At 38.9% G+C, this 288,358-nt stretch overlaps 10 protein-coding genes and 4 long non-coding RNA genes across 16 annotated transcripts; 6 read left to right on the top strand and 8 right to left on the bottom strand.

Annotated features, from left to right (window-relative positions):
- Nucleotides 1-10: 10 nt before the first annotated feature.
- Nucleotides 11-1,248, top strand: LOC309484204 (nuclear apoptosis-inducing factor 1-like). Its single transcript, XM_082150483.1, has 3 exons — nt 11-439; nt 610-808; nt 909-1,248. Exons 1-3 carry the CDS (start codon nt 239-241, stop codon nt 1,187-1,189), a joined length of 681 nt encoding a protein of 226 aa, XP_082006609.1. The 5' UTR covers nt 11-238; the 3' UTR covers nt 1,190-1,248.
- On the bottom strand, nt 964-2,414 carry LOC309484181 (putative nuclease HARBI1; the record flags this gene model as incomplete). The annotated part of the gene is made up of 3 exons (XM_082150456.1): nt 964-1,081; nt 1,242-1,602; nt 1,670-2,414. The coding sequence occupies 2 exons, from the start codon at nt 2,412-2,414 to the stop codon at nt 1,244-1,246; spliced, it is 1,104 nt and encodes a 367-aa protein (XP_082006582.1). The 3' UTR covers nt 964-1,081; nt 1,242-1,243.
- Nucleotides 2,415-78,148: 75,734 nt separating this feature from the next.
- bckdhb (branched chain keto acid dehydrogenase E1 subunit beta) lies at nt 78,149-154,451 on the bottom strand. The gene is made up of 11 exons (XM_082150433.1): nt 154,219-154,451; nt 151,468-151,545; nt 150,312-150,380; nt 145,149-145,282; nt 142,236-142,391; nt 139,203-139,311; nt 133,674-133,771; nt 133,143-133,253; nt 95,644-95,730; nt 83,361-83,508; nt 78,149-78,534 (listed from the first exon to the last, which is right to left on the bottom strand). The coding sequence occupies exons 1-10, from the start codon at nt 154,409-154,411 to the stop codon at nt 83,368-83,370; spliced, it is 1,176 nt and encodes a 391-aa protein (XP_082006559.1). The 5' UTR covers nt 154,412-154,451; the 3' UTR covers nt 78,149-78,534; nt 83,361-83,367.
- LOC309483688 lies at nt 135,149-136,547 on the bottom strand. The gene is made up of 2 exons (XR_014200625.1): nt 136,079-136,547; nt 135,149-135,695 (listed from the first exon to the last, which is right to left on the bottom strand). It is a non-coding gene; the product is annotated as an uncharacterized lncRNA (long non-coding RNA).
- A 1,546-nt stretch (nt 154,452-155,997) lies between the features above and the next one.
- On the bottom strand, nt 155,998-189,194 carry ttk (ttk protein kinase). 2 transcript variants are annotated; one of them, XM_082150272.1, is made up of 25 exons: nt 189,075-189,194; nt 188,058-188,154; nt 183,452-183,674; nt 180,062-180,168; nt 179,802-179,945; nt 177,564-177,660; nt 173,896-173,974; nt 173,715-173,818; nt 172,758-172,854; nt 172,555-172,660; nt 172,161-172,380; nt 171,975-172,081; nt 171,719-171,862; nt 166,838-166,974; nt 166,605-166,735; nt 164,717-164,846; nt 162,870-162,962; nt 162,625-162,782; nt 162,384-162,535; nt 161,460-161,584; nt 161,300-161,371; nt 160,992-161,168; nt 160,168-160,258; nt 157,536-157,621; nt 155,998-156,323 (listed from the first exon to the last, which is right to left on the bottom strand). In XM_082150272.1, the coding sequence occupies exons 2-25, from the start codon at nt 188,143-188,145 to the stop codon at nt 156,240-156,242; spliced, it is 2,952 nt and encodes a 983-aa protein (XP_082006398.1). In that variant the 5' UTR covers nt 188,146-188,154; nt 189,075-189,194; the 3' UTR covers nt 155,998-156,239. The 2 variants fall into 2 exon arrangements, with proteins under 2 accessions (XP_082006398.1, XP_082006399.1); XM_082150273.1 differs by having other exon boundaries at nt 157,536-157,618.
- LOC309484286 lies at nt 176,325-176,952 on the bottom strand. The gene is made up of 2 exons (XR_014200822.1): nt 176,706-176,952; nt 176,325-176,481 (listed from the first exon to the last, which is right to left on the bottom strand). It is a non-coding gene; the product is annotated as an uncharacterized lncRNA (long non-coding RNA).
- A 1,002-nt stretch (nt 189,195-190,196) lies between the features above and the next one.
- On the bottom strand, nt 190,197-198,678 carry dctn3 (dynactin 3 (p22)). The gene is made up of 7 exons (XM_082148778.1): nt 198,520-198,678; nt 195,666-195,750; nt 195,497-195,583; nt 194,860-194,943; nt 194,676-194,734; nt 190,874-190,933; nt 190,197-190,708 (listed from the first exon to the last, which is right to left on the bottom strand). Exons 1-7 carry the CDS (start codon nt 198,619-198,621, stop codon nt 190,622-190,624), a joined length of 564 nt encoding a protein of 187 aa, XP_082004904.1. The 5' UTR covers nt 198,622-198,678; the 3' UTR covers nt 190,197-190,621.
- Nucleotides 198,679-201,770: 3,092 nt separating this feature from the next.
- On the top strand, nt 201,771-203,085 carry LOC309483174 (large ribosomal subunit protein uL30-like; the record flags this gene model as incomplete). The annotated part of the gene is made up of 1 exon (XM_082148842.1): nt 201,771-203,085. A coding segment is annotated over one exon (756 nt), but the record flags the coding sequence as incomplete, so codon positions are not given.
- Nucleotides 203,086-208,625: 5,540 nt separating this feature from the next.
- On the top strand, nt 208,626-222,094 carry elovl4a (ELOVL fatty acid elongase 4a). Its single transcript, XM_082149605.1, has 7 exons — nt 208,626-208,865; nt 209,484-209,574; nt 210,162-210,349; nt 212,761-212,841; nt 215,751-215,922; nt 216,212-216,339; nt 219,886-222,094. Exons 2-7 carry the CDS (start codon nt 209,508-209,510, stop codon nt 220,195-220,197), a joined length of 948 nt encoding a protein of 315 aa, XP_082005731.1. The 5' UTR covers nt 208,626-208,865; nt 209,484-209,507; the 3' UTR covers nt 220,198-222,094.
- Nucleotides 222,095-235,893: 13,799 nt separating this feature from the next.
- On the bottom strand, nt 235,894-238,892 carry LOC309484250. 2 transcript variants are annotated; one of them, XR_014200778.1, is made up of 3 exons: nt 238,375-238,892; nt 237,426-237,481; nt 235,894-236,849 (listed from the first exon to the last, which is right to left on the bottom strand). It is a non-coding gene; the product is annotated as an uncharacterized lncRNA (long non-coding RNA). The 2 variants fall into 2 exon arrangements; XR_014200779.1 differs by having other exon boundaries at nt 237,426-237,484; nt 238,379-238,892.
- Nucleotides 238,893-244,555: 5,663 nt separating this feature from the next.
- Nucleotides 244,556-252,499, top strand: mtcl3 (MTCL family member 3). Its single transcript, XM_082150294.1, has 7 exons — nt 244,556-244,647; nt 245,424-246,150; nt 247,507-247,731; nt 247,888-248,046; nt 248,912-248,980; nt 249,135-250,322; nt 252,186-252,499. Exons 2-7 carry the CDS (start codon nt 245,473-245,475, stop codon nt 252,294-252,296), a joined length of 2,430 nt encoding a protein of 809 aa, XP_082006420.1. The 5' UTR covers nt 244,556-244,647; nt 245,424-245,472; the 3' UTR covers nt 252,297-252,499.
- A 1,541-nt stretch (nt 252,500-254,040) lies between these two features.
- On the top strand, nt 254,041-268,451 carry mtcl3a (MTCL family member 3a). The gene is made up of 7 exons (XM_082150268.1): nt 254,041-256,807; nt 256,893-257,060; nt 261,310-261,564; nt 263,734-264,192; nt 264,429-264,508; nt 264,602-266,108; nt 267,745-268,451. Exons 1-7 carry the CDS (start codon nt 256,484-256,486, stop codon nt 267,937-267,939), a joined length of 2,988 nt encoding a protein of 995 aa, XP_082006394.1. The 5' UTR covers nt 254,041-256,483; the 3' UTR covers nt 267,940-268,451.
- Nucleotides 268,452-272,198: 3,747 nt separating this feature from the next.
- echdc1 (enoyl CoA hydratase domain containing 1) lies at nt 272,199-279,652 on the top strand. The gene is made up of 5 exons (XM_082150471.1): nt 272,199-272,633; nt 273,933-274,075; nt 276,501-276,553; nt 277,774-277,854; nt 279,089-279,652. Exons 1-5 carry the CDS (start codon nt 272,408-272,410, stop codon nt 279,495-279,497), a joined length of 912 nt encoding a protein of 303 aa, XP_082006597.1. The 5' UTR covers nt 272,199-272,407; the 3' UTR covers nt 279,498-279,652.
- Nucleotides 279,336-281,503, bottom strand: LOC309484263. The gene is made up of 2 exons (XR_014200797.1): nt 281,091-281,503; nt 279,336-279,474 (listed from the first exon to the last, which is right to left on the bottom strand). It is a non-coding gene; the product is annotated as an uncharacterized lncRNA (long non-coding RNA).
- Nucleotides 281,504-288,358: the final 6,855 nt, after the last annotated feature.

Below are 288,358 nucleotides of genomic sequence, written 5' to 3'. Positions count from 1 at the left end.
AGCAAAAACACAGTGGCCCTCATTTATCAATCTTGCGTAGAAACGGGCGTATATATTGGCGTAAGATTATGCTTACACTCCTCTCATCGCCTGATTTATGAAGCTGTGCGTACCTTTGAAATCCAGGTGTACGCAATACCTGCCCTTGATAAATGCCGCGGCTGAAAACGATCGTCATTAGAATAACACGCCCCTATATATTCAAGTCTCCGCTCCCCCCACGCCCTCATTTTACGCCATGGACACACGGAAGACGGCAAAAAAGAGAAACTTCTCCGACGTGGAGATCGAGACCATCACCAGGGAAGTGGAAAGAAATAAAATCGTTTTATTTGGGAGTTTAAAGAGTGGGATTAAAGGCGCCCACAAAAACAAAATATGGACCCAAATTACGAGTTCTGTTAATAGTGTGGGGGTTGAGAAGCGCACTCCAGCAGAGGTAAGAATGTTTTATTGCTTAATATAGACCAATAGTGATCAAGTTAAGCATGAGTTTTCTTTAATGCTTAATATAGACCAACAGTGATCAAGTTAAGCATGAGTTTTCTTTAATGCTTAATATAGACCAACAGTGATCAAGTTAAGCATGAGTTTTCTTGTTTATTGTAGGTGAAAAAAAAGTGGTCCGATATAAAGATCGCCACAAAGAGGCGCGTCTCGGCACTGAAGAGGAGCCAGAGTCAGACTGGGGGAGGCCAGTCGGATCCAAGCCTCCAGCTGACACCGAACGAGGAGCGGGTGGCAGCCCTCATCGGAACGGCGTCTTTAGAAGGTATCACCAGTGGGGGAGATACCGACGACATTCATGGTAAGTAAACTTAAATGTGATAGACCAATAAAATAAATAAAAAAACACATATGTCCATAGTTAAATTATTTTATTTAAATTTTGCACTATTGTTTTGCAGATGATGGCACTGCAGGCCCCAGCGCCCTCGAGGCATCTCCCCCTCAGCCCATCCAGGAGCCTGAGCGTATCCTTGCGCCCCACCCAGAGCCTGAGCAGGTGCAAGCAGGGGAAGCCGCGGCCCGTCCACCAGCCTCACGTGCGCCACGGCCAAGGGTCCTGACGGATGAGGTCCTGGAAAGACAAACAGAAATTTGTAGACTACTGGTCGAAATTAACCATTCATTAGTGTCAATAAATACGACATTAAAGCAAATAAATGAAAACTTAAAAAAAAAATAAAACTAAAAAAAAACGAAACCATGAAAACGAAGTCTGTGTTATTTTAACTTACCCTTAAAACCGCCGAACAAGGTCCCGTCTGAGCTGAACAGCTCCTAAAGCCGGTGGTGCTGCCCACTGCTCCACTGGCACTTCTGGGTCTGGGTCAAGCGCGTCAAATGGCACACGGTTCATCTCAGCCATGTTGTGCAAGACGGCACATGCCAAAATGATATTGCACACCTTCTTTGGCGAATAGAGCAACGTGCCCCCCGCGTGTGCCAGGCAGAGCCATCTACCTTTTAGGAGCCCCACGCAGCGCTCCACAGTGGCTCGTGTTTGTGCGTGCGCTTGGTTGAAGTTGCGCTCCTGATGCGTCACGGGGTTTGGCACAGGGGTGACCAAAAAGTCCAAAAGAGGATAACCCCTGTCACCTAAAGGGGAAAAGAGAGGTTAGGAAACGAATATATTTTGCAAAATAAATTTGCTCTTAGTACTCACCTAAAAGATAACCATGACCCCTCAATGCGCCCTCCTGCAGCCGTCTGCGCACGCTGCTGTGCTCAAAAATGAAGGCATCGTGGGTGCCTCCAGGCCATCGTGCCACAACATTTAATAGGCAGAGTCTGGCATCACAAATAATTTGCACATTGACTGAATGATAATTTTTGCGGTTGATGTATGCGTAATCATTAACCGATGGTGGTTTCAGACGCACGTGGGTACAGTCAATTGCACCTATGACATTTGGAATCCCAGCAATCTCATAAAACCCCCTTTTAATCATTGTTTGCTGGGCATTGTCGTATGGGAATTGGACGTAGTGTGGGATGAGAGTCCTGATGGCAGCCAGCACGGATGGCAGCATGCGGCTCATGGTGGGTTGGGATATGCCAGACCTGTCAGCAATCTCCCGTTGAAAAGTTCCAGTGGCTAAGAACCCCAGTGTGGAGAGAACCTGGACTGGAACAGGTAAGGCCCTTGACCGCCGGGTCTCACGCTGGAGGTAGGGCTCCAGGTTATTGCACAGCTCCAGGAGAAGATGCCTTGGAAGACGGAATCTGCTCATCAGCCATTCATCTGATTCATTCAGAAGATCTCGCCTATCCTCAAATACTCTTTCCCTTCTCAAGGGCGCATATGCGTCTTCTAAAAGAGCCAGGTCAGCCATCATTGAGAATTGGTATAAGGTGGAAATCCAGTTTAAATAGCTGTTTGGATGAGCAAATGACCTATCACAATGCATTATTTTACAGCACGCGTTTTGAAACAATTAGCATTTAATTTCGTATCACGTCACATGTATTGGGGTGTACAATAGTGATGATGATGTGATGTGGAGTACCATTCATTCACATTAATTATTGCATGACAATTTGTAATATTATTATTATTATTATTATGATTTTTATTATTAATGACGCTTATTGTAATTTAGAAGAAGAATGTCGTTATTATTATATTTGTATTATTATTATTATTATTATTATTATTATTTAAAAGAAGAAGAATGTCATTTTTATTATTTTGTCAGTCTGAATAATGTTTTGGTCACTGAAAGCATATGCCTACAAATCAAATGATTTGGTAAAGTCACACAAATTAATCATTGAAGTCCATGTTGCACAAAAATAAACATTGAAGTTTATAATTACTATGTTTTTTTTTTTTTTTTTACAGTGGGTCATAATATATCATATCTTTTAGTTTGTCAGTGCGTTTTGTGGTGTTAGGAATTGTTTTTCTGCGCATTCCCGCACTCAAAACGTGCGTACACCACCTCCTGAGCAGGTGTAGGATTTGAGCGTGCCGTACGCCAAAGTCCATATTGATAAATCTCAAAGTCACCGTGGTTTTGGGTGTACGCCCGGTGTACGCTGGAAATTTGGTGTACGCACTTTTGATAAATGAGGGCCAATGAAACTAGACATAACCCTGACAACCAGCATGGCAGGATGACAGTTTGAGCATCAGAATATTTGAGAGTAGCTTTAGTAGGTGTCAATTCAGAAACAATACATTTTTAAAAACAAAATGAAAGTTAATTATCTGCTACAGATAGGCTAACTCACCAATGCAATCGCCAGATCCCTGCAATGGGGGACTATATGCAACAGCACATTTAGAAAATAACCCTTTATAATCCCTGTGGCTTTCAATACAGATTTGTTTTACAGCCTTTCTATGCTGCATTTCCTGTGCTTGATGACTTAAAAGTATGACATGTAGACGGGCTCATTGTCTGAATGCTAAACTCTCCCCTGTGAGGTTATCAAGGCCTGGCAATGATTCTATCCAGATGGAGAAATGTCTGAATCAAGTTAATGAGCTCTCCGTTTCATCGGGTGCTGTTAAAAAAATTCCTGTAACCGAGAATAAATTGCTCTTTCTTTGCCATATTTATGGCTATGAATTATAGCTTAATGTCAGATAAACACAAATATATTTGGACAGTGATATAGTGATACCGAAAATTTTACATGAAATCCTAATTTTCATGTCTAATTGTATCATATTAAGAATCAAATAGTCTAATTGGGTCTGTGTGTTCTAAAATATGTTTTGTGTAACATTCGTGTTTGAGAATTTCCATCAGGATTGGTTAGGATAGGTTCCCAATATTATAGAAATCCCAATAGGAATTTTGACCAGGGTCTGCACGTTTTTAGGTCTGATTCAGCATTTGCTAATTATAGCAATGAAAAGAGTATTGAACATTGAAGGGCACATTTAACATTTAAATGTATTAATTTGGCAGATGGTTTTAATCCAAGTGACTAACAAATGAGCTGCTACACAAGCAATTGTATCTACTCTTATATGCAAAACTGTTGGCTCCCAGACGTGATTGCAAATCTCACTGAACAATTCATTAGTGAATTGGACTGATCCAATTGCATCTATTCTCAAGTCAGTAGGTGTGTTCGGCTGCGTCTGAAAGCTGATAAATGCTTCCTTCGGAGAACGAATTCCAGGGTAGGAAGGCATCAAGGTACGTCTGAATCCATTGTTAGTTTCACTTCCTGTCTCCTGAGCTCCCTTCATCTGATCGAATTTTGAAGGCAGCATAGATGTATCCTTCACTGCCTTTGATATCCCACAATCCTGTGCTTTCCATTCTGTAACAGTTGAGCTAGAAAAAGAAAGATGGTGGCTGAAAGTTGTGGTTGCTGGTCAGTTTGTGTGTACATTTTTGACCAACGTTTTCCACTTCTAATGTCATTTCTAGCAAGTAATTGCTATTACAGTAATTAAATATTCACTTAGTTATCACCAAAGCTCTCTCCATTTTGCCGTCAGACTGAGCTACTATCTGTGTGTCTTCGTTATACTCCCTCCATCCCACTCCACCCCGCACACGTATTTTGAGCAGTAAGATGGTGTAGCCTATATAAAATTGCTAAATAAATAAACATTCATCTATTAGTACTTTTTACTTTTAATACTTAAGTACATTAAAAAAATCATGTACTTCTGTATCTGTACTTTTACTATTTTTTTTTTTAAAAGGAGTAATTAATACTGGATTCATATTTTATCAGCGTATCTGCACTTACTCAAGTACTTGATTTGTGTTCTTCATCCACCACTAACCATTACTCATTAAAGAATTTGGGAAAGTTGTCAGTTTTTCTTTTCTTAAAAGATCAATCTTACATGGATGTCATATAAAGATATGGTAGCTTTTAAAAGTTTAGCTACATAACATACCTGTAGAGCAGTAGTTCTCAAATGTTTGTTGGTGCTTCAACAGTAAAAACAAATGTTTTGTGGAGAGCTAAGAAGTTGAACCGAACCTTAATGTACACTGTTGCATAACTGAAATGAGACAAAAGAAACTAATCACTAAATAAGGTTAACACAACCAGTTCATTCATTGCATGAGTTATGAGTTGATTAATGAGTCAATTCACTTCATAACTGTTCTAGTTGTTTTCATCTGTGTACCATAGTTTGAGAACCACTGCTCTATATACACTTAGTTTCAGTTACACAGCTTGTAGGCTTATAAAGCTTCACTAAGGCTCTTCTGTGTGTAATTCTCCATGTGCTCCTGGGCAAATCTCAGCCATCTCCATCTGGATAGGACTCCCAGCTATACTTATTTCATGTACATAGTAGCAATTATCACCTGCCATCATTACTAGATGGCAATCCCTCAACACAGGTGCCCACATCTGTGAACAGGTGAATAAATCTCAGTGAGTGACAAATGCTTGGGATGACAGTTTATTGAGATGCTTGTGATTCCTCTGCTCTTGTTCATAGCCTAGTCCTCAGAACAGTTTAATCTGGCCAAGAATGCTACAAATATATGACTCTAAGGAGCTACAATAAACCTTAGTCAGGTTAGATGCAATATTGAATTGAACGCATATGAAAATGAGGCTGTGAGGGATAGACTTACAGACCTTACAATGGCACACACTGTGTAAAGGTCCTAGATCACGTAATTTTCACAACTCATAACTTTTAAAACAGAGTTTTAAACAACAGTACAATCCACTGAACTGACTGTAATTCTTTTCCTCACAGCGTCAATATCATTCCTGTCAAAAATTCAATATTGTGCTACCCTGAACCAGACAGCAACATAGTGTCGGCCCAGAACCGGCCCGCATCTGGTACGCGTAGAATGTTATGTGTACCAGATGTGGATCGGATCTGGGCCGACACTATGTTGCTGTCTGGGGACTAAGATCTATGGAGAAAACTGTCCATGAGAGCAGTTGTCTAATTTAATATAATAATTTTGTTTGCAATTTATATGTCTTTCAAACAATTTGTTATCAGTATGCATAGCTATTTTTAAAATGTTATGCACCGTGAAAACAAGTACACTTTAGCGTACTTATTACGGAAAAATAAAGTTTAATTTGTTTTCGATTTATTGAAATTAATGTAATATTTTTAACCACTTTGTAATCGCATGCTAATTGCAATTAACTAAAATGCATTATAGTTTAAATTGATAGTAAATGCAATTAGATTAACTTTAACTTGCTTTTTTGGCCTTAATTGTCATAGGACTTAACTACAACTTTACATGCAATTTCATAATATTTATGTGCACATTCAATGCAATTAAGCACACTTCCTTTTCACAAGTGTATCAATGGGAACATACTGATTATTTCACAGATGTAACTTGACAATCTTTGGCAAATTCAATGTGTTTAGTTCTTCCTGAAAAGTGCTGATTGTATCCACCCGGTACCTTGTAAACATAGCAAACGGACTGATAAAACACTTGTGTGGCCTTCCTCCCGCAAGTTGTGTTGGGCCAGCCAATCAGATTAGAGCTTGCCACAATGAAAAAGTACATTCCAGATTTGTGAGAATCGGAGGGTCAGTAAATAGGCTCTGGGAGGTCCATTAGCCAGGAACATGAGCGGATGGGATTGTCAGTTTTGGCCTATTTCATTGTATTTAAATGTATTTAATCTTTGGTTAAAGGTGAGCATATTAAAAATGAGTTGCTGCTGGAGTCATCTACACTGACATACCTGACTAAATGAAAGAGCTCATCTCTATTGAGAGCATGTGTGAGGTTGTTTGTTTGTGTGTGTGTGTGTGTGTGTGCGTGCGTGTGAGGCTGGGAGAGAGAGACAGAAAGTGAGAAAGGAAGGAGATCTGAAGCAAATTCTTTCCTAACAGTTTTGCATGATTGTGTAGCCAAAGAGATAAATAACTATTTTATCATATTTTAAAGACCTTTGAGTTTCATCCACATATATCTCTCTATTCCAGATGGAGGGCTGAAGCCCTGGACGTATGAACACTGATCTTATTTATCTGCTCTTACTTGACAAGAGGATTTATGCAGATTTATTTTGCAGTTGGCAGTGTCACGCTACATTCATGTTAGTGCTATCACTAAAGGAACCCCTTGTGTAAAAGAAATACACTTCAAAAACAGCATACTTTTAAAAGAGTACTTAATACATAAATAACCCCTAACCCTTAAAGGGATACTCCACTTTAAAATGAAAATTGACTTCCAATTGACTTCCATAGTATATTTTTTTCCTTATATTTATTTGAGACCAGAAACTGTCTGGTTACTGACATTCTTCTAAATATCTTCCTTTCTGTTCAGCAGAAGAAAGAAATTCATAAAGGATTGAAACAACATGAGGGCGAGTATATGATCTCAGAATTTTCATTTTAAAGTGGAGTATCCCTTTAAGCTTAAACTTGACATTAACTGTAAAACTGTCCTTCAAATCTGATTGGTTGATTGGAATTTAGTTCGAGGATCAACCAGGAGGCTTATCCAGGCTCATGCTCTACCCGGTAAAATCAGTTTCACCGTAGCTAGATTGACTGAGTGTGAGAGTCCAGAGTGCGCCTGTGACAGTTGCCTTTTATTCCAGCAATATTATACTATCTGCATCCACAGTTTGTTTTTTAAAATATACTTTTAGGATTTGAAGTCGTCACATTTATTTATATAGCACTTTAATAATTTATACATTACATAATACATTATTCATACTTTATACATTACTTTATATATTCAAATTCTGCTGTAAAGCAGCTCTAAAAAGACAATAGTGTCATAATTCAGCTCAAGTCAGTTCAGGTTAATAATTGTGTGAAGTGTATCATTATATACATTTATATTATGAAATGAGTTCAATTCAGCTACAACTTACAAGTGCATATTCAAAGTTAAGCGCACTTTTCACAAGGGAAATTAAAAAAATTTTATGCAATCTACAATGCTTTTCATGTGGAGGTGTAACTCAGACAGCAACATGGTGTCGGCCCAGATCCGGCCCACATCCGGTACGTGTGGAATCCACGTGTACCAGATGTGGGCCGGATCTGGGCCGACAATATGCTGTCTGGGAACACACTCTGAAGGTTCTTTACTGTGACTGAAATTACAAAACATTAACCGCATATGAGACGCTGTGTTCATGCAGGCAACATATGGGGCCCTATTTTAACGATCTGAAACGCAAGTATCAAGCGCGAAACGCAAGTAACTTTGTGGGCGGGTCTTGGGCGCTGTTGCTATTATACCGGCGGGATAAATGACTCTTGCGCCCAACGCAAATCTAAAATGGGTTGGTCTGAAGTAGGTTCATTATTCATAGGTGTGGTTTGGGCGTAACGTGAACTAAACCAATCAGAGCGACATCTCACATTCCCTTTAAGAGCAGGCACGCTTGTTCCATGGCGGATTGATATTATAACGGCGGATTTGCCAGGCGCACGCCAGGAGCGCTTCACAGCCGCTGGCATTGGGGATGGAGAAACACACCCAAATTAGTTCCAGTTAAACAGGTGAATAATAATTAAGACTCACGCACGCCAACGTTCATTGGCTCGTTCTTTAGACACTCGAAGTTGATAGGGCTTCCTGAAGTGATCCCAATTACGTCGTCACGTCGACGTTACGTCGAACGTGAGCGACTGAAAGGGAACTTTAACGTGTAATGATGTCCAAGGCTCAGGGAAGAAGGAGGTGGGAACAGGCGAACGTTCAACATAAACTTTAATCATAAAATAAACAAATAACAACAGGAAAGTTAAGCAGCAGTACCTCACGGACGACTGTCGTCACTCCTCCATTTATCCTTCCAGAGCTCCTCCATGAGAATCATCATTTTGATTGCTTAGAAAACTCATGCAGTGCCAAGTTTAACACTTAAGTTTAGAGGTTTCTTCAAATGTCTATCTCTAAGTAATAGAGCAATATCAGTCATGCTTGCTGTACCACGAATAATAAATCATTTGCAGTTTTAAGTGCAATAAATTTCATGGCAACTCAGGAAACTCAAATACAACTAGTCAATCTTGCATAGATCTTTTCAAATGGATGTTCTCTATCAGTCTATAAAAGCAGTCGTCTGGCGAATGAGTAGTGGAGGTTGAATGCATTTCCAGCTTCAAACACACAGAACATGGAGGAAAACATCACTCAAACTCAGATCAACACAACCTCAGGTGAATGAGGTTTCCCAGAGGAAAAGTCGTACTGTTGAGTCATGAGAGACGTTTACAGCACATGGGAATGATTATACATTAACATATCACTTAGTTTGAACTTGATATAGCACTTCAAGCACAAGGCACAATTCCCATTTCAGAAAGAGAGCTTCATGGCTTCTGTGTCTGCACTTGCTTATATTAAATTGATATAGATGGACAGTTCGACCCTAAAGAGCTAAATAATATTCACCCTAGAATCTGTCTTGGTCATAGCAGTGGTGGCTTGTCAGGGGAGGCAAGGGGGGCGCAGCCTACCCAAATTCTGAGGTGGAAAATGAGAGAAGGGTGATTTAATGGTAATAAAATTGCCAGTTATTCATTTAATTTCATGTCTCAGAATGTGAATTTCTTGTTTGCAATTTCACCATTGTACTAACACAAAATATTACTGTCGGAACCACTGCTGCTCTTCCCCGAATGTGCCGAATCTGCTGAAGTAATTGCAGTTGTTTGGAAAACTGCTAAGGCGAGTCTAAGAGGATTGAGAAGGAGAGGCAAAATCCATAGTCAAAGATTTTTGCCTCATTTGGTAAAACAAATTTTTAGCCAATCACCATTGAGTACTCTTTGTGTGTATGATCAAACCGATGTATCTATACCAATATATGTGTGGTTATACCAATGTATTATAAACCAATGCATTTGCGTTACAACCAATGCGTTACATTCAACCAGTGAACCATTCCATATTCACACAATACATATATATTATTTCCTGAACGGCTTCTCATATTTCTGTCCCAACGTGTCATCCTGGAATATGGCCAACAATTTCTACATAATTGTTTAAGAAATGAAAAGCTACACACTCCGTCAATTAGGTTTAGAAGAACTGTTGCCAGACATATAGCATGCACGAAACTTAATAATCATTGCAATAATGATCCAATCATTGACTCTTATGCATTTGCCAATTTAAATCCAAACAGCAACTGTTTTTGGCTGGGCACTGACCATTCACATCACAATTTAGCAATGCAATTGCACTAATGTGGCATTGCAGTTCTTCGCCATTGCGAAAGTTTTTTATTTGAATTTGTTTTAAAGCCTTGCCAGTTAAACATTTATTCGCATGCAACTGTAAGATTGTTACAAAGGGCTTTGTATTTAGCACATCAGGTAATAGATTTATATTAGTAGGGTTTTCTTATTGAGAGTTGACAGATTCAATGACTATGGACTGTTAACGCCCCCTTGTGGAATAATGGAGTAATTGGTATATGCTGGAAAGGAAGTGCGTTAGTTGTTGTTATGAATCCGTAGAGTGTAGACTGCGGAGCCCACGAGAGTTTGCCTCATTTCAGAAAGTGGTGTTATTAATCATGTGCGTGCATCTAAAAGTAAGTTTCTATGTTTATGGATCTTATTTCATTTGTGGTTTATGGGTTATCAACATAATTATGTTTGTTAGGTTAAATAGGCCTAATTAAAGTCGTCTGTGCGGCCGATCGATCTACATATTATCTCATTGAATGTTAATAATTGTTTACACATTACGTTATTGTTGTTTATATCAAGCATTATTGTAATAGCCTTTCATTGGGTATAATTATATTATTTGTTGATATTGCAGAGTATGCTTAGAAAAGTGCTTCGTCATTCTGTTTTGCACGCGCTGTCGATGTGACGTCATTAACGCAACGGCCAGGGGTTCGATCCCCAGTCTGACCAAAGTCAGATAAGATAACAAAAGTGAATAATATGACTTCTGCATACACTCACCTAAAGGATTATTAGGAACACCTGTTCAATTTCTCATTACTGCAATTATCTAATCAACCAATCACATGGCAGTTGCTTCAATGCATTTAGGGGTGTGGTCCTGGTCAAGACAATCTCCTGAACTCCAAACTGAATGTCAGAATGGGAAAGAAAGGTGATTTAAGCAATTTTGAGCGTGGCATGGTTGTTGGTGCCAGACGGGACGGTCTGAGTATTTCACAATCTGCTCAGTTACTGGGATTTTCACGCACAACCATTTCTAGGGTTTACAAAGAATGGTGTGAAAAGGGAAAAACATCCAGTGTGCGGCAGTCCTGAGGGCGAAAATGCCTTGTTGATGCTAGAGGTCAGAGGAGAATGGGCCGACTGATTCAAGCTGATAGAAGAGCAACTTTAACTGAAATAACCACTCGTTACAACCGAGGTATGCAGCAAAGCATTTGTGAAGCCACAACACGCACAACCTTGAGGCGGATGGGCTACAATAGCAGAAGACCCCACCGGGTACCACTCATGTCCACTACAAATAGGAAAAAGAGGCTACAATTTGCACGAGCTCACCAAAATTGGACAGTTCAAGACTGGAAAAATGTTGCCTGGTCTGATGAGTCTCGATTTCTGTTGAGACATTCAGATGGTAGAGTCAGAATTTGGCGTAAACAGACTGAGAACATGGATCCATCATGCCTTGTTACCACTGTGCAGGCTGGTGGTGGTGGTGTAATGGTGTGGGGGATGTTTTCTTGGCACACTTTTCTTGGCACACTAACAATGCCCAATTTAGTGCCAATTGGGCATTGTTTAAATGCCACGGCCTACCTGAGCATTGTTTCTTACCATGTCCATCCCATTATGACCACCATGTACCCATCCTCTGATGGCTACTTCCAGCAGGATAATGCACCATGTCACAAAGCTCGAATCATTTCAAATTGGTTTCTTGAACATGACAATGAGTTCACTGTACTAAAATGGCCCCCACAGTCACCAGATCTCAACCCAATAGAGCATCTTTGGAATGTGGTGGAACGGGAGCTTCGTGCCCTGGATGTGCATCCCACAAATCTCCATCAACTGCAAGATGCTATCCTATCAATATGGGCCAACATTTCTAAAGAATGCTTTCAGCACCTTGTTGAATCAATGCCACGTAGAATTAAGGCAGTTCTGAAGGCGAAAGGGGGTCAAACACAGTATTAGTATGGTGTCCCTTATAATCCTTTAGGTGAGTGTATGTTCTAATGCTTTTCTAACTATTGAAATGTCTTTGTTATTGATTAACAATTATTTTATGAATGTTAAGTATCGATATATTGGTTTCTATTTGTCTTATAGAACCACACACACAAGTACACCCAATAAATCCTCAACGGAAACCTAAGTGCATCTTCATTACGTCCTGACCAGACGTACCACAGTGATTAATTTAACCCGAGCCACATCGGTTACTACACAACAAATTGGTCCTTCGAGCCGGATTACGGTAATTGCTGTGGATGTGTTCAAGATGTTTTCAGACAAGACGACCAGAGAAGAACGGCCTGCTGACGTGCGTCCTAAGCGGCGAACACAGCCTGCAGCCTGGTTGGAGGATTATGAGGTTTCTCTCCTGCATTACGACCAACAGACTCCAGCTGCTCATACATTCCTTCATCCCAGAGAGTTACAGGCAAGTCACACTGAAAGGGTAGCCGAGATGACCCCTCTCACGTATCACTCATCAAGCGACGAGGCCATGTGGGCAGACCGGAGAGCCATAAGTCGTTCACCACCCACTGGAACAAGATATGAAAGCACACCTGTATTGCAACCAGTTACAATGGAGGATGTATCAGAGATTCTGAAAATGATGCAGCAGCTTAAACAAGAAAATCAACAACTTCAATCCACAGTGCTAGATATGCAACAGCAAATGGCCATTAACAGAGCCTCCTCAACCCACCAAAGAGCAGTGCCTTTGCCACATGACAGAGCCCGGTTACCATCAAGGCGAGCCCCTTTAACAGAATATGAAGACTGGCCACTGCCACCTCCTCCAGTAGCAGATGATGACATCCTTCCCTCCACAGTGGATATACAACCACCACCTCTTAGACACAACATATCAGATTTGGTGGAGGAAATATCCACTAGCATGCGGAAATTAGGGAATAGAGGGCAATATCCCTCCTGCGCATCAACACCTGAGTACTATGAACCCGAGAGGTACCCTATGGCAACGACTCCACCACAGAGGGCGCGTTACTATCCACAGCCCAGGCATCCCAAACAGCACCTACTGCCAGCATGCCATTCTATAGAGACACAGGACAGCATCCTAACCACACTCAGCAAGAGAAGGTATACCGAGGCCCTACACCCACAATCCCTGACTTCACCAAGGGAGACCCACAGGAATTTGCACGACTGAAGGTCTCATTAGACAATCTTCTACCTGAGGATGTGACGGAGAGATTTAAATATCAAATTCTCTTAGAACACTTGAAGTTTGAGGACGCTCTTCTCTATGACTCTTATATCAATTCCAGTAGGCCCTATTCAGATACCATGGCAACTCTTGCTGAGCAATATGGGCAACCTCACCAATTAGCCTTGCGGCGGATTGCTGATTTAATGGATGACCCCACTATCCATAGTTATGATGCTAGTGGATTCAAAAGGTTTGCATTGAAAGTCAGAGCATTGGTAGGCATGCTGGACCAACTGGGGGATAGCGGCAGTGTTGAGCTCCAGTGCGGTTCACACGTAACCAGACTGTCGTCGAAGCTGCCCCACGAATTGCGAGCTGAGTTCAAAAGGTACATGTACCCCTTAAATGTTCGCATTCCTACTCTTTTACACTTTGCTGACTGGCTTGAATATGAGCTAAAAATACAGGAAAGTGGTTTCGAGTTGCATGGCGGGGACAGAAAGGAGCAAACTACCCAGAAAAGAGATAGACGCAGAGATTTTAAGCCCGCCAAGACAACGGCTATGTTCCACAGTGCAGAGCCTGCTCTCAATACCACATCTGCAGAAGGATCCAGTTTGAGTGTGGCTAAAACTCAGGACAAACCAAAAATGTTCTGCCCCTACTGCACAAATACCCAGCATTATTTGAATCAGTGTCATAATTTCAGCCAGCTCACCAAAGAACAGAAAACAAACTGGGTGAAAACCAATTAGAGATGCTGGCGTTGTGGTCGATCCCACCAGGCAGCGCAGTGCCGTTTGAAAACCATCTGTAAGGTATGTAAGGGCAACCATCTCGAGGCACTTCATGAGTTGAATGAGAGATCAGTCAATGAAAACACTTGTCTTGTCAACAACACCAATGAGGTCCTGTACCTAGACAGAACATTAGGCTGCAGTCCGGTCCTGTTAAAGGTCACAAAGGTAATCCTTCGGAATGGAGAACATGCCCTTGAGACATTTGCCATTTTGGACGATGGCTCAGAACGCACCATCCTTTTGCAAGCAGCTGCTCAGAAACTGAAGCTATATGGCAAACCAGAAGACCTTGCTTTGAGAACTGTTAGACAGGACATGAGAGTCATACATGGTACTTCAGTGTCCTTCACCATCTCTCCAGCCTGTCAGCCTCAAAGAGTGTTTAAGATACACAGGGCGTTTACTGCAGACCAATTGGGGCTATCCGAACACACGTGTCCAGCTGCAACCTTACAGAATAAATACAGACTTGCCAATCCCTTCCTATGACAGTGTTCGGCCCCTCTTATTAATCGGCTCTGACTATCCCCACTTAGTTACCCCGATTGAGCCTGTACACTTGGGTCCTCCTGGTGGACCAGCAGCAGTGAAGACGAGACTAGTCTGGACAGTCCAAGGGCCTGCTAAGCTTGTGCAACATCCACTTCTCACCCAACAATGTCTTAACATATCAATTCGCTCCCCTTCCAATGAGCTGTTCAGACATGTTGAGAAACTGTGGCAACTCGATGTACTGCCCTACAGGAGCGAGAAACTTGCCACCAGATCCAAACAAGATCAAGCCGCCATCGACCTACTAGAGGCAAAGACAACCAGAGTTTATATAAATGGGACCCAACGCTATGCTACGCTCCTCTTAAGAGTTAAGAATATGCCAAAATTACATGACACAAAGCAATCTGTAATGCCTCATCTTCGCAGCACAGAGAATCGCCTGGCTAGGGATCCTGTGAAGTCAGAGGCTTACAGAGCTGAAATTCGGAGACTGGTACAGGCAGGCTATGTGGTTGCGATACCAGAGCAGAAACTGACTGGGGAAGAAGAATCATGGTTCATCCCCCACCACATGGTGAGGAATAATGAAAAAAACAGTTGTTTTCAATTGTTCGTTCTCATACAGAGGGGAAAACCTGAATGATCTGCTTCTGCCTGGACCAACCCTGGGGTCCTCCTTGCTCAGGGTACTGCTACAACTCCAGGAGCATATAGCCTTTAGTAGTGATATAAAGGGCATGTTCCATCAAGTAAGACTACTACCAGAGGACAAGCCTCTCCTCCGATTACTATGGCGTGATCAGAACAGAGAGGAACTCCCGAGCATCTACGAGTGGCAAGTGCTCCCATTTGGAACAACGTGTAGTCCGTGTTGTGCCACATACACACTACAGAAGCACGTAATTGACCACAGTGAGCCGACAATGTCCAACACTCCATCGAAAGATGTTTCTATGTAGATAACTGTCTACAGAGTGTCGCTACATTTGAGGAGGCTAAAGGGCTAGTGAACACACTGAGGAATCTGTGAGCAGAAGGAGGATTTGAACTACAACAATGGTCATGAAATTCACCTAATGTCATCAATCATCTGCCAAATGAAGCCAGATCTGAAAGCAGTGAGCTTTGGCTTAACCAAACCGAATCAGATCCTCAAGAACTTGCATTAGGATTGCGTTGGATGTGTCATTCTGATACTCTTGGATACCAACGCCGCCTTGCTGACTGTTCAACCCCCACAATGAGAAACCACGTAGTAGCGAGCCAGTATGACCCCCTTGGGTTCCTTGTTCCTATATCACTCGGGCCAAGATACTTATACAGAGTCTGTGGGCGAAACAAAGAGAGTGGGATGACCCACTACTGCCAAATGACATTCTTGAAACATGGCATGATTGGCAAAGAGAACTGCCACATCTAACTCAAATCAAATTACCTCGCTGCTATGTGAGTTCCCAGATGGACTCCCTTAATTGTAGTCAGCAAGTACATATCTTTAGTGATGCCTCTGAATGGGCCTATGGGTCCGTAGCATACATCACTCATGGGAAGACTCTAAAAGAGCTATCTACAGACACATTAAGGACCAGAATATCTCCTGCACTCACCCTGCTGCTGGCCGATGGCCGAAAGATCGTGGATAGTGATCCTGCAAAAAAAAAAAAAAAAAGAAGTGATATGGCATTTTTGCCATATCGCCCACTCTTATGCTGAAGTCTGGAGTAATGACGCTGAAAATTCAGCTTTGTATCACAGGAATAAATTAAATTTTCAAATATATTAAAATAGAAATTAATAAATAATATTTCTCAATATTACTGTTTTACTGAATGCAAATAAATGCAGCCTTGGTGAGCAGAAGAGACTTCTTTCAAAAATATTTGTTTTAAATCTTACAGACCCCAGACTTTTAAATTGTTGTGCCAATACTTAAATATTGTTTTTGCATGATTTTTCATTAAAAAAATTAAATAAAATAAAAAACAGAATTATTTGTGTTTTCCTTGAGTATTAATGACATACAGTACACTGTTGTGTTGTACAACATCATATAAAAAGGGCCGGTTTATGTCATTGAGTGAACACAACTTGACATTGACACTAAAACCAAATGACATCTGCATGGATTTTCTGTTTTCACTCTTCATGTTAAGCTAAAAAGGGATCATGAAGCCTTGAATTGGACATTTTTGTATGGATTTACGTGCATCTTTGTGTGGATTTACAGCTACGTGTATCTGCCTGCCCTAAAAACAGACAAACAGCTCGGCCAAGGAACTATCAAACATTTGGATCCACTCGTGACTGGATACAGGAGGGGTGCAGTCAGGGATTTGAAGGAAAAAACTTGCATAGTCAAGCTCAGAGCCTGAGGTGTTCTAGCCAGCTGGTTCAACAAAATATCAGAGCTGTAAGGATGACAACTATTTTTTTTACTCTACAGGACTGTAGAGAGCTTTGCTATGTGACATGTAGAGACAGGGACAGTGCTGTTTGGGATAGAACAACTGATTTCTGAATAGATGAATGAACTGTGGATATTGTTTAAGCCAAAACTCTTCTTGTTGAACAACGTTCAAAGTTTTCTTTAAAGCGGGGCTATTGGGGCTGGTGAGACTGAGGGCCGGTGGGATAAAATGCTTCTTAAATGTTAATTAATTAAAACATGATTATTTTTTTAAAGACTGGCCCTAACTTTTTTAAGTCACCTACATAAAAAAGGTATATTGGTCTAATTTGAATAGGAAAGGTAAGACAAATTAACTGCTAATTGGTCAAACTACTTTTTAAGAGTCTTAACATAGTGGCTAAGTTTATGCAACTGGCCCTGAGACACAGATCAGTGGAACAAGTGCAAGCTTTTTTTTAAAGTTGAACTTCTTTCAACTTGAACGTAGCGTTTTTAGAATAATGTGTCATACAAGACGCTGCAAAAAAATGCAAGACATGAGCATGAACATGCAACAGTTAAACACATCTGTCTAACACGTTTACAATGGAAAAACAATGTAAAAGTAGTGCATAGTTCCATTATTTGAAAGATTTCGTATTCCTAAAAAAAAAAAAAAAAAAAATTGTTCATCAGTATAGCAGCTGTATTTTATGGAAGCAAGTTCCCTTTCGAGGGAACCCGCGCTGTATCGAATGATGGCACTTTGGGGAATGCCTCCAGCGTAACAGCATCTGAAGCATGTGTGAAACTAATCCAGTCCGGATTGGCATTGCGTTGCGATGTAGCTCCACAGAAGCTACAAAGGTAAGCCGGCACACAACAAAGTCAGCTTTTGTGCTTCAGGAAATGCTCTGTGCGTGTGAAACTGTCACTTGCTGTTGTATGTCCTATTTGGTGTTGTTTGCAGGTTCCAGCTCTCACGTTTGGGATACAGAAGCTTGCTCTGTGACTTCTTCTACCCCAAGCGAGAGCCCGATGCTTGAGCTCTCCAGTTCTGAGGAACTGGAAGCATCTCAGCATCGAGGCGGGGGAGATTGAGGACTCACCACACTCCTCCCCCGCCTATGAGGAGCTGGTTGAGGTTGTGACTTGGGCAGTGGGCAAACTTAACATTGAGTGGCCACCAGAAAAGCATGAAACAAAATGGAAAAGCAAGCTATAAGAAAGCTTTCTGTTGACCCGAGCACAACCTCAGTGTCAGGCTTACCATTCTTCCATGATCTCCAGGCTGAGTTATCAAAATCATGGAAGAAGACGTTCTCATCCCACTTATCGAGCCCATCAGCAGACGTGTATGCCAACATAAGAGGCTTGAAAGAGAACGGCTATGGTATACCTTTTTCAACGTTTCTCTTGCCATGGGTGGGAGAGACTTTGACATCTTATCTCTCTCCCGATGCTGAAAGCCCCGACACGGCCCACTAAGCCATGCAGAACAAATTCTGATTTAGTGGGAAAGGCATATATGGGGGCAAGTTGAGCTGGTGCATCCTTGCATACTATGGCTATCATGCAAACGTACCAGGCAGACTTGCTGAGTGACCTTGATGAGGGCGAGAGGGTCGGCCCGACGATATTAAATACCTATGTCGGGCCATTGAGCTGTTCCAAGCTATTGGCCACTCCATGGCACCATTGGTGGGAACGGAGAGGTATTTGTGGTTGTATATCTCGGGCATCAAGGAGAGGGATCAAACATTCGTCCTTGATGCCCCACTGTCGCCTTCTGGCCTCTTCGGCAACACTGTAAGTTTGATCGTCGAGAGGTTTCAAGAGGCGAAACGTCAATCAGCAGCGTTTTAAGAGGTTCATCCCTCGCCGCTCTCGGTCCCGTGGGCCGCCAGCCTCCAGCTCGTCAAGAACAGAAAGAGAGTGCTGCTGCTCGAGAGACTGATCCCCCTAGGGGATAAAAAACATGGAAACTTCTACCAAATATATCTCAATGGGCCTTGCATACAGTAGAATAGAGATACAGAATCCAGTTTAGTCTTGACCACCTATGGTGGGAAAAGGAAGTGCAGTCCCTGTTTGAAAAGGAGGCCACAGAATGTGTTCCTCCTTCCGAGTCTGGGTTCTAAAGCCGGTACTTCATAGTTACGAAAAAGGATGGGGGTTGCGTCTAATCATAGATCTTCGGCAGATAAACCGGTCTCTGAGGAGATTCAGGTTCAAGATTGTTAACAATCCTTTTGATCGCAAGTCAAATCAAGTCCGAGGACTGGTTTGTCACAATAGATTTAAAGGACGCATATACTTCCATATATCCACCCTTCCTCAACATTGGAAGTTCCTGAGGTTGTCTTTCAGGGCGAAACGTTCCAGTATCGGGTTCCTCCATTTGGCTTTACTCTATCCCCACGCATCTTCGCGAATTGCATGGATGCAGAAGCCTGGAAATCCAGACCTAAATCTAAAAGATTAATGGTCTGGCGTCGACTAATGAAAATCGGCCAGCTCGAGGGGCGGCACCAAGCATGCATTTGAAATTTCTCACTGAACGCAATTGGATAACACTACGACCAATCACAACATCACTTAGCTACCAGCGGAGCTAACTGGTAGATTAGACCCTTACCGTATCCGGTCGGCAAAACAGCAAAAACGCCCTTCTTGCAAAGGAACGATTCGAGCGCCGCCTTCTGTTCCTCTTTTAGAGAAAAAGGCTAGTCTAAATCTTTCATTGTAGCGGCCAAAGCCGCTTCAAACAAATGGTGTTCATCCATAGCCATCTTGCAATGTTTACTAATGACTTTGACGTCGCAGCGCTGTCGTCATCTCGCCTCTGGCCCGCCTATATCAGATAACCCGATGTGATTGGTGCAGCTCAGATAGAGGGGCATATTTAATGAGCATCATTACTCGACACCAAAGTAACTCGCTGTGCAAATTCAACTTGTGCTCTCGCGAGAACTCTGGATTACCAGGGTATGGATGTAGCACTGGTTCCTCTGAGACTCCAGGGCATTCGTGTGCTAAAATATATAGACGACTAGTTGATTTTACCCCAGTCACGAGAGATGGAGGTTCAACATTGAGATGTCGTTCCAGGCCACATAAGGCGCTTGGGGCTGAGGCTTAATGCCAAGAAGAGAGTGTTATCCCCCCCTTCAGAAAACTAAGTTTCTCTTGGCAGTTTGAGATATGTGAGCTGCAGCAGTAAATAGAACACTGCTGGGATGACGTCTTTTTGTAGTCCAGTCCGTAAGTTCGCATCACCTTGATTCCCTCAACAAAAACTCATAGAGGATTTTTCCATTGACTTTTGGATTATTGCAGAAAATAAACTCTGATACTAACAAAAGCTTAAGATTCTTCTACGATTTGTTCATCATGATAATCCTCACAAATGACCCTAAATTTGATGAATTTTGAATTTATAATCACCAGAAGTAAAAAGCTAAACATAAATGAACACATCACTTGAGACTATTACTACACTTCTGACAACTCTTTCAGCCTTTATTTTAAAAACATTTTCCCTGAAAGTTTGAGTTAGAATAGTTTGTGAGAGTGCGATTTTAAACTATAAATGTTGAATAGTGAGTAGATGAGTTTACCAGGCTGTTCGGCGTGATGCCGTTTAATGTCCCAGATAACCTCTGTAGACCCATTTAGACACAGCTTTTTAAGTAACAGCTTTTTTTTTAAAAAGCTATCATGAGCTTGTGTTCACCACAGACCAGGCATTTAATCAAAAAGCCATTCAAAAACCTTCTGACTTAAGGACAATGGAAGCAGGAAGTGCTAAAATAAATTTTGTGATCAGTCATGGATCAGAGCATACTGAGAGCAAAGTGAGAGTCGTGATCAGAGCACAGTCTGATCTAATGGTTATGAGTCCGAATGGTAACCCAAAGGTTGATGGTTCGATCCAGACCCCCCGGGCGCCACAGCATAATCCGGGTGTGTCACGGTTTGCAGTGCGTGTGTGTGTGTGTTCACTACTCACTACTCTGCTCCTGATGTGAATGCACTAACTTGGATAGGTTAAATGCAGAGGACAAATTCAGAGTATGGGTTACCATACTTGGCCTTCACATGTCACTTTCACTTAAAAAAAAAAAGTCATCCCTGCAGCACTCTATTGAGTGTTTCTCAGACATTCAAGTGATGATCTATCGCGGTGGGATTACACTTCTGTTTCTCAGGAGGAAGCTCCATGCCTGCGTTTCATAGAGCAGAGCAGCAAATCCAGTCAGTTGTGATTATTTGGGTGCAGGCGGTGCACCGAGTAGTTTGTTGTGCTTCTTGAAATTTAGATTCGGATTCGACATTTTTGAACCAGTTTGACAGATTTAAAGTAATCAAACTGAATAAAAGATTAATTCACACACTGGATAAATTAATGACTGGTCCACAAAGCTTTTCTTTTTTATGATTTAATTTAGTTAATAATGTATTGGAGTAAAAGTAAAGTGAAGTAAAGTATAGAGTACAGTAACAAAGTATTTCCACTTTGTAACTCTACTTTAGAGTTAATTTTATACAAATCCACTGAAACGCCCATTTAAGCATGCATAACCAAATATGTGTAGAGTGAATTAATTAGCAGTGAAGTTGTAGATTTCATAACACATGTGAAACATCTGATTTAAAATGTGAGCAGTAGTTTCCAAGGGGTTTTATAGCAGTAAGATGCTTGTCGCTGGACCAACATTTCTCAAAAAGAGTGTGCACGCTCAGACTTTAAAACACAGTGAATGAAGACAGACAGAAGACAAATGTACCCGTGTCCAGATGCCTAATAAGATTAGGATCTCCGATATGTCATCTGTCTTCTCAACACAGCTGTTTAAATTCCATTATCTTATTAACTTTTGAGAGTAACAAAATCAAGCGTTTTTAATGAGTTTTGAGGGCTCAGAAAACTTCACCAGATGCTGTAATCTAGTCACATTCCTCCGCTGTTGATCTTTAGTCTTTTTTGAGGTACTGAGCCAGAAAGATCTTTGGAAGAAATGACAGCTAGTAACTGTAAAGATATCAGCACACCCGGAATGTATGGAAATGATCTTATATGAGCCGCTCTGTCAAATTATACTAATACGTAGGACACAGCAGAGGAGGGAGGATTGCTATTTGGGTTACACTATGAAAAAATATTTTTAAGTTGTAAATAAAACAAAGATTTTTGGTGTAGCACTTTAGAATGCAGTTCTGTCATTAATGAGTAACTACACAGGAACAAATGAGTAACATTAACTAACAAGAAACTCTGATAAACGAATTTGTATGTAATACTGCTCAGTTGAATGAGTTATTCACTATTAGCTCAGTAACAGCCATTTTAGTGCAACATAGGATTGGCCCAGATCCTGCCCACATCTGGTACACGTGGATTCCACACGGCCCAGATGTGGGCCGGATCTGGGCCGACACTATGCTGCTGTCTGGGAAACCTTTGTTACGTGCGATCACAGCGAACATTCAGATCTGTGTTGGCGCTACCGCCGATCCAGAGAAAGCAGTTGTCATGTGTAGGTATGAAACAGCTTCACAAACAGTCTTTTCAACCACACAGTATAATTTTTTGTGTTAAAAATATTCAAATGATCACAGAAATACTGGGATAAAAGTTTATAGTTTGAATATAAACTCTGATGTCTACGGTAGCGATCAAAAAGCAATAAAGCACCCTTTGAAAGTAACATGACGTTTCAATTACATCGTTACGCCAGTAGTTGGCGAGAAGTAAATGTTAAAAAATGGCATTTGTCATTAAATCATTCATTCGAAAACGTTGCCTGCGTCTCATTTCAGAGGCACACTGCTATATACAGTACAGGTTCATAATTAAAGTGAATAATGCATAATGTATAATTCTTCTAAAGTGAAGATCATGGTAATCTACTAGTAATAACTCAAGTATCACCAAATCCTTCAGAAGGAAATACAAATTATTTGGAACAGTATTCTAAAGTGAAAAGCATTATAATACCTAATAATGACTGAAGTCATTGCAGGCATTTGAGGTTTTTATACGGTTTTGAATACTAATTCCTTCTGGCGGATTGAATGTCATAAAAATGAGTTTCCATGATCTTCACTTCCCTTATTCTACAAACCTTACCAGTCTTCTTTTACTCTACTAATACTCTAATGAGAGTTAGTTGACATGTAGTTGCAAATTAATTAGAGTTAGTTGACAAAGTTACTTATAGTTAGTAGAATGTCTAAAGTGGACCGTCAAAATAAAGTGTAACCTTTTGTGATAATGGCAGTACTTTTTTCAACTTACTAAATAAAAAAATATGAACCGACTGTTGATCTGCTTTATTTGATCTTATTTGCAAATTTTTCGAAAATATTTGACCACTAAATGATGCAACTGACCCATTACAATTCAATATTTTAGAGAGTCTTGTAATAGTTTTTATAAGTGTTTTTATTTCATTTAATTACATTGCCTTGACAGTATTTAGCCCTCAGCCTTTTTACATAAATGATTATTGCAGCATGATTTTTTCCCCCTGCAACAGTGCACCCCTAAAACAAAATAAATGTACTGTATAAACCTAAACCTATAAAGAACAATAAATCAAGGACTGAAATGTAAGCTGTTAATAATTAGGCCTATGCATTCTTTCACAGCTTTTATAGTCACAACATTATGGAGCAACATTAGTTTCTCAAAATTGCAAAATTGCTGGATCTGATCCAGGTTAGATAGCAATGCACAGCGAATTTGAGTTCTTTTCACAGATGTTCGATGAGGTCAGAACTCCGACTTGAGTGTCTCTAGGGTGTTAAACCACTAGTGTAGCTTTGGCAGTGTGCTTCGGGTCACTTCCTCTTTTAGGTTTTGGCAGAGGGGAGTAGGTTTTCGACCAGTATCTTAATTCTCATAGCATTCATCTTCCCATCACTCTCAGCCAGACTGCCAGTCCATGGTGCTGAAAACTCCCTCACAACAGCAGATCTCACTGCGGGGATGCTGTTACGTGGATCGGGAACTATGTTCAGGTCCATATTTTTCAGCTTAAATTGCACTGAGGTATTTTCACTGCCTTTGATATTTCCCTCTTGTATATTTCCCTAAATATTAGCATTTGTTAGCAGCTATTAAATATTAGCAATTGCCACTGAGATGAATAGAAATGCTTATGAAATTACACACAGCTGCTTTTTATATCACTTTATGTGATTGAACAATACATGACCACAGCAAACTATTCATTTACATTTTACATCTATTTTACATTTATTCTGCAGATATTTTTAGTCACTTTTAGCCAGAATGACTAAGAAACAAGGAATTCCTTAAGGGCACATTAACATGAGTAGTTTTGTACCGTGGCACCTCTCAAGTTCAACATTCTAGAACATAAATGGCTTACTTTGGTTTTTAAACTTAAGTGACAATTTTGTACATTTATAAGAGCTCTGAAATTATTTTGTCCATGATAACAATATTCACCAATAAACCACAAGCACTGATTCAGTTCCTCAGTTTTTACATATAGGGAGAACATTCATAAATCTCATGTTCGGGTCATAATACACTCTAAAATCAATAGTGAAGTAGTATGAAATCATATTTGCATAAAGAAAATGAAGCATATTTGTGTCAATTTAATCAAAATAGAGCACATTTCGTCTTGAATTCTCATTATCTTTCTTCTTATTTTGGTATAAATGTGACATTTAATGTGACAGAAATATTCTTGACAGGTTTTGTAAGTCAAGAGACTAACTTTTCACACAATGCTACCATATGACTATACATAATGACATTATTTTATTTATTTTTAATTTTAGTAATGGAAGGGAATCAAGTAAATGGTCAAGTAATGGAATCCTGTAAAAAGGGGTCCTATTATGCTCATTTACAGGTTCATAATTTTGTTTATGGGTCTACTAGAATACCTTTACATAATTTAATGTTTTCTTATAATTTGCATTGTTGCATCACCTGTTTTCACCCTCTGTCTGAACTCTGTTTTGGTTTTGGTTTAATCTGCTCTGATTGGTCAGCCAGCCCCAGTCTGATGTGATTGGTCTACCGCTTAGAGCGTGTTGGAAATGTAATGCCTCATACTATAACCGGCGAGTATCTCTTCCGGAGTCTTCCCGAGGCCCTGATAACACTATTGTAACTACGCTAACTATGCTATCAGTTTTGCCGTATCAGTTCGAACCTGAATCCGATAATGAGAGATGTGATGTCATAACTGTATCATCATACAGTGTATCATTTTAACAAATCGGAGATTCGCAAGATGAATCTCACACAGTGTATCAAAACTGTATCATTTTGAAGCTGCAGCCACCGATCTGGATGAGCTCACAGATACTGTAACATCATATATCAGTTTCTGTGAGGATACATGCATTCCTACCAGGACATTCTTATCATTCACTAATGATAAACCATGGTTTACTGGGAAACTCAAACAGCTTCGTCATGCCAAAGAGGATGCTTACAGAAGTGGGGATAAAATCTTGTATAACCAGCACTGTTAGACTTTTCTGTAATTTCTACAGTTATTTACTTTAAATCCCCCAGTATTATACTGCTATTTCTCTTTACAGTAAATAACTGTGATTCCAATTGCATCATGGGAATTTTCTGTGACGTCTAACACCACATACAGAGACTTACTGTATTTTTTAAATTTGCTGTATACTACTGTATTTGACGTAACTGCCTCTCTGGCTGGCACCATTCCACCGTGCTTTTTATTTCCTAATTTTTGCCTTACACCACGTGTCTACAACGCTATAATAGCCAGAGGCTGTCTATATTGGACACATTGAAGCGACCGGACCTTTAAATGCAAACCTGTTTTTCCCTTGTAAGAACTAGTGCGAGCGCTTGGACTCGTATCGGACTACGTCTGAAATATAACGGCCGCGGCGCATCACTACACTGTCTGGGATTTGTCGTGTCGCGTCAGACAGACATCCAGTGTAGGTAATGGGGTCTGTCTTTTGTTGGATCGCGACGTTCGTGTCTGGCCCGGGGAAGAGACGGAATTCACTTCACCGAGAGAGAGAGATCAGCAAGCAAGGTAAAAAAAAAACAACAACAAAAAAAACATTCTGTGTATGTTGACAGGATTGTGCCCAGTTTAACGTATGTTATAACGTTAACGTTAGCCTAACGTTACTCGTCGTCAACATGGCGGTAACGAACTTTACCATGGTAAACTGAGCTAACGTTTCATTTTACACACTTTGTTAGATTATTGAATTGTCGAGTTAAAATATGCCAACGAGCAACGCGTTTACATTAACAATAAATGTGAATAAACTAATGTGAAATTCTGTTTATATCTTAATGTTGGCCTACTGATGAGAACCTTTATAGTTTTAGCATTAGTTTGCAAACTATACCATATTATAGTTTTTTTTTTATTTTTATGGAATTTAATATTTACTTCCATTTTTGTGTTTAAAGGCAACTGCAACAAAGCGCCAATTCGCGCCAGTGACTTAGCAAGATTCCAGAGGTAGGCCAGCCCATTTGTGATATATTTTGAAAAGTTTGCTGAAATGATTAGCATACACTATGTGAAAATTGCTTTTGAGCCAGTGCAGACTAGGTAGCTAACCATATCTTATAAAATCTCTATAAAATTGGCTAACTTTATATCAAATAAGTGACCTTTGCATTATGTCTAACTTTATTACACAGCAAATTAACCAATCAGAAGATGGACCATTGTCTTTGTTCAGTCTCACCAGATTAAATGTATCCAGGTAAGCACTGCAGTAAAACTCTCACTAAGACCAAATCTAGCATTCTAAACTTAAGTTTATATTTTTGCATTATTTTTATATTTTATTAGCCAGCGACTCTACCATTGCAGTTCCACCTGACTAGGAAGGTCCTAATATCAGCGCACAGGTGGGTTAACTACTGTAGGAAGGAGAACGATCATCACACAGTGATTTCTTGCATGTATCTTACTGTGTATTTGTCTCAAACAGGTACTCCTTCACTGCAGACAAGCTGAAATGGGCTAAAATCATCTATTTCAGTCGTTCAACTTCTTTCTATGCATCTCAGCATTTTTGGACAGAATTTAGGATTTGTAAGTATTAAAATTTAATCTGGCATAATTTAATTTAGTTCTTTTGTATGCTATTTATTGACAAAAGCTGTTTACAAATATATATTCTTAAGTTTTTGTGAAAATAATAATAAAAATTAACAAAAAAGGAGGTTAAAAATAATGTGACACTAATATTCTCTCTCTCTCTCTCTCTCTCTCTCTCTCTCTCTCTCATATAGTGTTGGAACCGGGATCTCCTCTGAAGGACTGACTACATTTGTGTTTGTGGGCACGCATGCAGACCAGGGAACACTCTGATGTTGTCAATCAAGTTCTGAACAGGAACCAATCTTTGGAGAAGTTCATTTATTCACAAAGGTGGACAAAAACATTGTGTTGGCTTTTTAAAGATTATTTTGATGATGACTTTTACTCCTATGCTGTAGAAAAGATGGAGTAGACAGTCAGACATTGATAATAATAATAAATGTTTCTTGAGCATCAAAGAGACTTCTTTCAAAAACATTACGCCACTTAAATACTTCTTTTGGCCACCAGTGTACATGAATCCAACACATTTTTGGAAATAAGTGAAATTATTTTTAAGGTGGGGTTATGTGTCTTGTATTGTGAAAAGAACTGTGTTTTGTCCTGTTTTAGACATTTCCTTTTTGAATGCTTAAAAATGTATTTATATTCTGCAGTTTTATGAATGTAATGGTTGATATTTCATTATAATACTTGTATAAGCTAAACAACCAATGACTCTACATTCATTTAGTCAAATGCTAATGTTTTGTTTATGATTTTATGTATGTTTTCAAAAATGTTTGCAGTGAAGGACAGCACATAATGTGTTAATTTAACACGTTTACACATCTTTGTGCTAACCTCTCTGACATATTTACTTTGTTAAAATCATTAACACAATGAATGAGTTAAAATTAACACAAAAAATGTTGTCTCTAAACTTACCCATTAATGTGTAAAAATTTCACACATCATTTCCAGCATTGGCATGTTTATTTTGTGATATATATGAAATGTTTTAAATAAAAAAATGGTATTTTGTGATAACTTTGTCTAATTGGTTTGTATGAAAGTAGTACTTATGTAGGATAAAAATAAAATTAATCATATATCAAAATTATCAAATCTAATTTATATTTAGTACAAATAAAAATAATTACAGTAGTGTACTGATTAGCTTAGTTTTTACAGTAATGCACTGTACTGATTAGCTTCGTTTTTACAGTAATGCACTGTATTACACAAAACTGAAATACGGTTTGGTACTGTAACTCTTAATTACAGTAACTTACTGGCAACAGTGTTGCCAGTAAGTTACTGTAAAAAACCCTTGAAAAGTCTAACAGTGAGGCCAGAAACAGACTGACAAAGGAGATCAGAGTTGCTAAAAGAAGCTACTCTGAAAAGCTGAAAAACCAGTTTTCAGCCAACGACCCGGCATCAGTCTGGAGAGGCCTGAGGAACATCACCAACTACAAATCACCATCCCCCCGATCTGTGGAGAATCAACAACTGGCTGACACTCTCAATGCATTCTATTGCAGGTTTGAGAAGCCCAGACTCACACCTCACACCCGCTCTGATGTGCACTTCACACATCCACCATCACCTCCTGCAACCCCTCTCCTCCCCCTTCTGCCATCCAACCTGAGCTTAAGGTCTGTGTGGAGGACGTGAGCCGAGTCTTCAAAAAACAGAAGACTAGGAAAGCTTCAGGCCCAGACGGCATCTCATCTGCTTGTCTAAAAGCCTGCGCTGACCAACTGGCCCCAGTCTTCACGCAGATCTTCAACAGATCATTGGAGCAGTGTGAAGTTCCCTGCTGCTTCAAACGCTCCACTATCATTCCGGTTCCCAGAAAAACCTAAAATCACTGGACTTAATGACTACAGACCTGTCGCTCTCACGTCTGTGGTCATGAAGTCGTTTGAAAGACTGGTGTTGGCCTATCTGAAGGACATCACTGGACCCCTTCTGGATCCCTTTCAGTTTGCTTACAGAGCAAACAGGTCTGTGGATGATGCAGTCAACATGGGACTGCACTATATCCTGCAACATCTTGACAGACCTGGGACTTATGCACGGATCTTATTTGTGGACTTCAGTTCGGCCTTCAATACCATCATCCCTGATCTTCTCACAGCCAAACTGACTCAGCTCTCCATGCCATCCTCAATCTGTCAGTGGATCTCCAGCTTCCTGACAGACCGGCAGCAGCGAGTGAGAATGGGGAAGCTCACATCCAGGACCCTCACCATCAGCACTGGCGCCCCCCAAGGGTGCGTTCTCTCCCCACTGCTCTTCTCCCTGTACACTAATGACTGCACTTCTAAAGACCCCTCTGTCAAGCTCCTGAAATTTGCAGACGACACCACCGTCATTGGTCTCATCCAAAATGGTGACGAGTCTGCTTACAGACTGGGGGTTGAACAGCTGGCTGTCTGGTGCAGCTATAACAACCTTGAGCTGAACACGCTCAAAACAGTGGAGATGATTGTGGATTTCAGGAGAAAATCCCCAGCACTCCCCCCTCTCACCATCATGAACAGCACTGTGGAAGCAGTGGAGTCATTCAGGTTCCTGGGCTCTACCATCTCTCAGGACCTGAAGTGGGCAAATCACATTGACTCCATTGTGAAAAAGGCCCAGCAGAGACTGTACTTCCTTCGCCAGCTGAAGAAGTTCAATCTGCCACAGGAGCTGCTGATCCAGTTCTACTCAGCCGTCATTGAGTCTGTTTTAAGCACTTCCATCACTGTCTGGTTTGGTTCAGCTACCAAATCGGACATCAGGAGACTACAACGGACAGTCCGGACTGCAGAGAGGATTATTGGTGCCCCCCTGCCAACCCTCCAGGACCTGTACTCTTCCAGAGTGAGGAAGAGAGCAGGTAAAATCATCACAGACTCCACTCACCCTGGACACCCCCTGTTTGAACTGTTACCGTCAGGACGGCGACACAGATCACTGGCCACAAGAACATCCAGGCACAGGAACAGTTTCTTTCCACAGGCCATTTCCCTTCTGAACACTTAACATGCCCCCCAATGCATATGCCTGTAAGTGCAATACTCCCACTGTCTAGTGCAATATTCTCTTAACTCAGGTGATATTTATATTTATATTATTCATACTACTCAAAATACTGTAAATATGTTCATAATCTGTAACATGCACTAGACTGCACTGTCTAGTGTAATATTCTCTAACTCAGGTGATATTTATATTTATATTATTCATACTTCTCAAAATACTGTAAATATGTTCATAATCTGTAAATGTTTATTCAGACTAAACCCAACTGTGACCCCTTTTTTTACTTTTTATACAATTATTATTTTTTTTATATATATTTTATTCTTAGAATTTGTATTACTATGTTTCTTGTTGTATTTGTATTTGTATATGTGCACTGGAAGCTTCAGTACCAAGAAAAATTCCTTGTGGGTGCAAGCACACTTGGCAATAAAGCTCTTTCTGATTCTGATTCTGATAACATCTGACCTGCATCAAACTGCATGGTCCAGAGAGCAGAGAGAAGAAGAAGAAAAAAAGAAAACACAACAAAATGTTGTGGTTGTATTGCTGAGGAATAAATTTTAACCACTGTTTCCTATACACTACTAATGCAACTCAACCAAGCCTAGGGTTAGGCTTAGTAGGGTTAGAGAAGAGAAGGTGGGTGACTAATAAGAGGAATAATTCCTTACTTTTGTCTCGTTGTACTTACGGTTGCAATTCCCACATGCAGTGAAAGATGGTCGTATATTGTTCTTTTTCAAACTCTCCTTTTGTCTGACTACTAGTCACACAGACGCATCAATCACAACCATCAGTTATGATGCAGCATTTGTCCTGAGAAATACCCATTCCCCCTCTCTCTGCCCAATAATATTTAAAAATACATATATTTGTCAAATAAAGAATAAAAAAGCCCCTAAAATGTTCTTAAAATTGAAGGAATGGTTCACTCAGAAATGAAAGATCTGTCATTATATACAAACCCTTTGTTTCTGGGACACAAAAGGAGAATTTGTGAGAAAACTTAAAATATATCTATTCATACAACTTGCTGCAGGACTCACTATGCGGAGCTTCATTTCACGCTTCACAAAATTATACCTTGAAATTCTCATGTAGAGGTTTATCATATGATGCAGAATTCATAGTTCCATCAATGCAATCAGACTGTCCTGGTCCAGACAGAAAGCAAACCTAGACCATTATTCCTTTAAGTTTTCTTTCACGTTTTGTTACATAAGCTAGTCCTAATAAGATTTTTTTTAGCTGGACGTTTTCAGTTTCTCCTTTTTTAATTTGTTTGTTTTAATATTAGAAGTAATGTGGGGGGAAAAATCCCAATATTTTATTACTGACTGGTTCTTTTAGGAAGCTTATGGCTTGCTGGGGTAGATTGTGTTATTACAGAAGCCATATATGGATTTATTTGCCATTAGTTTTAGAGAAAAATGTAGATGTTGGCTGTTCTTGTTAAACAAACGAAGGGATGCCGCTGAGTGTGTTTATGTGTGTGATTTTGCAGCTGCACTTGCATTTATCTGTATATAGAAGTGACACATGGGCTCATAGTCCAGAATATCCCCTATTAATAATTAGAATACAGAAAGTTATAATGAATGCCTTCACATTTGGAAGCACATTTCACTGCTTCAATCAACTCACACATTCCAGCTTTTATTAACTGTAACTGTAACATGCAATAAATCAATCAGAGTCTCATCTCCCATTCCCTTTAAAAGCCAGTTGCGCTCACGCCATGGCGGATTCGCTATTTACATGGTGGAATTTGCAAGCGGTAAAACTGAACACTTCTCTAGCGAGTAAGCTGATCTGCTCGTGCGCGAGGTTAAAGCGCAAGCAGACCATCTACGGGACAAGCCGGATCCCACCATATCTTTATGTACACAATAATAATCCTTTTATTTTTTTATATTTGGCTAGTTTTTGTGCGGCTGCGCATCCCTGTGTGTGTAATAAGCAAAGAGTACGCGTGTTGTGGACCCACCTATAGGCGCCATCGACTTAAGACCAGATGTCAGTTGGTCAATGGCTCAGTCTATTTCAGTTGCCTCAAAATAGCAATGCGCCAACATTGCGTCTGAACACACCTCGCTTTCAGACCAGCAGCCCATGGGCGCACAGATGGGCGCAAATGCATTTGCTATTTAAACAACGTGGTTGTAGGACGTGAAAATGAAAACCGCGTCGGGCTGAAACTAGCAAAACACACTTGCCTCGCGCCTGGTGCCACATTGCGCCGGGTGTATGATAGGGCCATTTGATATAATGACTCTACAAATGAATTGTAATCATCAAATAAAAAGTAATTCAAATTTATTTACACCTTAAATACATGTGTACACATAAAAAAAAAAAAAAACATTATTTAATTTTTTTTATTTTTGGACTGCATGTATGAAATATTTTATGTAATTGTACCATATGTTGAATCCAAGTTGCATGTGAGGTATTTTAGCGTGTCATTTGTAAATTCAGATCAGCAGCTAAAGCCACATTCATGTGTCCAAGTATTCCGGAATTCTGTGCATTCATCCTAATGTTTCCCGGCGTTTCTGATACCAGCACTGTCTCATAAAATCTTGAGGTCATCTCAAACAGACAAAACATTCCCTGAGCTTCACACACACACACACACACACACACACACACTACACTTACAGGCATTTCCAACACTGCGATAAACAAACTTCACTTGGAGGCAAGATTTGACGTCAACTGTCGTATCAATCCTCTGCTTCTTAGTGACACACGCGGACCTTTGATAAAAAGAGGAAAACAAAACTATCACTGGGATTTTATCATGAAAAGGCTGCTGGAGGTTACTATAGAGACATGGCATACCTCGCTGGGTAAGCTTCATTAGAGATAAGCACAAGGAGAAAAGTAGCCCATGTAAATGTAACACACACATTAATAGCCCTTACTTGATAATGATCCTTTTAGCGCCATAGTAACAGCCTGGGCTGAATAGACGGCTCATGAAAACTGTTTCTATATATTTCTCACCTCTTTTATATTTTAGATAAAGATGAACATGTACACAGATCCAGCACTCACTGCAGGTGATGTGATCCGTATCATGCGAAAATACATTGGAACACAGGAAAAGGTCAAAGTCATCATTGGGCCAATGGCTGATTTATGGACAAACCATATTAACCACAGTCCCCTGGACTATTAAACAAAGATGCCAGTTCGTTTAAGTTGAACATTAAGAAACTGTGTGTCGATGAAAATCTGACAAATGAATAATAAATATTACTTGTCCTTTTAGCAATGACGACTTGGGTTGTTTTTGAGAAGTTTTTAAAGCAAAATGGAGTCAGACTGATTATGCGATATTGCTTTTACACAAAACTTCAATACCTTATCAGTAGAACTGTTCTGCTTCTCAGTAGTGGTTCTGTTCTGAATGAATCTGATTCTTTGAAAAAATCAGCTGAGTGAATAATTCAGTGACCAATAGATCTTGTTTATTTCCTGAATGACTAAGTGTTTTTGAACAAATCATTTGAGTGAGTAGGTGTGTTTGACTTGAAGCGGTGGTGTGCAGACTGATTGGTGTAAAGGTCCTTGCACACTGAGTCCAAAATTCTCGTCCGAAATATTTGCACGTTAAAAAATAAATACGACCTCACATTGTGTCAATCACGTTTACACACTGCTTCTGAAACTTTCGTCCAAAATAAAGAAATTCAGATCGTGTTAAATTTTCTGCGTTTTTCCACATCTGTAGCAAGCATTTTGAGAGGTGTTTTGACAATTCAGAGCCACTGTACAAGCTAACACCAAGATCCAGAACTGTTCAAGAAATTGGTGGTCTTCTTTTTAATATGTGGCTCCAGTATCGCTAGCAACGCATCAAACTGAGCCACTGACTATGGAGTTAATATTGTGCCATAATTAAACAAACAAATCCAGCATTTTGCAAAGAAACTCGATCTGCTTTGCAAAGGAAAACTCGACTTGCAAACAAACTCAATCTGCTTTGCAAAGGAAAACTCGACTCGCAAACAAACAGAAAGCAATGTGCAAGTACAAAGGTCAATTTGAGCGAAAATGCAGTGGAGTAACACATATGCATTGTGTTTTGCAAATATAAATAAATGAGCCTAGATAATATTTCACAAATAAATACAAACCATCCTACAAATTGCATGTAACCTTTGAACAAATACCAAATCTATTGCATACAAATGCATATCTGTCTGTTATGATTGTGAGACACTTGGCTTTTTATGAGATCTCTAAGCTCGATTTTCTCACAAATGCAGTTGCAAAATATGTTGCTTTTTTACATTTTTACATTTACTGAATGAGTCTATTTCTTTCATTCTCCATAAATTATTGAGAACATTTCATTTAATTGAAAGGAGGGTCCCACTTATTTATTTAGTTGGAATTCCGTCAGCTTAACTGTTAATGTAATAAAATAATTAATGAACAAAACAAACAATATACAAATGTTTCTTAACTTGCCTGTGACATATGCAGTGCCCAAATTATTATTTTGGACAGACAAATGAAACCCTCCTTTCAATTAAATGAAATGTTCTCATTAATTAATGGAGAATGAAAGAAATAGATTCGTTCAGTGTAGACATAATCACTAATTTAGTAATTTTGCACGCGTCTGATGTAGAACATTTAAAAAAAAAAGCAACATATGATGGCAGAGCTTTCAGCTTATAGATTCCTAGATCCTAAAGAGAGTGAATTGCTACTAAGTGCTAATGTGGATTTCTGTCTAGATATGTAATAAACATTTTGCAAAAGAAAACCTTAAGAAGGTTAATTATAGTTAAAGTAAGACCAAAAACTCACCTGTTCTCCTCAGCTGTCGACAAAGGCAAGTTTCAAATCTTCTCCCGGAAGACAAGCGCTAAATGAATCCCCTAGCTTAGCGCCATCATTTGTGAGAAAATCTGCCTGAACACATTTGTGAGAAAATCTGCCTGGACACATTTGTGAGAAAATCGAGCCGAGAGATCTCATAAAAAGTCAAGTGTCTCACAGACAAATAGCCATTTGTAATGCTAGATTTGGTATTTGTTCAAAGGTTACATGCAATTTGTATGGTTTGTATTTATTTGTGAAATACTATCTAGGCTCATTTATTTATATTTGCAAAACACAATGTATAGCCTATGTGTTACTCCACTGCATTTTCGCTCAAATTGACCTTTGTACTTGCACATTTCTTTCTGTTTGTTTGCGAGTCGAGTTTTCCTTTGCAAAGCAGATCGAGTTTGTTTGCAAAATGCTGGATTTGTTTGTTTAATTATGGCACAATATTAACTCCATAATTGACATCCTGAAGTAAACTTTGATAATCCCGCAGCGAACTCTCCTTCCTCTCTAATCAATCTCATGGATGGACCCAATATAATAGAAGAGAGAGGACAACAAAATCATCCTCACTGCTTGAAGACTTTCTTAAAAACTTTTGCAACGGATAGTACGCATCAGACTACGTGTGCAACGTTTCTGTGCGTGACGAATTTTTAGGATGACGAATACGAAAAAACGCATACGAAAACGTCGGACACAAGGTTGTTGCAGATCATTGCAGACCACGAGAGCGATTCAAAAGCAAACAGAATTTTCGTTTTATTTCTTTTCATCTGCCTCCTGGTGAGAAACACTAGGCCTACTAACCTTCACACAACACCTAAAATACAATGTTGGCACTTTGAACAGGATGCTTCTTCGCTGATGTAATTAAATAAAAAAGACACAAAAGGCTGTTGTCATATTAACAACAGTCTCCCTCCTTTAACTTATTCCTGAGCCGAGAAAAGAACAAACACAAGTCCCTTTCACACACGGCCAGAGACATCCAAAAGTTTTCAACTGCAGGACTGTTGTGTTGCCATGTGCGATTCAGCGGCCACAATGTCCAACTTTAACCCTCAGATAAGCAACAAACACATGCTGACTAATGTAGACAATAGATAAGGACAGTTTATTGAGTATAAACCTCATTTATACTGAGTGCATATTGCTTCAGTTTAGATTGATACGATTCCCAGGTTTTCGCTCATTGCTCTTCCTCTATATTTATTTCTCTGTCAGCAGATGAAGTGGCACTAGATGTGTTTTCCAAGCTTGAGGAGCTTCCAGGAAAGAATAGTCTTTTCAGTTCACTAAGCGGATCTAATTTTATTATGTAATGATGCTGCTAGACCCTTTTAATTCATAAAACATGAATAAAACATATCCAAGACACATCTTAAGAACATGTTTAGTATAAATGTACTCATGCTTTATTTAGCATTCCAGCATTAGCTATTTCCTATTGCTTTTCCTCTGGGCTGCTATTAGTTTTCCCCATTTTAACAATGTTTGATCTATGCTGAAAACTCCTCAAACTTTGCATGCATGAAGAGTCTGAGGCTAATTGCATTTTGTGAAATTTTGGCATGATTGAGATGTATTGTGTGTGTGTGTGTGTGTGTGTGTGTGTGTGTGTGTGTGTGTGTGTGTGTGTGTGTGTGTGTGTGTGTGTGTGTGTGTTCGGTGGATGTAGCTACCAGTGAAATTTGCTATGTAATTCAAAACATCAGCGTTTGCACTAAAGACAAATTTGCTACACAGACTCAAGATCTGACATGAATTGACATATATAAAACTTTTAGAAAATTCTCCCAATTGTCATCTCTGAGCTTTTTATATCATCTTTGCAAATGGCCAAATTGTAAATTTGCTAAATAAATTAAATAATTAGATTTGTTGAGTTTTCCTGGATCTAGAAATTAAAATCCAAGAGCCAATTGGATAGAGTCAATAAAGAGTGTTATTCTTTAAAAGAAAACAACTTTTCAATCAATTCTTCTGCACAATATAATAATGTTTTACTCTTGTGCTGTTACACACTTTTTCTAAATAGCTGTTTGCATTTGATGCTTGCGAATGCAATAAAGATGGTATTTGTCATTGCATTAAGAAAAGTATTGCATTTTATTTTCATTCAGGTTTTGTCCATATGCGTGTTGCATAGTGAATTTTTTCTAGAAGTTGTCGGCAAGAAATATGTTTTGAAAGGTGTCAATGTTAAGATGTAATATTATAGATAAAAGTCAGCTACATTAAATACTCAAGACCTACCCGGTACAAAAGAGTCTAACTGAGTGGTGAGACATCAAAGAATTGAAGAAATTGAAGTGGATTGATTTTTATCCCATTATGAACAAGCCGGTCCATTTCATCTGTATCTTTACAAAACCATCTCATATCCTTGAATTCTGTAATTGCTTCTTCTATACTTGTCATTTCATGGCTGATGAAGGCAGGATGTGGTACTTTTAGGCAAGGAGGTACATGACGTGTCTGTGCTAGTGGTTTAGTCTTGATCAATGCTGGCCTGTTTAAACCAGTCTGGAAAATTAGTCAGATTGGTCTGTTTTGAGAGGCTGTTTTGGGAACTTTTAAACCAATGTAAACCTACCTTAGGCTGGTTTCAGATGCCTTTTTTTGTTTTATTTTTTAAAGTGGATTTATGTTCACTATGTTATGTTTTATTTTTTAGTTAAATTTTATAACTTTTTGCAGTTTTGTCTGTATTTGATAAAAGCTCCAAGTCACTCAAGACTCAATGGGGTTTGATGTCATCACATATGTCATACTATTTGGATGTGACATTGTAATTGTCATCGTAAAAAAAAAATGTCTGAATGAAGTCTGTAAATTAAGCAGTTAAGGCTGAATTAATTACTGAAATGTCATCCTTATATGGTCAAAGTTTTTAGAACAACTATTAAACACTATTACTAAAATAGTACTATTTAAAAAAAAATGTGTGTGTGTGTGTGTGTTTATTTTCGTATTTTCCATTTTCATTTTAGTAAGTTTGTGTTTTTGTCATTTTTTTATTAGTTATTGTTTTTCTTTTTTAAATGTGGCTATATATTATTATTATTATTATTATTAATCATTTTAATTATGAATACAATATTATTCATATTATTGTTTCAGTTCTTGTTATTTTAGTAAATAAAGCTAAACTAAATGAAAAGGAGAAATGTTGCTTTGACAAATAGCTGAAATAAAAAAGGTTGAGTTTTTATATATATATAATTTTTTTATTTATTATTATTATTTTTTTATTTACTTTTATATATATATAATTTTTACAATAAGGGTCCATTTGTTAAATTGAGTTAATGCATTAACTAACATTAACTAACAATAGGTGATACATTTGTTACATCATTGATGTTTGTTTACTTTGGTTAATACAAATGCAACTGTTCATTGTTAGCTCAGATCCATTAAATAATATTAGCAGATACAACTATTGAATTAAATAATATATTAGTAAATGGTGAAATGAATATATGCTTTAGAAGTATTTTTTATTAGTTCATGTTTACTAATGTATTTTACTAAAGTTAACTAATGGAACCGTATTGAAAAGCATAATTTATTTTGTATATATTTTTTTTATTTTAGTTATTTTCAGTTATATTTCAAGTAATCATTTTTTATGGTTTTGTTTTATCTATAATAACCCTGTTTAGAACACACAAATAAAATAACCAATCACCATAAAACTTGTCAAATTTATTTTCCTTTGGCACATTTCTTAAGTCTTGCAAAAACACAGTGGATTATGACATCATGTGTGAAGATTCTTATCTGATTGGCCATGCAATATTAGTGACAAGAAGTTTCTGGCCTCAGTTCAGACAGAGAACGTTCTGTGGTGCTCTCCATGCTTTCATGAAGGCCGAGGCAGACAACGCATGTCCCTCCAATAAAATATATAAAACCAGGAGCCATAATAACAGAATCTTCTCCAAAATCTGACAGAAAGTGTTGTAAAATATTTTAAAAAGTGATTTAATTATTTTATGCACATACACATTTATTTGTGTGTGTTGCAGTTTGTTTTCTCTGGGTATAACAGAATTTTTATGCATTTTATTCAGCTACTTTCTGTGAAAATATCAGATATGATTTCTTCCCGCATGAAGGGAAACCCAGCGGTTCAGGCATGCTGAAGTGGTTCTCTGAGACAACATTCCTTTGAACCAATAAATGTCACACTCACATCTGTTCCTTTGTAATATGTTGTTCACACGTTTTGTGTCCAGAATCACGGCATCCTTCTTCTTTTTTCATACTATGATTACCAGTTTGTTCTTTTTGTTTAATTTTTGTATTATTGTATCCCTCTTTTAAATACTACTATGCAGTGTTGCCAGACGTACGCTAATTATCATATTTGTATGATAATTTTGACCTCTGTACGATGTACGATCAATAAAAAAAACAAAAAAAACATAATGTACGATAATTTCTGAATTGTGTGAACTTCAAATGATGGTGGTTGTAATCATAGGGCTTCTGTACTCATTGATCTAGCTGTGGATTCTACATCTACCGTCATGATTGTGAGGAGAACGTGAACGTGGTGTTACGCATGTCTTCCATCTTCACATTACGTCTTCTCGGCCAATCATCGTAGAGAATGACTCTCTTACGAGCACAAGTTGACGTCCCTGTCGCGGCACTTAGGTCAGTTGTTTCCAAGCTGAGGTCTATAGTTTAGCAATAAATGTCTGTATTTTGTACGTTTGACTCGTGTACGATAATTTTCTTCCAAATACGGTAATTTTGAACTTCCGGTACGATACTTGGACATTTCCAATCTGGCAACACTAATACTATGGGCTTTTCACAAAGTAGTTTAGTTAGTAGCAGTAAGTTCATTAACTCGAAAAAGGAGTTAAAGCAGGGCTATGCAGTTTCGGGAATTTCTTCGCTGTATTCTCGCTTTTTGCTCGCAGGTTTCTCTATAGAGCTCCCCCTACAGCTTCGGAATAGATATTTGACAACACTGTCGAAAAACTCGTTGCCGACTCTCAGATACCAGAGGCTAGTAGATCAACGACATCAAAGCAGATGGGACATTCTTTAAAACGTCTTCTTCATTCGGGTTCGAACAGCGTGAGGGAGCGCAATAATGACAGAATTTTTTCAGATTTTTTTGCCGTAAAGCAATTCGTTACATCGCGAGACCTGATATCACGCAATACTTCCTGACGCTGCGGCCGGCGGCCCGCCGGCTCAAAGTTGCAAGGGTGGTTTTTCGGCTCACAGGCGCTTGGGGGTTGCGAGACGACCACCATTCAACCCGAAAAAAGTCATATAACTATTCCAATGACTCCGAAGCTGTTCGCTTAAGGTAAAAAAGTTACTTAGTTCACCTTTAAACACCAAAGCAATAAAATCTAATGAAAACTTTGCATGAAAAGATCCACAGCCACCTTGATTTCTGCTGCCTCGGTGGCCAACTTCATGGCCCTTTGCCTACTGGCCCCTGTGATGCCCAACATATCATAAGCCAGGGACTGGCTCACACCTCACCCGCCACATGTCGCCTCAGTATTCTTCCACCAAATCTGCATACCTCGCCCTCTTCCTCTCGTTGGTCTCCTTGATGCGGTCCTCCCAGGTAACAGTGAGTTACAAGACTTCCAGTTGTAGATAATAAAAACATGCAATAGATTATGCATGTGTAATAAACCCACACGCCATTTTAAGCTTGAGAGGATATACATTTCGAGAGAAAATCACTTTCAAACAGTATTAATTCAGAGCAGTTTATTGATAACATGTATCTGCCTCGGCAACAGACTCTAAGGCAGATGCAACTGAGCAGATGCAATATGTTTAATCACAAGCAGTGGTAGAGGAGGCCATGCACATTCAGTGGTTCTCCACAATAAATAAATACATTTTATAAAAACTAAACTTGTATAAAAAAACTTTTTTAAAAACTCAATATATATATATATATATATATATATATATATATATATACAGTAGTGAGTTGAGACTTTTACATCTTGGTGGAGATTACAATTTGCTCGTCTCTCACAGATGTGGCCTTCGTGTGCTGAGGTGCATTATGGGATCAGCGAGAGGAAGGAGAAAGCTTTTATGACATGACGGTCTGTCTTTTTCTGCAGGACACCTTTCCTGAAGCTTTATTCTGTGGAGATTACTGGATGTACCTTGCGTTGTGTCACTTCGTCCCAGCCTTGAACACATCCTGACAACTACGTCATGAACAAAGATCCAATCTCATAATGAAAAAAAGTTCTGCTGTCAGATGCTCATGGTCACTTTGAGGTACAGGGTGCGCTCGGTGCCATCAGGGTTGATGTATCCCAGAAGCCTTGGCCGCATTTCCGCAAGCTTCATGTCATCTGAATATGGCCAAGGTAACCTCCTCATTACCCTTGCAGAAAGTTTACAGCTGCATCGGATTCACGCTTAGAAGAACTGATCAAGATTTTCAAAAAGGTTATTTTACAACAGCATCGTATATGAAGTGTAACTGTCCATTTTGGTGTAATTTTAGCCTTAAGTCCCCATTTATTTTAGGATCCTTCATGATTTTGATAATCAAGACTCCAAATAAGACATTTTTTTTAAGCTTTTAAGATTGGAAAAGGGGTTTTAACTCCTTTAAATGAAATTTGTGATGTGACACCTCAACATTTTCACCAAACAAACATAAAATAAGTGTGAATTACATACACTGAAAAAAAGTGTGGAAAACAATTTTCACTCTTAAATTTCTAGTAAAATTTTACCAGGAAAAGAAGCACATTGAGATTAAGCATCTCTTTTACAAGAGCGTCCTGGCCAAGACTGACAGACACAGCTCGTGTGAGTTTAACAGATAATATCCATCAATACATACACATATACACACACAAGCAAATCAAAACAAATTTCAATATCAATACATAATTAGTTAAAACCTCTACAGCCCGATGTTTCTTTCTCCAAATCGTTTAAAACTAAATAATAGTCATCTACTGTACGTTAATAACAGTAGATTATGCATAATCTCAAGCAACTAACCCTAATCTTAACCCTAAGTACATTAGTTAATTAAAATTAATCAGTATTTATTACACTGTAACAACGTCACCTAAAAATACAATGTAGCCATTTTTAGAATTATATTAGTGTTATAATTATTGTGCATGCAGTTTTTATGAGCCCATGTTGATTAAGAGTATATTTGTACTTTTCAAAATTCATTTGTCACATAGCAGGACTATTAAAATGAACTAGTAGAAACACACATGTTCCCTTAACCAAAAATGTCTTGATGCTGGAAAAATGTCCATGTCAATTTGACATGTAGTCATGTAAAAACAAGTGTTTATACGCAGAGAAAAGGCACACTTAACCAAATGCTGAGGACCACAAACGCCACTGTAGATCTTAAACAGGCCACATGTTTGACACAGTTTAATTTCTCATGAGGTCAAAGATATAGACACTACCAGAACAAAGGAATACATTTTTTTTTTCTTGTTGCCAAATTATTATCGTCAGATCATTATTCTGTACGTTTTGCTGTAGGGAATTGGGATTTAAATCTGTTCTTCATCGACATGACCAACCTCCAGCCAAAAGTGTAAGTGTTTGAGTGAAAACACACGCCTGTAGACTCGGAGTGATGTGTTATCTCTTGCCTTTGAAGCCCAGCTGTTGAGCAGGCCCTGGCAGGCGGAGGTGAGAGAGAGAACGACGTCAACAAGGCCAAAGTGCAGATGTAGACATGGAGGTCAATAAGGCACAACATAAACCCACCAAACTGCACTCATAGACAGCCAGTGCCAAAGACTACTATGAGCTTATTACCCCCATCATGAAGTCGTGTGGCTGAGAGGAAGCATTAACAGTCAGCGTCCTCTTACTCTCACTTGTCTTCCTAATAGTCCTAATGCCAAAGGCTCACAGTGATGTCCAACACATGAAACAAATGGGCAGGTCGTATGCCAGAGAAGGAAAGAAGTTTCTTATGCACACCAAGGCTGTATTTATTAGATCAAAAATACAGCTAAACAGTAATGTTTTGTGAAATGTTATTACAATCTAAAATAACTGTTTTCCATTTTAATACATTATAAAATTAAATGTTCTCCTGTGATGAAGGGAAAGCTGAATTTCCTGTCTTCAGTGTCACATGATCCTTCAGAAAACATTATTATTGTCATTTTTATTATGATTATTATAAATGTTGAATACAGTTGGTTCCGTTTCATACTTAGACATTTTCTATTTTTCTTTTACTAATGTCAAAGATTTCTATTGCAAATAAATGCTGCTCTTTTGAACTATCAAAGAAAAACCAAAAAATCTTGGTTTCCACAAAAATATGATCCAGCACAACTGCTTTCAACATTTATAATTATAAAAGAACATTATTAATAATTGAGCAACAATAATACTATATACGTGAGCTGTGGTATGCTGCTGATTACAACAATATATTTTTTGTCTTGTACCAGTTAAGAAAGCAAAATGAGCAAAACTGTGTTTGACAATTACAGTCTAATGGAAGTCTGTGGGATAAATGTAAGACTATCCCATAGCCTTCTATTGTAAGTCTTAAAATATATTGAAAATGTGTATGTATCTCTTCAAGAGTTTTGATCTATCACATGCACTCCGATCAAACAAAGAAATCTTTGATGGAATGCTAATGTGTGCTTGCAGCACCAGCTGATGTTTTATGGGCAGGGGAGAGCAATGCACAACAAACCTTCGTATCCTGTAAAACCAAATTTCCTTAAAAGTCCATAGATATTGCCATCAGTTCATACTGCCATTAACACTTTCTCCAACAAGTGAATTGAGATGAGACCCGTTTTGCTGTTTGTTGAAGTTTGTTTGTTGAATATGAAGCCTATTAAAACAATTTCACAGCCTGTGAAAGAAACAAAAGGTTGTGCATCCATTCTCCGTTTAAATAAAGTGTGATGAGATCACAGAGTTCATCATCTGGATTCTTTCTTATTTCATCAGAGGGGAAAAAAAAACAACAACTCAACAGACAAATGAAAGCAATGAAGAACTCCAGTGAAGGTTATTAAGTGTCAATCAAAAACTGGGAGCAGACTGTCAATGGAAACAGCCTTTTCTTTAGATACAGTAAAAAGAGACCCCTCTTAGTTTTCTTAGGCCATAGGAAAGAGAAAGCCAAGTGTATTATAGGAAACGTTGATCACTAATTTCAGGCAGCTGTTTGAGCGCTGGTGTTATTTGTCACTCTTGGTCATGATCCCTCGCACTAATCGAAAGCACGTTTTAGAATCAATGTTCTGAAATCTCTTTTAAGAGGCCTGTAGGTTTGTCTTCTTTCCATGTAGATGGATAGAAGTATATTTAGGTCTTGATTATATTCTTGAAACAAACTTTTAACATCCATCATTGTAGAAATTGTCATTAAGTTCCTTTGCAAGTGTCTGACCAGCTGATTTGATCAAGTTTGCCAGCCATGTTAGTCAAATAGCTACGGCATACTTGAGTAAATCTTTTGTATTTTTTATAAATATTTAAACCTGAGGTCTGTAACTTTTTTTGTGTTCAAAATTTACAAAAAATTATATAATGAGCGAGTACATCATGAATCCATTTTCCAAACCGTGTTTTTGTCTTATCCTGAATCGCAACAGTACACCTATAATAAGTGTTTATATTGGGACTGTTTTAGACTGGTTCGGGTCATACCGCTGCGGAGTTGCCCAGAACCTGCGTGACTCGTCATAGATATAAAAAGAGAGGAGTGGCTCCGGCTACACTACAATGTTCTTCCGCAGGACACATGCAGTTCTGTTTATTAACTGCTAGAGTGCCAAAAGTTACGAGCTGCAGCTTTAAAATATGAAGGAAAAAACTAAACATTAAACTTGGTTAAGGTGTATATCTGACAAAATTATTTGGCAAAAAAAAGAGGCAAAAGCTACAGGTTTTATTTTACTAAGCAAAAGAAAAAGAAAAAAGCATAAACAAACAAAAAGCTCACAAGAAAAAGTTTGTGGAGTGGGTGGGGGCTGTTTAACATCGCGGAGGACATCACCAGCCCCACTCCAGCCCCAGAGCCCAGCCAGCATCACCCCGCTGTACGGACACGACACCAGAGCCCACTGCAGATGGAAAGCTCGAGCCTGTCACGATGCATGAGCCAGCTGTAGTGAAGAGGGCTGAACCAACCATCGCTCTACAGCCCGAGTGAAATGTCTGATCAGATGCGTGAGCCGGCAAGATCATGTGCAACTGTGGGAGTATTAGCGTAGTACGAAGAGGATGTTTACCTTAATCTCCCATCCCATCCAGCTCGAAGTCTCCAGTGTCTCCAGGGTTCCCACCCAGCCTCCCTCTCCCACCTCCTCTTCCATTAACAGCCAGTTGCTCAGCCCAACCTCCGCTTGTTCCCTTTAGCCCCTCAGCTTCTCTTCTGATTCCACACTACAGTGTGGAATTGTTTCTGGTCTTCCGGTCTCTAACTCCGGGTAGTAAAGAGGATCCCCTGGCTCTGCCTCGAGCCGCTGATCCCGTCACTCCACCTCGGCCCGTCGACTTTTCTCCGCCTTAGCTCCTCCCTCCCTCCCTCCCTCCCTCAGCTCCACCAGAGACCTTTGTCCTTACAGCGTCACCGGTCTCCCTCTTCCCTCCGGCTCCGCGTTGGTCAGACGTCACCCTGTCTGCGTCACGGACTTATGGGCGTTCAGCCACGCATCGTCCCTCCACCTCTTCGGCTCCATCAGGCTCCGCCTTCCCTCCGGTTCCGCCTTGGTCCTCCATCCCACTGGCTGCGCCTGAGTCCTCTGGCACCCTGGCCTCACCTCAGACGCTCGTCACTGCGGCTCCGTTTTTGCCTTGGACTCCACCACAATTGGTTACATCTCCGTCAGTCCTCCCCCTGGAGTCGAAAACCAAATCACCGCTCCTCCCTCCATTTGTCTACACCTTGGGCATTCTTCCTGGCTGTGGTCTGGGTCCCTGCTTGGCTTCTCCTGCTCCTAGCTCCTCCCTCTGTTGGTTTCTCCTGACACAATTTCCTCTTGTTTCCTGCCCTTCGCCAGCTCCTCGTCCTCCTCCAGAGCCCTCACTCTCCCTCCTCAGGCGAACTGTTACAGCATGAGGATGCACCTTCCCAGGGGGATTTTCTTTGTGGATTTAATAAAGACTGTTTTTATTTTCTACTCCATTGTGCTCTTCTCTATAACTCACTTAATATGCCACATTTTTATTTGTACCATTCTGAGATAGAATCTCTCACTGAGTCACATATTTCTTCAACAGTTATAGAATGGCAAATACACAGTACAACAGCCCTCATATATTATAATGCCTGCTGGTTCAGATGGTTCTGTTTGTTCTCATTGGGGGTGTTTTAAGACAGTCTCTTTAGGAAGCCCTTTTAAGCCAGTATATAAATTGTTTCCATCAAGGGCCTTGAATTATTGCACAGTTCTGGTTCTAATAGCAGAAATAATCATGCTACCTCCTTTATGACAACCAGTCTCAGCTTGTAACACAAATTTGAGAATGAGGCACTGGAGAGGCACATGAAGAGGTTTAGCCTGATGTGTGGCCTGGTCATACTTTGACCTTCACAGAGACACTAAGTAAAGCTTCTGCAGACTGAACACCAGGAAATGAAGTTATATTGTCGTCTGGTATTACAGTTCATGCTGCTAGAGTTAACCATGGCTGAGTCATGGACAAAAGCTTTCTGTCTTGCCTTATATGTGTGCAGACAACCAATGAATCCACATAATCCAAGATTTATGTCATTCTGCAGAAAGCACTGAATCCTTGAGAGGAAATAAGCTTTTTGATAAGACAATGGAATAACTCAGACACACATATGGTAAGAGTATATTGGGTGCTCTGCTTTGGCTCTAATCAGGGAACATGGAAAAATAAGATTGTGAATGTTGGAAAATGTTCTAAAACCTCTTGAATCTATGGTTATATCATATTGACAAAGATTTACAATATCAGTCATGCACACGTTTAAGCTCTGACGACATTCTGGTTCTCAGAAATATACTTAAAATTACACATAAGTATAATTAACTTATATTGACAGAAAAGTCTAAGGGCCCTATCTTGCACCCAGCGCAATTGACTTTGTACAGCGACGCATGTATCATTCCTATTTTGCACCCGCGCACAGCGGACTTTTCCCTCCACAGACGCACGTCGGTTAACTAAGAAATACAGCGCAAAGAGGAGGCGTGTTCCGGCGCAAACGCTCCCTCATGCTATTTTGCACATTTAGAAAACAATTCCGCCACTAACCGAAAAAATCTAGTTTAAAGTCAGTGGCGCGTTGCGCATGTTATTCATATGCTATTTTAAGGTTGCATGCTTGGCCATAATCAATGTAGCGTGTGCACAACGCGCATACACTTTGATTCTCTCATCTACACAGAAGCAGCAGTTTTCATTTTTGCAAATCATACATTATTAAGATAGATAGATAGATAGATAGATAGATAGATAGATAGATAGATAGATAGATAGATAGATAGATAGATAGATAGATAGATTATTATAAAAGCATACATCTAGCTTACACATTTACCCAAATTATCATACGCCTGTTTAACCGAAGTTAATTTGGGTGTGTTTCTCCATCCCCAATGTCACTTCTCTGTGTTTTATGGCCCTGACGAGAACGTCGGTCTCCTCGGCTGTGAACCGCTGCTGGCGCGCGTCTGGCAAATCCGCCGTTATAATAGGAATCCGCAATAGAATAAGCGTGTCTGCTCTTAAAGGGAATGTGAGATGTCGCTCTGATTGGTTTATTTCACGTTACGCCCAAACCACACCTATGAATAATGAAGCTACTTCACACCAACCCATTTTAGATTTGCGTCGGGCGCAAGAGTAATTTATCCCGCCGGTATAATAGCAACAGCGCCCAAGACCCGCCCACAAAGTTACTTGCGTTTCGCGCTTGATACTTGCGTTTCAGATCGTTAAAAAAGAGCCCTTAGTATATTTGGCCTATACGCCCACTTTATACTTAATCTTTTGATCGAGATAGAATACTTAATTATCCTTTTAATTATAAGTAAACTTGGTTCTTTTGATTGAGTAGCCTATTCAAAACTTTTTAAACATAGTTTTACATACTGTCTTACATTGTTTGAAAATATTGATTTATAAATAAAATAGACAAATTGGTCCCAAAAAAAATCTAGCTTTGTCGCTGCATGATTGATCGCATCCGGTGTGAATAGTTCTATATGGATCTATTGTTTCGATTCAAGAGAGTCATTGCGTCATACATCGCGTCGCTTAATCGCACTCAGTGTGAAAAGCCCTTAAGTATATTGTTAAGGAAATATAATTTTGTCAAAGAAGCATTACTTGAAATGAAGGTTCATTTAAAATCCAAGTCTTCAAAGACGGAAAGTACCATTTCAATCCATGAAAAAGTTCACCCAGTGTATGTTTGAGCTGTTTGCATAAAGAAAAAATGCACCTTTTATGCATTTCATCACTGTTTCCCAGATCCATCGTATTTGGGAGTGTGATTTTGCCGGAACAAGCATTGATCTCTTTATTTCAAGACACTATGACATACTGACTCAGCAGGGGCTTGTTAGTGTGGCTTCCCAAATGAGCATTCAGACAGATTTATTCTTTTTTGTTGTTGTTGTTGCTGGTGAAAGAGGAACTCAAGGGGATTGTAATGGGTTTTTGAGTTTAAACATGCAACACAGCTGCTCTGTGCCATTAGCAACAACATTAGAAACATAAGACTCATATTTATGGAGTAAACAATAACCAAACCATAATTACTGGTGCTGGAATGACGACACAAGCTCATTAGACTCATCTGTTATAATTTTGTGATGGAATTGGTCCAGCATGCAGCAGTTATGAGTTATATGATGGTCCAGTTATTATCACACTGCTGGATCTAACACAAATTAGCCTGAAACCCTCTATGTTTGGAATAATTACATGTTTTTAATGTTGTTGAAAGTCTTTCATGCTCACCAACGCCACATTTATTTGTTAAAAAATCCAGTTCATTTTGATCCATCAAATATACATTATATAGAATTTATTTGAAATATAAATCTTTTAAAAAGATTTCAATAGGTTCAATTGATCATCTGAATGTTGCAGCTGAAATCAGTAGGACATCTTGAGTTGAATGTGTGTAGTTGAATTTTACTTATCAGTTATAACGTGTCAGCACAGACCCTGGAACTCATACCCTTTGTCATAAAGTTTGTAAATATTGTAAAAAATGTATGACTATGAAGTTACATCTGTGGTATACTTGTTTTAACTATAATATCACAGACATTCTGACTGCTAGTGGTTCCCAATCCTAGTCCTGGGGACCCACAGCTCTGCACAGTTTGCATGTCTCCCTCATTTAACACACCTGATTCAGATCATCATCTCGTTAGGAAAGAGCTCTGAACTGAACTGGGTGTGTCAGATAAAGGAGACATTCAAAATGTGCAGAGCTGTGGGTCCCCAGGACCAGGATTGAGAACCACTGTGCTAAGCAACATCCTTAAAATTGCACATTGGATCACAAAAAAATGGGAGGTAATTGGTTTTTACTCGATGCAAATGTTCCTAACACAATGTGAATAATGGAAGAAATATGTCTTTGAATGTGAGCAGTTGCTTCCTGTACTGCAGATTTATTCGGGAAAATGCTAATTGTTCCCTTGTCCAAAAGCATGACAAGTTCAAATTCACTTCTAGACCAAGGTCACTTAAAATGTATGTTCATGAGACCAAAAGCTGTCTCAAGTACAACAATTGCCTCAGCTATTATTGCCAAATATGTCTGTTGTCAACATAGAGCAATTAATAATGCAACACAAATGCTTTTTAGGTTCTCTGCGTAAACTGCACCACACAAGCAACTGTTGTTACGTTTAGTTTCATTGTCTTTTTGTTCATGTGTTTGTTTCTTGTTTCCTTTCAGTTTAGTCTTGATTATCCCCTTGTAAGTTGTCTTGGTTAATGATTAGTTACACCTGTGTCCCCACGTATATATACTCATTTCTCATCTTGTCCTGTTCGTGTCTATGTACTGTGTGGTGTATTTATTCTCCTGTGTTCCTGAGTTTTGTATCTCTGGCAATCTCCTGTGTTTCTGAGTGATATGTTAAAGACTTTTAGTATTTGTCTGAGTTGTGTGTGTTGCTTACCACTCAGCGTGACAGAAGAACTGACCTAGACAAAGATAAGAAAAAAAAACTATGGACTGTTTTCTGCAAAATAGCCGTACACTGGAGGAGTAAGTGGAGGAGTTCCTAGGAGTCGGATTCTACCACGAGGCACGCTGGGATGATGATACCCTCAAATACATGTTCTGGAGCGGACAGATTCTGCTATTGAAGGAGGATCACCGTCCCATCATCGAATTCATCGATTACACCCTGTGGTGTGCGGATCCTCCTTCCATCCCTGCCTTCCCTGGAGGCAAAGCCATCCACAGCGTCCCGGAGCCGGAGCCGGTCGATCCATCCATCCCGAGATCGGACCATACCACCAGGTCCCAGGAGTCAGTGCCATCAGAGCAGTCCAACCTAGAGCCACAATGGGAGCACTGGCTCATTGACTTGGAGACTATGGAGCCAGTACCCACCCAAGGGCCCATGCCTGAACTTTCTTGGCCTCAACCTGTCCCTGGTAACTTCCTGGATGAACCCGATATCCTGCCCGCCCCATTGTTTCGGTTCTGTCCGCTGGCTCCACCTACATCCCTGGACTCGCCTGGTGCTGCTCGTCTTCTTGTCTCCACCCTCGCTGCTGACTCCCTCCAGCTCTCCGGCTCCACCTCGGGCTCCTCCACCTCCTGCTCAGCCTTGTGAGACAAATCCTCTGTCTTCAGCTCAGGCCTCAAGGCCCATGACTCCATCTTGGCCCGTCAGCTCCGCCTTGGCTTTGCGCTCCCTCGGCTCCACAGCGGTCAGTCATCCCTCAGGCTCCATCGGGCTCCCCCATCCAGGTTCTGCCGCAGATTTCCTGCGCCTAAGCCCTCCAAACCTTCTGCTCCACCATGCTCCTCCTTCCCTCCGACTCCTCCTATGTTCTCTCTCTCCTTTTGGTGTCACCTCAGTCTTCCAGGCCCCCGTCTCCACCTTGGTCCGACGAGCCAGCGGCTTTGCCGTGACCATACAGTCTTGCGGTGTCACCATGGACCATCGTCCTGGCCAGGTCTCCAACTCTCCTGGCATTGCCTCAGTTGGTCCCCAGATGCCACCTGGACATCCCATCAAGGCTCCACACTGACTGCTCCCTCCGTCGGCTCCGCTGTGGTGTCGTCACTGGCTGGCATCTCTAGTTCCCTGCCCATCAACAGCTCTGCATCCACTTCCTATACCCCCTCCCTCCGCTGTTGGACTATTTTCTATGGTGCGAGGACGTGCCTTCGGGGGTTTTCATTCAAGTTTCATTCTTTTCTTTTCTTTTTTTGTCACTCAGCATGACTGCTGTCACAGAGCACTCAAATTGAGTTTGGACAATGTGATACTTTAAAATCATAAGAATATACAGCACACCCAATACTGGGTAAAACAGTCCATTTCAGTTCATATTTTCCAGAATACACGTTGTTGTTTCTTCTGAAACCTGAAAACTGCTGTGACTTGTATTCCAAAGTGACTTATTTAATGCAATGCAATGTTTCAGTTTTGTTTGAAATAAATGTGTCACTATAATTTATGTTTATACTTATAACCACAAATACATTCCTGTTTTAAAATGTTTGATTTGTTGCGGTGTGAGGGGAACTAAAATACATGTTCATTATGTTGAAAATGTTTCATTTTATTTACCAGAAATTCACATTTTTGAATGAAATTCTAAGATGTGATTTTTTACACTGATGTGATATCTAAACCAGTTCTCTCTCCCTCTCTCTCTCTCTCTCTCTCTCTCTCTCCCTCCCTCCCCCTCCCTCTCCCTCTCCCTCTCCCTCTCCCTCTCCCTCTCCCTCTCCCTCTCCCTCTCCCTCTCCCTCTCCCTCTCTCTCTCTCCCAATTATGACTGTGCGATTTAATCCCCCCCCCCAAAAAAAAAAGAAATGCGGTTGATTGAAATTGTATCTATACTTTTCAAAATTAAGTTAATTTTTACATTTATAATCAACATTTCACTCACATCATCTGCCATCTTGGATGATTTTTTCCTTCCTGCTTTTTGGAAAAGGTTTGTGTCAGAAGTGTACATGAGACGCCTTCAACCTGGAAATTTGGAACAGATCTTAAGGCTCAAAACTATGTGAACAAAAATGCTTCTAGACTCGATAGATAAATACTAATTTAACATAATTTATGACAGACCACCTTCAAACAAACCTCCATCTGCTCATGCATGGATCAGCATCTTTCTCCTGACACGTGCTCTGGCATCTGAAGCCCTGTATGATCTGGTGCTCTTGGGATCACGCACATGTGCAGAAATGCAGGAGTCCAGGAGCCTCAGGGTTTCCCTACGCAAACAGCTGCAAGCCCTCAATGCTGTCTTCCTCCTGGAAGAATGACATTCCTGGAATGATTAACCTAAATATTTTACTCTCAAATTGAGACCTAGAATTGCACAAGGAGAGCGAGAGAAGTGTGAGGACGGATTATTGGCTAGAGCGGCTCTCTTCAGTAAATAGCAGTGTAAGATCAGAGGCCGTAAAGCTCTTAATTAGCAGCATGTTCAAGCCACATCTGGGCAGCCAGGCCATGTGCTGACTGATGCGTAACGTGAAACCTTTATGATGGGAAAAGACCGGCCAGTTAAACGCTGCACTGAGCAGCCCTGGAGAAAAATAAAAACACACAAGCACCCACAAGCAATTAAATATCTGACTCTTTGGCTCTGTGCATTAGCAGTAGCGTTTTAATTGTACATTACCACTGTTTAAATGTGAAATGTTAAAATCTGTCGCAACCATGAGGCTTCTTTAGTGCTTTTAGGCTGTGAGAAATCAAAATGATGCAAATTAAAATGAGTAATTTGCCCAATTACAGAGCAGTAGAAGCGTTCCTGCTTTCTAATTTAGATATATAAACATACAGTCTGTAAGCGGAGATATTTATCAAAAATGTTTTGCTTTTTAAAGAGTTAGTGTTCTAGTCGGCGAGAATGACTGCTGGGGTTCAGACACAATTCTCAAAATAGCACAGTTACTATTACTGTAAAACCATCATAGCATTTATGTGACCTTCAAACAGTTTTCATTCTAATAATCTTCCAAAAATTATTATTATTATTTTATTATTATTTTCATTTACATTAATCCATTTGGAATGCATTATTGCTTTAATCCAAAGCAACATTGTATTCAAGACATACATTCAGTTCATGTATTCCCTTGAAACAAAACCTGCTGTTTGAGCAACAGGAACGCATGACAGTTGTTATCAGTTTTACTGTATTAAAAATTACTACTGTAAGATAGAAATTTGGCAGAAACCATGGTAAAATTTTGTTAAGAGTCATTGTACCAGAGACACAGAGTGACAGAACACAAATTATTACACCATTATCAAAATACTCATGTGCTCAGTTGCTGTGACTGGTTACCAGGGCATTGCTATGTCGTTCCTAAGGTGTTCCGGGTGGTTGTTAGTGCAGTTGCTAGGGTGTTCTTTGGTGGTTGCTAGGTGTTGTTCACTGGCTCAAGTCAAAAATCCCACCACCAATTCAACTGGTCCCAAGATTTGCCATGAATTCCTCCTTCAATATATTTCCATCCATCTATTTTTATATGAATTTTGCATAAAAAACGCTGGATGGAAATGCCAAGATGTGCATAAATTCAAAAAATGCACATTAAAGAGCTACGTGTTCAACTGAGGTGGATACATTTGCCTCAACAGTGGATGCGATTGGATTACCGGAACAACCAGTGGACCGATTTCATTGCACTGCATCTCAAATATTTAGTTGATCATTCTGAAATGCCTGAGCCAAAGTCTGTCATCAGAATAATTTGTTATAAGCTTCTCTCACGATTGCGTTCCCAAACACCATCCCAAAGCAAGATAATATGTTTATTGCATTTCGTGCATGCTCTGATGCACAAGTCATTTATGATGTAGAAAAAATTAGCCATATTGGCTTCCCTGATTGCAGCAACTTCAATTTTTATTAGATATTTTGCACCAATTTCCCAGGAAGTGACGATTTTGTTCTCTTGAACACATTGGATGGAAACAGTGCAAATGTTTTATGCAATATTCCCATTTTGCACATAACTTTGATTGGAAATATAGCTAAGTCTATGGGGTTTTACACCTGTTATATCCACTGCCTGGCAATAAATCATACATTTCATAATTTCATAAAATAACGGCACAGCTCTTTTTAACAACACACATCATTTGAGAAATCTTTCAAGTCTAGAGCACAAACACACGTGGGATGTCCTTCTTGCCACTGGTGGTACATTTTTTAAATGAAAGATTGTTTTTTTGTGTGCAGAGCAAAACTCAGTGATGAGTGTGGGGGGATTTTATTGATGATGGATGTTATTTTTTTGTACAATGTTTGTTTATGTGTGAATGCATGTTGAAACTCACTGAAACAAAATTTCCCCACAGGAATAATAAAGTCACTATTACACTACTATGTCCGTCACTGAAGGGTTGTGTGTTTGACTGCCAATGCTGAACTCTCTACTGGAAGAATAATTTCTTTCTTTGTCCTTTCAACCTAAAATTTTCCCAAAAGCCACACAGAGCTCTAAATATGTGTCTCCGCTGTTCTAATTAGAGACTGTCTCTCCTCGTTGGGCACAGAGTTCAGGCTAAATATGAAAACGAAACATGAAATTTGGTGAGAGAAGAAGCAAACAATATACAAAGCAAAAACAGGACAGTATCCTTTGTCTGGTTTACGTTCCTCACTTTAATGTTTTTTTACTTTTTGTAGAAGTGAGTAAATTGTAGACTATGTATTTGTGTTAGTTTTGGGTATTTTTTTGTTCATTGTGGAAATATAGCTAGATGTTATATTTTTTAAAGAGTTAAAGTCTTTTATTTGCTAAACAGCTGAATCAAGTTTAAAAAAAATCAATCAACTTGTCCTAAAAGAAACATTAAATACCTCCAAACCATGAATCAACAGAACTGGGTTACTATCAAGTGCTCGGCTTTAATACAGTTCTATTTCTGTCTCTGGTTGTAATCTGTGGTTCAAAATAATCTTTATTTGAACACTTTTTCTTTAGATTTACAAAGTCTAATGGTTAACTTCTTTCTTTATTAAGCCACAGCATGAGGGTATGCATTTCATTCCTGTTATACCTATCATATACAGGTATTAGATCAAATATCAAACTTGCAGTTTTAAAGATCCAAATCACATCAGCTTTTTCTTTGATCCCAACATCACAATTAAGTGAAAACAGAGATGAATGATAAATCATTTCACTACTTTGATTTGAGTCCGCGCTCATTGTCATCGGATCGGTTGTTGCATCAACTTCTACAATGAACAACTGACACTTCATGTGTTTTTCACCCACTTTTTTCATTCTATAATTCAAATGTTTCACATAAAATATGTTTTCTTGGAAACATTTTAATTAGTTTTAATTGGTAATTAATTACCCTTACGGAAAATAAGTATACTTAAAGTTCATTTTATTAAGTACACTTTAATAAGGTTCAAGTATATTTTAAGCATACTTTATGTAGTAAGTATATCAATATACTAGAAGTAGCCTATACTTGTAAGTGTACTATTTTAATACTACTTGGGACTAAATTGGCCCACTTTTTAGCATACAGAAGTATACTTTAAGTGTAACAGTAGTAACCTTAGTAAACAGAGTACACAACTAGTTTACAACTAAGTTTTTCATTTGTAATGCAATACTACAAGTGAACTAATGCCTGTTTCACACATACACTGTACTCCGTTTGCGGTGCATTTATTTATTTTCATACCCATGTTAACAGGTTTTTCTTCTTTTTTACACTGCACGCGGATGTGGATAACGTAGTTTTGTCTGATTTGTAACCAGGCACTAAAGCGATTACCCATAAAACGTCCTTTGAACCAATCATATCTAAGAGATGAGTCCCAGTTTAGGACCCCAGGCATACTGATCTAAAGCTGTTCTCACGATAACTTCTTGTAGCTAACATGAGCTGTTTTGGCGTTATGTGGTAGCTTTATGTAAATGCTAAATCCTGCTGCTATGCACAAGATAAGATAAAAGCAGTTTGTAGAAACATTTTAAGCAGTTAAACATTTAAGCAAGTAATACATTTATTTGTATAGCACTTTTCACAGTAGGTACACACAGCTTTACAGAAAAAGACAGACATAAATTGTATTCTATAGCTTGTTGAATGTTGTTGAAAGCAAAATATAATTCAATTTGACACATATCAAGGCTTTTTTAATTTATGGCTGTAATTCAATTATTATATCACAGAACAATATTCACTGGTGTTTGTCTTTTTCTTCCAATATAAATCAGTTATAAATATAAATCAGCAAGATCTCTCTCTCAAAGATTGGTTTAGGAAGGGTCTTCAGGAATTAGCTTGCAACCACACAGCAACGTGCTGAAAATGACTTGATAGTAGAATTTTATATCAGGTAACCACAAGCAGACTTAATCCCAACGCCAACATTAAGCCAAGATTTCATGGCTTGATTTTAGCTTCTATGAAAACATCATCTTGAAAACATCCAGCAATCACTGGCAAAGGCTCAAAAGAGACCATGCCTTCCTAAAAGATCTCTCAAAAACAGGTTGCTGCTGATATAGGTAAATTAGTTTTTGTGCAGTACCTATTATGTACTGCAATATTAAATATATAATTCTTCAATGTGCATATTATGTAATGTACTGTGCGTTGTAACTTTAAATCAGGAATATCCATCAAAACCTAATAAAAGCATGATTTTAGAAAAGGAAAGTTGTGAAAAAAAAAAAAAATCCTATATTTAAATGTGATTTAAAAAAGTTTGTTGTCCATGATGAGGAGAATTGGATTTTACTGCCCTTCCACACAGTGCTTCTAACATTGACATTGTATGAAATGTATCATTTTAATCACTTCTTTATTCCATTCTCCACCATTTGAAATATTGGAATTAAAATAAATGTAACAAAGCATAATGAATCCACACAATTTTGTAATCAAATTCCAATATATAATGATATTTCAAACTGTTTACTATTTTTATATAAACTACTTTTGCAAACTGATTGCCATTTCAACAGCATTTGGATGTTGCTGTTTAAAAAAAAAAAAAAAAATTATGTTTATGTTTTTAAATTAAGATTTAAATCACAAATTCAAGTAAATATTTTTACTCACCCATCCCCCACCTGAGAGGTAGACATTGCACTGCCTGTGCAAGTATGGGTTTTAGGCCTACACATGACTATATTTACGATATACGTTTAAAAAAAAGCACACGATTGTTTCGGTACTCTTTAAACTGATGCTTTGATTGATTCGTGACAACTCTGGCGTTTTGCGGACAGTCATCGTGGAGGCAATCTTTTCAGGTCCTGTCTAGGATACATCTCTTCACAATTACACTCACTGTAAAAAAATTCTAACCCTCCCAAATCAAAAATTTCTAGTGACCGATAACATCTACATTTTTCAATTGGCCCAAGTGAAATTCTTGTTGCAATAGTCTGTTAACATTGGCTCAATGAGAAATAATATGTCAGACTAATTGAAAAATTTAGATGTTATCGGTCACTTGAAATTTTTGACTTGGGGATGTAATTTTTTTTTACAGTGCTGTAAAAAATGTCTAACCTCTCCAAGTCAAAATTTTCTAGTGACTGGTCACATCTAAATGTTTCAATTGGCCCAAGTGCAATTCTTGTTGCAATAGTCTGTTAACATTGGCTCAATGAGAAATAATACGTCAGACTAATTGAAAAATTGAGATGTTATCACTCACTAGACATTTTTGACTTGGGGATGTCATTTTTTTTTACAGTGTAGTAAATGATTTATGCTGGGTAAATTTTATATTCAACAATCTGTAGTTGACGGTCAAACAACTGTTTTGTGCATTTCATAATGAGTTTATTTCTTATATAAAAGCCCTCAAAGTGATGAAAAGGAAAAATGCAATAAATATTTTTAGATATTCGAGTCTATTATTGCTGTTCTGCACGCACTGAATTAAAGTGACAGCGCATGGTTCGTGGTTAAAATGAACATGGATTGACATGAAAATGTACCTCCAAAAATGCATTTAATTAAATTATACTACTATTTGTCACAGTCATTTTTTTACTTTAAGCCCAGTGTAAAGCAAGGAAAACTACTACACCTTCCCTCAACAAGGCAACATAATGGATGGCACTCGTCTCTTCATGGAGGTGGAAAAACGTCTCGGGTTATCTGTAACCCTTGTTCACTGAGAAGGGAATGAGACACTGCGTCGTAAAAACGACTCTTTGGGGACGCTCCCTGAGCACGCGCCTCTAAAGTATGAATTAAACTATTCCAATCCTGATTGGTGCTGCATCACGACGTAACATGTGACCGCATACCCGGAAGTATAAAATGACGCCGGCACACACACGCGTTAGCCTCGTGATGAAGCAAGCCGCTCCTAGGCATGAAGGGGCATGGCAAGGTGACGCAGTGTCTCGTTCCCTTCTCAGGGACGAAGGGTTACAGAAGTAACCCGAGACGTTCCCTTTCGAGGGAACTCGCACTGCGTCGTAAAAATGACTCTTTGGGGAACGAATGCCCCCTATGCCATGCACCAAAATGCCTGCCCTTGTGTGAAACTGTATCAGGCAAAAACTAGGGCGAGAGCACTCGTGCACCCGGCGTGTTAGGGAGGTGCAGACTATAAAACCTGATAAAGGTGTGTGGGGTAGCCCAACCAGCTGCCTCACAGATCTCCTGGAGGGGCACTCCCGAGTAGAGGGCCCTAGAGGATGCCATGCCTCTAGTGGAATGAGCCCTCACGGCCAAAGGTGAAGGCAGATTGCCCACCTGGTAGGCCGAGGCAATAGCCTGTACAATCCAATTACTGATTGTTTGTTTGGATGCAGGGAGCCCCTTTTTAGGTGACTCAAAACATACTAACAGTTGGTCCGACCTCCTCCAAGAAGAGGACCTCTCAAGGTAAATACTCAGTGCTCTGACAGGACAGAGCACATGGAGCCTCTCTTCTTCTGCCGACCCATGTGATGGAGGATGAAATGCCTGCAGGACCGTAGACCGTGCCATACTGGAAGGCACCTTGGGCACATAGCCAGGTCTCGGATGCAGGATGGGCTTAACTCCTGCCGGGGCAAACTCCAAGCAAGCTAGTGATACTGCCAGGACTTGGAGATCTCCCACCCTCTTTAGCGAGGTAATGGCTAGGAGAAAAGCCATCTGAAGCGTCAGGTCCTTAAGTGATGCCGACTGAAGTAGTTCGAAGGGGGCCAGGGATAACCCTTCAAGAACCACGCCAGGTCCCAGGTAGGAACTCTGGTCCTGGTCATCGGTCTCATCCTCCATGTACCACGGAGAAAACGTATGATCAGCTGGTGCCTCCCCAGCGGCCCATCACTTCGTGGTGCATGGAAAGCCGCGATGGCAGCCACGTACACCTTTAGTGTGGAAGGGGTGAGACCAGCAGAGAAGCGATCATGAAGGAACTCCAGAACTGAAGCCAGTCCGGCTGAGAGGCCAGCATCTAGGTACTGTACCCCCTCAGGGGCCAGACCCACAACTTCCACAGCTCTGGGCGAGGGTGGAATATCGTGCCTTCCGCCTGAGACAACAGATCCCTCCTCAGAGGAATCTGCCATGGCGGACCTATCAGGAGTGCTATTATGTCTGAGAACCATACTCGGGCCGGCCAAAACGGGGCTACTAGAAGTAGACTGGCTCCCTCTCGACGGACTCTCTCCAGAACTCCTGGGAGCAGAGCGATCGAGGGAAAAGCGTACAAGCGCAGCCTCAGCCATGCCTGTACCATGGCATCCAACCCCAGTGAGGCTGGATGTGAGAGGGAAAACCACAGTGGACGAATATATATATATATATATAGAATTGATAGAGAACGAAGACATCTGCCCTTAACCCTGATCATACGGAACGGATTTACCCTCGGGGAAAACCCCTTGGCTTTCAGCCACCACTGAAGTGGTCTCATGTGGAGAATGCCCAAAGGTATTATGTTGGACGCAGCTGTCATGAGGCCCAGCAGTCTTTGAAAACTGCTTTACAGTGATGGCATGGCCTAGCTTGATCCTAGACACCATGGCCAGGATGGACTCGATACACGCAGGAGACATTTGGCCCCAGCATCGTAGTCAAGTCCCATACCACGCCCAGAAACGTAGTTCTCTGGGCGGGCACCAACACGCTTTTCTTCGTGTTGAGTCTCAACCCCAAGCTCTGAATATGACCAAGGATGACATCTCGATGCCGAACTGCGATGTCTCGAGACTGGGCCAAAATGAGCCAGTCGTCGATGTAATTCAGTATACGGATGCCCTGCAGCCTCAGATGAGCCAGAGCTGCATCCATGCACTTGGTGAATGTGCGAGGGGAGAGTGCTAGGCCGAACGGAAGAACCCGATATTGGTAAGCTTCGCCTGTGACATGGAAGGATGGAGACATGGAAGTAGGCGTCTTTTAGATCTATCGTGACAAACCAGTCCTCGGATCTGATTTGGTTCACAATGATGGGGATAGTGAGCATCTTGAACCTGAACCTCCTCAGAGAACGATTCAAGTGTCTCAGATCTAAAATCGGTCTTAACCCTCCATCCTTTTTTGGAACTATAAAGTACTGGCTGTAAAACCCGGACTCCCTGTCTGGAGGAAGAACACCGTTCTATGGCCTCTTTGACCAGCAGAGAGTGTACTTCTTGTTCCATTACCCTAGCCTGCTGTGGAACCACGGCAGTCTGTACCACCCCATCGAATTTGGGGGGGGGCGGTAACCGAACTGCAGTCTGTATCCTAATTTTATTATACGCAGAACAGATGCAGATATATTGGGAAGACATTGCCATCCTTCTACAAAATCTACTAAGGGAACCAGCCTCTCGAGGCTGGCCTTGGGTGTTCTTCGATCACTGTTCTCGGCCTCCTGAGGCGGAAGACCGGCAGGAATTAGTCGAGACTGATTTTGTGACCATAATCGATGCCCGTTTGCAAGCTTTTGGAATGAACAACACTGTGCGTTCGCTGGAAATTGATGTGGCCCGAAGTGTCCAGCACGGTGGGAAACAGACATCATTTTTCTGAGGGCTCCGCTGCGAGAACAGGACACACTGTGAGGGGGGGACAGCCCTCAGAGATCCTACCACTCCGGTTAGGACCTCTTTCCCGAAGCCCTCTTTGCCTGAAGGACGTTCTGGTTAGAGGACTTCGAGTGAGAGCATTTCCTCTGTTGCCAGGCTCCCAAGGGAGGGGCTCTAGAGGCAACGCTCTCCTTCTGCTCTTGGCGGTATGAGGCTGAACGGTTGATGGCTGAGGCTGACTGCTCTGACCAGCCTTTCAAGATTTGGATCTTGAGCGGCGAGGGAGATATTGCTGGAACGCCGCAGATTGTTTCCTCGCCTCCTGAAACCTGTCGACGACAGTTGTAACTGCGTCACCGAACAGGCCAGAAGGCGAGAGCAGCGCATCCAGGAGAAAATACTTGTCTTTTTATTTAATTCCTGACAAATTCAGCCACAGATGCCTCTCTGTGGCTACCAGAGCTGCCATAGAGCGTCCGATAGTGCGGGCCGTCTCCTTAGTAGCTTGGAGAGACAAATCTGTGGCTTTGCGTAGCTCAGCAATATCTTAGGGTGTTGGTCCCTCGCCCTCATCCAAATCTTTTAGGAGGTCGGCCTGGTGACAGACATGAACCAGCCCGACCTGCCACCATATAAGCCCTGTCCACCAATGCAGAGGTGTCTCTGCATGGTTTGCTGGGCCGCTTCAGGTGAGAGGTAGCTGGTGAGAGCCTCTTCCATCTGCGGCATCTTCCCATACCCCAACTCTCTCGCACCCACCACGTGGCTATAATCCACGACAGATGTATAGGAGACGCGAGATGAGTGGGGTTTTTCCCAGGATTTAGATATTTCTTTGTGCAAGTCTGGGAAAAATGGTAAGCCCCGGAGCTGAGGTTGTGAGCGGTGCTGCCGGAAGCGCTCATCCAGCTTACTTTTACTCTGCGCTTGCTTCCTGCTTATCAGCTGATGTTGAGTCTGACCACCGCACGCGTAACAACCTCTATGAGCTCCTCATAAGTGGGAACGTGAACCGGCGAGTCTAGTTTACGTTCATCCGCCTCGATGCTGAGCACATCCACTTCCTCAAAGGCAGAAGCATCGGGCCCTCGTCACGGGCAGAAGAAGCTGCAGCGCGGGCTTCTGCACCATGAGCAAGAGCCTCTGAACCTTCAGACAAAGAATGAGAAGGTGCCGCAGCAGTCTCATTCTAGTCTGCAAGGTCCCTTTGCGAACCCCACGATCTGAGTCGCCACGTCGCCTCAACGGACGCGGGACCAGAACCGCAGGGAACGGGAACCTGGCCATCCTCATCAAAGATAGCCAGGCGGGAGCGCAGCACTCTAATAGGAAGTGCCTCACAGTCACCACAAGCAGCCCCTTTCTTGAGAGCTGTCCGGGCGTACTGCACTCCCAAACAATCCACACATCAGGGAGCGTCCCCAAAGAGTCGTTTTTACGACGCAGTGCGAGTTCCCTCAAAAGGGAACAAGTGCTTTATGACACGCAGGATTTCTTGTATAAAGATTTGAATGCAAAAGAAAATGTTTTTGTCAATTGTAAGTTTAATTTAAAATGTTGGTAAATTTATTATAAGAAAAGTACGTTCAAACGTTTTGCCACTTGCTTGAGCAACTTAATATATAAATCTATATAAAAGTTATACATTGAATAATACGTTGTTTAAACGTGAATACGTCTAAGAGTGTATAACTGTTCTGTGTACAAAGAGAATCACAATGCTGACAAAAATTATATATATAAAAGTTGCTGATAAAAACTTTTGGATTTCAAATCATATTAGTGAATAAATGTTGTGTTTGTGGTCTACAGTTGCGCACGGCAAACAGAGTATGTGTGAAACAAGCGTTATAGGTATACTGATAGTTGTAAATACTCTAGTCAAATACTGTAGTTTATAAGTAGCCTATACACTTTGAAGTACTACTACTGTAGTGTATTAGTTTTATACTGCAAGCATAGGCTACTTGTAAGTTTTCTTTAAGTGAACATAACATCATACTTAGTGTAGGCCTACTATTTAAATATTAGATTGGAGTAGATTGAGTCCATTAACACCCCTTAATCTTAAGTCATTTCCTCAGACGTTTCATTTGTTAGGCAGATTTGATTTATATGATGTTTAATGTTTGATGATCGTGTTTTTTACATTTACACAAGCAATCTTCTATCGCTTGTTTCTGCTGCTTCTTCCCCTGTGTTCTGGTCAGGAGTTTCTGTACCAGAAGATGTGTAATAGCGCCCCCTCCGTATCAGTGAAAACACGGATAGCCGGAAAATTCAGTTAATGGCGGGGAAAGAGTAGAGTAGAAGAGTAAAAAAAAAAAGTAAATTCCTATGTACACTACCAGTGGACTAGCCGACACAAAAATTCAGATACTCAGAATTAGGAACATATCTGTTTTCTTTATAAATCAATATTTTCAAACAATGTAAGTTTATAAGACAGTATGTAAAACTATGTGAAAAAAGTATTTAATAGGCTTCTCAAACAAAATATTAAACACAACTACAAGCCAAGAATACTTAGAATACCTAATTATATTTTACGTATATCTCGATTAAAAGATTGAGTACAAGTGTAGGCCAAATATACTTAGACTTTTCTGTCAGTATGTCAAGTTTAAATGCAATTTTAAGCATATTTCTGAAAAGTACAAAACAATGTAGACTGAAAGGATACTTTATTATTGACTTTTTTCTCGCAATTGTGAGTTTACATCTCTCAATTCTACTTTTTTTTTTCTCAGAATTGCGGGTTTATATCTCGCAATCGACTTCTTTTCTTTTCTTCCAAAGAAATCAGTATATTAGCAAGTAAAAAAAAAATACATAAAAAAAGAATTATATACAGTATATATATATATATATATATATATATATATATATATATATATATATATATATATATATATATACACTCACCTAAAGGATTATTAGGAACACCACACCAATACTGTGTTTGACCCCCTTTCACCTTCAGAACTGCCTTAATTCTACGTGGCATTGATTCAACAAGGTGCTGAAAGCATTCTTTAGAAATGTTGGCCCATATTGATAGGATAGCATCTTGCAGTTGATGGAGATTTGTGTTCCACCACATCCCAAAGATGCTCTATTGGGTTGAGATCTGGTGACTGTGAGGGCCATTTTAGTACAGTGAACTCATTGTCATGTTCAAGAAACCAATTTGAAATGATTCGAGCTTTGTGACATGGTGCATTATCCTGCTGGAAGTAGCCATCAGAGGATGGGTACATGGTGGTCATAAAGGGATGGACATGGTCAGAAACAATGCTCAGGTAGGCCGTGGCATTTAAACGATGCCCAATTGGCACTAAGGGGCCTAAAGTGTGCCAAGAAAACATCCCCCACACCATTACACCACCACCACCAGCCTGCACAGTGGTAACAAGGCATGATGGATCCATGTTCTCATTCTGTTTACGCCAAATTCTGACACTACCATCTGAATGTCTCAACAGAAATCGAGACTCATCAGACCAGGCAACATTTTTCCAGTCTTCAACTGTCCAATTTTGGTGAGCTTGTGCAAATTGTAGCCTCTTTTTCCTATTTGTAGTGAAGATGAGTGGTACCCGGTGGGGTCTTCTGCTGTTGTAGCCCATCCGCCTCAAGGTTGTGCGTGTTGTGGCTTCATAAATGCTTTGCTGCATACCTTGGTTGTAACGAGTGGTTATTTCAGTCAAAGTTGCTCTTCTATCAGCTTGAATCAGTCGGCCCATTCTCCTCTGACCTCGAGCATCAACAAGGCATTTTCGCCCACAGGACTGCTGCATACTGGATGTTTTTCCCTTTTCACACCATTCTTTGTAAACCCTAGAAATGGTTGTGCGTGAAAATCCCAGTATCTGAGCAGAATGTGAAATACTCAGACCGGCCCATCTGGCACCAACAACCATGCCACGCTCAAAATTGCTTAAATCACCTTTCTTTCCCATTCTGACATTCAGTTTGGAGTTCAGGAGATTGTCTTGACCAGGACCACACCCATAAATGCATTGAAGCAACTGCCATGTGATTGGTTGATTAGATAATTGCATTAATGAGAAATTGAACAGGTGTTCCTAATAATCCTTTAGGTGAGTGTGTATATATATATATATATATGTTCCTGCCAGCGTGTAAATAATCAGGTTGGAATGAATTTTGAGCTTGATCAGAGCAGATTTCAGGAGATTTCTGTTTGACCCTTTTCTAGAAAAATTTCCTTAAATTACAACAAGGAGTTTTTATTTATTTATTTCAAAGGTTGTTATGAAACAGGAATAAGTCATACAAATATTAAGCAAGTGTATTCTGTATTCTAATAAAATTTAGTGATTCCCCATTTTCTAGTGAATATTCAGCAGCCAGTCAGCCCTCAAAATGTCTGAGTGCTTCTATTTTCCATGATTCACATTCAGTTCAAAAGCAAAGATGATCACTGATGGAGTCCATTAATACAGTGTTTTAAGCCACCACGGGCAGTCTTGGCATTAGCTTACAGCGCTGCACTGGATATTGCAAGAAAATTATTTCCACATGTATCAATATCATTACTTTTTAGTTTTTACTGAAGTGACATCAGACGCTCTTGTCAAAGTCATACACATGTTTTCCACGCACACAAGAACAGGTCCCGATCTGACCGAGAGTGAGGTAGCTCCCCTTTACACTGTCCGGGCTTGTTCTGCTTCCAGTTCCAGCACTGATAGAAGTGCTCACTGTGTGAATGTATGCGTGTTTTTGTTCCAATCCCCAGAAAGAAGAATGATTTCCCTCATCATATGTTTCCCTGACTGACCTCAAATGACTCATGCGCTCCCCAAACTCAAATTCCACTGCTTTGGATCCTTCGGCACCTTTCACTGCCATTTTACTCAGTAGAACTTCACTGGAAAAAAGTGAGATGCAACTGGGTCATTCTACAAAACAGTTGTCATTTGTGTGTGGAACACAAAAGGGGAATTTTTTAAGAATATTCATGCAGATCTTTTCCATAAAACAGCAAATGCATAATTGAGCTCTGTAAATAGGTGTAAATTTTTTATTTATATATATATATAAAGTCTGGACATGTATGCTGGTTAAATCAGCCTTTCTGTAGGAGGAACCTGTTAGAATCACAGATTCAACAATAATGACAAGGGGATTGACTAGTTAAGACCAAAAGAAGTCAAAACAAAGAGCTTAAAAAGTACAAAAGGTATGTCCTGTAGGCTATATATGCTTGGTTGTAATTCTACATTAGGAATGTAATGATAGTATTTTCAGCAACCACACTTGCTGCCACATAGACACTCATTAACTGTGAGGGATCATCTGTGTTTGTGTTATGTCTGTTTGGGTGGGTTTTGCACGTTTAGTTCTGTTTCCTGTGTTTCTGTTAGTTACTATGGTTTCTCATTGTTTGATTATTGTTTGCACATAATGTTCATTTTGTTGATTGGTTTGTCTGTGTATTAAAGCTCTATAGGTTTCTCTCTGTTCATTGTCAGTTCTCATTATGTGTATAGCGGTTGTTTTGTTGTATAGTGTTCTTAGTGTTTTGAGTTCTGTTTAATAAATACAGTTCTGCTGCGAATAGATCCTTTCTCATCTTTATTTCAACCGGTACATGACAGAACAAGTGACTGAATAACAATGAATCTAGCAGTTGTCCGTATCCTCCTGTTTTCAACACTGATAATAATCAGAAATGTTTCTTGAGCATCAAATCATCATATTAGAATGATTCCTGTAGGATAATGTGACACTGAAGACTGGAGTAACGATGCTGAAAATTTAGCTTTGATCACAGGAATAAATAACGTTTTAAAATATATTCACATAGAAAAAAGTTGTTTTAAATTGCAATGTTTTTTGAATGGTGACGTAGTAATACAAGGTGTAATGGATCTAATATCGGTCTGAATCACAGCCCTAATGATATTCAGAATAACAGTATGTGTGATAATGCAGTATCTGTACTGTATATGGGGGATATATACGTGCATTTTATATCAACACTCATGTCTGACACAAGAAGAGCTGAAATTCCCCAGCATCATTATTGTGGAGTATAAAGCTTTCTGGTCAATGGAAGTCACGCATGCGGCTCACAGTGTGACGCAGCTCGTTTGCTATTAGTCTTAAGTGTGGAGCGTTCATTGAAAGGATCCTTAAATTAGAGCTGAAAATGATTTTGTTGCCATACACAGTTAGAAGCACTTGCGTCACACGAGACAGAGCTCTCCTTCTGTCTCCAACAGCGTGGCATTCGTGTATAAACAAACACTCTGTCCAACTGTCAGCCAAATGACCTGCACTGCCCAGTGTTTCTGCTCTGTCCCTAGCAACCGTTCGTTAGCATCCGAGTCCCACGAGTGTGCTGGAGGAGAACAGAGTCAGTCTGGGCATGTCAGGCTCAATTAAACCTCTCTTCCTGTTTTCAGGGGTACAAATGATCCTAACATGGGAATTCACATTGGTGAGCCAAAGTCTGGCTACTTCCTCATCTTTATCTGTACTTACGCTGCTTCATTTGCTATCGGAATTATCGTAAATACGAGTTTCCTAGTTCAAAACTGGTCACGAAAACCCTCAAGTCGGATTTACCACTGGGAAGCTCAGGGAATTTTGATACCCAAGGTCCCGATTTGGGCGGGCCACAAAATGTAAAGATGGTGGAGGAGAAAATGATTGATGGCATTCTTTATAATTTTTTCACAACCGCTACATCACCTTGTCTTGTTGTTAAAGTAGAGCATATTTAGCCTGGGAAAACCCAGACTACTTCCGGCGAATTTGAATTCTCTATCCAGGATAGTCTGGAGAAGAGCCCATTCAAACTCATTTCTGTGCCGCCGAAATCGCCGTACCAATCAGAAACGTTTGGGGAGGGATTTACATGATGACGACAGCGCAGCGACGCTGAAGGAGATTTCATTACAAAGATGGATGCCGCCGTGGAACATCACTCGTTCGAATCATAGACAGTATATAAACGAATCAGTTATCGCGTCTGTTTTGAGCGATTTAAACTTACCGTTTTCGTTAAAACCGGAGCAAAGAACAACACTCGAAGCATACGTCATCTCCTTCATCGATCTGATTGGTTTTATGACTATCCAATTGCGCCCAGAGGAATTTGAGCTACGTCGGTTGGTGACGCCCCTTTGGAAATTATTTGTCTACATAGCTTCGCCAGACCCTACACTCAGTTTCAACTGAGAAGGGTCTGGTTTTAACCAGGCTAGAGCATATTTACAAATATGAATAATCTTTTGAAGCGGATTGTATGTTTTATACACAGCGAAAATAGCCTGTATTTGACAAAAAATATAGAATTGTCAGCAAGTTATCTATAGATAGTGTGGTGAATGTTTATATGGTCGTCAACAAATGGGATGCAACATTTTTTTTTTTTTTTGGGCTTAAATAAGATTTCCCCAATAAATAAGCAAGAATAAACCTGGTTCCTGTTCTTTACGACCACAAAGCACTTGAATGCGATGAGCTCGTAATCACGACTTCAGAAGTGGGAAGTAGGAAATTTCCGATAGCACGTGAAGACAGCATTAGTCATCATGAATTTGACCCCATTTGCTTTCTAGTATGAATTTGTTTTAATAATTGACTCAATTGACCTTTCAATTCGTTAGTGTGAATTTGAATTGAATTGGTCACAACACACAGAAAGTTGAATTCAAATCTGAATAGAGTGTATTAGTGCCCGCCCACTTTTTCAGCTGAGTTGGTTCTGGAAGTTTTCCAATAATGCTTTTAAAAGTCTTTGTTAAAGAGTAACAAGCCATGAACCAAGCCAACCAGCTACGAGGAGAATCACTACATTACAAACTTGATGTGAAGCAAAAAACAAATACAAAGGTGCAAGACTGTGTTGTCCTGTGGTGGCAAGCAGGACGGGGCAGAGAGCCGTGGGAACAGAGCTTGTTAATGAGCGGCTTCGAGGAGTGACGACAGTGAAGGACGAGAGAGGACCAGGCCTGGACTTTACGTTGTGTTTTATTACGTTTAGAAGCGGCAGTTGTCCATGAGGGGCTGCCGCTTTACTTTACTTTCGTTTTGTGTTTGTTTATTGATTACATTTTCGTTAAACGTTCGCCGGTTCCCGCCTCCTTCTTCCTTGAACAACTAACCTTGCTACAACTGTGAAAAAACTACAATCCAGTGAAGCATTGTGAATGACATAATCAAATTAAAAACAATGGAGACAAATTAAAACTACAAAGTTGTAGATTACATTCATAGAAACAATATATTTTAAGTTTATTGTGAAATTTGCAATTACAGTCTCTACCTCCTCATTACCTGCGTCAATAACATCCTGCACCTCGCCATAAGAATCGGTCTCTTTGTCAATGTCAGGCAATGTTAAAATTCCAAATTCAAACAGCCGATCTATCACTTCAGCTTTAATCAGTTTTTTTTTTTAAGCGATTGCTTTGGAATATGAATATGGAAGTGGGTAGCTATGGTCAACAACTTTTCTTTCCTTTTCGACGGCCTCTAACGAGGGATTATCAAGGAAACTCTGCAAATTAAACGCCATGAGCAAGCTTAGTATTATCAAAACTTGCACTAACATGCTTCATAGTGAAGGGGGTGGATTGGAATCCACTGCTGCTTCAATGTATATGTAATGAGTGATTATAATCAAGGTACTAATCAATATTTTTCCTTCTTAATATCAAATGAGTTGAATGACTTCTCTGGAGATTTTACTTTGTTATAATATAAGTTACCAGTGTGATTACTGAAATGTTCTTTTCATGTATTCTTTAATGTCAGTGTTTGATATCTAAATGCAGTTACAGTGCTTGCTTATTTAGCCCGGCTTTCAGAAATGAAATAGGGACATGTTTTGTGTTTGAGAAAGGCCTTCAACGTGTTAAAACAAATAGGGTTCATTGAAGTCTATAGTTTAAGGGACCATTTCTCAGTTAAAGCCTATATTTTCCATTTAGACTAAAGTGTCCTATCCTTGAGAGAAAGAACTTGTTATCTTGATGTTTTGAGACGAGACTCCTGTTTATAGTTAGAGCCTGGCCAAATCCAACCTTGGAAAAGCTGTGTGTCGGTGTGTGTGTTAGTCTTCTTGGTTACAGGTTAAGGAGCCACTGGCATTATTGGAGATTGACTGAGTTGTTGCTCTGGACATGCTGGCACCCAGCAACCCAAATCTGCGACCTGGAAGGTCACGACATGCCTAACTTCAGGGTCCGAGTGTCAGCCGCATAATCAATGGAGATATGCTTCAGTCTATCTGTATATGTGTGGAAAATTGTTTATCTCAAGGGGGTAATCCATCAGCCGGAAACCGAAGCTTCCCCCCGGGGGCTGCCACTGATTAGCAGACCATCACCTGCTGTTAGCATTCCATTGATTCCCATTAATTTTGGCATCACTTTGACAGCGAATAACTTTACATCTGAGGCGCCCATTTGTCCATTATTTACTTCTAAAGAAACACAAAAATGTATAAAAGGCTCCATTACCTTGTAATCTTACGTTATGGCCCTGTAGAAGCAGTTTTAGTAAAAATAGGCTAACGATTGCGTCATAACCACGCGACTCTCTGTCGCACAGTAGAGAGATTACCGTATGGACAGGAGGAGAAGCTTGCAGGCAATCGGGGGGACGTGGAGGCAAAATGACAAAATTATTAATCAGAATACTTAGCAAAAGTTGCTCCTGCTCCTAGGAGACCTCCTACTCACTCTCCGTCTCTGCAAGTTTCGGAAGGGAATGATTCTGATTTCTCTTAGCACAGCTACTAGAAGACAGACGGGTTTCTCATGTCACATCTACGTCGTCAAGCTCAGTTTGAGTCTGCACAGTACGCTCAGCCATCAGGAAGTGAGTGCTTCTAATTGACTTCACTTTTCTCCGTTGAAGTCTATGGGGTCGCTGTGTCCATTTCTTTTACTGTCTATGGTTTATATATTTCTTAGCCAATGAGAATCATTCAACCTGTAAGCAATGACGTAGCTTAGACCTTGGTGTAGGGTATAACTGCTGTGATCTTTGTAACTGTAAGCGGGGCGGCCTATGAACTCCTGTGTGAGTCTTGAAGCTGACTTCTGCTGATGAAACTGCAAACTATCTTCAGTAAAACTTTTCTTCAATTTTTTTATAATTCTGACTCCGGGTCTTCTTTCAAACATCTGGTCCTTGGGTCCTAAACTGTTAACTCCTAACAATAAAAAGAAGAAAGATACTCTATAAGTTTATCTCTGCCATCCACACTGAATCTCTGCCATTATCATAACACACAATTCTTTAATAAACAGTAACAAACGACGAGCCCCCAATTATGTTATGTCTCCCTATTTAATATGTCTAGAGGTAATAGGCTATGTAACATATAAGTGATAAAGTTAGATAAATTTAAGACAATAACAAAATAAAAGAAACGGGTTCAGTTACTGACGACTGTGGTGAGATGAATCAGGCAGAGAGAGATATGAATTAATGCTTTTTAGTATGTCAAAATCATAAAGAATACACCAGATTGTTTTTACAGAGCAATAGTGAATAAAGAAATAAATATTTACTGAATATGTACAAATAATAAAACAAAACACAAACAATGGAGCAATGGGACACTGAGCGGTGCTAAAGCAAAGAAATCGACAAAACGGTAACACTTTATAATAGGGCTTTCTTCAGCATTTATTAATCTTGGATTTAAACCATTAAAACCATTTACCATTAACTAATACAGTAGCCTACGTTATTAAAATCAAAGTTTGTATTTGTTCAAATTAGTTAATGCACTGTGAACTAACATGAACAAACACTAAATAGCTGTATTTTTATTAACTAAGATTAAAAAAGATTAATAAATCTTGTAAATAAAAAATGTGATTAAAACTTACCCAACCTTCTAACAACATGGCCAAAAGGTTGCTATAACTACGTTGTGTGGTGAAGGTTGTTACAGCGTTGTCACAATGTTGACATTAAACCACCGTTCAGGGCCATTGCTTAAGGTTGTGCCAACGGTGTTTTGACAACCACTGGACTACATATGTACTCGTCACCCAGCAAACACATTTACGTTGTGGCAACGTCTGTGGCACGTTGCATTTCTTCTATGGCAACGTCGCTGTCTACGTGCTCGCAACATTGTAACAACGTAGAATTGTAAGATGTGCCAGGGCTAGCAACATTGTTGCGCGACATTCAGCAACTGAGAGACGACGTTCTGGCCATTTTTTATGCTAGATATAGATATCCCCCATTTATCATGTTTTGTGGTTAATTTGTAATTAGTCATAAGTTAAAAAATTATATACTTTTTAAATATTGTTTATCCCTATTATTATTTATGGGCCTAACAGTAAATGCATTATAATCAACACCTGCAAGTGTACACTTTGAAGAGTAAAAATGACATAGAAGGTTACCTAATTCAACTTTATTAAAACTGCATATGGTAATGAAATTGCACTTCCAAAAGTCATACATTTGTGAGAAAACAAAACAGGGAGTGGATTAACGTTAACTAGCATGAGCAGACATGAGAACATTTTGCAAAGAAACGAATTAGATGACAAATGAAAGGAAAAAAGAAAAAGTTGTGCGAGCAGTTACAAATTTTTTTTTCTCTGTGCGTTTCCAAAAAAAAAAAAAAAAAAAAAAAGGAAAAAGCATTAATGTGCAACAAGTAGGCTAGCCTAGGCTACGTGCTGAAATCAATTACTCATCATTAAAGTCATTTTGGCTTCATACTTTTGGCATAAAGTTAAATATTTGTCATACCTGACCACATGATGTTCAAAAAAATGTCACATTAGACAAGGAAGTTGTAGGTTGTGTTTGAATAATTACGTATCTTATTTAGCTGAGGTAAATTAAACGAAATTCTCACGTAAGGATTGCTCGATGAAGAATGAGAGAAGGCCCAATGGTCAGTTGAAATTTAAAAGGCTGATTTTCGCGCTTCAGGGCAGTGACGAGTACATATGTCGTACAGTGGTTGTCAAGACACCGTTGGCACAACCTTAAGCAATGGCCCTGAACTGTGGTTCAATGTCAACATTGTGACAACGCTGTAACAACCTTCACCACACAACGTATTTATAGCAACCTTTTGGCCATTTGGCCAAAACGTTGTTAGAAGGTTCTGTGTTTGCTGGGTAGAACGTTGGCGCAACGCACCCAACCTTCTAACAACGTACCCAACCTTCTAACAACGTTTTAACAACATGGCCAAAAGGTTGCTATAACTACGTTGTGTGGTGAAGGTTGTTAGAGCGGTGTCACAACGTTGACATTAAACCACCGTTGTAGCCAGCAAACACATATACGTTGTGGCAACGTCTTTGGCACGTTGCATTTGTTCTATGGCAACGTCGCTGTCTACGTGCTCGCAACATTGTAACAACGTAGAATTGTAAGACGCGACAGGGCTGTAGCAACATTGTTGCGTGACATTCAGCAACTGAGAGACGACGTTCTGACAATTTTTTGTTTTTATGGTAGTTAGGCCTATAGATATCCCCCATTTAGCATTTTATGTTTTGAAGTTAATTTTTAATTAGTCATATGTTAGATAATTATATCATTTTTTTAAATATTGATTATCTTATTATTATTTAATGGCCGGGGCTATCAGTAAATTAATTATAATCAACACCTGCAAGTGTACACTTTGAAGAGTAACAATTACAGAAGGTTACGTTAATTCAACTTTATTAAAACTAACTGTATGGTATGGCCCTGAACGGTGGTTTAATGTAACGCTGTAACAACCTTCACCACACAACGTATTTATAGCAACCTTTTGGCCATGTTGATAAAACGTTGTTAGAAGGTTGGCTACGTTGTGCCAACGTTCTGTGTTTGCTGGGCACTGCCCTGAAGCGCGAAAATCAGCCTTTTATATTTCAACCACCCGTTGGGATCATTGTGTTGTCTCATTCCCAGCAAACACAGAACGTTGGCAGTGGCACAACGTACCCAACCTTCTAACAACCTTGTTGGTTTAGTTTGATCATCAGTCATATAATCATCATAAACTTGTTGCCAACTCAAATTTGCTCTTAATGTTACGCATTGTCAAATAACACTGATTTGTGTCCCCGCCCCCGCCCTCGCGGCTCCTGCTAAAGTCATTTCTGAAGCCGCTGTGGTCCCAGACATCCCTATCATGAAATCCACCTGCTATCTCTCACTGTATAGGACCAAAAAAAATAAAGCGATATAACAATTAAAAATATAAATTAATAATAAATATGACACTACGTTAAAAAGGATCACAATTAGAGAACGTGCTTGAAAGAAAAACTGGTTGCAGAAATGGGTATTTGTATCAGTTACCAGTAGATGATCTCTAGTTAATGAAACTTTTTTTGAACCCCACAAGAAAAATAAATATAACAGATGAAAACAACAACTTTGATCATGAAATATTTTAATGTCTTTTAAAATCCAAATAACAGGTATAGGCTATAGTATTAGACATTGTTGCTAGTGTAAACCTATAATGATTATATTTTAGTTCCATTTAGTTATTATTATTGGAGTTTGTCTCAGGGATCCATTGAAGCCTTTGGCCAAAGTGTGCTCTGCTTTTCTTACGTCGAGATCTATGTGAAGCTCCTTTGAGTAATAACTTAGTAACCCTTCAGTTTCATCTAAGCTACTGTAGCTCTTATTGGGAAATCATCAAGTCAAGATCTAGCATGCTGAAAACGACCTGTTTTTTTGTTGGCATGTTTTATATATAAGAACAAGATTCAAGTAGTTCTAGAACTCTGATTTATTCATGAAATCCAAATCCTAATCCATGTGCACAAATGCATTACTGCAGTTTACATTTACATGCATCTGGCAGATGCTTTTATCCAAAACAACTTGCACTGCATTCAAGCTACAGTCTTCTGTTTTTCATGTCATGCTTGGGAATATATGAAAGATGTTTTCAGCTTGACACCTTAGAGGCCATATATTCTTGAGCAATCACTGAATGATGTTTACATACTGCAAAATGGTTTAAAAAGGGCTTGAAAGAACAAAGTCTCGGATTAAAAGGAGAGAAAATGTAATTCACTTGGCAAGGCTGAATGCACTTGAAAACAGTTGTCCTTGTTCAATTTAATTACATAACATTTTATTTGGTTTGTATTTTTTTTTAATATAACATTTATTTCTTTGGATGTTTGTATGAGTGTTCGATTCCGGGTTTTTCAGAGTCGACTCAGACTCCATTTATTTTACATCAAAACAGGAATAATACAAGGAATAATAAAAGGCTGCAGACATTATGCAATTTTTCTTCCAGCATGAAACCTAAATTCCCCTTATTAAAGCACACTTTTAGCATGACCATGTCCAAATTAGACCAATTTAGTTATGACATTACCTTGAAATGAGTAGCTGTCAACATCATTTCCTGGTTGCTGATACCTATTTTTTTAAATCTGTGGTCGAATATTATATCAGAATTAAATAAACGAGAAAGAAGGCAGGCCTGTTCTTTAATGAATTCATCTCATTATAATCGTAAAAAGGTGATCATTGCCTTAAAAAACTGCTTAGACAGAAGAGTTAAAGATCCTACAAATAAATACAATACATACAAAAATACATGGAATAATGTACACTTATTGATGTGTTTATTCTTGATGCAAGACTTTGATTTATGGTTAGTTTAATGATTATGAACACAAATTAGGTTAAAGGGATACTCCACTTTAAAATGAAAATTCTGTCATCATATACTCGCCCTCATGTTGTTTCAATCCTTTATGAATTTCTTTCTTCTGCTGAACAGAAAGGAAGATATTTAGAAGAATATGAGTAACCAGACAGTTTCTGGTACCATTGACTTCCATAGTAGGAAAAAATATATACTATGGAAGTCAATGGTACCAGAAACGGTCTGGTTACTCATATTCTTCTAAATATCTTCCTTTCTGTTCAGCAGAAGAAAGAAATTAATACAGGTTTGAAACAACATGAGGGTGAGTATATGATGACAGAATTTTCATTTTAAAGTGGAGTATCCCTTTAACCATGGAAAACCACATTTATATTTATTGCATGTATATAGAATCAATTAAACTACAAAGCTGTCAATATAACTTATCTAGGCTACTTCTAAAGTAAGCCAGATGCAGTGTCGGGGGGTTCACATTACAAGTAACAGGAGTTACGTAATCGGATTACTTTTTTCCCCCTCAAGTAACTAGTAAAGAAACATTACTTTCAAATTTAGAATAACAAAATAATTTTTCATAAGTAACACAAGTTCCTTTGTTTCCCATTCATTGACTGGCAGCTCTCCTGTGAGTAAGTGTTGTGTGACCCATGTGAACATGATGGGTATCTAAATGTGAGCAGTCATTTACTCATGGCATAAAAAAAAGAGAAATGCAAACTCAGACTATTACACAAACCTGCAATGATAAAATGTTAAATAACACAAATATACTTTATGTATTTAATCTCACTTTATGAACCAATGTTTTTGTTGCCGACTTTCGATGGATCCAATTCAACCACACTAAGGAAAAATGACTTTAGATAAACATCTCATTTGTGATTTCACCGCTAAAGTAAGAGTGTTGAACTTTCTTTCAGACGTAATATGCATTTTCTTCAGCCTGAGGCTTTATTTATTTCACTTCTGGTGTGAAACGGCCTTTACATTTACCAAAAAAATTACTTTTGTTTTTTGTTATTATAAAACAACCAACAATTCACCGACCCATGTGAGAAAAAAGTAACACAGAAGTAACGTAACGCATTACTTTTCATAAAAAGTAACGCAATTAGTTCCTTTTTTCAGGAGTAACGCAATATTGTAACGCATTACGTTTAAAAGTAACTTTCCCCAACACTGGTCAGATGTAGGATAAAAGTATGTGAGAATGTAGTTTCAGCGACAGCTCCAGCTCTCTGACGCAATACGTGTCCGAATTACTCGCTTCATTTCGTTCACTTATTTCTGATCTACTGCACTGCAGGGAGTAGGGAATGAGTGAACAAGTGAGTGATTTCGCACAGCAACAGCCAACAACGATGGTCAATTCCTGTGCTGGAGTCAACCATAGAGCTATTCAGTCGAGGAATCAACTCTTGGAGTCGACTCCCCATCACTAGTTGTTTGTGATGCATGACAACTTAAATGACCTAAAAAGCGCGGCGCATCGCAGAGCTAGTGCAAGACGAGCATTTGTGGTTAAAAAGTATATAAATGTTTATTTCTTTTAGAAAATGACAGATAGTTTCTCTAGATAAGACTCTTGTTCCTCGGCTGGGATCATGTAGAGACTTTGAAGATTTGGACCTTCAAACCGTTGAAGTCACTATATGAAGAAAAATCCTGGAATGTTTTCCACAAAAATGTCTTTTCGAATGAATGAAGAAAGAAAGACATGAATATCTTGGATGACGTGTGGGTGAGTAAATTATCAGGAATTTATTATTCTGAAGTGAACTAATCCTTTAACCTTGACGTATTGTGTTGTGTTGTTTGCTAACAGTCAAATTCGGTTTTGCAATGTCTGGATTTTGTTTTTGTACTGCATGAGGATCTTAATTAAAATCTGTCAATCTGGGGAAGCCATCGCTGACGGAGTCATTCAAGCATGTGTCAGTCATCTATGAACGTTCCTCAGTGAATGAAGCAGGGTTATGCATTACTCAAACCTGTGCCTCCCAGCAGGCCGAACGGGCTGATCTCAGCAGAGCGTCTCTGAAGATCACTGGGACTGGATTTAATATGCTTAAGTGAGTAATGACACAGTGTGAGTTCACTGGACGCTAGAATACACTCAACCTGAGGTCATCTGAGCGGCCACACCCAGCCTCGAACGCTGCGGTCACATACCACTGTCACTACGACCAAAATGAAAGATGCTGTTTTATCTTTATATTCGGTCAACGGTTTGTGGTGGAAGTCTTGACGCTCAGCATCTGTCTGTGACAGCAAGGCAGCTCACTAGGTCTTAAAGCAGAGATTATTTATTCAATTAAATCAAAGATATTACAAATAGGATGGTAAATTCACAAACTGTTGACACAATCAAAACACACAAGATCCAGCCTCAATTCAATTTAAGATTAATAAAAAGTCTATAGGTAAGATGGTGAGATTCAGGTAACAGTGAGAGCACAGAGAACAGAGAGAAGAGCACAGCACCCGTGTGATGTCTACATGATAGTGTTCAGAAATCACCCTTCACCCTCTAGACACATGATCAACGACGCCTTCTGGAGTTTCCCCCCCCAAAAAAATGACAGCCTGTCCGGTAACATGGTCCCATCTACAGGCAGGAACTTGGCTGTGGGATTGACTGGTTTGTTCACTGATGACGTTCTCAATCTGTATTGCCTGTGAATAAACAAACAGACAGGTAAATGCTGGTCCAAATGTGGTTGCACTGAGTTCTGGGTGTGTTCAGTAGTTCTGGATCACATGACTTCAGTTTTGCTTGTTCTATATGCCAATAGTATCTACACTGGAGCTAAATTTGGTTGTCAGTTCACCTTTTAGTGCTTAATCCTGTACACACAGAGTTCAGGCATTTACAGGAGTGGGAACCACATTCTATAACTGAATTAAAGGGATAGTTCCCCCCAAAATCACCCTCATTTACTCTCCCTCATGTCGTTCCAAACCCAAATACAACAAATTAAGATATTTTTGATGAAATCTGAGAGATTTCTGTTCCTCCATTGACAGCTACGCAACTGAAACTTTTGACGCTTCAAAAACTTCATAGAGATTGTAAAACTAATCCATATGAATTGAGCGGTTTAGTCCAAATTTTCTGAAGAGACTCGATCGCTTAATATGGTGAACAGATTTAATTGAGTCTTTAATTCACACGTGAACATTGATCAGCGAACATAAACAGAAGCTCAACTTGAACCTGCTTGACGCGCGAGAACAAACCTCATGCAGAAGCTCAAACGTGCTTCCGTTTACCACAACTGATGTGTGAGTTCAGACTCTTCAGAAAATTTGGACTAATCCGCTCAATTCATATGGATTGGTTTTACAATCTCTTAATGAACTTTGTGAAGCGTCAAAGTGGTAGTTGTAGTTGTGTATCTCTCAATGGAGGGACAGAAATCTCTCAGATTTCATCAAAAAGTTCAGACTAAAGTCTTACAGGTTTGGAACAACATGAGGGAGAGTAATTAATGACAACATTTTCATTTTTGGGTGAACTAACTCTTTAACTCCTGAAAAACTTTAGGCGGTGACAACCGCATTTGCAAAAACATCTGCGCTGTGTACGGAACGAACTGATCAACTAGTTAATGACGCATTTAAACGTGCATCAGAGATGCGTCTCTTTTTTGCGTGCGCAGTGCAAGAAAATCACAGGGAAAGAGTCACGAGCCTTGCCTCATTCGTGTGGCAACAAGAACAAGCCCATAAAAAAATGTAATAAATGCAAATGCTTTATATTGGAAATAAGATCAAAATATCGTGACCTGCACCTTTGATAACTTTATGATCGAAGCCCAAAAGCGCTTATACTAAGTGGATAGCAACACTTAAAGAGAGCGCTCTGTGAAGCAGCCTTACAAATGTATCAGTCTTTAGTCACTGTAATATTAATAAGCGAGATGCCAGAACGTTGCTATGGTTACCACAGTGTCAATCATCGCAACTTTGGGAGTGAGTCTACTTTGTACAAACAGAATGATTTTTTAGAATTACACAGAAGTGAAAATAAACTGAACCTGGAGTGTGTAGGTATATGAATTCTGAGAGTGTGTGAATCTGCACGATACGGACTCAGTTTATCCTTATAAAGCCCACTGTATCATATTTGATACACAAATTTTGAAGGCCTAAAACCTGTTACACAATATACTACATGCCTTCTGTTGTCTGATCGATAGTTCAGACTATTTTAGCAAGTAAAAGGCCTTTTAGTACAATTGTAAAAACGTCCCCGTTCAGCTTGTGGTTCACGTGTCTTTTTGCAGTGAAATCTTTATTTTTCTAAAGCAAAAATAACAATAACTTTTATATTGTTAGTAATATTTCAAAATAAACTTACTGGACTGAAGCAATTTAGGATTACTTGATTATCCATACATAATTTTTCTTTTTTGAAAAATCATGTTAAAATCAAGTTATTTGTTCATCTCACAATCATCATCATTGTATTCCATTGCATTATGTGTTATTAAAATACAGAGTTGTGATCATAAAATTAACATATCTTTTAATATGAAAATTTATATCAGCTTACTAAACATTATAGACCAATTTCGAGCCGACGTCACGGCGCAAACAAAGCAAAGTTTTGCCGTTTGTTGGCAAAACAAAGGGAAAATTGGAGGCGGCCAATACAAACCAGCACAGATTCGGCTACATAATAAGGAGCTTAAATTATTGTTATTTTTATTAAATGTCATCTTGTTGTGTTGTTGGGTGCACAAATTTACGGAGTACAGGCTCCAATTTGAAATTTTATCGCATAATGTTTTCTAAATGATTGTGATTATTTGTGAATCATCTATGATTGTATACATTGTTTTGATTGATTGTGACTAGACTTTTTGAAGAACCTGGTAAGAAAGTGTAATCAAAAACATAGTTAAAAAATGAATATGCTGTATCTGGAATTTATATTTCTAGAAAATATTCACATCATTAAAATTGCACCGTAATGTCACTCTTTACATTGTCGTCTTCTGTCTGGCCTTGGCGCTGGCTAGGCAGAACTGCGGATCATAGGTTACCACACAAGTCTTGTACGTGACCATTTAGTAAAGTTATAGGCATCAAAAGATTTATATGCCCTCAGTTTCTCTTTACACTCAGTTTCTCTACCAGGTAGGTGTAGAACCGGAAGTAATGTTAACGTTAATCCTGTCAGATCGTCCATCCATTGACTGAGCGTGTATGGGTCAGCCAATCTGGGATATCCGTTAAAATTAACTTTTGCAAATAACAATCCCAAATCTGTCTAAAATCAAGACAGTGAGTGACCTTGCACATTAAGATAAAATCGGATTTTCTCCAGTCATTATTAAAAAACAAGCAAACTAACGTTAGTTAACGCTTGCAAACTAACGTTAGTGAAGCGGCCAGGGGGGATCGTTCTGCCACCACCTAAGCTCCGCCCACAAAAAAACATCACCATGTTTACCAACTGAAAAGGGGTCTATTGGGAGATATAGAGTGACAACTGATATTTAAAAGGTCCCATTCCATGGATTATTTTATTATTTTAGAATGTTTCCTGGGGTGCCCTTATAATGTTAGTATGTTTTTTAGATCAAACGTTGTTATAATTTAGAAATAAAAGGCATATTTCCTAGCCTGATTTTAGCCTCTGGTTTGAACGCTCTGTTTGAAGGGGCGTGTCTGCTGTGAGACTTCAGTGTAAACGCCCACTGCTGTGATTGGCTGACATGCTTGCATATGAAATATCTCGCATTACATGTGGAACTCTCTCGAAAACTTTTACTATTACAGATATTATACGCTTTTACTATTACAGCTATCGGGATTACCGAATCGTGAGAAGTTTAAGTATTTAGATCTATTCCCATCACATAAAAGGTTGCAGTGATGAGCATTGAGCAGATGACAGCCTGTTGATCGCGTGAATGAAGATCTTATCATTGCAACGCAGTTTCTGTACTCTCATTAATGCTTTCACCAATGCAAACATGAGGTAAGTACAGTAAGAGCTTCGTTGTGCAGCGTAACAGCGTCATTGATTTCATAACGACTTTTGGCAAGTGTCCAGATAAACTCGCGCTGTGTGATTGACAGCTTGGGCGATTGGAAAGGGATTGTTCTTTGATCGCTTTCTCTATATATATTAATCACAGTTTAAGTAAGATTATTTTCATCCTACTAAGAGAAACGACGTGAAGTTGATCGTTTAGTCACTGGCTTGATTTACTGATGCATAAACAGTATTGAACAACTTTGAGAGAAAGATTATCTGTCTGAACTTGAACAATTACACATCAGAAATTCACATAACCCACTGGTTCTTTAGAGGCTCGGATGAAGGAACTTAAAAAATACTTTTGTGTTTATTTGTACATGCAAACTCTGAGCAAATGCCATGCTTCGCTCGTTTGCAAGCCATGATGTCTCTCGAGGAAAAACCAATATCGCGCTCGCGCAGCTCATTTTCTCATGGGCGGCCAAATTCTCTTTGCGGGCAAAGAAGAGAAAGGGGAGGTAACCTTTCCCCTTATGACGACATAAGGGGACGTTTTCTAGATTCGCCCGTCTGAGCTTTCATTTTCTCAAAAATACCCAGGGCTTGGTTTACACCCATCAAAACGTCTAGCCACTGGGGGACCATCGGCAGGCTAGGGGAACTCATATTAAGGTTAAAAAAACTCATAAAGTGAAATTTATGCAAGTATCTGCTCTACTGTTCTGGCCATATAAATATCAGCATCTGCAGCAAATTGCTAGCCTGACAAGCCAGACCCACATCAAGATGTTGGGTCTGGGAACACACCATTGGCAGGGCTCAATCCGAGGTGCGGGATTAACGGTTGCCTTTCAAATTCCCGATACAACCAACCAGAGCGTTTTCCCACCAGCGGAGCAAGTTGATAGATTCAACTTTTGCCGTATCCGGGCGGCAAAACTCCGAACACATCTTCCTTTTTTAAGAATGACTTCAGTGCCGTTCTTTGTCCTTTTCTCAAAGAAAAGCTTAACTCCAAGTCCTCTAGAGTCGCGTCCAAAGCCGATTGGAAAGACCGCTGTTCGCCAGCAGAAGCTCTTCTTTGTTTTCAAGTAGCAGGGAATTCACACGGAACCGTCGCAACTCTGTCGTCATTATGTTAAGCCTGCCCACCGACTCTTTACACGATGTGATTGGCCTGACTAGAGTTTGGTTTTTCCAGCTCGCAAGCCAATGGAGAGTTGCTAGACGACACTGACTGCAAAATCAAATTTTATGCCGCTAGTGTGCGTCTAGATTTCTAGGCTAGCAAATTGCATATTTTTGCTCAGTTTGGGCCTCTAAATACAATAGAGCTGTTTTTTCCTCCAAGTTTGAGCTGCATATTCTAATTAAATCAAACTATATGAGCCATAAAAGCCTTATGTATTAAATATAATACTCAACTCTAGATACTCAACTTTCTTTCTTAAAAAAAAAAAGTTTACAGGGTCAAATAATAATGGTACATGTGACAGAAAAATCATACCTGTGTTTCAGTAGTTGATCATGCGCTTGACGGCCTCAAAGCACTTCCACTTGTCTGGGATGTAGAAGGGCTCAAAGATGTGTGGGAAGGGCGTATCATACCCGCAAACCCTACTGATGGGAGCCTCCAAGTTGAGGAAACACTCCTCCTGCAGAGAACACATTCAGCTCTATTAATAATATATACCATACAAATCTTCCTTTTTTTTCCCAGAGCCTATTCATCTTATTCATAACGCAAGTTTTCTAACTTGAATGTATCAAGGCTTCTGGTCTCATTCGCTTCCAGTTATTTTAGCTAACAAAAACAGTCAGTTATGCTGCTTGATATTGAAAACTATTATTTTAATTTATTATCGAAATCATAAATTCATAAACCATTTACAGCATTTAGTTATTCTTCCCATTATTTACCTATAGCAGCTAATGAATTGCAGGTCAAGTGTCAAGTCAGCTTTATTTATATAGCGCTTTATACAATACAGATCGTTTCAAAGCAGCTTTACAGAGATAACAGGAAAATTATTCAATAAAGTAAACAGAGTTCATTTCAGCTGTACAGCAGCTCTAAAAGAAAATGGTGTCATTATTCAGTGTTGATTCAATTCCATTGTAAAGATTGTCTATTATTAAATTAGTCTATAAAGCAGCTCTGCAGAAAACAGTGATGTCATCGTCCAGGTCAGTTCAGTTCTCATCCAATAGTGTCAGTACAGACAAGTCATCGTTGAGTATTAAGTGGAAGAGCCCACACAATCACAGAAAATAGCTTACTTCCACATTGAAGGTGAATGCAAAATATTTTCAAGTTAACTTTAAACTAATCAAAAGTATTCCGTCACGTGAAGGTGAAAAACTTTAAAATCACTGATTTGTTGCTGTTCTACATTTATGCTCATGTAAATTCTGCAACAAAACTGGCTCTATTTATACTAGTTTTAAAGAGACACCAGTTATGATGTAGGTTTCAATGGGGGGACTTTTATTCACAGACAAACACTGGTCAACGCACATTCATACAAGCACATCAAATAAGGAACACCGAAGCTCAAACATGTTGGCTCAGGTTCAGTCAAGCGCGTCATTTTGAAGCTTGAAGGATTTGGTGGAATAGACTCTCAAAGGATTTCACAGGTTTCATTAACAATATCTTCATTTGTGTTTTGCAGGTTTGGAAATACATGAGGGTGAGCAAATGACTGGGTGAACTAAACCTTTAAATCAGGGGTGTCCAAACTGGGTCCTGGAGAGCCACTGTCCTGCAGAGTTCAGCTCAAACCTGCCTCCACACTCCAGTCTGGAAGTTTCTAGTATGCCCAGTAAGACCTTGATTAGCTGGTTTAATTGGGGTTCGAGCTAAACGTTGGGCCTCCATGAGCAGGATTGAAAACCCATGCTTTAAAGAGTATTTTTCTGTTGATCAGCAGAATATACGTTAGTCCACTGATATCCAATGCTGTGAAACATCAAAACTCAGTAAAAAAAAAAAGTCCATCAGTGAATGCTGTAATTTATGAAAGAACAATGTTGAACTAAAGAACATGTCTTAAATATGGAGGAACAAGAAAAGATGATAAACAGCAACACATGAAAAAATAAATAAAAATCTCTTTATGTCCTTAGACATGACCCCGGTGAGCGGTTGGGCTTTGATTTAAGCTTTTGGAGAACAAAAATTTTTTTTTTTTTAAATCCCAAATGGAAGCTGAACAAACCCAATTCCTAATGACAAAACAACACTTATTTTCACAGAACCATCAAAACTTGTGCATCAGGAAAAGCTATAAAGGGTTTAATGTTTCCTTATACAAAGCCAACACTGAAATCTACCGTCCACAAAGACACTTCCAACTCTTAATGGATGCTTTTTGGCTTTTCCCCTGCCTTAAATCTGAACTCAGAAATGCATGAGCAAAGTGTGAAACATGTCGCACTCTAGGCGAACTCTCTCGTCTGCTGGTGTTTTCTGAAGTGCCTACAAAAGAGCGTCAAGCTTCATTAAAGGGCTTTGTGCTTGCTTTACATGACAGCCTGAATAAACACAAAAATGTGTTTTAGGTTTGCATCAGCAGGCAGTTCCAGCTCTGCCGAGAGACATCAGGAAAGGCCTGCGGATGCGAGGCAGGTCCCAGATGCTCGAGTCCTGCCGCTCAGTGGTCAGAACGAGCCTGGCATTCGCTGCTCGACCCACACATAATCACCGTTTTGGGATTTGATGTGGCAAGATGAACCTAGTGCTTCTGCGTCTCAGAAATAGTTTTATCTCCATGTGATGAATCTGAATAGTGTGGTTCGTAATGACTGGAAATGGACTCCAGGAAAGGACACATCAGGACATCTGCTGATACACAGGAGTTAAAATTAGATGCAATACATTAGTTCGCTTCAGTGCAGGAAAATAATGTTTCCCATTCTCTACGCTCCCAACTCAAGCTTTTGATGTTTTTGGCATTTTCATTTGTTCATCCATGTTCTCTATACTCTCTTCCACCATCACTGCTTGGATAATCAAAGCATCAAAGTAGTTTAGTACAACTCGTGCGCTATACTCCAGGTCTTCCAAAGTCACGTTTCATCCGAGAAACAGAACGAACTCAAGCGGTCCAAACACGTGCACATTCAGCAGGACTACAACACAAACGTAGACAGAGCAAACCAATCTAACATCAGCAACAGTTGGAGGTCTGAATCACCACAGTACATATTTAGCAAATTGTCCAGAGTTTTAAAGCCAAGGGTAATTTTGGGTCATTTATTCTTTAGTCCCAAAGCGGACGAGTACCTGCCAACCTGACCCACGGGAAGAGCAAGAAGAAACCTTTAAATACTCTTACTGGAAAAGCAGGAGAACAGAAGTGCAGTCTTGTCTGAAGACACTGCATGTGGACTGAAAACTAGACCACTACTTCAGTTTCATCCATATATGTGACCCTGGATCAGAAAACACAGTCACAAGTCGCACGGGAATATTTGTGGTAATAGCCAACAAAACATTGCATGGGTCAAAATTATCGATTTTTCTTTTATGCCAAAATTCAGGATATTAAGTAAAGATCATGTTCCATGAAGATATTTTGTAAGTTTCCTACCGTAAATATATAAAACATTTATTTTTGTGAGTGGATGCAGCACAATTACCTACATAAATGGACGACTTTAAAGGCGATTTTCTCAATGTTTCGATTTTTTTGCACCCTCAGATTCCAGATTTTCTAATAGTTGTATCTCGGCCAAATATTGTAGTATCCTAACAATACATCCACACATCAATGGAAATATTTTTTTATTCAGCTTTCATATGATGTATGAATCTCAATTTAAAAAAAAATTACCCATGTTTGTGGTCCAGGGTCACATATGAGAAGTGCATCATTATACAGATATTATACCTGGAGACTGTAATCATTTACAATTGTAAGCTTTTCTAAAGATACAGATTTTTTTTTTAATCTATAACAGTTTAGCGGCAAATTAAAAGTGATAATGTCAATGTCATTATGCAGTGGTTTGCACTGCACAACATCAGGAAGATCAGGCCTTTCCTAACTGAGCATGCAACACAACTTCTCGTCCAGGCCCTGGTCATTACTAGGCTTGACTACTGCAATGCTCTTCTGGCTGGACTTCCATCATGTGCACCTAAACCTCTACAAATGATTCAGAACGCTGCAGCTCGTCTTGTCTTCAACGAGCCCAAGAGGGCCCACGTCACTCCTTTGTTCATCTCACTGCACTGGCTACCTCTCTCTGCTCGCATCAAGTTCAAGGCACTGACACTTGCTTACAGATCTGTCACAGGCTCAGCTCCCTCCTACTTTCACTCACTCCTACAAGTCTACATCCCTACCAGAAGCCTTCGATCGGTCAACGAGCGACGTCTCGTGGTCCCATCACAGAGAGCCAAAAAATCACTTTCCAGAACATTCTCATTCACAGTTCCATGCTGGTGGAATGATCTCCCCACCGGCATCCGGAATGCAGAATCCATGACAACATTCAAAAAAGAGCTAAAAACTCTTCTCTTCCGTGAGCACTTAACCTCATATAAAAAAAAAAAAAATTGTATATATATGTATCATATTCCTGTAAATTCTCGCTTATCGGGCTTATGCTACTCTGAATAATGCCTGAACTTCGTATTTTGAGCACTTCTTGCGTTGTTTTTTGCCTCTTCACGATGACTTGCTTAATTTAGTCCCAATTTGTAAGTCGCTTTGGACAAAAGCGTCTGCTAAATGACTAAATGTAAATGTAAATATATAATGTGATGCATATGAGTTATAGGATTTTTTTTATTTTTTTTTTTATACATCTATTTCATAATTATTCAACGCTGCTGTTTTAAAGTCACTTATGTGTATGGTATGGTACAAAGTTGTGTTAAAACACAATTAAGCCTTTGGAAACTCTATAACAAAACTGAATTAGCTCATGCTGTTACGCAAACATACATTTAACCTGTGCATGTGCTAAAGTTGAGAAGCAAATATGGCCAAGTCAAAAGAGCTCTCACAAAAACTATAGAGAACAAATTGTTTTATTACATTAGAAAGTCTATGGCTACAAGAAGACTCCCAAAACACTAAACGTTTCTAGAGACACAATTGGCAGCCTTATTCATTATTCATAAAACCATTAGAGGTTTTGAAGAAAAAGCATGATATCTTTAAGGGGAATAAAATGTTTGATCAGAGCAACTGAGAAAAACACTAAATTCACTGCCAAAGACTTGCAAGATTACCTGATGAAAGGAGGAAAAAGGAGCCCTGTGTCCACCTGTGAATGCAGACACGATGTCTGGATTGCGTTTACATTACACTGACAACATTCTGATCAGAAGCGCGTTTACAATTGTCTTTTCAATGTGTATGTGGACAACATCCGGATACAGGTCGCATGTTAATGCCAAGTGTAAACGCAGCCTTAGGTAATACGTGCACTCACAAACACATTTTTGCTGTCAGAGTGGGACCAGGAACAGCCACAGATTAGAGAGTATTCAAAGACTATCGTGATTTGGAAATGCCCATATTACCGACTGTGAGAGCCAAAAAAGACAATTGCGCACCACGTATTTGAGGAGCCCAAAGGCATTTGAGGACAGACACTCTGAAACACTCACATACTCTGAAATAAGATGAAACATTTGAATTCACATTCAAAGAAAGCAGAAAAATAAATCTGTATCGAAATATATGTTTCAATGCCAGTTAATTTATCTTGTTTCCCACGTTACAACATAAAAACCAAAATCAACCTCAATGAGGCTTTTTATGACCAGCCGTTAATGATAAAAACTAAATATGTAAATAATTTAGTTCTGGGACATACTGTATTAGCAATAAACCACAGTCTGAAAACTGAACGACTAAAAGCGTAAATCTTCTCATATTCACTGACACTTGCAGAAGTTCCTCTCCAGATCCTTTAGTACATGATGTATCACAGACACTGATCTGAAAGGCCATTTTTAGACAATCATTCTGAACTTCATGCTACTTTTCGCTTGATAACGGTCAGCGTTTGTGCATGTCAGAAGATTTTACAGTCACTCCGAGCGGCTCAGACACGCAGAAACATCAAATCATCTCAGCACAGCAACAAATGTCCGGACTGGATATTTCTCATGTTTTTTACCCATGGGTCTTCACAAATCATGGTTGTGACGTTCAGAACTGATTTGAGATGCCTTATAAATCACAATGAACTGAACTATGAACTGAAGTAGCAAACAATGCAGAATTGTAATTTACACTTAATGAAGTGGAATTAAAGATGGAATGAGATTCAGAGAATTAGAGAATTTAATAATAGCATATACACACATATTTAATCAATTTCACCACTGTGGAAAGTGCTCATATTAGCTCTAATTTAGCTGTCAATATGCTTTGCTTTATTTATGCTGAGCACAAGGTGCTGTTTTGCAAAATCATCATTTAGTACGCTTTATATGCCGTTTTCCTCATGGGGACCAAAAAAAATGTCCCCTTAAGATCAACAAATTCTGGTATTACCATCCTTGTGGGGATATTTTGTCCCCATAATGTAGGCAACACCTGACCCCTCAACACACACACACACACACACACACACACACACACACACACACACACACACACACACACACACACACACACACACACACACACACACACACACACACACACACACACACACACACACACACACACACACACACACACACCAGAAGAAACTGGCTGCTTTATTCATACACAGACAAAGAGAACGAGACAGATGATACTGAATATTATTTCAATTATTCCATGGAGTTGTCCAGGAACACAGAGATCAATCTGAAAAATCCAGCTCTGGATCCAGGAATAACAGGGCGCTCATCTGCTGTCACAGTCTCAGCTTCTGTAAGATCATCTGCTCAGTGACTGCATGAAGCTGAATGCGTCTCTACTGTGACAGAATAACACAACTAGACTCTTACCATTTCTGCAGAAATCTCCTCAACACCACACGATTTGAGGTATCCAGTCCAATCATTTTAATTATATTTGGTTGACTGAATTTTAGTTTTATTATGAATAGGCAGTGATGTTAGCACGTTATAGATGATAAAAAAATAAAGTAAATAAATAAAACGTATTCCGGAAAATACGGTTATTGATGACAATTTTGATTTGTGAACTAACCCTTTAAATACAACAGAACACATTAAAGGCCTGTTCACACCAAGAACGAACTATAAAGATAACTACAGTATAATGATAACTGTGTTAGCTTCCACACCAACACACAATAATGTTCTGTTTATTGTCAGCATGCACTATATTTTTGTTTTCTGCTGATTTAAATGCTCGAGCTCTTTAAAGCAGGATGGATTCGGATTGGCTGGCAATGTTTTTATTGTTCACTGTTTTAACAGTGTCGTTATCGTTATAGTTGTGATGTGGACTCTGCTATTCTTTCAAATTTGGATTTTTTTTTTAAACTAAATCCTTAATGTTAAATCCTTAATCGTCCTTGGTGTGAACGGGCCTTAACAGTTCTTGTTATTCAGTCAAAAAAGTAACATGGTTATTAAAAAAGACATGAGACAAGAAACTCGAGGTTATGGTAAGGGGTGCGACACTTCCCAAACACGCTTGAAGCGTTTGACCAATCACAACACACTGGTCCAGCTGACCAATCAGAGCACAGTGTGCTTTTTGGAAGGAGGGGCTTCATAGAGGCAGGAACTTAACAGAACGTTACTGACAGACTGGAAAAAGAGGTGCAGCAACAATCTAAAATATGTGGAAAAGAATTCGTTTTTTGAACATTCAAGAATGAAAAACTTCTAGTAGAGCCCAACATCTGAGGTAATTCGAGCTCAACAGCTGTCCACAATTGGAAAAAGATGTAGATGTTCAAGATCGGTTAACGGACCCAAATGACTGGAAAATCATAATGTAATGCATGTATGAAATGCACTTTCAAGAACATTTTGAGCATTTCACTAGTTCAGTGGGACTACACACTAGGGGTGTAACGATACCCTCATGTCACGATTCGATACGATTCGATACAGGACAAATGATGACATCAGAATAAAAATATTCATGATTCTGAAGCTGAAAATACAGAATTATTTTAGACTAATAAGCTAGCACTCTACAACAACTAGCAGGGTATCTGCACAATTTTTAAAGTCAAATTTAAGGCTTTTTAAGACCTTTTTAAGACCTGAAGAAATCAAAATTAATATCGTACATTAGGGGTGCGCAATATTGACAAAAATATGTATCTAGATATTTTCAAAGTTTTGTTGATAATAATTAAATGATATTTTACTGATTGTATTTTTGTACTGGTACCCTGGCTGGTTTAGGCCTGTTGTTGACAGAAGACTCATGAAGATATTCATTTTTTTTTTTTATTCTATGCAGTGGTCAGTTCACAGTAGTGACCGAAATCAACATTTTTATTAAGGGGCAATATTTGCCACCTTAAATTGATTTCCAGGGGCATTGTCACCTATATATGGATATTGTTTCTAAATGTATTTAGAGGTATGCATCACCTTTTATGTCAAATTCTAACATTCAAATTAAATTATATTAGAATAACACAGTACCAATGTCAAATTAAATAATTAAATTAAAATCCATCCTTGCAGTGCAGAGGTGACACAGAAGCGGCATCAAAACTGGCATTACTATATTTACACCATTTACAATTGCATAAATAAAGCTATTCAATATTTAAATATGAAATGATTTATAATTTTTACGTTTTAATTAAAGGATACTTTAAATATGAAACTGAAACCACCAGTAGGTGGCGGTAAGTCACTGTCTTAATAAGCGAGTTGTTGGAGTCAACCGATTTGTTCAAACGGCTGATTCATTCAGAAAAACAAGTGATTGTTCATTGAATCGTTAAAATAATTCGTTCAAAACGCGGATTTCAGTAAAAAAAAAAATTATAAAAAAAAAAAAATTCATCGGCTTCATTATGAAATTCTCGTCGGCAATATAATGTGAAAATTGACAATATTGTGTCCAAAAAGTAACTCACAATGTTAACTTTATTGTTAATTTAACTGTTGTATAAAATAAATAGCACATTTGCAATTGTGCAAAGGAAAACGGCACTCTTGCTCATGTGATATTCTAATATAGCAACATATAATATAAATATAAGACAAAAACTCACTTGGGGACATCTATAAACCGACACATCACGCAGTGAAAGCAAGCATGAGAGAAACGCGATGTCAGCTCGCACTCGCAGTGACTCGTACATAGTTAAAACAATGATTACAATATCATCATACAGTAGGTCATAGACAATATCGCACACTCCTAAGCACATAAAGAATGAACTTACAATTGAACTGACATTTACTCGTTTTCTTCTCTCCTCTCGCGTGCAGGAGACAGACGTAGGCTTATATACTGCCGTAAGTGACGCGAATTGTCACGTGAACAAGCAAATCCACCAAGATAGAATAAAAATAATAATAAGAGCCGCTAATTAGATAGTTTTAATTTCGAAAGCATTTAGATAAGTCTAAGTCAAAGTGTCATCTAAAATTAAATAAAAATAAGACATTTTTTAAAAAATTATATTTTTTAAGACTTGTTATGGCCTTAAAGCCACAATATGTAACTTTTTTGCTTTAAAAATAGCAAAAATCACTATATCTATGTTATATATATTTTTTAGTTGTGTACTTACATTATCCCGACTGTTTCCAACAACTTTCAAACCAGGAGAAATTTGTAATTTATTTCGAGAAACGTCCCGTTTCTTTATTTCCGTTTTGTCGCCGTCAATGGCGTCATATCCGCGTTGTCCCTGGTTTCCGCTCGTACTGCCATGGCAACCAGAGCTATGAACCAGAGCCCTCTGATAGTAACCAAAGCGACTGACGGTAGTTCGCAATGTCTATTTGCACGCTGTTGTTGTTTCGTTCAAACATTATGGACCATGGCAAGCAGACTTTGGATACAAAAGGAGAACTAAAACGAGAATCAATATCAGCGCGGTGTTTTCGAGATGCCTAGAGCTCCCATAGACAGTATATAAACGAGAGCTCCACGTCCGAGACTTCGACCGCTTCTACATGTAACGTACTTTCTTAAACAGGTGAGCACATTTACATAAAACTAATCAATGTTATATAGCTCAACATGATGAAATGTTAGAATATGATCTGTATGTTATTCTAATGTTGATCTAGCTTACTGCTAGTCTCATACAGACAAACTAACACATACATTTCAACACATTCAAATGCAGTTTAGTGTGATAGTGTAATGTTAGACCAAGTGAAACAACGCTGCGTTACCTCTCAAGTTTAATTTGTCTAATAAACTGACCTGTGACTGTGAGTAGTAATTCTGCACTCGCGTGTAACGTTAGTTCGGTAGAATGAAATGTCCATATTCCTTATATGATAGCTGATAGCTGTCTCTTAGCAATCCCGAACTGCTTCATATCACAGTCATGATAAAAGCATCGATGTATTCAGTCATCCATAAACATTATTAGATCCATAGATTAGATCGGTCGGCTTGACGTTGACGACAAGATCCATAATTCTTAGCAAATGTTGCGTCATCAAACTACGCCTTTGTTATTGTAAATAGGTTAGCGACCCCTAGTGGCGAAAAATTCCATACTGTACGTTTAAATTTTAAAAATCTAATTTAAGACCTTTTAAGACTTTTTAAGGATCCGTGGGGACCCTGACTAGATATATTTAAAATAAATGTAGCCCCTTTTTACTGGTAACAGAAGATATTTGGCATTATGGAGGACCAACAAATATTCCCCCATTGCATTATTATACATTATATTCAACATTATATATAGTAGTTTAATGTAGTACTGACACTAAAACTCTGTAAATTAGAATTTTTTCCACAAACAGTCATTTTCATTTCGGGTGAACTTTGGCCACATCTCTGTGTGTTACATAACTGTGTAAAGCATCTAGATTTTAACAAATCTCAAGTATAAGCAGCGGTTTTAATGATGCGTCGCTGAGCAAACACCACTAAAAACCAAAAGGCATGTTGACTGCAGAAATGACTGCCACTGGTGTGTGATGTGTTGGGCTGGGGGGCAGATTCATTTGGCCACCGTTATCGCAGACATCAGTAGCTTGACCATAGTTCAGGTTTTACTCAGTGCAGCTAATAGCCTTTTTTTTTTTGCAACTTTTCTGTTCAATGCCATTATCTGTGCACATCCGGCTGACTCATGCCCACCCTGCTCAAACACACACACACAGGTGCTTTAACAAACTTTGACGTCAATGGAAACGTGACTGATGTTTATGTTTAAAGACTTGCCCTGCATCTATGCATGGATGAATCTCTTGATAAAATTTCAACCATCAGCACCAGCTCGCCGAGACCTGACACACTCATGACACACTACTGTTCAAAAACTTAAGGTCAGTACAACTACAAATGTTTTAAAATAAATTACATTAGTAAGGATGCATTAAATTGATCAAAAGTGACACTAAAGACATTTATAAATGATACAGAGATTTCTATTTCAAATACATGCTGTTCTTTTGAGGTTTTTTTGTCATGTATCCTGAAAAAAAAAACAACAACACAATTTCCATAAAAATATGAAGCAGCACAACCGTTTGCAACATTGATAATAAGAAATGTTTCTTGAAACACTGCTGTAACTCTGACCTCTCAGGCAGGATTTGTTAACACTATTTTCCATCAAAGACATTTGATTGATGGGCAACTAGAAATGTCAGACAGAGTGAAAAAGACAGTTTTCTGATCATTCCACTACAAAACAAGATGTGAAGTAACCATTAGGCTGTTTTCGCACATCAACCGTTTGGTTGATGTAAAAGTTGCTTTCTGTCTGACGTAATTTGAAACAAAATGAGGCCAAAACGAAGTTAATTTGGAGTTAGTCGGAAGTTCGAAATGGGACATTCTGGAAAAGTTTGCTCCGGCTGGTAAAAACCTTTGCACTTCTACTGGTCCTTGGCGATTGCGTAAAACAAGCTCTGAAGCTCCGCCTTCTTTGACATGGAGATCGTCAGTGTTCAGTGTTACAACATCATCTACACGTAAATTGGTTTAATTTGAATTTGAACAAAAAGAATGATTATCCATTGGCTTACAGCTAGTTGGTCAGATTAGTTCTGAAGTTTAATCGAGAGAGACTAATTTATGCAACTGGCCACAGGCCTAAAGTTAAATGGCACAATTTTTCTTTTTTTTGTTAAAGTACAAATATTATTTTGTAAACTGTCAAAAAGCAGAAAAAATTCTGCATCTTCTTTCTTAACTGTTTACGTTCACTTTTATGTTCACCAATTATGTTTTCCAGGATACTCACAGAGACATTTCTTGGCATAATTTTGTATGAATTTCTCCGTTCAAGCGCAAGAAGACATGAAAGAGAACTCAATTTAGCATTCGTGCGCTGTCTGAGACATGGCTTTCTGGGAGCGCACGGATGTTTAAACTGCGTGTGAGTAACGAATTGAGTTCCATTTTGCATCTTCTTGAGCTTGAATATGTAAATTGGCAAGGCTTAAACTTTCGTGACGATGCAGCACTGTCCCAAGTGCCGTTCATGTTTGTTCATATTCATCTTCTCAAAAATGTTACGGGCCAAGTGGCGATCGACACCGTTTCATATACTTGTCAATGCCAATTTCTACTTACATTTGGTGCTTGGCGAGTGTTAATAGGCCCTGTTTGAACGTAATCAGTACTGGTCAATCTCTTACTCATGACATCCCCAAGAGCCTTGATTTCCCTTCGGGTTCTTACCTGAACAGTGGAGCTGATCTCAGCTGCAAAGCCTCCGGTCACTGGAGCTTCATGACTGATGAGCAGCCGACCCGTCTTCACCACCGACTGGAAGGAAAGAGAACATGAGCTGAAACACATCTGAAGTCAGAAATCACCCAAAGAGCTGTAAAACCAAAGGATTTTATAATGGCACACAAGCACATCAAGTCTATTTTTTAATTTAAAAATACATTAAGTGTTTGTGTTCAAGCAAAAGGGTTTGCTCCGTATTACTATTTCAGCTCACAAAATAGTAAAATCTCAACCAAAATCTAAATGTGAAATCAAAAATTGCATTTATTATCAAATCAGGCATAGATGCATTTTTAAACTCCTAAATCTTAACGTTGCCTTCACGTTTCACAGCATTCTGCCTGAATTCTGCTGACTTGCAGCATGTTGTAGCAAGGTACCAAATTTACAAAACATCGGTTACTCAAGCCCCCAGTTTTCTTCGTCCATCGTGATTTTTGTCATCAGTGCTGCCCTCTGAGATCTGGTAGAGTATAAAAAGCATTTATACCATGCATGTGTTTAACTTGTCCAAACACGCTTGAATATAATTTGAAAGTTCTGCGGACACGACATGCATGCATGCATAAGACGGAGCGAAACACAGAAAATGAAGTATACCTGGGCCTTTACAATTGTTTGTTTGTTTTTTTGTAACAGTACAGTACAACCTGATCGGGCAACCAGCGAGGATATTCAAATCAGAACACAGAAACCTTCCTGTCTGAGGACTCTGGAAATGTTTCAAGCCTCACATTGCTTGCATGAGCACTGAATCTCAATGAATTTGAACACGTGGACACTGCATTTATTAATTAGCACAGACTGACAACACCATTTGCTGCAGATTATGAATTTTGTTTGATGTGCATACTTCAATGTCAGTGGTCATTATGACTTCAGTCAAACAGTCTATGTTAGCCTGATAAAAATAAACAGCAGGTCACATCTGCAAAGCCCCGACTCAACATCTGCAGGACTCATCAGACTCTACGAGGTACAAAACTGACAAATCTTGCCGCAAAACCAGTTCTTCAAAAGGAGAAAAACAGGTGCAAATCAGCAGATCACAAGAGCACTCGTCCTTGTGCTGGTGGTCAGGCAGTTCCTGCGGAAAGATTTTGGTTTGTTCTGTAATCTGTGTAATTATATAAAAGTCTTGATCTTACTTGAGATAAAAAAGGACATAAATGTTTGGCGTTTCATAGCTGCGCATCTGCTGAGAAGAACGTGAGGTCTGGATATTGAGCTGGAAGTTCAGCAGGTTTCTGTGGAGCTCCACAAAGACACAGAAGAAACTACACCAGCAACATCCACAGCACGCCAACTCCTTCAACGTTTCAGCAATGTGGGCCAAATGTAATAATTAAAATGTTAATTTCAGTCTTCATACAGATTGGTACGCATTTGATTATTTCAGCACTCGAGTGGACAAACTGGTCATACATGACCATTTCACTAAGAAAACATACATGAACCTCATGAACTCTGGCAAATCCACTGACTAGATCTTCTGTTAAAGCTCTCATAATAACAATGACAAGTTGCAAATTAAACTCTCCTGTTAGATTTATAAACTCTGAAGAATTACTCACAGAAGTAGATTATATGTGGCCAGAAAAGAGTTTCTCAGATCTCAGAACAGCACCGCATTAACCCTAGAATGCATAAAGGGGGTCAAATTGACCCAGAATGCTGTGATTTTTTAAAAACATTTTATCAATGAAACATTTATTTATTTGATATTCCATGAAATCTTTTAAAAAAATTTAGATAAAAATAAAACTTGTTTTGGACCCTCATCAGTGTCATTTTCATATTTCTTAGACATAGGATGTTTGTTTTTCTTTCTTCTTTCTGTTATAACTACCTCAAGAATAAATAAAGGCGGTCAAATTGACCCATTTTCACTGAATATGAAATTTTACTTAGTATTTATGTATAATTTTTTTGTCAGTAACAATATTTTTCTTCAATAATTTTTTTCTTGAAACGTTATGATTTCTCAAATGTAGGACATACTGTACTATTTCAGATGCAGTAGATGAGCAGAGAAAGGCCAGACTAGAGGTCCAGACTAGAATATGCTCTACTGTAGATCCAAATTAGTTTAGAGTTTGTATAGAAAAGGTACAACTGCATTTTAAAAAGAATAAATTTACGATCAATTAGTTCCAAAAAGAAATACAAAATCTGTCCTAATTGAAAGAAAACAAGTTGACAAAAAAATTGGAATCCAATATTTGCTGATAATATAACACAACAAGAGATTTGTACTTTTTTTTGGTAGGCCAGTCATTTTTGTAAAAGTGTAAAAAGGTGTGTGTGGGGGGGGTGATCCTCAAAAAAAAAAAAAAAAGTTTTTATACCATGAGTGAAGTCAGTAAGTTTTAGTCCAATGCAATAACAATAACATTTTCAGGAGAAAACATAAGTGATAAGTATGTCCAATTGCATCTGCATATATAAAATGCTCTCACATAAAGTGATGTATAATTTGACTTGACTTTGGACATGACAGTTAAATGAAGAATAACAATAATTCCACACCTCATAACCAAGTTGGTGAAACGCCAGAGACGTCGAGTCACTGTAACTGCTTCTGATGCCTCAGATACCAGCGGACTGAGACGGGCACAGCGGGAGAATCTTGAGGTTGTGTGTTAGCAAGGGTGTGAGATTTCGATAAGACCGCAAGTATGCAAGGGTGTGACGGAAGGCATTTTCTTCCGGCCGTCCCACAGCGGTCAGAGCGCCCAAAGACACTGCAGCGCGACCAACCAGAGACGTGTATAATCAGTGATGCTGTCTACACTAGATTTACCTGCAAACTACACCGTTACCGGCAGTAAACTGATGCTTCGTTCCATTTCTGACACAAAGAAGAAATAGATTTGCATTGGTTGCTTTGTCGTGTCCGGTGTAGACGTCACTTCGGCGGTGTAACATTCAAAAGTCAGTCATTTTTAAATGTTTTTGAAACCGGTCACTTATGCTCATCAAGGCTTCATTTATGTGATCAAATATATAGTAAAAACAGCAATACTGTGAAATTTCTATTTGAATATATGTTAAAATGTCATTCAATGTTGCCCTGAACTGACTGAAATAAGTTTAAGCACTAAAATGACTGAACAAATAACTGAAACTGAGCTAAAAATAAATTGCACCTAAACAGAGTTAATAAAAAACTAATAGAAATGACAAAAGTAATAAAAAATTACAAAATAATTATAATAATAAATTTTTAACTAAAATTGAAATGAAAACTGAAAATAAAAGCGTTCAAAATAAATACAAATATAAATACTGAAATGACACTTGATTTTGCAACAAAGTTTTAAATATTACTTTTAGTCAGTTTTTAAAGCTGTATTTAGTTTCTCATTTTCCTTCAGTTTATGAAAATGATATACAATCATTTTAGTCTTAGAATAGCTTAAAATTCTCCATGTGGTTACGCTACAGGATTCAGACATTATTCAGACACGTGTATATCATGTAACCAACAAGACTTGTTAAATTTTTCAACATGTATAAAATGTATAAAATAAAGGAGGATCTTATTTGATGCTTCTACTACATTCTGGGCAGCTTTGGGAATCAGACATTTGCTATTAATTAAACTCTCTTATTATGTTGGATTGGACCCTAGAATATCTTCAACCACCAACTGGTGGTGCATCAAGAAGGAAAAAAAAAGAAGGTCAAAATCCATAATGAAGGTTCACCAGGCAGGACAAGACGAAATTTAGCTTCAGATACAGCATTCACCGCCATTAACCCTTGAGTTAATGCGAAAAACTATCCAAATAAAGCTAACGTGTAACGAAAAAGTGATGTGGCACTAGCTAACCCGGTCATCCCACCCAGCAACATCAGGGAAAATCCTGAAGAGTCACAGCACATACCTCAGATAGTTCAGACGCAAACAACCCTCGACTGTGATTACTGTCTCACGGGACAGAACGTCACTTCGCTGGAGTGAGTCTTTGCCTGGTTGTTTTCCAGAAATACCACAGTGACGTACTGAAAAGGCTAATGACAAATTACACCATTAATGGATGACTGAGGTTGAATGCTATAATGGTGAGACTGTGTCGTGACACAGGCACTTCTCCTATGCAATGGTGTTAGCCAATCACGACAGGGGTATTGATTCAGATGGCAAAAAAGAATAAGAAAAAAGAAAATGGCCTGAAATTATACAGTAAGTGGACTTGAGGGGATCCAGATAAAAGTGTGTTGTGACCCATTTAAATGTAGCGTAAGAGTGCAAATACTTCTCAGGGACACTGCAGATGCCACGGAGGTAACAGACACCAGATAACAGCCACACAACACCCATTCATATTCAATGGGGTCATTAAAAAAATATGTATGTACACTACCGTTGAAAAGTTCCTTGTGCTCACCAATGCTGCATTTTGGTATCCCACTGCCACCTGTCTAATTCAATTCTAGCTCACACAAATAGTGTGTCAAAACAGCCTTCAATTGACCGGGAAAACAGCTCATGCTAGAAACACTAGGAGTAGAAACACAAACACGGGTCGAAAATGAAGTCATCCTATTTTGTCTTTATGAGGTTCCAGTGGCATTCTAAAACACATGTCTCTGTCTTCATGAACTGAACAGACAGCTTAATGAGAAGCTAATGTGTTGACATTAACTATGGCCTGCGGCTCGGATGACGATTTTATTGTCCAGTGTGCCGTGCCTATGTATCCCGGACAGATGAGTGTTTCTCATTGCCTCTCGGGTTCAGAACGGCGTCTCCTTCTATAAAGGGCTGAGCTGGTGGTCACGCTGTCATCCAAACGCTTATTTACAGCTGACCTCTCAACGCCAGCAGTTCAACACACTCGTTTCAAAGACTCACTGACTGACCCAAGATGAATAGAGAGAGGAGGCTTTTCTTGGACGCATACTCTCTTTATATCTCTCTCTCACATACACACACACACACAGGGAAAATGCACCAGTTGTTCACTTTCTGTGAGACTTTTTAAAGCAGTGAGTCAGAGTATCTGAGTCCTGGTGATATTTTTCTTGGTAGTGTCTTAGTGGGGCTTTACAGTTCATGGTGATCCTAAAAAAGGACCGTCAAAATACAAATTGGATGGTTTAACGTATAATATAAAAAAAATTAAGGCAGCCATATAATAATAATAATAATAATTCATTACATTTATATAGCGCTTTTCTCTGCACTCAAAGCGCTTTACATAGAAGGGGGGAATCTCCTCAACCACCACCAATGTGCAGCATCCACTTGGATGATGCGACGGCAGCCATATTGCGCCAGAACGCCCACCACATACCAGCTTACTGGTGGAGAGGAGACAGTGATGAAGCCAATCAGTATATGGGGATGATTAGGAGGCCATGATGGACAGAGGCCATTGGGCAAATTTGGGATTTTTAATGACCACAGAGAGTCAGGAACTCGGTTTTACGTCTCATCCGAAGGACGGTGCTCTTTGACAGTATAGTGTCCCCGTCACTCTACTGGGGCGTTAGGACCCAGTATGTGTATATATATACAGTACCAGTCAAAAGTTTGGAAACGTTACTATTGTTAATGTTTTTGATAGAAGTCTCTTATGCTCATCAAGCCTGCAGTTAAAAAACAAAACAAAACAAAAAACAGTAATATTATGAAATATTATTACAATTTAAAATAATGGTTCTCTTTTTTAATATATTTTAAAATGTAATTTATTTTTGTGATGCAAAGCTGAATTTTCATCAGCAAGTACTCCAGTCTTATGGTGTCTTATGATCCTTCAGAAATCATTCTAATATGCTGATTTGATACTCAGTTATTATCAATGATGGAAACAGTTGTGCTGTTTAATATATTTTTTTGGAATACTTTTTTCAGGATTCATTGATGAGTAAAACGTTAACAGCATTTATTCATTAAAACAGCATTTATTCAAAATAAAAAACATTTCTAACAATATAAATCGTTACCATCACCTTTTATCAATTTAACACATCCTTGTTGAATTAAAGTACTAATTTCTTAAAAAAAAAAGTTATTGTTCCCAAACTTTTGAACGGTAGTGTATATTGTTACAAAATATTTCTATTCTAAATAAATACAGTTCTTTTTAACTTTTTATTCATCAAATAATCCTGAAAAAAGTATCTCAGGTTATAAAAAAAATATTAAGCAGCACAACTGTTTCCAACATTGATCATAAATCAGTATATTAGAATGATTTCTGAAGGATCATAAGACACCAAAGACTGGAGTACTTGCTGATGAAAATTCAGCTTTGCATCACAAAAATAAATTACATTTTAAAGTATATTAAAAAAGAGAACCATTATTTTAAATTGTAATAATATTTCATAATATTACTGTTTTTTTTTTGTTTTGTTTTTTAACTGCAGGCTTGATGAGCATAAGAGACTTCTTTCAAAAACATTAAAAATAGTAACGTTTCCAAACTTTTGACTGGTACTGTATATATATATATATATATATATATATATATATATATATATATATATATATATATATATATATATATATATATATTATATAGCAATTCTGAATGAATGATTGAATGAAAAAATAAAATAAGAATTTATGAAACATATTGTAGAAGTGAAGTTCGGCCAAGGAAAATTGACATCTTCGCCCATTATTTAAATATTATTAAAAATGTTTTAAAGATTTTGTAAGCATATTGCGTAGTTTTGCTTGGAGTCGATTGTTTTATTTGTGAACGCAATGAAATATGACAAATTGTGCCGACATAATTTATACCTATAAACACATGCCAATGCAAGAGAAAACCAATGGAATATTAATAACTGATCATGTTGTAGTCAATGTATCCTTTTCCTGTTAGCTTTTTGTTTTTCTATGCTTCCTTTTTTTGCATAGTACAATAAAACATGTAGCTTTAGATTGCCAAATAATTTTGTCAGATGAATAACTTAACCAAGTTGAGTGTTCATATTTAAAATACCTCATATTTTGATGGTTAAACTGAACTTGTAGGGTCATTAAAAACAAATATCCCCTCCGGACATCACTTTTAGCCACAACTGTAAAAACAGAAAATACGAAGTTGAAAATTACCTCCACAAACTCTAAATGGATGTTATTCTGGAACTGTTTTTGGATGCCCTACATTGTGCTGTGTCCTGAAGCAAAAGCAGTTGAGAACCGCTGCTTTAACAGCCTTTCATCATCTTCGTCTCCTAAATGGGCTCAGAAACAATGTATAATGACTGCAGTCTCAAATATAGGCAGTTGCACAATAGCCATACAATAACCCGAAAAAATTACATGTTACTCGGGAAGCTAAAATTACACACAACATCTGAGGTCTTTATGTCAAAGCCTTGGCGTAACAGAGGTCTCTTCCCACGCAAGGGATCATAATGATGATGATGATGATGATGATGAAATGGCTTTTATTAGCAGTGTGTTTGAAAAGTATGTACATCAATGCTTTCAGAAACATGCGGGGATATTACACAGCTACGGAAAGAATCTTGTGTGGAGTAGTGTTGCACGGTGTACCGATACTTCAAAAGTATCGCGATACTCGGAAATTAAAAACGTCACGATACCTAAATTTATCAGTATCGATACTTAAAAAAAAAAAAAAAAAAAAAAAAACGCCTCCCTATGGACGTCTGTGTTTTTTTTCCTATAGCACGCAGCAAAGAACCTGCCGCTGTCAGTGTCATGTGACAAAACACTACAGCGAGATGGCTGCATGTGCGAGCACAAGTGGTCCACGACTCGTAGAAAAAGATGACGTGAGGAGTGACATAGTACGTTGCCTACCTTGCTCTGTTGCACGGTGCACCGATACTTCAAAAGTAAATTGGAAATTAAAAACGTCACGATTCCTTAATTTATTAGTATCGATACTTCTAAGAATGACCGCGTTCCAGATTTGTAAGGCCGGCGACACACTGCCTGCGTGACACACGCGTCTGGGCGCAGCTCGAGACGCACGGAAAACGAGTGTATGCTATAAATAGAACCGACGCCTATTTTTCACGCGACACGCAAGCGTGTTGGAAGCGTTTCCAAGCAAAATAGAATAGGAAAAGATGTTTCTATGTCATTTTGACACGAATACATATTAATAAATGACATTTTGATGTTTGAAAGTTTTGACATAAATACAATAAATGTAATTGAAAAAAATATTATCGATTTTCAAATATTGCACCTCTCAATACAGAACGAATTATTCTGTAGCCTATTTTGCCGTCAACACTGCCGACGTTGTCTTTGCTGCTATATATTTATGTTTAACATGAAGTATAGGCCTTCCACAACTCTCTCCCCACATGTCAAATATATCACCAATGAGGCTTATCATATGTTACCAATATTAAACATTGTTTAATATAATCGCTGTTCATATTTTTATTCAAAGTTCAAGATAAAGCTCTTATGTTTCTTATGATAAATGAGATAATGCTGCTAAATTCATAAAAAAATGTACCTTGAATGTCATTGCTCTAATTTATTTTTTATATTTTTATATTTCATATTTTGTTCAAATGTTTAATATATCTGCTGTTCATATGTTCATTTATTAGTGTGTTATATGATTAGAATGTTGTCCCGGTTTTAAAATAAAGCACAGCAATGATATTTGAGAGTGTTTCTCCCTTTTCAGGAAAAGTATCGAAAAAGTATCGAAATCGCAATACTTGACTTGGTATCGGTATCGAAACAATAATTTTGGTATCGGTATCGAAACAATAATTTTGGTATCGTGACAACACTAGTGTGGAGCGACAAACAGGAGACATTAAAAGCTAGAGAAAGACAAAACAGCTCAGACTGAAGAGTCACCATTTGACAATCATACACATTTTTTGTTTTATTTCTGCTACTGTACATTTCTGGGAATAATAATTGGTAACACTTTACGGTAACACTTTATTTTACAGTGTCTTTGTTGCATATGTTACATGTACTTACAATAGTAATAACAGTAAATTATGCATAATTACATGCAACTAACCCTCAAACCAAACCCTAATCCTACCCTAACCCTATAGTAAATACAAGGTCAAGGTGTCTTTATTAGTACCCAAGGGTAAATTTGTTTTGCAGACAGGAGATTCAGCAATCCATACATCAGACCCTTTTTACATACAGACTCACAATTATTTTCAAAGGTCAATTTAGAGTCTATGACTGTCCCAAGGTATTTGTAGCTTTCTACACAATCCACCGCCTGGTCTTTAATGATCGTGGTGTCATAACATGAAGCACAGTTTCTAAAGTCTATAATCATCTCTCTTGTTTTAGCTAAGTTTAACTCCAAATAGGATTTGTCACACCAGGTGACAAACTCGTCAATGATAGGACCATGACCAGACTCACCGTCACTTAGACTCACAATAACTGTGTCATCAGCAAATTTCAATATTGATTTATTTGCATAGCTGCTTTGGCACATGTTAGTGTACAAAATATAAAATAAGGGCGAGAGAACACAGCTCTGGGGTGAGCCGGTAGATGTAAATAGTAGATTCGACAAAATGCCATTTACTTTCACCCTCTGTGTTCTATTTGTCAAAAAATCCAATATCCAACCCACAAAATTTTTGCTCAGATCAAAATGCTCAATAAGTCTCCTAGCCAAAATGTGAGGTTGGATAGTATTAAAAGCTGAGGAAAAATCAATAAACAACAGTCTAGCATGCGTATTTCTCCCTTCTAAGTGCTTAGACAAAAGATTAAGTAAAGTAATGATAGCATCCTCAAATCCTCTATGTGCTCTATAAGCAAACTGCAGAGGGTCTAGAGCTTGCTCAGTTTGCCTCACAATCTCAGTCTTCACAAGCTTTTCAAAAGATTTCATTACAAGAGAAGTGAGAGCAACTGGCCTGAGATCATTTAAAGCCTTGGGACTATTCTTTTTAGGGACCGGGATATAACAGCCTGCTTCCACAGGTTAGGTACATGTTATAAATATGAAGACATATTAAAAATATCACTGAAGATGGAACTTAATTGTCCAGCACAGTATTTCAGTAGCTTGCCACAAATAGTGTCTGGACCAGGACTCTTATTTAACTTCTGTGAAAGAAATGATTTCTCAACTGCTCTCTCATCCAGGATGAGATGATGATTATCTTTAAATTTACATCTCAATTCATCGGCTTCATCCTTAAAATCAAACTGATCAAATCTCAGATAAAAATTATTAAGAGCATTGGCAAGCTCACTATTTGAACTGAAACCATCCATGACGATATTAGCTCTATTCACACTTTGCTGTATACCTACTATAGTTTTCATACACGCTGAAGCAATATTCTTCTCAGCCAGTTTACTCTCTACCTTGCTTTTATACCTTTGTTTAGCCTTTATAATTTCCACTTTAACCTCCTTTTTTTGCTGCTTCTCTTTCTAATGTCCCTCCTTGATTGTAAGACAGTTTCTTCTTCTGTAAACTAAACTTAACTGCTTTAGACATCCAAGGTTTATTATTAGGATAAACCTTAATCTTTTTGGTAGTAATAATCATGCTTTCACAAAAAGTAACATAGGAGCACACTACATCGGTGAGTTCATCAATATGTAGGGAGAAGCAGTACACAATTGTGGTCGGCAGAACCTAAAGCAGGCAAGGGTACTGATTTATATGCTCCCTTGACAGTCCCATAACAGAGGTCTAACGTCTTAAGTCTGCCTGGTTGGACAAGTTACATATTGATAAAAAAATTTGTCAGAGACTTTTTTAGGGACACAAGATTAAAATCTTCAATACATGAAGTTAATTAATATTACTCAGTACTTACATGTATAATTACACCATAACACTGACATCTTAAAATAAAGTGTAACCCACTTTACAATAAGGGACCATTTGTTAACAGTGGTTAATGCATTAAGGGTACATTTACACGACAACGATATGCTTGAAACATGGAAGTTTTTCCTTTGAGTTTTCCGAGTACAGACGACACTATAGTCAAAACGATCCCCAATCACACGGATCCGCAAAAACGATTAAAAACCCTGTATTCTGCTGCCAGGCCATTAGATGGCTATGAAACACTATAGACTGAACACGTAATACGCATGTGCATGATGTCATCGTCTTCAGTTTACACGGAGACCGTTTTCAAAAACGTGCACTTTGAAACCCGTTTTCAAAAGTTTGAGTTTTCAGACACCCAAAACGCCGTTGCTGTGTAAATGAACGGCCAAACTGCATAAAAAGTGTTCAGTTTTTAGTGGAAAACGGTGTTGTGTAAACAGCCCCTAACATTAACAATGAGCAATACATTTGTTACCATATTTATTAACCCTCGTTAACGTTTAATAATACGATTGTAAAATAATACAAACTGTGTGTGATTTATAGCAAGCAGAATACAACGGTCTCTTGTGCACACAAGTGTCATCATGAGAATGCTGGAAAAAACTAAACTCAGAGTCGATTCAGAATCACTGAAGAGAGAATTGTGATGTATCAGAGAATTTTTTTTGTGCCTAGTAAAAAAAAACTTCCATTATAGAATTAAAGAATTCAACTTGATGTGTCTGTATATCAGCGATTTTACAATGGTCTACCCATCAGATAAGGTCTGAACTATATGTTCAATAAACATGGGACGTGGAATGGGAATAAAGGACAGATACTGATCTGAGCGGATGTTGAAGGGAAGGGTTAACGTCGTCTCTGCCCTGTGCTCTCGGTCCCGCGGTGGCGACGGCGGCGGATGCTTTACTGCGTATTGTACAGCAGGGCTGTGATTAGGACGGAGGGAAAGATCCTGTTTACTACTGTTCCCATACACACCCTGCATAATGAGCCCTGCACTGCACAATCCTGCAACCCTCCTGTTGTCTTGGGGTCAATTTCGTGAATATTGTCATTTATGGTCATGAATGTGCATGTAAAGTTTTAACACCTACATGTGTTTTAGAAAAGACATTTCTTACAACTTTTGGGCTGGGGACATACTAACCTGCCCAATGGTTTCCATGTAATTTGCCAAAATAAATCAAAATTAAAAATCAATAAAAAAAAATAAAAAAAACGTTATTGCAGCTTGTCAAACATTAAAATATTAAATGAATTAAGAACTTGTTAAATTGAAGACTCGTCTTCTGAATCAAAGGAACATTTTGTTTATTTTGTGAATGCAGCTAATTTTGAACAAACTGACCACATAACACATTAGAAATAACCCAACAGAAATAAATGGGAATTATTACATTTTATATTTTTTCTAGTGCTGGGCAAAGATTAAATCGCATCCAAAACAAAAGTATGTGTTCATATACTATATGTGTGCGCATTGTGTATAATTATTTTTGTATATATAAATACACACACATGCATGTATGTATATATTTAAGAAAAAATTGTTATATATAATATAAATCATGTATATGTATATGTATATGTATATGTATATGTATATATATATATATATATATATATATATATATATATATATATATGAAGAGTTCAGATGCAAAAGCCTCTAAATGCCATCTGAAATTTTCTTATATAATGATCATTTTTATCAAGCTTGTGTATTTAAGTTCAGTAATTTCACTTATAATACAATTAATAGGTAATCTTCATTGCCATTTAAGGGAAATTATTGAATTTAAATATACAAGCTTGATAAAAATTATCATTCTATAAGAAAATTTCAGATGGCATTTAGAGGCTTTTGCATCTGAACTCTTCATATATATATATATATATATATATACACACACACACACATACATATGCAAATATTTCTTAAATATATACATGCATGTGTGTGTATTTATATATACAAAAATAATTATACACAGTGCACACACATATATTATGTGTAAATAAACTTTTTAAATAAACAAATTTTTCCCATCTCTGACAAGCTACAATAGAGGTTTTCTGTATTTCCATGAATCTTTATAGTGTTTTTCATGGTGTCAATTTTTGCCAAATTGCATGTTCAATTTGATCCGCAACACAAACGTACCATTTTTGGGTTTCATTTGTTATAAAAAGTAGGCAACTACTTGATTAGTCCTGCCTCTTAGTCCTCAGCTGCACTTGTTCTATATATGGCGAAAGCAGGATAAAAATAGCACAACTTTCACAATTCTGACTAACTAAATATGTAGTCTATTAAGACACTACAGGAAGAGAACATTTACACAACCTGAGCACAATATGGATGTGCCACTACTGTGGAGTGTTTTTTTTTGTTTTTTTTTGTAAATGGTTTGTGAACCTTTAATCAGAGGCCACCACATGGACATAACTCACAAACACCATGTGATCTCCATGACAAATTGGCTTCAGGCGCAGCCTGAATTCTTAATCTGTGTTTTAACGAGTTAGAGCGCTATTAGCACGCATGGGAAACCGGAGGCCGGAGAGTAATTCATGCACACGCATATCAGAGCGACAGGCCTTCAGCCAACATGAAGCCTGGACGCCAGGGGAGACCTCAGACTGAAATAGCTCCAAACAACCCATAAAGCCCAATTAAACCCGATTCAGCCAACTCAGGCAGGCCTGACGTGACCTGCCTTTATCCCTCAAAACAGGCCACCACCCAAGGGCAACAGAAAGATCACACACACACACACACACACACACACTATACACACCTTTACAGTGCTGAAGAGTAGGGAATCCATAAGTACTAGGGCAAACAAACCGATTCAAGGAGAATGCGCAAAGCATTTCAATAAATAGGTTAAAAATATCTAAATTTATTTATTCCTATATTTATTTGGTAAATTTAAGTTTATACACACATATTGGGACTGGAACAAGTCATTGCAGGAAAATAAAATACCACATTTTTAAGAAAATAAACCACATGACTATCAGTTGCACCAGGTCAAAATTACATTATTGAGAGAAAAACTCCCCACATAATAACGTTTGAATTAAGTAACCCAAGCAAACAGGACTTACACTTCCCATCATGCTTTGCACAGGGCTGAATTGGAAAAGTAAATGTTGAAATAGTGTTATTTTATGCTTTAATTATTTTTTTTTATTTTTTTTAGCAAGATTAGAAAAGCATTACAGCCAATAATTCCATGCAAATTTTTCAATAGAACACAGCTAGCAAAGAAATATCCAATTGTACAAGAACAACAACCAATACTTGCATTTCAGAGGACTTTGAATACAGTGTGAGAGTACTTTTGTGTGTGTCCGTTTTGGAGAGTTTGACATTATAAACCACCTTCTACATTTAAATCTATGGAAAAAGAGTATCCTTTTAGTTTCACGGAAGGAAGGAAGTAATGTTTTTTTCACATAAAAATGACATCAGGGTGAGTAAAGGTTTTATTAACAGTTTCCTTTTGTGAGTGCCTCACTGAACGCCATCAGCTCAGTGTCTCTGTGTGGAAGGTTCTTCATTTGCTGTGATTCTGCACGTTATTAACACAAGTTAATCTGCTGGTGTGAAACTGGAGACACCAGTCATTCTCAGTTTCAAACTGTAAAACATACTTTTATTGGAGCACCAAAACATCTCTTAAAGGCTTTGAGAGTGGCCCTGTGGGACACTTTTAGCTCTGGAGCCTGCGTGACCTGGACTTCAAATCAGAGAGCCACATGATTACACCAGAGCCGAGCCAACCCAGGCCTCACTCCACTAACCATAACTAACTTCAGTTCACTCAGGAGAACCAAAACCTCCACTCAATTACATAATGCTGCCAGTGGACGAGGAGCAGCTCATTTCTCTATGAAAGTCCTGCTGTGCAATCAATATCCACCATTCTGTGCAAGATATTTTGAAGAGCTTTGGGGTCCAAACAATATTCGATCCCACAGACTATTAATGTAGAGAGAAAAATATACTTTTGTGTCATACAAGTTTGAAATGAATGAATGATTCATTTTTGGCTGAACTATCCCTTTAAGTCAACACATGCATCCTATTTTACTTCCATTATGTGATGCATTTGAGTGAACTTGATAATTTAACAATGAAAAAAACATTGTGGGACTTGATTTTATCCATCAGGAATTGATGAAGCTTAATGTGATTTTTGAATAAAAATTTTTTTTTTAAAAAAAGTCTAAACTAGTTGGCTATTGGTTCAGAGATTGTGCAAGATCAATTTTAATTTCATGTTCCGTTTGAAACACTACAACCCACCACCACCTACACAAAGAGAACCTAAAATGAGCACAAGTTTGTTATAGAAGAAAACACAATAGTTGTGATTCCAGACTACTATAAACTGAGCCGTCACTACATCCGCTACATGGTAAATAAGTAATTAATTTGTTACATTTATATAGCGCTTTTTCTGAGACCTCAAAGCGCTTTACATAGAAGGGAGGAATCTCCTCAACCACCACCAATGTGCAGCATCCACTTGGATGATGCGACGGCAGCCATATTGCGCCAGAACGCCCACCACACACCAGCTTACTGGTGGAGAGGAGACAGTGATGAAGCCAATCAGTATATGAGGATGATTAGGAGGCCATGATAGACAGAGGCCAAGGGGCAAATTTGGCCAGGATGCCGGGGTTACACCCCTACTCTTTTTCGAAGGACATCCTGGGATTTTTAATGACCACAGAGAGTCAGGACCTCGGTTTAACGTCTCATCCGAAGTAAGGCCCCGTTTACACCTGGTATAAGATGCGTTTCGGACGATCGGATCACAAGTAGATGACACTAAATACAGGTGTAAATGGGGTCTAAAATGTTTTGAGCTTGTCCACTTTCAACTACTTCCAGAGGCAGTCGAAAACACATTAGACCAGATTGCTTTCGTAGTGTAAACGCTCAAGTGTTCGAATGTGTTCAAACAGCCACAAAAGACCGTCTACTCTCCGCCTACTGATCTAATGCATAAACATTATGGGAAGAGCTCTAGCCAGACGGGATTTAAACTTTGTCGGCTGAAGACCCAAGTTTGGTCTGAAGAGGAAAAACATACCAAGCACAATATTCTCTCACCATTCCTGATTTCTAACACAGACTCACAGCGTTAAGGCCCGTACACACCAGGATGAATTTCGCGCGCGATATTCGCCGACGTTTAACGCCTCGTGACTAAACAAAGGGCGCCAATGTGAGTGTGCACACCGACGCGAAAAACGCCACGCGTAAAAGCGTAATAAAAAATAAAAAAAATTTATGCGCCGCGTCAAAAACTATCCGACCAATGAGATTGCCGCTTTTGCTCACGTGTCTGGAGCTTCTGAAGTTACAGCAAAACACAACTTGGGGGCGCTCAAACACAAAACGGTCTTGTCGAGCACACATACGTAACAGCGAAGAAGATATACGCCAAGTAGCGTCTACACTGCCCATAGACAGACACTGCCGGGAAGAAATGACGAGGAAGATGCAAGGCAAGATGAATGTAGAGCTGTTGGTGTCAGAATAAAGAACCATATGACAAACGCGACAGCAACTACAAAAATCTTGTTAAAAGAGAACTGTTATGGAGTGGTATTGCAGAGTATAGACTGTTATGGAGTGGTATTGCAGAGTATAGACTGTTATGGAGTGGTATTGTATTTCTGTTTTACATTAAGCGCCATCTAATGTCAGGGAATGAATTTGCATGTTCACTCAGCTCATCGTCAGCGAAAATCGCTTGGGTGTGAACACAAAAAACGCGTTGAAAAACGCTGGCGAATAACGCGCGCCGATATTCGTCCCAGTGTGTACGGGCCTTTAGGCTGATCTTGAGGCGGATCTTGAGGCTGTCAGAGCAGAAACAAAAGCTGATGCTCTCCGTATGTTTTCCCACAATCTGTGCACATTCATATGTAAATTGCACAAGCTTATTTTGTCTTTTAGCGCTAAAGATTTACCCGCCCATAAACCCTTCTCTCGAAGATATCAGGACAGAAGAAGTGGTTGAAAGTGGACAAAAGAGACGGATTAAAACACAAAGTGTATGCGTCTCCCTCGTCTACTTGTGATTCGATTGACTAAAACGCATCTTAATACCAGGTGTAAACAGGGCCTAAGTCATTGGTCAGAGACACTAAAAAAAAGAGAGGGAAAAGCTTGAGTGAATAAAAAGCCACTTTTCCCTCTTTTGCTTTTTATGAGCCTGTGTGGATTTCTCCAGCTCTCATCCAAGCAATGACACAAAGACTATTTCTAGGAATTCTAGAAATCTCAGGAGTGCCGAGTCGAGGAATGCAAACTTTGCAGGAGTGAACAGAAGAGCAGATCTGGTGAAAGCTGTAAATGGAGTGTGATTAAAAAGGAGAAGAAAAAGAGGGAGGAGGAGTACCTCATAAATAAAGGAGGGTGGTGACTGCAAAGACAACTAGAGGAACACATAACCAACCATAGTAAATCCCACAGCAATCTCCCTGCGGAAGCTCATGACACGTCAGGAAAACAGCCAAGAGTTACGGAAATGTCTCTGTATGGAACTCAAATTAACTCACGAGAAAAATAGTCAAGAAGAAGTAAAGATCCTCTTTGCAGTTCATTTACTTATAAAAATCAAATCCAGATGAGACACTTAAAGTTCACGGTCTTGTGTGGTGAAATCTATTAAAATCACATTCCAGAATAAATGGAGTATATTAAGGCCTATAAAATATAGTTAGAGGAAATACAGTTTCTAGGTTTTCAGATTAACATTCAAACACTTTCAAGGACCAAAGCCTATTTTCAAGGACTTTCCTTGAATCTATGCATCCGAAATCCAAGCACTTTTAATGAGCATGGGAAAGCCATTCGAAACAAATCTGCACAAAAAAAGCAAAAAAAAAGCAAAAAAAAAAAAAAAAAAAGTATTTGTAGGTCATTAAAGGCCCCTTATGCCCTTTTTTACAAGATGTAATCTAAGTCTCAAGTTCCCCAGAATGTGTCTGAAGTTTCAGCTCAAAATACCCCACATATCATTTATTATTTCATGTTGTAAATGACAATGTTTGGGTGGAAGGAAAAACATTAAAGGGACAATGTGTAACTTTTTAGGTATTTTATTATCTAAAATGAATATTTTTATTCATAAATATGTCCTCAATGGTGTACAAATACCTCTGCTAATTATCTGACTTATCCTCGTAAACGAAGAATTTATTATCTTTATATACACTGGACGGGTAGGTCCACGAAGGCTTCCATGTAGTTCCGCCATCTTGAAAAACTATAATAGCAGAGAGGGACAAAAAGTACTAGGCCAACGTGTTTCCACAACGCGTTTTCGTTCAGAGCCAGCATCACGTGACTGAAACCAGCAGAAGCGGAGGAGCAGAGCAGTGAGAGGCGCTTGTCACTGCCCCGGCAAGTTTAAAAGGCTGCACTGTACGGTTATTTATAATGGAGGAGTCCATACATATGCTGAGTCACAGGATAAGGAGTCCTCGTCGTCGAAAAGTCCAAAATAGACCGTAAAAGGAAACGTGAACGGAGATAAAAATATTTGAAAAAGGGTTAATGTCGGGATAGCTTTTTCCAGGTGGACAGAGCTAATGTACTAGGAGAAAGCTTTCAAAAGAGACGCTGTTGCCTGCTTTCTTCTCGACAGGCAAGTCAATGTTACGTTCTTAATTACATTGCTTGGTTGTGTACTTTATTATATAATACAGGGCCGCGGGAAGTGGGGTGCAGCACTCCCCGTTTTCACAGAATTGTAAATACAACGCATATGTTTGTTCATTAACATTTATTCATTTTTAGCATTGTCATTTATTTGTAATTAACACTTTAAGTGGGCTATTTAAAAAGTGTGAATTTATTTGTTAGATTATGTTTTTAAAACATACGCGCACAGAGTGTTACGTAATATTGTGTGTGCGTCGAAAGAATTTGTCCGCAGCTGCTAAAAAAAAAAAAAAAACCCAGAGCTATGAGCGCAAGTCCACTGCCAGCGTGTGTAAGGTTAGCACTAGGCAGTTTTTTTTGTGTTCATTTCTATTTCCTGTGGCTGTGCAGCCTCTTTTATTGTAGGCTATATGACACTGTAAACAGCCCAATAACCCTTTTCTTTAAACTTAAGGATTAATTTATCTTCCGTTGACCGGTCCATTGCATTATGAATAAAAGCAGAATCAATAAAGTCCAAAAATGTGATGTGAAGTCCGGTTTGAGTGTGTGCGTTGTTTGAACAAGTGTTCTCACTGATAGGCTACGCTTGTGTGATTCGCGGAGTTTTGACGAGTTTTATAGTCTTGATATTGTTTCTTATTCAAAACTGGTGACGATGCCCCCCCCACCCCACAAAAAAAAAACTCAGCACCCCCAACCTATAACCTCTTCCCGTGCCCCTGATATAATATACAAAAATATAACAAATAAAGAAGGCATCACTACTAATTACCATAGTTCATGTTTTTCAGAGTCAATAATTCATACTGTAACATTGTAACATTCGTTTATTCGTTGTGTCAAGTTGCAGTTTGTTTGAAATAACAAACCTGTTCACCCAAAGGAAAACTCGAAGTGCTATTAGAACATCCTGTCATAGCTTTTTGGTACATAACGGCTACCGTAGATGCAACACGCATTTGAAAAAGCGAGGCACTGAAGAGCACTATTTTTTTGAATGCAAAATACATTATCACCACTAGATGGGAGAAATTCCTACACAATGTCCCTTTAAGTTTTCGTACATGTACTGTATCTTTAAATGCAAATTAGCTGCTGCTCCCTGCCCCACTTTCCAGAAGAGGGCGGAATCTGTACAGTTCATGCCTCGGATACTCAATCAAAACGAATAGATGTTTTAGTTTTGGCAATCATCTCTATCGTGGTCACGCTCACGTGACATTGCAGTTCTTCATCATCATAAAAGTTTATTTGCATGCGTTTTAAAGCCATATCAGTTTAAACTTCTGATATATGGTTTTCTGAGCACACTAGAGATGTGCGGTTGGCGATTACGGCCGCGGACTCCGCGGATAAACCGTGGATCGGGCGGATGACGTGACAAAAAATGATATTTTAATTAAATACGGGCGGGTGGCGGTTGAACCAATCAAATGATTGTTAGGCCTGCTGGTATAAAATGAATTGCACTGTCTGCCTGAAAAAGACGCGCTCTCTTCCACTCAAAATTAACGTGAGTCTTCAGAACAGGCTCGTCCTAGTCGTCACCCTGACATGACAGTGAGTTAATTAGCCTATAATGTGAATGACTTATTTTATTCGAGCTTTCTTTCTTTTTGCAAAAAAATTAAGTGCAATAGGCATTAATTAGTAGTAGGCTAAATCGCAGCATCATGAAATTATGTGCCAAATTCCGTTTTTTATTACAATGATAAAATTGTACAGTAGCCTAGTCAGGTAAGGTCAGGTTTGCTTTGCCGATGTCCGTTTTATTTAGGCTATTTATTTATTTTTGTCCCTGTGCGCCGATCGGAGATGGAGTTCACTGCTGATATTCTGGGGATACAACATAGCCAATAGGCTATACTAGTAGGGACTTTAACCTTTAAATATCTTTTCTGCAGTGGATCAGTATCCTTTCTAGAACAGGCAAGAGCTTTCTAGCCTTGCGTCAGCAGTGCCTTGCATCGCCCATAGACCTTAAAACGATCAGCGGCTTTGAAAATTGGTCAAAAAACATTGGTGTGGATGGATGGCGGACGGATGAGTTTTGTGATGCGGTTGCGGATGAAATAATAGCCCACCCGCGCATCTCTAGAGCGCACACACCCGAAGCACAAGAACAGAGAGCTGGATGTCAGACGGCGCGTCCCGTGAGTATTAAACCAAGTTCTCTTTTACGTCTTATTGCACTTAAACTGTCAAATACACATACGGTTATGTCAAAAACACACAAAGTTCACATAAACACAGTCTTTTATGTCTGTGAACGTAAACCGCAAGGAAAGAAAAATCGCATGTGTATATAAGATCTGCGTTTTAAAGTGAAAGCAGCGTAAAAGGTGCTATATATGCTGTTAATATGAATCAAACAACAAGAAAAACAAAATCACTCACTGCTCTTGACTGAATAACTTTAGTAGCTTTAATAAGAATACATTTCTTACTTGAATGCTGCTGTTAAATGCTGTGGCGAGGAGATAAACATGGTGGACTGTGTACAGCTCACTGAGGGCGGAGTCTTTGCTAAAAGGGCGGAGTCTGTCAGCAGTCATGGGCGCCCCGCATGCCATGCATTTGTGACATCACATTGCATAGAAACCGCAAACGACTTATTCTGAGACTCTGCTTATGATTAATGGGGATTCAAAAAAGGAGTGGGTGGATTTTTACCATTATAGAGTGGTTGTGTACACACACATTTAAGTTCAAACACCATGTTAAAAGTGAATTTTGCATAATAGGTCCTCTTTAATATGGACCCCAGCAGGACTGCTGTCACATGTACTCATACAGCATGTTAATCAGAGCACTCATTATGCAGCATTATGCTACGCTAACCCTGTCCTTTGAATCCCAGACAAAACCTTGAAAAACAGACAGAAAGGTCTGTGGGCCACATGAGAACAGAGCCGATCCAGGGCCTGATGGGTGTGGGGTTAGGACACGGTCCAGCCTGAACGGGAAGCATAAAACGCTGGATTCTGATCAGTCGTGAGTAATTTTCCAATGCCTTTCCACAAATAAAGCTCTGAAACAATGGCCACACATGACAGAGTTACGACACCACCTCCTGACCAATATGCGTGAACCATCAAGTCTCAGAACATCCAAAGGCTCCAAACCAAAGTGATGTCTGCTAATAATGTAATTATACGTGTAAGAGTCGGTCATAAATAATGCAAGATGCAAACCAAGCCACCAGCGTTTCTTCCTCTGCCATCACCACCATAGTTGTTTCCAGAGACTTAAAATGCAACCTGCCAACAATATTCTAGTACTGTGGTTGTCATCAAACAGTCTTTAGCCTTGTGAAGCACAGCGTTGCACCACTTCCCGTTCAAGATGTATGACTGTTTTAGTTTTCCTGTAGCCAAACTGTTTGATCAGGACACTAGAAACGGAAAGATCACTGGTTTGTTTTACATAGAACGCTCATTTTGATACATAAATACTCATATTAATTGATAATGATATATAAATAAAAATGTTTCTTGAGCATCAAATCATCATATTAGAATGATTTCTGAAGGATCATGTGACACTAAAGACTGGAGTAATGATGCTGAAAATTCAGCTTTGATCACAGGAATAAATTACATTTTACAATAAATGACAATAGAAATCAGTTGTTTTAAATTATAATCATATTTCACAATATTACTGTTTTTCCTGTAATTTTGATCAAATAAACGCAGCCGTGATGAGTATAAGAGAATGCTAATCGTCATCTGTTCTCACAGGTTCCTATTTTTAAATATGGCAACATAGTATCAACACATTAAAAGGTTAGTTCATTAAAAAAAAATAATTATCCCATAATTTACTTACCTTCAAGCCATTCTAGGTGTGTATGACTTTCTCCTTTCAGCCAAACACAATCAGAGCTGTATAAAAAAAAGTTATCTTTGCTCTTCCAAGCTTTATAAAGAGAGTGGATAGAGCCTGAGTTTTTGAAGCTCCAAAAAGCGCATACATTTATAGTAAAAGTAATCGTAAAAAGACTTGCGTAGAAGCCAGTGATTCTAGTTTATAAACTTATAAATATGAATGAATGAATGAATGAATTAGGCATTTATATAGCGCTTTCATATGTACTACTGTACACCCAAAGCGCTTTACAATCATGTCGGGGTCTCTCCTCAACCACCACCAGTGTACAGCATCCACTTGGATGATGCGACGGCAGCCACAGTACAACGGTGCCAGTGCGCTCACCACACACCAGCTATAGGTGGAGAGAGAGTGACTGAGCACAATCAATGGATGGGGATTATTAGGAGGCCATGACTGGCAAGGGCCATTGGAGGGAATGTGGCCAGGGCACTGGGGTTACACCCCTACTCTATACGAGAAGTGCCATGGGATTTTCAATGACCACAGAGAGTCAGGACCTCAGTTTAACGTCTCATCCGAAGGATGGTGCTCTTTGACAGTATAGTGTCCCCATCACTCTACCGGGTCGTTAGGACCCACACAGACCACAGGGTGAGCACCCCCTGCTGGTCTCACTAACACCTCTTCCAGCAGCAACCTGGTTTTCCCAGGAGGTCTCCCATCCAGCTACTGACCAGGGTCAACCCTGCTTAGCTTCAGTGGGTAACCAGTCTTGGGCTACAGGGCTACAGGGTTCATTTATGAAATAAATGAAATGATATGGCTGCTGGCCATATATGGATATTTTTCGAACAAAAATGCATCGCTTCGCTTCAGAAGGCCTTTATCAATTCCCTGGAGCCGTATGGATTACTTTTATGATAGATGGATGCACTTTTTTGGGCTTCACTCCCATTATAAAGCTTGGAAAAGCCAGGATATTTTTTTTATTTAACTGCGATTGTGTTTGGCTGAAAGAAGAAAGTCATATACACCAAGGATGGCTTGAGGGGTGAGCCAATTATGGGAAAATTTTCATTTTGGGGTGAACTAACCTTTTCAGTTCTATATGTACATCTGCAGATTCTGTGAAATGCTCAGTCTGTGTGAAAGTGAGTTTGCATTAACTAATTTCCTTCATTTCATTCAAGATGAATTGTTAAAGAGGTCACTTATAACGTCAGTCAAGGTTCCCAGTTGCTGTAATTTATGGGCATTTTCCACCCTCTCTCTAATCCTGTTGTTGAAAATAAACTGGATTCTAACCGTCTTGCGGACGTGTAAATATGGACGCTTACGATCATTTATCCATTTGTCTTGCATCAGAAAGTCGTTCCTGCAGCTCGGTTTCAGTAAATGCTCTATTTAGACTGAGCAGAATGTTTTAAGTTCTGAACATTACAGTATGTTTTTCTAGCTCAATGAACTCTTCTTGAAAGATCAAGGTCTGCAGAGTATTAGATAACTGCAGAGCCCGACCCAGCAGCACTGTGAAGTGGGACTGAAATGGACTAATTCAGCAGTCCACTAAAATCTGTTCCAGTGGCTGATGGGATCAAAGACCCATTAACCTGTTCACTAGTCCATCATAAATCCAACAGACACAGTGATTTCAAGATAAGTGGCACAATTAAATTACTCTGGAAGCTGCTGAAATATATTGGGCCACTTTCTGGTTGCATAAGGCAGGCTTGGCTGAAAATGTCTTCAGTTTTCCATCTTGACTGGCTAGATCAGATGTTCTAATAGTGGAAATACAAAAACACTGAATAATGCCAAGTTAAGCTACATTCTATTAAGGACCTGTAGGCTTTACAGATGATGGTATGACATGTCCTTTAAGGGTTAGTTAACCCAATAATGAAAGTTCTGTCATCATTTACTCACCCTCATGTCATTCATTTAGAAAATAAAAGGAGTGGTTTGGCAGATTGTTCACGCAGAACTGTGTCCGCATGAACTACCACATGAATCATATAAATTAAAGTTTGACCGATTTTTTTCTCTTATGTGGCAGAAATGGGCTTCCATAGATTTGAGAGCTATGGTGGAAAGGAGGATTTTCAGCAAGTATAAACTTACATTTGGGTCTCTTCCCCATATTAAAACATTGTATGGCTTTGGAACACTACCGCATGAATCATATAAACTGCTTTTATGGTGCTTTTGTCATTTTTTAGCATAACAGTGTCCATCTTTTCCAGGGTTTGGGAAGATGTTTAAAAAAAAAAAAAAAAAAAAAACTTAAATCCCCCTAACAGTGGACAAAAGTAGAGTAAAAACACTAATAAAGTGAGTGATAATAAAAATTACATTATTATGTTGCAAAATCACATTTCATTTTATAAGTTGATACAAAAACTGCAATTGAAATTCTTATATGGGGGGGTGATGGGGGGGGTGGTGGTGGCGCAATGGATAAGACACATGCCTTTGGTGTGAGAGACCCGGGTTCGAATCCACTGTGAGACACCAATGTGTCCCTGAGCAAGACACTTAACCCCTAGTTGCTCCAGAGGCGTGCGACCTCTGACATATATAGCAATTGTAAGTCGCTTTGGATAAAAGCGTCAGCTAAATGAATAAATGTAAATGTAAATATACAACTATTTGAATATTGATTATTAAACTATTTTTGGATTTTGGCTAAATTAAATAGTGTAATTTCAATTTCACTTATGGTGTTAAAATTCAGTTTGCTTCATTACTTTTATGTTCGGATGTAAAAAGTCATACAAATTTGGACTAAAATGGTTAAATGAAAGAATTGGCATTGTTTTTGGTGAACTAACCCTTTCAATTTGTCAAGAAGCACTGGTGTTTGATACACTGCTGCTCTAAATGAATAAATCATTCATACAGCACTTCCATCTGGATTTGAGAAACACACCGATCTAAATCATGAGGTCTTTGAATTAGATCTGCATTAGAGAGCGTGGCACTTATCAAATGAGGCTGACAGACTCATGGAGAGTTTCTCTCCAGCAGATGAAAGCAAGTCAGGCTCGCGGCTCCAACACTTTTCCAGTAATCATCACACCACGTCCAGCACACAAGCACACGATTCCTCATCCAAAGTCAAAAAACATGTCGTATCCGAGCGGATTCATTATCTTTAGAGTACCGGAGTCATTGCACCAACACAGTCAAGCCCATGTTTGCTGTGAAATGAGACATGTAATGACGTGCACTTTCATTTGGAGTTCAACGGGTTCAGCCAACAGCGCTCAATCTCCACATGGGATACAGGCAGGAATTCTGTGGCACGCACGCGCCGTCTCACTTTACAGAGCAAACAATCCCATTAAGACAAGCCAGGTCACTCCTCTATTCATCTGTGTGCGTGTCCATCAGGTGTCTCTGCAGATCCACGGGCCTCGGGTCAGCGTAAGCACAGATGATGTACGACCCCAAACCAAAAGCATTATCTCGTCAAGTAGCCTCCATTGCGAAACTCATTCCCTGAAGCAAAGGGAACAGTTGTAGTCCACACAGCAGAACCCAACACAAACACTCCAGAGACCCTCCTCTAAAGAAGCAGAAAAACACTTCAGTCTCTTCCTCGCTCCTGAATGTGAGCGTTTATGTGAGCGGTGGAAGCAGGAATTGTGTTTTATTATCTGCTGTGCATTTCACAAACACTCTGACAACATTTTCACAGGGAGTGGTATGGCCTTGTGTAATTACTAAACTGCAGAAGTGTTCCTGTGGCTCAACTGTCACCAAGGTCAAGGGAAGCAACTTAAAGGGATAGTTCACCCAAAAATGAAAATTCTGTCATCATTTACTCACCCTCAAGTTGTTTCAAACCTGTGTGAATTTCTTTTTTTCTGCTGAACACAAAAGAAGATATTTTGAAAAATGTCTGTAACCAAACAGTCGATGGACCCCATTGACTTCATAGTATTATTTTTTTTTTCCTACTATGGAAGTCATTGGGGTCCAACAACTGTTTGGTTACAGACATTTTTCAAAATATCTTCTTTTGTGTTCAGCAGAAAAAAGAAATTCATACAGGTTTGAAACAACTTGAGGGTTAGTAAATGATGACAGAATTTTCATTTTTGGGTGAACTATCCCTTTAACATGTAAAAGATGTACACTAAATGCACTTCAAGTAGCTTCAGGGACAAGTAAATCGGTCATTCACTCCGAGTAAAAAAGTAGCTTGTCCAGAATTTTTTTTATTTTTGTGTTGTAAATATAAATTAATTCTGAAGCATTATTCCCATTTAGTGTTCCATCATCTTTGACATATTTAAATCTGCATATTTGTGATATTTACCCCTACCCATTTTTTTTTACCTTTATAAAAGTTTTTTTCCACCCTTAATCTTATCAAATGTATGCTTCATCTTTCCTTTTAAATTCTAAATTTGATCAGTAAATTAAATTAGAATAAGACACTGATTGGCTGTTACCAATCAAATTAAATCATTTACACTAACAAATTACAACTGCATTAAATAATGTTATGAGATTGTTTTTGAATGACATTTTGAAAAGAATAATCATTTTAAAAATGAAATTAGACCGTTCAAACGGCTGATTCATTCAAGAATGAGGCAGCTGTTTATGAATGGGTCATTGAATCTCAACCAATTCGTTCAAAGCGCTGAATCATTCAGTATTGAAAACACAACTGAGTGTTGCTGTGAGATGCACTGTGTTTCTGCTGTGATCGCTGTTGAAACGGAACAAGAACAGTCAATACTGCGTCTAAAATGTAAGTGACTTAATTTTATCATCGTATGAAATCAGTCACAATCTGATCAGTTTCAATCGTGATGGTATTCAGGAAAACAGTCGTTTTCGCGTTTTGGTGATACCCTAGTTAGTTATTTTTGTTGTTGTTATTGACGTTTTATTCAATCGAATAAAAAAAATCCACTTATCTCAGACAAACGTCAAGCATTAAATGTCGGGCCTTGTATAGGGTTGTGATTTACATAAATGCAACACAAATAAGTGATTTGGAGTTTCCAGTTTTAATTCACACCATTTATGGGTTTCTTTTGGGTTTCTTTGATGAAACCAGTTTTAGTGCTAAAAAGCACAGAATAGTACAGAATAGTACAATGGTATCCCTCTTCATTTAGGTTTGACAGGTCTTTGTGATGCATGACTTGTTTTTGGGGAAGAATGGTCTTTGTAGCATGAGAATTAAGGTGTTCACACTGGCAGTAATCATGTTGCCTCAGGTAGCAGAATGTTCTTCATCTGCACTCAGTTCATATGCATAACATCGGCCTATGTTACCTTAGCATCCTAGCTAAGATTAGCAACCTTTGAAACTTAGGGAAAAAAATCAGGACAGTCAATGTTTAGGACCACCGCTGAGCCAGAGGAACTGCAGGAAGTCCAACCTTCACGTTAAAAGTAACCTCTTGAGACATTCAGCAACACTGCACAAACACACAGCACATCTAAACATGCATTTAACTAGGTGAAAATGCAAGAGCAGTGAACCACAGGGCTCAGGGCACATCTTGATCATGTTAACCAGACGCGGCAGTGCGTTTGCTTTGGAACATCAGCTGTGCTGCTGAGATGGCCAGAGAGCGGAGCAAATCAAAATATCCTTTAAATACAGAGCTGAACCCATATGGAAACAAGACTCCCATTGAAATGAGGACTTGGCTTTTCCAAGGTTTGCTGACCACTGGCCTTCGCACATTGAGGAAAGTGCAATCTCCATTCACAATGGACCACAGACTGGGTCACGTCCTGGGAGTCCGGACAAAAGATCACCAATGGATCTGAACCATTAAAATAAATAAAGATACCTTGAACCTAGACTGAAGCCCGAGACCTGGCATCACGAGAATACGTCACCTCATCCAAAGTGTAGGACACCTTTGTTCTCATTTTTCATAAAAGTGAATCTGCTCTGTTACTGGCTTTCCAAGGTCAAGGGTTTGCCAAATATCCATGAAAATTATTAAGGCACTACCGTTCAAAAGTATGGGGTTCGTACGAAGGTTTTGTAAACTATCTTCTGCTCACCAAAGCTGCATTTACTTGATCAAAAATACAGTAAAACATTTTTTTATAGAAATAGTATTAAAATTTTAAAGAACCATTTTGGATTTGAATATATTGTAAACTATAATTTATTCCTGTGATCAAAGCTGAATTTTCAGCATCATTACTCCAGTCTTCGGTGTCACATGATCCTTCAAAAATCATTCTAATACGATGATTTGCTTCAAGAACATTTCATATTATAAATGAATAAATAATTGAACAGGCAGTTTATGCCGGCTTGGTGTATCACGGCCCTAACAACTGAAATTTCACTTTATTCCTCAAACACAGTGATGGTATAGACTTGGGCTACATTAGACTTGGGCTGTGCCCGATATTTCCCCCATACCCTTAAATAGGGCATTATTTGAGGGAACAGACATCTGTAGTGGACGTTATTGAGTACACTAATTCAATCCCACAATGCACCGCAATGACAAGTGTACAACCGATGTACACTCAACGGCTATAGAATACCCATAATGCACTGTGATGGTCGAGCCAAATGAATTCCCGCGTCTCACTAGAAGATGCGCTCGCAGCTGAATTATCAATCCATCCGTTTTCCAAAACGCTGGTCCAATGTGGATACAGCGTAATATCATACAATTATAAATTCCTTTTGAATTGATTATTAAATTGTTTAAGGTTTATACATGAAAGAGTTCAAGATAAATCTTTTCATTACTACTAGAGCTGCCAGTTTGCTAAGTTTAAAATGAAGCAAGCACAAACAATTTACTCACTCTTTTTAATTCACTCCAAGTGGACTATATTACTGGAGTAAATTTAGGGAATAGTGAATGAGGGTATAGTGGGTGATTTCGAACACAGCCACAGAATATAGTGCACAAGTCATATGGACTACTGGCATGGTGCTTTCTTGCCATTTTTGGAGCTTGACAGCAGTGGTTTATGGACTATGATCTGTCATTGTATGGAAAAGAGCTGTGTGAATAATCTTCATTTTAATCTTTGGAGGTGTGTAACATCAAGAGGGTGATGCTGAATCTATTCCTTTATGGCCAAGGAGGAAACTCTCATCAAAATTTCACTATTGTAATGGTTTGTGCTCAATCTAGGACACACTTTATGATATTTTCAAAATCTGTCCAGGGCCGCATAAATGTGAACGAATGGAAGGGATAAAAACACTTTCCACATTATATCATCTAAGCTGCTGGTCTGGCAGGGGCAAACTGGCCATTTTGTTTATCCTTTAAATGAACGTCTATTACATTTACTGACCAGTTCCAGACACCAGAGGGGAATAAAAAAAAATAAAAAAAAACACTGCTTTCAATTTAACTGCAATTTCAGATGATTCCCTGTGTCAACAAGCAACATGCATATATATAGACCTCAGAGTTGTTGATTAGCAGCGCTGCGGATCATCCAGAGAAAGTAACAGGAAACCGAAAACAACATGTTCCAGATACGTTTTGTTTGAGTGACCACAGACAGGAGCCGTGTTCATACGTGCAGGCACGACTGATGAATATGTATGAGGCAGACTCTGCCAGTTGTGTTTCACTGGAATACTGTGCTGAGGATATATCTGCTTCTGGTAAGAGATGATCAGGCGGTTTAAGTCCAAGGATGAAGAAGAAGGTATAAATAATGACAGCTATTATTAAACATAAACCAAAAACAAAGATGGAGTGAATGTGAATGTGATGGACTAAATAATGAACACCTGTGATGATTAAATTAATATCCATGGTAAATGATTATGACGTGAAAAGGAGAAAAAGAAACGGGTGATTAAGCAGATTGAAAACAAAAAGCATAACTGCGACAGTACACTTCATCAAATCATGATATGGACTAATATCTGAATATTATACTGTAGCACAAAAAGACTGCCATTTAATATGTCTGCATGTTTTGCGTGCATGTGTGTGTGAGAGAGAGAGAGAGAGTGTGAGTATTTGTGTGTCTGTGTGTGTTTGTCATCTCTAGAAAATGACTCCATTTGCAATCAAAAGAAATCCATTGTTGAGAAGGTTTGGGAAGTGTAGGATGACGAGTACGAGAGCATGAGCAGTCTAGACTTTCGGCAAGAAGAAATTACAGATCCTGGACGTTTCTGAGACGACATACATTTAGTGTGAGCCGTCAGTAAAACTTCAAACAGCACAGGCCGTAAGAGCGACTGCGAAACAGCTTCAACTTCAGCTCGCTACATTCACAACAACTTCAGACCCGAACGAAAAGAAGAATGAAAGTACAGGCCAGGGCTCGAGCAGGAAGAAAATCAGGACCAAAGCTTCAGGAATGGAAGAAATAAGCTACAATTTCCATTTTTAAAACACAGATTATATTGTGACAGGATTTATGGAGCTCCTCTCTGGCAAAGCACTTCAAGATCATATTAAAGCTCAGATATGTATTCTCAAGACAGAAACCTCACACTCAATACTTTCTCTCACTCAATACTTTCTCTCAATGCACAGCAGTTACTTGAAGAAAACAAACTAAACCCACATAAAAAAAAAAAAAAAAAAAGATTTATATTTTAATATTTGCATCAAATATTTTGTTAAAACTAAACGCAACAGTATATATATATATATATATAAAAAGGCTAGTCCCGCCCATCATGAAATCTGATTGGTCGCAAGTGACTCAACACAGCTCTATATTAAACATCACATATGATTGGCTACATCACGCAGCTGTTTAATGGACAGTGTGGACAGTATTCGTTGTTTTGAATTTAATTTATGCTAAATTACAAAATAAATAAATAGTAATTACATCCAGGAAAATTAATAACTGTATTTCACTGCTTTGTTTTTATTTACTAATCCCTGACAACATTCAAAAGACAGCTGAAAACCCATCTCTTCCGTGAGCACTTAACCTTATTAAAAAAAAATAAAAAAAAATAAAAAAAAATTCCTTTCCCTTTGAAACATCACTTATCAGGCTTATGCTACTCTGAATAATACCTGAACTTCGTATTTTGAGCACTTCTTGCGTTGTTGTTGTTTTTGCCTCTTTATGATGACTCGCTGAATTTTTGTCCTAATTTGTAAGTCGCTTTGGATAAAGGCGTCTGCTAAATGACTAAATGTAAATGTAAATGTAATTTATTTGTGAAGATTGTGGTGCAAATAACATCACAATACAAAGGCACAAGCATTTCTTCCTGTGATTTATCCACCAGGTATTCATCAGTCATCATTAATCATAGTCTAGTAAAAAATGAAATCACAATCCAAAAGGCTCTGGAGATCATCCAGTGATTTCTAAAGCTTGTGAAGAGTCCTAAAGTTAAAACTGAAACTCTTCTTGGGACATCTAGTGGGGTTAATGGGTATCTGCGTCATGTTCAAAGGTTTAGGGTCAGTAAGACTTTTTTTTTTTTTTAAGAAATTAATACTTGTATTCTGCAAAGATGCATTAAACTTACAAAAGATTTCAGTTTCAAATAAATTCTGTTCTTTTGAACTTTCTATTCATCAAAGAATCCACCAAAAAATTAGCAGCACAACTGTTTTCAACATTTATAATAATAAAATAATAATAATAATACAAATAATAATAAAGCATCATATCATATAATAAATTCAGCGTCAAATCAGCATATTAGATTAAATACATGAAGGATCATGTGGAACAGAAGACTGAAGTTATGATGCAGAAAATTCAGCTTTGCCATCACTGGAATAAATTACATTTTACAATATTTTTATTGTTTTATTTATTTATTTTGAAATTTTTTGATCAAATAAGTGCAGCCTTGATGAGCATATGGAACTCATACCACCCACAAACTCATAAACGGTAGTGAACACTCAAATGAGGATTTTCCTGCATGTTTGTTGTAGTTAAACCAAAACTGTCATATGACTATGTTAGTGTGTACCCGCCAAAGTGGCCAGTAGGAATGACTGTGTTACACTCCACTGCTGTAATACACACACATTTACCGGGTTGGCGGGTGTTCATGTCAAACCCTGTGTGTAGTAATATTATGTAGTAATATAATGTAGTAAAGGGGTGGTTGATTATGATTTCTCTTTTCTAACTTTAGTTAGTGTGTAATGTTTCTGTTTGAGCATAAACAACATCTGCAAAGTTACAATGCTCAACATTCAAAGCAAAGGGAGAGATTTTCTTTTAAAGAAATTGCTTTTTAAGGACTACACCAAACGGCTGGTAGAGACTACACAACATTCCTGCCGGGTCAGTGACATCACAAACCCTACAATTTACATAAACCACGCCCCCGGGAATGCGATCTATAGATTATCATGACAGAATATGCTAATCAATGACAAGAAGATAACTAACTACACATCGGCAACAAATTCAATAACTAACCATTCAGAAATGTCCTGTTGCTTCTACATGTTGTCACTTCTTCTTGAGTCTCTCCATCATTGTCTGACTCCGGTTTGAACATAAAAGGCTAAAAGTTTTTGAAATTTTCAGTGCATGTCTGTGTGAGGTAAAAGGACACAAGCTCATGAAGCTCCGCCCCCTGTGCCGGGAGCAGCAACTCATTTGCATTTAAAGGGACAGACACAAAACAAGGTGTTTTTGCTTACTCTCAAAAAGTGACAATTTTAATATGCTGTATAAAAATATCTGTGGGGTATTTTGAGCTAAAACTTCACATACACACTCTGGGGACATCAAAGACTTATTTTACATCTTGTAAAAAGGGTATTATACCACCCCTTTAACAGTATCTTAAATGAAATGTCATAATTTGCTCCAAAGCTTCTTTTTTGCTCTGCCTCAATTCACTAAAGGTGAATTAAGCATATTCAGCATTTCAGTAAAATCACAGTGAATGAGGACTGAGGCTGTCAAACACCAAAATGACACAGAAAGACAAAATATCATAACATTGGTCTGTATATGTGCCATATTTCAATTCTTCTGTAAACATACAAACACTGTGTGAGGATGTAAGTGGTACAGAATTATTTTTTTTTTCTGTTTTTTAATCTTATTCACAGAGACATTACTCATACACATCCAAGTCAAATGAACAAACATGGTGCAAAACAAGCTTTGTTTTGTGCCTTTTTACTTTTTTATAAGTGCATTTTACATTGATCATAAACCTTCAAATATTGGCCAGTGTTTTACGCCTCTCTTTATTTACTAGAATAGTCAATGTGTTCATCTGTTGGTCCCACAACAACAACAACAAACACATTGAGCATTCAGAGATCTTGTTTGCTTCTCTCAGTGAAGCTCGATGCACATCTGGATTCAAAATGTTTCTCTGTTTCTCTTTGATATTGATTATTATTGAAGTTAATAGAATTCTTGGGTCATAAACAAACCATGCTCTTCAATTGCTTCAGTTGTTCCATTTTATTGCAAATTGTTCAATTACAAAGTCACTCTTTACACTGCTACCAAATAATGGCACACGATTTACCGCGGCCCCAAAAGCACTGAGCGCTTGACATATGAATGTCTCTGCATTACATTAGCAAACCAAATGGTATTTATTGTAAAGACAGAAAAAAAAATTGACTTTTAAACAAAGTTTAGACGGTTTAGAATAAAACAGCAGCTATTGCGTGACTGATTGTAAGCAGATCATGTCTACAGTTAATGTGATGAAATACACCTGCGTACAGCAGAAATGTGAAGATTGAAAACATTGTGCAGCATCTGAGACATGCAGACACTCGATTCGATATTGTGAATCTAATGTGATGCCCGTGTGCAACATCCAAACACTGTTATGTGTATGTGGAGCCAATAAAGGAGATAAGGTACAAATTGATAGGGGAAAGTTAAAAAAAAAAGTGTACAAAAAAAAATTCTCCCATGCGGTTTCTGAACAGAACGGTGAACAGTGTGTAGTGCTTTACTGTAAACACACTAATGAGTTTCATGGAGGCAGTTTAATGGGTTTAATGTTTATTTAAGAACCTGCTTTCCAACAAACAACCCATGAGAATCTACATCTCCCTGATCACACGGCCAAAACAATCTACAGCAAAGATTCAATAAGACATGCTACTCTATTACACTGCTCCTGCCAGAACAATTACTTTCCAGATCAGTTCTATTTGGGAGATTATCATACAGTGAAAAGCGCCACCATAAAGCAATATTACAACTCTAATTTGACAGATATTTTCTCATGACTCGGGGTGGGAATCACAGGGTGCCTCACGCTACGATATGATACGATACGATATGATGCATGATTCACGGTACCGATAATAACATGATACAGCAATTCTGCGATAATTGATATATTGCTAGACAATCCTATAATGATACATCACGATATCTGTCTAACTATGAAAACAAAATGCCTGTGAAAAAGTTAAGTGCAGGTTTTCTCTCTTTATTAAAGTCCAAAATGTTAGAAAACAGCACAAAAAGTTTTTCAGTCTGTAAATTAAATTGAACATTTTAAGTAAATTAATACTCAAATTAATATTTGTAAATTAAGTAAATTAATATTCCTTTTATAAAGCTTAAACTTTGCTAAAAGTGTGCAAACGGACACATTTACCTGCTTATCAACTTGTTTTATTAACCTGGTACATTTCAAAATTTACCAACCTCTTTTATTTAAACCTGGAAACATGTTGTAAGATACCAACTTGGGAATTTTAAAATTGTAAAAATGTGACGACATCAGTATTTCCATCTGGCATTTTGAGCGGATTCTTAAACCCCTCTGATTGGCCATTGTGTTCGCACGCTCAACATATATGTCTGTGACTAGCCTAAGAAAAAGAGGTTTTTAACGGGATGGCGGACAGCAGTGTGAGTAAAGTAATAGATGCCCAAACCCTGTTTAAGTTCAAATCTGGACGCACTTCGGCTTTTAAACCATAGATGGGACAAACATGCTGTAAATAGACATCTTTGACTCCCTTCACGGATCGCTTACACAGATACACAAGTGAGCGTTTGAAAGCAGGTGTCTATCAGTGGATATATTAGGGATCAAACGCTCCTGTGTGTATCTGTGTAAGCACTCGGTGAACAAAGCGCTCAGGGAAATTAAAATATCCGTATTTGGCACCAGCATATCAATTCTCGTATCGCACAGAGAAGGACAACAATATATCGCACTATCGATATTTTGTCCCACCCCTACTCATGACATTACAGGTTTGTGATAGGCCTTTCAATTTTAAACACTAGTTTGTAGGTGCTGTTGTTCAGTGTTAAGTCATTTTTAAGTGTCAAGTCATTTTTCTCAAATTTGGAACACAACTCGTTTAGATTTCTGGCTTTGATTTTCTCAGTTTTAGTGTAAAACATGTTTTGAAAATATATATATTTCATAGAAAATGTAAAGCTAATATAATGCATTTTTCATATTAAAAAAACTTAAACTTGAACCTTTTTTTTTGTTTTACTTTAAAAAATTGTTTATAATAAATTGTCAATAATCTGCCAAGTGTCTTTTTTAAAAAGAGACCAAACTTAAGCCTGTGCCCCAAAGCATTCAAGATTTACCAGTTGGAAATTTAATTCAGGTCTAGGCAAAAAAAGTGATTAACAGGCAACAAATGGATCGTAACTGTAATTTAGTAGCATAAAATCCCCTAAAAATACAAAATATTAAATAAAAAAAAAACATTATCAAACTAAAATATAGTACATTCATTTAATTGAAAAAACAACAACTCATTATTAGCTGAATGTCTTGCCCTATATACAAGTATAAACAGGAATGATACTTCTAAGGTACTTCTTTGTCCTTTTTAAAGTTCAAAAGCCTGAATACCGTAAAACTTCAAATAATAGCCGAGTCCCAAATAGACGCCTGTCTCTTTTACACGCCTGGTGTGGCTACAGGTTTGGATAAATAAAGGGCGGTCTCAAATAGAGGCCCGGTCTGTTTTTTAGTTTCGGGTTGTATTTAATCTTATAAAACCCATCAGATCGTCTGTTTTAGCCAGTTCTATGGAGCAGATTGCGCACGCAAGAGAGCCCTGCACATCTGATGATAGTGATGAATACAGGGTCCTTTTGTATCACATGATTGCAGTTGTTTTACAGGGTAGCCTTCATTCTTTCTTGTTGATGTGTTTCTGGCAACTAGTTCATAGGCTCGATGGATATTACCGGTAACTTGTATTGTTCAGCCCATGGCTGTCACATCGTTTCGTTTTTTTATGCTGCCAATAATCTAAAGGGGGTCGGCACACCGTATGAGAAGCGCAGCGCCGCGTCGCGTCTATGACAACTCGAGGTATCGCACACCGGTATCACTTTGTAAGTTTACGGCCAGCAATATAGTTATGTTTAAGAATATTATGGAATTAAGATCATGTCTGTACTATGTTATGATTGTACTGTACAATTAAATACAATCGTTGCTTAGTCTGCAGTCTGAATTCACTTTACCTCAGAGCGTCCGTTAACTGAATGAATTGAGGATATCATCTGAAAATCCGATAACATCAGCAATTTTCATTCAAGCAGCTGATTTCTGTAAATGAATGTAAAACTGAATGTATATTGCAGCACAGGGTGAAGTCAGTATGTACATTAACGACGATTTGAGACAATGTACACTCATAGAGAATAATGTGTTCGAATTTTAAAGACGTGGCGCTGCGCTTCTCGTCTGGTGTGCGACCCCCTTTAGACATACGGAAATATAGTAGGCTAATTCTGACATTAACTGATTTGTTAAACACAAACACAGATATGGTAACCTCCTACTGTCATGCTCATCTCAACACTAAATTAAAGGCCTGTCTTATATAGACGCCTGTCTCAAATACAAGCCGGTGCAGTTCGGCGATTTGGGAAAATAAAAGCCAGGGCTATTATTTAAAGTTTTACGGTAACCTTTCACTTTCATTGTTTAGAAAACAGCAGCTTCCGGAAAATATCTCCTTCAGCGCTTCATGAAAGAGTCATAAATGGTAAATATGAATATGTAAATATGTAAATTATGTAGAAATCATAAATGGAGTATGGTAAATAAATAATAAAATTTCATTTGGGGTAAACCATCCCATTAAGAGGAAATAACTCTTCAAATGTGTGCGTTCACATCATACCTTGCAAACGGTCTCTTTGTCCCAAGGCAAAATGGTCTGAAGGTCGATGAGCTCACAGGAGACACCCAGCTTTTCCTGTGCCATGGCAGCCACTTCCCTCATCACATGTACCTGTAACCCAAAGGTCAAAGGTTAACTTCGCAGTTTACGCTAAGGCCATGTGTCCACCAAAGCGTATTTTCACGCGGCTGGTGTATTTTTTTAATTGTTTTCAATTGAGCGTAACGAGGCGCTGAGCATTCTGCGTTTTTTTAAAGGTCGCTGAGAGTTGAAGAATGTTCAACTTTGGGTAAAACGCATCGCTCATCACTGTCACTTTTTACCCAACCGTCCAATCACAGTGGAGGAGGGGCGGGACTAATAACACACCGACCAACCGCAATGTAGAGGTTTTCTATGCGCTTCGTCATGAGGAACATCAGTCATTCAGCCTGTGGAGTGTCTGAGCTGAGCTTCAGGACACCCAGAGAGCTTTTAAAATCATGATCTGATGGTGTAGTTGATGTATCTGATAAGTTCTTACAAACGTACCTGTGTTCCCCAGGCTACCAGCGTGAGATCGCTGCCCTCCTGCAGGACCTCGGCCTGGGAGAGAGGGATGTGATAGGCTTCTGTGGGAACCTGCTCCACTGGAGAACACAATCACAGATTACACATCACCACTGAAAGAACAGTCACACTTTCACCCTGTAAAGCCTGACATATGGAAATAATATATTGAACTTTTAGACAAAATATAAAAAAGAAAAAAGGATAATAAAAATCGGGAGAAGAAAAAACAAAATTGCATGTATGGTTTAGTATCATCTTTGATACATCAGGCTTTAATGGCTCATATAGTAGGATACAGTGCGAATATTGAGATCATACTAGAGGAGAAAAACATCAGTTTTATTCAGAGGCCCAAACTGAGCAAAAACATGAAATGTGGAACAGATGCTGATATTTATATGGCAAAAAAGAAAAAAAAATGAAATTCTGATAGCTTGTAATGTAAATCAATAAGATCTTGATGATGTATGGATAACCAAGTAAACCTAAGTTACTTTAGTCCAGTAAGTGTTCATTTTGAAATTTTACTAACATTATAATAGTTATTCTTATGTTTCCTTTTTTTAATTAAATTAGTAAAGATTTCAGAGCAAAAAGATGAGCTGAAGGTGGACGTTTTTACAATTATACTAAAGTGCTTTTTATTTGCTAAAGTATAAACGATCAATCAGACGACAGAAGGCATGAAGTAGATTGTGTGCGACAGGTTTTTCAGCAAAGTTTTGATCGTTTAGAGAAATTTGCATATCAAATGTAATACGGTTGACTTTATACGGTTGAGATTAAATCTATAAACTGCAGAGGAAACTGGTGGAATAAAATGTCTATATATATTGGTGGAATAAAGTCTGAGAACATATCTTGAAGGACAAGGGGGAAAAAAACGTTTGCATGATGTTCGGTGAAACCCGTCCATTCAGATCATAACCACCCGTCATTCAGTCTTCAGTTTCTCTAGACAGAAACACTGCAATGGTCTTCTAGCTGGCCGAACGGGTTGAGACGAATGGGGCAATGGGAAGAGGGAAAGAGTTGATGAGAGGGTGAATATGGGATCTGTTCATACTTGCAGTACATAAAAAGCAAGGAATAAGACCTTGCCATTCTTTGCAGTCGGATATTTATTTATTTCTATTCATTTTTATTTATTTTTTGGATGGGACAGTGCATATTAATGAACGTACAATAGAAATTGACGTAAATACGCCGGATTTAGCACAATGCTAATTTCCATCTGTAGTCCCAGACAGAGAGAAAAAAAATTTATATATATATTTTTTATATGTCTGGGACTACGGATGGAAATTAATTATATGTCTGGGACTACGGATGGAAATTAATATAATATATATATATATATATATATATACACACACACATATACACACACACACATATACACATATATATATATATATATATATATACACACACACAAAAAAAAAAATCATACATAAAGGATAGATGTGTAAGTTGGCATCAGGGTGAGTTTTGCACGGCTGGAAGAAACACGATAACTAGCTAAAGAAAGGCTGTCGTCTCACCTGACAGCATGAGGGCAGAAAGAACTTTCCACAGCGGTCATATCTCATGATGAGGTTTTGTTTTTGATTCATGCTGAATTATCTCTATGGCTAAATTATGTTTAATTAGAGCCATTTTCCTCATCCCCGTTTATATGCTCATTGAAGTCATTGTCTGTGCCGCCTTCTGGGAAATCTTGCCGCTTTTGACAATGAGGTTTAAAGTAATTTAGTTGAAAATTGCTGAAGTTGACTTTAGTTGGTTAGGACTGGACTTCTGCTCGGAATTAGAAACAGAGGCTTGTGGAAAAATTCCACATGATTTACCAGTATGTCTATTTTCCGCTTGTACTTTAAGCAAAAACTTTGGAAAAACAGGAAGAGCTAAGACTGAGCGCATGTACTTTGGAAGAAGCATTCCAGTTCTTTTATTATTAAAAGTGGAATACTTTAGTACTTTACTTTTTTGCCAATGCAACTCTTTTTTAAAGGGGTGGTTTGGGATTTTTGACATCGGACCTCATTTTTAAGTCAGCCTGGTTGTTATTCATCAGTGGAGACCGTTTTTTTTTTTTATTATCCAGTCCTTATATTTGGATAGTTAGCCGATGCTAGGCTAGCGCGAGTCAATGGTATATGTGTTAGCCAGCCATTAAAAACCATTTTACCCACTCCACAGTGCACCAAACGCAAATCAATTATAACACTAGACTATCGATGTATATGTCCGTTGAGAGAATAATGTTAGAAATCAAACTTACCAAATATAAGGACTGGATCATTTAAAAAAAAAAATGTCTCCACTGATGAATAACAACCAGGCTGACTTAAAAATGAGGTCCGATGTCAAAAATCCCGAACCACCCCTTTAAAACCTACTAGCCTAGAATTATTCTTAAAGTTGCTTCAACAGCAGTTCAGTTTATGATCAGTACCAAAGACTTTATATAAAGGAAGACGGTGCACTCCGATTACTTATAAGAGAAAGTGCAATACCCAATATGACAAAAAAGCCCTGCCTTCTAAATGAAAGAGCCAATAGTTGATTAGTAAAGTCATCGCATCACTGTAGTTGCCGTTAGAAGCTCCGGTTGCTATAGAAACAGTCAGTGTTCTGAGACATAGGATCGCACATGCGCAATAACTTTGTCCAGGTTGACAATTTTGACATCGATACCATGAGGAAAAACTGCCATATAGATATTTATATCTCAATTTAGTAGCCGGTATAATAGGCTGCTGTCACTTTAAGAGCTGACTTACGGATCCATTATACTGTTTTACATAGACAATATACTTGTCTATGTGCACGTACTGTGGGTGTGAGCACAAAATCCCTCACCGAAATTCAAGCTCTGTAACACCAACAATACTCATGCGGAGCAAATGAAACGAGTGAGTAAAGGGACGCGGGTTTGTGTGTCACTTGCTGTCGGAGAGATATGAGAGAGAGAGAGAGAGAGAGAGAGAGAGAGAGAGAGAGAGAGAGAGAGAGAGAGAGAGAGAGAGAGAGAGAGAGAGAGTAGAGAGAGAGAGAGAGAGAGAGAGAGAGAGAGGAGAGAGAGAGAGAGAGAGAGAGAGAGAGAGAGAAGAGAGAGAGAGAGAGAGAGAGAGAGAGAGAGAGAGAGAGAGAGAGAGAGAGAGAGATACTACGGCTGCTATTAGTTACATGTAGGACTGCATACATGAGCAGCTCTGCTTACCCAATCTAAGGCTCAGTTGCAAAGAACAAATGAATTCATTTTCTACTGACAGTGACTCCAATGTTTATTCACAGCCCGTTTCTTGACTCCAACATCAACATGATTCTTGAGAAAAAAAATATTCATTAAAAAAATTAAATAAATCTATGCATCACACTTGATCTAATGTTTAAAAAAAGGACTGATCACTATGGATCGCAGTGATGGTCTGGCAGCTGGAGCGGTTCAAGCGGAGCTCAGTGATTTGTGGTTAGGAGGTTTTACCCAAGGATTCAAGTGATTGATGAAGTAGAGTAAAAGTGCATCACTAATGGTCCAGATTCTTCCGAGTGGGTAGGTTGTTGGATGCCCGATTTGTGTTTCCAGCTGACACGCACTCTATCATTTAAAAATACTGCTGGATTTAATGGTAAAACCTCTCTTTAATAAAAACCTAATTCAGAGATGGAGATGTGAGTTTAAAAACATGAAAGATACCGCATATGAATATAATTTTCCCTAAGATACCGGATGTGTAGATAACTGCATGCTTGCAGTGTAGACCGCATTGTTGACTATAATAGGCGAGTATTGACAATGGTGAAGCTCTCTAAACACAACTAGGCTTGGGGTTTGACTCTTGACAGAACACCTTAGCAACCACACAGCCACATGCTAAAAGCCTTAAGAACACCTTAGCAACCACACAGCCACATGCTAAAAGCCTTAACACCACCTTAGCAACCACACAGTCACATGCTAAAAGCCTTAACACCACCTTAGCAACCACACAGCCACATGCTAAAAGCCTTAAGAACACCTTAGCAACCACACAGCCACATGCTAAAAGCCTTAACACCACCTTAGCAACCACACAGCCACATGCTAAAAGCCTTAACAGCCACCTTAGCAACCACACAGCCACATGCTAAAAGCCTTAAGAACACCTTAGCAACCACATGCTAAAAGCCTTAAGAACACCTTAGCAACCACACAGCAACACCCTAGTACTGCAAAGGGACGATTAACAAAGCACTAACATGTGCTTCAGAAACTTCAATCTAATTTTAGATAGAAGGTGATGTGAACTTATAAATACCATGTAATAAATCAAAACCATATTTAAGGCCAACTAAACTTGCATGAGTTACAATTTATGACATTAATTTCAATGTTGGCAATAATGACTGATTCAAAAAAAAGACAAGGTGGAAATTGGAAAATTCCACATTACCATCAGGTAAACAATGTTTTTTCAAATCAAGATTTATATAAACTGAATGGCTGAATGATTTATTCCTTTCGTGTAAGAATAACTGCATGAAAAAAAGAAAAGCCCCGCTCGTAAAATTAAAACCAAATAATGATAAAGAGCCAAAGATCCTAAAACAAGCTCAAATGTTCAGTCAGGAAATTAAAGTCATTGAACAAAATTCTTGAGAGACAGATTTGAGTGAACCTGAAGACAGACAGAGAGCAGATCTAAACCGAGGCATCGGGGAGATCAATATGCTTTTTTTCCTCATGGAAAAAAAAAACACTTGCATTGACTTCCTTAAAACTGCATACATTTCCTTTTCCACTCTTTAGATTCGACCATTACTTTTGGACATGAGGACTGTGTCGTTTAGAGCCACACTTACTTGTGCTTTAAACTGCACCAAATATTCTCCTCCTAACCAATGGCTGTAAGTGTGGTTGGTTAGTTTTGGCTGTGGTTAGATGAACCCCAGATGCTGTAACTACATAATTATGTGGGAGAAAAGACTATCTATTCCAAAGTAACCCTGTATTTTCAACAAAATGTTTTCATATGCAATATATAAAAAACAGCCAATATTTCATTGTATTATGACAGATGTGTTCTGGAGGTTCTTCTCCTTGACATTACAGATCAGGATTGTGAATAGGGAAGAATTGAGACTGTGCTTTCATCAGCCAATAAGTGTTTTAATAATGTCACTTTCTTGATCCTAAGTCTTCAGAGTAATTAGTCACATGATGAATGAACAAAAAGATTGTAGCACAAGAGCAATTAAGGTTCACTTATTCAATCAACCAGTTCTTTATTTATCCTTGCATGGCAAACAAGCAGAGACGGTCCAAAAAGTGTGTGGCACTTCATTCCCGATAGAGGCGGGTGGAGTTATGAGGTTTGACCAGCAGTTTGAGGATCTCATGGAGTTATGAGGTTTAGTCACAAGCTCTTTTTAATACTTTTCAGTGGTTAAAAATTGGGACATAAAGATGTAAAAGGTGACCAACAGTAATGATGTATGAAAACAATAACAACCTCCACTCACCTGCTGCTCTGTACAGGATTTTAGGCTCAAAGAAGATGCATGGGTTATTATCTTCAATGCAGGACAGAAGAAGACCCTTGGCCTGGACCGGACCTCTCGGCACAACAATCTAACAGAGAAAAAATTATAATATTTGTTTTATTAAAGAGAGAAAAAAAAAGAAAGTGAAACAGGTCATTGGTACATTTATAAAGGACACACTTGATCAAAAAGCATTGCTGCGTCTCAGAACTGGATTCATTTTAAAGATGCCTCTAGATAAATAAATAAAAAGTGACTTGCTATCAAAAGCATTCCTGCAGAAACATGGATTTTCAAACTGACCTAAACTGAGTAGACCATTACAGACGAAGACTCCATAAAATTTGGTTCATAACAATAAAGATTTGTGTTGCGATGAGAATCAAACTGTGAAGAGTGAGGAGCAGCGGTGAGGTTAAATCAGCTCTGACACTCTGTGTGTCGGCTCATTAAATGTCAAGTCTGTGGTCATGTGACTGATCCAGATGATGCAGGTGCAGGTCACTTCATAGTGAGTCACGCATCGATCTGCTATGATTGTGATTCATACGGCAATTTCCTGAGGGTTTTGATGTAGCGTGAAAGATCTGTGTTGCATTGCGGGTGAGATGAGTAAACAGCGTTCCTGTATAATCTATCACAGACAAGTGAGTTTATTATTATATTTAGCACACCGATACATGGATCCTCCACTCAACTCCTTTTGTGAACAAAGTCCTTCATAGTCTACGACAATCTCTGTGTTGATGCACTAGGAAACCAAAAACAACAACAACAAAAAAAAACCTTTGAAACATACTGGTTGGGTCAAATCACACGGTCTCGTGCTTCAGCTTAAAGCCCATACAGACCGGTGTTATTTTAGTATTGTTATAGACTATTTTTAATCATTTGAAAAAGCTGCTTTTTTTTTTTATGACTTTTTTGTACGTTTTAGTCATTTTAATGATTCCACTATTTGTTTTTTCCATTTATATTTATATTTATATTTAGCTTTATTTTATCTTTACATTAGCTTGAATGTATTTCAGTTAATTGTCAAGGCAACATTTCCAATTGTAAATTTTTCATGTAATATTTATTTACTTCAACAGTAATAGTTTTAGTTAAAGGCACGGTTAGTAAGTTTCGCCACTAGAGGTCGCTTATTCAAAACAAAGGCGTAGTTTAATGAAACCGTGGGATCATGGGAGTTGTCATCTTCACCTCCACAGCCGATGGAAACATCTGACGGGACTCAAGGCAGAAATCATGTTCATGATTCAATATTTATTAATAAACATTAAGCTGTGTTATGAAGCAGGGCGGGGCCGAGACTCGGGGACATTTTACATTGCCATTTTTATTATGCATATATGCCATACGCGACCGTTGCCGCTCCTTTCATTTAGGTGTTTATGTTTATTTCATGATTAAAGTTACGTTTAACGTCCACCTCCTTCCCTGAACATGAATTTTGTTACAGTTACATTTGATCCCTTAAATTCACATTTCATTTCATTCTAATGAAACAGCCACGAGTGCTGAATTACTACTCATTCAGATCACTTTATCTGACTTATTCGAATTGTGGGGTAACAGAGCTGTTTTCAAGGTCAAAACAATCATCTAAAAATACATCTGAGTGTGTTGAAAGTTATGTTATTTGTTACTCTGTGGCTGCTATGAGACACTTGTTGCACATCGCAGTGAACTAGATCGATATTAGAATATCACATTAATAAAAGCTGGATGACTTGTGTTGCTAAATGGCGTGCAATTCATTTAAAAACATTGTATGGTGGAGAAAATGCCGTATTACTGTTAATACAAATAAAGCTCTTTCTGATTATGCTGTGAGCCACTTGACAAAATCGTGTTTTCTCTGAGGTATGATACAAACATGTTACTCGCGGTAAACCAATAAAACAAGATTCAAACAATAAGGCTAACTGTGTAGACCTATAAAACAATGATTCGTTTTCTGTCGATAAAGGTATCAAAACAGTTGCTCACCTGTCTAATAAAAAAAATTTAAATAATCTATTTAAGTGTCTTTAGTGTTTCAATGGTTTCTTTGCAAGTAAAACCGGAAATCGAGGGTAACGTGGATATGACGTTATTGACAGGCTACGCAATGACACGGGCCATTACACTGGTTAAAATAGCTGATTTCCAATTAGCGCCTGCGTTTAAGAAAATAACTGTCTATATTTGCAGGCATCAATAGTCTATATTTGTTTTTCAAAAAGGGAAACTGAAATTAGGACTCCAGATATGTAAACCATAAACAAAGCAGCACTTGCTTATTGTTTTGAATATCAAACATGCTGATCACTTTCATAGTTCCAGCCGGCTCATGTTATAAAAATATTAATGTATTGGAATGCTTAGGTAAGATCACATAAAATCTGAACAGCCTTCTTTCTGTACCGTCTTGATATCAGAGTGATCTCTCTCACCATTGGCCCTGACGCCGATTCAACATGCTGACATGTGGATCACACCGCAAAAACTAGCCCGACAGAGGCTTGCTGATGGCCGACTGTTGGCTTGGCGTGTCACGGCCCTAACAGAACCCATTAACTGACTGAATACAAGATTTTCAGTGCTTTGTTTATTGTTTTTACTAATATTCAAGCATCACAGACAATGGCAGACAGTGACCAAGGCAGCTCTGGCATAATGTCAATAACACTTCTACAAATTACTTAGTTTCTTTACAGTTATTGAGGTAAACATGCCTAAATTACCGAAAAAAGGTACCGTTGGGTACCAGCACAGGTTAAAATGTGACCGGTACCCAACCCTAGTCACGCCAATAATTGATTATATTTTCAGTGGTTTGGTTTAGATTGATTTAAAAGTGCACAAAAAAACTTATATAAAGCATATAAAAGACAAATTTGGGGAAAAATGTGCTTAACTGTCATGAAAAAAGCATCAAGAGTCAAATAATGCAAAACATCTCAATGGCCCTAAAAACAGGCTTAATTTTCTGTTATAAAAACAGAATTTCTTTGTGCGATTCACCTTGATTCCAGGACAGTGTGCGAAGAAGGCCTCTGGACTCTGGGAGTGATAGAGCGAGCCGTGACCCACACAGCCCCACGGAGATCTGATGGTCAGCTTCCCACAGTCAAACATGTTTCCAGAACGGTACCGGTACTTGGCCGCTTCATTCACGATCTTCAACAGCATAAAAAAAAAAGAGACACAGAAAAAGGGATTAACATTTACAACTCACATCTGTGTGCAAGACAAGACGGGCTCCACAACGCTAACGCGGTCACATCCAAAACTCCGCTCATAAAATGCTTTAGTTTAAAAGGCCATTTTTCCTGCCGTCGTCGCCAAAGCTTTTTAAAATAAACAAAGCGTGGAGCCAGGAAATTCTCTTACAATGCTCGACAACAATTGACTGGAAGGAACAATGTAAATGAGGGTTTTTACAGACTCTAATGGTGGCATAATGATATGATAATGAAGAGAATAAAGCATGTGAAAGAGCTTCCAGAAATATCAGATATTGTCCAGACTCAAATCCTTTGCTCACTGGACGGTCAGATTTTGGACGTTGAGAGACTATGTGGTGTGAAGCGTTCCTGAAAAATATTCCCCCATTATTGCATCTGGTATTCAGTTGCCTTGACAATGAAGGGAAAACTCATCCATCTTCAGTGAGGCGAGGACACACGGAAAACACCAGCAGCAGACAGGCAGGCAGGCAGGCAGGCAGGGAGGCAGACAGACAGACAGACAGACAGACAGACAGACAGACAGACAGACAGACAGACAGACAGACAGACAGACAGACAGACAGACAGACAGACAGACAGACAGACAGACAGACAGACAGACAGACAGACAGACAGACAGACAGACAGACAGACAGACAGACAGACAGACAGACAGACAGACAGACAGACAGACAGACAGACAGACAGACAGGCAGACAGGCAGACAGGCAGACGCTGGACGTTTCCTCCTACAGGTCAGCCAGCGTCTCACAAACACCCCAAAACCACATACTGACAAACCTGACAGAGCTCATGCTGTCCACATGCACAGATCATTGCATATTCTTATGAAAACATTAAAGGGGTTCCATTATGCTTTTTCACTTTTTCAACTTTAGTTAGTGTGTAATGTTTCTGTTTGAGCATAAATAAAGATTTAACGTTTGAAAATGAAGAAATTAAGATTATAAATATCAGCGTTGTAATTTGTACAACTTATTTTACAGTAAAATATCAATAGAAAAAGTATGTTGTTTTTATGTAGTAATTTTATTTATTCTTATTTAGTAATTATTATTATTAACTGCCTGGCCACTTTATTAGGTACACCCGTTCAACTGTTCATAACGCAAATATCGAATCAGCCAATCATATGACAACAACTCAATACATGTAATTCAATGCAACTCATTTAGGCATGTAGACCTGGTCAAGATAACCTGCTGAAGTTAAAACTGAGCATCAGAATGAGGATGAAAGGTCATTTAAGTGACTTTGAACATGTCATGGTTGTTGGTGCCGGACGGGCTGGTCTGAGTATTTCAGAAACTGCTGATCTTCTGGAATTTTCATGCACAACCATCTCTAAACGTCTAGTTTACGTCAGAATTTGGTGTAAACAACATGAAAGTATGGATCCATCCTGCCTATAATCAACGGTTCAGGCTGCTGGTGGTGTAAATGGTGTAGAGGATATTTTCTTGACACACTTTGGGCCAACTGAGTACCCACTGAGCATCGTTTAAACGCCACAGCACACCTGAGTATTGTTGCTGACCACGTCCATTCCTTTACGACCACAGTGAGCCATCTTCTGATGGCTTCTTCCAGCAGGATAATGCAGGTCACAAAAGCTCAAATCATCTCAAACTGGTTTCTTGAACATGACGATGAGTTCTCTAAACTCAAACGGTCTCCATATTCTCCAAATCTCAATCCAGTAGAGCAGCTTTAGGATTTGCTGGAACAGGAGATTCACATAATGGATGTGCAGCTGACAAATCTGCAGCAACTGTGTGATGCTATCATGACAATATGGACCAAAGTCTCTGAGGAATGATTCCAGCATTGTTGAATCTGTGCCATTAAGAATTAAGGCAGTTCTGAAGGCAAAAGGGGGTCCAACCTAGACCTAGCAAAGTGAACTTTTTGGGTGAACTAACCCTTTAACTAACATTATAAATGTACTTAAGGATCATTTTTTCACTTCAAGTTCCTCCATGTAAAGAAATTCCTGAAGAGGGCAGTGCAGTGTGATGGCTGAGCTGGAACCTATTAAAGGTGTGTTTCCAGGGAGGAACGATATAGTGGTGCACCTCTGAGAGCATATGCAGGTGAAAAAGTTTGGAGAAGATCTCGTGATTGACTAACAAGGACTTTCACACATTCAGCTCAAATTCAAGTTTGAAGACGCAACTGGTATGAACATTAACTTAAATGATGTTGATGTAAAATATCAGTATTGTGTTTCAGCTTATTTGATGGAATTTGCTACAGTACTGATTGATGCTGTATGATTTGTGTTGACCAATTATTTGAGTTTGAAAGGTGTGTTTTAAGTTTGTTAACATTTATCATTTTTTGTCAAGGCATTTGATTTTGTTGATTATTGTAGTTAATATGGTGATGGTGGATGAGATGTTAAATGTTAGTTTAAACAATATCTTTAATTATATTAATGTATATTTGTTTTGTTTCAATCAACCTACAGTAGCTACTGCTTCTACTATTGCTTCTGCCATTGCTTCTGCCATTACCTCTGCAAACAGAAGTGAATGAAAAACAGCAAAGCTCAATGAGTTGTCCTCTTGCATCCTTCATAGTCTGAATGCCATCTCAAGTTTGGGCAGAGCTGAAACTAAATTCTGGAAAACTTGACAATCCATGATGGTGTTTATAAAGAAAAGCCCCTTGTAAACAAGCTCACCTGATCAAACGCTGGGTAAATGTAGTCGGCGAACTGAATCTCTGCTATAGCGGTGGCTCCTGCAACAGCTGCACCAATCCCAAACCCCACAATGCCTTGCTCACACAGCGGGGTGTTAAATACACGGTCCTTACCTGTGAAGAAAAGGGTACATGTCAACCTACTCTGGACTTATCAGCGACTAAAAATGTCTGTGTGCGACCATGAAAATATGTTTAGGCACACTTGTACGCCCTTACACGTACGTTACGCATCAACAGTGACTTTTCGCACTGCGATTGGTTGCTTTTAATGCCAGTCAACCAAGCCGCGCGAAAACGTTTTGAGACGACTGTGGCGTTGAAATTGTCTGGTGTTGGGATGAAGAGTATAGCATTTTACTTTAAAAGTTCTGTCTCAAATGAGGCAGAAAAGAGTAGCTTCGAACAAAACGAACAAGATGTTGAACAAGAACAAGATGTTGGCGCTGTTGTTCCTTGTAAGAGGCAGAAAATGACAGGTAACGTTAAACAGTACAGGCTCCAAAAAGAATGGCTAGACGCTTTTCCGTGGCTACAATACGAACAAGATAAAGATGTGCAAATACTGCAAAGAAGCCGGTGCAGAATTAGCTGGGCCAACAATGTTTGTGTGCGGACAGTCACACTTCAAGCGAGAATCGCTAGTGAGGCACGGCAATTCCCAGCACAAGTGCTCCTAATAAAAGTTACCGTAGAGCCCTGCTTATACAAGGCAAAATGAGTATGTTTTTTTATTTATTGACATCTTCAAAACCAACGACAAGATGCCAGCTACAAGCAATCTGTCGACACTAAATGTGAAAATGGGCCATGACGCAACAAGGAAATTACAAATCACAGCCAAACTCTGCAGATGAAAAGTTAAAACTCAAAAGACATGCCTTGTGTTTTCATGACCACCATGATTCAGCTTTTAGGGGATATTTTTATGTTTTTTACATTAGTAGTACAGGGCAGGACTGAACTAATTAAAGCATCAACCTCAAAACATAAAATCTGCTGAAAATATATTTTTTTCATAATTGAATTGGATTGCAAAACAAAACAGTACAAACACACAAAATCAGGGAAACACAGCCTGTTTTTCGCCTCCCCTTTGATGCAACAGAACCACATGAAATGGTCTGTATATTTAGAGTGGAAAGTTATTTTCATTCAAATCAAAGCACATGAGCGTCTCCTCCTCTGAACCTTCGCTAAAACATGAATCTACTGAAGACGTAATACCTCTGTGAAATCACACATGAAACCATTTTTATACAGAATAACAGCGGTTAAAGGATTGTTCTGGGTTTAATTCAAGTTAAGCTCTATGGACCCAGCGGTCACATGCTGCTGATTACCACACTAAACCAGTGAAAATCGATGGTTCCATGAAGCTTTAAAGAGGACCTTTTTTTTTTCACATTTTCAACTTTCTTTAGTGTGTAATGTTGCTGTTTGAGCATGAATAAGGTCTGTAAAGTTCCAAAGCACAAAGTCCCTCCAGCGGGAGTTATTCTCTATATCAGTGTCACTGTTTCTGAACTCCCTGAAACCCATTGTAGCCTTGAGTTTTCTTCTGGGAACAAACATGTCAAAACATTCCTCATTTAAATAATTCATATGCAAAATAAAGGGGCGGGGCATGGTTGAGTTAGTTAGTAGTGTGTTGAAACTGGCGGTTATGGTAAAGGACGAGACATTTCCCAAACAAGCTCAAAGTGGTTGACCAATCACAACACACTGATCCGGTTGACCAATCAGAGCACATTGTGCTTTTCAGAAGGAGGGGCTTCATAAAGAAGGAACTAAACAGAGCGTTACTGACAGACTGTGAAGAGAGGTGCTGCAACAATGTGAAGAATAATGTGGGGTTTTTTTCTTGAACGTTCAAGCATGAAACTATTCTTGTAGACCCGAAGCTACAAATTTGTATGCACATGCTTAGTGAATAAAACCCATTGTTTTGGTTGTGCTTCGGCGCTGCGTGGTTGAATACGGTTCTCCTACTGCTCATAAAACATTCACTGCTTGGCTTAAGAGATACAACCAGTCAAGCTGACTAGCTGAAGACGTTACTGTAGATTTAGCCATTGATAGACACAGTACTACCTTGAAAATAAATTACAGCACAGCGCTACAACAATGAACTCCGTTTGATATGAATACCTTACTCTGTGTCACTTTTGACAACTTCTCATATCCCTCAGTTCTCACCATCTCCGAAAAGCCAAGCCAATGTTGATTCTTGTTTTATTACGAGCTCTTTTCTCCAGCAGACTCTCCTCTGTTCAGCGTTTGTTTAAAACAGGGGATTCCTTGGAGATTTGAGATTTAGCTGCTCCATGTCAATCTTTCTTATATTTATGGATATGACAAGACACTCATGGGCGAGTGACGCAAGTACACAATTTCCCACGAAAACCATCCCACTAGATCTAAAATACAAACATTTATAACAGGCTTACCATAGTGAATTAGGGTAAGACAAAAACACATTTTGGAAGAAGGATTGATGATGTCTTTGAAAAAATAGTGATTTAAAAAATAAAATAAAATAAAATAAAATAAAATAAAATAAAATAAAATAAAATAAAATAAAATAAAATAAAATAAAATAAAATAAAATAAAATAAAATAAAATAAAATAGTGAACCCTTAACAAAAATACAGGAACAAGTCAAAATGATTTTGTCTGGTCACATGGGCAGATCACATTGTATTAATTTAAACCTTGAACAATTCTTTAAGAAATTATGCAAAAGACGACGAGTTTGCTGTTATTTCAGAGTTTTAGTATACTGTAAGATATCAGTCACCGTCCTTGAAATGAACCGTCTTTGTTGAATAAGGTATTTTGAGTAAGGTATGCATTCAACAGGCTGGTGATGGGCATTTCAGAGATAATACAGTATTTACCAGCCGCAGTCTGTAATCCACTTCACAGAAAGCAATTTAAAGCAGATTGCAGACCGAAGGAGCGGACAGCAGTGGCCCTGCATTACGCCCATGTGTGCGTCACTCCACGCATTGACCTGTGCACGGGTTACCGGCACCGCACAGGGAAGAGGGCACAGTCTCTCTCAAACGAGTGGCATGAAAACCCTGTTCCCGTCTAACGAGTCAGAATGGAAAATAATGATCCCTCTCAAAGGTCAACACCTCTGACGTCAATAACACACAAAAGGCACCCACGCGGCAGGAGACATATTGGAGTCGTGGATCTGTGTTTATTTCAAAACATCACAGAGTGCCTCTATATATAGAGCTTCTGGCCAAAACGAGTGGCAAACAGCAGATGTGTTTTTTTAATCATTACCATAATGTCTGTTTTCCCCTTTCTTAACTGAATATGCCACTCTCGTTATGCAGCTGCATAATTTAACTATTTATGGCTTATGAAACCTGTAGAGGGGGTTCTGTTCAATCTGAATCTACTTCATTTACTCTTGCACAATTAATGAAGCTGAACAAATTGAACGAGAGACATCAAATGCACAAACATTCATCCTCCTCATGATGATGTTCTACTGAAAGTGATTTTAAATTTGGCTCAAAGGAGCTTGAAATCCATACATGAATATCCAGAGGAAAACACAGTAATCAATGTCAAATGCAGAAATCGCACCACAAGTTACGACAAAGACAACCTGAGTCAATTATTATTTTCTCTATTAAACAAGTCAGATGTTTTTTTAATTAAAGGAGCTACATGTAAGAATTTTCATGTATTAATTACTTGTTTATTGCCAATGTGTGAACATCTTGTAACAAGACTTTCCCCGACCTCCTAGGTTGTCTATGAAAGCCTGTGGACTGATTTTTATGTGACTGCCTTGGGCTGGTTTTACCAGGAAAATAAAAAGGATGTGACGTTTACACACTCGTCTATCGTCTCAAAACACTTTATAATCAAACTAACAATATTTTTTTTATCATTTACAGTCTTTTTAAGATGCATCAAGATTTTTTAAAATGTGTTTAAAGGGATAGTTCACTCAAAAATGAAAATTGTGTCATCACTTACTCAACCTCGTGTTGTTCTAAACCTGTATGGGTTTCTCTGTTCTGTTGAACACAAAAGAAGATATTTTGAAGAATGTCGGTAACCAAACAGTTGATGGACCCCATTGACTTCCATAGTATCTTTTTTTTCCCCACTATGGAAGTCAATGGGGTCCATCAACTGTTTGGTTACCGACATTCTTCAAAATATCTTCTTTTGTGTTCAACAGAACAGAGAAACCCATACAGGTTTAGAACAACACGAGGTTGAGTAAGTGATGACACAATTTTCATTTTTGAGTGAACTATCCCTTTAAGTCTCTCTTATACTGACCAAAGCTGTATTTATGTGATCAAACACAGTTAACACAGTAATATTGTGAAATATCACTGCAATTTAAAAGAACCGTTTTCTATGTGAATATATTTTAAAATGTAATTTGTTCCTGTGATCAAAGCTGAATTTTCAGCATCATTACTCCAGTCTTCAGTGTCACATGATCCTTCAGAAATCATTCTAATATGATGATTTGATGCTCAAGAAATATTTCTGATATTCAATGTTGAAAACAATGCTTTAATATTTTCATTGATTTCTTTTATTTCTGGATTCTTTGATGAACAGAAAGTTCAAAAGAGCATCGTTTATGTTTTGTTTTGTTTTGCATATGTTAATATTTTCCCATTTTTATTCGTTTTTTTTATGTCTATATAGATTTAGTTGATTTAGTTTTTGTTATTTTATTAAACAACTAAAAAGTTGTTTATATATTAATGTTTATTTTATTTCATGCAAATCAATATTTTTGTTATGTTTTAGTTTTATTTGGTAATATTTGATTATTCTCCCAAAAAGGAAGACATTTTTATACAAAATTGGGAGAAAAAAAAAGTTAAAAAATTTCAAAACATTTCGCAATTTATATTTCCAAATTGATAACTGACACCCCTCACACATACTTGCTTACTCTTTACTGTGTGTAGGCATTTTTTTAAGTATGCAGAACTTGAGCAAGTATTTGATAGTGAGTAGCCAGAGCTTCAGCCAGGAGCGTGACAGTGTGACATCACCGCCATCTAGTGTGAGAACACCAGACACACAGATGAGGATCTTTCACCTCATGTGACCTACGAGCAGACATGAGAATATACTCACCATATTTATCTCTGAGGCCGACGGTGCATCGAAACACCCCACCAAACGCCACATCCTCACCAAAAATCACTACGGGAGAAAGACATTTAATATTAGCACTTGAGACCTTTCAGTTATTGTCAGTTAGATATGAAGAGAATAAAGCCTCGTTCAGACTGTCAGTCCAAATCAAAATGTTGTGAATTTCCGATTGGAATTCAATCTTATGCAAGTGTGAACGGCAAAAAAAATTTAAATTCTGATTTATACAAATCCATTTCAAGCTTCATTCATATGTGGTTTGAAGTCCTATTCAAACCTCATGAATTTCAGAAAATTCATTTCAGTCTGACTGCTGTGATCAGATTTTGTGCATCATATCAGCCCAAATCATCGTTATGTGTCCTGACGGGTCTTGGACAATTATAAATCATTGTGCGCAATCTGAAGTTTGACCTCATGTCCCTCAAACACAGGCTCTGTTTACTCCTGGTATTGAGATGCGTTTTGGTCAATCGAATCACAAGTAGACGAGGGAGAGGCATTCCCGTTCACACCTGCTGTTTTAATCCGTCTCTTTTGTCCACTTTTAAACACTTCTGTCCTGATTTCTTCAAGGGGAGGGTCTATGTAAACGTATGTGTTTTTCAGATCTTTAGATCTAATGGACGAAATAAGTTTGAGCAATTTACATTTGATCGTGACCGAAGACAATGGAAAAACATACGCAGAGTTTCTGAGCTTTTGTTTCTGCTTTGACAGCCGGAAGATCAGCCGAACACTGTGAGTGTGTGTTAGAAATCAGGAATGGTGAGAGAATATTGTGCTTGGTACGTGTTTCCTCTTCAAACCAAACTTGGGTCTGCAGTCGACAAAGTTTAAAGCCCGTCTGGCTCGTCTGGCCATTGCTTCATTAGAAGTGGTAGTCCAGTGCCGTAATGTAGGACAACACTGCAAACCTCTCCATGTTGTTTTTGGCATATGCCCACCAACCCAAAGGCATTGCCATAGAAACCAACAAAGATATTCCAGAAAACATAAAGAGTGCCATGGGACACACAAATCATATCTCTGAACAGTTGTGATTCATGATGTGGACAGGCAATCATTTAGATCAGACTCCAACTGGACTTGGACTGACAGTGACCGAAGGCTAACAGAGAACCTCTACTCGTACCTGCGGTGGGATCACTGGCAAGCGTGTTGTCCAAGGCACTGGTTACTGACTGGAATAAATTCATCTTCTGTGTGGGGCCTGTAGAGACAGTTCAAGTCAATCCCACAGTAATGTCTCATGTTTCATAACAGCTTTAAACACTTATGCTATTATTCTGGGGAATACTCTATTTTGGGAGAAACATTTCTTTTTCACATATTTTGCGTTCTCTCGCAAAACCTGTTGTGAGCTCGGACAAACACAAGTCCTTTTGGCATGCTTATAGAGACCAATTTATATTATAAAGCTCGTCTTGAGGAAAAGTGAGTTGTAGCTCGTTGTCTACGTTACTATGATTGTAAATGGGTGTAATTTGTGTTTTAACAACGTTTAGCTCACGAGTTATTGATCCAGGAAGTTCGAATCTGTAAATATATTGCCAACTTCACTGAACTCCTTGTGCTGTTTTTATTTTTTGCGCAAAAGTTTTGCGAGAGAATGCAAGTTTTGAAGAAAAAATGTATTCTCCCAAAATCCCAAATACATTTTTTTCCCCCACCATGTCCCTTTAGGGGCTCCGTAGATCAGAACCCGGAACCACTGACACATTTGGTAGAAGTTCTACCACCAGAACTATTATGTAAGAAATAAGGTACGAGAGGCTGTGCTGTATCGTGAATAAGTAACGGCTGAAGGGTTCGCGTCGTGCCTGCAACCCCTTCAGCCGTTACTTATTCACGATACAGCACTTGCCTCGAGTACCTTATTGCTTTTATAAAACGGTTACCACACAATATTAAAGTAAAAAAATTAATAAAAAAAACATACTAGTGCAACTTTCATGAAGTTAAATCAATAAAAGCATTCCTTCCGCTAGAAAAAAAATAGTCACAACAACGTTCCAATGTGTAATATGCATGAAAGCTCAAATAAAAACAACAAACCGTTCTCAAACTTTGTCTCATTCTTTTTATTTTTTACAACACAATATTTGTGAAATTTCCTCACACAAATAGGCATGGCTCATCTCTCACACTCTCAGCATGAGAAAACGTAAATTTTTTTGTTTATTCCGTTATTTTGTCTCTGCACTAAACTAAATATTTACATAGCCTAAATAAAAAAACAAGGGCACATATTTTGATAGATAACAGTTAGGTCTTTAATCTATTTTATTAATGTTATTAATTTAGTTGCTAAAATGCTGCCTAACAAGAGATACTTTTTTATTGTTGTTTATTTAAATTTATTTGAACATCTCCGTTTATTGTGCACGCATTAAACATTTGTCTCATTTCAGTCGGCTCCACTGTGGTGATATTTAACGCGGTTCTCTTTAGTTGGGGCTCAGCACTGTCAGCACTGTTCTCTTACGAGAGGTTCTCTCGTACTGCGTAATAGCTTACGCTGGGGGAAAAACTCTTTTCCACGAGATATTGAAGCCAAAAATTATATACTGTCAGCAGTGTTTTCTGTTGCAGCAAACTTCACATTTCATTGCCCATTGGGTTTGCTGCACGGCATTTTTTTCATTACGAGTCTTATCACAGCTATTGACCAATCAGAATCGAGGATTGGAACTAACCGTTTTTTATATATATATATATATATATATATATATTTTTTTTTTTTTTTCTTTTTTTTTTTTCATACCAGGAATACGAATGCTATTTGTGGATCTATGTATTTATTCACTAACGTGAAGAATCTCGAGACTAACAATATATTGTATTATAGATATAGTGGATGTAAGGATGAAACTATCACATTAAACATGAGTTCTCAATGTACTATTGAAATTGATTTCTGTACATTGCAAACGTGTGTGGTTGGAACTACAGCTCGGGTTATGGTTAGAAGAAAAGTTTCTTGTTAAAACGACATGTGGACTTTAATAGATCATGCTCTTGGGTACAATAAGCACGCTAATAGCTTTATTAGCATCTTATTAGCAACAGTTCTTCTAACCCTAACTGATGGAGTGTGTAGCTTTTCATTTCTTAAACCACCATGTAGGAAGACATATAATGGCCATATTCCAGGATCAGTTTTTAAACAAAAAGAGCTGATTTTGCAGTCTGGATATTTTACTAATTCAAATGGGTGAGTTTTAGTTAAAACTAAAAACAAATATAATTTTAATGTGCTTTGATATGTAGAAAGGGAGAAATGTTAGCCTGTTAAATTTTCCTTTAAAAAATTACAATTAATAAAGGGAACTTTAACAATATGTCTTAAAAGTCAGTTTATAAGTGGCCCATTTTAGCAGATGAAGGCATAGTTTTTGATAGTTCCTTTTATTAAACCAGTACATTAACTTCCAAAGACTTCTGAATATCTATTAATACAACTAGTAAATATGCAGTGTTTTTAATAAAATATGTTCTTTAGGATGATAAATCTCAGCATCTTTTATTATACAGACCAGACACCAAGGTATATCATTCATGATCCCTTACTTGACCTTAGGAACTAATCAAATGATCTCGTATTATATGTCAAGCACTATTGTGGTCACGGTTTACAACATTGTGCAACTATAAACAAGCCTGACAAGCCAGTTTCCCCGACGCTCGTTTCTTTCAAGTACTTCCAATGGGCTCAATACGAGTTTACATTGTCAAGTATGTTTATATTGATTTCGGTTATGATTTATTCGGTTTATTATGAATATGAATTAATGATGGGAGCTTTTAGAGGTGAATTGCATGAACAGTTCACTATCTTGCAAGTATTGCAGAGCTACTGTAAAGTGTAAACAAGGGCATTTACCATACTGAGTAGTCACCGGGTCAGGGTGAAAGGTGAAGTGCGCTGCGTGTCTCCTCTGTGTTTTCGGCTCGGCTGTGCAGTCGGGAAAGAGTTTAAGCAGAGTTAGTCCCAAACTGCTGTGCACGCCACCGGTTAACCCGGTTAATGAAGACTTAACGCCTGAAGTTCTCCAGAAGAGCCGCGTCGCCGCCATGTTTGCGCTGGGAACCAAGCAGAAGCTGCGCGCTGACGTCAACACTCACATGGACTCCTGCTGCTCTGATTGGCTGGCCGCGTGGGAGGAGTTTTGATTGACAACCCACGGGGACCCCAACATGATCCTCCTCGATCCTAAAATTTAAAAGGCATCTCTATCTGTCATAAACACCCAATGTATACATTGAAATATTAATATTATACATTTAAAATTTGTTTCTGTTAAGTAAAATTATTTTCCACTCACTCACTATAGTAATGTATTAGTTATATTTAATCTAATATTTATATTTATCGATTTTATTTAATAGATCTTAATTTTTTTAAATCACATTTTACTCTTTTACTTATTTAAATCTAATTTATTTATTTGTTAATATTAAGCTTATTTCTCTAGATGTTTCCACTTCTAAAATGGTTTAATTTCAAACAAAACATTTTGGGGAAAATAATATTGTTTATTTGATTGATATTGTATTGGGAAATAATACTGAAAGTCATTATGGTTTTGGGTCCACAGTATCCCTTTCCATCCCATTTTTTTAAATATATTTCTTGAACAAAAGTCCTTGATGACATCACACAGGAAGTGACATCATCTTTGGTAGGAGAACAACAGTATACACAGAACCCTTTCTCAAGGAGGCATTCAACGCTCTTAATACAAAATCAATCAATATCCATTTTAATGGACATCTAGAGACGATAATACAGAAGCCTGTTTTTATCATTAATGAGCACTAAAATGTAACCATGCATTCTGATGAAATGGTGTCATACTGAAAGGGCTTTATGAGATATTAAATGCACTGAAGAACGAGATGGCAGTGAAAACAGGTTAATGGGGTGGTATAATGCCCTTTTCACAAGATGTAAAATACATCTTTGATGTCCCAGAGTGTGTATGTGAAGTTTTAGCTCAAAATACCCCACAGGTATTTTTATATAGCATGTTAAAGTTGTCACTTTTTGAGGGTGAGCAAAAACACCTCGTTTAGTGTCTGTCCCTTTAAATGCAAATGAGCTGCTGCTCCCGGCACAGGGGGCGGAGCTTCATGAGCTCCTGTCCTTTTACCTCACACAGACATGCACTGAAAATATCAAAAACTTTTAGCCTTTTATGTTCAAACTGGAGTCAGACAATGATGGAGAGACTCAAGAAGAAGTGACAACATGTAGAAGCATCAGGACATTTCTCAATGGTTAGTTGAAGAATTTATGTTGCTGATGTGTAGTATCTTCAAGTCATTGATTAGCATATTCTGTCTTGATAATATATAAATCGTGTTCCAGGTGCGGGGTTTATGTACATTTTAGGGTTAGTGATGTCACTAACCCAGGTGGAATGTGGTGTAGTCTCTACCAGCCGTTTGTTGTAGTCCTTAAAAAGCAATTTCTTTAAAAGAAAATATCTCCCTTTTCTTTGAACTTTTGTTCATGTTGTTTATGCTTCATCAGCAACATTACACAGTAACTAAACTTAGAAAAGTGAAATCATAATCAACCACCCCTTTAATGTGTCATATTGCAGTAAAATCAGAATTACTCCCATCTTGATTACAAATAAATACTACATTTGGAATATACCTGACAAGATGTGTTTTATTTTGTCATGTACAATTTCTTAGATTACATTATGTGGTCAAATAAAATCAGAAACAGTTAAGTAGAAATGGACAACAAACATGCATTTCTTTAAGGCATCTAGAAGCGTGACGGCAGAAGCTCAGCAGGTTTGAGGTGAGAGAAAGACGTGTCTCAGTGTCTCCTGAGTGCTTAGAAACAGTGGTTTTGAGTCCTGCAGGCTTCATCATCTCCAATCCTCATCATTTCCACAGGGTCTGAGTGGATGTTTTCACACATTCAGAAACATCTAACTTCCTCCCGCTGTTGCACATCTTGGCCAGGTTCTGCAGCGGTAAGTAAAGAAAGACGGTTTAAATGTAAATGTTGATCATATTTTTGCTTAAAGGTCAGCCAAAATGAAAAATGTCCTGATTATTTACTCACCCAGAGGTCATCCAGGAAGTGCATGACTTTCTTTCCTAAGCTGAAGAGAAATTTTGGAGGAAAACACTCCAGGATTATGGATTACACTCCCTCTAATGCATGTGAATTCTGCTCACCGTAGACCATTTTTGACTGTCCAAAATCCAGATTTAGGAAGCTTTAAAGGGCTCCACACAACCACAGCTGACAAATAAGGGTCTATTCAAGTGAAACAATCAGTCTATGCTCTCCTTGGTCCAGCTCTGCAAAGCGTATTCAAGTCGACCTCTGGTGTGATGAGAGCTGGATTCATTCAAGGTGAGCATTAGTAGTTAAAAAGAACATCATTATTTCGCTACAGAAGACCCTGATGGTTGTGCGGAGCCCTTTGAAGCTGCCTAAATATAGATTTTGGACCGTTAAAAAAGGTCTATGTTGAGCACCATTCACTCGTATTGGAGAAAAATCCTGAAATATTTTCCTCCAAAACCTTAAATTCTCTTCATCTGAGGAAAGAAAGTCATATACATCTTGGATGGCCTTGGGGTGAGTAAACCACTTTTTTGGGGGGAGAACCATTCCTTTATTGCACACTTTGTGTTGATGGATTTCCTATTGAAACAGAATGTCAGGGTGGAACCTTTTTAAAATAGTCCCAGACACAATCTTGGAGACTCTACATAGAGTTTAGCAGGAAGGACATTCTCGTTCTAAAGAGCATTAACAGAAGATAGAACATGGTTTCCAAACTTATATGAGCTGAACCCCTTCGACCTAAAATATCTACTTGAAGCCCCCCGAGATTTTAAACTAATGTTTCAATAATTTAACGACACATTTGCATGTTCGCGGTTCTCTGATGTCAGTCACATGCAGATAAATAAATTTTTTATCTTTTTTAGTAAGTGTTTTATTTTGATTGTTCTAAAATAACTTTGATTGAATTTTACAAATGAGATTTTCATAAACTCATGAAGCCCAGTTTGGGAAACCCTGCAGTAGATTGTTTCAAAGCGAATCCACACGTTTTAATTTACACTTCATGGGGTCTAACAGGTATTAAAAACATCCAATAATCGAACACACATAATGCTTCATGAAGATGTTTGAGCAGCTGGATGAGGATGACTTACACTAGCAGCTCTCGCGATACTGTTGGGAGACTGAAGAGCCGCCAGTTCATTAAGGATTCTCTTCAAATCATTGTCACACGGTTCTGCTGAATGACAGAAAAATAACAATCATGATCACATAAAAAAAAACTTAATTTGCTTTATGCATGCAGCGTAATTATTTACATTCCTATGAGGATAAGACAATTAGTACATACTGTATGGTTGAACAAATCTAAACATTTAAAGTCGACATTTATGTGACTAAAGTCGAGTAACCGTCGACTAGTCGCTGATGACGTCATTAATGAAAAAATAAGCCTGAACCTCGAGCCGAGACTCGATCTGTGCACACACAGATACGGTATATAACAGCGCTGCCCACAAGGCTATTATATGAGTGCGTTAGTGAGGGAGCGATTGCATGTGAATTTCTTCTACCTGGCAGCATCTTTCTACTAATATTGAAGCTGTGGGTTTTAGTTACTCAGAAATATATGCTAGAACTTTTTCAGCGATTTTATCGATAAATCACAGAACAGTGTTGGCAGTAAGTTTCTGCGCTCCTGAATGTTCCTGTTTGCGTGATCTGCACATGTGTCTGTCTACGACTGTCTGCATGTGTGTGTGTAATGCAGCAGAGCATTCGTTTAGAATAGCGATTAACTTACATGTACAATAAGCTGTTTAAAATGGCATTCACCTGATCAATGTAAAGCATCTAGATAGTATAATCAAACATATCTTGTGCAGCAGAGTATGCAGTTATATGTCATTTTAATTGTTAGAAATTGGGCGTAAAAGTGGACTTCAAAGATTTCTTATCCTGTTGCGCCGTCTATAGGTCATGAATGATCAGCGACTAGTCGACGTCAAGCCTAAAGCTTAAAGGGATAGTTCACCCAAAAATGAAAATTGTCATCATTTACTCACACTCAAGTTGTTTCAAACGTGTATGCATTTATTTTTTCTGCTGAACACGAAAGAAGATATTTTGAAAAATGTCTGTAACCAAACAGTTGATGGACACCATTGACTTCCATAGTATTTTTTTCCTACTATGGAAGTCATTGGGGTCCATCAACTGTTTGGTTACCGACATTTTTCAAAATATCTTCTTTCGTGTTCAGCAGAAAAAATAAATGCATACACGTTTGAAACAACTTGAGTGTGAGTAAATGATGACAGAATTTTCATTTTTGGGTGAACTATCCCTTTAATGCGTCATTGCAGAGCATTTAAGTCGACTAGTCTGTGCAACCCCTTGTACATATAAGGTGCACAAAGTAAATTTAAATCACAGAACAAACATTTTAACTTAGAAAGAAATGAAAAGTATTTTTGAGAAATGTCGGTTTAAATTTAATTTCTGTTAATTAATCTGTTTAATTTCGGATTAATATATTCTGTCGAAATAAAGGCTTAATATTTCATTATATTATAACAGATATTGTATTTTGAACATAGCCATTGTGTTGTTTCTTTATGCGCACCATGTATTCTTGAATTAATTAATAACTAGTAGTCAATTATAGGAATTATTAAAGGGGTCCTGTCCTATCATTCTTTGTTACATGTTCATCTTTCTTTAGTGTGTTGCTGTTCAAGCATAAAAAAGCTCTGCAAAGTTACAAAGTCCCTCCAGCGGGAGTTATTCTCTATATCAGCGTCCCTGTTTCTGAACGCATCCATTGTAGTTTTGAGTTTTCTTCCAGGAACAAACACGTCAAAATATTCCCAATAATTCCCACCCAAGGCATATGCAAAAAAAGGGCCAGGGCCTGGTTGAGTTGCGTTATTGCTATGTCCAAGTACTTTTTTTTCCCACCCCTGCACATTATGTAATTACGTGCTTGCGAAGGTGGTTCGATTTGATCAGCTTGTTCCGGTGGACTCATCATCAGACTTGGGCTCGAACTGATACAGCAAAACCGATGTCATAGTTAGCATAGTTACAATAGTGTTTACAGCGCCTCGGAAAGCCAATCACAACAGACCGGTTTGCCGGCTGACCAATCAGAGTAGACTGTGCTTTTCTGGAAGCGGGTTTAAAGAAACCAATACAAAAACAGAGCGTTCAGACAGAGGGTGAAAACAGGTGCTGCAAAAATTTAAATAAGAAAAATAATGTTTTTTGAACTATAAATGAGGAAAACGTATTCTAGTAGACTCCATAACACCATAAACAAAATTATGAACCTTTAAATGAGCATAATAGGACCCCTTTGAAAAGAAATATTACGATAACTACTTAACTACATTTTGCAGCTGAAGACGCTGCTACTTTGAGAGTTAACGCAATGCGTTACAGAGTCAGAGCTTTCATGTTTTAAATTCAGAGTTTACAAGTTTCAATTACAAGTTCTACAAGGAAGTCGAAATCTTGTAATTACGGTAATTCCATCAAGGCATGAGCGTACTTTAAAATACTGCTTTATCATGGTCATATGATCAGATATTTCTGATTGTGGAATAAATTAATCATGCAGCAAATATACCTGCAAACAGGCTAATTCTAAAATAGCATTGACGTCAGCGAAATCCGTGTTGTATTAACCAGCAAAAACATTTTAAACACCTTTATATATGTGATAGCTTTCAGAAAACATTTGTTAATTTTAGGAGACTGTCGTTTGCACATATTAGCACGTACCTGGCTCTGGTGCATGTTGCAGTTGCAGGTATGGATGATCAAGGAGTTCTGCTATGGAAATCCTTTCTCTAGGATTGCGAACTAAACACCTCTGAAATGAACAGACAGACAGTAAGCACTGTATTATGCAATTCTCGAGATCATTAATTGACTACGTGTACATGTTCAGCAATAATGTGATTATTTCCAATTATTTATATTTGTAAGGACGTTTACATGACATGAGCAAACCTCTTCACTCCGGTTTACATGCAATTTTCATTATTCTGATTATTTGCTAGGAATTGTGGTTATTTTTACTGCCATTATTCACAAAGCCCAACGCACTACTCACATTCAGTAGGTTTGTCACTGGCCACTGATTTTATCTACTTGCGTCAAATGCAAAACACATTTTTATGGCTATACTGGATTATTTTCGGTGATGCACATAAAAATGTCTTAATTTCGATGTTTTCAACCATCAATATGTGGCATTTATATTCATGTCAACCAATGTTGTCCTCAGCACCCCAAAAATGTGATGCCTTATTTACCAAATTTGCACGACAGCATCATCTGTGTACGTCACAACGCACAAGCACATTCGCTCTTTGGTCAGAGTGGAATAGATGTGATTAAAGTGTTTACATGCCTGTTTATTGCGATTAAAATCAGCATATGCCTCACTTTACTATGATTATGAGCTTAATCACACTTTAATTTGATCAAAGTATTGTGTGTACATGAGATAAAGTTTAATCAAAATATCTCCTAAATCTCATTATAATTGCACCATGTCTCGTAGTCAATGACTGTTCAGCACAGCCAAACATTCTGCACACCTTAAGTACATCAAGTAGGTCCTTTTCTGGAAAATCGGGGAAGTCGATCTCATGGGACGGGTCTATGATGGCATGGATTTTGCTTATCTGATTGGTGATGCTCTGGAATGGAGTCTTTCCATAAGTCATGCAATACAGGATACATCCCAGGGACCACACATCCCCCTTAGCACTGATCTGTGGACAGCAGAGGAAAGAATGATGGGATCAGACTGCGTAATCTACCATTATACTCTGTTCCTACATGGAACACATTAATATCAGAGCCGATAGTGACTTTGAGGCTTCGGAATATGAACTCTTCTCACCTTTGACCCTGGCTTTCCATTGGAGGACGTGTCTTTAATGGCCTCTGGTGGCATGTAGTTTAGAGTCCCCACCTGACGCACATCATAAAAACAAGTAAATCAAGTAGAACAGACCAGAAACAACATTTCTCTGTAGATCACAGTTCTGTTCCAACCCAACCTGTGAGTCCTTCATGATGCTGGTCACGTCAGGCTGAATACGGTTGGCGATTCCAAAGTCGATTAGTTTCAGCGAAGCATCCACAATCACAAAATTAGCTGGCTTTAAATCACTGTGGATGATACCTTCAAATGAAAAATGCAAAGAAATTAATCAATTAAACTAGATTTTTACATTTTGTAAAAAAAAGTGTTTTTCAAAAAAAAAAAAGTGTTTTTCTATGAAACACGGCCACGTCTTTATTTTAGATGGTACCCAAATAACCCTAAAAAGTGACGCAAAAATAGTACCCAAACATCAGTGTTAAAATAATTGACAAAAACTAAAACCAAAAAAAGCAGTTTTGCTACTAAAATAAACATTATCTGAAATAAAACAGAAATAAAATTTAAAAAAGTAACTTTTTTTTCAGCTAGTTGCCAGGGCAACATTTTCATTTAGTTTACCTTGATGTGTAAAAAAAAAACAAAAAAAACCACAAAAACCTAAAACTAGACATATCGGAGACATGCCATAAATTATAGGACAGTTTCTGACTGCTGAAATGAGCTTCTCATTCAATGGTATCGCGGCGCTTTGTCGCTTGTAGTGTGAACGCAGCTTAAGGGATTTGAAATTTTGTAAAAGAGACGAAGAGGTGGTGTTTTTATTACTCAACAGCCGAGTGAGGTTTTTATTTTATTGAACAGATAAATTGCCATATGTAGCTCTCCAACAACAGCATTATCTATTGTGAAGAGTCATTTCCTTATAGTTGTTGTAGTGCTGGAATTTATTTAAGGAATTGTATTGTCAAAGATATGGTGACAATATCTGTAATATTGAATGTATCGCCCAGCCCTATGCAAACGGCCCTGAATGCTTAGTTGAAAAGTATGAGAAATAGTAGAAGATGGTTTAGAGAGTGCGAGAGGTGATGGTCACCATGTTTGTGGATGGTGTGCACAGCCTCCAGCATATTCCTCCAGTAACATTTCCTATCCAGCGGGTTGACGGACTTGCGGTTGCGTAGCCAGGTGTTGAGATCCAGGTGGCCGCACTCCATGAGCATGTAGATGTAGCGGCTGGTGATCTCACTACAAGCAAGCAGGAACACAGCTCGTCATTTACAGTGTTTTCCAAGCACAACACAGTCGTGATGCTGGTGAATCACAGACACACTTACTAGTCATAGAGTTTAATGATCTGGTCACTGTACTGTTGAAGATGATTCAAGTGCTCAATCTCATTCTTATAGCCTTCCACTGCCTGGGCATCAGCCTCCTCTAGATTCACATATTTCACAGCATACACATGCTTCTTATGGTCAAAAACCTGATAGACCTAAAAAGAAAAATATATTATTTCTGTTAGCCACAATGAATCGTATGAAATGGAGAATTATACACTCGACACGTCATTCTTTCGTACCTTACTGGATCCGCCTCGACCGATCATCTTGAAAATGAAGAACTGTTTGCCCTTGATTGTGATGGATTCGTTTGAGAAAGCGGAGGAGGGGGTCTGAAGGGTGAAAGATTGTTACAAAATTAATTATAGATCAGAGGCAGAAATGAAGCCGAGAGCAACATAATACCCACACTTCCCTTTTATCCACCTGACTCCATTCTGGTATTTTTTGAATATTCAATTTTCATTAGTTATAATGGAATTCTTGATATCAGGAATGTATTTTTACTAGTAAAAAAAAGCATAATTCTTATAATTCACTAGTAAATTCTTCCATTCAAAGGCAATGACATATCAATAATTTCATACTACAGGTAATTCAAATTCCACTTTTACAAATGTCTATGAACAACTGAATTATTACGTGTAAAATTGCTAATTTGACCAATCGTTTTGCTAGATAAGACCCTTATTCTCCTGCTGGGATCGTGTAGCGCCTTTGAAGCTGCATTGAAACTGCAATTTGGACCTTCAACCCATTGGTTCACGTTAAAGTCCACTATATGGAGAAAAACCCTGGAAAGTTTTCCTCAAAAACCTTAATTTCTTTTCGACTGAAGAAAGACATGAACATCTCGGATGACATAAAGGTTGAGTAAATTATCAGGAAATTTTAATTCTGGAGTGAACTAATCCTTTCAGTTAAATGCTCCCGGTATATTGACTAAAGTTAAATTGGCTTACAAAAAGTATAACATTTAGCAAAATTTGACTAGTTCCGCCCTCCTACGTACTTGCGCTCAATTTTCATTTTCCTTCAGTACGTCGTCTGGTTTTGAGGTATATTCACGGGTTTTCTCTGGCCAATTTTTCCGTCCAATCAGCAAACAGAGGGAGTGGCTGAGAACGATGACGTTGAGGTCATACGTCACGACCAAACATTAAACGCCAAACTTTAGCGATTGGTTATGGCAGATCCAGAGTGGCTCTGGGCAGATCCAATAGTTTTAACTTCAACAGAGTACCCGCCTTCACGGAAGTTAACGCTTGTCAATGGGGAGTGGCCAGACACTCTGTACAAATGAAATGTACGAGAGTCTGGTAGGACCAGGCTACTCTCAAATTGGGTTTAACCATAGATTTTACCTAAGAAGCTAGAAATCCGCGCTCATTCAAGGATGTGCATTTATTGCATGGACGGAGAAAGCACTGACACTTGCAGGATTTCATCTGACGGTACTTTATATTTATGCAGAACTTTAAGGCTTAATATAATTTAAACAGATGAGTTATAAAAGAATTCACCCCCCTCACAGTTGTCATGAAGGGCAAAATTAGCTGTATAGACCAAAACCAATTTTTGTAGCAGGCTGTAAACATTTCTTTCTGCTATAAAGTTGGGCATTTTAACATGGGGGTCTATGGGATTGACTCTCTTCTGCAGCCTGTCTCTAGCGGCCAGTCGATGAATTGCTGTTTAAGTCACTTCCGTGTTGGCTTCTCGAGAGAGACTGGAAGGTTGCCGCTTGGGAGTGAAGTCATGTTTTATGTTTAAAAAACTAATTTTCACTAGTGGAAAAAGTAATTCTTCGATATCAAGCAAAATACAAATCACAAATACTTCATAAAATTGTAGCAGATGTAGATAAAGGAGGTCTCTTGAAGTTCATCAAGAAATGTATTATTTGCTCATGGCATATCACATTCACTGTAAACAAAAATAAAAATACTCCTTAATCTGCTCTGCTTTCTTATCCAAGCCAAAAAAATGTATGCTCTCTTTTTAGTTGATAGGATAAGCATGTTTATCTCTCCATCACATATTTCTCTGCCTGTTTGATGTTTTGGAGATACACAAGCCTCTTTACCTGTGATGGCTGCTGGATATAGGACACCTGGCTCTGAGGAGTGCAGGGCAACTGAGCGTGACCCATTTTCTGTGCCGTCGATGGAACAGACACAATCACTGGCCGCTGCTTCACCACAGGAGTGACGAAACTATCGAAGGAACAGAAAGCATCGTTAAAGGGATAGTTCATCAACACAGAAACAGAAAGCTCTCAGGTTTCTTCAAAAATATCTTCATTTATGTTCCAAAGATGAGCGAAAGTCTTACAGGTCTGGAACAACATAAGGGTGAGTAATTAATACAGGGTGTCTACAGATATAAACAAGTTAAATTTAAGACTTTTTAAGACCTTTTTAATGCCACTTTGAATGAAATTTAAGACCAAACCTGTAATGGAAATACACATTATATTACATGCGTATATGTAATATTTAACCTAAGTAATTGAAATATTTAATATTCACTCAGGGCCTGAATTTCATTTTGGAAAATGGGGGGGGGAAATTCCCCCTTAGGTGATTCTTATGGGGGGGGATTTTTAATTTGAGGGGGGAGTTTAGACTTTTTTTTTTTTATTACATGTATCTCGCCTAAATGTATACTCACTCATTGCATTTTTACAATGGGGTAATTTTGGTCTTAAGAATTTACACAACACAAGGAAGCTTGATTTCAATCTTTGAATTAAATTGAAAAAAGTAGCACAAATATATACAACAGAATAAAGATACCAATAAATAGAAATAAAGAGAAACGTTTTTGCTTAGGTCTAATACTAGTATTCAGAAATACTACAGAGACTGAATAAAGTAATCAAATTTAAATAACACTGGGTAGTATTTTAGTCCTGACTAAATTAAATATATAGGCTATTAATCCTGATTCCTTAAAATGAAAGCTATGGTTTGTTGTTTTGACAACCAAATTAATGACAGACACATATGGTTGCCGTCACTGTAAGAGCTAGTGCACGGATCCTGTGTTCATTATACGGTCACGTGCGATTTATGCTTAAGACATAACCGACTGTGTTTAGAGGATACTCACCAAGACCGAAATTGACATCATTTTCGCATGTTTTTGACTGTTAAAGCGATAAAATCCACGAAAAATAACTTTTGTTACCCACGAGCTGTTTGTGAGGCGGCTTTACTCTATGTATGTGGGCAGAGAGAAAAAAACATCTCTCAGACAAGTACTGAATAGTTTAATTGACCAATACAACCTACAGGCTAAAGTGAATCAATGTTTGCGGGAATTTCCCGCATTATAAGTGGGAGACCTGCGGGAATGATTAAAATTATGCGCAATCCCGCGCCAAAATTCGAGCCCTGTCACTACTTGTTTATTGAACTAAAATCAATGTAACATTTGCAATCGTGAGAAATCATGTTATATAAAAAAAAAAAAAAATCAACATTTAGATTTTTTACCTCAGTATGTTTCTTCTGGGAGTTTTTTTATGTGTTTCGTTATGCTAATTTTTTTTGATTTCTTCCTATAAAATCTATCACAGAGACAAACAGCGCGAGCCTCAACAGCGTTACCAGAAAAAGCCTACATTATCATTATCAATAGTAATAATGTAATATGTAATGCATGTAATAAAATCTGAATCATTCTCGCGATTCGATGCTTCACTGCTTATTTGACGGATATTAGGTCCGTCAGACTGGAGAAATTTTAGCGGTAACGTGACCAGAAAAATGTTAGACCTATCGAATCTGAATTTAAGACATTTTAAGACTTTTTAAGGCCTTTTATTAGGAAAAATTATTTAAGACATTTTAAGACTTTAAGGACCCGCGGCCACCCTGTAATAACAGAATTTGTATTTCTGGGTGAACTAACACTAATGGTGAGAAATCAAGGCCACTTCTAATCCATGTGTTCTGCTGTGTTATTACCTGTTTGCATTTGGGTCTTTGTAGTTGGGAGTCTGACAGCTGAAAGAGGGGTGTAATCTCGGAGGCGCAGGTGTTCTCATAGCATGAAGTGAGAATGAAGTGGAAATGGGGTCTGCAGGAGGTTTACGATCCTGAATAGAACAACAACAGATTGATCATGAACCGACCCCAGCTGAGTCCGCGCTGTAATCATTCTAACTCAGATATTAGACAAGCGTGAGCTGTGGTCAGACCTCTGGAGATGCATGTTTGTTAATGAGAGTAGGAATCTTCCATTCTGATGAAGTCTCCTTGACATGGGACTTTTGCTGCTCCTCGGGATCCTTTGTTGGATTTTCTTCATCCATTTTGTTACTTAGTGCTACATTTTCTGCAAAACCAAACCATTTTAATATTCTTTTCTGAACAGGCATTTTTCACTTTAAAACTAGCACATCCTCAACTGGAAATCTTTGTTTTTATTGTAAAAAGAAAAAACATCTTTATCGTTGTCTTGTAGGTGTAGTAGGGTTAAGGCTCATTCACGCTGCACCGACAGACGGCGAACAATGCGGACAATCACCAAATAATACTGTCACTTCTCAGACATTCCACAACCAGATAAACGCTGATAGAACATGTTCAATGGGCAAAAACAAGCGCCGACCAACGGCAGTGGTTCTCAACCAGGGGGCCGCAAGATTACTCAAGACAAACCAAGCATTAAAAAAAAAAAAAAGACAAAACACAAGAATTAAATACACCCCATAACATTTTATTTTATAATTACTGTTTTTTTTTTTTTTAAGAACCATAATTCCCAATGGATAATGAGGAAGCCTAATTTTAATGGTGTTTTCTAGATTTGCAAAAGTCATGTAAATTAATCCGTTCTTATACCTCCATGGGCATATTTATGATGAATGTGCATTTTTGTAGTTATGCCAACTTTTTAAAAAATTTATTGAGTAAAGATTATGAGAGTAAAAATATTTTCAAAAATCGTTGTCCTTAATCCTTGTTCATTAAATCATGAAAAACTGAAAGTTACGGGGCCTTTGAATATTGTTGTACTGACAATGAGGGCCTGGAGGTTGAAAACCACAGATGAAGACGATGTGGTGATGCAGTGGACATACTACGAGTTATTAAGTGTCTCTATGAAAGTATTATTCTTTGTATTATCTTATGTCTCTTCTTTTTAATTGGACAGCAATGTTTTGCAAAATATGTATTTCAATATCACTGAATATTTACACATTGAAATGATCTTTTAAGTATTTTGGAGATCACAGATTTCTTTGCAAACCTTTGGTGCGTATATCAAATATAAAAATGAGTCTGGTATAAACATTGAAATCTACCTCAAACAAACTGAAAAACTTGATTGCTGTGGACTGTAGGACAGTTATAAGCAGATCTCCAGTGATTGAATCACTCTCAGTGTAAACACTTAAATAAAATGTAGACCTTGTAGAGGTCTGCTACCCGACCCGAGCCCGACAGGTCCCGAAAAACTCACAGGTTTCGGGTCGGGTTCGGGTTAATGTTTGATGAATAGCCTCGGGTTCGGGTTTGTAACTAAGATAATTATAATTTGCGTGCCGCGTTGTGATCGTAAATATGAGCACGCAAGAGAGAAAGTACGTGCGCAGTTTCAGCTCTGATTGCTGTGTTGTGACCGAAATAGTACGCGCGGGAGCACATGAGCAAAACCGTATTGTTAAATGATTAGGGTTGGGAACCGAGAACCGGTTCTTATCCAGAACCGGTAGTGATTTTGAAAAAATACCGGAACCGTGCGAAATTCCTAAGTTTCGGTTCCGAAAACGGTTCTGGTGCGCTGTGTGGGCGAAGTGCTAGGAGCTTATCCTTTAATAGCGACGTCTCACCTCATATTAAAATAGTAATGAATGCGCTGAAAAGCCCTCGCGCTACTCAAATACGTTTTGCGTCAGATATCAACGCAGAGAGAGAGAGAGAGAGAGAGAGAGAGAGAGAGAGAGAGAGAGAGAGAGAGAGTATTAAAGACAGTAGAGCTGCACAATTAATCTTTAAAAGATCTCGATTCAAACACCCACGCGATCTTATTCCTAAATTACAAAAACCTCACCCCTAAACATTCTAATCTGTTTGCGCTGTCGCTGACCCAGAGAGAGCAGTTGTCAATATGAAACAGCTTTACAATCACAGTATCGATATTTCTGTTACAAATATTCAACTGATCACAGAAGTACTGAGATAAAAGTTTATAATTCGACTATATAAACACTGATGTCTACGGTAGCAACCAAAATAGAGTAAATCACCTTTTGAAAGTCGCTGCCTTCAAATAACGAGTGTATCGATTACATCTGCTTCAAAACATTGATAAAGATGCAGTCCGTAACTTTTTTTGTGTTCAGAATTTACAAAATATATACAATGAGCGAGTGCAACTTATCCTGAATTACTACGTTAAGCCTGCAATAAGCGTTTATACTCGGACTATACTTTAGACTGGCGGATCGCAGCCGCTGCGGAGTAGCCCAGTGCCTGCGTGACTTGTCATAGACATAAATAGAGAGAAGTAGCTCCGGCAACAATGTTCTTCCGCAAGACGCATGCAGTTCTGTTTATTAACTGCTAGAGCGCTGATTTATCCAATAATGAAACAAGTCAGTCTTTATGAATCAATCATTCAAAACGATTTAAAAAATAATCTGTTCTACACACATGGGTGTTCAAGCATATTCCACCCCTTCTGAAAGGGTATTATCCACTGCTGGAGATTATACAGTAATGGCGCGTTTCCACTGAGCAGTACAGTACGGTACGGTACAGTACGGTACGGTTCGGGTCTGTTAACCATGATCTGGCTAGCGTTTCCACTGCCAACAGTACCCTTACTTGATAGGCGTGGTGTTTCGATCGACGTCATTTTCGCGCGAAGAAGAACATAGTAAACTACAATGGATGACATATACAGCAGATCTTGTTCTTGCTCCTCGACATGTTTGTCACAAGAAGACAAGCGCCGACATTAGGCTTTTCTCAATATTAAGTACGCAAAGTTTGTACTTGCCATGTGCGACTCCTACATGCAAATGGTACAGCGCGTTCTTAAAAGGTCACTCAGCTCGCTCTGCTACTCCGGTTATCTCTGTTACTCTGTATGTACATTTTAAGCAACAATAAAACGAAATATTATGTTATAAAACACTACTCTGCCTCTTTTCGTTTTCATTTAAATAAATTAAACATTATAGGGACACAAATGTGGTTCATGCACAACGCATATTGATTATTCACTGCACGTTATACGTTATTCTATTTAACGTTATAACAAAACGAAATTTAAAACACAACCCTAACGTTACCTCTTTTCGTTTAAATAATAAAAAAAATTACACATATTACAGGCAATATATGCATTTGTACAAATGTTGCAATAAACATCAGTGATAATCTTGTAATAAGAAAATGACAAGAAACCATATTTCTTTTTGTAAAATTTCAGTTTTATCAATAATAGCCAATATAAAAGTTTAAGTAAAAGGTACAAGAAGCTATACAATAAGAAATAAAGCAAACAATTCAGTCAAATGTCCAAATGCTGCGCTCTAATCTAACATTACAACAGTAAAGTTAAATACAAATAGCCTATAATATGAAACTAAACTTAGCCCTCGGCCAAAACGATTGACAGGGAACGAATTATATATTCACGAGACCAAAGATCGCCCGTTAGGTCTGCACAAGACGAATTATTATATCTCATGTTTAACCACTACATGTTTAGTCATCGGCGAACGTCAGAAGAACTTAGCCGAGGAAAGGCTCATCCAGCCGGGAAACATGAGCGCCGAGCGCCCGCTGATCGCATGGATCTCACAACCGGGGAAAAACAAATCATCTTTATAAATAAACCACAGATTTGAGCTTTAAACAACTACATTCTCGCCTGAAAAACTCTTAAAATTACATTTCGTGACACAGTAACAGTAGTATTATATTAAACTGTATATTAAAAAATGGCGCTTCTTATGTTGTCATTCCCCTCGTAGCACGCGCAAGTGACGATTCTCTGTCAACCAATCAACGTCCTGCAGTGAGTCTAGCTCCACCTTTTAGTACCGTACCACTGTGCTAGGTACCCCAACGGAAGGGTACCCAAAAAGTGGTACGGTACGGTTCGGCTTTTTGGTACCATTCTCAACTTTTGGCAGTGGAAACGCAAATAAAAGGGTACCGACCCGTACCGTACCGTACTGTACCGCTCGGTGGAAACGCGCCATAAGATACAGGAGAGGTCCCAAATTATTCTAGAGAATGCAAAATGTTTATTTTCCTTCAGAAAAATGAATTTTTTTTTGCAAAAATTGCTTAACAATATGTTGAATTTGTTGACATTACCAGTCTGTTAATCTCATTTGACAAGTATAAGAAATAAACAAAAAGGATTGTGGATTTTTCCCTTACTACTATTTTTTATTAGTTGTTTTAATATTTTTTATTGAATGGGAACCGGAAAATTTCTTACGATTCCCAACCCTAAAAATTATATATGAATAATTTTTATTTGATCAAATATCATTTTACAAAACTGTTTTGTGCACTATTTCGGTCACAACACCGCAATCAGAGGAGGACGCGCTGAAACCATCAACTGTCGATGCTGTTCTCTTCCTTCATAACTTGTACTGAGAAGGATATATTTATGTAAATAGTTATGCAACTGTGTAAACTTTGTTTTGAAGTTTAATATTTGAGTTCCAGAGGAATTTGTGACTGGTTCACCTGTTCAACCACATCAAAGTTTCGTAATTAGTAAGTCCGTGCTTTTTCTTGTGTGCTGACTGATGAGGGGGCCGCTTGGCCCTGGGTGAAACGGTGTTTGTACATGTAAGCTATATGTGTTGAATTAACGTTGCAAGCAATCATAAAATACAGCTTGTTGCAACAAAAAAAAGTTTAAAAAAATAAAATAAAAAATTCTGTGAGAAACGGACCTCGGGCTGGGTTCGGGCTTAAAATATAACCGTAATGGTCGGGTTAAATGATTTTGGGTAAGGGCCAGGTTCGAGCTTCAGACCTCTAGCGCCTTGGGGTAAAAAAAAAAGAAAAGTGTCCTTTAACAGAAAAGTGTGACTAACCTGCAGTGATCTCCTCATGCTCAGCAGGAAGCAGAGGAGTTTTACCAGAGTTCAGATTTCTGATCGCAGTCTGCAGCAGTTCAACAGGCCGTGCGTTCGAGCTCAATGCTTTCTGAAGAATCAAATTACTCTTCCTAGAATTTCCTGAGAGATGTTAAGAACACATTATTACACAGGTTTTTAAACAGTTTTCTTCCATGTTGACTCGTGCTGAATGACCACGTTCTTACTAAACCAACAGAATGTCATGTATTACCTTGTGAGAGCTCAAACTGAGCATGTGCTATGTGCACAAAAGCAAAAGCTTTACAGTGTGATCTGGCAATACTGAAATGATCTTGAGCGTCTTCTGGATCTTCAATTCTGTAGAGATGGCAAGGAATAAATTACTCAAGATATCAGCTGCTAACTCGATACTCAGAGCAATCTACCATTGACTTACCCTTTCAACTCTGCAAATCGCACCAGCATTTGAGCATAGCTTTCAGTTTTGCAATGTTTTGCCAAAGGAAACCTGGCGAACACTTTAGAGTAGATGTCCAGGAGTTTGGAGAGAAATGTGGAGTCTGAACAAGGGTCTCCTCTCTTCTCAAGGCTTTTCAGGAAGATCTGACAACCTTCAGGAGTGTTTGTGCTGATGAGCTGATTGATGTCAGTGGTTTCTATGGAAGAAAGAAGACATCTGAAGAAAGGAGTGCACTGAAACAAAAAGTTCCTTGAGCAAACCCAAAGTCATACAATGGCTTTGTCTGGAGAACAGACTAATATTGTATTTGTCATACCAAATTTTGGGTGAACTACTCCTTTAAACATTTAATATCTTAATAAAAAATTACCTTCCATTCTAGCAGTTTCTTTCCTTTCTGCTCTGTGTAGAAGTGCTGTGATGGTGTTACCCTGTTCAATGTCTTCCCTCAGATGGTCTGGACTAATCATGGGTGGCTGCATAAAGGAAGACACTGTAAGGGCTTGAAATAAAACGAGTGCTATGATGCACTAGTGAGTTTATGTCTATTGTAAGGTCAGATGACTCTTATACCTTAAGGTTCAATAAGCTGTAGGAGTCTCCATCTGGAGTCCCCTTCTTTGAGAAACACATCGGGAATGCGGAGCGGACACTTGAACCACTTGTTTGCCTGTAGAAAATCAAACATTAAGGCTTTATAAAGAACAAGGACATTTGAAACAGGGTCATATGACAGTACATAGGCCTATTGTGTTTATTAAATAAACACTCTGATTGATATTAATAAATAAACTGTCTGATTGAGGTTATTTGATCTAACTGTGATTATTACAGACAACCATGACTATTGCGCTCTTTTAGAAGGCACAAGGGGAAGTCATATATCTATATTATAAATAATATTAATTGGTCACATTTTATATTAGGTGTCCTTAACTACAATGTACTTACAACAAATTGCTGTTCATATTGCATTGCAAAACACTTTTGTTGCGATTGAGGAGGGATACGGGTAAGGTTAGGACAGGTTTGCTGGTATGGGTAGGTTTAAGGGTGGGTTAAAATGTAAGGGAAGGTCAACAGTGTAATTATAGATGTATTTACAGAAATTAATTACAACTGTAATTACATGCAGGGATTTTTAAGTACAATGTAAAAACATGCATGTACACTTAGTTCATTGTATCAAATGATTAATTTAAATGTTAGTAGTTAAAGACACCTAACATAAAGTGAGACCTAATAATTCTTCAAAATATTTGTATTATTTAAATAATATTAAAAATATATTACCATTGTTATACCATTATACAATAGTACTTTTAAAATGCAGGGTTTGTTTTTTTTTTTATCTAAAATGCATCTATAAACTCCCACCAAACTGTCATTCTTCAGGTCGGATAAAACTCTGTATAAATATAGAAAAATGTAATCCCAGAAGTACATAACTGGATTATAGTAATAATCAAATTAGCAATATTTGCTTTTGGTCATATACCAGCCACCCTTACACAGATTCACATTTCTCACCTGGAGAAACTGTAGGTAACAGGAGCTTCCGCTTTCTGAACATCGTCAGAGTCATTGCTCTCGTTTTCAGGGATAGAGAGAGGCACCATGGGCACTCTTTCTGCCTGTAGGAATGAACAGAAATAAGTACATTACACAATTCCTCTTTCAAATGTTGTTTGCTGTTGTTCTCACACCTTACCATGGCCATTCTTCTTTGTTGTGAGCCTGTTCTCCATACAGGCATGTTCTCATCTTGTGGACTGAACTTCTGATCACTCCTGAAATTCAGAACGTTTAACATCATCAATTTCTTGACGGTAAATAAATAATTCTGTCATGTGAAATAGGGATGTTACGGTGAAGACATTTCGATAACACGCAATCACGTGTACATAGACCTGTAATTTGTGGGCATCAGGGAGCCCCTATCAATATGCGGGGTATTGAAATCGCCTTTTAATGTGCGGTTTTTTTCCCGTTTAAATTCGCAATCACATGTAGGCTACTCTGTGTGTAGGGAGTGTACATTTTACAAGATAAGATATTTGTCAATGACGGTCAGGATCTAATGCACACCAAATCCGTCCTGTAAGTCATCTCTCCTCACTATCTTCACGTGATCAGTAAAATCTGACTCCTGAGCAGAGCAGACGCTTTCAGTTTATAATTATAGCGTCTGTTGTCCAACTGAACTAAATGGTTTATCTCTACAAAAGCAAAACAACAGTGAAATGACTGATTTCTTTTTGTTTTAAAAGGTAACTCTCGCCAAATTGCAACCTAGGCTATTTTTGTTAATCTACCCGAGTCAAACATTTGTGTATAATTAGAATGGAAACGGCACTTTTAAGATTGACCGTATTTTCGTTTTCGGTCAAAATGCCTTTTGAATGGGAGTGCTAGGGGCACGACTATGATAGCATCAAAATCGCTACTCTCCTCATGTGACGTTGCATTCGGAGATCAACTACTTTTGACTGACAAAATTCCAGCCACTGGATACACTAACTGATAAAGTGAGTCGCACAAAACCTTTCTTTTTAGTAAACTCTGTGAACACGAACAATGTGGTCAATGCTCGAGTTCATGTATAGAGCCCCGGGTGATACTTCAAGCAAAGTTTCATGTTGTGTCGAGCCTTCTTAGTGTTTTAAAAATGGTGATTTTGATGCTATCATAGTTGTGCCCCATGCACTCCCATTCAAAAGGCATTTTGACCGAAAACAAAAATACGGCCATTCTAATTATGCTTTTACACAAATGTTTGACTCGGGTAGATTAACAAAAAAATCCTAGGTTGCGATTTAGCAAGAGTTACCCTGTAATATATTTTAAAATGTAATTTATTCCTGTGATTAAAGCTGAATTTTCAGCATCATTAGGCCCCGATCACACCTAACGCGTTTTTCAGGTTCGAAAACACGAGGCACACAGCACTGCCCCATCACACAGAACGAGCAGTGCGTTTTTTATGTTGCTAGGCAACCACTGAAACAGCTGTCCTGTCAGTCAAGTAAAAGTCAAATCAGCCTTATTTTAACTTTATTTACTTTCTGTTAACATTGTGGTAGTTACGGTTCGTGAAGTCGTTAAGCTCCTGGTAACCCGTGAGAGCACCACAAGTTTATCCTCCATCATTGCACTCTCCGGGCGTTCAAGCAACTGTAGCTTTCGTCACTAAAACGGAAGGCCCAGCTCTCCATTCATTCGATTGGACAGTGGAAAAAAAACGCGATGACGTCAGGCGCTTTTTCCGCTCGGAGTTGTTGTTTTTTCAACTGCAAAAACGCGAGGCGCAGCAGGCGCATAAACAGCACGCAGAACGCTCACTGCCATAGGAAAACAATTGAAAAAAGGCGCCTCTCACTGCAAAAAACGCATCAGGTGTGATCGGGGCCTTACTCCATTCTTCAGTGTCACATGATCCTTCAGAAATCATTCTAATATGATGATTTGATGCTCAAGAAACATTTCTGATTATTATCAATGTTGAAAACAGTTGTACTGCTTAATTTTTTTCAGGATTCTTTGATGAATAGGAAGCAAACAAAACAGCATTTATTTAAAATAGAAATCTTTTGTAACATTATAAATGTCTTTACTTTTAATTTTGATATATTTAATGTATCCTTGCTAAATAAAATAATAAATTTCTTAACTTTTTTAAATTATATATGGCATTGTAAGGAGATGACACTTTCTGAACAATATGTGCACTTTTTTGCCTTTTAATTAGAGATGCACCGATTACAATTTTCTGGGCCGATTCCGATTTCCGATTTTTCATTAAGTTTGACCTGCCGATACCGATTTTAGCCGATTCCGATTTCATTTTTTCTGACCACTTTACAGCACACACAAATATTTATTTTATATCTTTTCTGTAATAGAACATTTTACAATTTGCATAGTACATATTTTTTTGAACAGATAAATGCTATAAATCAGAACTATATAAATTACTCCAGGTGTGGGTAATTCACACACATCTAAAGTGCAGTGTTATGGAAGAACCATTTCCTTTTCACATTCAATATCCAATCATTTTTTTATACATGTATTTAGCAAACTAAACGTCTGTATGAAAACAGGGAATGACGATAAAATAATATATAAATAAAAAATTAAATAAATATAGCCTTGCAGTATAAAGATATTTCTCAAAGCACACACACAGGCCTATTGCAATCACTTGTACAAACTGAATAATAAAACAAGTTTAAATGGGTACATTTTCTATAAATATTGTTCTTCGTTTTCTTTTCTGACATAGCCTACTCCAGTTCTTGTTAAAACACGCACATTCTGTGCATTTTGGGCACTTTTTTGTGAAACCCTATTTAGGCTATTTTGTCCATCAAAAGTGTGCTTTCCCTTTAATTGAGCGTGAGCAGTGCAGCAAATAGACTCGGCGCTGAAAAACGCGCTTCACTGCTCGCGCTGCTCGCGCTCCCGTTGTGATTAACATGCACGACGAAAAAAAAATACGCGCTTGCGGTCTGAACAGACGTAATTCACGAGGTTTCCTACATGTGTGTTCCGCGTGCACGTGTGATGCTGATGTTGCGCGATGTTAATCATGCGGCGCCCGAGTGCATTTGACCGGCATAAAATCGGTATTTGTCAGACTGACCGGCCGATCACGTGAAAATCGGCCAATTCCGGTCACCAGCCGATCAATCGGTGCATCTCTACTTTTAATAATATATATCAATAAATCTAAATGTTTATAAAAAAAAAAATCATTGTGATATTTACTATGTTGCTTAATTTGATATGGCCATCTCATAAACATGGTTCGTACAGATAATGTAAAATGAAATTCCAGGACTTAAGGACTTTTCAAGCATTTCAGCGAAATAAACCTAAAATTCTCGGGACAGCAGCATGTGTCCAAATTTTAATCTTAACCGTTCTATTTCATCAGATACGATCTGTAAACAGGGCTTTAAGTGTAAAATACCGAACTTGTCCTTTAACCACTGAAAGGATACTATAGCTTTCCTTATTCAAACTGATATCACTTTTCTTTTTTTTTTTTACATTAATATATGATTAATTTCTCTCCTGAAGAATGAAAGCTGTATCATATACTTGGATATTTATATGAGCAATATCATGCTCATAGCTATGCAAAATAGCTCTACATCTATATCAGATGAGCTGCAACGTTAATTTTGCGTGAACAGATTGTTTTATCAATAAAATTAAACACTGCTTGAATTATTGAAAGACAAAATATGTGAAATTACTTTAAGTACCTTTTCATATACATGCATATATATATATATAGCTGTTTTCCAGGACTTAAATTTCAAAAACTCAAATTCAAGTACTTCAAGGATAAGTGATATAAACGTGTCATACCCCTGGGGAAAAGTGCTGCTGGCCTGCAGGTCACATGTTCCATCTGATGTTCTGGAGCTGCTTCTCACAGAATCTTGAGCATTGTCGTGTGCAGATACTAGAGAGATTTCACAAGTCATTTAAAAAGACAAGCATGATTCATTCATTCATAGAAAGCAAAAGCATGCATTACATAGAGCAGTATAATAGAAACAACTGCTTACAGCAAATCTTCACAAATCAATGAATAGTTAAGGGCAATTCCAGCGTTATGGATGTGACATTTGAACTCATAATGACAGGTGAAATGTCTCAGAAAAAAAAAAACTTCTTACAATATTTAAATTGTAAATGCATATTCTCAGAGCACCCAATCTGGGGAATTGACAGGCAAAATGTGTTTTTCTAAAATATATTTAAGCACCCCCCAAAAAGGAAAATATGCATGCGTTATGGATGTGACGGGAAATGACAGAGTTTTTGGTATACTGTTCGATTTCCTTTAAAGTCTGTGAACTTTTAAGTCCAATTTTTAAATAATGCTATCCACATGATGAAGGGGTCTTAGCTGAACATAAAAATATCAATGTTTAAAATATATATATTTTTATGAAGTGTATTATTAGGAAAAACCAACGTTATGGATGTGACAAAAACCCGGTGTTTGGTGTTTTAAGCCCCCAACAGCGCCTTCCAGGCAGCGAGGGGATGGGTAGGTTTAAGGTTGAGGGTAGGGTTAGCTGCCTCTAAGGAGCCATTGGGGGCATAAAACACCATCGAGCCAAAAACCCTGTTATGGATGTGACGCGTCTGAAATACATAGAATCTGTTTGGAAAATCAAAAATCAAACCATCATGGCACTTTTGTTGACGCATAATGGCTGTTTTGACATTAAGAAGACTGTCTGAAATGAAGATTCCTGATAGATGTGAGTCACTAGCAATCATGTAGCCTACGTTTTTTGTGTCTAAATGATCGTACGGTTTTCGGCCAGTTTATGGATTTTAATGCACAGTTGCGATTCAAAATCATCACATTTTATTTCGTATAAAAATGATTTGACAAAATAATTGACACGCAATATTATTAGCCTATTATTATTATTATTTTGTCAGCGTGATCGTACCGAGCCTCTAAAGGGACGTGGTGGTGGAAAAAGCACATTTCATACGGATTACACAATCAGAGAGTTGCCTATTTCTTTTCGTTTTGATCTTTCAATCTTTCTATAGATAGGCTATATTTCTGAGAGGCATACGTTGAGTTTCTGTTCAGTTATGAGACGCGCTCAAGTTCACGTGTTGCAAGTGATCACGCGTGCACCTCCATGTCTGCTATTTATGCTATTTATTTATTAAATCCAGGCAATTGGTTGATGAAACTTTGATTTAAAATTAAGATACAATTTATACAAAACGAAATTCACTTTAAAGAAAGTCTTTCTACAAAACAAAACTTTAATGAAGTGGCCAAAATCATTTCTGTCTTGAAACAGATCACAATAGTCATATGCATGATTTAATATGAAGCGTCCGTAACGGTCACGTCCGTAACGCATTATTATGGTTGTTCAGAGCAAAGTAGTGAGATGAATTGTCGATCCTAATAAGCATAAACATAATTTAGCTTTGTAAATAAAGTTTCAAGTTATTTGCATTTATAATTGTCATATTAAATAAACTAAACCTTTAAAACGTTATGGACGTGACAGTGCACTGAAGCGTCAAGACCTCTTTATTATAGCCCTTATAAATTCAACAGGCAGTGCTGTTATGACCAAATTAGTATATTTATTTCTCAGGCATGCCTCCATCTTTCTGCAAAATGCTTACTGTTAAAATAAAGTTTAAAAAGGGGGGTCTTTGATACCTTTTTTTGAAAGCATGAAATATGGCTGGTTGAAAATGTAATTTTAAGCATTGTTGCTTACCTCATATCTGGTGGATAAACAAGGCAATTTTCTTACAATTTTTGTTAAAGCACATTAATACAGTATATTACAGACCTAAATGGACAACTTAAAAAGGGTTTTGTTCTTTTGGTTAAAACTTTATTTTTTCATGGTAAAGATGACCTTTGCATGGAATTGCCCTTAACCCAAAAATGACAATTCTCTCATTCATGCACCCTTATTACAACCAGTTATTGTTATTTTCTTCTATCAAATATTTAATAATGCAGAAATGCACTATTCATATTTTTCAATGCAATTACAAACATGCTCCAAAATGGACATCATAAATGTAGCCTACACTAACCTGATATGTTCTCTTTATCTTCTTGTGAGAGGAGCTGGCGTTTGCCTAGATTCAGATTCTGCACGGCAGCCTCCAGAACGTGCCTGGGTTTAGCATTCATTTCAAAAGCCTTCTGAAGAATCAAAGTGCATTTCTTAAAGTTGCCTGGGGAGAATGAAAGAAACTTCATGACCGTGTGTTCTCAATTAGCAAACATTTAGCAAAAACAGCAAGAGGCAAAAGCTAAATATGTCTTATATTTTTACTTTTAGTCTCCTTACCTTGTAAAAGCTCAAACTGAGCATAAGCAATGTGAACAAAGGCGAAATCCTTACAGTGGGATCTCGCTATATCAAAACTAGCATGGGCATCATTTACATCTTGGATGCTGTTGGCAAAGAGAGACATTACAAATAAAATAAAACAGTTAAACCGCATAAAGCTTGCCGCAAAGCACTGGCAAAAGCATCCTAATGATTATGAATGTGTCGGGGAAAAAATAGCAAGGAGACATTTTACTTGTTTATTAATAAACCAGTGTTTTTTGAGTTAGTGTTGACAACAAAGATGAAGTTGATGTTGCTGGCTAGTAATCTGCAATATAGTGAACATGCGCCTGTAGAGAGAAATGCACCTTTCATAATCAGAGAGTATTTGTTTTCGATTCGAACTGGTTTGTTTAAAAGTAGAAATTTTACAGCTTTCTATACGCCTGTTTCTCCTGTATATCCTATTCGCCGAGTTTCGGTTCATTTGTGACGCGCTCCAGTTCTTCTTGAAGTCGAAGACGGAGCAACTTTCAACTTTCTGCTCTTAAGTTTATTCCATGTGCTGTCAAAATGCTTCATCAGATTTGTTGTATTGTCGGTAAATTATCAATTATCTTGTCGCGAATATTGCATTGCGCGCTGTTGGCATCGAGCCTGGTGAAATGTAGCTACACTTTTGATATTTTCCACACCTTTTCCATCTACTGTATGGGGGTTGGTACGCTTAAGCCTGTTTTATGCTTCTGCGTCGAATCGACGGCCTACCCCCACAGACCCCTCTGCGTCGCCGCGAACCCCTCTCCAACCCCTCCGCCGTAGCTCGACGTGCACCTCCAAAAAATTGTGGCGACGCAAACCGCAAGGGCTGTGATTGGTCAGATTATACATCATTTCCGGAGTGTAGCTTTCCCTGTCTTCGTGCACTGGTCGTACAGACCACCTTTGCTGACGTCTTCTTTTTCTTCTGCGATTAAACATTTGCAATAAAATCATGTTGTTGTTCAACGTCGATTAGCTCCAGCTGCAACAAAACTCTCTCTCTTTCGCTCGCCATTGTCGGAAATTAAAAAGCGGAACCGGCGCACGGAACAAAACAAACTAGCAAAGAGATTCGCGCCCCACACACCCCCCTAGCGTTCTGGCGGTGAAATGCACCGCGATGCAACGCAACCCGACGCAGAACCATAAAACTGCCACGACGTCGTAGGAGTGACGGCGTAGCTACGCCGTGGAGTTGACGCAGATGCATAATGAGGCCTTAAGTCGCTTACACACTACAGTCTCACGTGTGAGTCACGTCTCTGGGCATAACCAGCGTAAACTAGTGTTTTTCCTCCACAGCCAATCATGCTACATGCTTATTGGCTCACTGACGTTGACAAGATTAACCCCTTAGGTACCGAACGACAAGACATTTGTTGATACTCGATGGTATAGAGGCAATTCGGTCAGTGCCAAAAAAGTATCGAACTCGATTAGGCATGGGCATTCGATAAAATTTTTTTAGTCGATCGACGGGAGAATTAACGATCGACTATCGATTAATCATTAATATTTTTATATTAAAATTCATTATTTATTTAACTTTTTATACATTAAAAATGCAATGAAAATGCAGTGAAAATACAAAAATACTGCGTGATTTTCCTCGATGAGATCTTTATTACAAGAAGATCAACTTGTGGCAATTAAACTGGACATTCGGTTAGGCTAAACTTGAAGATATATGCGCTGCGGTAAAGCAGTGGAACCTGCAGCTCGAGCCGGCGTTTTTAAACAGAGACCCTCGTTTGTTACAAAATAATAAAGAAAAAAGAAAAAAAGATTCATGTTTAACAATAACTTCACCAAAAACATAATAATACTTAGATCTGACAGGTTTTGTCAAAATGTACTCAAAACCATCCAAGGCACGGAGTCGAGAAAGAGGGTGAGAGAGATTAGCCTACCTAACAATTAATTAGGCTACTTAAATGGTAAGGGGCGTGACATTTCATTCACCAATCACAATTTACTGGACCAGCCAACCAATCAGAGCACATTGTACTTCTCGGAAGGAGGGGCTTCATAGAGACAGGAACTAAACTTAGCGTTACTGACAGACTAGAGCTGTGTCTGAAACCGCTCACTCGTTCACTCATTCACTAATCCCTACATAGTGAATGGCAGTTGAGTGCACTACATCAGCAAAGAGTGAACGAAAATGAGTGAGCGAATTCGGACGCTGACATAAATATCACGCGCCGAGAGGTCGGACAATTTCGTCATAAACATTACCTACCCATCTTTAATATTTCCTTTTTTGGCTGCATGAATTGTATGTAACAATTGTATGTATGTATTTTTCACGTTTATTGCGTTATTTGATTAAAAAAAAAGATAATAAAAACACTTGCTTGTCATATTTATTTACTTTTTACATTTATATGTGAAAATAAAAGAGAACAAAACACTACACAACACATTTGTTTATTCAAATATAGATATAACGGTATATATATATAAATAAATAACCAGGCGTCTGGTCTTATAAATGATTGTTTTCTATCTCGCGTGCGCCGTTGCCATGGTGACATTGTTGTTTATTTTTCATTCGCGCTCTATCGCCTTATCGTGTTGGATTGTGGGAAATACTGTCTCAGCAAGTGTACATCGGATGTACACTCGAATTCAGAGAGGATTATGGGTAAAAGTAGTGAACGAATGTAGGGAATGATGTCGTTCACTCAGAATTCGGACACCACTACAAAATTGCCGACACCCTAAATAGTGCACTATATAGTGGATAGGGAGCGATTTCAGACACAGACTGGGAAGAGACGAGCTGCAACAATGAGCACATTTACATACACACCAATACGATGATAATTACCAAAAATCAATTTATTGAAATAACCCCATTTACCAGTTTACATGCAAATCAATGTTTTTTTTAATAGTCTTGTATGCGTTTTACTTGCAATGCATACAAGACCGTATAAAAAATAAATAAAAAAACAGGTTATTCCCTGGTGGTGACGTCAAAACGTAAGCATTCATGCATTACACTCAGAACGCAGATTAAGGCGTTTACATGCCAGGCAAAACTCTAGCCATGTCGATCGGTTTATTCTTAAGCTACACCAATAAAGGAAAATGGTTTAATTTTATGTGTAATCGGTTTAAGAACGTGCATGTAAACGCAGTCATTAAAAAATATGTGGAAAATAATGTGTTATTTCAACATTCAAGCATGAAAACCTTTTCTAGTAGACCCCAAAAACAAATTCAGGACTTTATAACAAGGCATAGTATGTCCTAGAAACAGCGATCATTATGCACATCACTTCCATAATGAGGAAAAGGATGCTATAAATAATTTTAAATCAGAGTGAAACAGGCGATGGAACTTGAGCGACTTACGCTTTTAACTCTGCAAATCTGACCAGCATCTTGGCATAGCTCTCATTCTGACTGTACTTCCCCAACGGCATGCTGGAAAACACACGCGTGTAGCAGTCGATGAGCTTCGTGAGAAGGCTGGGATCCGTTTGAGGATTGCCTTTCTTCTCCAGATTGGTCAGAAATGTCCGGCAGGTCTGAGGTGAGTTTGAACTGATGGCCTGGTTGATGTAATCTGTGTCATCTGAATGGAAGAAAAGCTGTAAATGTTCTGGTCTGGTTGATTACAACCCAGAATTCCTGTTTTGATCAATGATTTTATGATTACTACTGGATTAAGATTGTTAATAAACATTTTAGAAATTGCTCTCAGAAAGATTAAACATTTTAGCACAGAGCATAATTACAAACATTTATACTGGAACTAGAGGAATGTCCTTAACTTTATTAAAGGGATAGTTCACCCAAAAATGAAAAGTCTGTCATCATTTACTCGCCTTCATGTGGTTCCAAATCCAAACCTTTTAGACTTTTCATCTTCAGAACACAAATGACAAATCTGAGAGAAATCCTCCATTGACAGCTACGCAACTACCACTTTGACGGTTCAAAAAGATCATAAGGAGATCGTAAAGCTAATCCATATGAATTGAGCGGTTTAGTCCAAATTTTCTAAAGATACTTGATCGCTTTATATGATGAACAGATTTAATTTGGCTTTTATTCACATATAAACATTCATCAACGCACACATCAGTTGTGGTAAACAGAAGCTCAAGCATGTTTCTGGCATTGGTTTTAATTCGCTTTAGGGCTAAGAGTGTCCGCTCGACAGAAGCCGTGGACACAGGGACAGTCACCGCAACACATGACGATGTGTACAGCTGCCCCATGCTCTCACAAAGATTTTTGAAGGAAATCAGTAAGATCAACGGGACTTTTGCCTTTAAAATCAGACATGGCATACATTATGGCGCTTTTCCACTGCATGGTACGGTACGGCTCGGTTCGGTACGGCCCGCTTTGGCGCTTTTCCACTGCATGGTACGGTACGGCTCACTTATAGCGCATTTCCACTGCATGGTACGGTACGGCTCGCTTCGGCTCGCTTTAAATGGTACCACCTCTGTTGAGGTTCCAAGCGTACCGTACCGATACTAAAATGTGACGTGAAAACACTGCAGATCACTGATTGGTCAGACAGAATCATCACTACCAGCGTCATTGTATTTACGACACGAGACACTAAACCCGCTAGATTTAAATAGCCAGTAGACAACAGCCAACACTGTAGCGCCTGTTTTAAAAGTATTTGCTTAAAAAAAAAAAAAAAAAAAAAAAAAAAAAAATGAGTATAAACTTCAAAAAAGAAATGGCTGAATCGTGGTCAGTGGACGAGGTGCAGACATTCCTCTCGTTGGTTGCCGAGGAGCGGAGGGGGAAACACGGAATGAAAAATTCGCATTTAATATGATGATGTCATGGCAGTAGAGACGGCAACTATAACGATCAGTCCCACCCACTTTGAAGCGGTACTACTGCAGTGGAAAAGCAACCGAGCTAAAGCGAACCGAACCGTGCCGTACTGAGTCGAGTCGTACCACGCAGTGGAAAAGCGAAGCGAGCCGAACCGTTCCGCGCCGAGTCGAACCATACCGAGCCGTACCATGCAGTGGAAAAGCGCCATTACAGTCAGTTAATTCTGTTTTTACCCGGGACAGATCGAATAGTGATCCGTGCCTCTGCTTTAAGCTGGACAAGCGATTTTTTTTTCGGTAGGTTTGAACCTGCTGGGGGTCGAGGAGGGAGTGAAACATTAATTTGTGTGTTGAAAAACTATTAAATCTACATGAATATATTTTAGTTTATGCAGTTCGCTAGAGATGCGGTTAGCTAGCTCTGAATACTAGTAATAGTACACACTCTGACCATCCAATCACATGATGTGAAAATGCTGACGTTATTGTACGCCTGCTAGATGGCCCCAGTGCAGTCAAAGCGAAATCTGATTGGCTGATTAAATCTGATTGATTATCTGATTGGTTAAAGCAACAGTTTAATTGCCAGTCATGGAAGAAAATATATTAACCCCTTAACAGTCACCGTACTGTATACGGTACGCCTAAGTTTACGTCACTATATTACAATTAAATCCTAATTTAATCATGACAAACTATATATTGTTGGAAAGGTCTAAGACTCCTTAATGGATATTTCAGCACTGTTTTTTGTTACAATTTATGCAGGAACAGTAATAGATGAATTTATGACAAGAGCGCACCTCAAAAAATCGACATCATAACAGGCGTTTCTGGCGTTTGTCACAAAAAGTCCACGCACACACTTTTAATAATTGAAACTTTGGTTTTCATGCTAAAAGTTCATAATAAAATATTTAATCTAGGCTAGTATTTGTCAATAAAAAAATATAAAATAATATTTTCTTCTAAAAAGTATAACATATATATTATCCTCTAAAATATTATATTATATTTTTTTATCGCCTTTTTTTATTACATTACGTATTTTAGTAGTTATCATAAATTAGGTATCATTTGAAAGCTTACGATCTCAGAATTCATCCTGTGAAAACTGTTTTGAAATTGGACATTGTGTTACCATAGAAACGGTACTCTAAATTATTTTATCAGGCTCCTCCCCTTTTGGGCATAATTATGTTTCATAATTTATGATAAAAATATTTTCTAATCTTGACAAAACACATATTGTCAGAAAGGTCTGAGTCTCAAGGTTCCATATTTAGTGACAGAAGTGATATTTGGACATAAATTTATTAATTTGTTATGTTAGAATGCATACAGTTAAATTCAATGGAATTCAATGACACCCGGTGGCTATTTTCGGTAATACGCCTAAACAAAATCTCATGGGAACTTCAATTTTTGTGATATCAACTTCAAATTTGGAACACAACTTGGTTAGATATATGGCTTTCATTTTATAGTAATTTTTTGGTAAAACATATTTTGTAAAATATATATTTTATATAAAAGAAAAATATGAAATAAATTATATTTGATTTAATGTAAATTTAAACTTCCATAACTTTTTCATACTTTAATTTTTTTAAGTGCTTTTGAAGATTCTGATAGTGTTTAGGCCAGCAGAGAAGGCCTAGCTGGCCCTGACAGCCCACCACTGCCAAGAAACAATGAGGTTTGTTCTCGCGCATCACGTAGGTTCGGTTGAGCTTCTGTTTATGTTCGCTTATCAATGTTTATGTGTGAATAAAAGACTCAATTCAATCTGTTCATCATATTAAGCGGTCGAGACTCTTCAGAAAATTCGGACTGCTCAATTCATATTATGGACTAGTTTTACTTTTGTCTTTTTGAAGCGTCAAGTGGTAATTGTGTAGCTGTCAAAGGAGGGACAGAAATCTCTCAGATTTCTTTAAAGGTGTCATTTAATGGTACATGCACTTTTACAAGTTGATTGTACTGAAATGTGTGTTGGCAGTGCCTGTACACAACCATCATAAAATGATAAAAATCCATCCAGTGTTTTTTTTTTTAATCTCCTTATATGTTTGACCCTCTCTGAAATCAAGCCGTTCGATTTTGTGACGTCACAAAATCGACGCCCCTCCCACGATTGTGATTGACAGCAGCGTTTCAACACAGACCCGCCCTCGCTCGTGAGCGTGCTCTCCGTCATCATAGTGCATTGATATGCTGGAGAAGAATGGCGTCTAAGCGATTGTGGCGTTCTGTTCTTGGCTGTAATAAGGAACACAGCAGTCATTTTGATGTTTTGATGGAATATTCCCAAAGCATTGATGCGGGGATTCCCCACGATCAACTTCCATGCTTTCATGTTTGTGTGAATCATTTCACACCAGACAGCTTTACAAACGAGGGTCAGTAAAGCTGGTTTTGCTAAGAAGCTGTTCCTGAAAAAAGGATCAGTACCAACTATTCGTGTTCCTGCTGCACCTCCAGAAGAAGAAGTGAGTGTAACGTTTTATTAACCTTTATATTAATATTTATATTAATCTTTGCAACTCCTTGCTGCACGCTTCACGATGAATGCGGCTATTTTTACACTCAGGGTACATTACGGCATGTTTTCTATGTATGACGTTCTCAATATAATTCATAATCCCACGTTTAGAATGAACACCGCGTTATGGTTATTGTGTTAGAAACGGTGTGCGCACAGAACAGAGGGGCGGGGTGAGCAAAGCTCATTATCATTTAAAGACACATGCACTTAAACGGCGTGCTGAAAACAGAGCTGTTTTTTACCAGGTAAAATTAGTGTTTTCTTACAATACTAATGAGAATTTTTAATTAAAGTATATTACAAACTTTTAATTTATACCCTAAAGAATCATATTAGCTTGTACAAAAATGGCATTATATGACCCCTTTAAAATATCTTAATTTGTGTTCTGAAGATGAACGAAAGTCTTACGGGTTTGAAACGACACGAGGGTGAGAAAATGATGACAGAACTTTAATTTTTGGCTGAACTATCCCTTTAATGTCCAGAACATTTCTAGAGGAAGTCCCAAATTTGATATTCCCTGATAGAGCAAGGTTTAAAGTGTGCGTACCCTGAAAATAGCAAATTCATTACCCAAATATTAAATCTATTAGCCTACCATCTTTGAATAATCTCTTCATCTTGGCCAGCCGTTGACACAACATGGCAATCTGCATCTGTCGCTCAGTGCTCTCTTCTTCATCCATCTCTGCACACTACACAACACAACCACCAATTACACCACAATACACACACCACTTACACCACAATACACACAACAATTACTGTACTGCATTGACATCTGTGGAAAATGACACCATGCTTCAGTCTATATATGCATGAATATGTCTCTCCACAAATAAAAGCTTATTTTACTGTTTACATAACCTTAACTATAAAAACGTTGACATTTTTTTATTCATAATGAAATAATTACTTTAGTGTTTTTAAAAAGGGGAAGTCTCCGCAACAGGATCCCCCAAAAACATTTACGTTTAATTTAATTCAAATTAGCCGACCATTTTACTTACTATACTTGCATGCAGCTATGTATGCATATTACAAAACACAAACATAAACACAACACAATTACTGTACTGCATTGACATCTTTGGAAATATTCACCATGCTTCAGTCTATGTCTTTATGCCCGTAACGTTATCTATCTGTCATTTTAAAGATGTCTCATCCAACCTTTGATTCATAATGGATCTTAAAGTATTCAAAGTGAACAAAGCCTAAATGTCTTCCAAATGTTAGGTCTCTTTCAAAGGCCAGGCTTTGCGAAAATAACATTTCAAGTTTGTTTTGATGATGATGACGATGATGATGATGATGATGAACCAAAACTACAGGAGTAAAGTCTGAGGGCCTACCAGCATCTGAGCTAGTTTTTATCCTAGACCTTAATTTTATCAGTCTCATGACTTGACATAATTATTTTTGTCTGAAGAACAGCTCCACCGTGTCGGGTGATTAGCAGCTATCCGGCTAATCTCACTTTACAACAGAACACTCCTCGTTGACAATCGTGCATTATTTATTAAATTAATGACAATCAACATCTTGACGCACTACGTCGCACTGTTTGCATTTTGGACGATGTTAAAGGGTATTTTTAAAGCAGTACACTTACCCTGAGACGGAGAAAGGAGGAAAATCTGACGGTGTAATCGAGTAATTGTTTTGTTCAACAACCGTTTCAAAATTCGCCACTTCCCCAAAGCGCGCTCCTGTTGGTCAGTTTGTATTCCACGTGATCATTTTACAGCCTGATGGGCGGGGCTTCCCTGCCACGTCACACTTTCATTCTGCGCGCGCTCTGGTGAAGATTTTGGAGAGCAGAAAATGTCTACAAACAAGCGTTTCATATGCAGTAATAGAATATATCCAGTAATATATGCACTGGAACGTTTTTAGACTGCTAGTTAAACGCTCATGGGACTTTTGTACAAGCTTTTTCGTTGTAGATGTAAAGAGAATTTATATAAAACCATGAAGAAACTAAATATAGATTTACAATATGTGGAATTGATATAATGATAGGCTCTATTTCAATGACAATTTGATGTGAAAAAAGATAAAGCACGTTTTATTCAAATATTATTCTGTTCAGTTCCACATGCAATCAAATGATCTGAACCATTTCGTAAGTAACATTTTATTCTTTGCTTTTGCTTTCTTAAACACTGACAAATAAAAGCTTATTTTATTGTTTAAATAACTGAAACCATACAAACTTGGTAAAATGTTGTTCTTAATAAAAAATGTTTCTATACTATATATATATATATATATATATTCACCATGAAATCAAAATGACCAATTCTTATTATTTTTATAATATTGCAGTATTTATTACAAATTATTTATCCATGCACATCATATTTCATTATTATTATTAATTTCAAATTCATGTGCCCTCATAATCTTTAATCAAAATAACTTCTCCCTCTTGCAGCATCTCTTCTCTGATGATGTGTTTACTGGCGTGAGGGCGGGGCAACCTGTCACTCACATGAGATCCACCAATAGCAAACCACAACCATCCAACCAATTCTCCATGGACAAAATCAAGTCCCGCCCTACATTTGTTCCTGTTCCAGATGCGGTTTCACATATATTGACAAGCCTTAAAGGAGCTACGAAAAATATAGTTAAAAAAAACATGTAATGACCCCTTTAATGTCTCCGGCAAGTCAGGTAAATTCTAGATATAGTACATGTTTTGTACAAAAAGAAGACAACAAACACTACAGCACTTTGATGGTTTATTTATTGTAATTTAGGAGGTGAAACTTTTCTAAATGCTGTAAAACAAAAACACCCTCATACACACATTATCCTCACAATTGCTGGAATAAATAAATTAAAAAGCAAAACGAGTTCCTCAACTCTTTACTTTAGAGGGGAATGGTTGAAATACATTTTCCAAGCACCTCGTATTACAGGAGAAATGTGTAAACACAAATGTAATGAGCATTTAATTATTTAATAATACAGTAAGAGAAGCAAGATCTTGCAATATTTGTACAAGATCAAGGGTAGGCAGAAGCCTTACACAACACTTAAATACAACAAGGTATGTTTAGGAATGACAGTGCTGTTTTATTAATCATATGTGTAATGAAGACTGCTAAATGCAACATTTTACAGTGAAACATCAATCTAAGCATTAAAATCTTAATCTATCGGCTGGCCTTGCTTGGGTCCTTCCAGCATACGCAGAGTTTCATCCCACTGTGAAAACTGTTTTGATAAAAGAATCATCTGTGAAAAGGTTAAGGACACTAAGGCATTCATGCGAAAGAATTCATGTTCAAAAATGAGCTTATTGTGTGTTTTTTTGGCTGCAGGGACTTTTGAACACATGGCAAGCAGGCAAATATAATTGAGGAGGAGTCTTTTTTTCACATTCACGTCAAGTAAGGATACCATTTTGTTGTATTCTTCAAACAGCCTTTTCACTTCAGCAGACAATTCTTCATTCTGGTCCTGTGGAAGTCAATCACAGATCATATATGTTTGTATAGGAAGGAGAATCAGCATGATTCACAACATGTTCTCATTTAGTGAAGGTCAAACCTACATGCTAAAATACATGTAAAATCCAAGTTTTACACAAAGAAAACCCTACTCCACTCCACATGCAAATGTGCATAAGAGACCAGAGGTGTAAAAAGTATTGGAGTAATAGTACTTCACTACTATAATTATCATTGGTTACACTTTATTTGGTAACACTTTATTTTACAGTGTCCTTGTTACATATGTTACATGTACTAACCATAGTAATAACATTAAATTATGCATATAGATGCAACTAACCCTCAACCAATCCCAATCCTAACCCTGAGTAAGTACATGTAGTTAATTATTATTACACAGTACTTCAATATATAATTACACTGTAACAACGTCAACTTAAAATAGTTTTAAGGTGTCCTTGTTACAGTGTAATTATATATTTTAGTACTGTGTAATAATAATTAACTACATGTACTTACTGTAGGGTTAGGATTGGGATTGGTTGAGGGTTAGTAAAATTAAGTTTTGGGTGAACTATCCTTTTCAGACACAGACTTTGACTTATCGTAATGTGTTTTTATGATAACCATCACTGTAGATGGATGCACTTGAGAGTGAACACGGTTCTTGATTAGTCTTGACTATTAGTCTGAAAATCACTATCAAATGTCAAACCACTGTAAAATCATCTTCTGAAAATATTCAGGTAACAAGTTTAAGGATATCGGTTTAATATTACACACGTCCAGTTAAGTATAATAATAGAGGACATACTATGCTCTTTTCATTTTTGATTATGTTTTTGAAGTGTACTAGAATATGTTTTCATGCTTTGATGTTCAAAATGTCAGCAACGCTCCGTTTAGTTCCAGTCTCTATGAAGCCCCTCCTTCTGAAAAGCACAGTGTGCTCTGATTGGTCGACTGGAGCAGTGTGTTGTGATTGGTCAACCACTTCGAGTGTGTTTGGGAAATGTCTCGTCCCTTACCATAACCGCCAGTTTCAACCAAGGGGCAACATTCTGATCTGAAAAATGAAGCCTACCCGGAAGTGCGAAAAACTGCAATACATCGAAAATCCGCTAGGGGAAGGTCCCAAAAGGGAGCAAATGTCCATAGCCCCCATGTTAAAATGTCTGTTTTCACAGCATAAAATCATGTTTTTACAGGTTGGTCCCATGGACTTTTATTGGATTTTTCGATAGGTTCCGAGTGCCTGACAACGGCGAGGGTAGTGAATTTTTTTCTAACTCGTTAGTTTAGATAGTATTTAGATATAAAATGTATGACAATAAGGGCGTGGTTAACTTTGATTGACAGCTTGATTGACAGCTGAAAGGCAGAATGACAACATAAGAAGCGCCATTTTTTAATACAGTTGACATATAATACTACTGTTTCTGTATCATGAAATGTAGTTTTAAGAGTTTTTCAGGCGAGAATGTAGTTGTTTAAAGCTCAAATCTGTGGTTTATTTATAAAGATTTATGAAAATTGTATCCAGTTGTGAGATCCAGCGATGACCGGGCGCTCGGCGCGATGTACCCCGCCTGGAGCAGCCTTTCATCGGCTAGACGTTTTGAGGTTTGCCGCTGACTCTGGCGTCTCTGTAGTGGTTAAACATGAGATATAATTCGTCTTGTCTATATCTAACGGGCGATTTTTGGTCTCGTGGGCAATCGTTTTGGCTGAGGGGAAGTTTCATAACTTTATAAGCTATATTTAACTTGTACCGTTGTATGGTTAGACTAGATCGAGCGCATGACTTTTTATGTTTGACTGAATTGTTTGCTTTATTTGTATAGCTTATTGTAACTTTACCTTTTACTTATACTTTTATAATAGCTAATATTGATAAAACTGAAATTTAACAAAAAGAGACTGGGTTGAGTTTTGTCATTTTAAATTTTAATACAACGAAGATGATCTGTAATGTTGTTTACTGCAACATCTGTTGTTTAGTACAAATGCACATATTGCCTGGACCATATTAAAATGTTTAATATTTTTATATTATATTTAAAACGAAAAGAGGCAGGTTTGTGTTTTATATTTCGTTTTGTTATAAATAGGCAAACGTTATGTGCAGTGAATATAATCAATACGCGTTGCCTGAACCACATTTGTGTGGCTATAATGTTTAAGATTTCTTTAAATGAAAACGAAAAGAGTTAGTATGGTGTTTTATAACATATTTCGTTGCCTAAAATATACACAGAGATAACCGGAGTAGCAGAGCGAGCTGAGTGACGCGCGCTGCGTCAGAAGGTGGGCGGGGTTAGGGTTTCCCAAGATTTTCCAAGATGGCGCCGCCCATACCCCCCATAAACGGCTTCAAACCCGTTCTTCAGAAAGTCTATGGGTGACGTCACAGACGCTTTGTCCATATTTTTTACAGTCTATGGTTTCAACACACTACTAACTCAACCAGGCCCCGCCCCTTTATTCTGCGTATTAATTATTTAAAGAAGGAATATTGTGACGTGTTCGTTTCGGAAGAAAACTCAAGACTACAATGGAGGCGTTTCAGGGAGTTAAATAAACAGTGACACTGATATAGAGAAGAACTCCCGCTGGAGGGACTTTGTAACTTTGTAGAGCATTTTCATGCTCAAACAGCAACATTACACAATTTTTTTGTTGAAAATGTCAAAAGAACGTAATAGGCCTTCTTTGAATCCTTAAGTACAAGTAAGTACTTACACCTTAAAGGGTGCAGTAAGCAATTTTTGAAAAATGCTGTTGAAAAGTGGACATAGCACCAAAACACACTTGTAGCCAATCAGCAGTAAGGGGCGTGTCCACTCCTGATGGGGCAGGAGAGAGAGATCAGTGCTCAAGACAGACATTAGCAGGTAGGACCCACTGTAATATCGGAGAAGCTTTCCGGCGCTGGAGAGACTTCAGGAGCGGGCAGGCTTGAAAACGGACGCTGAACCTGATGTTGCTTTATTTCTTCTTGATACATTAGTGATGTTGGTTTTGCAGTGTTTCACAGAACTAAGATATGCTGTCTTTTGCTTGAATATACTTGTGTCATCTTTGCTTGTTTTGCATTATTATTATTATTGTAAGCCTGGAACGTCTAAACCTCCTCCACCGCCTGTTTCAAGCATCGGCTCCCAAAGTGTGTCGGAAAAGTGAGATAACATACTCTTAATAATATGTTTTTCTTTTGGTTCCCCTTTTAGTGATCACTATAACCCCTTAATCTTGTCACATGTGTAATTTATGAGTTGCTTGCACTATCGTGTTATGTAGGGATTTTCTTTTTTGGGATGGAAGGGATGACTTTATCATCGAAGGAGTAGAGGAGCTAAATAACAATTAGACATTCGACCTGAACTATCATAGTAACACACATTGCTTTCACTTATTGATGACGTCATACCCTCAGGCGGCAGGCACAGATTTCGCCATAGTCATTGCCTTGTGTTGCGTAGCGTATATGTGAATGTGGGAGCGAAGGCATCAAGATTGGGGTGTGATCCTTTTGTGTAGGGGCGAGTTTGTTTTGGTGATTTTAAATATTAACAGCGTTTACCAGAAACCGCTTACTGCACCTTTACATGTAGACTTTTAATTGAGGAACATTTTTGGAACAGAGCGACTGTACTTTAACGTGTGTACAATTTCTCAGTACTTTTTACACCCATGGGAGAGAGCACAGAGGATAACGGAGGTAGAAAAAGAAAAAAAAATGTTGTTACCTGCTGTTGAATGTGAAATTGTGACAACCGCTGCACTTTAGTGGTCAACTCTGGAACCGCTGTAAAATCAAGATGAGAAGGGGAGGAAACACAGTTTTGTTAATAATACATCCAGATAACCTCAAAATATGATAAAAGAGTTACTTAAATATTTGACAAAAAATAGCAATGGTCAGTATTTTACCTTTGATGTGGTTGCTGTCCAGAAGAGGCTGAAGATTGTGAACCTGCTCCAATAATGTGGCCTGGGAACGCAAAAACTCTTCCTCTGTAGAAATAGGAGGAGGAGATTAATACACTGCTGAAATAATTAACTCTATACTAAATCATATGGGCCTAGTTTCACAGACAGGGCTTAGATTAAGCCAGGATTAGGCCTTATAACGCTGACGTGGAAATCAGGAGAAACATTGTGCCATGAACAAACAAGTTATAGAAGGCTTTTCAATCCGCAATCACCAACATTCACCATGGATTTAATGTAGCAACGCTAACTGTAACTATGGGTTTGTAGCAGAAATGGTTGAATGTTTTTACATTATTCATTTCAGGGTTGATACAACCTTTTGAGAGTGAAATTCAAGCACTTTTAACGGATGATCACACAACTTTTTCCAGCACTTCAGAAGGTCTGCTTGTACTCCTAAAATGTTCAGTAATGGTCAACAGTGCTCTTAGTAAAGTTAGTCTGGACTCTGTAGCCCTCTTTAATTTGTGTCTGCTTGTACAATTCACATTTGTGGTACTTTACGTCCAATGTAAAATCAGGGTCCTGAAGCAAAACCAATTGGGAATCACATGGGTGAAAAAAGTGCACTAACCTGCAAGAATAAACTCCAATTTCATTGCATCTGGCACAGCAATGAAGTCTGTGAACTGAGGGTCCAAATACTTCAGCAAATCTTCAACTGATAGAAAAGATGAATTAATAAATGATGATGGAACATATTAAAATATACACAGGATTTTGATCACAAATGTTACTCTCACTTTTCTTGTGAAGGATCTTGACACGCTCTCTCTTGTTTGCTGTGTTTGCAAGAGCACTACTGATCCTTGTGAGTGATTCAGCACACTGAAGGAAGGAGAGACAGATTATAAATCCAGCAAAAGGTTAATCAGGTTATATACGAAGAGTAGGCTTGGGTATCGAGTATCGAGTATCGATTGGAACCGGGACTAGCTTTGCGATTTTCCCGGAATCGTTCAAAAGTTTAAATTTCGATTCCTAGTTTCGATTCACAGTCCGCCGACCGGAAGAAGAAACCGCTGTCTAAGTAATTTCTAGCCCTATTCTGAACTGAAGTAACAACATAATCGATTTCAAACTGCCAAATGTTAACTCGCTGACACTTTAGTTAAACATTTGTAACGTACACACGGCATGGTAAATGCGTGTACTAGCACAGGTGTAAGCTTATATTGATTGTTATGCTAAACTGCGAACCGACACATTTTATGAGACGCTGTGTGAGTTGCCTTATTAACTCACACAGCGTCTCATAAAATGTATTCAGAGCAAACAACCCTGACGTTAAACCTTAAAAACGTACATATGATGTTTTCTTATTCTTCGGTATCTTGCAAGTTGCAACCATATTCTCTCGTCCTCTGCTCGTCCGTTTGAAAACTGCACGCGATGTCGGCGAACGTAAAAAAAAAATATATATTCATGAAAACACATTTACGAGCTGCCAACTCTCACGCATTTACCGTGAGACACACGCAATTGACACTTCTCACACCACACATCCATTTTCTCACGCACAATAAAATCGTGAAGCAAAGAGGACACGGAGACCGACAGACTAGACAGAGCAGTTACTTTATGATATGCAAAAAAATCTCAGCTCTCAGATTCTGTCAATTTTATTACGAAATTCAAACAATAAATACCGTTTTGGCGCTTGTAAATGTGACGCGACAGATCCCTAGCGCACGTGAACCGATCATCTCGACTAGCAGCTAATAGTACAAAAAACACGAACACTGTTGAAAGATACAGTAGACTACAACTTACCTAACTGTATATTCCTCATATATAATATCGATCAATCAGTGTTTTTTATCAGCGTGAAGAGGTCAATAACATAGCTGGAGAACAATTATGTCATATTTACCTAAGGAAAGCCATTTAATGAACATATAGGCTGTAGCACATAGGCTAGTTGGCAAGAAAAAAAGAGCTATAGAGAGTATTTTGCTAAATATGTGTACTATATTACATATTTATTATATTTGAACTTATATCATTAAATAAAGTTGTTATTATAATTAAAAAAAACGCATTATATTTAATTTGAGTTATTTTTAACCTTAAATAATACTGCCAGCTGATAGGGCTCTCTGTATGTTTACAGCATTAGGTGAGTTGTTTTTTTCTTGAGAAAAATTAAAGCCTATCTTGAGTACCTAATATTTATCCAAATGAGTCAATATTAAATCAAATCACAATAACTGAATTGAAATGAAATAATTAAAAAGCGTAGCTTACCAGAAATTGTACCATGTAAACATTGTAACATGTTGTCACTAAACCTAATAAAATTCAGTTTAGATACTAAAATGTTAGTGACAATCACATACAATACAATACACTTATTGTGATGCAAATTTTTTTATATTTCAATTGATGGAGAAGGTCAGACTATTTCCTTCAGAAAGACCGTTGGTTAGCTAGCTCATTTAAAATGTCAAAAAAGTTGTTTAAAGTAGATTTGATATTTATATTGTAGTTGAAAACAGCCCTGTGAGAAATTCATATTAAATTTCATAAAAAGTAAAAAGTTAATATAATTAAAATTGATCTAAACTTTTTTGACCCTGCCAAAGAATCGGAATCGAGAATCGTTAGGAACCGGAATCGAAACAAGGAATCGGAATCGGAATCGTTCAAATTCAAACGATACCCGACCCTAACGAAGAGTTACAACTGGACATGTACTTTACCAACATCAAGTTTTTTAGGTAAAACCGAATAGTTTATCACTTTTGATAACATTTTGCATACATTGTTTTGTTCTGAATGGTCCTGCAGCATTACAAATTATTTTTTAAAGTATAAATATTCCATGTAATCTCGAAATTAGAATGAACTCATGAAAGACATTTCGCTATTTTGACACATTGTTTCCATCAGAACCCCGTATGCTGCATTCATTTTCATGGCAACTTTAAATGGTATTATATGTGAATGTTAAGTGAGTGGCGGTACATTAAATCTAGTCTGTGTCTTAGATCAAGGGTTTTCTATCTTTTAAATGCCAAAGACCCCCAACTATTATCATCTTTGTGTGAGGGACCCCCATCCTATTTTTTTTTTTATCAGCTAACGTTATATATTTTCATGTATAAAGACCTAATTTATACTATAAAAATGTATATTAAAAATATGTTTTAAATATTATTTGGAAGACTTGTTTTCACTATACTGTACTGTACTGTACTGGTTAGGAACTATATTATTTATTAAAATGACATTTTAAAGCATTTATTTATTATTTTAACAATTTGTTTAAATCAACTTCATTCATTTAATTTAATCTTATTTATTTCTTTTTTCATAGGTTTATTAGTGTACTTTGTCTGCTGCCACGCCCGCAAAATGAACAGCTCTCAGTAACGTTACTGCATCACAACACATACCAATGCCAGCATGCAATTTCTGACAACCAATGCACATTAAAACCGTATAATCGTCAGCAGGAATGAATGCTATTATCTCGTGCATATGATCTGTCAAATCCACAACAATAAACACAGCTGACACTCACTCACTCACACACACACACACACACACACACAGAGCGGTTAGAGGCCTTTAGGCGCGTCTGAGGCGAATCACCTTCACTGGCTTATTGTTTTTTCCTCCTCTTTCCCCATGAACGCGTTTTTCGAGAACTTGAAGACGAGCGTCCAGATCGTCCAGATTGTTTTTCCCTTCCATTTTGTTGTTTGGAACTTGGCAGCGCTTCTCTTACCCGGAAATGACGCTTCGGACAGCCTCTTCTTCTGCGCGTCACAGCGCAGTCCGCCAACACTGGTCACACCAGAGAATAGGCTTGTTCGACTTGAACCGGCGCTGCACAGACAAGACATGTTGAATGACATCATACCGCGAGAGCGAATAGAGAGTATGCTTTTGCTTTTGCTCTTGAATTGTTTTTGTTTTTCTCCTTTTGCTTTTGAATCGCTCTCGTGGTACTTTGATGTCATAAACCGTAAGCTCATGTACTTAATGGCTAACAAGGGTCTCCGTAGACCTATATGGGGAGGCTGCAGACCTGGAGCCGGTAGATCTACGCCCCTAGCAGTTTTACGCCCCTGGCAGTTTTACGCCCCTGCTGTTCCTGATGCGTCCAGTAGGGGGATATGCTGCGAAATAACACCATTAAATCGATGCTCAAAACTTACACAATAATAACCGTCCAGTTCATAGATTTTGCCCGAATTTGTGGTTTTTGTTAATTTAAATATTAAACGTTTTAGTATAAATCTGCACTGCACTATGGATTAAAAAATCTCTAGATATTAGGTTGGGCTTCACTCAGCCTATACAGAAGACTATTTGTTTTCATGAATTAAAAAATAACACACATAGTTGGATCAGATGACAAGTAATGATATATGACCTACTATAGAATAGTTAATTGAATATTGAATACATTAATATTGAATAAATAGTAATAATAATAATACTAATTAATAATAATAGAATATTCACTGTATGTTTTTATACAGGAGACTGAGTGAAATATGTTGTTGTGAATTTATATAAAGTTACAATTAGATATTAAACATATTTAGCCCATTAGACATACAGCACCATGTAATCATGTGGATTCTCGATTAAATATCTGCTGTACTATTCACTTAGTCATCATACAGCTACAAAACAGTGTCCTACATAGCATTTTATGAAGACAAACACAATTTATCCCTTTTCTAAAATTCCAAGGGCCATTTATAAGAAAGAGACAATAGTTTTGTTCACAAAAACATTATTTATCAACACCATTTATGAATTATGATGACTCCCCTATGGCTTGCCACTCTGCTTTAACTGTTTTTCTATCCTCCTGTCAAAGTGCTTCTGCTCACTGATAAAAAAATAAAATTTAATTAAACAAACAAATGTAAAAAGGACATCCATGGTGAATTTGATTTTGTCAAATTCAAAAGCAGCAGGACTCACTGTTAAATTTTGTATAAAATTCCTGAATCCTTAATTTTTTATCACAGTTGCTTTTGTACATTTCATCATTATTCATTATATCAATTCATTTTTTCCTTCATTAGTGAAATTCTAAATACACCTCCGCAATTCATCAGTTCAGGACACATTTACAAAATAAAGTGTAATAGAAATGTATTGAAAACATGCTTAAGAGTTTATGACAACTAGTCAGCCATTTTGCATTTAATGACTTATGCAAGGAACTAATGGCTAGATGTTTTGAGTATGACAATTCAACAGAGAAATAGCATAATAGGCCTATATTTTGATCAACATGACATAAAGAGTTGATAATGTAGGAAACAGCAGACAGTTGTACATTATGAATTGCATGAATGTACCAAAGCATTTGCAATTTGTATAAAATGAGAAATTGCTTTTATGATGTGCACAAGTGAAAGATGATGTGATTTCAGGTGTGATCTGAGAAATGCACCAAAGCAACTGAGATAAACTATAATACTTATTGGAGACCCTGCAGAATCACTGACCCCATGAGTCACAGACCACATAAAAGAAAGTGTTACGAGAACACAAACTGCCTTTTTAATTTGCATTTCATGTGTGTATTTCATTAAAAAAAAGCTAAACTTTAAAAAAATATAAAAAGGACATCCATGGTGAATTTGATCACAGTGTGTGTGTGTCTGTGTGTGTGTGTGTGTGTGTGTGTGTGTGTGTGTGTGTGTGTGTGTGTGTGTGTGTGTGTGTGTGTGTGTGTGTGTGTGTGTGTGTGTGTGTGTGTGTGTGTGTGTGTGTGTGTGTGTGTGTGTGTGTGTGTGTGTGTGTGTGTGTGTGTGTGTGTGTGTGTGTGTGTGTGTGTGTGTGTGTGTGTGTGTGTGTGTGTGTGTGTGTGTGTGTGTGTGTGTGTGTGTGTTGGCCAGAATTTATGTCAGATGAGTGTGGATTGCATCAATTTGCTCCTGATCTTCAAAGTACAACGGCACAGGTACTTGTTGGTGGAACACTTTTGGAAAAAGTGTCAAGACACTTTGATTTCTTTTGGCCACTGATGATGGACTGTGCAGAGAAAATGTAAAAAATGACATTAAAAACATGTCCTTGTATGTCTCTGTAAGTCATTTATTTACTAGAGAAGCTATTGGTTTATAAAAGTTTCGAGAGAGAGAGAGAGAGAGAGAGAGAGAGAGAGAGAGAGAGAGAGAGAGAGAGAGAGAGAGAGAGAGAGAGAGAGAGAGATTTCCATAGCTAAAGCAAACACACACCTTTATGGGATGCATCATGCAAGTTACTTGGCAAAGACAGAGTGTGATAAATCCCACTTTAAGTGCACACAGCCTACATTTTAATCCAGATCAGTACGCTATTTTTAGAAAAATTTATATTTAGATATAAATGAGATAGTTAGATCATCTCATTTTATAAGAAACAACTCAAACCAGAAAGTAAAGGAGTCTTACCAGAAGAGGCAAGATAAAGACGGGCAACAAAAGAAAATTAATTTTGAAAGTGAGTAGAGAAGACTAGGGGCAGCTAAACTTACACGTGGTAAGCTATAACTTATAAATTTAAGCCAGACAGAACATCAACCTGACCGTCCAGAACTTTTTGTCTCTCGAAATAAATGATAGACCTATCCATTGATATAAAGAAATGAATTGATAACTACCTAGCTCTATCAAGCTATTCGTTTATAAATAATAAATGTTGCATCATTGCTAAACAACAATAACTTTAGCGGATTATTTATTATACCTCAATCAATTCGTGTCAATGTACAGCCTCCCCCTACTGGACGCATCAGGAACAGCAGGGGCGTAAAACTGCCAGGGGCGTAAAACTGCTAGGGGCGTAGATCTACCGGCTCCAGGTCTGCAGCCTCCCCTTACTCCCGTAGACGGGCTCTGACCACATCAGAACCAGGAACTGAGAAAGTAATCAAGCTTGTTCCTGAGAATCTTCTCAGGAAACGCAAGACGTACCAGGCTATCAAAGCCACTCAAGCCAAACTTGAGTTACAGCAGAAGAGAAAAGACAAAAAAGGAATTCCCTTGAAGTTTAAGCGATTAGAGGAGTTTTTGATAAACAGCAAGAGGAAGCATCGAGATGACTCACGACTCGCCAGACTCAAACAAAGACCTCCGCCGGCCATACCGCCAGCAAAGAACGGTCTGGTGTTCGCTGCTCGCATCAGAGAGATCAAAAGTGTGAGCCCCGAAGTCATGAAGGTCGTTCAGATGCTGAGGCTGAGAAAGATATTCAGTGGCACCTTTGTGAAGGTCAACAAGACTTCCATAAAAATGCTTAAGACTGTGGAACCGTATGTTGCTTGGGGGTATCCCAACTTGAAATCAGTCCGTGAGCTCATATTAAAAAGAGGTCAGACAAAGATTGCTAAGAGAAAGATTCCTCTGACCGACAATGCACTTATAGAGAAGCATCTCGGACAATATGGGATCATCTGTTTGGAGGACCTTATACATGAGATCTATTCTGCTGGAAAGAACTTCAGGGTGGCAAACAACTTCCTGCTGCCATTCCATTTGTCAGTACCAAGACATGCTGCTAGAGACAAAGTTGGACTTCTGAAAGATGTTGGAGACCCTGGACCCAGAGCTGAGGATATAAATAAAGTCATCAGGAAACTCAACTGAGCTAATGGACTCTCATGGACAGCGGCGGCCTTAAGCATCTGGGGGCCCATTTCAATAACTAATATGGAGCCCTAAAAAAGAAGGACCACGCCCCTTCGCTCCGATTGGTTCAAAGCACGTTTTATGGGTAATCACTTTAGTGCCTGGTTACAAATCATACAAAATCACTTTATTATAGAAGACGTTTGTACTACCAAGGCTGGATTAGTACCCCCAGGGGCCCCTGGGCACTGAAGCTAACACACTAAAAACTCCTGGGTCAAAAAGGGACCAACTAATTTCTGGGTTATTTCAACCCAGAAAATTGGGTTATTCTTTTGACCCAAATTCTGAGATAAATACCTGACCCAAATATTGGGTTTAAAAAACCCAACATCTGGGTAGAAATAACCCAAAAATGTGTTGATCCTTTTTTAACCCAGAAGTTGGGTCAAAAATAACCTAACTTGGGTTACTATCCCAGTATGCACAATGCAGTCTGCATTCATAATGGTGCTTGATTTTATACACCTGTGGAAAGGGACCTGATGAAACCCATGAATATGAAAAAACACACACTTGGACAATAAGGCGAGACAATTGTGAACCACTCACCAGACACTCTTTCCTTATCAAGCTAACAAATAATCACTTTTAAGGGAATGCTGTGGGTTTTTTTTTGTTTTTTGTTTTTGGCCCAAATTGCTAGTTAACTAATGTGGTTCTTTTGCAGCATTACCCATTTTGTGTGAATGACAGTCTATACTGTCCATCTTTTCTTTCATTAACAAGTGTAATGACACTAATGCAAAGGTGAATATCTGGCCCATTCTTATGCATAACAGCTTAAAGGAATACTCCACTTTAAAATGACAATTCTGTCATCATATACTCACCCTCATGTTGTTTCAAACCTGTATGAATTTCTTTCTTCTGCTGAACAGAAAGGAAGATATTTAGAAGAATGTCAGTAACCAGACAGTTTCTGGGTCCCATTGACTTCCATATTTTTTCCAATGGAAGTCCTACTAAATATCAATATAATATTGCCAGTAGATGGCGCCAAGGCCCTGTTCTATTGAGATTACTGGTTGATGTTCAACCTATTCTTTCAAAAACACAAATATATATTTAACACCCACACAACTACTCCATTTAGACAATTGCAGTTGTTCTGCTGTGGTGCTGTTTGGAACTGTATTTTCATTGATTGTGTGAAATGCAATTTTTTTACAGTCTATGGTGAAATGCCAGTCATTAATATATTGTTTATTTACAGGCATTCTGGTTTTCTAAAAACTGCTCATTACAGAAACATTCAAACAAATATTTACAAATTTGTGTTTTACTTGGTATTTTTCCTCAACTTGTCTCATTTGGCAATTAATTTTCATATATATATTTATTTATTTATTTATTTATTTTACTCAGAAGTGAAACATTATGTGAATTTAAAGTGGCTGCGTTATAAATAGAAATATGGGTATAGCCTAAATGTATGTGCTGTTGTTGGTTCCCATGACATGATACATTTTAACGTTTTAATGACAGTGTCTTGGCTATAAATTTTGCATTTCACTAATGAAGCACATTGCCCAGATTGCCCGTATGGTAGATCCGGTGTGGTGAACAATCCGGTGTGGTGATTGTGAACAATCAGGGGGGCAGGGTTTCATAAAATATTGAAGCTTCCCCCATTGATTAGCGGACCATCACCTGCTGTTAGCATGCCATTGACTCCCATTCATTGTGGCGTCACTTTGACAGCGAATAACTTTACATCTGAGGCGTTTAAAGACTCCATTTGTCCATTATTTATTTCTAAAGAAACACGGAAATGTATAAAAGGCTCCATTACCTTGTATCTTACGTTATGGCCCCGTAGAAGCAATTTTTGTAAAAATAGGCTAACGATTGCGTTATAACCACGCGACTCTCTGTCGCACAGTAGAGAGATTACCGTATGGACAGGAGGAGGCGTGAAAAAACTGTTCATCTCTGGCTTTATTGCTCTGTGTTATTTCAGATTTTCAATTGAGAGAGCACATTCTGTACTTTATTGTATTATAATGACTATTTAATATTACCAGTAGCATTGAGTATAAGATAGCCATGTTAATTGTTAATTGTTCGAGGAATCTCAAAGCATATTTAAATTTTTGTGTATTTTGTGCTACTCCATAATAATGCTCTAGTTGAGGTAATTTGTAGTCAGTGCTCGAAGCTCGAAAAATTATTTCCCCCCTCGTTGAAGTCAGTACCTGATTGCCTAATCCTAACACCACCCCTAATCCTAATCCCTCCCCCACAACTAATCCTAAACCTACCAATGCTAGGGGGGTAATAATTTGGCGGGGGTCAAAATTTGGCACAACACCGGTACTCCCGAGGGATGCTCACATGAGATCAACCATTAGCAAACCACAACCATCCAACCATCAATTCCTCAAGTCCCGCCCTCGTGTTTTCTTGTTCCAGAAGCTGTTTCGGATAAACAGTATGTCACTATATAGGGAAGAAAAGAATATGGCAACTTCTGTTTCATGCCAACTTTAATACCACTAAAATCTGATGTTTGTGCTGATGTTATGCCATAGAAGGTTTAACTTAGTTGTATTTTGGTATTGTCATTGTTTTTAAATGATTCCAAAGTGCAGATTACATTATTTTGACACACAAAATAAAATGATTCACATAAGTTGCAGGCTGCTCTGGTTTTGTTTTCATAGTAAATACATATGATATTTACTTTACTATAAAACATTTCAGGTTGGTATTTTTTACAATAAAATACATGTTTTATTTTGGTTACATTATTTTGTCATTTTACTGGTCAAAATACAACATTGTAAAAAGTTGTAAAAACATTTTGGTTGCTGGGTACCACACCTTATATAGTCCCAAATCCATTTCCAACAGGGGAAAATAGTTAAAAAACATAAGCATTTACAGCCTATATCTAATCTAATAGTTCCCTTTCAGTTGCTGATGCAGAACCCAGTGTCTGAGGTACATGTAACTTAACGCCAATACTTCACAGTGCGGCTGAGCGGATAAATGAAGTGCCTGCTAACATGTCATCAGCTTCTTTGTCTTCAGGAAGCCGCTTGTTTAGGTGCTGTGTAACAAAGCAGGTGCGTCTCCATTACAGATTTGAAATTACTTTCGCGTTTTTTTTCTTCTTTTTCTTTTTTTTTTTCTAAATGCGAAATGATGCCGTTTCCATTAACCGATGTTATGCGACTAAAAAAAAGTTTCCTCTCACGATAAGTCATTCCAAAAATCATGGCAACGGACGTTGGTAGGTTTATGTATATCCCAGCCACCGCACTGGCCATTTTTATTAATCCAAGGAGACGTATGTGTGTTATTCAATCATTAATGGCAAGGAAAGACCCTTATACTTGAGAGCGGCACATATGAGGTGTTTCTGGGTGTTTCTCCCTCATATCTGCCTCGAGGTCTTGATTGTGGCATTTCTTTGAGGTTTAGAATCCAGTATTCCTGTTATTCTTTTGTCTTTTATAAATTTAATAAAGAACTCTGTCTCATATTCTGTCCAAACATACGGCATCATCTACGTCAGGTGACCTGTAAAAAACTGCAATTTTTCCATTGCAGTTTTGCTTTAGGCATATTTTCAATTCGCAATTTCAATTTGGATGGGATGGGAGCAGTTTGCTCGCTTCTGCTTTAGAGAAACTAGTCAGTTTCAGCAAAAAAAACAAAGACATGTCTAAAACCTCATAAAACTTTTGGAGCTTATGACTCGATCCAAGGCCTGACTCAGTCTAGAATGGTCCAGCCCAAAGTGCAAATTCTCACTTGGTTGATTAGATGAGAAATATCTGCCTCATTGTAAGTCTCCAGCTTCGGTGAGCCTTCCATTTCTCCCGGACCTACAGCGGTAGTACTCTGCTCGCATAGTCCCTTTGAATTCGAGTTACGCAAATATCGAGGAAACAGGGCTATGCACAAATGCCTCTGGTTTAAGAGAATTTGGCTAGCTATCTCTACCCAGGAACATCCTCATCTTTGAAGGCTCCCGTTCTCCCATCTAAGCCGTGCCAGACAACATCGAGGCTGGTTGGCAAATCATATGCGGTTACAGGTCAGGTCAGGCAGGCAGGCAGGTCAGGCCCTGAACACCATCCAATCCTGCAGGCATATCAGGTCGACCTTCTTAAAGACCTGGACCAAGGCTAGGGTCTATCTCCTGGCAGTCGCTAACAGGCGGCCTGTTCAATTGGCCGTTCCATGGCAGCTATGGTGGCAGTGGAGAAGCATCTGAGGCTTAATCTGTCATGCATCGGGGAAAGTAATAAGACCGTCCTCCTCGATTCCCCAGTCTCGTCTTCCAGACTTTCCGGCACTGCCGTTGAGATGGTTGTGGAGAAGCTTAGGGAGGCGAGAGCACAGTCCACTGCCTTTAAGAAGTTTATCCCTCGCCAGGTCAGGCTTCTTCGAAGACTTTGGTTCTTTCTCGTCCTTCTCTGGGAACGAGTTCCTGAGACAGAAGTTCCTTCCTACAGAAGACGAGTGTGGCGGCCCGAGCCCCTCCTCCTCCGAGTAGCTGGAATTGGACCTCAGGGCCGTGATTTCGGCTAGGAAGAAGGAAAAATCGGGAGATTGAGCTGGTTAAAATTGACCTCCCAGCCCCATCTCTCTTTCCCTTTCTGGTGGTCTCTTTTTACTTCTGTGGCTCTCCCCTGTGGGGCTAATGAGGTAGAGACGGTTTTTACCCACTCTAATTAGGGCTCTCTTGTGAACATCAGGAACTCACTATATAAGCATCACAAGTGGACGACACTAAATACAGGTGTAAACGGGGTCTAAAATGTTTTGAGCTTGTCCACTTTCAACCACTCGAAAGTGGCAGTCGAAAACGCATTAGACCGGATTGCTCTCGTAGTGTAAACGCTCATGTGGTCGAATGTGTTAAAACAGCCACAAAAGACCGTCTACTCTCCGTCTACTGACCTGATGCATAAACATTATGGGAAGAGCTCTAGCCAGACGGATTTTAAACTTTGTCGACTGAAGACCAAAGTTTCATTTGAAGATGGAAAAATGAACCAAGCACAATGTTCTTTCACCATTCCTGATTTCTAACACAGACTCACAGCGTTCGGCTGGTCTTGTGGCTGTCAGAGCAGAAATAAAAGCTGCTGCTCTCCGTATGTTTTTCCATTGTCTTTAGTCGCGATCAAATGTAAATTGCGCATGCTTATTTTGTCCATTATAGATTGAAAGCCCATACATGTATCCGCCCATAGACCCTCCCCTTTGAAGAAATCACAACAGAAGTGTTTAAAAGTGGACAAAAGAGACGGATTAAAACACGAGGTGTAAACGGGAGTGTGTCTCCCTCGTCTACTTGTGATCCGATCGACCAAAACGCATCTAAATAGCAGCGGTAAACAGGGCCTTAAAGCCTGGCAGAAAAAAATGTGTTGCCCTTCTTAGTTTTATTCTAGGAGTTGAGATTTTATTATGCTCCCGGTGGCCCAATTTCTCCCATTCTATATAGGGGCCAAGTCTCCAGGGGCTACAGCCTTGCTACCAACTAATTTTCATCTTTAATAGGAAATTGATTGCTAAAGCAGCAAATTAATGAATGAAACAAATTAAACGTTATTTTATGTAGGGTGCATTACATTTTGGAAATGTAAATTGTACCAAATTAATGAGCTAAATGAATAAAATTAGTATGCTGGGAACATTTCAGACAAAATGGCTTCTGCTAGCTCTCCCTGTTATCACTGTTATTAGCATTTAAGAATGAACTATAACCACAGGGTTTTTTTTCTGCTTGTTTTATGTGAGGGTGGATATGTAGTGCTTAATGAATTTGGGCAAGCATGAGAACACAAGTTTTTATCAGCTAGCCTCTTTAAAAGATGTTAATCATGTGCCCAAATTAAACAGCAGGCCAATCCAATACTTATATTGGATACATATATTAATATGGATCAGATATCTCACTTCACATAAAAGTATCATCAATGATTGTCTAGTCACTAGTGTTTTATCAAACCTCACATCATCAAATACTGAGGGCGGAGTATAGATTGAAGGTTTTAAAATCAAGAGGATTGCACCTGTTTCCGCGCATGCGCAGTTGAGCAGCGCTCACTCATTGCTGTGAGAGTCTAGGGGAGCGACCCGAGAGCCGCAGTGATGCCAGTAACCCTCTAGGATGCTCTACACACCGATGCTTTTATTGCCGTCTGTTTCAGCCACAGGCCTTTGAGCAGATCCGGATAAATCCGGGAAGAAGGTGTTCCTCACAGCACGGAATAACGGGATCGCGCGACCTTGCGCTGAATGTCATTAGAAAGAGATTTTAATCTCGCTACGGTAAGAACGGAAATCATCATTACCGCATTCGGGAACGACGCTAAATGGCAGTTTAATGTGAAGTCTGTGATGTTGTTAAGTATTTTAGGGGTATGAGAGAGAATAGACTGTAAACGCAGCAATATTGCGCGTTTGCCGCATCGAAACGTTTGCGCGATTGATCCCTGAATGTTTGCCTTGCATCTTTCGTTAACCTGTCGTCATTTAGAGGAACTAATAATAAAAGCCTTCTTGGTTCTTCTAATGGTGATTTGGGAGAGGCTGTGATGGCGTTTGATATGTAACGACATATTCGACCGATTGGCCTATACAGTGTGTTCAACCGGATGCAAGTGTGTCTCTTCATGAATAATGTGTCATTTATTACCATTGTAATTCAGATCGTGTTGAGCAGATCTGTGCTGCTGACACGTGCTGTTCTAGTCTTTGTGCTGATGCTGAATTACACCCCACCTCCTCCCCATCATAATAAAGCCTTTTCCCATCCCCACCATCACTGTAATAAAACCTTTCCCAAACTACACACCAATGTATTAAAGCATGGGCACATGGCTTTCCAATTCCATTGTGTGTTTTATTTTACCATTGCACCAACGTATCTTTCTTATGTGTTCTCAGACCATTCAGATTTGAGTCTCAGCGATGGATATTTTAAAGCATATAATCAACGACACTGTGGAATTCTACAAATGGAGTCTCACTATTGCAGGTAAACTGGTCTTGACTTCAGTGATCTGAATGTGATGCATGATATCCATGCGAATTAATAAAGCCGGGAGCAGGAAAGGCCTGTTATTAGATTTTGACCATAAAACAGCAACTGCAGGTTTCACTTTTAGTGAACAAGAACAGACTTTAACGAATGTAAATGTTAGAAATTATAGGCTACAATGCTGGCAATTATTGATCGGACAAGAAGTAGAATAGATACAATATACCTGTCAAAAGTTTGGAAACATCCCAATAATTTTTTTACATTTTTTTAAAAGTCTCTTCTGCTCTAGGCTGCATTTATTTAATAAAAAATACAGTTAAAACAGGAATACTGTAAAATATTATTACAATTTAAAAATAACTGTTTTCTATTTGAATACATTTTAAAATGTAATTTATTCCTGTGATCAAAGCTGAATTTTCAGCATCATTACTCCAGTCTTCAGTGTCACATGATCCTTCAGAAATCTTTCTAATATGCTGATTTGCCAGGAAACAGGAAAAACTGATGCAAGTGCATTTTATAGACATTTGTAGATACCAGATAAAACCGCAATAAAGGGATCTCATGTCTGTTTGTAGACAAGCGTGTGCAGAAATGGCCTTTGATGGACTCTCCGCTGCCCACGCTGGCCATCAGCTCCTCGTACCTGCTCTTCCTCTGGCTGGGACCGAAGTACATGCAGGGCAGAGAAGCCTTCCAGCTGAGGAAGACCCTCATCATCTACAACTTCAGCATGGTCATCCTTAACTTCTTCATTTTCAAAGAGGTGAGTTCACCCAAACTCTCAGCAGGGTTTTTATGCTTCATGCATACATATTTATTGCGTTTATCCTTTTTGAGAATGATTATTTAGTGTTTTTATTTAGTTTCAGTTTAAATCTGCCTATGGTGAAAACACACCTCGTTTATTAGAAACTGCATATTCATCAGCGGCAAATAACTGCAGTACAGTGGTGCTTGTGCTAGCTGTTAATGTGCTATACATGTACCATTACTGCTATATTTAGCAGTGAATTGTAACTACCATCTCTCTGGGTGTTTATGATTCAGCAACATCAACTTCATTTGGACAGAATACATGATGGTCAGAAGTCAGGTTTGAGAAATTAATTAAATCAGCCAACATTGATTGAATTTGTGAAAATTGTCATTTGCTGATGAGATTCTATTTAATCTTACTTTATATTGTTTTGGTTTATTGCTCATTTGCTCATTATTTTTTGCAAACTCCCATTTTTATTACCATACACCATAAGTTTATTAACATAGATCATAATGTCTGCTGCATCCTTTTTCGCCTACTTCTACTATGCACTAAAAGTACGCACTGTTTTTGTGAAGAAAAAGTACATACTTTTAACTGTGTAGCAGAAGAGTAGGCAAGCTTTAGGATAAACTACTTCGTCATAATTGAGTCTTTAACGGACAGCTCTGTTGCTTTGTTACATGCATCCTGTCACCGCTTAAACTGACGTCAATCATCTTTAAAATCGTACACATTGAATTTAATTTACAATGTAATAGAGAGAAATGTATTAGCATGTTGATCTGCCAGTCATGGGTCTTTCATGCGGAGACTCTCCTCATGTTTTTGCATTATGATGCATTTAAAAGCTAATGAACTTTTATAAAAGTTCACAATGCTGTTGCAGATGAAATATAATGTTGATATCATTGAATAAATATCTTTTCGTCAGGATATAAACAGATTATTAAATCACTCAAACCCTTTATCTAAACCTCTCTACTTAACCGTTGGACTCGCATATCCGCCATGTTTGTAGTTTTTTAAACACTTTTTATTCATTCGTGTTTGTAGTTCTAATCGAATCCTTGTCCTGCGCGCAGTGGGTTGTGGGCAATGTTAGCCGTTAGAGTGTATACACGGATCCGACGATTCTAAGGCTACGTTCACACGTAAGTCCAAATCCGATTATTTGTGTGACTGGAATCTGATCTGAAATTATTGACTGTCCACATTGTGTATCGCAACTGTTCAGATCCGATTTATGTTTGTGTCCACAAACTTCACAGAAAGGGAACCGAGACGGCAGAAAGCGGCATCCTGATTGTTTTCTTTATGTTACAAAAGCACAATGATTTGTTTTTATTGTGTGAACAATGATTTTGAATGATGTCTTGCTCTTATCTGTATGACACTAAATGATGGAATATTTTAAGTTGTTTCCGCTATTATAATTAGACAGAATCATTTGGCATTGTGCCGATTTGTGTCGTGACTCGTATAAGTCTCACCAGTACAGTCCAGTGATAAAATATGTGTGTTCTGGAAATGGGAAACCTCAGGTGCCGCTTTACTCACTGTCTCCTCATGGAAAGGTGAAGTAGGCTCTTTATCTCCTTCTCTTAAGCAATCAGAAATGTGGGAGAGGGGAGAGGGGTGGACATGTAAATGTACCCAACTCGTATCGAACCGTGACCCCAAAACCGAGGAATGTACCGAACCATGACTTCTGTGCACCGTTACACCCCTAGTTGATACTTATATGTCAAAAACAACATCAACTGCAACATGGAGGGTTTTGCAATACAGAATCAGATGTTGTCTTATTTAGAGCCGCTTTATTCCTATATATATTTCATTCGACTTTCAGCATGTGTCCTATGACAACGTCTGACGTTTACGTTTTACGTGGCGTAAGAAATTCACATAAATTATGCGAAATCAGATCAGTCAGACTGGAATGGATTTCCAGAAATTCGATTTGAATAGGATTTCAAACCACATATCAATGCAGCTCTTTGTAAAAATCTAATATCATGTGACCTTTTGCCGTTCACACTTGCTAAATCTGATCGGATTTGCACTGACAGTCTGAACGAGGCTTGACTGTAAATAGTAGACCATCCAGATATCTTTGGAATACTCATATAAACATACTACATTTTGGGACACACCAGTTCTAATGTCAAATACTATTTAGGATGGATGGTATGCGATTTGGGATGCAGCGTTAGTTTTTCATACTAGATCTAGTAACTTTGCTAGTCCTAGATCCAAATTCGCTCTCTCTTATGCATGAGGTGAAGAAACGAATGAATAGGAATTATCCTTTATACCAATCGCAGCTCAGATCAAACTATTTTTACATCACATTCAGTGCCATTCCCTCAATGAAATAGTCCAGATGTCAATTATTACCTGTTCTATTCCAGCTCTTCCTTGCAGCACGGGCGGCTAACTACAGCTACATCTGCCAGGCCGTCGACTACTCAGATGATCCCAATGAAGTGAGGGTGAGTGTGCTTCCCACATAGGATCACAATGTTACCCGGACTCGGCACTGAAACTGGACACGTAATTCTGCTCTCCAGTTACTCGATACACTAAAGAGTGTTCTCGGAGTGGGATAACCGGGGAGTTCGGTTTCACTCTGAGACTTCACATTATTACTTTCACAAACACCATCTTACTTTCATTTTCAGATACTAGTGTATTTCTTTTTTAGCTAGACCATGCACCATTTAAATGCAAATTAAGTTTTTAATAATCTTATTTTTCAGTATAAATGAACCATCGTGATGTTATCATGAACTAAACATTTTGAGTGTTTCCAGAAAGATTAAATAATATTAATACATTTGTTAAAGGTCCCATGACATGAAATTTTCACTTTCTGAGGTTTTTTAACATTAATATGAGTTCCCCTAGCCTGTATATGGTCCCCAAGTTTCTAAAAATTTCAATCGGTGTAAATCGAGCTTTTGCTATCTTTCTCTGCCTTTGAGAAAATGGAGGTTCATACGCGCTGATCTTGAATCTCCTCCTTATGACGTCATAAGGAGGAAATGTTACCTCCCCTGTCTCTGCTTTGCCCGCCCAGAGATTTTCCGCCCATGAGAAAATGCGCTAGGAAGTAGGAACGCGCGCGCGCGATTTTAGTTTGTCCACGAGACGAGAGATATCATGGCTTTTGAGCGAGCGAAGCATAACAATTGCTCAATAATTGGATGTACAAATGAACACCGAAGGGTCAATACAGAGCTGGGCTTGCTGAACGTCTGAAACTAAAGTCTGGATCACTCTCTTTGGCTCAGCTACACACCTCGGACAAGTAAGTCAACTAATGATATATAAGTGTGTTGCTTTACTGTTTATGGTTAACGTTACCTAGATTTTACACGTAGAATGTGGCTGTAACATTAGCTATGCAGCTATGCAGTTTATGTGTGTGAATACACACACTGTAACGTGAGTGTTGTACACGTCTTTGTTATTTGGATAACCGTTTTCCTGTTGGTTATATGGCGCGCGCGATATCCGCATTTCAAGATCGCAGAGCTTGATGATATTGTAATAAGATAAATACAGACGTTACAGATCTCTCATGAAAAGGCAACAGTAGGTTCGCGTTAGCTACATGATAATAACTAAACCATCCGAATAAAGTACCGTATCCAGACATAATATTTTAAACTGACCATTCGGAAACGTCCTGCTGGAGCCGCTGAGTTGCAACTTCTTCATCCGTTGCTTCTCCATCTGGATCAGATTCTGGGTCAAACTGAAATGCTTGAAAGACTGCGTGTCTTCTTGCCATTGCTATATCCAACGTAAACATGCACGCCACGTTCCCGTTGCGCAAGATGGTCAAGGCCACACCCACCCTCCACCTCGCGCCGCCTTTCTCCTCCTCATTAGTATTTAAAGCTACAGACACCGAAACGGCCTGTCTGAAGGAAGCTCATTCTGGGACTGGCTTGTAGTGGCTATAATTCTGCACCGAGGCTGAATTTTTGGAAAGAGATTTCAGATACAGTACTAGGGACCACTAAGGCCTATATTAAAGCCTACAAAAAGTAGCATGTCATGGGACCTTTAAGCTGTATTGCACAATGAATGATTGATGGCTGTGTTTCTCTTCTAAACTTGATTTCTTTGCTTTCAATTAATGTAATTCTCTAAAATGTGCAATCTGCTTGTCACAACTGGTAAAACAAGAAGAAGAGCAAGATATCTATTAGCAGCCATAAAACTTTAATCATAACAAAAACAAAGACGAAAATCCATAGAGCAGGACCCGTTACTGTTTCTAATTATGCAAGTTCGACCAAATATGACAGAATTGATATCATTGCTCTCGGTATGGCTCAAGCTTAATTAATTTAGGCAAAATGAATCAAAAGGTATTAGCATTTTTAAAATTGTATTATACATTTTGAATGCTGCACTGAATCAAAAGAGACCAGTTTTATGATTTTGGAGCAAACCGTTCAGAAGTTATAGCCAAACACAGCCATTTTCATAACTCCTGACCAGTAGGTGGCACTGTGCTGAAATGCTACATGTAGCCTCAGTTCATGATGACATGTACCAAGATTCGTTTCAATACGCTAAAGTGTTGCGAAGATATAGCCTCAAATCCATTTAAACAGGCTCTTTATCAAATTCGTTCGCATGTTATTTGAGAACAGTTGGGTTTTTCAAAAAGCTTTTGGTCAGCATGGCCTGAAGGTAATATGGTGAAAATCAGACGAACCGTCTTGGCTAGTTCAAAAAAAGTTAGTTCAATTAATGTAATTTGTTAATGTAATTACTGCTTTGTAACACAAAGACAACACTAAACAAAGAGAGAACCAAACTGAGGGTTTGAATACATGGGATAATGAGAACTGAACAAGAAACAGGTGAAGAACATAATCAGTAACCATGGGAACAAATGAGAACATAGTTAGAAACCCTGAGGCGTCACCTGAGCTCCCGAGCTCGTGAATCAGTATATCGTGTTCATGAATTCGGGCACTGGACGGTAAAGGATGCTGGCTCACTACACATTGGGACACTGATGACTCTATTTCCGTGACAACGTCCTCATTGTACAACATCACTACTGGTATTTATGAACAACAGCAGAACTGATATCTTTCTGACATTATTTGTAATGTCATTTAAAGTACATTATGATAAATACTTTGCTTGTTTCATATATACGTAACATAACATTTCAGCCCCAAATAAATGATAAATGTTAGCTACATAATGTTCATTACCTGTTTAGCAATGTATGTATATGCTGAAATATAATAAAATAATGGTTTGTATTTAAAAAAATATTTTTTAGTCTGGGACAAGACTGAAGCCTTGTCTGTGAAGGGGGGGGGGGTATGATACTTGAGTAAAGACACATCTTTTCTTTTGATGGCAGGTGGCAGCAGCCTTGTGGTGGTACTTTATTTCTAAAGGTGTGGAGTACCTCGACACTGTGTTTTTCATCTTACGTAAGAAGTTCAACCAAATCAGCTTCCTGCATGTCTATCACCACTGCACCATGTTCACTCTGTGGTGGATTGGCATCAAATGGGTCGCTGGTGGACAGTGTAAGTATTAAATACACAGGCACCACACGCAGGAATAGAAAAATCCCTCACTCGGAATTAAAAAAAGTCGCTACAGAAACATATTTCACATAGACAACAACACAAATGAGAAACACAGACCGTGTCTGTCAAGCTCAGAAAAGAACAACACCATAGAAGTCGTTCATTCTGTATGATTCATGCGCTATATTACAACAAATCTGTCTGAATAACAGATCAAATCTGACATTGTATTGATAATCTTCCACTCATATGAAATGGACTGAATGTGCATCTGTCTGTTTTGCAGCATTCTTCGGGGCTCATATGAACGCAGCCATCCATGTCTTGATGTACTTGTATTATGGGCTGGCCGCGTTTGGTCCAAAAATACAGAAATATCTGTGGTGGAAAAAATATCTGACAATCATCCAAATGGTATGTGTTCACAAGCATGTGTGAAAAAACAAGTGCCGCTTTTGAGACTGATGTGGAATACAAGGTTGGTTCTTCAGTTAGGGGAACTTTAGAAAAAAAATATGATTCTGTTTTATCACAATTTTTATCATCAGAATTTCATCATTTCATCATTCCAGAATTTACTTGAGGATTCTTTACTTCAGTATCATTTATTATGTATTATTATAACTTCCCCGTTGTAATATATTTTTTAAAAAGTGTTAAACTGAAAATGAATCTTTCTTTGCACTTTTTTCCCTAAGAAGTAAAAAATACATAATTTCCATTTATTTGATATTTATAGAATGCATCTTCCGCTGTCATTACCATCACACTATCAAGCATTTTATACAATTCAGTTTTCCCAAAAACATTTAAGCTGAATAACTGTTTAAACATCAGAAATGCCATTCATTTTCACCTTAGTAGCTTTATTATGTTCGACAACGACATGTGACTAATGACTTATTCCAGGACATGTGAAAAATGTTTTAATATAGATAAAACCTACACTACTGATTAAATGTTTTGGTAAAAAATTTTTGGGGGGGGGGAATAAACTAATTATTTTATTCAGTAAGGGTGAAGTAAATTGTTGTAAATATAATTTTTTTTTATAATGTTACATTTCTGTTTCTGAATGATTTCTGAAGGATCATGTGACACTGAAGACTGGAGTAATGATGCTGAAAATTCAGCTTTGATCACAGGAATAAATTACATTTTAACATATAACATGGCTGGGAGCATCAGACCAATTGTAACAATGAGTAATTAAAGACATTTTTATTAGATTTTAGTCAAAATTCAGTACCACAAATGTGATTTAATTGCATATGGTATTTGACCAATAGGTGGCACTGTTACATAATTGATGTTGTGTGGTGAGGATAAAATGACACATATTGGGCCCTATTTTAACGATCTGAAACGCAAGTGTCAAGCGCAAAGCGCAAGTAACTTTGTGGGCGGGTCTCGGGCGCTGTTGCTATTTTCCCGGCGGGATAAATGACTCTTGCGCCCGGCGCAAATCTAAAAGGGGTTGGTCTGAAGTAGCTTCATTATTCATAGGTGTGGTTTGGGCGTAATGTGAAATAAACCAATCAGAGCGACATCTCACATTCCCTTTAAGAGCAGGCGCGCTTGTTCAAAAGCGGATTCCTATTATAACGGCGGATTTGCCAGGAGCGGTTCACAGCCGAGGAGACCGACGTTCTCGTCAGGGACACTGGGGATGGAGAAACCCACCCAAATTAACTTCGGTTAAACAGGCGTATGATAATTTGGGTAAATGTGTAAGCTAGATGTATGCTTTTATAATAAATTGTCTGTCTGTCTGTCTGTCTGTCTGTCTGTCTGTCTGTCTGTCTGTCTGTCTGTCTATCTATCTATCTATCTATCTATCGTAATAATGTATGATTTGCAAAAATGAAAACTGCTAGTTCTGTGTAGATGAGAGAATCAAAGTGCGCGTTGTGCACACGCTACATTGATTATGGCCAAGCATACGGCCTTAAAATAGCATATGAATAACATGCGCAACGCGCCACTGACTTTAAACTATTTTTTCCTGGTTAGTGGCGCAATTGTTTTCTAAACCTGCAAAATAGCATGAGGGAACGTTTGCGCCGGAGCACGCCTCCTCTTTGCGCTGAACCGCCCCCCGGGAGCGCAAGTGTATTTCCTAACTTACAGACGTGCGTCTGAGGAGGGAAAAGTCCGCTTTGCGCGGGTGCAAAATAGGAATGATACATGCGTCGGTGTACAAAGTCAATTGCGCTGGGTGCAAGATAGGGCCCACAGAGTTTGGTGTCAATATGCTGAAGCTTTGCAGAGTTACAGCCTCAGAATCAGCTTGGCTCCATGTCATCAAATTTGTTGATGCTTTATTCGAGAATGGTTCGGTCAATCCAAAAGCTTATAATAACCTTTTGCCAGCATGGTCCGAAGATGATCTAAGCCGAATTTGGTGAAAATCGGACCAACACTTTAGGAGTTCGAAAAAGTAGGTTTTCAAAGAAATTCAAAATGGCGGATAACAAGTTTGACATAGTTGGTATCATTGTTCTTGGTATGTCTCAAGGAATCTATCAACAGTTTCATTAAATTAGGGAAAAATAATCAAAGGCTATTAGCATTTTTAATTATAGCAAATTTCATTATACATTTTGACCAGAAGGTGGCGCTGTTCTGAAACTTTTTGAGTACGTTCAGGGTTTGAGAACATACCGAGTTTAGCAATGATTAGCTAATGCATTCGTAAAATACACCCTTTTACAACAGAATTCAAAATAGCTGACTCCCAATATGGCCGATATGGGAAAATTGGATATCATTCGACTCGGTATGCTGCACTGAATCAAAAGAGACCAGTTTTATGATTTTGGAACAAACCATTTAGAAGTTATAAGTGATTTTCATGCCGGAAAATAACATGCAGTCAAATCGTCATGGAAACGCCATGGATTCGGAGGAAACAAAGTTATTAGCATATACATAAGTGCGATTTTGGATAGTTCTCCCAAAAATGAAAATTCTGTCATTAATTACTAATCCTCATGTCATTCCAAACCCGTTGGACTTATGTAAATAATATCCATAAGAGATCATAAAACTAATCCACTAATCCTAATGAACTGAGGAGTTTAGTTCATTAGTTTTTCTGAAGAGACTCGATCGCTTTATATGAACAGATTTAATTTAATCTTTTATTCACATATTGATCATCGAACATAAACAGAAGCTCAAACGTGCTTACACGAGAATGATCCTCATTGGTTCAAGCAAACCAATCAAGCGAACATGCTTGAACTTCCGTTTCCCACAACTGATGTGTGAGTTGATGAATGTTAATATGTTAATAAAAGCCTAAATTCAATCTGTTCATCATATAAAGCGAACGAGGCTCTTCAGAAAATTTTGACTAAACGACTCGCTTCATGTGAACTTTTTGAAGCGTTAAATTGGTAGTTGTGTAGCTGTCAGTGGAGGGACAGAAATCTCTCAGATTTCATCAAAAAGATCTTAATTTGTGTTCTGAAGATGAGCGAAAGTCTTACGGATTTGGTACGACATGAGGGTGAGTAAATGATGAATTTTTTTTCATTTTTGGGTGAACTATCCCTTTAAAAGCTCCAAAATTGCTGTGGTTAATGTTGAGACTGTCCTCTATCAGTGTGCCAAATTTCATAATTTTTAACAATAGTTCTATGGGCTACCATAGACTCAAAAGTGGAGGAAAAATAAGAAAACTAACCTTTGGTGCTTGGCCCCAAAATATATTCACATTCAATATAGTTATTTTAAATGATAATACTATTTCACAATATTACAAATTACACAATATTAAACAAATGCAGCTTTAGTGAGCATAAGAGACCAAACCCAAACTTTTGAACTGTAGAACAACTTTGAAGATGTTTCATTTTTCAAAACTGCCCCTAACTGAAGATCAGTCATGTCTAAACCAATGATCAGGCTCTGGGAACTTATGAGTTATCATGTATCTTTTAATTTCTTCCACAGATCCAGTTTCACGTCACCATTGGCCACACGGCCTTGTCGCTGTACTCTGACTGCCCGTTCCCGAAGTGGATGCACTGGTGTCTGATTGGATACGCCCTCACCTTCATCATCCTCTTTGGCAATTTCTATTACCAGACGTACCGTCGACAGCCCCGCCGTGAGACCGCGTCCAAACCCGGCAAAGCCCTTCATAACGGAGCCTCTAATGGAGCCCTGACGTCTAGTAATGGAAACGCTGCCAAGATGGACGAGAAGCCGGCAGTGGCTGAGAGCGGGAGGAGAAAGCGGAAGGGCAGAGCAAAGCGCGAGTAAAACGGAGGAGAGGGAAGCTAACACGAGAGGCCGCTCTGAAAGATTGTTCAGCTCAGATCAATCCCAAATTGTTACGACCAAACAGTATGGCCACTCTCTGCAGCAGACGGGGAGAAATACGAGCCTATATGTAGAGAGACTGAACAATATGATATCTTTCCATATCGCCCTCCTTAAGTTTAGTACATTATTCTATGTATCTGCCTTTTTTACATCACTGTTCTAATGCCAGAAAAGACCCGTGTTTCATCAGTGTACAATGATTAAATGAAAGACTCTGATATCAGAGGGGTTTTTCATCATTTGTTATAGTGGGGTCCAAAAGTTCTTCTATTTTGCAACATAAAATGTTTCTTCACTAACTATTATCAGAATGATCATGAGATAACCTGATCTAGATCCTGATGTCGATGTTCTCCAGCATGATTTGAGATGATATAAAGAGCATCTTGAGCTTCAATGGAACAAGAAAATCGCTCGAGAAAAGTCGCTTATTTGATTAGGCAAAAAGAAATTGTGCATATTTGTCTTCATTTTACAGACTTTTGGACCCCACTTTATATCGTTTATTTGTAAAACATATTCTTGTGTTTGTTTATTTCAGACTTTTGTATTTCATGTAAGTTGCGTGTTGTTTAGCTGTTGGCAGGATATATTGCCAACAGTACTGTACTTTAAAACATAGATCATGTGGCACTGCATATTTCAGCTTCTTTCAAAATTAGGGATGCAACTTTACCAAGGCCATTGACTGATAATATACAGTAGTGGGCAAAAGTGATGTCCGGCCTTGGGAAATTGACATCTTCACCCTTTATTGAAATATTGTTGAAATTTGTTCAAGATTTTGTAATCATTTTGTGTAGTTGTGCTCGAAGTCAATTGTTTTATTTGTGATAACGCAATGAAACATGCCAAATTGTGCGGACATAATTTTTGGCCAGCCAGGCTGTCATGCAAAAACACACAGAATATTAATAACTGATTATATTGTAGTCAATGTATGATTTTTCCTGTGAACCTTTTGTTTTTCTATGCATTTATTTTTTATTTTTTTTATTGTAAAATAGAAACTGTAGCTGTAGTTAGCTGTTTTTTGCCAAATAATTTTGTTTGATAAATACCTTAACAAAGTTTAGTGTTTTGTTCTTCCTTCATATTTAATTTAATTTAAAATATATAAAATATTTCCCTCATATTTTGATGGTTTAATCGAAATTGTAGGATCACTAAAAACAAATATCCCCTCCGGACATCACTTTTAGCCACTACTGTATCCTATATATATTCTGTTGTCTGTTGTCTTAAAAACAGTGTTCACAATCAAATCTCTCATCTAGAAGTTAAATCAGACATTTTAACATCTAACATGAATGATAGGAAAGATTCAGTGCTTTTGTTGCCTGGCGTAAAAAATCAACTGACTGAAAAGGATAAAATATCGGCTTCTGTTATCAGCCAATTCAGACCAATACTGATAAAAAAAATTAAAAAAATGATAATGGCTCAGACAGATATATCATGCATCCTTATTTAAGCTTTTTGATATAACAGGGTTATCATCAAACATCTCACAGGATAAGATAGCTTTTAGTTTTCATTGGGAAATTACAACATCACATTGGGAAATATGTTTGTAGCTGCAATGTTGCATTGTGCGTTAATAAAGTCTTGAGCTCCCTGTCATAGTTTTTTTTTTAATAGTTCCTAAATTCCTAAAATATATCATGTGTTTTGTCTTGAATTTTTTATAATATTGTATATTCTGTGCAATTTTGTACATTGTGCTTTTGAAAACGCAATGATCATCATCTACTCGTTTTCTTCTTCTTTTTTTTCAAATGACAGATATACATTGCTGTATATAATAATAAAATAAATGGCAATACATAGTCAATGTTATCTGCCGTTTCATTATCCCAAAAGCCTCTCACTCTGCTGGCGTCATCATGCCTTCACTCGTGAGCAGGACATAAGTGGTTGGCATGACATTTCAAGCAGCGTCCTGTAGTGCAACATCTGTTCATTAACATTTTTCAGATTTTTGTGTAAATGTTTGTAGTATGACTACTTATGTAGACAATGGAATATCTGTTCTTTTAAAAAGTAATAATAAGACTTTATAATAATAAGATGAATAGATTCATCTTTGGAACACAAATGAAAATATTTGTAATGAAATCTGATCAATACTCTGGTGAGTTTGAACGAGTGGGTGGGGTTGCAGGGTTTGACACTGGTGGAATGATGGACATGTGCTTATGAGTCCCAGACCCTCTCGCTCTCCTGGAACCAGTGGTTGACAGCTGGAACCTCTGAATTGATCTCCTGACCAGGGAAACATGGGCGGTTGGAAGCCGGGTACGCACTGAAATGGTCTTAAGCCAGTAGTAGGTTGGCGCAGAGAGTTTTGAGCATACTACGCCCAGGGAAGATACCGGCTCCAGCTGTGTTGGAGGCAATGGCAATAAGATCTCAGGAAGCATCCTACCTCCTGTATCTTCCGCTCCGTCTGCCCATTCGATTGTGGATGGTAGCCGGATGTTAAACTCACTGACACACCTAGGACATGGAAGTATGCCGTCCATACTCTGGAGATGAACCGAGGTTCACAATTTGTAGAATCTATCCATGACCACAAGGATACAGGTAAAAGAGTCAGAGACAGGTACGCCCGTGATGAAATCCACTCCTAAGTGTGACCAGGGTCGGCCAGGAATGGGCAGTGGTTGGAGCTTTCCTTCAGGAAGATGGCGTGGTGACTTGGAGATGTCGCATGTGGTGCAGTCTTGGACAAAGCTGTTGACTTCCTGAGACATGCCAGGCCACCAATAACGGTTGCGGATGAGCGAGAGGGTTTGATGACTGCTTGGATGACAGCACCCCAGGGAAATGTGTTCCGAGTCCCTGGACAGTTGCAGAGCAGATGGAACATAAATCCGTCCCTCTGGACCTCCCGGCTGAGCAGGTTCAGTGCGGGTGGCTTCCGCGATCTGGTCGTCCAGGGCCCATTAAATAAGACGAAGGCGGCTGGAGGGAGGATGGTCTCTGGATTACTGTTAGGTTGATCAGGTGCATGAATACAAGAAAGGCCATCTGCTTTCAGATTCTTCGTGCCAGGACGGTAGGGAACAGTGAACTGAAATCAGGTGAAGAATAAGGCCCAATGGGACTGGCAAGGGTTCAGATGTTTAGCCTCTCTGAGATATTCTAGATTCCAGTGGTCTGTAATGACCTCAAAGGGATGGTTAGCCCCCTTTCAGCCAGTGACGCCATTCCTCCAACACCAACTTGATAGCGAGAAGTTCCTAGTTACTGATGTCATAGTTCTGCTCCGCCGTGGATAACTTTTTGGGGAAAAAGGCACATGGATGAAGTTTAGGTGGCTCCCCAGGGAGCTATGACAGAATGCATCCGTTGCAGCTGAAGTCCAGGACAGAGACTTGGGGTTCTTGCATAACAGTTAGGAAAGAGGAGCTGATAAGGTGTTGAAATTGGAGATGAAGCATCGGTAGAAGTTTACGAAGCCCAGGAATCGCTGAAGTTCTTTCACAGAAGTGGGAAGTGGGCCAATACTGCACACGGGGATGGGATATGGATGAATGATGGAACTTGCATTTTTCCAACGTGAGGTACAAGTTGTTGTCTTAACTTTTGAAGGTCCTGTGCAACGAGGAGGTGATGGTTTACCTCGTTTTGGGAGTAGATGAGGATATTGTCAATGTAGATGATCACGAAGCGATGGAGGTACTCCCGGAACACCTCATTCATGAAGGCCTGGAAGACAGAGGGTGAGTTGGACAGCCCGTAAGGCATGACCTGATATTCCTGGTGCCCAGATGGTGTTATGATGGCGGTCTTCTATTCATCTCCCCTTCGGATCCGGATGATATTGTACGTGCTGCACAGGTCCAACTTGGTGAAGATGGTTGCACCTCATAGTTTCTCTAGAGCCGCTGGGACCAGAGGAATATACAGCCTTTTCCAAGCAGCTTACCCAGGATAGAATGCACATTAAGTTCCGTCTGACAAGGGATCTTCAGGATTTGGATGTCTCTTGAAATGAAGTTTTCTGTGGAGCCTGAATCAATAAGGGCCTTTGCTGAAACATAATGATGGCCAGACATCACTGATACAGGAATATGCAGCAAAGAGGTTATTCTGGGATGTACATTAATGTTACTCACCGCTGGGCGAGGTGGTCGTACAGGACATTCTGACATCAAATGAATGTCCCTCAGCCCCGCAAAAGAGGCATAGATGTTGTTGAATGCCTCTTTCTCTCTGTAGGTGATAGATGAAATTAATTAACTTGCATGGGTTCGGGGACTGGTGCTGGAGGTGCGGTGGTGGCATTGGCAGCTGGCAGAGAATGCAGGGTAGGTAACATGTTCACAGACAGTAAAGCAACATGGATGGATCTTTGAATGAGGTTTACCAAACCAAAGCAGTCATCGTAGATGGCGAGATGAGTCCGCAAAGAAGATGACAATCCTTGTCGGTAAGCAGTGATAAGAATAGTTTCATTCCATCCACTAGCAGTGGCGAGCGTACGAAAGCATACTCAGCCACCGAAGATTTGCCTTGTTTTTGACAGAACAGCTGATCATGAACTGATAGCGAACTTGCCTTTTATTCAAATACCTCTTTAAAGTGAGTGATGAAGGCATCTAGAGTGTTTGTCAGAATGCCAACTTGTTCCTATATAGTTTAGCCCACTGGAGAGCGTGGCCTGATAGCTGAGAAATGATGAATGCGATCTTTGCCTTATCCGAGCAAAATAATTGCGGTTGCATTTCAAACAGCAAGGTGCATTGGAGAAGAAAGCCACTGCAATTCTCCCCCATGCCAGAGGGCCATGTCACTGGGAGGGCCATGGTGTCATGAGGTGGAAGGATGAACCCAATTGCAGACAATATGCAAACACACAAGGTTTATTTATAACAGAAAACAGGGAAAACAAAGCCCACGAGGGGGTAAAACAGAGGTAAGGATGGTTGACTAACAAGCAAGACAATAACTAGACTAAGAACTGGGATATACTACATTCAACTCTTCAGACAAAAACTCTTACTTGACAAGGAACTCTCAGCAATGGTACAAACACAGGCAGGTAACACATTGATTGACAATGAACCGACACAGGACAGAAAACATGAGGGGATTAAATAGGGAGCAAATGAAGAGGGCAACAGGTGATAACGGTGAAACAATAATGACTAAACAAGGATAACAAGGGGGCGGGGTAAGTAACGAGACACCACAAGCACATGGCCCAAACAAATGGCCATGTGCTTGTACACAAAACATGGGTCTGTCATGATCCTGCCTCAAGACTAGAGAAATACAAAGACACAAGGGCAGAATCATGACAGAACCCCTCCCTTAAGGAGCGGCTACCAGACGCTCCTCAAGGGGACATCAAACACGGGACATGACTGACTGTGACAAAGACACAAACCAACAAAACATGACAAATAACAGTAACGGTAAACATGAATAAACAATTACAGGGTTGGGGTGAAACAATAAAAATAACAAACAAGGAAGAGGGGGTGGGGGAAACACAAAGTCCATAGGGGGTAGTCCATGGTGAATAGGTGGACTGGGGGTCTTGGGTCTTCGGGACGAGGGCTGAGGACGGGGAATCTGGCGGGACTTGGATGGAGACACACGAGGAACATTCTTGGGGGAAACAGTCCGAGGTGAAGTGGTGACAGGGGCGTCCGGGGAAACACACAGGGGTACAGAGGGCGGCGAAATGGGAAACCTGACCAGGGGAACAGCAGGTAACGGGACAGGGCGCATGACAGGGGGAGTTGCAGGCGACTGTGGAACAGGGAGAGATGATGCTGCAGCTGGTTGCGGAGCTGGAACAGGGTCAGCGAACTCTACAGCAGAACCAGTACTAGCGCTCTTCACATCAGAATCGACACTCCCCATCTCAGATTCAGAAACAGCATAGCCTGCAACCGACTCTGGAACAGCGTTGTCTGAGGCTGACTTGGACCCAGCGTTCTCTGCAGCTGATACAGGGACAGCACTCTCAGCAGTCGACTCGGGGACAGAGCTCTCAGCCGCTGACTCTGGGACAACTCTGCCTGCAGATGACTCAGGGACAGCACTCTCGGAGGCTATGGGTACAGGACTTGAGGGTACGACGGGTTTGACAGGAACTTCTAGTAACTTAACAAGACTAGAGAGGTAATCGGACAGAGTCTTGGCCGCAATGACGACAGGCATTTCTTGGCGGGCCGATACAGACTGCAGGACAGCTTCAGCCGCCAAATCGACCGCGGCTCTCACATCAGCTGATTCACAAGCAGAGATCGCTGCGGAAGCTTCTGGAACAGTCTCTTCTGCAGCTGACTCTGGAGCAGCTTTCTCCACCGCAGACTCAGAGACGCCTTTAATTGCAGCAGATTCAGGAACTGCTTTCTCTGCAGCGGATTCAGGGACAGTTCTCTCTGCAGCAGATTCTGAAGTAGCTTTTTCTGTTGCAGCGGCGGGTTGGAGAACCAACACAGACTCGGGAGAAGACTGACACGGAGAACAAACGATTCCCTTCCTCCTCTTCTTCTTTCTCCTGGGTCGCGGGGCAGAGGCCGTAGCCAGACCTGTGACCGGTCGGAGAGGTTCAGCGGAGACCGTAATTGGTGCTGGGGAAACCACCGCAGACAAGGAGGACTCAGTCGAGGAGGACTCTGATGCCGGTTCCCACGAGAAACGTCTTCCCCGTTTGCCGCGGAGACTTGTTGGTGCGGACGACGCCTCGGGAGTCGAGGGGGAAGGAGCCTGGTCCCCCAGCGTAACCACGGCTAAAACGTGACCCTCCGGGATCACAGACAGCCTGGCAGGAGGTGACGACACGGTGGGACCCTGCGGCTCCTTTCGACACAAACAGTCAACCATTTCCCCGAACGGGTGGCGGACCAGCCTCTCCCGTTCAGCCAGAGGAGGGGGAACATTGAGACCCGCGATGAGGTAACGGTTGACGAGGATTTCAGGCAAAAAAAGCCTCCTTGCTTCCACGGCCTGGGCATATCTCCTCAGGGACCTCTCTCCCTGGGGAGGTAAAGGAAGCTTGCCCAACTTGCTGTCGGCGATAGCCGACTGCCACCATAATTCCTGGTCAGTCGACGGTCGAATAGCAGGAAAAGACATACAGTCTGCTGGGTTCTGTATTGGTCGGTTCATTCTGTCATGAGGTGGAAGGATGAACCCAATTGCAGACAATATGCAAACACACAAGGTTTATTTATAACAGAAAACAGGGAAAACAAAGCCCACGAGGGGGTAAAACAGAGGTAAGGATGGTTGACTAACAAGCAAGACAATAACTAGACTAAGAACTGGGATATACTACATTCAACTCTTCAGACAAAAACTCTTACTTGACAAGGAACTCTCAGCAATGGTACAAGGAACTCTCAGCAATGGTACAAGGAACTCTCAGCAATGGTACAAACACAGGCAGGTAACACATTGATTGACAATGAACCGACACAGGACAGAAAACATGAGGGGATTAAATAGGGAGCAAATGAAGAGGGCAACAGGTGATAACGGTGAAACAATAATGACTAAACAAGGATAACAAGGGGGCGGGGTAAGTAACGAGGTCCTCACACTGATGATGGCTTAGGCCGAAACGCGTCTGTGAGGGCATGGTAATAATAAATGTATGAAAATAGAACCTGAGAGTGCGGTTTTTCATCTTTACTTTTGTTAAACGTTTTTTATTACTCGCACCCATAAACTAATTTGCGAGTTGAGCGCGCCTGCTCTTAGTACTAAGTAACGAGACACCACAAGCACATGGCCCAAACAAATGGCCATGTGCTTGTACACAAAACATGGGTCTGTCATGATCCTGCCTCAAGACTAGAGAAATACAAAGACACAAGGGCAGAATCATGACACATGGGACTGGCAGGCAGATCGGGTGAGGAAGAGGTGGCTTGCGGAATGAGTGACTGACGAAGTGGATGGACCAGATCGGTGAACGGATCCGTTTGAGAAGTTGATGGAGTCCTGTGATCCATTTTATTTTGTCAGTCTGGTCTTCTGTCAGCGTGCTGAAGAATAGGCAACAGGAAGAACTTTAGGAAGAACAGGAAGAGATTCAGAGAAACAGCACAGGTAAGTATCACAGAGTTGTGAAATGCACTTGAATGACTTAACTTAATGATAACATTTCATTGTCCTTTCAGGATGACCCGGGATTTGATACAAGGGTTGGAGACAGCACATGAAGATGGCAATGGCAATGGTAAGATAGAGAGTTAGGAAAGTCTATGCACATGATAGAGACCAGACCAGACACCTAGATGTGGGTGAGTGTGGGTATATATGCAAGTCCCAGGTGATTAGTGACAGATGCGGGGAATCAGTACTCTGGTGAGTTTGAACAAGTGGGCAGAGTTGCAGGGTCTGATGCTGGTGGAATGGCTGAATCCGTGACATAAATCCACCCATACCACCTAACCTATCCCTAACCTGTATCCCACCTCAACAGCAGCAGAAGTGTTTTGCAATAAAACATGTTATTATTATTATTATTGAAGTAATTACGAAGTAGCTTAGTTAAAGACTCCTTATATAAAGTGGGACAAATATATTGTCACACTGAATAACTATTTAAAGTTGCGTAAGGGTGCATGATTTTGTTCATGGGGAATTTGATTGGATGGTTGTGGTTTGTTATAGAGTGGTGCAGGTATGGCGTCTGAACCCAGAAGACTCATTCGCCGCTGGTTCCTTTCAAGATTTTCCTTTGGGGTTTTATAATGGAGTTTTTCTAATTATTTGTAAAATAAATCCTGTGGTAAACATAACTTGACTATACTTTGATGTTTTTTTCTACAATGTATATAACATACACCTATAGCGAAAATGCACATTTTGAAGCAGTTAGCCTATATTTAATTTTGAATACGTATGTTTTAATATGTAACTAGATAAGGCATTTTGGGGTGTGAGTTTGTGCACACTGTTAGACATTTTATCGTATTTTTGCGGTAACTTACTGGCAGCACTATTGCCAGTAAGTTACTGTAAGTTCCCCTTTACAGTAGCTTACCTGTAAATGTGTTTTACAGTAAGATGCCCTTACCGCAATTTAATTTTACAGTATGATGCCCTTACCGCAATTTAATTTTACAGTAAGATGCCCTTACCGCAATTCAATTTTACAGTAAGATGCCCTTACCGCAATTTAATTTTACAGTATGATGTCCATACCGCAATTTCATTTTACAGTATTACAGTCCATTTTACACTATATTATTATTTATATTTTACATGAATGCTATTGAATTGAATAAATTCCAAAAAATCAACTTGAGTCCATGTACATCAGCATATTCTTTATTCACTCTCACAATCAATTACATCCATTTTATTTATTTATTGTGATGCAACATTAGGCAAGGCAGTTTTATTTATATAGCACGTCATACACTTTGGCAATTAAAAGTGCTTTACACAGTAAGGAATTAAAATAATCACAAAATAAAAGCAAGGAAAATTAAAGTGCACCTATTATGGATTTTTGAAAATGACCTTTCATGTAGTGTGTAACAGCTCTAAGGCCACAGATTGGATGTGTTCTATGACAGTGTAAACAGGAAAAAAAACACATGCATTCAGATATTTCGAGATCGGTTTCAGGCCTCATTCATATGTGAAAATAAATCAGATATAAATCGGATATGTGACGGATGGGACGGATGGCCTGTCAAAACGTTGTCTCGTCGTAGGAGAGGAATGTGGACAAACGCAAAAAAAAAAAAAAAAAAATAACAACTTTAATCCACTATTCATTTCCTTCTCTCTGGGCCTCGAGTTAGTTCATGTAGTATAACTGTGTTGTACGTCACACGTAGGCTCACTATTGGCCGACGCTGGTCATGTGTGTGATGCGTGTGACGTACAATACAGAAGCGCTGCGCAGTTATAATACGTGAACTAACTCGAGGCCCAGAGAGAAGGAAATGAATAGTGGAATAAAGTCGTTATTTTTTGTTTGTTTTTTGCGCACAAAAAGTATTCTCGTCGCTTTATAAACTTAAGATTGAGCCACTGTAGTCACTTGGACTATATTAACGATGTCTTTAATACATTTTCTGGGCCAGCAAGTTATAATGTCTTAGAAGCCTATGGAGGAGTGATCCAGCTCTCAGATTTAATAAAAAAATATCTTACGGGGTTGGAACAACATGAGGGTGAGTAATTACTGACAGAATTTAAATTTTTGGGTGAACTAACCCTTTAAATACCTATGCTAATCACTTTGTGGGCCACGATTATCTATAACTGTGTCTATTAATGCAGTATATCACTGAGAAACGTCCTGCTTGTGTCGTCCTTGTGATGGAGGTTCGGGTTGAATAACTAGTTCCCTTTCAAGGGAACTCCCGTTGCGTCGAAAAGCTGACGCTATGGGAACGCTTTGCGTGATGACGTCTTGAAGCACATGTAAAATCAGTCCAATGGTGTGGCGGAACGTCAGAGGCGGGTGACGTCACGTACCAGGAAGCTATAAAAGCCGGCCCGAAACAGAAAACGAAAGCTTTCTGAGTCTTCAGTTGCGCTCTGTGTTGAATCTGTCCTTGTTATTTGGTGTTGTCTGTCTATATTATATATATATATTCAGTATGGCGAGCAAGCAGCAGTTTAGAGTGTGTGTCCATCCCTGCCCGCGTTATTTAACGGGAGGTGATACTCACACTCTTTGTGTTGTTTGTTTGGGTGAGGAGCATGCCCAGTCAGCACTCGAGGGTGGTGACTGTGTGCATTGCGACGCGCTTCCATTGCGTTCGCTCCGATCCCGCTTGGCTCGGTTCACGATCGCGATCCCGCGATCGTGATCCGATCCCGATCGCGTTCCCCAGGGCTCGGGTCCCGCCGCTGCCGAGGCACGGCGGCAATCACAGACCTGGGGTTCGCAAATGGATCTATCAGTGGATGTTGAGACGGGCTCTGCCTTATCTCAACATCCTTCTGATAGATCCAGTGCCTCTCATCAGGGTGTGGAAGCACGCGCTGCGGTTTCTTCCCCCCCGATGGAGGCACCAATACTGCAACTGTCCAGCTCTGAGGAGTTGGATGTTGTGAGTATTGAAGCTGAGTCTGAGGATTCGCCACCTCAGTCTCATGCGTTTGAGGAACTGCTCGATGTTATTACTAGAGCAGTTGACAGACTATCTATTGAGTGGCCAGAGGATAGGCAGGACGTTCGTTCGAAAAGTAAGCTCGACGAACGCTTCCTGCCATCTCGTACACAGCCTCAGCGAAGAAGCCTTCCGTTTTTCCCCGATCTCCACACCGAGGTGTCGAAATCGTGGGGAAAACCGGTTTCATACAGAGTGTATGCACCACAAACATCCCACTATTCTTCCATTCACAAATATAAAGAATATGGTTATGGGGAGATGCCGAAGGTGGAGGAGACGCTTGCGAGCTATCTCTCTCCAGCAACGGCATCTTCCCTGAAAGCTCCTTCACTTCCCTCTAAGCCAGTAAAATTCACATCATCTCTGGTTCATAAATCGTATGCAGCCGCTGGTCAAGCTGCAGCGTGTCTGCATACGATGTCTATTATGCAAGCCTATCAGGCAGAATTATTGGGGGATTTAGAGGAGGGCGGGGGAATTGGTCCTGACACAGTGGCTGAACTACGCAGAGCCACAGATCTGTCTCTCAGGGCCACCAAGGAGACCGCTAAATCAATCGGGCGGTCTATGGCAGCCCTGGTGGCCACTGAGAGGCATCTGTGGCTCAATTTGAGCGATATAAAAGAGAAAGAAAAGCACGTTCTCTTAGATGCTCCGGTTTCCACTGTTGGTTTATTTGGTGATGCAGTAAACAGTGCGGTAGCTAAATCTCAGGAAGCTGCTAAACAGGCAGCTGCATTACAAAAACTTCTCCCCCGCCGTTCTTTCATTGAGGCTGCTGAGCGGGAGCAGCCTCACTCCTCTAAAAAGAGCGCTGAACATCGTGCCACTCAAAAACAGAGTGTGTCCTCTCGTGCTCCCCCACAAAAATCTCGGGGACACGGAGGGCGCTCTCAAACCCAGCAGTCTTCGAGGGGTAAAACGGATCTGCGGACCGTTATTACCGCCAAGAAGGCTGCTGGGAAAAAGTCCTGATGTCTGAGGGCTCAGGACAAATGAGGGTAGTCCCCCCGAAGCAGAGCGGTTAACACCTCTTTTCACGGTGCCCGTCTCTCTTCGGTGCCCTCAGGGGACCGTTCTGCCAACCCTGCCACCTCTGGTGTTACAGGGCGCAGCGGTCTCCGGCGAGCACATATCTCAAGGTCCACCCGGAAACGTAGTGGCCTCGGGATGCCCGCCCCCTCTGAGGAGGGTGCTAGAGCAGTCTGTTTGGTCGTTCCCTGCCGGTGCGCCGTTACAGGGCGACGAACCGACTACTCAACAGCAGGAGAAAAATACGGTGCCGTCTCTCTTCGGTGCCCTCAGGGGACCGTTCTGCCAACCCTGCCGCCTCCGGTGTTACAGGGCGCAGCGGTCTCCGGCGAGCACATATCTCAAGGTCCACCCGGAAACGTAGTGGCCTCGGGATGCCCGCCCCCTCTGAGGAGGGTGCTGGAGCAGTCTGTTTGGTCGTTCCCTGCCGGTGCGCCGTTACAGGGCGACGAACCGACTACTCAACAGCAACAAAATCCAGAAACCAGTCTCGAGAGACTGGTACCTCTAGTAGAATCTTTGACAGCGTGGAAGCTACTGTCAAATGTTTCTCGTTGGGTCCTGCAGACCGTGGAAAAAGGGTATTAGATACAATTCTATTAACGCCCACCGCGGTTTATGGGGGTCCTGCCCACAGTGGTGGGCCCCGAGCAGGTTCTGGTTATGGAACAGGAAGTAAACACTCTGTTAGAGAAAGGGGCCATAGAATATGTACCCCCCTCCAACAGGGAAACCGGGTTTTACAACCGGTACTTCATAGTTCCAAAAAAGGACGGGGGATTGCGTCCCATTTTAGATCTTCGAGTTCTGTACGAGTACATGCAGCTCAAGTTCAAAATGTTAACCTTGAGACAAATCGTGCCACAGATCAGGTCCGAGGACTGGTTTGTCACGATAGACCTCAATGACGCATATTTCCATCCGTCCGTGTCATTGGAAGTTCCTGAGGTTTGCTTTCGGGGGCAAAGCATACCAATATCGAGTTCTTCCATTCGGCCTAGCTTTATCACCCCGCACTTTCACCAAATGCGTGGATGCAGCTCTGGCGCCTCTGCGCCTCCGGGGTATTCGCATCACGAACTACATCGACGATTGGTTGATTTTAGCTCAGTCGCATTAGATGGCGGTTCAACATCGAGATGTTGTTCTCGCCCATATGAAAGAGTTGGGGTTACGGCTGAACGCCAAGAAGAGTGTGCTTTCTCCATTTTAGAGGACCACTTTTTTAGGCGTGGTTTGGGATTCAGTGTCGATGCAGGCGCGCCTGTCATCGCCACGCTTCGATTCCATCCTGGCAGCTGTGAGAAGTGTAAAGCTAGGCCAGCTACTCACTGTCAAACAGTTCCAGAGACTGTTGGGTTTCATGGCAGCAGCTTCCAACGGGATACCTTTTGGACTGCTGCACATGAGGCCCCTGCAGTGGTGGCTCAGGACCAGAGGGTTTTTCCCCGAGGGGCAACCCATTTCGCACAATCAAGGTCACGCGGTGATGCCTACGTGCCTTGGTTATGTGGAAGAAACCTTGGTTCCTGTCCCAGGGCCCAGTGCTGGGAGCTCCTTGTCGTCGCAAACTGCTAACGACGGATGCTTCCCTCACGGGTTGGGGAGCAATCCTGAGGGTCGCTCATCTCAAGGTCTGTGGGAAGACCATCATCGTTCCTGGCATTCTATAGCCTAGAGATGTTAGCTGTCTTCCGGGCTCTGAGGAGCTTTATCACAGGTCTCAGGGGACACCATGTGTACTACATACGGACAACACGTCGGTAGTCGCCTATATCAAGGGGGTTTGCGCTGGCATGCCATATCCTCTTGTGGTCCCAGGGGAAGTTGCTGTCACTCAAGGCAGCCTACATCCCCGGGGTCCAGAATATAGGAGCAGACACTCTGTCGAGACAGGGGCCGAGGCCCGGGGAATGGTGGCTCCACCCCCGAGGTGGTGGAGCTGATATGGAAATTATAAGTGGATCTGTTTGCGTCTCGAGAGACGTCTCACTGTCCACTTTGGTTCTCCTTCACGCATCCAGCTCCTCTGGGACTGGATGCTATGGTACAGACGTGGCCGAGGCTACGTCTGTACGCCTTTCCCCCAGTTGCTCTGCTCCCGGGAGTTCTGGAAAGAGTTCGCAGGGACCGGGTTTGCCTGCTTTTTATAGCCCCGCGCTGGCCGGGCAGAGTATGGTTTCCCGATATTGTGTCCCTCCTCGACGGGCATCCTCTGGAGTTACCCGTCAGGAGGGACCTTCTGTCCCAGGCAGAGGGCTCGATATTTCACCCTCGGCCAGAACTGTGGAACCTGTGGGCTTGGCCTCTGAGGGGGCCCAGCTCATAGAGTCAGGTCTCTCAACCGAGGTTGTTGAGACCATTCTACAGTCCAGAGCTCCCTCCACGAGGAAACTTTATGCCCTGAAGTGGAGAGTATTCACTTCTTGGTGTAGTGACCGTCGGTTGGACCCAGTCCACTGCCCAATTGGTACAGTGCTGGAGTTCCTGCAGGAACGGTTCACTGCAGATCTGACCCCGTCCACTTTAAAGGTCTATGTGGCGGCCATAGGTGCTTACCACAGTCCTTTGGGTGGAATGTCTGTGGGGAAAGACCCCTTGGTATCTCGTTTCCTTCGTGGCACTTGGAGGTCCTCCTCCCTTTCGAAATCGGACCAGGAGGCGAATAATTTGCTTTGCCCTGTTCGGGCGTTAGACGCGTATGTCCACAGAGCTGCCCTGTGGCGTAAAAGTGACTTTTGCTCCCCTAACAAGGGAGGTCCAGTGTCTAAGCAAAGGATGAGCAAGTGGGTGGTTGAGACTATCTCACTGGCTTATGAGGCGGCTGGACAGCCTTCTCCTTTGGCTGTCCGGTCGCTCTCTACTAGGAGTATGGCGGCCTCTAAGGCCCTTATATCAGGAGTATCGTTACAGGACGTCTGTGATGCGGCAGGCTGGTCCTCACCGCACACCTTCGTCAGGTTCTACTCTCTGGATTTAGACTCTACTCTAGGGTCTCATGTTTTGTCTTCTTAGTGCTGCTCACATGATTACACACAGGACAGACATTTGTAGCTATGGAGGCGTTGGTATAGACGTTCCCATAGCGTCAGCTTTTCGACGCAACGGGAGTTCCCTTGAAAGGGAACGCCTCGGTTACGACTGTAACCTCGGTTCCCTGAAGAGGGAACGAGCGTTGCGTCGCCTTGCCATATCTCCTTCATGCCTGTCAGCGCGACTTCAGACTTTACGAAGCTTTCGTTTTCTGTTTCGGGCCGGCTTTTATAGCTTCCTGGTACGTGACGTCACCCGCCTCTGACGTTCCGCCACACCATTGGACTGATTTTACATGTGCTTCAAGACGTCATCACGCAAAGTGTTCCCATAGCGTCAGCTTTTCGACGCAACGCTCGTTCCCTCTTCAGGGAACCGAGGTTACAGTCGTAACCGAGGCGTTCTCCCAGTGATTCATTATTGGACTCGCGTTCGGATATGGTCAAATCGATGTCATTGTTCGTTACTGTGTTTAGTTTACGGTGTAGGAAGCCTCAGGACAGCTGATGTTGTTATGGCAATGGGTGTTTTTGTTTAAGACACGCGCGCTGTACGCAGTAAACCAATCACAACAGACTGAGCTGTCTGGCCAGTAGCATGTGGAAAGGAGGGATTTAGAGAGATTGATTCATCTGACGAGCCGTTTAAGAATCTTTGAAAAATGTGGTGATGTGCAAATGTATATTATGAGAAAATTCAACAGTTTTTTTTACCTTTGATGCACGTAAACCTGTTGTAGGTAAGTGTTGTAGTAAATAGGATAATAGGGGCACTTTAAAACAGTTATAAAAACAATAAAAAAAATGTTCAGTACAGTTATAAAATGAATTAAAAGAGTAAAAAGATAATACATAGATAAACTTCTCATCTGGCAATACACCGGTGTATCATATTTTTCACAACTCCCAGTTTTATTCTGATATTTTCCCATGGTGATTACACTGTGTCTGTGGTGTTCTTGCGGCACGCCTAAGAAATCAACGTATCCAAAAAAACTGATTTTTCCCTAAAATTGTACATGAGAAGCTCTAGGACTGACTCACGGGGTAACCTCGGGTTCACTGCCCCATCAGTCCGCACCCCAAAGATTTGTCCGGAAGCTCTAGGAATGGAATCGATCCAGTCCGCACCCCACAGAACCTCAAGTTTAATTACACGTCAAACTCACTACTTCACCACAGACAGAGGTCATCAGCATGGTTTCATCTCTCAATTTCCCCAATTAAGTAATTTATGTTTGTCTCTTACCCAATTCGCAGTGCCATTTGAGTTCAGTTTAGAATCAAAAGGAGGATGCAAAAATAGAACTGGATTCATAACAAATCAAAGCAGGGATCATGAAAATACGCAACAAAAGCATCCCAGTTGGTCTTGACTGGCCTCCATACCGGTAAACCACTGATGGCTGATCTGAAAACAACAACAAACAAACAAAAAAAACAGAGAAAATGTGTGAGAAATGGTTGAGTTTGGAGTTTTGGAGTTTATTTAATCTAAATTTGTTCATGGACAGATGAGGAATCAACTTGTGCAACAGCAGTCATTACCAGTCGAGTTAGTTTAAATAGTATAGCTTTATTGCACATCCCTTGTTAGGGAACTCTATTAATTGCCTGAATGTACAATTACGTTAAAGGTACACTGAGTAACTTTATGGCCCTTCAAACTTAAATCTGAAATAGAAAGCTTTTGTAACATTACAAATGTTCTTACTGTCACTTTAAGTCAATTTAATGCATTCTTGTCGAATTCAAGTATTAATTTCATTCAACAACCCAAAAAAAAAAAAATACTGACTGAACAGTAGTGCTTTCTATTTCAGATAAATGCTGTTCTTTTGAACTTTTTATTCAAAGAATCCTGAAAAAAAAGGTGTACAACTGAAAATAATCAGAAAGTGCTCCTAAAAAAAGTTATGCTGCAAGTACTGCAAGTTATGTTACAATATCACATAATGCATCTGATAGTTAGTCAAAACATACTTACAAAGCCAAAGATGCTCAGTGCTGAGGCTTTTAAAAGAGCCTTTGGGCTGTAGTTAGCTCCTGTTGACACAGGGAAAAGAGAGAAATAGAAGAAACATTATTTTTCAGCAATGATTATTGGCAAATGACTATATGTTATGAACATGATAAATGACAGATCTAGGACGACTGCTAGATTGATCAATCAGATGACAGTTAAATACTACCAATAATTGGCATAGAATTAAAAATGAATATTTTGCAATGAATATTTTTCAATTAGTCTGCCTTTACATTGCTTTAAATGCATTACTATTTTAACATGTCATATTTCGGTCCTGTGCAGAGTGAATCCAGCATTTATACGTAGCTGTAACATCTCTTACATCGTGTCTACACTTTGTTAATGAGAGTTTTCGCGAGCCTGCATAATTCGGCACTGAATAAAAACTCCTGCGTTCTCCAGAGCGCGAAAACAAATAAGCACAAATATGCACTGGAGCGTTTGGTTTGGCAAATCTGTTTCGCCAATATATTATAACAGTATCAAGTAACAGTTTCAAAGTAGCAATCTCTTGCTTGCGTTTGAACCGGGCCTGAGGCAGAGAGAGCGCGAGAGAGTGCCTTTGAAAAAACGCGCTAGGCCTAACTTACTTCAAAACGCATTTAACTGACGAGTAAAATATGCCATAACTGGTCGTAAAAAGGACAGAAAACAGCTTTGTTTGTGTAAATATTAGATTGGGTCCATCTACTGGAATAGGCAGTCAGTCAATTCTATGGCATTTAATGGGATATTAAAGCAGCAGTCTCGAGGAAAATTAGACTGTCCTGTGAGCTGTTATTAAAAGCCTATTAGATTTTATTATTTAAGTTACTTTCTTCATAAATTTAGCTATATTTAATTAGTATTGGTAATGGTTTACTTTGTAAAAGTAACTTATAAAATAAATTTGTTCAGTAAAAAGTACTTACCTCAGAAAAAACCCCAGCTGGCGTCTAGCGATCCACTCTCAGCAGGGACGTCCGTTATGAGCGCGCACTCGACACGTGACGTCACACAAACCTCAGTTTACATTCTGCCAGGTTGTTGCGCGGGCTTTGCAACAATTTAAATTTTGTGAGGTGTAAGCAAAGTTTATATATATATAAAGTTTATATTAATTTAAAATAAAATAAAAATACATTTATATTGCCTGTATGGGAACCAGTTGTGAATTTTTGTATATGTATATACACATCCAGTGTTTGCATAGCTTAAAAATTAGAATGCAGATTCATGATTTTCATCTGCAGAACAAGATGGGGGGAAAAATATAAAACATTATCATATGATATTTTAATATGCCTAAAACATAAATACAATATGCATATACAAATTTCAAAAAATCTGTCTTCTTCATTTACAGTAGCACTACTGCTTTTGCGTAAACAGTAAAGTACTGTAAATTCCATATACAGTAAGTTACTGTAAATTTCATAAAAAATACCCATAACGCAGTGCATATTACAGTAGTTAACCGTAAATAATATAAGTGGTATTTTACTGGGCTTTTTTGCGGTAAGTAACTGTAAAATTACGGCAAAGTCTAACAGTGCAGTGTTGTAGAACAAAACATCAAAGTACAGTCAAGTTATGTTTACCACAGGCTTTATTTTACACATAAATAAAAATATAAAAAAAAACATTATAAAACCCAATAGGAAAATTTCAGGTAACAGCAGCGAATTGGAAATAGTATTAGTAATATAGATCACATGTGAATGACAGGTTGCCCCGCCCTCATACCATTAAACACATCATCAAAAAATGAAAATAAAAAATAACAAAAAGATTAGTCAATTTTGATTTCATGGTGACTTGGTAAAAAGCTAACAATATTATTGCAAATGATAAAAAAAGAAAAAGAAAAGAAAAGAACAACAAAAACTGTTACAAAGATCAATGTGTTCTTTTCTCTCCTCTCTGGCTTCATTCTGTAATATATGTGATGTTTTTTCTTTTCTTTTCCCAGTGGAGACCTCTTCTGTTCAACCACAGCAGCACAAGTAGCCTCTCCTCTCCATCTGTTCTGCTTCCGGTGTGATTTCCAGAGACACATCATGCTCCGCCCCCTCAGTCATTCACAGACCACCTGGGTCTCAGAGGATCAATCAGAGCGCTGCCTCTCCTCCTCCTCAGCAAAGACAAAGGTTTCCATGGTAACGGTACACACCAGTTTTTGTTTAATGCAGGCTTGTCTCTCTGACTGATGGGATTTACCATCTGCTCTTTCTAACATCATTTATTACTAATGAACGTGTGATTCATTTATACTACACATTTAGTTTCTGCTGGAAACTAAAGAAAGGGGATTATGACTGAAAATTCTACTTGAGTCATTCCATGAAAGGAGTGCCATTTGATGAAGTGCACAAAACACTAACATGCTTTTAACAAAGATAAAATATAAGAATTTGTTCAAATTAATTATTATTATTTAAAAAATATTTTTAATGTGTTGATGGTATATTTTAATACACATTTATATATTTACAGGAGTATATGCATTTTCATATCGACAATTATATATGGAGTATATATATTAAAGAATGTACCAAATGAATTGCCATGATAAGGTTTATTGTTAGCAATGTTGGCAAGTTCTAATCTCATTTAACATTATCATTATATTGATTTGATCATTTTTATTATCTTGATATTATTATCTTGATTAGGCAAACTGTTATTTATTTGCACTTATAGACTAAAGATCCTTTGTCTGAAAGAAAGTTTAAAATCATACAGATGTTTTCTCTAAAAACCCCTTTCCAAAAATGCACCATTTCATAAAATGACTCTGATGCTAAAAGATTTACTGCAGGAAAGTTAACCAAACATTTCTGTGTAACAATTCTTGTGATGTATAAAGTCTCCCTCTCCAAAATCAATAAGAAGTGTTTCCTCATGTGACTGAGTTAGGAGACAGGCTTCCTCTGTTCTGTTGAAAGGCTTCTTCCCTCCGGCAGGACGCAGCGGCTTCAGCTCTCTGCTCTGATTCTCTACGGATGCCACAGTAATGTAATCCTCTTCCTGTCTGTTGGACGCTGGAAGGATCTTTTTTTTTATTCCTCCTATCAGAGAGGTGAAGCTCAGCCAGTCACAAATTCAGTAGGCCTAAACAAAAACAGTAAAGAATGCAGAAAACAAGGGAGAATAAAAGCTCACAGAGATCAACATGTGCACCATTTAAAGTACACTGCAAGTACACTACCGTTCAAACGTTTGGGGTCAGTAAGATGTTTAAGAAATACATGCTGTTCTTTTGAACTTTCTGTAAAAAAAAATGCATCACAGTTTCCACAAAAATATGAAGCAACACAGCTGTTTTCAACAATGATAATATAATAAGAATTGTTTATGAGCATCTCATAATGTCATTATCATCTCATACCCAGCATATTGGAATGATTTCTTAGAATGATTAGAAAGTATTATGGATATCTCATCGGCATTTATTTATTTTGCCCATGATAACCTTCCTGTTGCAATGTTAAAGGCTCAGGGAAGAAGGAGGTGGGAACCGACGAACGCTCAACATAAACTTTAATCCCAAAAATAAACATACAATAAAACGAGAGTAAAGCGGTAGCCCCTCAAGGACAACTGCCGCATATAAAAATAATAAAACAACATAAAGTCCAGGCCTGGTTCTCTCTTATCTTGCACAGTCGTCACTCCTCCTTTTATCCTTCCGTAGCTCCTCCGTGGGACTGGAGACCAGTGTGGTGCGCAGGTGATGCTCATTAGCACTCTCGCGCCACCGGCCTCACTCCATTCCCATAGCTCTCGGCTCCACCCTGCTTGCCACAATACCAATATAGGTATGTTCGTTTAATTTTTGCCAGCTCAACCAACAAACTGCATTTGATGATGAGACTATGAAATCTCTGTATTGGATTGGGGCGAACTATCACAGCCCTCTTGACCTACCAGACATGAAAGAGGGTACTTGGAGAGATGCCATCTTCAAATGTTAGCAGTGTGCCTATCCCGAATTGATGACATCTCTTACGGCCAAGACCCAAGGCCCACGCCCATCACATCGCAGACCCAGAGCCCAGCCAGCCATCACCCCCATTCACGGACATTAAGCCAGAGCCCACTCCAGATGAAGGGTTTGAGCCTGCCGCAATGAACAAGCCAGAGCCTACAATGAGGACAGAGCATAGACTGTAAAAAAATATAGACGTAGTCTCCGTCACCCCTAGGTTTCTGAAGATAATTTTTTAAGCCCAAAGTGGGCGGAGCCGGCTGTCACCATCTTGGCAGCGCGTCACCATGCGTCACTCCCGAATAAACGAAAATGGGCAAAGAGGCGGGATTAGCTGAGGTGACATGACAGCTAACAGACAGCAGACGAACGACTAGTAGTGACAGCAGCGGCAATCTACCTGTCACTCAAGTGGCCACTGAAGGGCAAAATTAGCTATATAGACCAAAAACTATTTTTGTACCAGGCTGTTAGCATGTTTTTTTTTCTGCTGTAAAGTTGGGCATTTTAACATGGGGGATATATGGGATTGACTCACTTTTGCAGCCTGTCTCTAGCGGCCAGTCGATGAATTGCATTAAGTCACCGTGTTGATTTCAAGAGAGAGACAGGGAAGGTTGCTGATTGGGAAGGAGCCAACCATCGCCTCAGAGCCTGAGCCCCACTGTGAGTCTGACCAGGTGTGTGAACCGGCACCGCCGTGGGATTTTTATTGGAGTTCGAGGGTATGGAGGAAGACCCCACCCACAATGCCAAATATAATTATTAATTATGGAATATAATTATTTTGAGGATTTGGATATGAATGTTTTGCTGAATCTCCTGTGTTTTCTCCTGTGAAGTCTTCTGTGTTTTCTCCTGTGAAGTCTTCTGTGTTTTCTCCTGTGAAGTCTTCTGTGTTTTCTCCTGTGAAGTCTTCTGTGTTTTCTCCTGTGAAGTCTTCTGTGTTTTCATCGCCACTGGTCCTGCCCTTCAAAAAGCCTATTTCGTCACCCATTAACAAGAATGCATCATTGTCGCTGATTACACCCATCCTCCCTCTCCCACCTGGAGAGATTCCTCTTCCTGATTCAGCCAGTCCGTCAGCCTCACCTCTGCTGGTTCCCTTCAGCTCCTCGACTTCTCCTCAAACGAACAGTAGTTGTGTGGATCTGCCTCGGGACTTTCGGTCTCCAGCTTCGCCCGTGTCAAGGGGATCCCATGGCTCCGCCTCCAGATTCTAAACCAATCACTCCATGCCTTGGCTCCTCCCTCCCTCGGCTCCACCAGATACCATCGTCCTTACGACTCCATCGGGCTCTCTCGTCCCTCCGGCTTCGCCATGTTCAGATGCCACTTTGCCTGTCCCACAGACTTACGGGCCTTCAGCTACTCTTTGTCCATCCACCCCTTCGGCTTCATGGGCTCTGCCTTCCCACCGGCTCCATCTTGGTCCTCAGTCCCACCGGCTCCACTCTGGCACACTTTCTGTTTTGCCTGCCTTAGTTATCTAGGTTGTTTCCCTTTGTTCTCGGTTTCCCGCCACTAGTTTGCTATCATGGTTGTTCATTAGTTAGATCACACCTGTTTGTATTCTGTTTGTTATCTTGTGTATTTAAGCTCTCCAGTTCCTTCAGTCCGGTGTTGCTTGTGTGTAGACACACTGTTTCGTTGTGTTTTATTTGTGGGGATTACCAGAGTTATCTTTGTTTAAATAAACAAACCTATTATTTTTACCTTTTTCATCAATGTTTTACCCATAACAACAATAGAAAAAAGTTATTTTAATTTGTAATAATATTACACAATGTTACAGTTCATACTGTATTTTTTATCAAATAAATGCAGCCTTGGAAACTTTTGAAAAAATGTACATGAAAACCAGTGTGTTTCTATGCAGAGGATGATTGTGGGTGGTTGCTCTAGTGTGGCTAGGTGGTTTCTTACTAGTCAAAAGAATCCACCCCCATGTCTCTTTGATATTCTGGTCTCTGCTCAAGTCACTCAGTCAATCAAAGGGATTTTTATATGTTTTATTGTCCATCAAGTGGATAATGGATGATTATTTCCACACTGAAGTTTAAAACTTAAGTTTAAGGGTTCGTTTCAATCCATATGGGTGATTTGTGCTCAAATTAAATAAGCGAGTCTGTCATATAGTTACACTTCATCATTGTAGATCCCCAGCTGCCATTACACTGAATAGATTCATCTCTGATGTGTTCTTCTAATGGCAGCAATTAGAACCCGTCCCTTACGTTACCCAGCTGCTACACACCCTGTCATTCAGCTACCAGCTGGCCAGAGAGGTCACATGTGACCATCCCCCGTCCCACCACGGCACACACACACTTTATTACAAGCCTCAATTAAAGCATCTTGTGTGGAACAAATGCACTGACCGTAATGCTTTTTGCTAGTGTGTCATGGATACATGTAAACAATGAGTCAATAAGACAAAGGCAAAACGTAGTAATCACACATTTTGCCAAAATTGAGAATCAGGTCTTATGATTTGTCCTGTGATAGATGGGTTTGACTCCACTGTGATCAGATTAAAAGAAAACACATCAAAATTCTTTTCAAATTCAGTCAAACAATTAGAAGCCTTTGTAGGGCAGTATGACTGGGCAAGAAAGGAAGACGACAGACATAATGCCAGTGTGTGTCTGGATGTGATGGAGTCCCAGATGGTGTGTGACTGCAGATGCACTGGGGTGGAGCCCGATGTATTGATCATGTCAGTCTGGTAGAGGAGAGAACAGAACCCTGGCCTCACACAAGATCTAAAAAAACATAAATATTAATTATGAAACGTTTTATAGAAGTTACAGGATATAAAAATCAAGATTTTATGCTGTAAAGATTTTTATGTTTTAAAAAAATGGCATCAATGTAATTGTATGAGTTACCTTTTTATGGTAAACAAACAAGAGCTAGACAGATTTCCTGTGTTGACAGACAGACAGACAGACAGACAGACAGATAGACAGATAGATAGATAGATAGATAGATAGATAGATAGATAGATAGATAGATAGATAGATAGATAGATAGATAGATAGATAGATAGATAGCCTACGTGCTCAAACTCTGATGGTGTTCAAGTCTCCGCCTAGCAGTGACGTCACCTCGTGAATATTGATCCATTGTGATGGTGGTTTCAGGACGCTGTACACTGCCATTATTTTTAGCCTGCGCCATGAAGATGATAAGATGAGACCTTAAAAGGTAAGAATTGTGTTCATTTGTTATTGTGGGATGTTTAAGTATATTTTCTTTAGATCTGTTGCTCGACCGGGTATAAAGAATGGCTTAAACGATTAATTCACCTTGGAAAGGTTACAAGATAATAACTCATCATCGTTACGTCAATATATTAAATTACGAATCAGTATAAGAATGACAAAAATAAAGTCCTGGTTTACATAGACACGAGCCTGTAGAATCTAAGATGTAACGATAGCCTAACTAAATTAGGCCTAATGTAAAGATGCCGGTGCGTATAATAATTCATGATGCTTCTCATTTGAATATCAGCTGCTGGCACATGATCGATGCCTTTATTATTTTGTATTTCTTTTTGTATTCCCGTCCATACGAGTCGTCATGATATCACTCGGGCCCACATGAAAAATACTCGGTACAGTGAACGAAATAGGCTCATTTTATCAAAAAGCCGGGTATGCTACCTCAAATAATACTCTGTTCTATTATCAGAGACTTGATGTAAAGGTTTACGTGCAAAAGAATAGGCCAATCTGCTATATGAGCCCCACCATCACTGGATGATGATGACAACATCTGATCTGCCATTATCACATCATCTGTGCTTCAGACAAATCAATCAGATCGACACCCTTTTAGCCTCACTGTTTTTATTCAAGTCAGAATTTTGTTCAATTGCATTAGCCAGAAAGCATTAGATCACGTATGGCACTGCTGCCTTTATTTCTTTTGAGAGCCTACCATCAATAAAATATTAAAGCTGTTTTCCCCCCTCACAGCTGCAGGAAGAAATGGATCTTGCACGCGTGAACTCGCACAGATGACAGAATGGACTCTGTGGAAAGCATGAAGCAACAGCAGCGCGCGTCCTCGCCAGCCAGATTCAAAGACTCGCCGTCAAAAGCGGCGTCCAAAAGCGCGGCTGCTAAAGGCGTCGCGTCGAAGCCCGGCGGTAAAAGCAGCCGCAGTAATTCTCCAGTCACTGTCCACGCGGGGAAAGACAAACACGCGGCTAAAGGCGCGGCCGCTGTCCACGCGAGCGGTGCTGAAAGCCCGACTCTGAGAAGGGCGGAGAAGAACAAGAGCATCGAGGAGCGCAGCAGCTCGTCTGAGGAGCCCTACGCCGCAGAGGAGTCGCTGTTGGGGGCCGAAGCTGCTCGGGTGGTCTCCGATCAGCCGAGCTCCACGAAAGCCTCTCAGGGCAAACGAGAGACCGCGAGAGCTGATGGAGGCAAGCAGGCGGCCAAGAGTGCTGTGGGATGCGGCCCGGGCTTCTGGAGGGAGGGATGCTTGCAGTCTGAACTCATACAGTTTCACATGAACAAAAGCTTGAAGAAAGAAAGCGGAATGGCAACGAAGACGCCGAGTTCGCCGGTGACGGAGCCGCAGATGATGCCGCACGCGCCGCACGCGGAGGCGAACCGGCCCTCGGAGGCTTTACCTCCGCCAAACCTGGAGCTGCAGGAGGACATCGAGAAACTAGAGGAGGAGAACGATTACCTTAAGGTAGGATAAGATAATACTGATGGTGCTTGTGTTAATGTGAGTGGAAATAAAATAAAATGCATGCGATACACGTGTTTTATTTTTGAATTAAATGAATTAAACTATTCTGAGAACAAAGAAAAATTAATTTAAAGTAGTTTTGCCTAAGAAATGGCAATTCATTTGATGAAGTATTTAAAGAAAATATTAATACTTGAAAGATATTTGTCCAAATCAAAGTGTGGTATAACTATAACGCTGGGATGTGTTGTCATTGTGAGAAGAAAACCCTTTGACTGTGATTCAAGGGCGGTTAATCACTTTAAAAATATCTGATAAATTTCCCATAACCATAAGAAAAGATTATGACATACACTACGGATTTTTGTATGTTTTTAAAAAAAAGTATCTTATGCTCACCTGCATTTATTTGATTTATTTGAGAAAACCTATATGAAATATTATTACAGTTTAAAATAACTTGTTTTCTATGTGAATATATTTTAAAGTGTAATTTATTCCTGTGATCAAAGCTGAATATGAATTCATTACTCCAGTCTTAAGTCACATGACCCTTCAGAAATCATTCTAATATGATGATTTGCTGCTCAAGAAACATTTATGATTATTATCAATGTTGAAAACAGTTTTGTAAAAACATTTGTTCTGTTTTTCTCTTTGATGAAAAAAAGTTTAAAAGAACAGCATTTATCTGAAATATAAATAATTTGTTACATTATACTATACCATTCTTTAAAAAAAGAAAAGAAATTAATACTTTTATTCAGCAAGGATCCAGTAAATTGATCAAACATTTCAAGTAAATTGATAAAATAAAGATATTTATAATGTGACAGAAGATTTCTGTTTCAGATGAATGCTATTCTTTTGAACTTTCTATTCATCAAATAATCCTGAAAAATTGTACATAACTGTTTTCAACATTGATAATAATCAGAAATGTTTCTTGAGCAGCAAATCATCATATTAGAATGATTTCTGAAGGATCATGTGACACTGAAGATTGGAGTAATGATGCTGAAAATTCTGAGGAATAAATTATGTTTAAAATTGTAATAATATTTTTAAATGTAACTGTTTTACTTTACTTTGGATCAAATGAATGCAGCCTTGGTAAGCAGAAAAGACTTCTTTTAAAAACATTTAATAATCTTACAGATCCCAAAACATTTGAACGGTAGCTTATACTTTTGAATTCATGATTAGAAAAAAACTTTACCTTGAAAAATGTTTGAAAACTGTAATAATTTTTTAGAAATTTTTGTTGAAAGTGCAATAAAAATAGATAAAGTGTAATAACTTTTTAAAACCTATCCAACAACTTGTCGTTTGGTAACAACTTGTGTGATTTATTAGCATGAAATTGAAGAAATGCGGGCGGAGATGGACGAAATTAGGGACACATTCTACGAGGAAGACGCCTGTCAGTTGCAGGACATGCGGCGTGAACTCGAGAGAGCCCATAAGAACTGCCGAATCCTTCAGTATCGCCTGCGGAAGGCAGAGAGGAAGCGGATGCGATTCGCAGAAACAGGGGAAATCGACGGGGAGCTGCTGAGGAGCCTGGAGCAAGACCTAAAGGTAGACTCAAATCCTCAAGGCAAACTCTGATGCCTGTAAACAATAAATGCACAGCTTTAACTTTTCACTGTAGAAACAGTAAAAAATACTGAACCACATTACAACAAGGAATGAGAGAAGTGTCAGTAACAAGACAACGTTCTTTCCTCTGCTCAGGTGGCCAAGGATGTGTCTGTGCGACTGCACAATGAACTGGAGAATGTGGAGGAGAAACGAACGAAAACAGACGAAGAGAATGAAAGACTGAGGGAACAGCTGATTGAAGTTGAGGTGACAAAGCAGGCTTTACAGAACGAGCTGGAGAAGACCAAAGAGGTGAGAGCATTTTAACTAACCAGTATAATAAACTATATATAACTATATAGCCTATAAGATTTGTCATCTCTCCATACACATTTGAAATTTGCACAGGCACATGTTTTCACAGCATCATATGTTTTGAGAATTACAGATATGTACTGCATACACTGAAAAAAATATATACTTTGGACTAACTTAAAAAACTTTAATTTGTTACTGACAAATTAGTTTTACTCAATTATATTTATGGTTTGGTTCAGACCCTAGATTTGATTTAATATGAATCCAAAACATTTATTTTCCCCAAGACCTTAAAAAGATAATTTATTTTAAAGACCATACCATACTTAATCTATATATTTTCTTTAGACATAAGCCAAAATGGTTCTTAAAGGGTAACTCTCTTTTTGTTAATCTGCCCGAGTCAAACATTCATGTAAAAGCATAATTAGAATGGAAACACCACTTTTAAGATTGACCGTATTTTCGTTTTTCGATCAAAATGCCTTTTGAATGGGAGTGCATGGGGCACGACTATGATAGCATCAAAATCACTATTTTTAAAACACTAAGAAGGCTCGACACAACATGAAACTTTGCTCGAAGTATCACCAGGGGCTCTACACATGAACTCGAGCATTGACTACATTGTTTGTGTACACAAAGTTTACTAAAAAGAAAGGTTTTGTACGACTCACTTTATCAGTTAGTGTTTCCGGTGGCTGGAATTTTGTCAGTCAAAAGTAGTCGATAAACTGAACAAAACCATGATTTTTGATTAGACAAATATAAAAATGCGCTTTAACTAAATTACACAATAGTTTCACTTTTTTCAGTGTAGATAATGAAGTTCCATCATGTTTATTCCAATGCATTGCAGCTTTCTCTGAAACGAAGAGGAAAAGATGTAAAGACATCAGAGAAGAGGACTCCACAAACCCCAAATGAGGTAAGAGACATTTAGATGTTGTCAAATGCATCAGCAGCTTTTGTAAGAGTAGAAATTTCTAAGTCGTCGTCTTGATTTGCACCAACAACATCAATGCATTAACAATTTGACAGCAAATTCGACACCATTTTCCAAACTATATTTTCTTCCATAGGAGGAAAATGAAGATCTAAAATGCCAGTTGGCCTTCATCAAGGAAGAGGCCATCTTGATGCGGAAGAAAATGGCTAAGATAGACAAAGAGAAGGACCGTTTAGAGCAGGAGCTCCACAAGTACCGCTCTTTTTACGGTGATGTAGACAGTCCTCTCCCCAAAGGTGAGGCTGGAGGTCCCCCCACCACCCGAGAGTCCGAACTGAAGCTCCGTCTGCGGCTGGTGGAAGAAGAAGCTAATATCTTAGGTCGCAAAATCGTGGAGCTGGAAGTAGAGAACCGTGGGCTGAAGGCTGAGTTGGATGACATGCGCGGGGATGAGCTGGCTGGTGGGACGACAGACCCGTCGTCCAGAGAGCAGAGCGAGGCGCTGTCCGAAATGCGGCAACAGCTGCAGTTGGTGGAGGATGAGGCAGAACTTCTGCGCCGTAATTTGGCTGACGTGGAAGAGCAGAACAAGAAAATGACCTGCGAGCTCAACAAGCTCAAATACAAGGCAGGGTCACATGAGGGCTCACGCTACAACAGCGGGGCGGTCGATGGTGCAAAGTTTGAAGCTCTGCAGGAAGAGCTGAAGGTCGCCAGGCTGCAGATCAACGAACTGAGCGGGAAGGTGATGCAGCTGCAGTATGAAAACCGTGTGCTGCTGTCCAACATGCAACGCTATGATCTGGCGTCCCACCTGGGCATCCGCGGCAGTCCGAGGGACAGCGACGCAGAGAGCGACTGTGGCCGCAGGGAAAGCGACGATGACTGCTCTCGGCTCACGCCGCATCGCAAACGTGAGGGTCCTGTTGGCGGTGAAAGTGACTCCGAGGAGGTCCGCAACATCCGGTGCCTCACTCCTACTCGTTCCCTCTATACCCCAGAGGGACGTTTTTTACCGAGAAGTTTCAAGGACCGCCAGCAGATGATTGATATCCGTATAGAGGCGGAAAGATTGAGCAGGACCATCGATAGACTCATTGCTGATACCAGCACCATCATTGCAGAAGCTCGTGTTTACGCGACCAACGGTGAGCTGTTTGGAAGAATGGATGATGATGAAGAGGGCGGTCGAATACGAGAGCACGAGCTGCTTTACCGCATCAATGCTCAGATGAAAGCTTTCAAGAAGGAGCTGCAGAACTTCATCGACCGCCTGGATGTCCCAAAACCAGAGGATCGAGAAACTGAAGAACCTCTGTCAGTAAGTGCAAATAAACACAGACTTACACAAACCTATTATGCTTTTTTGGATATATCCTTTTATGTAGTGTGCAATATAGCTGTTTGTGAATGTAAAAGGTCTGCAAAGTTTCAAAGATCAAAGTGCTTGATAAATGGAGTTATTGTCTCTGAAAAGAAAGAAGTGATTCTGAACTGCCTGAAACAAGTCATCAGTAATTCCATTCTTCCTGCTCAAACCTATGTAGGTTTGTAACAAATTTGCATAACGCCAGCCTATGGTCTTCATTGGCTGCCAGTGAACAATGTTTACCACTATATACAGTTGGGGGCGGGGCAACATAGACATACTATATTTGTAGTTGAGGCCTGGAAGAGTTTGTTTTGTTTTGTTGACATGTCGAGACAATGCTGTTTTCTGTGCTGCAAAGGCAAATCCACATAGCATGCACTTCCAAAGGATGAGGACTCGCGCTGGCATTGATACGGTATAAACGATGCCATCGTTACTGTTCGTATCACTGTGTTTTTAGCACTGAGGAAGATCCTGAGCTAAAATTCAGATATAGAAATGGGTATTTGGATTCCGACACATGACGTAAGCGATAGACCAATCACAACAGACTGAGCCATCTGACCAATCAGAGCAGAGTAGACCAATCACAACAGACTGAGACATCTGACCAATCAAAGCAGAGTAGACCAATCACAACAGACTGGGTCATCTGACCAATCAGAGCAGAGTAGACCAATCACAACAGACTGGGTCATCTGACCAATCAGAGCAGAGTAGACCTATCACAACAGACTGGGTCATCTGACCAATCAGAGCAGAGTAGACCTATCACAACAGACTGGGCCATCTGACCAATCAGAGCAGAGTAGACCAATCACAACAGACTGGGCCATCTGACCAATCAGAGCAGAGTAGACCAATCACAACAGACTGAGACATCTGACCAATCAAAGCAGAGTAGACCAATCACAACAGACTGGGTCATCTGACCAATCAGAGCAGAGTAGACCAATCACAACAGACTGGGTCATCTGACCAATCAGAGCAGAGTAGACCAATCACAACAGACTGGGTCATCTGACCAATCAGAGCAGAGTAGACCAATCACAACAGACTGGGCCATCTGACCAATAGGCTCTCAGAAAGGAGGGGTTTAGAGATCAAATTTTTTATCAAACTGTTTCAGACACTGCGAAATGAGGTGATGTTGCAATGTATATTATGAGAAAACTAAAGTGTTTTTTTTTTTTTTTTTTATCTTAGATGCATGTAAACCTATTGTAGGAGACTCTAAAACAAAATAAGAAACCTTTACAATCGCATAATGGGGCACTTTAAAGGAAAAGTTTAACAGAAATTAACATTCAATCATTATTTAATCTTCCTCATGACATTCTGACCCTGTATGCCATTTTTTACCCTGTATGTATTTTTTCACCAAATAAGACATTTTGAAGAATCTCACAACAAGTTTATTGTAATTTCATCTGTCAAGCTCCAAAAAGGCCAAAAAAACACCATAAAGCATGAGTAAATTAGTCCAAATGACTTATTCATAAATAAATTTTGCATGATGAACATACTACATTTTAAATTCATTGAAAAATGTCCCATTCTGCCATAGCTCTCAAATCAAATATAGCACCAGTTTAGACCTCAATGATGAGTAAATAATGACAAAGTTGTCATTTTGGGGTGAATTATACCATTAATGTCTTACAAATAATAAGGTTTGTTTAATGGATGATTGTGATATTCACTTGTTTTCCTCAATCTTGATCATATGTAATGAATATTGCACTCTTCTGCCTCTCTATAGACTGATACTCTCTTTCTTCCATTTCCTCTTCCATTTTGATATCAACCCAGATGTTTCAACCTATTATTTTGCTTATTCTCATTCTTGTTTTATTCTCATCTTTATCGTATGCCACTATTTTCAAACTAGTCTTTCTTTTCACTCTTTTCTTTGTTCTGTAAATTTCATTTCTTTTATTTATTGTACAGTTTTGTTACTTTCTTCCTTTTCTTTTTGTTCTGTTTTCTTAGTTTATCATATTGATTTTGGACATGTCATCAAGGTTACACATGGGACAGGAAGCGATGATCATTTCAGGCACAGACTACAGTCACTCAACCGAACACAAGCGTCCACTCACAATCTGCTTCACTGTTTGTATATTCAGTTTCTTTGGTGAGTATTTTTTTTTGTATTTCATTAACTTATTACATTTAATATAGTTTAAATTATATGTGTTAGCATTGTGTCCTGATCAGAGCTTGACATTAACACCCACAAACCCGCCAAATGTGTGTGTATTACAACTGTAGTCTTTTAAAGCGACACTATGTAACTTTTCAACCTTCATAATATATTTCCAAGATCCTTGTGATGGTACATCGACTTACAATAGGTTGAATGACACGTCTGCCATAGCCTGACAGGGTCTGTATCGCTTTTACTGGCACTATGTAACTTCGGTGTTCGGGTAGTAACAAGAGCACAAAAAGAACTACAAAATTCGACTGCTTTACGGCATACGTCACTTCCCCCACCACTTCGTCAAATTTGGACGTGAGAGGCCAACCAGCGTTTGTTTTCGGCTTTCGTGCGTATGTTTTTGTCATGGGGGTTGTTTACACCTGGCCACTTCATGCATTTTCCGATCGTGAAAAGTCCAGGTTTAAATGCCCTCCGAAACGCATTTGAGACGGATTTGAATCCGATCCCTCAAACCACTTCAGGAGGAGATCTGAGACGCATTCCAGACGAAACTGGACAAGTGTAAATGCATATGGTTGTTGAAACCACATATGTAAATTGTACTCCTCCCAAAAATGCTAAAAAAAAACACTAAAAAAAAACGTGTGAGAGCGTTGTATAGGCTATTATGTTATATCCAGATATGACGACGCGCTGGAACACGTATCACCGCAGATGAGCAACTGCATCAAGCCAACGTGCAAACTATCGCAAATCAAAGTGAAAGTAAGTCGCAGACGCTTATCACACAATCTTCATCATTAAAAGTAAAGAAACGAAATGATCTTACCAGGGCTGTTACTGCTCTCACTTATTGCTGTCTTTGATTTTGAAATGTTAGCTGATGATCTATAAAATGCAGCTCATATCTCGGTGACGTGCACTCCATTAAATCTGCATATAGCGCGAGAATTGAAGATCGAATTTAAATCCGTTTCGCAAAAATACATTTATGTGACCAGGTGTAAATGGAATCGTTTTGATCAATCAGATAGCTATGCCTCACGAATTAGTTTGCCAGCTGAACTCAGGTGTTGTGAGGTGTATTTATCACGTTGATTCCTGCGATTATCATGAGAACAGCTTTCAATATCTCACATAATTATCATAAATAAGCCTAACGTAGAGGTTGTAAATAGTGTAAACGAGCACAATTTGCAAACTATTATGATAAATTGCAATAATCATGTCTAATGACATCATAACGGCCGAAATAATGCGACGTACATTTAACTTAATTGATGTTATCTGGCATTTTGTAATGTTTACATTCCAATAAAAACAACACAAATTAAATTATACAGTAGGCCTAGACTATAGACTATTTACTTGTGATTTAGCTGCAATCATGTAAAAATGTTATAATATAATTTACGACAGTGCAAGTATTCCACAGCGACTCTAGGGGTCGCTGTTTGACAAAAACACAATTTCTACTTAGTGTGGCTTTAAAAAGGCATCTGAAATAATAAACTAAGTGCAATGTAGTGTCAATTTTTTTACGATACATATTGATATTGAAATATCTGAATGTATATTCCAATACTCATTTACCGCATAATAGATACATGATACCAGCAGCTCTTTCTCACTCTCTGATCTCACCGACGCGAGTTACACCCTCCTCCCCTCACTCACTCCTTTCATTTGCTCTGGATGAATATTGTTGCTGTTACAGGGCTTGAATTTCGATGTGGGATTGAGCGTATTGCGCATACATTTACTAATTGCCGCAGATGTTTTGCTCACACCCAAAGTACGCACACAGAAAGCCGCCTCTCAGGACTAAAATTTGTTCTTTTTCTCTGCTTATTGCGCTTAAACAGTCAAATACACACAAAATAAAGTATTTTGTCTTCACGTAAACACAGTCAGATGTTTTAAGTGTACGTAAACATTTGAGAAAGAAAACTCATGTGTAACAGTGTAATGGATCCGTGCGTCAGGTCTTAAAGTGACAGCAGCCTAATAAACCTTCTGAAAAATGATGTGATAATATTAAAAATATCTATATGGCAATTTTTCCCCATGGTATCAATGGCAAAATTGTGGCCAGTGAAAATGCTGAGTGGCTAGTAACTAAAAACCACTAGCCACAGTGACTGGTGAGCGAAAAAGTTAATGTCAAGCCCTGGTCCTGATTATCTGAATATTTATACAGAATATGAAAGCTTTCATTTTGTGGACTGTAAAACATGTTAAAACATTTGAGCATCGTGCTATAGCAAAAATAAAGATTTGTCAGCGCTTCTTTGCAGCATGCATATTCTCACTGAGAATGATTTTACCAGTTCTCTCAGTAACCCTCAGTTGGCCATTTGGTTCTTTGGAGATTAAAACGTTTTTGATGTTACATTATATGTGATGAGTGTCCTCCTGGTTCCTAATATCATCTTTTATCAGATGACAAAGTAAAGCCTTTCTCTGAAGCTCCAGTGTATTTTCTAAAGAACCATGCAAACTCTTTTGGCATCAGGCTGTAAAACACATTTGAAACCTTTTAAAAGAGTGTGTGATATATATTTATATTTGTATTAATGGTTGATGATCACAGTTATAATGACTATCTACTGTACACTGTAAACAGTGAAAATTGGCAGCTGTTGTTTTCTACTTTTCTACTCATTGTGAACCTTAAAAATGAACATTCTTACTGTGTCTGTTGAGATTGAAGTTTGTGTTCTCTGTCTTTTTTGATTCTCGTGGTTATCATTGTCTGCATGAAACAGAAGTTGAAATAGCTTTCCTATTGTTTTCTCAGAATTGTGTGATCTAATCTCACAATTGTGTCATAAAGTCAGAATTGCGTGATATAAAGTCACATTTGTATGTTATAAAGTCAGAATTATGGGAAGTTAGTCTTTTTTTCCCACAGAATTGGACTTTATAACTCACAATTGCTAGTTAATCAGAATTGTGAGAAAAAAAGTCAGAATTGCAAGTTATAAAGTCAGAATTGTGAGATATAAAGACAGAATTTGCGAGATATAAACTCACAATTGTGAGAAAAAAGTTAGAAATGTGGGATAAAAAGTTGCAATTATCTTTTAAATTGTTTTATTCTGTGGTGGAAACAAGCTTCCATGTATATCAGAGTGAAACTGCTTCTCAATCAAGAACAAATGTAGGGCGGGACTTGATTTTGTCCAAGGGGAATTGATTGGATGGTTGTGGTTTGCTATTGGTCGATGTTGTGTAAGTCATCAGAGAATAGATGTCCTGCAAGAGGGAGGGGAAGTTTTTTTGATAAAAAAATACATGAATATAAAAATGAATGATGTGCAATTGTGCACAGATAAATAATTTATAATGAACACTGCAGTATTCCATAAAAAAAATAAGAATCATCATTTTCGATTTAATGGTAACTTTAAAGTTGAGCTTTTGGTGTGCACAAGGACTCTGAATGACAACAAGGTAGGCCTACAACATAGTTACAGAGGTAAAAATACATCCGAGTATTTTAGGCTCTTGACTCTTGGCTCTTGAGTCTGTCGGTGTCGTTTTCAGTCTGAAGCAGAGTACGCTAATGGATAACTTCAATCTGCAGTTCACTAGCTTATTTTATTAAAGCAGAATAATGTAGACTGAGAATTTATAACCTAAAGGATGCATTTTTGAGGATAGTGTGTACACTATACTGTTTTCAGTGTGAAATCGGCGTCTCCGGAGAATGACAGGCTGACCTTGTCGTCCTTTATTGACATGGAAGGAAGAAATGCGCCCGGCGCAAAGACCCCAGCCTGGGCTGCGGAGGAGATGGCACAAGTGGCTGGTTTCGGATAATATAGTGTGTGTGTTTTTTTGTTTTTTTTTAATTATTTTTTTATGGGGACTGTAACTGCAGTGCAAATAGTTAAAAAAGAGCGAGAGGTTGTTATCCGTGTTTAGTTGTGACTGAAAGATGTGGAATGCGTTTGGAAACGGATCCAGCGGGTATGTGAGCAAGGCGCAAGGCTGGGAGTTCGTCCCGTGTTCTCGTCTAGAGAGGCCCGGTAAGAAGGTCCAGAGTCCCGCCCGGGTTCGTTCGTTCCCGAGCAACTTCCTGGAGCAGCTTCCACCTGGACCATCCGAAGCGCCTCGCGCACAAACCCCGAGTCACGAGCTGCACAGTCCACACACACGCCTCAAAAAGAAACTCGAGGACTTTAAAAAGCGCTACGATCACGAGAAAGAGGAGTGGAGGATGGAGAAGGAAATGCTTTTGAGACAAGTTGCTGATATTCAAGTAGCTACAAATACAAGCATGCGACACCAGTGGGTTTTGACCAACCAGCAGTGTGCGTTTCTCTTATTCTGCGTTGTGTTTACAGGGTGGAGAAAACAGAAGGATATTGTTGGACCTGAAGTGTGTTTTAGAGGAGGTGCAGTCGGGGGTGAAGCGTGAGGAAAGTAGACGGGGTGAGCTGGAACTGCAGAGCATTAAGGATCGATGCGCATGGGAAGTGGAGCGATCAGAGCTGAAGAGACGCATTACTCAGGTATGAAACATATAGCCTACTATAGCAAAAACATATCCCTATTTATGTGAAAGGGGATGTCTATTTCTAAAGGTGGGATTATTTTTTAAAGTATAGACACAAACCGAAAGTGTTGAAAACAGCTATTCAACATTTGCATCGTAGAGTAAAAAAATTGTTAATTGAACACAGACTATCGAGGCATGTTGCCACACTAGATGCGTTGTCACAATGTGAACTTGTTGTTTATTGATTGCTGATTTGAGAGGAATAACTTTTATAAAAATCGAAGATAAAAAATATTTGAAATTTAAAATGTATCACATTATTTAATGTCTTTTACATTATAATGAACAATTATGAAGCACAAACCAATTCAGAAAAAAAAGGAAAATGCTAAAATATCAAACCAATTCTGTTGTTTTGGCCAACAGAAACACAAATAATAAATTATTTAATAAATAAAATAACAGCAAATAAAACATGTGACACTGCTTCTACTGAAAAACAATCAAACATAGTAACCTAAAAAGTGGTAATAACCAAATTAACTGATTTAGGGCAAACCATATTATTTAACATCACATACATACCAACAAAATTATTATTTTTTTCGGGTTAAATCGATCTAGTAATAGATCTTTAAGGTAACAATTACAGGTTACCACTTTTTACAGTGTATGAAAAGTTTTACACTAGATAGTTTTTAATTATTTGTTATTTGTGATTTCTAATGGATGTCATTGAGCATAGCTCAGAGATTGCATAGGCTTTATGTAACACAAACACTATCAAGTGCAAATATATCCTGTCAACAGAAGCTTTGTGTGCAAGTGGCCACAGAAGACCAGCTCTTTTGCGGTATTAGATCATATATTTCATCAATTAATGAAAAAGAAATTTGGCATGACACAGATGCAAATGTAAGAGTAATGTGCAAAGCAAACTAGTGTGGAAACTACCAAACTAAAAATTGTATCTTGTGCTTAGTTTTCACCTTAGTGCATTTTCCCTCTCGTAAAATGCCTTCATTTCTGTTTATGACATCCTTATAAAGACACTGTCCAGATCGCCTTGTATTTACTATCCATTGTGAGAGATTTCAATCCAGTCTAAGGCTTTATACTTTATTGTAAGTGTGAGTTAGTGACTCAGAGAAACTCCTAATACAGTAGCACAGTCGGCATTGTTGAGATGAAGAGGAGAGGAGCTTTGGATTGTTGTGTGAAGGTATATCTTGTGACGGACTACACCTCAGGACATACACTAGACTCAGGACTCAACTTAAACATACTGCAAAAATACACAAAAGAATAACCTAATAATGTGTAGTGGTCTTGTAATGATGATTTGAGGTTTTATATTGTGAAACTACGCTTGACCGCATATGCACTTGTTTAAATTCAGAAAACGATTTGCGTTTAGCCACAACAATCCACCCAAAGTATTGGTTGGTGCAGAGAACAGAATTCAGGGAGGGGTCGGAGTGAACCTTAAAAAAGTTGTTTTCTTTGCAGTCAACATCCTACCACAGCACATACTTTTGTCCCAGTGGATTTCTTCGGTTTACCACTTTCACAGCAGGGTATTCGCCAGCATATTTCTGAGCATATTTTTGATCTTTAAAACAGAGATGAGTTGCTCAAGGGCCCCACCCTTAGGAATGTGAGATGCTAAAGGATTGGTCTTGCTGTCTATTAATAGAGAGCTGCTTTTGTGACATTGTTACACAGACACAGACAGGGTGCACTGCAACCAGGGTAATTATATTTTAGTCTTAAAACTAGCAGCACCCTTGCACTCTCAACTCTGGTTACATGTCACATCAGTGTCTCACATGCCCTCTGCTTGTAAAAACATGCGGTTAGTGCACCCATGAGAACTCATAGGGTTAAGGACAGTGTGCCAGCACATTTTAGTGCTATTGGAGCGCACTGTTTGTGCAAACACTGCTTTGCTCTGGACCGTTGCTATATGAACCATAAATAAGATTCACCTATTTTTGTCTTTGCGGTTGCCCTGATGGTGGAGCATGCAGGTTCAGTCCAATCAAGACTTAACTTCACAGCTGAGTTGTCAGCTATATTATTAAGAATTTAATATTCATTAGCTGTTTCCATCCAAAGTTGCGAATTTAGCTTATGCGCAAAATTGGAATATTGCATAAAACATTTGTGAATAAAGCAGGGTTTCCATCCAATGAGTCGAAGACAACAAAAAACTCACTTCCTGATAAACTAAAAAAGTAGTATAAGCCACTGTACGTAACAATTTTTGTATATAATAAGGCCATGGCCTTTTGCACTAAGCAACTAGATTCAATTTACTTTAAGTGAAATAGCAGCATTTTCTTAGCGATATGCTAATTACACTAAGTGTAAGTTAGAGGCTATTTATATTTATAAATAGTGGCAAATACTATTTGCACCTCTGTCTTGTTGTATATTAAAGGGGAACTATGCAGTTTTTTTTAGCTTAAATTACCTTAACTGAACAGCTTCGGAGTGATTGGAATGGTTATATGACTTTTTTCGGGTTGAATGGTGGTCGTCTCGCACCCCCCTAGCGCCTGTGAGCAGAAAAACCACCCTTGCAACTTTGGGCCTGCGGGTAGGTCTCGCGATGTAATGAATTGCTTTTTTAACGGCACTGCACACATACACTATCCAAACATTTATATGCTAGCCTTCTGTGTATCATACATACCTCAGTGGACATGGCTCCGTGCGTTTGCCGTCTTCTTTGAAAACAAATGCACATGACCAGAGGGAGAAGATGGTGGGGGGAGAGTCGCCAACGAGTTTTGACGACAGTGTTGTCAAATATCTATTCCAAAGCTGTAGGGGGAGCTCTATAGAGAAACCCGCGAGAAAACAGCGAAGAAATTGCCAAAACTGCATAACGCCGCTTTAAAGAGTATTCAGTAATAACATAGAGTGTAAATTATTATATTTATTAAAAATTATTAATTGGATGGCACCTTATTGGGACAATAAAGCCCCCCCTACCCCTAACCGATAAACACTTTATTATTAAACACACATTAGACACTTTATTTCCACGTTTCGAATATTTTCTCAATTTTTATTGAAAATAAATGACTTTTTCCGGTCTGATATGTGACGGGGAAAGGTACTAGAGCCATTTCGGCAAAAGACGGATTCGAACTCGATTTGCGTCAAAACATTCTGCTACGTGCCTTACCCCTATACTATTGCTACTGTTGATAATCTAGCGTCTTCTGTAATTTTGTCTGGGCCAACCAAATGTCAGTGGGCAGAGTTAGTGTAAATAGCCTCGCCAACAAGGCGGGTTATTTGCACTTAGTGTAAATAGACACTCCGATATAATAAATTACTTGCGTCTTAGAGCACAGACGAAAAGCAATAACGTCAAATTTATGTGCATCTTGACATTTCCATCCAGCAGTTTTTTTTATACAATATCCCAAAATGCACATAAAAATAGGTGGATGGAAACATAGCTGTTGACAATAGACAAAGCACTGACTGACCTATTGGGGAGCTGTCGGTTCTGTTAATCGGCCAGTCTGATTTTGTTGGCTGTAGCAGAATAGTGGCATCATCATATGTTCAGAAGACTGTAGTTTGGGGTATGTAAGTTTTTTAATGTTCTTGACAACTTCTGTAATAATAAGTAATATGCTTTCCAAGGTTTCTTCTTAATTTTTTTTGGCAACATTTTTTTTTTCAGGGTTCTTTGATAAATACAAAGTTCAAAAGAACAGCATTTATTTGAAATAGAAGTCTTTTGTCACCATTGATCAATTTCAATGCATCCTTGATGAATAAAGTATTAATAAAAAAAAATCTTACCTTTGGAACAGGAGTGTATAGAAATCTTTAAAACACAACTGCCATAATTATGTGTTATAACTCATGTTGACTATAGGTCTCAATGACATCAATAGCTTCCATCAGCTGTAGAGTTCAATCAAGCTCTGTGATAAATATGGTTTTAGTGTTTGCTGTCTAGTGCGCTCTCCCCAGGGTCATCGGGGGGTCAGCATACCAATGTGGCCTCTCCATTACATGCAAAACTCTCAGCACTAGTCTGAGCTGTTTTTGTCTGTAGGCTTAGGCTGGGCATCCAAGGCCTTGGTCAGGAGACAAGGTCCATTTCATCCTGTTGCCAACTAAACTCCTCATGATTCTTCCTGTTCAAATGTTTTGTTTTCTTTGTACAACTGTCTCATACACCCATTTCCTCTTTGGTGGTCAGCAAATCCCTGCCTCTCTTCTCCCCACAGCTAGAAGCGCGGGGATGTGGCGTGTTGGGGGAGACTGTGAGGAGTAATGAACTAGGGGACACTCTGAAGCGGGAAAGAGCAGAACAAAAGAGGCTTCTGGAAGACACTCACAGCGCAGCGATGGACCTCCGCTGCAGGCTGGACAGCAGTGAGAAGGGCTGGGTGAAGGAAAAATCTGAGCTGCTGGAACGCTTTGAGGCTGAGAGGAAGGAGTGGGAGAACCAGCTCATGGACATGCAGCGGAAGATTGAGGAGGTGAGTCTGCGGATGTGCGCCACTCCCCACATCTCAGCAGAGAGAAACATATCTTGTTTCAAATTAAATGATTCCCTAAGCGCTCCTGTTTACTTCCATGCTAAATGAAAGCTCTGCCAGTAAGCCTCAATGGATAATGGTAACACCTAAAATTGGAAGCGATGATGTCACATTATATAAACCTTGGAATTTCAAGTGACTGCCAAAGGAAGTTTAGCTCAGTTTAGCTCAGGCATTCATCAGACTTAAGCTTAGAGCTCCAAACTAGAGGTAGAGAAAATGCATCAGTGCATTTGGCAGATGCGCATCCAAAGTGCGTTCAAGCTATGCATCTTATCAGTATGAACACTCCTTCAGAACAAACCCACAACCTAGGTGTTGCGAGTGTTCTGTGCTCTACCAATTGAGCAGCATGTCCTAGGTTCAATAATGGAACTTTCCATAGGTCTGTCAAAGTGTAATCCCATAGAGTCTGACCAAAATTCTTAGCTCTTGACCAAGTTTAGTTCAAACACTGATCAAACCACCTGTGTGTAATTTCAATAACTCTGAAGACTTTTATTAGCTTGCTCAGATAGGGGTGGGCAATATACCAGTAGACACAATCAACCCGTAGAATTGTGTCAACCACTAGGGATTTTGGACTATCGTCGCTATCGCAGTTACGCTCATGTGATGTTGCCCTTCTGTGCCATCTCGAAAGCTTATCGTTGAATGCATTTTTAAGCTTTGCAGTTTAAAAACAAGTGATTTTAATCTGTTCAAGCACAATAAGCAGCAAAAGAGGACTAATTTTGTTATATGCGCGCACTGTCTGAGAGACAGCGTGTGAGTACTGAACTGTTCTTTTTAGCGCCTTACTGAACAGTCAAATTAACACACTTGTATGTCAAAATGCCATTCTTTGCGAATATCCTCATAGACAAAGTCGTTTATGTCTTAAATGATCGTAAATGGTTGAGAAAGAAAGTACATGTGTATCAGTATATTAGATCAGTGTTCACTCTTAAAGTGACAACAGCCTAATAAACCTGCTTTGTTCTATTGTATTTTTTTTTATAGTGCTTAAAGTTTTTCAGGTATGTCTATTTCATTTGTGTCTTTGTTGTAGTTTTTTTGTCCTATTGCTGCTTGTAACTATTTTCTTTGTTCCTATTTTATAACTGTTTACTTGTATTCTGTGAGCTTTTTTTCTTTTATTTTTTTTTAAAACGTATTAGTTAGGCTAGTATTCGTTTTTTATGTGATTTTGAAATTGTTGATGAGATTTATGAAATTTCTATACAAATTTTATATCGTAAAAAGCAAAAATAACTATATCTTGATATGTCATTATTGTGAAATAAAATTGTTCATATTCTAATATAAGATTTTGGTCATATCGCCCACCCCTATGCTCAGGTGTCTTTTATTAAGGCTGCAGCTAAACTCTGCCAGGCAATGGCCTGCCATGGCTGCATTTGTGGGATGCTGCTCTAGTCTGAACCATGACTTAGATTTTTGGTATGTGGTTACATATGCATTTGGCAGATACTTTTAACCAAAGTACCATATTCAAGGTATTGTATCAGTTCATGCATTCTCTGGGAATCAAACCCTCAATCTTGGCATTGTGAGCACTATGCTTTACTACAGGAGTGTCCAAACCTGCTCCTGGATGGCCAGAGTTTAGTTCTAAAAGTAGTTAAACACACCTGAACTTGCTAATCAAGGTCTTCAGAGTAACTAGAAACTTCCAGGCAAGTGTGTTGGAGCTAAACGTAGGAAGGACGTTGGCCCTCCAGGAGCAGGATTGGAGACCCCTTGTCTACTGATATGGTGTGGAATGGTGGGTGGTTAAATGTAGAGCAAGGAGAGGCAACGTTGGTCCTGGAGGGCCGCTGTCCTGCAGAGTTTAGCTCCAACCCTGAAAAAAAAAAAAAACTCACCTGTCTGTTGCCTTATAATCTTGAAGACATTGATTAGATGTGATTGATTAGGGTTGGAGCTAAACTCTGCAGGACAGCGGCACTCCAAGACCGACGTTGCCCATCCCTAATGTAGAGGAAAGGGCATGGCTGGGTTTATTGTGGAGGTCTGGCATAATAGATTTAAACTGGCAAGGGGCAAATGTTTGGGTATTAGAAGATGTGCCAAGGACTACATTCACAATTGTTTTGTCTTTTCCAGTTGTACAATGAAGTGAAGGCTCACCGTACAGGATGTTCTCTCAGACCAATTACTGATGGACAAAATGCACTAAGGATCAGCTCATGTTCTGTCAGCTCTTTGTCAAGTGAAGTTACCTATCCCTCAGATGCCCAGAGCAATGAATATTCTGAGGCTCTTACCCAGCAAAGCAATGCAAGCATCGACTCCCAAACAAGTCAACTCAGTCACATCACCAGTGAATCCAGTGACCAGTGCAGCGATCAAAGCAAACTATTAAATCAGCAAGGTACTGGTGAACAAAAGGCTATAGACACTGCAGAGCTGGAAGAAATCTTGGAAACCTGTTTGAAATTGAAAATGGAGAACAAGTCCTGCTTCGTTGGACAAGAGGACCTCCTTAACCCTTTCAAACGATTTCAGAGCATGGAAATAACCTGTGGAAGTGACAAAAAGAAGAACAATACTGCCCTTAATGCGGTGAGACTGTTGTTCATAACCCTGTAATCTCAATCTAATCTCTCAGGTGTTTCAATTACTCGATTGCATTACTTTCATGCTAATCCTCCTGAACTATTCCTTAATAGAAACACAAAACAAATTGTAAATTTACTGTAGATTTACTTATATTTAATTGTATTCCATGATAGGATGCTGTGTGGTCTGAGGTCTAAGGTTTGCTCTTATTATTCCTCTTATTCATTAACAACTTGTAGGCACTTAAGGAAATTGCCAGTGTGAGTGAAGAACTCTGTAGCTACCAGGATGAAATGAGGACGCTGCCTGATATTAAGAGGTAAACCTCATTGCGCACAGGTGCTGCATGCATCACAAATGAATCAGATCTTTGCTTCATAGTGATATCACTTTGTTTGGTTTCCCTTCTTAGAAGCCGCAGTGAGTCAATGTTTTTTCCAAGAAAGGCTGAGTTGGCGGAGAGGGTAAAGGATAATTTGGAAATGGAGGATACAGTTTTGTACTTGAAAAACATGAGTGAAGACCTTAAATCCCTTGATGAGCAATACTGGATGAACTGGGAAAGTTGTAACATGGAATCACAGCAAAGGGATGCGAAGCCACCAGACAACATAAGACAACAAGCCCCACCCATACCAGCCCGTAGTACATCTTGGTACCTTAGCAGTCCTTCAGCTTCAGAATTAGAGTCCAGTGGCACAGAGCAATTGTGTCAACGGCCAGGAACCCACCAGGACAGAAAGTACACCAGCCCCGCAATTGTACGAAAATTTGAGGCGATGCTTCAAGAAAATGAGGGGAAAATTCTGACCGACTCTGGGAATGTATCCTGCTGCGATCTTGTTGATTCCAAGTGCAATATCAGTTGCTACCAGAGTCGCTGGTCCTGTGATGGAAGTAGATTTGCCAGCAACAACTCATCCAGATATGTACCTGTTAAAAGATGTCTTTCCAACATTGACATTGCAGCTGAAGCCACTGATTGCAGTCTAAACCAAACAGATGCTGTGTGCAAAAACGATCTCAAGAGTGCATCTCATCACATGAACATGCCTACAGATTCTGTTGCATCAATAGACTTCATTTCGCCATATCCCGGCGCTACAGCTACTCCCAGAAATGAGAGACTTGAGCAGAAAACTGCAGAGTTAAACCGTACACTCTTCCAGGCAGGAATGGGTCTTCGGTGTGATGAGGACATTTCAATGAATGTTTCTACTGATTGTTCTCCAAGTCTACCAGAGGTCATATCTAAGGACACATTTACAGAGAGCCCATCAATGTATGTTGAAGACAATCTAAAGGTTGTGTTCTCGGGTCTTGTGCCGAAGGATGAGGGAAGAAGGAAGGAAACAAAGGACCTTGTCTCTAAGTCTTCATCTCCAAAGCAGGAATGTATTCTACAGAAAGACGTTGAAGTTAAACCTTTCCAGACTGAACACACTACACCAACTTCAGTTGACCAACTTGGCCCAATTTTTGGAGAAACATGCTTTGAAATTAGCGCAAGTTCACCACAGCTGCAAATTCAGATGGAAAGGTGCAGCAAAGTTGTGGATGTTAGTACAGATCAACATCAAGCAGTCAAAAAATCCAAACAGGCCAAAAAGGACATGTGTAGCACCAGATCTCGGATTTTAGAAGAAAATCCATGGAAGCCCTCGACACTAGCAGCCTATCCTCGTCCAATGGAGTCTAGGTCCAACTATGGAGCCGTTGAGAGGATTCTCAAATGTTACGAGGATTTGGAGAGATCTCAGGAGCCGAAGCAGTCACAGCCCAGTCCAGGGAAGGAAGAAGACCTCATGGACCTCTTGGAAATGTTGGATATGCAACATGAGCCTAGATCCAGTCAAAGACTAACACACACACCGCACCACCAGGTCATAGCCCACAAAGAGACACATGTAACAGTGCAGGTCAGTACTGCACACACTCCCACACATAGACACACACCATTCAAACCACAAAAGCACACACTTTCACCCGAGCTCCACACATTCAAACACATGGTAAATAACTCAGCCGGAGAAGTGTATGAGGTGCAAGTGTAGATGACTATAATGTATTAAGTAGTAGTTTTTCAAGGAAAGAAGTCACTTTGTTCCATATTTAAATGCATTTAAGTCTGAAAGCCTGTTGTGAATATAGACATGGTTAAAGGGTGTTGTAGCGCATGCAACAACTTCAGCCATAGCATACAGGAAAAAAATATATAGATACAGTATAATAAAAATATTAAGGACACAATGTTTTATTAAACATTTTATACCATGGTCTGACTGAATACTCAATTCTGATTGGCTGGAAGGAGTGCAATAAAAAACGTTTAATGCACAGGTAAGTTCCAAGTCAGTTTAATCACTGTTCTATATTAAAGGTCAAATATTGCACTGCAAACATCAATAACAGCTTTAAGTTGTCATTGCTGGCAAATGACCATGGTATAATCGGGATAATCCACAGGCGGTTCTTTGCTTCCACGTTGTGCATTAAAATTGTTTAATGCACAGCTAGCCGTGGATTATCCTTTACTTATTTCTGACGTCAACTAAGGTTAATAGGTGGTTTATTTGGGTGCTGTACTGTGATACACACAGTAATTCGTAAATCTGTTTTATCAGAATATGTTTTCATCAATAAATAACAGTAAATATATTAGACATTGCTTCGAAAAATTCCCTCTAAATCTACAACCGAAAGTCTTTTCTCATGTCTGGAAATAGTCTATTTAGAATTTATTGTTAAAATACCTCATTCCCACAAAACCATCTAAGCAGCACAATTAAAATTCCTTAAGTTGAATTTCTGTCAGAAAATATTGGCAGATTGCTCAAAGCCAGAAGCCCAGAAGCTTCTTATTGTTGAAACCGGGAATTTGCTTCAAGGCTTTAAGTGGAAAGAATTAGTGGCACCAAGTTTAATTTACATCTTTCATGTCAAGCTCTTTAGACAACCTCAATTAACTGTTTTTATAGGAGGCAAAGGTATGTGGTGCAATTACAGTAACGTACCATGGCCAGTATTCCTATGACTCAGAAAGCATCAGAGAGATTTAATCAGTCGTTTTCATTTCAAGTTAGTTCTAAAATGGAGAACATATGCTGGAAACAAAAGTTAAGCCATTTCCTTTAAATGCAATGGCATCAAAAGAAAAATACTAATGATATTTAGTGTAAAAATTCTGTCTAAAAATTAAGCACTCCCTCCCTTTAGTTTTCATTACTGTAATGCAATTATGAAAATGATCCTGTCTGGACAGATTTGTAATTAAAATCAGTATACTTTACCATTTAAATATACTTTCTTTGCAGTTTGCATTATAGACTGCAATAAATTAATGAGACTAATTTAAATTAGGCTCCTTTTTTTTTTTTATGCAAACAAAGCATAATTTCTTTTGGGGAGAAACATGACCTGGGCGTCTCCTGACAGATCTCGTGAGATTCATTCACAAATGTTCTGTACATGAAAGCGCACAGAGTAGGTGAGTGTGCTGTTGACAGGAATATTTAAATCCGATGATATTTCATAAAAAAATATTTGTCTCAACAGCAAGGCAAAGAGTCCTCTGTAACTATCAAGAAGAGCTTTTCACGACCCGTGTGTCCTGCAAAGAGGCGTTTGCCCTCTCGTTGGGCTAGCCGCTCGCCCGTCTCATCTGCATCATCTCCCTCACCCCCACCCACAGTCTTCACCCAGAGACAAACACTCACCTACCCCACCTTTCACACAGAGACAGTGATCTAAATCTGCGTTAGACACAGTCCAATGCCTGTGTAAATAAACACTGTGACTGTTCAAATGTTGTGTACATTTCTGTAACCATGAAATCTAACTGCCTTTTTCATTCTTTTGTGTACATTTTATTTCTACCAGTGTGACTTAAAAGTTCACAAATGATGTTTTCTGTTTTTATAAACCAGTCTCTTATATTTTATAGCTGCCAATGTAGACCTGTTTTCTGTCTAAGCTTCACATGTGGCCTCATGTGTGTGTGTGTGTGTGTGTGTGTGTGTGTGTGAGGTCTGATGTCTGATTGATAATATCAAAGCCTGTTTCACGTCAAATCCTTTGTTATACCTTTAGCAACCTTAACCAAAATGACTCGTTATTATAGAAACAAATGGATTCTACACTTAGTTTACGTGCTAATCTGATGTGAGACATATCATTTAGACAATGCCTTTGCAATTCCTTTTCTTAATTAATATACCAAGTGTATTGAGCATTTATACAAATAAATAAAATAATGACACTCATTCCTAGATGTAGATGTGTTTTATTCATTACCTATTAGTCTCACCTGGAGCCACAATACACATGGCCAGTGATGTAGCGGTGCCTGGAGAAGTGGGTATACTCTTAATTTATGCGTCCCAGCAAAGGATGAACGCTCTGTGTTATAAACAGTGACATGTAAGACTAGTCTTGCATATTAGTTCACCCCAAAATGGGCCAGTAGTATTTGCACATTATCACTTAACTTTTGCTGCTTGACTTCACAGAGAAAGGCTCATTATGAAATTAATATTAGCCACAAAAGAGGTGCAGTTTTTGCAATTAAAGGAACACGCCGACTTTTTGGGACTTTAGCTTATTCACCGTATCCCCCAGAGTTAGATAAGCCCATACATACCCTTTTCATCTCTGTACGTGCCGTAACTCTGTCTGACGCACCCACCGCTAGCCTAGCTTAGCACAAAGACTGGAGGTAAACGGCTCCAGCTAGCACACTGCTCCCAATAAGTGACACAATAACGCCAACATTCTCCTATTTACATTTTGTGATTTGTATAGTCACAGCGTGTACAAATAACAAGGTCACATGAGACACAGCCATCTTCTAACTGTATACATACTGGGTATACAATACATACATTATAAAACTAATAATGGTGGGATTTCTGTTGCAAATCAGCTGTTCTAATAGATAGTTCACAAAATAAACTACTAACGCAGACTACTTGCATGGTGAGATAATAATTGTCCAATTTTCATGTGTGGATGGACTAAGGAATAGTCACTCAAAATTCATAATTATTTAGTCGTCTCTTCCTATATATAGTCTGTGGGCCAGTAAAAATAAACTAGTCTCTGACTGAAACACCATGCTTGCCTCATCTTCAATATATCATGTGACATGGCCATATACAAAGTTTAAACTGAGGTGTTCTTTTTTGTATCAAATTCATTTAATTAAATGGATAGTTGACCCAAAAATGAAAATTCTGTCATTTACTCACCCTCATGTTGTTCGAAACCCATAAGACTTTCTTTCATCTTCAGAACACAAATGAAGATCTTTTTAATGAAATCTGAGATTTCATTATTGAAAATTTTAACTAAACCGCTCAATTCATATTGATTAGTTTTATACAAACTCTTTATGAACTTTTTGAAGCGTCAAAGTGGTAGTTGTGTAGCAAAGATAAAAAAGATCTTAATTTGTGTTCCGAAGATGAACAAAAGTCTTACGGGTTTGGAACGACACGAAGGTGGGTAAATTATGATATAATTTTCATTTTTGGGTGAATATCATTTTAAAAGCCTTGCTTTTTTTCACCGATTGTCATTCAACCTGGAAGTATTTTGATCCTGAGCAAAGCAAAGTCTGTTTGAAATGGACAGTGAACATTTTCCCTTATCTCCATGTACTGTAATACCAGGAAAAAACACAGCAAAACAAAATTCTAAAACATCTATGATTTTGTAAATAAAAGCAGAAAAATGTTTTTGATTAAAGCTGCAGACACTAGCCACAAGTTTATGTATTCAATGAGGATTAAACCTGTTTTACTACTTAATCTTTTCCCACAACCATAAGGGCCCAATAAGCCCCTAAAAATGTTACTTTGAATACAATGTCTGAAGTACAGTTCATTTTACACACTGAATTTGAATTCCTCACATCCCTGGATCCAAAAATCTATTCTAGTCAACTATGAGTGTAGACATTTAGTCTCCAACCTTGCTCTTTTGAGTCGCTTACAGAATTAAGTCAGGAAAAAATGTTTTTGCAGCTGCAGTATCCTGTCAGAAAACCTTAGCCAACATGCCAGGACAAAGATCGCCTTCCCCCGGCGCAAATCAACTCATCCTTGTCCACATTTATTCCACTTCACTCAAACATCTTTCCCAACAGGAAGCCAGGAGCCCCACATAGGCATCTCAGACTGGAAGATGAAGCATCTGTCAACCTCTCACTTCTGAAATCTGATGACACTTGACTGTCATCCAAGGCTCCATATGTTTGTACTCCAAGAGTACTACACTCTTAGAAAAAAAGGTTCAATGGGGTTATAGAATTTTAAATAGGCTACTTCAATGTTTAACAGGTCATTTCAGTTTATTTCTAGAGATCAAGTATGTTTAGGAGCTGTTTAGGCTAATACAGAAATTCCCATGACGGGAACCCCTAAATGGTTATATGAAGCACCATATAGCCTAGAAATAGAACTTGACTAGACATTATTTTAATAGTGTATAATTGTGGTTGCATCATGTACATACCTGGCTAGGCTGCATGGTTTCATGTTAGAGAGGTTCCTCAAAAAATAAATAAATGACATTCTACTGCTTAGTGTAGGCTAACTTGTGCAAAAAATATGCAAGGATAAAACGAAGTGATAAATAATGCAGTAGTCTACCTATCTCTGTTGCTATGCTTTCCTCCTCAGAGCGTCTGTTTGGCGCCAGATAAAAATACGCGCGCAGACTCCTGTCTGTCCCGCTGTGACGGTAACAGAAACCCCTAAAGACCTATAAATATTAACTAATAAATTATTAAAACTGCATCGCAGTTTTTTAGCCTACTTAATAACCGGTACTGTCAACAAGGCTGTAGAATTGCACAGAATGAGATAATCGTTATAATACATTAATGATAAACATAGGCCTATTACAGTTTTCGGATTAATTTTTTTTCTTTCTTTTTTTAAGTGATGTTGTGAACGTTAGAATCAGGTAAAAAAGGTCAGATACGTTTAACGTTGCATCCACGTGCTATTGCAATCATATGGTCCGATAAGTCTTAAAGATCGCATTTACGAGTTGAAAGCACATGAACGACACCAGTGTCGTAAATACGAGTGGGAAGCTCGGGATTTTCTGCCCTGATCTTTACGAGTTGGGGGCGTGTCACTGAGAAACATGCATGGCGGAATACCAGTATATTGATATTGCAATGTTATTTTCAGGCTTTTCTTTTTACAGCGAAGTTAATTGCCTGCACAAAATATGATAGGCCCTATTATTTGTTACAATAAAGTTACAGTACTAGTGGCTTCAAAAATTCAGGTCTCAAAAAGTCTCTCAGGTCCTCTGTTCTAATACCCTACATTTCCCGCTCGGTCAAAACCACGCCCATAGCAGTAAACGCCCATCAACGTACCAATGTGGGGAGGCGTCGCGACACCACAGACCACACGACAGTCGTGTCGGACAAGTGGATCAGCTTACTCTTACGAAAGTGACTTGAACGCACAGTGCCGTCAACACGACTTCCCACCTCGTAAGTCCACCTGGGAAGTTCGTATTTACGAGGTGGGAAGTAGTGTTTACGACGGCAGGTGTATTCAAGTCACTTTCGTCGGAGTAAGATGACTTCATTTTTTTGGGTGAGCTATCTCTTTAAAGACCTAATGATAGCGTACCATTCATTGACTACCATAGCCTATAAACATTCACCGTGCTATCTAAATAGTCAGGTCTGATTAAAGTGCGTGAGGCGATTTCTTTTGAGGCTGGAGGGGGGAAAGGGCTGATCCTGACATTTAATTTACACCAGACACCAGCAGGGTTGATGTTCCGTTCATGTACTCTACCTTTATATGCAGCGCTGCAGTGTGAATTGGGGAACAGCTCCCCCCTCTGGACAATTGCAGCATCGCATAGAAAGTGAATTTAGATCAATCCTTTGACATCTCCAGTAGTAACATCTCTGGAAGGTATTTTTTACAGTCTGTGGTATTTAGTCTGCTTTTATTTCTTTGTGATTTTTTCTCAACACATTGAGTGCATATATAGCAGCTTTATTCAGAATTTGATTGTAAAAGGTGGTGTACATCAAAGCGGAAAGTTTACATTAATTATTTGTTTCTTTCAGGACCGTTTTTAAAGTTACTCCTACGGCTCGAAACAGGTCAAGTACTTTTAAAACTCTGGAAAAATTCATGCATTAAAAATTGAACAATATAATAGACGCGACATAATCATAATGAGTGTGTGCGGCGCTGCTCGGTGCCGGTGGATCCAGACCCGCGGTGCTGTGAGTCTCAGGGTCTTTCAGCAGAACCGAACCTTCTGCACAACTGGTGCTCCTGAGAGTATCAGGGAGAAGCTGCAGGCTTTCCCGGGAGGATCCATCGATCTCCAGAAGCGGCAGGAGTCCGGCATCGCGGTGCTCACTGTCAATAATCCAGCGCGCATGAACGCCTTCTCAGGTAACGTTACTCGTGTGCTGGAAATGGAACTTTTGGAATAAAATAGCAGAACCCCTTGACCTGCTAAGGATTTTCATACATATAATATGTCAAATATTATTTATCAAATAATAGCATTGGTTCCACACTTTATGTTGGCTACTTAACATTTCAATAAAAAAAAATACAAATCAGTTTTTACATTGTACTAATATTTAATAAACACCTGTATGTATAATTACACTGTTGACCCTTCCCTTAACCCAACCATGAAACCTACCCATACAACCTTACCCGTGTCCCACCTCAATCGCAGCACAAGTGATTTGCAATACATCAGCACAAGTAGCCTACATTGCACATAAAATTGTGTATGCACGTTCATAGACACCTAATATAAAGTGTGATGAAACATTTTATACAAATAGTATTTTGTTGACGTTTTGCATAATTTGCATAATTAGTGTTTGATTGGAAATGATGCACAATAAAAATACATTGTCCTTATATTATATTTGCCTTGATTTTCTTCAGGTCACATTTCACATACTTTATCTCAAACTTACAGTTTCCTTGCTAAACATAAAAAAATTATAATAAAAAAACGTACAAATTTTTTTTTAACAGAATAGATTTGAAATTTGCGAAATTTGGTTTATGTCTCATTCTTGTTGTGAAATTGTGAGATGATAATACTTATTAACATTTAGTAATTCATGTTTTTGTTTTCTGAACAGTCATATTTTAAGAATGACTGGCTGGTTCTGAGACAAAAGTTAAAGTCTGCATGAAAGAGAAGTTATAAGAAGTTCTTCCCTATTGTGAAACTTTTAACAAATTAAATCAAATACAGTTTTAGTTAGTTAGTTTAGTAAGATTAAAAAAAATAGATTGATTTTGTCTGTGGGGAAGTGATTGTATGGTTGTGGTTTGCTATTGGTGGATCTCATGTGAGTGACAGGTTGCCTCGCCCTCATCATAAGAGAAGAGATGTCGCTGCAAGAGGGAGGGGAAGTTATTTTGATTTAAAGATTACGAAGCATATGAAAAAAAAATAAATAAAATGTGCACGGATAAATCATTTAGAATAAATACAGCAGTATTCCATAAAAAAATTGGATTTGTCATATCCATTTTTGATTTCATTGTGACTTTAAGAGTTAAACAATAAAATCTTTACATTGTAAATCTGAAATGTAGCCCAAATAAACGATGTTAGCATGTTAAAAAAAAAGCAGGTTTAATGTGACCTTCATATAACAAAAAGGACATTCAAATGAGTTAGCTTGAAGGATTTCATTACGTGTTGTTTTCCCGCAGGCTGCATGATGCTTGAGCTGGAGCAGCGAGTGCATGAACTGGAGAGCTGGACAGAAGGGAAAGCTGTCATTGTGAAGGGAGCTGCTGGAAACTTCTGCTCCGGATCTGATCTCAACGCAGTCCGAGCGATAGCAAACCCACAGGTGAGAAGAGTTTAACAGTTAAAGATCATACTGTCATTATACACTGCCTGGCCAAAAACAAAGTCGCTGTTTGGATTTAAATAGGCGAATATTTAAGAGTCTATGATTGGATCATTATTGCAGTGATTATTATGTTTCTAGCATGTTATATGTTTGGCAGCAGTTCTTCTAACCATAATTGATGCAGTGTGTAGCTTTTCATTTAGGAAGACACATCATGGCCATATTCCAGGATGACAATGTCAAGATTCATCAGGATCAAACTGAAAGAATGGTTGTGAGGAGCATGAAGAATCATTTTCACACATGAATCGTCTCCTCTGAGTCCAGACCTTACATTCACTGAAAGTCTTTGGGATGTGCTGGAGGAGACTTTACAGAGTGCTGGACTCTTCATTGACTCCTCATGCTCCCTAGTACCAACCATTCTTTCACAATCTGAGCCTGATGAATCTTGACTTTGTCATCCTGGAATATGGCCATGATGTGTCTTCCTACATGAATGTTTAAAGGGATAGTTCACCCAAAAATGAAAGTTCGTTTTAGACTTCTAATTCATGACCGGGGTTTTGTTTTGCTCTATCCTCTGCGCTTCCGCGTTCGTCACCGGAACTTACGCTTCGCCTGCGTCCTACGTCATACGCTGGGACACCAGTCTCGTGAACACGCGTATGACAGTTAGCGGATATAAAAATATATCATGCTAGAAACATAATAATCACTGCAAGAATGATCCAATCGTTGACTCTTAAAGGGACATTGTGTAGGATTTTCTCCCATCTAGCGGTGAAATTGTATTTTGCATTCAAACAAATAGTGCTCTCCAGCGCCTCGCTTTTTCAAATGCGTGTTGCATCTACGGTAGTCGTTATGTACCAAAAAGCTATGACAGGATGTCTTATAATAGCACTTCATCGAGTTTTCCTTCGGGTGAACTGGTTTGTTATTTCAAACAAACTGCAACTTGACACAACGAACAAACGAATGTTACAGTTTTGAACAAACAAAACTTACAACCTTGTTTTTCGGGCCTTCTCTACTTTACTCAATAGCTGCTATTCATCAAAGAGCCTGTTTAACTTTTAATTATAAATGTTCTACTGTCTATATAATAAAGTACACAACCAAGCAATGAAAAAAAAGCTTGTAATTAAGACCGTAACATTGACTTACCTGCCGAGAAGAAAGCAGGCAACTTCAGCGTCTCTTTTGAAAGCTTTCTCCTGCATTATCTATCCCGACATTAACCCTTGTTTTTTGTAATCTCCGGTCACGTTTCCTTTTACGGTCTATTTTGGACTTTTTCGACGACGAGGACTCCTTATCCTGTGACTCAGCATATGTATGGACTGTATGTACAGTGCAGCCTTTTAAACTTGCCGGGGCAGTGACAAGCGCCTCTCACTGCTCTGCTCCTCCGCTTCTGCTGGTTTCAGTCACGTGACGCCTGGTTCTGAACGAAAACGCGTTGTGGAAACGCGTTGGCCTAGTACTTTTTGTCCCTCTCTGCTATTATAGTTTTTCAAGATGGCAGAACTACATGGAAGCCTTCGTGGACCTACCCGTCCCATGTATATAAAAATTATAAATTCTTCGTTTACGAGGAGAAGTCAGATAATTAGCAGAGGTATTTGTACACCATTGAGGACATATTTATGAATAAAAATATTGATTTTAGATAATAAAATACCTAAAAAATGACACATTGTCCCTTTAAGCATTTGCCTATTTAAATCCAAATAGCGACTCTGGGAAGATATTGTAACTTTCAGAACTAAAAACGTCCCATATAAAAAAACATTGTCTATCTTTGCTAATATTATAAGTGGACCTCAGTAGCCTGACAAGCCAGACCCAACATCTTGATGTGGAACACACAGGGCAGGGCTCAATCTGAGGGGCGGGATAAACGGTTGTCGTTCAGATTCCCTCTGCACGCAATAGGATAGCGCTACAACCAACCAGAGCGTTTTCCCACCAGTGGAGCTAGTCCATAGATTAAACTTTTGCCGTATCCGGGCGGCAAAACTCTGAACACATCTTCCTTTTTTAAGAATGACTTCAGTGCCGTTCTTTGTCCTTTTCTCAAAGAAAAGCTTAACTCCAAGTCCTCCAGAGATCTTCTTTGTTTTCAAGTAGCAGGGAATTCACACGGAACCGTCGCAACTCTGTCGTCATTATGTTAAGCCCGCCCACCGACTCTATGCACGATGTGATTGGCCTGACTAGAGTTTGGTTTTGGTCCAATGGAGAGTTGCTAGACGACACTGGCTGCAAAATAAAATTTGCTGCCGCTAGTGTGCGTCTAGATTTCGAGGCTGGGACCTCAGGGAAACTTACTAGAGCTTCTGTAGCCTACTGAAACATTTGAAAAACAAAACACCCAGTGTTTTCCAGTTGATGTAATGTTTGCTGTGTTTTTCAGGATGGCATGAGGATGTGTGAGTTCATGCAGAACACTCTAACACGACTCCTCAGGTTAGTGGGTCACGACTGGAAATATAGTTTTTGAACAAAATTTGCAGAAAGTAGAGGATCTTTGCCACACTAGGAAAAGGGTCTCTTGTCCTTCTTTTTGAAACATGCGTGTTTATGCAAGGGACATTTTCTACGTTGTTATAATGTTACCGTGTTATCATCATGAAAATAAATAAAGATGTCATAGCTTTTTGTAGTTTGATTAAAAGGTGGCATGTTAAAAACTGTGGCTGTAATTACTCCCATTACTACGGTGGCCGAGAGAGCTCAACTGAAGAAAACACATGCAAATAGAAAAACACCCGCAAATTAAGAAAACATCTTCATCAGTTTCACAACACATGTGTGCTCCAAATACTCACAACACAACCAAACACAGAAACACGCTGCAAAAGTTCACAACACAACCAAATACAGAAAAATGATATATACAATAAATTATATAAATTATAAATACATTATTTTCAGTGTCACATGATCCTTCAGAAATCATTCTAATATGATGATTTGCTGCTCAAGAAACATTTCTGATTATTACCAATGTTGAAAACAGCTGTGCTGCTTCATAATTTTTGGGAAAACCATGATACACTACCATTCAATAGTTTGGGGTAAGTAAAAAAAAAAAAAAAAAGTAAAAGAAATGAATACTCATTTACTTCAGCAAGGCAGCATTAAATTGATCAAAAGTGACAGTAAAACATTTATAATGTGATAAAAAAACTTCTATTTTAAATAAAAGCTGTTCTTTTGAACTTTCTATTCATAAAAGAATCCTGAAAAAAGTATCACAGTTTCCACAAAAATGTTAAGCAGCTAGAACAAAGTTTACAAACATTGATAATAATAAGAGGCATTAATAATAATTGAGGACCAAATCAGTATATTGGAATATAAATGCAGCTTGCCTGCATCAGCGTTTACCACCAACGTTTTGGCACAATCCCAACAGTGCATAATGGGTTTTCAAATTGGTTTTGCAGTGCATTAGTGGATTGAAAAAGTGCATTCAATAATTTCTATATGGTTTTGGTACTCCGCTTCAAATGGCTGTCCCCTCAAATAGTGCACTAGATAAGGGCATAGTGGGCATTTTTGGACACAGCCTGTTTTGCCTAGGATATGACCATTTCATTTGAAAACTGTGCAGATCCATGTCTTTTATCCAGCATTATTCCGCAGTGTGGTGTGTCCGAGCTAAACTCTGTTGTTTCAGGCAGGCTGCCGCTCATCTCCGTGGCTCTGGTGGAGGGAAGAGCGCTGGGCGGGGGGGCAGAACTCACCACTGCATGTGACTTCAGGTACACACAGTTTTTGACATATTTAATTGTTTATTGACTCATTTATTCAAAGAGACTTGAAGTTTATATAAAAAAAAAAAGATGAGAATAAAAAACTTGGAATAACTAATTGCATAAATGTACACCCCCCTGAATTAATGCTTACTTACAGAGGTGTAAAGTCCAGGTTCAGAAAGTAAAAGTCTTTCAGCCAGAGGATAGAACTAATTAGTGAAATCAGCTGGCTGCTCAGTGTTCAGTGTTTTTTATTTCACTGAAATGAATGCACATACTATATTTTAGTTAGATTATTTATTTAATATTTTGTATTTTTAGGAAACTAAATTATATTTATGCAATAGTTAAATAATCAATTTATTCACTTTTTGAGCACAGACCTGAAAATGAGTCATAAATCCTGAATGTTTTGGAGCACAGATTCAAGTTTGGTCTCTTTTTTAAAGACAACACTTTATTATTATTCTTGAAATGAAAAAAAGTTTAAAAAAGTGAATTTGAAATGAGTTATACAATTTTACGTTTATTGTTATGAATCTCAAAAATACACTGTTCAATGTTTATATAAAATATATTTTCCAAAACATGTTTTACTCGAAATCTTGTTTTCAGCTTTAAATTGGTATGAAAATCAAAGCCTAAATCTAAATAAGTTGTGTTCCAAGTTTAAGGTTGATACCTCAAAATGAGCGTTCAGTGAGATTTTGTTTGTGCGCATTACCAAGTTTCCACTTGGTGAAATTCGATTCCCATTCATTTCCCATGTGCTCATTTTTGACCGCAAACAATACAAGTGTGACTATTTTTTCAGGACCATTTAACTTTTTCGGATCATGTCAATGATTTGTGTGTGTGTTCAAACAGAAAGTGCTAAAACCTTTACCAAGTTTCGTACCATTCAGACGAAGTAAAAAATTCTTGCAATAATGTTCCAGATCTGTTAAATAGCAAGGCCATCTCCTGTGCTCTGCCCATTTCAGGACGCCCCACAGGCTTTCCATAGGATTCAGCTCTGGGCCGATCCAAAACATTCATCTTTCTTTACTAAAGCCGTTCTTTTGTGTTTTAGATCAGTGTCATGCTGAAAGGTGAAAAGTATCTTCTTTGTGTTTTTTTTTATTTCTAGCTTGATTTTTTTGCACCGTAGTGAGAGATTTGTATTCTGAAAGTTACAGTATGTTTTTATTAAGCGATATTTTGTCGGAATAGAACGTCACCATTTTATTTCCATTTCCAGATTGATGACGTCCGATGGTGTAATCCAGTTTGTCCATAAGCATATGGGTTTGGTCCCTGGATGGGGAGGAGCTGCAAGACTAGTTGGTATTGTCGGCAGCCAGAACGCCCTGAAACTGCTGAGCGGGGCTGTAAAGGTGGATCCAGACTGTGGAAGACAGATGGGACTGGTGGATGAGGTGCTCCTCTGCTCTTCTGGAGAGGGAGAAACACTAACACACGCTGAGCAGTGGCTGAGGCCGTTCATCAAGGCTCCGGCTCCAGTGATCCAGGCGCTCAAGAAGGTGGTTGTCTCAGGAAGAGAGCTTCCCCTGGAACAAGCCCTTAAGACTGAGAGGAATGTGTTTGGGACAGTATGGGGCGGTCCCGCCAATCTCAAGGCTCTGGCTTTAAAACCGAAACATAAGTGATTGTAATCGTAACATTGAAATTGTTGCACAATAGCTTGAAGCACTTTTCAGATCACATCATAAAATAGAACCGAAAAGTTTCTGGATTGTTTTGCAGAGTTCCTCAACTTGCACATGCACACATTAGTAAATAAATATCATCTTCCATCATCTTGTTTTGAAGTTTAAGGTTTTGTGATTTTTGGGAAGTATTGGAAGTATTTATACACATTCAAAAACTGTGCGGAATCTGTGAGTTTTGTTCGACTTGTTACGTTTTCACTCACATTGGTCAGATATGTTAAATCACGCTTCTTCAACTTGCGGAATATTTTTCGTATACGTCCCTCTCTTAACTTTGGAGATGCTGAAACTGTTATCCACGCATTTATAACCTCCAGATTGGACTACTGTAACTCCTTATATAGTGGCTTACCCACCAAATACATCGCCTTTAAATGGTGCAAAACTCTGCTGCTCGAGCCCTTAGATATAATAAAAAATCTGCACATAACTCCCATCCTTTACCAACTTCACTGGCTTCCTGTGGTCAATTGCATCGTTTAAACTTTTAGTCTTAGTTTATAAAGACTGTTCCCGCACCCCAATACCTTGCTGAGTTAGTGCAACCATATGTTCCTGCCCGGACCCTTAGATCTAGCAATGACAATTTGCTTGTCGTACCCAAGTATAAACACTCTACTGTGGGTGGTAGGGCTTTTAGTGTTATCGAAATTCATGCTTTCTCTGATTCTATAACTTATCATGTTAATTATTTGTGGTTATTTGTTGTCTCCATCTGCTTTTCTGCTTGATTGATTGTTATAATAAGCAGATTGCTTGTCTCTTTGTCTGTCAACTCAACTGTTTGTATTATTTTGGGAAGCGGCCGTGGGTTCTTGAAAGGCGCTATAAGAAAATAAACATCTATCTATCTATCTATCTATCTATCTGTCTGTCTGTCTGTCTATCTATCTGTCTGTCTATCTATCTATCCTATTGCTATCCATCTAGCTATCTATCTATCTAGCTATCTATCTATCTATCTATCTATCTATCTATCTATCTATCTATCTATCTATCTATCTATCTATCTATCCTATTGCCTATCTATCTATCTATCTATCTATCTATCTATCTATCTATCTATCTATCTATCTATCTATCTATCTATCCTATTGCTATCCATCTAGCTATCTATCTATCTATCTATCTATCTATCTATCTATCTGTCTTATTGCTATCTATCTATATATCTATCTATCCTATTGCTATCTATCTATCTATATCTATCCTATTGCTATCCATCAGATCTATCTATCCTATTGCTATCTATCTATCTATCTATCTATCTATCTATCTATCTATCTATCTATCTATCTATCTATCTATCTATCTATCTATCTATCTATCTATCTATCTATCCTATTGCTATCCATCCATCCATATATGGTGGCCTAGTCATGTCTGAGTACACGAAAATGAACAGATGCACGTTGTAAAAACATAAAGCATATTGCACTACTGATAAATTACTCAGACACCTAATTTACTGATATTAAACCTATACCTATTTAATGCTTGAATCACATTATTTGGTTAACTTAAACTTACCTCAGAGTTCACACACCTGCATGTCTCTTTAATTTAACCATTTGTCGTGTTAAGCCTCAGTCAGATCTGGACACTGTACAGTCCTTCAGTGTGTGTGAAGTAGATGATCTCCATAAGATACTGACCGCTATCGTTCTTTATGGCAGCGCTTTTGGCGCAATGGGTCGCTGTTTTACACGGGTTAATCATTGATCGCTGACGGTACAGCGCGTGCTGTGTGTGTGTGTGTGTGTGTGTGAGTGTGTGTGGACACTGCAGTTTCTGCATCTCAGCTCTTCTGCCTGCGCCAGTCTGACCGCACCGCGAGGCTTTATTATTCCCACGCGTGGATTTCAGAGCGAATTCAGCGTGAAGTGAGGCGTGTGTCCCGTGAATGCTTCTCTGACAGGACCGAGAGCTGCCAGCCGCACACACGGTAAATTACCAGAGACATGTCTTTATTAACATTCCGTTAATGCCATATTTTGAGGGAGAGTGCGTGCACTGCAGGTTTGAAGATGTTCTTAATGGACAGATGTTCTGTCTGGTCTGTTTTGCAGTGTTTTATTCAGTTGATGGATAGTGTCTTCAACGCTACTGTACGCCCCTGTAATCAGAGATATTCGAAAAGTTATTAACTGCTCGAATTATAACTTGCTTAATTGTAACCGTTCAGTCTTGTGCATGTAAAGTTATCAAGTAAAGGCATGACGATACGAGTGTTTAATTTTAAATATAAGTGTCTGTGTTGCTATCCATTGTGCGGATGATTTCACTTCTCACCAGTCAGAGGCATAATTTGTATTCTCAAATGTTTTTATTGTAATTTATTATTGCTGTATTATGATGTGATACACCCATGTTGCCTTCATGCATCAGCACATCTGCATCATGTCATTTGAATCTTAACACTTTTCACACTCTCATTTGCTTGTGTTTGTAGGCTAAACTAACAGTGTCCATCACTGTACTTGCACCACAGGACAAATGTACAGTATTTTTGTACCGTCATGAAAATATAAAAGTCATCATCATTCATTCAGGGGTGGAAATAATGATAGTGGAAATGGCAATGTAAACATTTTCAGAATTCTTTGCTAAGGCTAACTTCATAGCTTGCATTTTCTGTATACTAACAGAATTAAACAATATTGAAATATCACAATTTTGAATAATTTGACTAAATTAGGCTACAGCTCGATTACAGAACTGTTGTGTCTTTGTTAAACAAGTACACTAACAAGATAAAATGTTATTCGAAAATTAGGATGGAATTTCGTAGTTTAATAAGTAACAGCTTTTTCTATTTTTTTTTTGTGTACTATCAATCATACAGATTTGCTTTGCATTGCATTGCAATACAATATAAATTATTTGAAAACTGAAGAAAAGTATCTGAATACATCAACCACTGAAAATTATATTATGCCTAATGCAATTGTATATGAGTGTAGTAGTAGAAATGCTCCTTAAATCCATAAAGTTTGAGCCTGAATCCATTTCCTGTTGACAAAGAAGTGGATCAGTACTTCTGTCACTCTCTATCTAGTGTACAGTACATCATGCATCACTGTGCTACTGTATCTGCTGAGTACAGATGATGGAACTGTCATAACAGAGATTATAGCCTAAGACATTTGATGACTCAGTCAACATCCATCCAATGGGTAACTAGTAGGAAAAGTGTTCATGCTCTATATCAGATATCTGTGCATCGCTATGCATCGGCTATGTAGGGCCTACCTTATCTATAATTAGTAAGAACTATCTTTACACCATAGCTATCGTTTTCACGTTGACTGTGGTCTAGTAAGTAAATACTTGAAGTGTTAAGCGCTAGTGTTGGGGAAAGTTACTTTTAAAAGTAATGCATTACAATATAGTGTTACTTGGATACCCTTTAAGGAAAGTAATGTATACTTTTTCTCACCTGGGCTGGGCTGGGCTTGGCAAATGTAGAGGCCCAAAAGTGAAATGAATAAGCCTCAGACTGAAGGAAATGTAAATTCTCATCTGTACAGTAGAGGGCGCCGCTCTAACAAACCTTTCAGCTTCTGCCAGTCTGGATTGTAAAAGAATAGGACGTAGGAGAAGAAAGATCAACACTCTTATTTAAACAATAAAAAAAAATTAAACTCAAATGTGATGCTAACTAAAGTCATTTTTGCTTATTAGTATGGTTGAATTGGATCATTGAAGGTTTGCAGCAAATATATTGGTTAATAAAGTGACATTAAATGCATAAATTATATTTGTATAATTTACATTTAATTATTGCAGGTTTGCGTAATATTCTGAGTTTGCATTTCATTGTTTTTATTCTTCTTGAGAAATCTGTTCTGAATCTTTTTTTGATCAAGCGATCCGTCTCTTTTTTAATCCGTCTCTTTTTTAATCCGTCTCTTTTGTCCACTTTCAACCACTTCTGTCCTGACTTCTTCAAGGGGAGGGTCTATGGTAAATGTCTTTTTTCAGACTTTTATATCTAATGGACAAAATAAGCTCACGTAATTTATAAATGAATGCTCCCTGGGGACGACAGAAAAAAAAGACGAAAAAACACTTCAAAAAATGTTTTAGACCCCGGTTACACCTGTATTTAGTGCCGTCCACTTGTGATCCGATCGACCAAAACGCATCTTAATACCAAGTGTAAACAGGGCCTTAGGGTAGGTTTACACAGCAAGTATGTACTAAAAACTGAAACGTTTTTCATTAGAATTTTTCGCGTACAGGCAACAACATTGTCAAAACGATCCCGCATACACTGTGAAAACGACTAAAAATGCTGTGTTATGCTGCCAGGCCAGTAGATGGCGACGTCACCGTTTTCACAAATTTGCGTGAATGAATGGCCAAAATGCATAAAAAGTTTTACATTTTTAGTTGAAAACGTTGTCATGTAAACAGCCCCTTAGTCTAGAACTACAATAACCATCATGTTTACACAGCGCACACAAGGCCCTGTCCCAAATGGCACACTTCATATGCACTTACGGGCTTGTGGACTTACAATGGCTGCTGCGAGCGCGTGTCCGTTAAGTCCATGAGACCGTAGGGTGTCCCATTTGTCATTTTAGGTTTCAGAAGGGTGCTCGCGAGCTCCCCCTTCGCGGTCGATATGCATCCTCTATGCGCACTGTTAGAAACCCAACAGTCAAAGCGCCGTTACGTCATTAAAGTGTGGACTCGAAGGAAGATTGCGAGTGCTTAGGGTGCCATTTGGGACAAGACCATAACACTTTGCACTTACTCATGATTTCTCTCAACATGGCGACAGGAGAGCTGTCAGTCAATAAATTGGAAAACAAATTAACTTGTTTTACTTATTTGAAAAAGTATTTGTTATTTATTTTTCATTACTCGTTACCTGAAAAAAGTAATAACCTGCATTACTTGTAATCCATGTACCCTCAACAGTGTGTGCAGAATGGGAAGTTTGATCAATCTGCTGTTGTGTAACTGGCTTTCAACACAGTTTATGAGTTTTGATTCACTGAAAAGGCTTTGAAATAAATTTCACTCAGAAATTGCAAGTATATTTCACATATTACAGTAAAGTAACAGTAATGTAACACATTGAGTTAAAGGTAGGGTAGGTAATCCTGTTCAGAAACACTTTTTTTTATACTGGGTGAAATGGTCCTTCCATCCTGATAGTAGTCAATACATTATGTGTTTAGAAAAAGGAATGAAAAAAATCAGACCTCTGTAGCAGCTGCAGGACAGTAAAAACTCTGACCAATCACTGCCATTCGGTGCGAATGTAAAGAACCAATCAGATGCCTTCATGTCTCGTGCCCGCCCCGAGCCCCACTGCGCGCGCTGCCCGGCGTGCACTCATCACATGTCACCGTTCCCGGAAATATTCAGCTCAAAGCTCCTGCATATGCAGTCAGCGAAGGCAAACAAGGCAAAAACTACTTCCTCGGACCCTGCCCGCGCTCTTGAACGACCTCCTCTGCTTCGCCCTCAACCCCGGACCTGTCCTCGAACCGACGATGCGGTACTTGTCTCCGGACTCGGAGTGTACGTTAGTCTTCATTAGAGTCAATCATGGAAACTCTTACATGCAAAACACCGTATATGTTATGAATCTTACACGAAATTCACCTTCATCACAGTGTAACTGATGGTAATGGAAAAACGTGTATCAATGCAACCTGTTTTTAGTTTTGCCATATAAATATAGCTCGTTACCGAATTAAACTTTACCATTATCGATATGCTAGCTTGATAGTGAGTACTAAAAGAAATCTTATTTGTTAATATTCATAGTGATAAAGTTAGGTATTTTATTACATGTGATTCTGACATGATGTCACTGTATGTACTGCGCTCCTTCCTCTCCACTCGTCTCAGGTAATAAATGCGTCTTGTTCCAGCCTGAGGCCGGTGACACACTGGATGCGTGGCGTAAGCGTCTCACCTGCGTGGCGTGTCCGTTTTTATTTCGGCTCCCATGTTAACAGGTTAGAGCTTGCACACTATGGCAAGCCAAGAGGCTCAGAAATACGCCATAGATTAATCGCGTTTAAAGCCAAACGCCGTCAAATACGGCGTTTTAAACCGTATTGGACGCCGTAAAATACGCCGTTGTAATTACAAACGCCGTAAAAGACGCGCGAAATACGTCAATGACGCCGTATTTGACGGCGTTTTAGTGTGCATGGAAAGCGCCGCTTTTTACGCCGTTCATCTCGCCATATGACGCCGTAAAAAACGCCGTTTTGGTTGCACAGAGCGCGCGCTATTTTACGGCGTTTTGCTTATAGTATAATGAGACACGCCCGCTGATTTCCACAGCCAGTAAGTTTGAACTGTTCTCTCCCAATCAATGATGAACTGAGTCAGACCAGACGAATTCAGCACAGATCATTTGTGGTAATCCAATTCGTATGCTCCCAAGGAATTATTAATTTTATGTATTAAAATAATCCAAGCTAAATAATAAACTGAAATTAAAGAAAATATTAAAGAACATTTAAATCAATAAAGCAAAATGAATAGGATTTTCACATTTTAAAAGGGTGTCACACAGGGCTTAATTTGAGCCGGAACATGTGAACATGGGTGACACATGACTTGCGCGCTTGTTGTGCTAGTTGAGATTGCTGTTAGCCTCGATCGTTTCACTCAGGGGAAAAATGTCAAAAAGACAGCAAAGTTTGCTTAACTTTTTCAAATAGGCTGGCCAGTCAGATCCCAAACAAGCAAAAATCGTTTCCGCTGATCAAGAATGTGGAAACCATGGTGGACACAGCAGTAGTATCGACATATCATCTCGTTATTTCGACATAATAAGGGGACATTCTAATTTGCAATAAGCCACATTAAGCGTTCTTATAATGGTTTTCTATGGGGGGGAAATACTTAACGTGTAATTGCGTTCTGGGCTCATCTGATTTTTTTTTTTTTTTTTTGTACATAGCATAGCCCACATTGTTATGATTTTAGTATCATAATGATTAATAAATGCACGCACAATTATCCGTGAACTTGATTTGAACAAATGCCTTTCAACTTGTGTGTGCAAAATTCAGTATTAAATGAATGTGCAGCAATTTGTACAAATAGAGAGTCTGTAGGCCTACTGTACTGTTGTAGCCATTAAATAAGCGCATTTAGTTTCATATTTGTTAAAATATTATATATAAATATGTAATTTTTTTTCCATTTATGTTGATTTATGAAAAGTGAACAGCACGAGTAAGATAGGATGCGCAATATGAGACATGGAGAGGTTCAGACATGATTTTGACCACTTCATTAAGTTTTGTTTTGTAGAAAACCTTTCTTTAAAGTGAATTTCGTTTTGTGTAAATTGTATCTTAATTTTAATAAATTTTTCATCAACCAATTGCGGACAATATAATCATGGAGGCGCCCGCGCGGTCTCTTGCATTGCACGTTAACTGGAGCGCATCTCATCCTAACACTTAACGAAACTCAGTGTATGCCTCACACAGACATGAGAAATACATCAAATACACAAAGCTTGAAATGTCTTTAAACTAAATAATTAAAAAAAAAAAAAAAAAAAAAAAAGGCTAGGCCTACTCTCTGATTATGTAATCCGTTATGTGCATTTCTCTCTAGGTGCGTTCACTTATGGCGATCGTCAACTTCATGTTTGCAGCAGACAGTCAGAAACACTAGTTTATTAATAAAAATCAATGCACACGTCACCGGATTTACAAATGCACATCTTGCTTGTTGCACGCACACATATTATGTCGAAATAACGAGATATTATGTTGATATAACATTATTATTAATAATAGCCTACATCTTTTTGAATATTTGATTGTGCTGAATGCTGAATGTTGCGCTTGTTCAATTTAATACAACTTTAATTGTGATCATTAAAATAATTGAATATTAAATATTTAGTGGCCAAGTTTTGCGCTGCTCCCCCTGTCAATGATCTAGCACCCCCTCAGCACATGCGTTAAAAATTCTCTGGCGCCGCCCCTGCAGTAGGCAATGTAATTTTTTTTTTTTTTTTTCGTTACCTCCAACCCCCGTTTTGAGTCGCCGGATACGCCCGAAATGAATCCAGTTTGTTGATAAAAAATTATAATTCTCATTTCCGTTTAGTTTAAGTTTTTCAACTAATAGTTATATTTTCCTTTATTTCAGGTTTATTTCGATTAGCATTTAAATGTTTTTAATAGTTTTAGTTTTACTTTACTAACCCTGCCTGGGCAAAACATCGACAGAACTGTCAATTTTCCAACTCTTTCAAGCCACGAATTTTTACAAATATTCACGAATTATTTAATGCCGGTCTGGGACACAATATTAGGCCAATCACACTCATCCAGGCCAATTAACCTACAGCTATTGTTGCAAGCATAATTTACATTTCTTTTAAGAATAATGACTCAAATGTGGGAAAGAAATAACTAGGCTATGTTATTTTTATTTATTTATTTATTGTCATTTGCTGAGTTTGCTCCCCTTGCACCTTATGTTTTATCTTTTAAAATGACGGAAATTATTTCAAAATTCGTATTTTAAAAACGGCTTTACTCACTGAACTTTCCACAAACGGTTGACTTTTTCCCCCAAGTCGTTTATTTCACTATGAACTGGACGATCGAAAGGGCAAAATATTTGAATCTTCATTTTACAAAAATATATTGGATATAACGAAATGTAATAATGCTATTTAATGAATACATAATCAATGTAATATGAATAAAACACGAATTTAATTAGCCTACAAAAATCGGAACACTAATTCTGGAAGGAGATAGCTTATAGACATAGGCTACCAACAAACC

This window comes from Leuciscus leuciscus (genome assembly GCF_965113295.1).
Source record: "Leuciscus leuciscus genome assembly, chromosome: 20".
Lineage (NCBI taxonomy): Eukaryota > Metazoa > Chordata > Actinopteri > Cypriniformes > Leuciscidae > Leuciscus > Leuciscus leuciscus.
The sequence above is the reverse complement of the archived record's forward strand: the minus strand, read 5'-3'. Positions and strand labels throughout refer to the sequence as shown.

Coding starts and splice junctions, on each gene's coding strand:
- ttk (XM_082150272.1), bottom strand. CDS start 188,145: ATGGATGAAGAAGAGAGCACTGAGCGACAGATGCAGATTGCCATGTTG. Junction 166,736..166,837: donor ACAAACATGCATCTCCAGAG/GTCTGACCACAG, acceptor TGTTCTATTCAG/GATCGTAAACCTCCTGCAGA. Junction 164,847..166,604: donor AAAGACCCAAATGCAAACAG/GTAATAACACAG, acceptor TTCCTTCGATAG/TTTCGTCACTCCTGTGGTGA.
- LOC309484204 (XM_082150483.1), top strand. CDS start 239: ATGGACACACGGAAGACGGCAAAAAAGAGAAACTTCTCCGACGTGGAG. Junction 440..609: donor AGAAGCGCACTCCAGCAGAG/GTAAGAATGTTT, acceptor TGTTTATTGTAG/GTGAAAAAAAAGTGGTCCGA. Junction 809..908: donor AGATACCGACGACATTCATG/GTAAGTAAACTT, acceptor ATTGTTTTGCAG/ATGATGGCACTGCAGGCCCC.
- dctn3 (XM_082148778.1), bottom strand. CDS start 198,621: ATGGAAGGGAAAAACAATCTGGACGATCTGGACGCTCGTCTTCAAGTT. Junction 194,944..195,496: donor ATTGGAGTTTATTCTTGCAG/GTTAGTGCACTT, acceptor CTATTTCTACAG/AGGAAGAGTTTTTGCGTTCC. Junction 190,934..194,675: donor AATTTCACATTCAACAGCAG/GTAACAACATTT, acceptor TGACTTCCACAG/GACCAGAATGAAGAATTGTC.
- bckdhb (XM_082150433.1), bottom strand. CDS start 154,411: ATGGCGGCGACGCGGCTCTTCTGGAGAACTTCAGGCGTTAAGTCTTCA. Junction 151,546..154,218: donor CCCGGTGACTACTCAGTATG/GTAAATGCCCTT, acceptor CTGTCTCTACAG/GCCCCACACAGAAGATGAAT. Junction 133,254..133,673: donor TGGTAGCCTGGGGAACACAG/GTACGTTTGTAA, acceptor TTTGGGTTACAG/GTACATGTGATGAGGGAAGT.
- mtcl3a (XM_082150268.1), top strand. CDS start 256,484: ATGTGGAATGCGTTTGGAAACGGATCCAGCGGGTATGTGAGCAAGGCG. Junction 261,565..263,733: donor TGCAGCGGAAGATTGAGGAG/GTGAGTCTGCGG, acceptor TGTCTTTTCCAG/TTGTACAATGAAGTGAAGGC. Junction 266,109..267,744: donor AGACACATGTAACAGTGCAG/GTCAGTACTGCA, acceptor TTGTCTCAACAG/CAAGGCAAAGAGTCCTCTGT.
- echdc1 (XM_082150471.1), top strand. CDS start 272,408: ATGAGTGTGTGCGGCGCTGCTCGGTGCCGGTGGATCCAGACCCGCGGT. Junction 272,634..273,932: donor GCGCATGAACGCCTTCTCAG/GTAACGTTACTC, acceptor GTTTTCCCGCAG/GCTGCATGATGCTTGAGCTG. Junction 277,855..279,088: donor ACCACTGCATGTGACTTCAG/GTACACACAGTT, acceptor TTCCATTTCCAG/ATTGATGACGTCCGATGGTG.
- elovl4a (XM_082149605.1), top strand. CDS start 209,508: ATGGATATTTTAAAGCATATAATCAACGACACTGTGGAATTCTACAAA. Junction 209,575..210,161: donor ATGGAGTCTCACTATTGCAG/GTAAACTGGTCT, acceptor GTCTGTTTGTAG/ACAAGCGTGTGCAGAAATGG. Junction 216,340..219,885: donor ATCTGACAATCATCCAAATG/GTATGTGTTCAC, acceptor TTTCTTCCACAG/ATCCAGTTTCACGTCACCAT.
- mtcl3 (XM_082150294.1), top strand. CDS start 245,473: ATGGACTCTGTGGAAAGCATGAAGCAACAGCAGCGCGCGTCCTCGCCA. Junction 246,151..247,506: donor AGGAGAACGATTACCTTAAG/GTAGGATAAGAT, acceptor GTGATTTATTAG/CATGAAATTGAAGAAATGCG. Junction 248,981..249,134: donor CTCCACAAACCCCAAATGAG/GTAAGAGACATT, acceptor TTTCTTCCATAG/GAGGAAAATGAAGATCTAAA.